Source organism: Diaporthe batatas (genome assembly GCF_019321695.1).
Source record: "Diaporthe batatas strain CRI 302-4 chromosome Unknown Contig00003, whole genome shotgun sequence".
Lineage (NCBI taxonomy): Eukaryota > Fungi > Ascomycota > Sordariomycetes > Diaporthales > Diaporthaceae > Diaporthe > Diaporthe batatas.
The window spans coordinates 5,074,370-5,320,680 of record NW_025408550.1 but is presented as its reverse complement, the minus strand read 5'-3'; the positions used below and the strand labels follow the sequence as shown (position 1 = coordinate 5,320,680).

General features: G+C 51.6%; 56 protein-coding genes across 56 annotated transcripts; 29 read left to right on the top strand and 27 right to left on the bottom strand.

Moving 5' to 3' along the window:
* Positions 1 to 6,713: 6,713 nt before the first annotated feature.
* KVR01_003220 (uncharacterized protein) lies at positions 6,714 to 9,792 on the top strand. Its single transcript, XM_044781593.1, has 4 exons — positions 6,714 to 6,869; positions 7,152 to 8,040; positions 8,105 to 8,420; positions 8,620 to 9,792. The coding sequence occupies exons 2-4, from the start codon at positions 7,315 to 7,317 to the stop codon at positions 9,033 to 9,035; spliced, it is 1,458 nt and encodes a 485-aa protein (XP_044648235.1). The 5' UTR covers positions 6,714 to 6,869; positions 7,152 to 7,314; the 3' UTR covers positions 9,036 to 9,792.
* On the bottom strand, positions 8,625 to 10,376 carry KVR01_003998 (uncharacterized protein; the record flags this gene model as incomplete). Its single annotated transcript, XM_044792909.1, has 4 exons — positions 8,625 to 9,470; positions 9,558 to 9,905; positions 10,008 to 10,214; positions 10,248 to 10,376. 4 exons carry the CDS (start codon positions 10,374 to 10,376, stop codon positions 9,297 to 9,299), a joined length of 858 nt encoding a protein of 285 aa, XP_044649013.1. The 3' UTR covers positions 8,625 to 9,296.
* Positions 10,377 to 10,972: 596 nt separating this feature from the next.
* On the bottom strand, positions 10,973 to 13,415 carry KVR01_003483 (uncharacterized protein). Its single transcript, XM_044794570.1, has 2 exons — positions 12,782 to 13,415; positions 10,973 to 12,712 (listed from the first exon to the last, which is right to left on the bottom strand). The coding sequence occupies exons 1-2, from the start codon at positions 13,007 to 13,009 to the stop codon at positions 11,282 to 11,284; spliced, it is 1,659 nt and encodes a 552-aa protein (XP_044648498.1). The 5' UTR covers positions 13,010 to 13,415; the 3' UTR covers positions 10,973 to 11,281.
* A 1,067-nt stretch (positions 13,416 to 14,482) lies between these two features.
* Positions 14,483 to 18,834, bottom strand: KVR01_002366 (uncharacterized protein; the record flags this gene model as incomplete). Its single annotated transcript, XM_044786307.1, has 7 exons — positions 14,483 to 15,273; positions 15,335 to 15,764; positions 15,941 to 16,239; positions 16,627 to 16,711; positions 16,979 to 17,320; positions 17,487 to 17,727; positions 18,770 to 18,834. The coding sequence occupies 7 exons, from the start codon at positions 18,832 to 18,834 to the stop codon at positions 14,483 to 14,485; spliced, it is 2,253 nt and encodes a 750-aa protein (XP_044647381.1).
* An 11,634-nt stretch (positions 18,835 to 30,468) lies between these two features.
* Positions 30,469 to 35,430, top strand: KVR01_002805 (uncharacterized protein). The gene is made up of 3 exons (XM_044782423.1): positions 30,469 to 31,657; positions 31,842 to 33,889; positions 34,001 to 35,430. Exons 2-3 carry the CDS (start codon positions 32,554 to 32,556, stop codon positions 34,231 to 34,233), a joined length of 1,569 nt encoding a protein of 522 aa, XP_044647820.1. The 5' UTR covers positions 30,469 to 31,657; positions 31,842 to 32,553; the 3' UTR covers positions 34,234 to 35,430.
* Positions 35,431 to 35,493: 63 nt separating this feature from the next.
* On the top strand, positions 35,494 to 37,506 carry KVR01_002459 (uncharacterized protein). Its single transcript, XM_044782379.1, has 2 exons — positions 35,494 to 36,039; positions 36,100 to 37,506. Exons 1-2 carry the CDS (start codon positions 35,687 to 35,689, stop codon positions 37,268 to 37,270), a joined length of 1,524 nt encoding a protein of 507 aa, XP_044647474.1. The 5' UTR covers positions 35,494 to 35,686; the 3' UTR covers positions 37,271 to 37,506.
* A 1,281-nt stretch (positions 37,507 to 38,787) lies between these two features.
* On the top strand, positions 38,788 to 41,971 carry KVR01_002541 (uncharacterized protein). Its single transcript, XM_044783976.1, has one exon. The coding sequence runs from the start codon at positions 40,276 to 40,278 to the stop codon at positions 40,846 to 40,848; it is 573 nt and encodes a 190-aa protein (XP_044647556.1). The 5' UTR covers positions 38,788 to 40,275; the 3' UTR covers positions 40,849 to 41,971.
* Positions 41,972 to 42,263: 292 nt separating this feature from the next.
* Positions 42,264 to 45,018, bottom strand: KVR01_003193 (uncharacterized protein; the record flags this gene model as incomplete). Its single annotated transcript, XM_044787151.1, has 3 exons — positions 42,264 to 43,076; positions 43,153 to 44,684; positions 44,916 to 45,018. 3 exons carry the CDS (start codon positions 45,016 to 45,018, stop codon positions 42,264 to 42,266), a joined length of 2,448 nt encoding a protein of 815 aa, XP_044648208.1.
* A 1,438-nt stretch (positions 45,019 to 46,456) lies between these two features.
* On the bottom strand, positions 46,457 to 47,463 carry KVR01_002235 (uncharacterized protein; the record flags this gene model as incomplete). Its single annotated transcript, XM_044793832.1, has 3 exons — positions 46,457 to 46,885; positions 46,965 to 47,174; positions 47,236 to 47,463. The coding sequence occupies 3 exons, from the start codon at positions 47,461 to 47,463 to the stop codon at positions 46,457 to 46,459; spliced, it is 867 nt and encodes a 288-aa protein (XP_044647250.1).
* Positions 47,464 to 47,755: 292 nt separating this feature from the next.
* KVR01_003149 (uncharacterized protein) lies at positions 47,756 to 49,728 on the top strand. The gene is made up of 2 exons (XM_044794415.1): positions 47,756 to 48,829; positions 48,942 to 49,728. The coding sequence occupies exons 1-2, from the start codon at positions 47,869 to 47,871 to the stop codon at positions 49,550 to 49,552; spliced, it is 1,572 nt and encodes a 523-aa protein (XP_044648164.1). The 5' UTR covers positions 47,756 to 47,868; the 3' UTR covers positions 49,553 to 49,728.
* Positions 49,729 to 58,298: 8,570 nt separating this feature from the next.
* On the bottom strand, positions 58,299 to 60,612 carry KVR01_002017 (uncharacterized protein). Its single transcript, XM_044791241.1, has 3 exons — positions 59,870 to 60,612; positions 59,421 to 59,818; positions 58,299 to 59,360 (listed from the first exon to the last, which is right to left on the bottom strand). Exons 1-3 carry the CDS (start codon positions 60,060 to 60,062, stop codon positions 59,040 to 59,042), a joined length of 912 nt encoding a protein of 303 aa, XP_044647032.1. The 5' UTR covers positions 60,063 to 60,612; the 3' UTR covers positions 58,299 to 59,039.
* A 12,029-nt stretch (positions 60,613 to 72,641) lies between these two features.
* Positions 72,642 to 76,082, bottom strand: KVR01_003289 (uncharacterized protein). The gene is made up of 3 exons (XM_044794207.1): positions 75,762 to 76,082; positions 75,202 to 75,660; positions 72,642 to 75,142 (listed from the first exon to the last, which is right to left on the bottom strand). Exons 1-3 carry the CDS (start codon positions 75,805 to 75,807, stop codon positions 73,506 to 73,508), a joined length of 2,142 nt encoding a protein of 713 aa, XP_044648304.1. The 5' UTR covers positions 75,808 to 76,082; the 3' UTR covers positions 72,642 to 73,505.
* Positions 76,083 to 76,254: 172 nt separating this feature from the next.
* On the top strand, positions 76,255 to 79,468 carry KVR01_003789 (uncharacterized protein). The gene is made up of 4 exons (XM_044786946.1): positions 76,255 to 76,668; positions 76,732 to 76,963; positions 77,074 to 78,018; positions 78,071 to 79,468. The coding sequence occupies exons 1-4, from the start codon at positions 76,392 to 76,394 to the stop codon at positions 78,579 to 78,581; spliced, it is 1,965 nt and encodes a 654-aa protein (XP_044648804.1). The 5' UTR covers positions 76,255 to 76,391; the 3' UTR covers positions 78,582 to 79,468.
* Positions 79,469 to 79,771: 303 nt separating this feature from the next.
* KVR01_002449 (phosphatidylinositol N-acetylglucosaminyltransferase) lies at positions 79,772 to 82,236 on the bottom strand. Its single transcript, XM_044785684.1, has 2 exons — positions 81,587 to 82,236; positions 79,772 to 81,498 (listed from the first exon to the last, which is right to left on the bottom strand). The coding sequence occupies exons 1-2, from the start codon at positions 81,927 to 81,929 to the stop codon at positions 80,132 to 80,134; spliced, it is 1,710 nt and encodes a 569-aa protein (XP_044647464.1). The 5' UTR covers positions 81,930 to 82,236; the 3' UTR covers positions 79,772 to 80,131.
* Positions 82,237 to 84,813: 2,577 nt separating this feature from the next.
* KVR01_002946 (uncharacterized protein) lies at positions 84,814 to 87,981 on the top strand. Its single transcript, XM_044794766.1, has 2 exons — positions 84,814 to 86,580; positions 86,653 to 87,981. Exons 1-2 carry the CDS (start codon positions 85,874 to 85,876, stop codon positions 86,828 to 86,830), a joined length of 885 nt encoding a protein of 294 aa, XP_044647961.1. The 5' UTR covers positions 84,814 to 85,873; the 3' UTR covers positions 86,831 to 87,981.
* A 951-nt stretch (positions 87,982 to 88,932) lies between these two features.
* Positions 88,933 to 91,230, top strand: KVR01_003653 (uncharacterized protein; the record flags this gene model as incomplete). Its single annotated transcript, XM_044789199.1, has 2 exons — positions 88,933 to 90,804; positions 90,910 to 91,230. 2 exons carry the CDS (start codon positions 88,933 to 88,935, stop codon positions 91,228 to 91,230), a joined length of 2,193 nt encoding a protein of 730 aa, XP_044648668.1.
* A 156-nt stretch (positions 91,231 to 91,386) lies between these two features.
* Positions 91,387 to 95,064, top strand: KVR01_002308 (uncharacterized protein; the record flags this gene model as incomplete). The annotated part of the gene is made up of 8 exons (XM_044785913.1): positions 91,387 to 91,415; positions 93,176 to 93,284; positions 93,362 to 93,478; positions 93,548 to 93,650; positions 93,732 to 93,800; positions 93,865 to 94,202; positions 94,268 to 94,580; positions 94,640 to 95,064. The coding sequence occupies 8 exons, from the start codon at positions 91,387 to 91,389 to the stop codon at positions 95,062 to 95,064; spliced, it is 1,503 nt and encodes a 500-aa protein (XP_044647323.1).
* Positions 95,065 to 96,909: 1,845 nt separating this feature from the next.
* Positions 96,910 to 97,841, top strand: KVR01_002492 (uncharacterized protein; the record flags this gene model as incomplete). Its single annotated transcript, XM_044786649.1, has 3 exons — positions 96,910 to 96,990; positions 97,508 to 97,736; positions 97,813 to 97,841. 3 exons carry the CDS (start codon positions 96,910 to 96,912, stop codon positions 97,839 to 97,841), a joined length of 339 nt encoding a protein of 112 aa, XP_044647507.1.
* A 1,548-nt stretch (positions 97,842 to 99,389) lies between these two features.
* KVR01_003760 (bifunctional acetylglutamate kinase/N-acetyl-gamma-glutamyl-phosphate reductase) lies at positions 99,390 to 103,351 on the top strand. Its single transcript, XM_044782416.1, has 4 exons — positions 99,390 to 99,738; positions 100,136 to 100,452; positions 100,521 to 102,826; positions 102,891 to 103,351. Exons 2-4 carry the CDS (start codon positions 100,154 to 100,156, stop codon positions 102,941 to 102,943), a joined length of 2,658 nt encoding a protein of 885 aa, XP_044648775.1. The 5' UTR covers positions 99,390 to 99,738; positions 100,136 to 100,153; the 3' UTR covers positions 102,944 to 103,351.
* A 271-nt stretch (positions 103,352 to 103,622) lies between these two features.
* KVR01_003057 (uncharacterized protein) lies at positions 103,623 to 104,227 on the top strand (the record flags this gene model as incomplete). Its single annotated transcript, XM_044786415.1, has 3 exons — positions 103,623 to 103,729; positions 103,891 to 104,062; positions 104,165 to 104,227. 3 exons carry the CDS (start codon positions 103,623 to 103,625, stop codon positions 104,225 to 104,227), a joined length of 342 nt encoding a protein of 113 aa, XP_044648072.1.
* Positions 104,228 to 104,907: 680 nt separating this feature from the next.
* Positions 104,908 to 106,497, top strand: KVR01_003498 (uncharacterized protein; the record flags this gene model as incomplete). Its single annotated transcript, XM_044784127.1, has 3 exons — positions 104,908 to 104,975; positions 105,121 to 105,994; positions 106,108 to 106,497. 3 exons carry the CDS (start codon positions 104,908 to 104,910, stop codon positions 106,495 to 106,497), a joined length of 1,332 nt encoding a protein of 443 aa, XP_044648513.1.
* A 374-nt stretch (positions 106,498 to 106,871) lies between these two features.
* Positions 106,872 to 109,300, bottom strand: KVR01_003848 (uncharacterized protein). Its single transcript, XM_044790215.1, has one exon. The coding sequence runs from the start codon at positions 108,935 to 108,937 to the stop codon at positions 107,264 to 107,266; it is 1,674 nt and encodes a 557-aa protein (XP_044648863.1). The 5' UTR covers positions 108,938 to 109,300; the 3' UTR covers positions 106,872 to 107,263.
* Positions 109,301 to 109,591: 291 nt separating this feature from the next.
* On the top strand, positions 109,592 to 116,469 carry KVR01_002453 (uncharacterized protein). The gene is made up of 2 exons (XM_044783952.1): positions 109,592 to 110,523; positions 110,592 to 116,469. The coding sequence occupies exons 1-2, from the start codon at positions 109,971 to 109,973 to the stop codon at positions 111,362 to 111,364; spliced, it is 1,326 nt and encodes a 441-aa protein (XP_044647468.1). The 5' UTR covers positions 109,592 to 109,970; the 3' UTR covers positions 111,365 to 116,469.
* Positions 113,147 to 115,528, bottom strand: KVR01_002027 (uncharacterized protein; the record flags this gene model as incomplete). Its single annotated transcript, XM_044788323.1, has 1 exon — positions 113,147 to 115,528. The coding sequence occupies one exon, from the start codon at positions 115,526 to 115,528 to the stop codon at positions 113,147 to 113,149; it is 2,382 nt and encodes a 793-aa protein (XP_044647042.1).
* Positions 116,470 to 117,916: 1,447 nt separating the features above from the next.
* KVR01_002589 (uncharacterized protein) lies at positions 117,917 to 120,409 on the top strand (the record flags this gene model as incomplete). Its single annotated transcript, XM_044786008.1, has 4 exons — positions 117,917 to 118,953; positions 119,087 to 119,420; positions 119,531 to 120,091; positions 120,155 to 120,409. Exons 1-4 carry the CDS (start codon positions 118,508 to 118,510, stop codon positions 120,407 to 120,409), a joined length of 1,596 nt encoding a protein of 531 aa, XP_044647604.1. The 5' UTR covers positions 117,917 to 118,507.
* A 1,455-nt stretch (positions 120,410 to 121,864) lies between these two features.
* On the top strand, positions 121,865 to 123,797 carry KVR01_002180 (uncharacterized protein). Its single transcript, XM_044781454.1, has 2 exons — positions 121,865 to 122,252; positions 122,337 to 123,797. The coding sequence occupies exons 1-2, from the start codon at positions 122,099 to 122,101 to the stop codon at positions 123,494 to 123,496; spliced, it is 1,314 nt and encodes a 437-aa protein (XP_044647195.1). The 5' UTR covers positions 121,865 to 122,098; the 3' UTR covers positions 123,497 to 123,797.
* Positions 123,798 to 124,534: 737 nt separating this feature from the next.
* KVR01_003596 (uncharacterized protein) lies at positions 124,535 to 126,034 on the bottom strand (the record flags this gene model as incomplete). The annotated part of the gene is made up of 4 exons (XM_044781361.1): positions 124,535 to 124,712; positions 124,779 to 124,901; positions 125,272 to 125,737; positions 125,941 to 126,034. 4 exons carry the CDS (start codon positions 126,032 to 126,034, stop codon positions 124,535 to 124,537), a joined length of 861 nt encoding a protein of 286 aa, XP_044648611.1.
* Positions 126,035 to 127,702: 1,668 nt separating this feature from the next.
* KVR01_003942 (uncharacterized protein) lies at positions 127,703 to 128,060 on the top strand (the record flags this gene model as incomplete). The annotated part of the gene is made up of 2 exons (XM_044794654.1): positions 127,703 to 127,949; positions 128,014 to 128,060. The coding sequence occupies 2 exons, from the start codon at positions 127,703 to 127,705 to the stop codon at positions 128,058 to 128,060; spliced, it is 294 nt and encodes a 97-aa protein (XP_044648957.1).
* Positions 128,061 to 129,511: 1,451 nt separating this feature from the next.
* On the bottom strand, positions 129,512 to 130,068 carry KVR01_002435 (uncharacterized protein; the record flags this gene model as incomplete). The annotated part of the gene is made up of 2 exons (XM_044790873.1): positions 129,512 to 129,752; positions 129,824 to 130,068. The coding sequence occupies 2 exons, from the start codon at positions 130,066 to 130,068 to the stop codon at positions 129,512 to 129,514; spliced, it is 486 nt and encodes a 161-aa protein (XP_044647450.1).
* A 237-nt stretch (positions 130,069 to 130,305) lies between these two features.
* Positions 130,306 to 131,307, top strand: KVR01_003797 (uncharacterized protein; the record flags this gene model as incomplete). Its single annotated transcript, XM_044785583.1, has 1 exon — positions 130,306 to 131,307. One exon carries the CDS (start codon positions 130,306 to 130,308, stop codon positions 131,305 to 131,307), a length of 1,002 nt encoding a protein of 333 aa, XP_044648812.1.
* A 6,885-nt stretch (positions 131,308 to 138,192) lies between these two features.
* Positions 138,193 to 148,422, top strand: KVR01_003167 (uncharacterized protein). Its single transcript, XM_044783971.1, has 5 exons — positions 138,193 to 142,572; positions 142,665 to 143,506; positions 143,637 to 143,723; positions 143,819 to 143,882; positions 144,055 to 148,422. Exons 2-5 carry the CDS (start codon positions 142,958 to 142,960, stop codon positions 145,212 to 145,214), a joined length of 1,860 nt encoding a protein of 619 aa, XP_044648182.1. The 5' UTR covers positions 138,193 to 142,572; positions 142,665 to 142,957; the 3' UTR covers positions 145,215 to 148,422.
* Positions 146,723 to 148,271, bottom strand: KVR01_002921 (uncharacterized protein; the record flags this gene model as incomplete). Its single annotated transcript, XM_044781433.1, has 2 exons — positions 146,723 to 147,961; positions 148,011 to 148,271. The coding sequence occupies 2 exons, from the start codon at positions 148,269 to 148,271 to the stop codon at positions 146,723 to 146,725; spliced, it is 1,500 nt and encodes a 499-aa protein (XP_044647936.1).
* A 414-nt stretch (positions 148,423 to 148,836) lies between the features above and the next one.
* KVR01_003746 (U2-type spliceosomal complex subunit CWC25) lies at positions 148,837 to 150,291 on the top strand (the record flags this gene model as incomplete). The annotated part of the gene is made up of 5 exons (XM_044788562.1): positions 148,837 to 149,317; positions 149,385 to 149,752; positions 149,815 to 149,956; positions 150,030 to 150,124; positions 150,190 to 150,291. 5 exons carry the CDS (start codon positions 148,837 to 148,839, stop codon positions 150,289 to 150,291), a joined length of 1,188 nt encoding a protein of 395 aa, XP_044648761.1.
* A 579-nt stretch (positions 150,292 to 150,870) lies between these two features.
* KVR01_002771 (uncharacterized protein) lies at positions 150,871 to 151,660 on the bottom strand (the record flags this gene model as incomplete). The annotated part of the gene is made up of 2 exons (XM_044784622.1): positions 150,871 to 151,423; positions 151,512 to 151,660. The coding sequence occupies 2 exons, from the start codon at positions 151,658 to 151,660 to the stop codon at positions 150,871 to 150,873; spliced, it is 702 nt and encodes a 233-aa protein (XP_044647786.1).
* A 3,281-nt stretch (positions 151,661 to 154,941) lies between these two features.
* On the bottom strand, positions 154,942 to 156,512 carry KVR01_003174 (uncharacterized protein; the record flags this gene model as incomplete). Its single annotated transcript, XM_044793230.1, has 4 exons — positions 154,942 to 155,168; positions 155,277 to 155,387; positions 155,442 to 156,161; positions 156,356 to 156,512. The coding sequence occupies 4 exons, from the start codon at positions 156,510 to 156,512 to the stop codon at positions 154,942 to 154,944; spliced, it is 1,215 nt and encodes a 404-aa protein (XP_044648189.1).
* Positions 156,513 to 157,072: 560 nt separating this feature from the next.
* KVR01_003734 (uncharacterized protein) lies at positions 157,073 to 158,763 on the bottom strand (the record flags this gene model as incomplete). Its single annotated transcript, XM_044786629.1, has 3 exons — positions 157,073 to 157,542; positions 157,609 to 158,482; positions 158,581 to 158,763. The coding sequence occupies 3 exons, from the start codon at positions 158,761 to 158,763 to the stop codon at positions 157,073 to 157,075; spliced, it is 1,527 nt and encodes a 508-aa protein (XP_044648749.1).
* A 1,182-nt stretch (positions 158,764 to 159,945) lies between these two features.
* Positions 159,946 to 160,728, top strand: KVR01_003664 (uncharacterized protein; the record flags this gene model as incomplete). Its single annotated transcript, XM_044787656.1, has 1 exon — positions 159,946 to 160,728. One exon carries the CDS (start codon positions 159,946 to 159,948, stop codon positions 160,726 to 160,728), a length of 783 nt encoding a protein of 260 aa, XP_044648679.1.
* A 351-nt stretch (positions 160,729 to 161,079) lies between these two features.
* KVR01_003608 (uncharacterized protein) lies at positions 161,080 to 163,254 on the bottom strand (the record flags this gene model as incomplete). Its single annotated transcript, XM_044783354.1, has 1 exon — positions 161,080 to 163,254. One exon carries the CDS (start codon positions 163,252 to 163,254, stop codon positions 161,080 to 161,082), a length of 2,175 nt encoding a protein of 724 aa, XP_044648623.1.
* Positions 163,255 to 163,959: 705 nt separating this feature from the next.
* Positions 163,960 to 165,279, bottom strand: KVR01_002841 (uncharacterized protein; the record flags this gene model as incomplete). The annotated part of the gene is made up of 2 exons (XM_044795027.1): positions 163,960 to 164,006; positions 164,079 to 165,279. The coding sequence occupies 2 exons, from the start codon at positions 165,277 to 165,279 to the stop codon at positions 163,960 to 163,962; spliced, it is 1,248 nt and encodes a 415-aa protein (XP_044647856.1).
* Positions 165,280 to 167,078: 1,799 nt separating this feature from the next.
* KVR01_002869 (uncharacterized protein) lies at positions 167,079 to 169,127 on the bottom strand. Its single transcript, XM_044785609.1, has one exon. The coding sequence runs from the start codon at positions 168,981 to 168,983 to the stop codon at positions 167,709 to 167,711; it is 1,275 nt and encodes a 424-aa protein (XP_044647884.1). The 5' UTR covers positions 168,984 to 169,127; the 3' UTR covers positions 167,079 to 167,708.
* A 1,135-nt stretch (positions 169,128 to 170,262) lies between these two features.
* On the top strand, positions 170,263 to 171,658 carry KVR01_002746 (uncharacterized protein; the record flags this gene model as incomplete). Its single annotated transcript, XM_044781317.1, has 3 exons — positions 170,263 to 170,598; positions 170,675 to 171,582; positions 171,616 to 171,658. The coding sequence occupies 3 exons, from the start codon at positions 170,263 to 170,265 to the stop codon at positions 171,656 to 171,658; spliced, it is 1,287 nt and encodes a 428-aa protein (XP_044647761.1).
* A 740-nt stretch (positions 171,659 to 172,398) lies between these two features.
* KVR01_003046 (uncharacterized protein) lies at positions 172,399 to 174,857 on the top strand (the record flags this gene model as incomplete). Its single annotated transcript, XM_044787274.1, has 5 exons — positions 172,399 to 172,773; positions 172,879 to 173,383; positions 173,553 to 173,804; positions 173,952 to 174,545; positions 174,607 to 174,857. 5 exons carry the CDS (start codon positions 172,399 to 172,401, stop codon positions 174,855 to 174,857), a joined length of 1,977 nt encoding a protein of 658 aa, XP_044648061.1.
* A 2,220-nt stretch (positions 174,858 to 177,077) lies between these two features.
* On the top strand, positions 177,078 to 179,681 carry KVR01_003629 (uncharacterized protein; the record flags this gene model as incomplete). Its single annotated transcript, XM_044790285.1, has 5 exons — positions 177,078 to 177,376; positions 177,445 to 177,513; positions 177,585 to 178,169; positions 178,247 to 178,707; positions 178,776 to 179,681. 5 exons carry the CDS (start codon positions 177,078 to 177,080, stop codon positions 179,549 to 179,551), a joined length of 2,190 nt encoding a protein of 729 aa, XP_044648644.1. The 3' UTR covers positions 179,552 to 179,681.
* A 671-nt stretch (positions 179,682 to 180,352) lies between these two features.
* Positions 180,353 to 184,451, bottom strand: KVR01_002340 (uncharacterized protein). Its single transcript, XM_044789486.1, has 3 exons — positions 182,950 to 184,451; positions 181,995 to 182,175; positions 180,353 to 181,875 (listed from the first exon to the last, which is right to left on the bottom strand). The coding sequence occupies exons 1-3, from the start codon at positions 183,197 to 183,199 to the stop codon at positions 181,011 to 181,013; spliced, it is 1,296 nt and encodes a 431-aa protein (XP_044647355.1). The 5' UTR covers positions 183,200 to 184,451; the 3' UTR covers positions 180,353 to 181,010.
* A 2,356-nt stretch (positions 184,452 to 186,807) lies between these two features.
* Positions 186,808 to 188,744, bottom strand: KVR01_003336 (uncharacterized protein). Its single transcript, XM_044786123.1, has one exon. It carries the CDS (start codon positions 188,239 to 188,241, stop codon positions 187,777 to 187,779), a length of 465 nt encoding a protein of 154 aa, XP_044648351.1. The 5' UTR covers positions 188,242 to 188,744; the 3' UTR covers positions 186,808 to 187,776.
* An 8,990-nt stretch (positions 188,745 to 197,734) lies between these two features.
* On the top strand, positions 197,735 to 197,995 carry KVR01_003091 (uncharacterized protein; the record flags this gene model as incomplete). The annotated part of the gene is made up of 1 exon (XM_044793201.1): positions 197,735 to 197,995. One exon carries the CDS (start codon positions 197,735 to 197,737, stop codon positions 197,993 to 197,995), a length of 261 nt encoding a protein of 86 aa, XP_044648106.1.
* Positions 197,996 to 198,142: 147 nt separating this feature from the next.
* Positions 198,143 to 204,126, bottom strand: KVR01_003975 (uncharacterized protein). Its single transcript, XM_044782713.1, has 3 exons — positions 203,336 to 204,126; positions 198,912 to 203,116; positions 198,143 to 198,833 (listed from the first exon to the last, which is right to left on the bottom strand). The coding sequence occupies exons 1-2, from the start codon at positions 203,834 to 203,836 to the stop codon at positions 202,574 to 202,576; spliced, it is 1,044 nt and encodes a 347-aa protein (XP_044648990.1). The 5' UTR covers positions 203,837 to 204,126; the 3' UTR covers positions 198,143 to 198,833; positions 198,912 to 202,573.
* On the top strand, positions 199,946 to 202,487 carry KVR01_002327 (uncharacterized protein). The gene is made up of 2 exons (XM_044792819.1): positions 199,946 to 201,467; positions 201,821 to 202,487. The coding sequence occupies exons 1-2, from the start codon at positions 201,066 to 201,068 to the stop codon at positions 202,340 to 202,342; spliced, it is 924 nt and encodes a 307-aa protein (XP_044647342.1). The 5' UTR covers positions 199,946 to 201,065; the 3' UTR covers positions 202,343 to 202,487.
* Positions 204,127 to 204,267: 141 nt separating the features above from the next.
* On the bottom strand, positions 204,268 to 205,314 carry KVR01_002569 (uncharacterized protein). The gene has a single exon (XM_044792421.1). The coding sequence runs from the start codon at positions 204,830 to 204,832 to the stop codon at positions 204,383 to 204,385; it is 450 nt and encodes a 149-aa protein (XP_044647584.1). The 5' UTR covers positions 204,833 to 205,314; the 3' UTR covers positions 204,268 to 204,382.
* A 622-nt stretch (positions 205,315 to 205,936) lies between these two features.
* On the top strand, positions 205,937 to 208,597 carry KVR01_003499 (uncharacterized protein). The gene is made up of 2 exons (XM_044782959.1): positions 205,937 to 206,940; positions 206,997 to 208,597. The coding sequence occupies exons 1-2, from the start codon at positions 206,570 to 206,572 to the stop codon at positions 208,405 to 208,407; spliced, it is 1,782 nt and encodes a 593-aa protein (XP_044648514.1). The 5' UTR covers positions 205,937 to 206,569; the 3' UTR covers positions 208,408 to 208,597.
* Positions 208,598 to 211,961: 3,364 nt separating this feature from the next.
* KVR01_002626 (uncharacterized protein) lies at positions 211,962 to 214,394 on the bottom strand. The gene is made up of 2 exons (XM_044794807.1): positions 213,198 to 214,394; positions 211,962 to 213,122 (listed from the first exon to the last, which is right to left on the bottom strand). The coding sequence occupies exons 1-2, from the start codon at positions 213,731 to 213,733 to the stop codon at positions 212,186 to 212,188; spliced, it is 1,473 nt and encodes a 490-aa protein (XP_044647641.1). The 5' UTR covers positions 213,734 to 214,394; the 3' UTR covers positions 211,962 to 212,185.
* Positions 214,395 to 216,033: 1,639 nt separating this feature from the next.
* Positions 216,034 to 217,017, top strand: KVR01_003808 (uncharacterized protein; the record flags this gene model as incomplete). Its single annotated transcript, XM_044785775.1, has 1 exon — positions 216,034 to 217,017. One exon carries the CDS (start codon positions 216,034 to 216,036, stop codon positions 217,015 to 217,017), a length of 984 nt encoding a protein of 327 aa, XP_044648823.1.
* Positions 217,018 to 217,993: 976 nt separating this feature from the next.
* On the top strand, positions 217,994 to 219,005 carry KVR01_002313 (uncharacterized protein; the record flags this gene model as incomplete). Its single annotated transcript, XM_044791502.1, has 3 exons — positions 217,994 to 218,225; positions 218,402 to 218,527; positions 218,602 to 219,005. The coding sequence occupies 3 exons, from the start codon at positions 217,994 to 217,996 to the stop codon at positions 219,003 to 219,005; spliced, it is 762 nt and encodes a 253-aa protein (XP_044647328.1).
* Positions 219,006 to 219,153: 148 nt separating this feature from the next.
* On the bottom strand, positions 219,154 to 220,220 carry KVR01_002901 (uncharacterized protein; the record flags this gene model as incomplete). Its single annotated transcript, XM_044794372.1, has 1 exon — positions 219,154 to 220,220. The coding sequence occupies exon 1, from the start codon at positions 220,087 to 220,089 to the stop codon at positions 219,154 to 219,156; it is 936 nt and encodes a 311-aa protein (XP_044647916.1). The 5' UTR covers positions 220,090 to 220,220.
* Positions 220,221 to 220,956: 736 nt separating this feature from the next.
* KVR01_003386 (uncharacterized protein) lies at positions 220,957 to 221,928 on the bottom strand (the record flags this gene model as incomplete). Its single annotated transcript, XM_044782198.1, has 1 exon — positions 220,957 to 221,928. One exon carries the CDS (start codon positions 221,926 to 221,928, stop codon positions 220,957 to 220,959), a length of 972 nt encoding a protein of 323 aa, XP_044648401.1.
* A 12,379-nt stretch (positions 221,929 to 234,307) lies between these two features.
* Positions 234,308 to 236,259, bottom strand: KVR01_002322 (uncharacterized protein; the record flags this gene model as incomplete). Its single annotated transcript, XM_044789182.1, has 4 exons — positions 234,308 to 235,364; positions 235,454 to 235,756; positions 235,827 to 235,990; positions 236,074 to 236,259. 4 exons carry the CDS (start codon positions 236,257 to 236,259, stop codon positions 234,308 to 234,310), a joined length of 1,710 nt encoding a protein of 569 aa, XP_044647337.1.
* Positions 236,260 to 246,311: the final 10,052 nt, after the last annotated feature.

Genomic DNA, 246,311 nt, shown 5'->3' with positions numbered 1-246,311 from the left:
AATACTAATTAGGATATTTTAAAATTTTATTTCTTTTTTATAATCTATTAAATTTATTTTTATTAATTAAATTAAAATAATATAATAATAATATATTTTAAAATTTAAATTTTAATTTAAATTAATTTAAAAAATTATTAAAATAAAAGAAGATATAAAATATTTATACTTTAATAGAGGTTTAACTTTATTATAATAAAAATTTTAAATTTAAATTTTAATTTAAATAATTTCTTTTATTTTTTAAATTACTTTTATTTTAATTTAAAATTTAATTATTAAATTTAATTAGATTACTTAAATTTAAAAGTTTTATATAATTAATAAAATATTAATAAATAAATAATAATAAATAATAATAATTAATAAAACTTATTAATTAAAATAATTATTTAATCTATTTTTAATTATATTAATTTAATAATTTATCTTTTATTTCTTTTAAATATTATTTTATTAATATATTATAAACTTTTATAAAATATTTATTATTAATATATATTAAAAAGGTTTATATTATTATATTTATTTTAAAAGAATTTTATTAAAGCTTTAAAAATATAAATATTCTTAATATAATAAATAGTAATTATTTATAAATTATTATAAAAAATTTATATTTATATATTTATTAATATATTTATAATATTTAATTATTTAAAATAAAGATATAAAAAAGAATTTTATTTTTAAAAAAATATAAATTTAATTTTTAATATTTTAAATTTAATTATATAATTTCTTATAATTAATATTTTATAATTAATTATTAATTATTTTATAAAAGCTTTTTTTATTTTATAAATTTTTATATATATATAATATATATTTAAAAATTAAAGAAGGTATTATTTTAAAGAAAAGAAATAAAAATTATAATTATAAGACTTTAATATATAATTATATAGTATAATTATTTATTAAATTAAGATTTAAATATTATAATTAAAGTTAATTAACTATTTATAAAGAATTACTTTTTTAAATTATTATTTACTTTTTAACTTTATTATTTCTTTTTAACTTATTAAATATAATTAAATATAAATAAAAATTATAATAATAATATTAATTTATAATAACTTTATTTATAAAGTAATTTATATTATTTAAAATTTACTTTTAAAATTTTAAAAATATTAATAATATTTTATTAATATAAATATAATTTTATAAATTATATTAAATATAATTTTAATTTTAATTTAATTAATAATATATTTAATTATTATAAAAATAAAAACTTTATTTATAAATATAAAGTTAATTATTTAATAAATTAAAAGTATTAATAATATAATTAAATTAAAATTAAAAATATTAAATAGAAAAATTTTATTAATTAATATTTTTATATTTTATAATTATTTATTATATAATAAAATAATTTTTAAATATTAATACTTTTAAATATTTTATAAAAAATATTTTTAATTATAATATAATTATAATTAAAATAGAGTTTTAATAATTATTAATAAGTTATTAAACTTAAAAACTAAAAAAGAGTTATTAAAAGAATAACTTTTATTTTATAAAAGGGTTTTTAAAAATATTAATAAAATTAAATTTTATATAAATAGTTATTTAAAAATAAAATATTTTTATTTATTTAAATTAAATAACTTTAAAAGTTAACTCTTTTATAAAGATATTTATAAATTATTTATAAATCTATTTTATTAAATTAATATAATTTATAAATCTATTTTAATAAATTCCTTTCCTTTTTTATTTAAAAATAAAAGTAATATTTTAAAGATTATATCTTTAAATAAATAAAATAAATAATTTATAAAAATATTAATCTTTTAATATAATATATAATATAGATTTTATAATATTTTATAATATTTAAAAGTATATAATTTAAAAGAATTAATTTATTTTAATATTAATAATCTTTAAAATTTATAATTTATTAAAATTATAATTTTAATATTTTAAATTTAATAGAATTAATATTAAAAGCTAATAAAATTTTAAATAATTCTTATTTTTAAATAGAATATTATATTTATATATTAATAAACTTTTAAAAATATAAAATTAAATATAAAATAAATTTCTAATTATAAAAATAAAGTTATAAAAAGTAATATTAATATAATATTTATTTATATTAAATTTAATTATAAAGAATAACTATTAATTAAAAGTTTTATAATTAAAAATTAATAATAATATCTTTAATTTTATATTATTATTTTTATATCTTTTAAAAATATAATAACTTAACTCTTAAAGTTATTAATATAATTTATAAAAATACTAACTTATTTAAAATAATTATTTATTAAATTATAAAGGTATTTAATAATATTAATAAAATTATAAACTTTAATTATAATTATTAATATAAAATAATTATAAATAATAATAATTTTATTAAATTAATAATAATATTATCTTTTAAAATAAAAAAGTTAAAAACTTTTATTTAATAAATAAATTAATTTTAAATATATTTAAAATAAAATTATAAACTATTAATTAAATAAATATAATTAATATATATTTATAAAATTACTTTATAATATTTATTTAAATAATAATATTATTTATTAAATTATATATAAACTTATAAAGTTTATAAAAACTTTTAATAAATTTTAAAATATAATTAAAATATTATAAAAATTAAATAATATTATTAACTACTTATATAAACTAAATAATATAATAAAATAATCTTTTATACTTTTAAAGTTTAATTAAATATATTAAAAGTTATTTTTAAGTTTATAAAAATATATTATTTATAACCTATTATATATTAAATTTAATTTATAATATTAAATATAAAATATATATACTTTTAATATAATTATTTAATTAATAATAATTATAATAAAAGTATTAAATAATTTATTTAAATTAAACTTTTTTATATATAGTTATAAACTTTTAATATAAAATAAAAATAAAACTAAAAATTTTACTTTTATAAATAAATATACCTTTATAAACTTTAATAAAATTATATATAGCTTATTTTATAAAAGATTAAATTATTTAAAAAAGGTAAAAAGTTTATAATTATTTATATTAATATAATAAATAATTTTTAATAAAATATTTATATAATATTACTTTTATTAAATAAATTAAAAACTTTAAAGTATACTTTTAATATAAATAATAATTTAAAAATTATTTATAAAAGTATTTAAATACTACTTTAAAGTAGAAAGGAAAGTTTTAATATTTAAAATATAGTTTTATAATTAAAAGCTTTAATTTATATATTTTAAAAATATTAATTTAAGTTAATTAAAAAATAAATAAATAAAAGGTTTTATTTTATATATAATATATTATTTATTAATAAAAATTATTCTTTTAAAAATAAGTTTATTTAAAAATATATTATTAAAAATTACTTTATAAAAACTATAAAATCCTTTAAAAGTTTATTAATTATAATAAATCTTATAATAATAAAAATATCCTTTATAATTAAAAATTAATATTATTAATATTATTTATTTATATAAAATTTATAAAAATATAACTTAAATTTTATTATTAAAAATTTAAAATAATAATAAATTTAAAAATTATAATTAAAAAAGTATAAAAATTATAATTATTAATAAATTAAATATAAAAAGATTATAAAGTATTTTTATACTTTTATAAAGTAGTTTATTATAAAAAAATGGAGGATTATTAATACCTATTCTTATATAAAAAGTACTTTAATAACTTTAATTCTTTAAATAAATATTATTAAAAATTCCCTTTAAAAGTTTTTAATTTTATTATTATCTTTTATATAAAAAGTAAGGTTATAATATTTCTCTTTTATTTAAAATTATTTTTAATAAAATAAACTTAAATATTTCTTTTAAAGAATTTACTTTAAAATAACTTTAATTAATTATTTTATTATATTAATTTATAATTATATTATATAATTAATTAAATAAATTAAATTATTTATTATTATAAAAACTTTTTAAAAATAATATTTTAATTAATTAATAAATTATAAATATTTTTAAAGAAAATAAATTTAACTTTATAATCCTTTATTTAATAGTTTTATTTATTATAATTAAAATAAATATTATCTTTTTTAAATTATAATAATATAAAAATTAATATTTACTATTTATATATTATAAACTAAATTTTTAAAATAAAATAAATAATTTATTTATTAATTTATAAATTAAAAATTATTAATTATATTAATATAATATTAATTAACTTAAATTATATAACTTTTAACTTTTAATAATATTCTAACTAACCTTTATATAATAAAAAAGTAATTATATTATAAAGTTAAATTATTATTTTAAAAGTAATAAAATCTTTTATTTAATTATTTTATTAATATAAACTTTAATATATTTAATAAATTCCTTTATAATTATTATAATTATTAATTAAAATAATTTATTAATAATTTTAATATAAATATTTAATTAATTAATAAAGATTTTTAAATAAAATAATATAAATTATTATAAATTATTATTATAAAAGTAAAAGCTTAAAAAATATCTTAAAAATATTAAATAAAGTTAATATATAACTTATCTTTATAAAATAAAAAAGTTAAAAAAATATAATTTAAAAATAAAGAATATTATATTAATTTAAAATTTATATAATTACTTTTATAAAGATAAATTAACTTAATTTATTAATAAATATTTATTTAATAAAATTATTAAAATTATTTAATAGTTTTATAAAAACCTATTTAATTATAATTTATAAAAATTATAGAAATATAAAATTAAATTTATATCTTTTAAATTTATTAAAAATAAAAGTATTTATAATATTAAATTAAAAGTTTTTAAAAGAAAATTTTTTATATTAAAAGCTTTAAGAAGGTTAAATTTATTAAATAGAATTATTATAAAAAGACTTTTATAAATAAACCTTTATTAGTATAATAAGCCTTTATAAAGAGTTATATAATTAATATTAAAAATTAATTATATTATTTTTATATTAACTTTAAAAGTCTAAAATTATTAAAAGTTTATTATTAAAAAGTATAAATTAACTAAAATAATAATTTTATTTACTTTATTTAATATAATAAAGAATTATACTTTATTAAAGTATATAATAATTAAGTTAAACTTTTAATTAATATAATTATTTTAAATAATATAAATTATTTTAATAACTTTAAGTTTAATATTATATTTTATTTAATTTTTTAAATTATTATTTATAATTTTATTAAATTAAAAAGATAAATATTTAAAATATTAAAAACTTATAAACTTAATATATTAATTAATAAACTTTTAAAATACTCTTTTAATTATAAATTTATTAATATTAAACTTATAATTAATAAATACTTTCTAAAAAAGTCCTTTATTAAATTAACTTTACTAAATATTATAAAATATTAAATAAAAAAATTAATTAAAAATAAAAATTAATATAAAATAATAAAATTAATATTTATTAATATATTCTTTTAATTTAATTATAAATTAATTATATTAATAATAATAATATATAAAAAATATAATACTTATTATTAAAATTTTTAATTAATTTAAGAATTATTTATTTATAAATAATAATTATTAATAAATAAATACTATTATTATTTAATTTAATAAATAGAATTCTTTTTTATAATTATTATTATTATTATTAAAAATAATTTAACTTTATATAATTAAAATATAAATATTTATTTTAAATTAAATAGTAATTAAGTTAATAGTTATTTAAAAATATATTTAATAATATTAAAGTTAATTATAATTATTCTTATTAAGTATAAAAATAAAATAAAATTCTTTTAATAAAAATAATTATTTTTATATATCTTATTTTATACCTATATATTAAAATATTAGAATTTATAAGGAATTTAAAGTCTAAAGGTGTAGATAGTTAGGTTGTTGATTAAAAGAATTAGCTATTGAAGGGTGCCTGCAGAAGTGTGGTTTTGGCTGCCTGTAGGGCCTGCTTACGTAACTAACTACGGATCCACAGGGTGAGCCTTGGACCAACCCTGACCCTGGTCTCCAGCTTTCACAGTATTGCAATGCGGTGAGCACTGGCAGATGGTCGTCTTGGGCACATGCAGAAAGAGGTTTCACCCAGTACCAGTGGATCGAGCAGCTCAGTCTCTGGCCTAGACGAAAGGATCCCAGAAAAAGTAATGAACAAATTTAGACTGACGCAGTTGGACATCTTTACCAAATACTGCAATGCCCAGACTGTCCCGTGGCACACGGCAACACGATGCACTCCCTAGGCATCGCTTGCCGTACGGAGTAGTCTAGTCTACTTGGTCGGCCTGGGATCAGCGCTCCAAAGAAGTAGAAAGCAGAGGACCCATTCTCGGCAGCTGGGGACTGGGTCCTGTCACCCGTGCGTATCACGACAATCTTGATTACAGCGGATCGCGCACGAGGCAACGGCCCATCAAATAACTTAGATGTTTCTGGAGGACAAAATACCCTCTTTCTACCTCTCTGCTCCAATCACCGAGCGCATGTGGCCACAGAGATTCGAACAGGATTTGCAATCCACACTCATCTCCTCTGGCCTTGACAGAGAACACCGACCCGTCTCCCCCCTTGCCAACCGTGCGCGCTGGACGATACAAAGCTCGCAGCGCCAGCAAAATACTGCTTTGGTGATGTCTCCCACAATTGTTCTAATGAGTCAGTCGCCCTCCGCGTGGTTATCACTCTGTAAGCGAGTGTTGACGGCTGTCCCCTTTGGTCTGTGGGGACGAGACACTTCCCCTGAACCTGGGTTGTTTCCCACACTGTTCAGGGGACCTGTCCCGGGGGGAGGGGGGCCGTTGCGGACTACAGTAGGTACTGCTCTGTTCTGTCTGTCCAGAGGATCTTGAAGCCCCAAAGGTATGCCCGTCAATGTTCCTGGTTCTTCTACTATTAGCCGCCAAAGGCGTGCCCAAGCCTTGCCCAAAACTGCAAATCCTCCGTCGAGACTGGGCCTGACATGCCATAAACGTCGGGTCTTGGGGTCTTGGGCGCTGCATTGCGACGGCCCCCAGAGAACACGCAACGCACCTTGTCAAGGACATGGATCCAGGTGGAGGATATTTGTCCAGGCCCCTTTTATTACAATGCCACAGTGCTCATATGTGCCATCAAACCGTCGCTTATGAACAGACTGGACAGGAGCCAGCCAGCCGGTAAATGTGTCGCGCCTCCAGGTCTGCGTCCCGCTGGACATGTCTCCAGCTCTCTCAACCGCATTCCAGAACCAGAGTGATTCGACTCTGACGATGTCTGGAAGAAACAGTCTGCCTCATCTTGCTTGAGCGCTCGGAAGCGAACGACGATGGACGATGCGATTTCCACAGACTCGATAAAGCCCTTGCCAGCATTGTATCGGCGATGTCATGTCGCGATGCTTGTCCTTGGGCTGCTGTCCCTCGTGACGACAAGCCTCCTCTTTCTTCACATCACCTATCGCCTCATCCGATGGAAGATCAATGATGCTCGATCGGGCCAGGAGATCCATCACCGTGCCACGTACTCGACCACTGATGCCCAAGTCGACCTGAGCCTCGGGCTGTCTGAAGCACAGTATTTCAAGACTAGACAGAAACAGCCTGCCAGTGAGGCCGCGGCGGCAGCACCGACACAAGCACCAGTATCAGCTAGCCCTCTCACGAGAAGAGACACAGGGCAGACCGTCATATCACGACGCCAAAAGCCGCCAAATCCGCTCTTGCTGCTAATCTACAACCTTCTCTTGTCGGACATATGCCTGTCGGCGGCATATGTGAATAATGCCGTGTGGCTCCACCGGGATATGATAGAAGTCGGATCTGCAGCCTGTCACGTCCAGGGCTGGATTGTTAGTTTCGGCTGTCTAGCCACCAGTGGGTTCCTCTTCACTATCTCCATCTTCAGCTATCTCGGCATTATACGCGGCCGAAAACCAACAACTTTGGTCGTCGTTATTGCGTGCGCGGCAGTCTGGGTGCTCTCCGTATTCCTTGCGACCCTTGGACTATTCTTCATCGATATCGACAAATATTACAAAAGGCAGGTTTTGTGGGTGCGTATCTCTCAGACATGCTCGATCTCTCCTGCCCGTCTTCAGCTGACACCGACTGCCGCAGTGCTGGGTTGCCGAGGAGCACCGACTTTGGAGGCTCTCTATTTATGTTTGGGGGTTCACGGCCATGTCGGGGACGTGCTTCCTCTACTCCATGATATTCTACCGCCTCTGGCGGGAAAACCGTTCATCACGATTCATGCCTCGCCGCCCCGACTCGATCACCTCAAGCTCCCGGGTCCGGGCGGACGACAGCACGCCGCTCCGTCCCTCAGGACACCATCCTGCATTCCTTGTGTATCCCTGTATATACACATTTACAGGCACTCCCCTCATCCTCGGGTCTCTGATCCCGGCTCTCGAAAGAATCCCATTATTTAGTAAGCATCTTCTGGATACAATCCTGACCCCCTTCAAGGACGAACATGCCTCATTCTTAGCGCATTCTTAGCCCATGTAGCAAACACTTTCGGGGCTATAGATATCAAGACAGGTTATGGCAACCTTGTGTTCAGCTCTTTCCTGTGTTGGGGTAAAGCTATTCTTTTGGTTCTTGGTGGCTGACTCGGAATGATGTAGTGGGCGCAGCTGGGGCCCTTCTTGCCGCAACTGGCCTCCTCGACTCGATCCTCTGGTCTTACATAATTGTTTTCAGCGACAAGGCAGACATTCGCAACACAGGTCTCGACCAATTTACGTTCATGAGGACGCCGGAAGGGCGTAATCTCGGTAATATTGTATACGTGCAGGGTGGTCAGGACAAGTGGAAGAGACAATCGTGGCATTCGAAGAAAGAAAAGGGGTGGTGGAGAATCGGCGATCGCAACAGCAGCCAACCGTCGCTTCCTTCGCAACAAGCCCAGTCTGACGGGGGAATACAGATGGACATCGTCACGATGGTTGTGGTCGACACAAGTGGAGAACCGTCAAGTCGACAGTCAAGGGACAGGGGCTATTCCACGGATATTCCCTCGATCCCGCCTCATATCAAATAATTCGATTTATTTGGTCAATAAATAGACTTCTGCTAATAGATGACTGCCCAAGTCTTCTGGGTCCTCTCCACCCACCCCATTCCCTATGCCCAGACTCTGCCGCCAACTGGTCTTTTGAACGAGACATTTGCTGCTCCAGTATGCTCGTTGTAACCTTGGAAGTCGGCAGTCGCGACAGGTCGATGGGTTATATTCGAAGAGTGACTGATTTCTGTTTGGTAACACCATCGGCACAATTCGCTGCCTCCGGTAAAAGCAGAACTATCTCTCCGCAGTAATCATCTTGAGCATGGCATCTGCAACCTCGACGGGGTTCGTCGCGTTGAGGTAGTGGCCACCATCAGGGACAAAAGTCAGCTCCGCCTCGGGGGCGGACGTGAACAGCTTAATGTGCTCGGTAGGCACGGTGGTACCGTATGGAATGTCCTTGGTCCCCTGCGAATCGCTGATGTCAGACGCCACATCGAGACCGACAAGTCAAAACTCTCAAGACGCGCGCGCCCCCATTTGAAACCCACATACCTGAAGCCAGTGGACGGGACATTTGACATCCTTTAGGCGGAGGAGGAGGCCATCCCTTGTCAGGAGGTTGAGCAGGGCCATCTTGGCCTTCCTGCGGCCCTCGTCCCCACGGTAAACCTCCCGTAGCGTGTTGGTCCAAAATGCTGCCTTGTCTGGCGTACCATGGTCACCGAAACCGACGCTTCCAACCATGCCGCACCAGACGTCGTCGACGACAAAGTCCTCGACGGGGCTCGACCATTTCTCCAGGAAAGGCGACAGCATGGTGACCGGATCCCAGCAGCCCTTTAACCTCGACTCTTGGGATTCGTAGTCCATCGACGTGCCAAGCACGAGCAGGCCTTGGATCTATCGAGCCGCTTAGTATCAAGCCTCGGGCACATTTCTACGCATCTTCTCGGGTTTCGGGTGTCACCCTCAGCTCCAGAGTTGCAAGGACTTTTCTCATACCCTCTCTGGCGCAAGTATGGCCATCCGTGCGACCATCCAGCCGCCCTGACTTGTTCCGAGAGCGTACGCCCGCTCGACACCCAACTTATCAAGCACCTGCAGGGCCATAATGGCCGTGTCCCAGTAGGTGAAGTGCTCGGTAGGGCAGCTCGTGGCGCCGTGGCCGAGGGGCTCAATGGCGAGCAGATTAACGGCGGCGGTGAGCCTCTCGTCCTCGAACTGGTCCCGGTACAGGGCCACAGTCATGCACATTGCGTTTATGAGAACGCATGTCGGCTTGGACGGGTCGATCTGCCCGTTTCCAGAGATGGCATACCCGGCCTTGATTCCGCCCAGGTGGGGGACTTGGATGGTTTGGGTGGCGGCCATGTCTCCTTGCCTTGTTTCTCTCTTTTCTCCTCGGTTTGAATGTAGGGGAGAAGCCCAGAGTCCAGGAGCGTCTGCTGGTGATGCTCCCGAGCCTACTTCTGCAACACGCGAGTGCCGTCAAGGGCTCAAGTTGCCGCCTGCTGTGGGACCTCACTGCGCTGGTGCTACTGTGTAAGTGGGAATTGAGCCCTTTTTACCCTAGCCACACTAGAGGCTAGCCTCGGACAGCCATCCCCCAGGGCCCTCCCTGTGGGCTTGGAGGCATTGCCTCCACGGTATCGTCGTGTCACCGACGACTCCGTTGAGGGTCCGTATGACAGCACCAAACTGCAGTACCGGCCTCGACGCTCCCAGCCTGTCAGATTGTCAGACCGCAAGCCTGGCATATACCGTATGATATACGGCACAGTCCACATGGCTTGCCTCGGTCCGAAAGTCAATTCCAATGAGTGATCGACACCCCCGCGGGAGGCGTGGTTCATCCGATGACACGGGCTGGCATCTTGTGGGCCTTTCATGACTCAACCCCCCTGAGGGCTCTCCGTGCTGGTGTCCACCGTCACACTGTTCGGGATATTAATCTAGGCTGCAGAATTCTTGATTATCGACGACTCTGGGCCAGCAGAATACGATACGTTACTTGCATCTGTCCATCTTCGATACACTCCCGAGACGACACACTCTAGGGTGGCATTGCCGATGGACACGCCCTCGGACACGCCCTTGGGCATGACCTACTGTGGTACACTAGAGAGCAATGAGATTCGCTTGGGTTCTTGGGAAGCAAGGCAAAGAATTGGGACCATCCAGTACGTTGGACACTGCACTACGGTACCGGATATCTACCAGGTTGCCCATCGAGGCAATGCCAAGCAATGCCCAGCCCAATGACCTCGCAGGCCCCTTCATCCTCTCCTCCCGCCCAACCCAGCAGAGAGCACAACATCGGGCACAGGCTTCTGCCCGGCCCCAAACGCATCCACGACCCTCGTCCCATCCCCGTCCCTCCTAACATCCACAGCGCCCCATCGCTGCTCCCTCGAAGCCCTCCTCGTGCCCCACGGTGGGCGGTGCGCCGGCCCCTGGCCCTCGCCCTCGCCCTCGCCCTCGCCCTCGCCCTCCCATACGCCCACCTCGTCCAGCAGCACCTCCACGGCCCAGCCGTACCTTACCCTGCTACCCTCGCCCGCCACCCTGCCTGGGGGGCCGAAGAGCGCCTCGGCGTCCACCCTCGTCCGGGGCACGCGCGAGCACATTAGGTGCATGTCCAGCATCTGGGCGAAGATAAGCCCAAACGACGGCTTGTTGCGCCGCGAGAGCGGCGTGTCGTGCGCGTATCCCAGGCCGGTGGTCGGGAGCGGCGGGGGGTTGAAGATGGAGCGGAGCGTGGGGTCCAGGGTCCTCCCGCTCGGGCCTCTCGAGTTCGGTGCCTCTTGCCCTGGGCCTGGACTTCTGCTGTGGCGATCAGAAAGGGCTTCTTGCGAACTTGTTGTCGAGTTGAGGATGATGGTGAGTGGGCCACCGTGTTTGGGTGAGTGTGATAGGTAGCGTAGCTGAGAGGAGAGGATCTGGACCGTCTGGTGGGCTGTCTCTTTCTCTCGTAGGCGAAAGAGGGACGACAGAATTGTAGACATGTGTGTTATCAGTACTATATCTGGAAGTTGTGAATCTGCCTCCGTCTCGGACTGATCGATGTCGGGCTGGTTGATGCTCGCCTCATTTTCCTTGGAGGATCGATTCTCCGCAGGTACCACCAGTCCTTGTGCTTCTGGCTCAGGCGACGTTTTCGCTCGACTCATAGGAGAACAAAGGTCATCCTCGTCCTCACTATCTGCGATCTCTATTCTCTCACCGGGTGACGGCTTCCTGGGCTTTGCCTCCACAAATTCCATATCATCCGGTAGACTGCTTGGAGGATCTGACAGCGGGCTTGACGATAGTTCTGATGTATTTGCTTCTTCCTGTTGATCCCTCTCATCCGTGTGGGCGGCTTGGGAGGCAGCGATCGCCTCTTCCTCGGCGGCCTGTTGGCGACTCGAAGGCTCTTGAGGCGGCTTGTCATGGGAAGACATACTATTCAGCTCTTCAAGGGCCTCCCACAGCCCGGAGACGTCGAAGACGCGGGAAATCGAAATCGCCTCCAGATACCGCTTCAGGAGCTCACTGCCCTTCCCAGGCTTCTGGCCCTGCGCCACAAGCTGTGCCGTAAACGTGTCCCGCAGTGTTGGCAGTAGTGCCCCAACAGAGAGCGTCGTGATGACCGTAGCCCGCGGCACCGTGCCCCGTCCAGTCCTGAGATTGTCGACAAACAGCCTCGCCACAGTCTGGAGCCCGATCTGCACGAGCGTAGTTAGCAATGGCGTTGCCCCCTCGGCTGAATGCCGCGCAAGGAATGTTGTGCTCACCAGCAAGCCCACATCCTCGTCCTCGGCGCTGATGCCGATAACGCAACCCCTCTCGAACCCGCCCAGGAGCACTTGGTCGTCCAGCTCGCGACATCCGGTGAGGCACCGGCCGCGCCGCGCCAGCGCGTCCCTGCGCCTCGCCTCTTGTTCAAATAGGGTCGCCCCAGAGACCGGCTCGACCTGGAAGTGAGAGCTAATCTGCGATGATTGCGGCGGCGGCTGTTCCATGATCTGTCTGTCTGTTTTGCCTGTCGGCTGGTCGCCTGGCCGGCCGATTCCAAATTTCTGCAGTTTTCAAAGCCTGTGCCCCGCTATTTGGCTTGTTTGACGGGGGCAGTCGCAAGGCGACTCCTGTCCTATAGGCGCAAGATAGGGAGGTGATGGTGGACGGTGAGCGCAGGCCGCAGTGATGGCTTGGGTGAAGTCGCACATCTTCGTGTGTGTGGATTAGATGTGATGGACCGCGAGGACAAGGCAGCCAGCGAATGCTTCCCGTCACAAGCAGACCGCTTGGTCTGCTATCCCAAAATTGCCAGACGAGAGCGGGATTGTCCAACCGACTGCTTAAGCTTAAGGATGAATGGGCCGTTGAAGAGCGGCATACATTGAAGTGTCGAGGCTCAAACTTGCCTGGGTACGAGATTACATGGGCTCCTAGTCAAATAAAACGGTTGCTGGTCTGCCAGGAACATGCCAGCCACAATGGGCGTCACTAACGTGGTTGAGCCTCAACACTGTGCCTAGCCGATAGTGCATCCGGTGAGCAGGCGTCCATCTGCAAGCCTTCGCTAGACAAGCACAGGCAGCTAGATTGCGTGGCACAGTACACTCTGCGGTACACTCCGCGATAGACTACCTGATAGAACAAACATTGTGCACCGCACCGGCAGATCACAATATCCTCAGCCGCCGCCAGCTTTCAAACAGACGATCCTGATCCAAATGAATCTTGAGAGGTGGGGACCGAATTTGCCTATGCCCGTCCTGCGCCCCTTGCTATGACATAACGCCTAGCTTGCAGTCGTCTGCGCATCCCGCGGAACGTCAAAAGGAATTAGGGGATGGGTTGTATTCAATCTGCCTAGGAAGTTGCCCGGTTGACTGCTGCTGTCTGTCGGACGTAGCGATTCGTAAGAGCAATATTCTTGCCGTCGATCCTGCCCACTAAATAAACGTCTTCCATTGTAACGCACGCTCCCACTCTTGGTTTTGCCATCGTGTCATGTCTGTCTGTTAACCTGCTGGGGGGGTTTTTTTTTTATCGCATCTCGAGGATTCACCGGCCTGTTCGAACGCAAGGGCGCAGAGGCTGTGACCGTTCCACTGAGACCTGTCCCGACAGTGGTTGAGTGCTTCTAGCTCGGTTTCGTAGTGTGCACACCCACAGAGGGTAGCGGCTCAACAGATCCCTCAACGCCTATTCCAACCAATCTCCCCGAAATAAATGTACAAGAATGGTAACCATCATCCACCATTCACCCGTTTCCAATTGCAAAGTGCCTCGACCTGTGACAAATTAAAAGCCATCTTGGTACATTCCGCCGTGTCGCGAGGTCCTGGTCTCGACTAGTACTCTGCAGTTTCGTCTGTGCGCGATCGCCTGGTGACCTGTCGGTACGCATGGATGCTGCGCGTTCTGAATAAGCCTAGAGGGTTAGAAGAGTGACGGAGGCTCGTGCTTGCCCCAGAGGTATTGCTCGCCTAAATCCCGTCCCTGTCGGAGGGGCGAGATCGTGGGCCGCCCTTCAAACTCTTCATTCGGGTAAGCAGGCCGCCGCCGCTCTTCTTAGGTTGCTGCTCGGGCCCACTCAGGGCATCGGTTGTGGAGCGCCTCTCGAGACTGCCCGGGATGGGCGGGGAGGCTGGTGAGCCCGGGCCGGCTTGGCTCATCTTGCGCACCGTGATTTGCTCCTCACCATCCTTGCTCGGTTCATATTCGGCGAAGAAGGGGTTCGTCTCGTTGCGAGCGCTGGACATGCTGGCGGATGTAGAGTGGTCGCGGTAGGCGCCCTCAGGGTTGGTCAGGCGACCAGACGGGCCGAATTCGCCTCTCGGCGGCCTGTTCATGCCCCGAATGCGCTGGGCGAGTGATTTCTTCCGCTGCAGCCCACCCTCCTGGTTTTGCAAAGCAGACTCCTGTTCGGCCTTTTGCACGGCTGCCCTGGCGGCCGGTGTGCCCTCGAGGAATGTCGAGGTACCCAGACCCACGGTCTCGTCCCCGTGGATAACGGAGGCACGGCGGTGGGGGTCGAATAGGGCCATGTCCTTCTTCGTGGGTGGGGCGCCGGAAATGCTCGTGGCATAATCGGTAAAAGCTTCCTCGGTCCCGTTCCCCATGAATGTGGAGTGGTCGGCGCGGGCTTGGAGCGGGCCAGAGCCGCCGATCGACATGTTCGCAGAGTCCTTAGCGAAAGCAGCCAGGGGCGCGCGACCGCTGGCTGCTTTGTTGCGAGACGCGATGACGGCATCGTAGGGACCGGAATGGTGGAAAACTGTCATCAAGGTTAGCATGGCCTATAGAGAATCGGCTTTGGGGGATTGGTGTGGGCTTACGGCCAGTGCCATAGATGCTGGTCGCATCAAGCTTATCAATCAGATCCATGTCTCTGTGAGTCTTTGGCGGCCTGTCGCGGCCCTCGCGTCGCTTGCGCTCCTCGCGCTCCCTACGCCTCTTCTCGCGCGCCCTCTTCTCTTCTTCAGTCAGCACGGGCCTCTCAGTCAGTGAGGACTCGGAGTTCCGCCTTCCTCGCCCAGACCCAGGAGCCGCACGTCGGGGAGGAGAGTTAGGCCCATCGCCATTGGGGCGTTGCCGACGAGCTCGCATCGCCTCCTCTTGGGATCGTGAGGGCCTATGGTTTGGAGGAGGCCCACGCCGGCCAGGAGGAGGAATATTTTCCCCCCTCGGAGCGCCGGGACGGTTCATAGGTGGAGGCCGTTGAGGTGGATCTGGCTTCTTGTCCTTGGTATCGATGGTGATGCCAGCCTGCAAGCAGAGATAAATAAGTACAAGAGATCAGAAAGGCGAGACAAGATTGCTGATGACGCAATGTCTGAGATGATGCACCACAACCACGCAGGCGGCGACTGCATTAACGCTATTGCGTGTTTCACCAAGGTGAGGAGAAGGGAGGGGCTTTCTTGGGGGTGGGAAACACATACAAACATGTCCTCGATGGTAGGCGAGGCAGGGCGATTCTTGTCAGCCATCTTTTCGGTTGGTGAGTCGAGATCTGGGATCAACAATTGATTCTGAGGTTGACTCTGGCTCTGATGGTGATGCTTTGTGGGGTCGAGAAAAGGGTTGTTGGAAAGAGGTCGCGACGAAGACGACGACGGTGGTTGTTGAGGGGCAGGGTCATCGAAAGGGGAGGAGGGACTTTTGGGCAAGGGCGACCCAGCACGGTTGCGAAAAGGGTTATTCGAAGATAAGCTGAGGGACAGGCCGGGAGATGGTTGATCTAAGAACCCAACAGCAGTCAATTGTTAGCGAAGGTGGCTTGTCAATTGATCGGGGAGGCGGCAGGTTGCATGCAAATGACGATTTTGATAGGGACGATGAAACAGCAATCTCCTTGCATGATACAGCGGGGGTCCAGCCAGTTGGTTTAAGGGGACTGGAGTGGGAGCTCCTTTCTGCAGGCGACAGCGCCCAGATTGCGCGCCAAAGCTCCCGGCCAAGCCCAACCAGGCACCATGAGCCCAAAAAGGGGCTTGTAGTTAAAAAAACATATTAAAAAAAATGAGATGTAGACCGGGGAGGTGCCAGATTTGCTGCTCCTTTTGCCATTTTGGAGGGGGCATGTTGAGGGCAGATCGCTGTACTCGGGCAGGGTTTCGGTGCTCACCTCGGGAATCCGGTTGGGTTGCAGCCATTTTTTGGGCGGCTCGAATAGGGGGAGTGGATAGATGCGCGTGGTTTCCCCAGCCAACCTTGGAAGGGCCCGGTTCAGGGGTCGTGTACCCGTGGGTGGGTGGGTGAGTGTGTGTGTGTGTGTGTGTGTGGGCGCGCGCGAGCACAAAAATGTTCAGATGCCCAGTCAAGGTGTGTGTGGCCTGGTCTTAAAAGTGACGCTCCGCACAGATGATTCCACACATGCGCCAGAGTCAGTTCCCCGTCTGTTACTCGCGTTGGTGTCTTGGACTCGCAAATCCCTTGGCTCTTCTTGTTCCGTCACTGCCTACGCGCTAGCGGCATACCAAAATCACACAGGCTATATCAGTCCAAGTTGTGAAGGCCTGGGACTGTTGGGCGTATCGAATGCGGGAATAGGATCGAGTCGGGACTCCGGATCCAACGGCAGTGCAAGGTGGTGGCACGCAGGTTGCGATAGAGGGGTTCGTGTTCGAATGTGGTCGGTCGTCCGTGCCCACAAGAACCAGAGGTGGTGAGCAGCTAGACAGCTCCTGCCAACTCCCTATGCTCTCTGCCTTGCCTCGGGGGCCTTCTTCGTCCAAAGATGCAGTGTAACGTGACCAATGGAACAGCGTCTGTCGGTGTTCTCGCAGCCGTGGACAATGACCAGGGATGACCAGGGATGACTAGGGATGACGAGGGCTTCCGTGACGTCCGTCAAAACACCCAGCGCGAACAGGACTGCGAACGGCTGGCGACAGTTGGTCAAGTAGTAGAGCACACTCCGAGTTGGCGGCGGGTGATGCTTGTTGTCCTAGACGCCAACTAAGTAGCCCGGTTCCGCAGCCAAACCTTCTGGGGAGATGGAAGAGCGCGGCCGAGTCGGGAGTGCCGTTCCAGGCGTGTGCGGTGCAGCAGCGCAGTGCAAATGACGTCTAGGGCTTCTGGTGGTCGGCGACAGGCCTTTGATTGCTCGCTCCACCACCGGGAATGATTGTCGGTTCGCTGGGATGAAACGGCTGAGCCGCGAATTCGCTCTCGGCTGAATAGGTTCTGGGACGATGATGCAGTTATGGCTGGATGGGTCCTGTCTCTGGACGGACCCAAAAAGAGTGTGGTGAGTGTGTGAGAGCTGCTGACGAGTGGCCGAGGGCACCGGGTATTATGCAAGTCATGTAATCCTGTAGATGGGGTCGGCAGGGCGCCAGGCGAGGCGCGGGAATGTTAGGTGGTGCGATGCGACAGAGGACGCGGATGGGCGGGTGAGAGGGAGGAGGAGGCTTTCTAAAAAAGATGTGTGCTGGATGCGATGAGCGAGCGAGCGAACGGGGGGTGGGACGGAGACGGGACGGGCAGTGACGGGTCGGGCACTGATGATGACTTCGCAAGTGAACAGGAGGAGAAAGTCGAGCGGGAGAGTGGCGACGGGATGGGATAGATCTACACGATTCGTTTCCTCGGGCCTGACTTGTTTCTTTTGAGGGGCTGACAGGACAGTGTTATTAGTTGGGCCGTGGACCTGGGGCTATTTAGACATGCCGGACCGCCGTGCTCTGGGCCTTGAGACCGTGGGACCGACCTTCCTCAGTCATCCAACTGCCTCTTTCCAATTTAGGGTGCCAATTTCAGCAACCCAGCTCCTTCTCTTTATCGGTCCCGACCCGGCAGCTGTGCCATTATTACGGGACGGTATGGCTGGTGTTCCCTGGTGCCCCCGTCCAAGGTACCGCACCACACCCAAGGGACTGACTACTTAAGTAACCACCTGGGCACCTATGTACAATTGTTAGCTGCCCAGGTGGTTTGTTATTACGGAGTACGGCGTAGCAACATACGGGCAGGCCTGGCTGGCTGGCAGGCAGGCAGGCAGGCAGGCTGTACTGTACTGTATGTTGCAAGATGATCTAGACCCTGGCTGGACGATGTGGGATCCGCCCTCAGCTCCGCCGATGGGTCCAGCCCCCTCCCCATCCCCATCCCCATCTCCGTCGTCTCCATCCCAGCACCTATTATCCCCGGCGCGGCCAAGCTCTCCCTCCCGTCCTGACTGTGCCAGACAGCCAGAACAGCCAGACTTGTCGTGGGCCGTACTGCCAGCCAGTCAGCATGGAGCGAGATCCCAAGAAACTCCAAACCTTCTCCCTGGTGGCCCAATGCGGATGGGGATTCCAACATATTGCGCAAGGGCTGGCGTTGCCATCGCATCACCCGTCGCCGTTGGGGAGACAACAAAGGCTAGGCCCTAGCATCAGGAACGGAGCAAGGTCCTAGGGCGTGCGTCTGTCTCTTATTATTCGTGCTGCCCGCCCGTTCCTGCCTGACTTGGCATCACGCCTTTCCCTTCCCGTCCTGAAGTCTCGCCCTCCGTACTGCCGTACCACGAGTACGTTGCCCATCCTTAGGTACTTGAGTAGGCGAGCTCTGGCATGTTGATCTCGGAACAGGGGCTGTGAGCAGACCACCCTGCACCCTGCAACTGCCAGATACATAGTAGAAAGAGAGAAGGGGGGAAAAACAGACCCCAAGTGAGGCCGTGATGCCGCTAGCTGATCGTCTCGGTCACCCCCACTGCTGGCGCGTGCTGGTTATCCTTATTAGCCCGCGCCCAAGTCTTGCCTCGACAGCTCGACAGCCCGACAGCCATATCACGCTTCTTTAGTGTGCTTCACATTAAGGAGGTCTCAACTTCTCTTATAATTCAGGGGAGATTGCGACTCTCGGAGCATTTATTATCTATCAGTCAACCACGGCCGTCCACAATGTCTGCGGACGGCCACGTCTACGGTGATCATCTGCGAACTCGCGAACTCGTTGCTGTAGGGCAGGCCCTCTGACATTCCGTGTCGGTTGCACTTGTGTCCTGTTCTGTGTCGATACTGTCTGACTGTGTCGATTACCTGCAACCCCGTCCGCTACATCGACCAGGAAACGAAACCGTGTGTACTCCCACCACTCCGCCGAAACATCAACCCTCACTCTTCCTCGCGACGAGCAGCCCATTTCTTTCTTCCACCAATCCTCGCCATCAACCGGCCATCGACAGAGTTCTCAAATTCCCGATTACCCACCCGGTAGAGCACAGGCTCCCCTTCTCCCCTGCCACTGCCCTGCTGGCGCTGCAACATTTGGGCCATAATTTGAGCGCACGGGTTATTCCCTTGCGGGCTCACCAAAGGACCCCTATTTCCTCTCCCCTGACTACTTGCCCCTGCCCTCTACGACCCTGCTTAAGCGATTTGCGGGGTAGCTGCCCGCGCTAAACCCGTCACGATGGCCGGTGCCACTTCAGCTGCGACAGCTGCCCATAGGCCACTGCTACTAATAAGCTCACCGACAGCCTCCCCACCAAGAACGGTGGCAAGATACTGCCGTCCGTCGATTATGGCTTGGGGTGCAGCCATGAGGGCTGTGGATGGGGCGTCCTCGCTGCCTCTTGCAAAGCGCATAACTCGTGTGTGAGGGCTAACCTCAACCAAGAGTCTGTAAGGTGAGGCTGAGCGAAGCTAAATATGATGGCTTACCTGTTACCATGTTAAAAAGGAAGACTGGCCGCCGGATCCAGCAGCCCTCGGTGAGTTCGACACTTACGAACCAGGGGGGTCGCGGCCCATAGGTACACTGCGTGCACATCAGACATCACAGTACCAGAGTACCACGACCCTGTCGACCCGGACGAGCTGACGAGCTGACGAGCTGTGAGCTGTGAGCTCACTAGCCACAATAGCAGCTGTGGCGACTGGATATTCAATGACCCCAGCCATCAGCAATCAGCCCAATCTGCTTGGCACCGGCTCTTGGGAATCGCATCTCAGCCAGGCCTCTTTACTGTGTACTCGTCCGTCCGATATGTCTCAGGTTTGACGGCACAGCCTGCCAATCCACAGCTCATAGTGCCCGTTTCCGCTCATGGTGATGCATCGCCGGCCGGTGGCCAGTCACCAAGTGCCGAGGTCCCAATGTCACCTCTGTCGGTCTACTGTCCCGAAATCCTAATCAAGATTCTTTTCTGCACGTGCCTCAAATGAGCCAGGGGCAGGGGTGCTCAGGTATGAGCGACCTGACATGCTCTGCTATGGCACAATCTTGTCCATGATGGTAGATCGTGGTCAGTGAGCGCGGCGGAGGTACCCTGTGCCGGCCAAGCGACTGCGGCTCGCGCTAGAGAAACCATAACCTCTGTCGCGGGCCCTTGAGGATGCCGGATGTGAGTGGTCCACCGCCCGGGCCATGAAAAGACTGGGCTGGCTGTGCTCACAGCCGAGGCTGACGAGCAGGGGCACGGCACAGGCCTGACAGGTTAGCACTGATGTGCGTGAACTCTCAGTAGAATCCCAGCTAGCTGCTTGGCCAAAACTAGGACCCCTCACGTCGTGTGTTTGTGCTGAACGGATCGACGCCCGTTGTCCCCGAAGAGACGCAACATCCAATACTCAGGTCCTCGCAAATCGTGAGGACCGGGTGCCCCTGTGGGATCGAGTATTACACAGTACGATCTGGACGAGAACAGGTGGATTCTGATCACCTGAGCCCTTAGGAATGTGGGTTTCCTTGATATGCGACATCTTCAGATGCTTTGTGCACCAGGTAACACTGATTTGAGTCGAATTTCAACCAACCACGGGAGGATCCTTCATAGTTATACAAATATCATTGTCGGTATATGAAAGTCGCATAGCTAACCATTCAACCTGAAGAACCATCCACCATTCATTTTTCTGACACAGCTTCCTGGTGCACTTTCCCAGCGATGATCTCTTTTTCAAGGCTGTCAGTCTCAGGTGTCTGCGTTCAACTGGTGGTGAACGGCAACAAACCTGTAAATTTTAAGCGTTGTGCTAGACTTGACTCATACTGATCTAGCTTGATATGCTTTTGCTCGGAAGCAACTTTCCTTTTACAGAGTGTCGCAGTGAGTTCAAATACCGCCATTATTGTGTGAGAATGGATGAAAGCAGCAATCCCGGAATAAGCTTGGTGCGCCTGTCCGCGACCACCCATCGTATCCGTGGATTATACGTGCTTATGGTCGGTGATACTCATCACTCACCGGCAGGCTTGAGTGCAGAGCAAACTGAGATCTGAGTAAGGCATGTTGTCGCATTGTGTCTGCCACCAGGTCATCCTAATCCTAACAGAGCTTTACCTACTGTTGCGTGTCTGGGTAATGAAAGCACTCCACCAGCTGGTGCCAGCTGTAACTACACCTGCGATGTTTTGGTCCCTGTATTACTACCACTATTAAGCAAGCAAAATCTCTAATCATACATGATGAAATTTAATACCAAATATTCACCCTCTCTGTAGAAGATTAGAGACGCCTGAGAGTTTGTAATACGGCGGCGTTGGGAAAGCACAATGCGGTAGCTAGGATCTATCATCTTCGCGCCCCACATGTTGTTGGTCTGTCTTCACGACATACCATAATGCTCTTCTTCGCAATGCCCTTGGCCCTTTCCATGGCAGCGCCAGCCCGTGTTTTCCGGAAGGTTGCCTCTCCGAAATTTCAAGCCGACGGTCGATAACTTTCCGCGCCGTTCATGATCGTGCTGGCCCCGGCTAGTGAAGCAGATGGCATATATGGCTTAAGTAGTTCTTTTCTAGCAATCAGTCGATAATTTTAGGGAAATTAAGCTGCTTAGGAGGTTTCTCTACCTTATGTGGTTTCGCTTCTATTCTGTATACGTCTGAGGACATACATAGCACCTTTATACGGTGGTTCTCTACCTTATGTGGTTTCACTTCTATTCTATATATATCTAAGGATATATATAGCACCTTTATATAGTAATAAATACTTAAAACTTAATATTTAAAAAAAATATAATACTAATAATAATAATTATAATATAATAAATATTTATAACTTTAACTTTATAATATATAAATAAAGTTAAAAATATTATTTTAATAATAATATTAATTATAAATAAAAATAACTTATAGTTTAATTATTATAAAAAGTTATATAATAAAATTAATTCTTTAAAAATAATTATTATATTAAAGAAAGCCTAACTAAAAATTATCCTTTAAATATATATATATATATATATATATATTAATAAAACCTTCACTAAATAAATATTATAACCTTTATTTAATCCCTTTAAATATAAAGTTAAAAACTTATAATTATAATTTTTAACTAATTTTTATTTAACTATTTTATTATACTATAACTTAATCTAGTCTCTAACCTTATTTAAGCCTCATTTTAAACTCTATAAAAGCTTTTATTTCTATAAGTATAAACTTTAATTTAAAACTTTTAAACTTAAATTTAAAATTCTTATAAATCTTAATTTTCTTTAAATTAGACTTATAATCTCTTAGCTTCTTTAAAAATATATTAACTATTTTAAATATTAATAACTTTTCTTTAAAATAAAGATCTACCTTTATATAGTTATAAACTTAATTATTAATAGCTATTTCTTTTTCTATTTATAGTAGAGTTATTAGAACTATAAACCTAGATACTATATATAGTAATAGAGTATAGTTACCTTATCTAATTATCTCTTAATTTGGTGGGTTGTGTGGTAGGCTGAGCGACTGCTTTTAAGTAGTTTTACTTATAGAGCTGATAGTCTCTTAGGTTCGCCAGATAAGTATTTACTTAAGCAGAGCTAGAACCCTTAGGGGAATAGTAGCTTTATCTTCACCCATTTCAGCCAACTTATATTCACTTAAGTTATATAGCAACCTTATATATAGTACTTAATGGCGTTAAAACTAGACAGCCTGTAGTCTATAATAACTTCAACCTTTAATAGGCTAATAGCGCTAACTCAAACTAGTATAACCTAATATATTAATATAGGAAGGTATCTTCTAATAATAGATAACATTATAAATATAATAGATTGTAAAGTCACTATAAAAAGTCCTATATAGTAAACTTAGCTAAGTTAATTTTTAAAAAATATATTATATTTTATCCCTTTAAGACCTTAACTATTCACTTCTAATTTAATAATAAAATTAAAAAAATATAAATAATCTGTAACCTTTATTTAAATATATAATTATTAACTTTAAAAAAACTTAAAATAAAAAAAATTTATAATATATTACCTTTAAAACTTTTATAATAAAGTATTAAAACTTTTAAAGAGAGTTTTAAAAGTAATTTATAAAAAGATAAAAAGAAAGTATAATAAGTTTATCCTTCTCTAAATCTATATTTTTATTATTAATAACTATTAACTCCTTAATAATATAAAAAAGTATAATAGAAATAAAAGAAAGAATAGATTTAAAGTTTCTCTTTAAAAGGATTATAAGGATATATATAAAGCTATTAAAGACTTTATATATAAACTCTAGACTACTAAGGAAGAAATAAGTGGTTATATAGTGTAAAGGAAAAATATAGTATAGCTAAAGCCTTCTCTACCTTATATATCGACAAATCAGCACAGCTCGAAGGTAATGTCCGCGGCTCCTCCGTTCCTACACTATAATTAATACACTTACCCCCGAGGTTTCTCGTTGCGCCCCACGTTTGCGAGCATTAGAATTCTATATGAACGAACAGGGCATCTATGTAACTCCACTTTAAAGGATTTTTTCCCCACACCAAATTTCAACAGCAGCTTAGAAAGGGCGAGATTTTCGAGATGGGATAGCCGAGTGCGCTGCCGAAGCCGTCGCGAACCCGGTTCGGCGGGCTGATAAGGTTCAATGTTGGGATCTCGGGACCAAGTGAAGAAGCGATGCCACCTATAAGGTGTACTCAAGTACTTCAATAACTAGGTAGGTGTGGGGTGTGAATCAATTTCAGCTCATATACACGCGCACCTACTAGTATGTTAAAGACTCCCCGTCATCATGAGGACATGATCTGTTCCCACATCTCAACATAGCGTGGCCGTGGTACAAGACCTCGGGGGGCAAGTGTATACATATATTATACCTATGCAGAGTCTGATCTGCGGTCGCTGTTCGTGAATGACGTCCTAAGGTTGTGTTCTTCCCGTTGTGATTATTCCTCCTTCCTGAGTCAAAATGCGCCATAGTCATCATGGCAGTCACGAAATGCTACTTCTCATTGGCTTTTACGACTCACAGGGCTACGCTGTACCCAAGGAATATTCCATTGCATGCATGCATGATTTGATCTCTGAATTGGATGTGACGAAGTCACCATACCCAGCCAGTACCAGGCTTCCGTGTTTGCGACACTAGATATCATCATACTTCGTCAATGCCGCCTACCTAGGTACCACGGCCGACGGCCTACCATGACCTCTCTAAGGAGTCATGAAGCACCAGCTTAAATCTCCATGACGAGACTTAAACCGCCAGTATCAGGGCCGTCAGCCTCACATTCGTTCTCACGTGCACCCATGGCGTGGTGTCTAACCTGCAGCACGAGGCTCAGCTTTCCCACTGTCTCCTCCGTCTGTTCAAATTTTCGGTGAGTTTCAATTGCTGGATCTTCATCCTCGACTCGGGCGGTGGTCGTGCTCCTCCTCCATCGTGCAGCTCCTGCTTTGCGTCGCCGGCACTGGCCTGGGAAGCGCCGGTTTGGACAAAATCAGGATTGAGTCTGGGCAATTTTGGCCCACGCTGCTTTTGCTCTATCCCGTGCAAGTCCAACTGGCAGTCCTGTGGCAGATTTTGCTTTGACAGTTACGTTTCCTCGCGTTAGCTATTGCAATGCGTGTGGCGTCTGGCTGATAAAGTTTAGAATCGTTTGCCTGGAATTGATTTATCAGGCGTTCCCAGACCTGCAGAATGGATCGACCCAAATCGACCAGGAATTGCTGCATTTTGTGTCTGGAGGCGAAGTTGATGGTCATCTCCACGAGATCGCTTGTGCGTATTGCGCTGCCCAAACGTTAATTCGGGGTCAGGGGCTCAGTTCGGATGGGCTGACCTTTGTGTATTTGTCCGTTCATTATGCCAAGGACATGTTGTGCAACAGTTCCATGAATTAAGTAATTGTGGTCCGGGTGCTTGCACGTTTTCCGGTGCTCTGCTTCGAGCTGACTGTGAATATTCAGCAGTGTGTAATGCACGTCAATTTGTTTGTTCGGTAGCCATGCCCGGTACATCACGTTAGTCACAGGCCTGCTAGCCGGCTTCAGCGGTAGCCTACAACTCATAAAATGTAAATGTCTATCTTGACTAGCTTGAACGTCAACAGCTGGCCACGCTCATGAAGCTGGCAAGATGGCTCCCTCTGTGAGGGCTGCCGAGGAAGAGGATACCGCGGAGACAGTCAGCAAGGCCTTGATGGCCAGTGTTTGACGCGACATGTAGAAACCACGATTATAGAGTTCGTAGGCACATTCTCAAATATGCCGGGTCTTGACCGCTGGCATTCCTCGTCTCCGCACCACTTACTTCCTTGACCACAATACCACCAAGTCGGTGTGCGACAAAGATGATGGGGCGTTGTTCTAAGTACTGCTGGCCGCCATCATCAGCTGTTGAGTCCCAACAATGGTCAGTCTAGGAATGCCGCTTGCCTCCAGGCTTTTCCTTTTGTCGATGAGATGGCTGATGAGATGGCTGATGAGCTGCTTTGCAACGTTCGACACGATGGCAGTACTCATGTTGAACGCAGAGACGGTAGTACTGTACCCGAATGCTCACTAAGAGTGCTCTCGGAACATCTTGAGGAAGAGATTGCATGGGCCAATAGTATTGTGTATCAGAGTTGGTCCATGTGTTCTGAGGGTAGCCGTGATAATACTGACACGTTGGAGAATTGGCTGGCATTTACGAGGGTAGGCGCCATGTATGTCCTCGGACATCTGGACGTATGCGGAATAGAAGCGAAACCACAGAAGCGAAACCAGTTACGAGGGTAGACTTACTCAACGATAGCCGTCGTCTTTAGGATGGAGCACAGCGAGTCCAGCAGTAAAGACCGGTGGGCTCGGGTGTAATGTTGATGCATCTGAGCTTACGCACACATATGACCTCGATGATTTGAGTAAACGATGCTGGGAAGTCTCATGTTGCACATGGACATCGAAAGGACAAAATCTTCTACACTGACAGGGCAGCTGCCTGCTCCGTACAGGAAAGCCATCAACAGCCTGTATAATCCAAAGAGTACTGACAGCTCAACCTAGCCTCCTCTAAGTTAGGCGCGCAGCAGGGCTGCCTCAATTGGATGGAGCATCGTGTGATGCAAGTGTAGGCCCCACGAGCGACAACGGGACAAGAGACTCGATCGCTCAGAAAACACGAAGCCAACATTAGGTTACCGTCGAGTCCCACGATGAGAGAACAGCCTCGGTTTTCCTGCTCGAGCGGAATTCGGCCAACAACATATTAACAAGGGATCGGGTGGGGTTGAGCAAGAGGCTTAGCGAAAGCCATATCTTCCGTGCTAGAAGTCATGTGAGGTGGATCTTGTCGAAACCAGAGAGTTGTAGGTCATGTAACGAACGTGTTTCATCACCGAGCAACGGATGCCACCAATAGCAGACTTTAGCAGCCCCGCGAGGCCTGAGATACCCTCGGCATCGCTCTCCAGGCTCATCGCCGACAAATCAGGCACAGGAGGCCAAAGAGTCGAGGGCATGATCGCCAGGAACTGAGACACCATATGCGCAGGAGCGAGCCGCAAAAAAAGGATGCCGGACAGCCAGGGTGGACAGTAAGAAGTCTGTTTACACGGCACAGTGAGGGCACCCGCCGCCGTATCCAGTACAAAAATGCAAAAGGAATGTACTTGGACGGGAATTGAGCCCGACGTGGGGGTCGAACCCACAACCTTGAGATTGGTCTCTGTCAGAATCGTGAGGTTATCGAGAACCTCACGAGGTCCCGAGTAAGAGTCTCACGCTCTACCGATTGAGCTAGCCGGGCGTCTGTTAAGACGCCTTGATCGATGTGAGGACAGCATCCGGCTGAATTATGATTTCAGACAGCCTGTGGTCGCGCACATGGCAGCCCTTGAGAGTATTTGAAGTGATGATCCTGGTAGGGCCGGTCCCTGAGCCGGAGCGTACTCGGCGTCGGAGACCGGGCGGGCGTCGGGATGGCGGGCTCGGCCCGGTGTCTTGACAGATTGGTGAACGTGACAGCCGCTCCCGAGGTCGGGGCATGACGCGTTGGAGCACAATGTGCTTGCCTGCCTGCCTGTTATTAATGTGTAACTGTCCAGATGTCGCACACCCGGCTCAACCCAGCCAGCCATCGGTGTGTTGGGATCGCGGTGGTCTGCTGACATCTGGGTCTGGAGTGAGCCGATAGCAGCCGCCGAGCGGAGTAGCCTGTGTGTGGCAGGCACGATCCATCTGGACTGTCGACTCGATGCGCCTCGACCGATGCCCGCATCCGCCGTCGAACGGGGAGCGGACGGGGGCGGACGGGGAGCGGACGGGGCCCGCCCGGCCCGTGACCACCGGCCGGGAACGTGTCTGATTGGTCACCGACTTGTACCCCTTGCAGCAAAACACGACCTCAACAATCCTGCTCAGTGGTCATTTCCCCTCAGATCCCGCGGCACCTGAATGCAAGCCCCCGCGTCCCCCTCCTGGTTCGCATTCTACACGTGTAAGGCATGACATGACAGACGATCGCGCCCTGGACAACACCAGACAAGGAAGGATGCAGACAACTTCTCCTACTGCACGGTACACTAGATCTCCGCCGCCCAAATTTCCGAGTACGGCCGACCCACATTCCAGGAAATCCAATTATGCTGACCCATGAGGCTTGAATGTCTCTAATTTCGGATTGCTCTGGCCATTTCATGTTGTTGGCGTGTGGTCGCACGCCCCCTTGCAGCCCCCCCCTCTGCCCTTCCAGCAGCCAGGGTTAGGTCCGGCCCCAGAGCACAAGACCGTGTTTGCAAGCCCTTCCTCCGCCCCGCCCGAGACATATCTGGGACGGTGGCTGTAGTACATTGCGAAGCAAGGGTGCAGTGAGTGTTGGTTGCGCCCAGTCGATTGTCTCAAGGCTTGGCGCCCGCCCGCCAGGGAGGCCTGGCCCAGGAGAGGAAGGTCGTTTCTGCCAGCCTCACTTTTCCGCCTGCGCCGTGGGCGGCCAAGGGCGGCGTTGCCTGCGACGATAGACCGAGGCCGGGACTGGCCTGAGCAGGCCGACTGGCCGAGTGGGCGGAATCAAGCCACACCTTGACAAGTCACCCATCCAGGCCATCCCACACCACCAGGGCCACCATGGCCACCAGGACCACCTGTCACCCATCACCCTGCCACCTTGGAAAGCATGCAGGTCATCATGGAGGTGGCTAAACTTTCCAGGGGTACCACAATGATCAGCCCGGCACGCCCTTGCCTGGGATCCAGCCTATTGGGACCTGCTCCCAGCAGGCCTTGTCGTCACCTTAGCATGTATTGCCAACGCATACATGCCCGGATTACCATGATTTCTTGCGTCGCCAGCCGCCCAGCCGCCTCCAAGCATCATCACCACCCTCAAGGCCACCTTTGCAGGCCCTGCAGGCCACCGCAGCCCGCCGACAGGGGCCCTGGGGCCTTAAAGACCCCGCGGGGAGGGGGGGACACCGCCGTTGTGGCTACTCCATCTGGCGTGGAATCTGACAGTCACAACCAAAGCATGACGTTTTGCTCGCAGCTCCAGCAAGGAAGCATTGGGCAGCACCCAGGTGTGGGGTGACTAGACTATGGAAGCATCGACTACACTAGAGGGGACGGTGACCCCGAACTGACTCCTGTCCGGGTTCGACCGCCTGTGATCAGTGGGACAACGACCTGTTCGGGACAGCAGCGCCAGGCGAGGCGAGGGACGATGAAGGGAGCTCGGGGGGGGGGGCACATCAAGAAAGCATCACAGACGCTCTCAACCACAGGCGAGGGGAGCCTTGTGCCCCCCCGTGACCACTATACTAGCTTCACCGTAGATGCCATCACACAAGGGGCTACCAGGGACCCTTTCAAGGTCTAACAGTCAGGGCGTGATGTTGGCCCGCGGGACTGCCTGCCTGCTGTGGGCAGTGAGAATCCGAGCCCCGTAGAAGGGAGGGCCTGACTCTTCCAACTGACCATGCCAACGCGCCGAGCAAGACCAGGCCGCATAGATGGCCGTTGGCGAATGGCTTTTTCCCCCTTCTTTCTGGTTCTGTTCCTGAGCCTCAACGTCTCTGTGGGCAGTATGACGAGTTCGTCTGAAGGAGATTGTGGCGCCCAACTCTTTTGTGTGCGATCATAGGGCAGAATCCATGGCTATAAGAAGGAGGGACATGGATTATAAAGGGCTGGGAGTGAGCTGGTCTGGGACCAAGCCTGGTCAGGCTCGAGTTGGAGGGTTGAAAGGCTCGGTCGGGCAGCCATTTGCAGCCAGGAACGGTGGCTTGCTTGCGAGGATGACTTGGGACGAGGATGCTTGTTGCCCCAGCGGGCTTGCGGGCCCAGCCTTGAACAAGGACTATCGTGCCAGCTGAGGCGTTGATGTCCCCCGTACACCCGCTTCTTAGCCACCGACCTATAGTAGAGCAGGGGGGTTGAGCTCGGAGGGAGGATGAGTGAAGGAGCGGAACACGCATACGGGCTGATAACGCGACATGGACAGGCCGTTGTTGGGCGCGTGCCCCCAGATGTCTTGACTTCTCCCGGCGCGGGCCTGTTAGTAAGGAAACACCCTACCGGGGCTCGAATGAAACGAAACTTTGCTCCTTTTTCCCATCAGTAAAGCCCGGGAGACACAAGACCTGCATGAGGTGAGGCTGGTCTTTTTGAAGGGGGTTTCCGGCCCGTCCCAGGGACTCTCTTATACACGACGCACCCCATCCGTCCCCTTCCCTTGCCTGCTCCCTCCTGTGCCCTGCCGCCCAGCCAGTCAGCCAGTCGTCCCCAACCTGCACTCATTCCCCCCTGCCCCCCCCCCCGCCGCGGGGAGAAGCGACATCAGCAGCACGTCAGCAACAGAAGGGGAAAGAAACCCAGGGACAAAGGGAAAACACTACCACAGGACCTGACTGTACTGGTAAACAAACATCAGCTCTCCGCGGGCGAACAGGAAATGAGCGCGGCCTCGTAAAGCCCCACGGTCATCTGAAGGGCCTGTGCGCATCATCCTGGGATCGCTGCGACATCTCTGCCTGGCAACGCGGCGCGAGTCGGTCCTGCGTGGAGACGGCCGACGGGCTGAATATCATCATCACACCAGCTTCTGTCAGAATCTGGATCCCCGGGCTGGGGTGAGCCTCGAGCCTGAACCTGCAGCTTTCTGTCTTTCGTTACTTCTTCTTTCCCCCCTCTCTGGTCGCCACCCTGTCGAACGTGGTCTGTGGCTCGGCGCAACGGCTGTGGATTTTGACACGATTTGGACATGCGACTATGACCCGGAAGACAAGTCCAGCCTGTTCACCGCCCGACCAGCTATTTTCCTCGGCACTCCCGGTCGTGACGGGCGTCGGAGTGGAGGTGGGTACAAGAAGGTGCAGGAGTGGGAAGCTGGGCACAGGCCGAGCTGTCATCAAGAATTCAAGGTTCGGCACCAGCTCCATCCAGCAGCACCAGCACCAGCAGCAGGGCAAACGCGACACGACTGGGCCAACTGGGCACTATCGGGCTCGCACACCATCACAACTCAGCAGTCTCTATCCATCCTCCTTGCCCCTGATAGGGAGGGAGAGAGAGTGAGAGAGCGAGAGATCGCACCAACGGAGCTTGCCAACGCGACTCACACACACACACTCACACTCATTTGCGTGCACCTCGTTTGCCAATTCGTCCCAACTGACCGTCACCACCCAAGCGGACACGCACGCAGCCTGCAGGAGGCACCGTCACTTGGCCGTTTAGCCTGTCCCCCAATCTGCCTGTCTGCCCGTCTGCCCGCCACCTGCTTAATCCTACCCGCCTAGTCGGTCCCGTCCTCGAGCCAACACCACCAGCCCCCTCGATTTTCCAATGCGACGGATCGTGGCGCATCCTTGCAACTGCCACTGTCCCTGCGACAACCTCGCCGGCCCTCAGGACCGCCCCAATTGACATTTCCTGCTGGCTGTTCGTTTCTCCTCTCGCTGTGTACTGCCTAACAGCTTCGACTGCCCCCAATTGACTTTGCCTGTGAGTCAGCAACCCACCCACCCACTCACCCGCCCCCCCCCCACGCACCTGTGTTAGCCCCTTCTCCCTCGACGTGTACGCGAGCTCCAAGCCTGCTAGTGTCAGGGAAGGGGAGCTTGCACAGGCCGCGATCCCAGACTCCCGGAGACACGCTGCTGACCGCTCCAACGCCTCGGTTCTTTAGGCTGCCTTTCGTCATCCCAACACACAAAACCTAAACTTGACTTTTCCCCCGTCACCACTCGCCTGGGTGGTGATTCTTCACCTTGTCCACCACCATAGTACCCTCTGGTGATAAGGGTAAGGCGACCGCAAAGGTGACCGACCCAGACCAATCCCCTTCTTACGACCGTTACGAACGTTACGAATCCCCCGATCCACCCCAGCAGCGCCAGCAGCGCCCTCTCCGCCGATCCCAGACTCCGATCTCTCCTGAGCAGAGCTCCAGGTCAGGTGCCTCAACGCCGCTCTCGCACCGAGGCTTGCGCCGCACCCCCCGTTTTGTTGGCACCCCGAGCCCGCCTCCAAACCAGCCTGCCTCGCCGCCGAGACGAGTTCACTTGGAGGCAGTCTCTGTCGGCATCAGTCCCGGGGGGCTCTTCGCCACAGCTGATCCCCAACGGACACCTGACCCACCCGCGACGAAAGATCGGCTGCGACCCATTCGACAGCTCTCCCAGGACTTGCTCAGCGATCCCCTCGAGGAGGCTTCGACCACTCTCCCACCGTCCTTCATCCCTCCAAGGAGCTCGTCCTCAAACAGAACACACCGGAAGACCGCACACCCGGCTGTGCACATCTCCCAGCATACCCACAGTGCGATTCTTTGGGCCCTCGAGGAAGCGTTGAGACAGCCTAACCCTTTCACCCCGGACCTGATCGAGGAGAACGCGTCCATGGCCGATCTACGAGGTGCCGGCGGCCAACCCGCCGTCACGAATGGCTTCTCCCCTTCTGCGCCGAGGCCGACGGCTCCGCCTGCTCAGACTGGTTCCCCGTCTGGAATCAAGGGCCCGAGGATGATCATGCGCGAGCGTCAGGCGAGGGAGGAGCGGCAGCGTGCAGAGCGTGATCGATTGGAGCGCCAGCACGCGGAAAACGAGGCACGACTGGTTGAAGAGCAGCAAAGGAGAATGACGGAGCGCAGGCCCTCGGCTGCTGGCGCTGGACCAACCACCGGCATGGCCCAAGGGGCTGATCCCTCCGCGGCCATGCCCACCCACACGCTGGACCCCGCCGAGAACACGCAGCGCAGACAGCAACAGCCTTCGGCGCCACACGCGCAACAGCCCTCACTTCGACCCCACCAATCGAGCCAGTCACACCGTCAGTCACGGACCTCTGCCGCACAGCAACAGCAAGCTCATCAATTCTCCGGTTTGCCGGACAGCGGTGGCGCCGGCGAGCAGATGCCGAGCGCACCAGCGGCTCAGCCTGGCGACGCCTCCACGACCACCAAAGCCCAGCCGAGGAACTCATTCCCTCATGCCTTCGAGCGATGGGAGGCACTGTCAGCTCACTGGGAGGGCCTGACTTCGTTCTGGATACGGAAGCTGCAACAACACGCGGACGAAATCGACCGAGATCCCGTGTCAGCGCAGCTTTCCCGGCAAGTGAGCGATCTGTCGGCAGCTGGCGCAAACCTATTTCATGCCGTGGTTGAGCTCCAACGGCTCCGGGCAAGCTCGGAGCGCAAGTTTCAAAGATGGTTTTTTGAGACTCGGTCCGAGCTGGAACGGCACGAGGAGACAAAGGCGTCCCTGGAGCGGGCGCTGAGAGAGGAGCGCCAGTCCAAGGCAGCCGCTATCCAAGAGGCAGTCGAAAATGAGCGTGCCAACAACAAGACCCAGAAGCGCGTCAACGAGATGCAGAAAGAGCTCCTCATATCAAAAGAGGAGGCGCGGCGGGCTTGGGAGGAACTGGGCCGCCGGGAGCAGGAGGAACGCGATCGCACGTTCTCCCTGCAGCAAGGCTTACCTACTATTGTCGGGGGCGTGCAGGTGGTGCCAATGACCCAAGGTGTGCCCAGCAGGGGACCAAGCAGCCGAGAGTCGCGACAGGCACAGCAGCCCGAGCTGCCACCACAGCAGTCTCAGTACCCCCCGGGTAAGCCTCCCCCGCCGGCAGCCCCAAGCTCAGGCGCAGGTGGGGGCTACTACCAGTCACCACAAGACATCGAAGAGGAGCGGCCATACACTGCCGAAGGAGGATCAGAGGCGGGCTACAGCGAAGGTGAGTACGTCATCGACGCTCAGGGCAACTTTGTTCGGGACTCGCACGGAGACAGAGTCCCCTACCGTGCCCCGGGCACGCCGGGAGATGATGACTCTGACTCTTGGACAGAAGAATACGAGACTCCTTCGGCGCAACCTGGCGTTAGCTACCCTCCTTCGGCCTCTCAGTGGTCCGGGACGTACACCTCTAGCCAGCCTGACTACACAGGCACTGGCTATGCTGCTCCTGGCTGGGAGACAATGCCCCGCCACCACCACCCAACGCGACTCAGCGACGTGCTCGAAGAAGATGAGACGCGTAGCCGGACGAGCGCTAGCCAGAGCCAAGTCAGCCGGGCCTAGGCCTCCTCGTGGCGCTTCGCCGAAGTGTGTCGGTTCCACCGGCTACTTCCTCCCGGTGCCCGGCGGCTTCCCGACACTCCTGACGTTCAAGATGCCGGTGTTGCAAGTTGCGGGTGGAAGAGTTCTATGGTGCCTGACAGGACCGGTAGGGGTCTCACCCGGCGGCGCAAACATACCTGGCGGCCGCTGGGTGCTGAGATGTGCCCTGTCGCATCTTTTGGTTACATATGGGGAGAATTTCGGACACAAGGCATTGGACACCCCGGCAGTATTTTATTGCATAGCATGCATGCATCGGCGGCATACGGCGACCAAGGTCATTTTTTCGTTTCATTTGCAATTGAGGCAGGCACGACGTGTTGTTACCAAGTGTACACGATCGAACTGCGACTGATACCATTTTTTGTACGCCCACACAGATATTCTGTGTGTGTTCTACTCCATGCAGCCGAGCAGTTCTTTGGGGACGGGGGTTGGGGGCGGGGGACGGGCCAGATCTGCGCTGGAAGGAGTTCTTGTTGTACTGGATTATTTCTTTGGAGGACGTTTAATGCTCCGTCGGAAAATGGACCGTCTGATCGGTCGAATTCTTGGCGGAAGAGGGCGACGAGACCCGACAGCACTGGGACCCTGGGGACTCCAGACCCCCTCGGAAGGAACATCTTCAGACCGTTGGGCCCTGGCCTGGGGCGTGAGCGCAAGTCTGGCGCAGGGATCGAAGTGAGGAGAGGAACATGGGCTCGTCACCCTCGATTCCATGCACCAGACGGGTGCCCGCTGTGGCCACTCTGGGATGGGCTGGGCGAGACTGGCCCCCTGGGCCCACAACCTACCTGCCGCAGAGAGCTGACGCGGGCGGCACGACGGGGCGGGATAATAGAAGTCGGAAGGAGGTGGAAGACCAGAAGAGCGTAATGTAATTTTATCTTCGTGAAGTAGCGAGAGTATTTGTCAGAAGCCCATGGCTGGCAGAAAGCCGGCAGCGATGAACAAGAGGCGATAATCTGCACAGTCCAGGTGAAGACGCCGTGAGAGTATCCGTGAGGAATTGGCCGTGTGGCATGTGTCTTTGGTCTGAGCTGGAAGTGAGGTGGACAGGGGACGGTACACACAGCGTGTGAAGTCACTGAGCTCTAGAAGTGAGGTGACCCACACTGCGGCGAGAAATGCATGTGGACGGAGGCGGCCGCCCCACACACACGGCACCCCTCCTGGGGAAGGGGTGGATACTTACCTAAGTAAGTACCAGGCTGGCCGACAACTGCACGTTTCAACGTGCTCGACAGTCATTACACAGCAACCCGTGACTCTGGGCTGACGCATCGTCCCCCTTTCCACCACACGATCGAGCTTTTGATCCAGCGTGCACTAATCCCATCACTGGTCTCGGTGGCGCACGCACCACGCACGGGGCAGGCCTTTGAAAGAGTGTAGTGGGCTCCCAGCGGCCACGATGAGCGCGGCGTTGAGGGTGAAGGCGCTGCCGCTGCCGCTGCCGCTGCCGCCCTCGCCATTCTCCCGGAATGTCGGGAGCTGTTGCTGCTACCACTCATCTGCCGCGGTTGCCCGCGCCCTGCCCGGGAGGGCGGCAAGGGTTCGAACGCCTCTCTCACGAGGCGTCGGTGCTACAGCAGAGAGGACCTGGCGTGTGGGGGGCGTGAGGTGGAATAGCAGCGCCAGCAGCGGCGCCAGCGCGTCCTCTGAAGACGGCGAGGGCGTGGCAAGCTCGCAGACATCGCTGGGGAGCGGGTCGGGCGTCGGCGGCGAGGCTCAGCCTGCAGCGCCGGCGTTTGCCTTTGCATTCGAGTGGGTTCCGTGCCGTGCCTGTCCATTGACCCCCTCGCGAAGCCGCTGACTCCTTGGCAGCATCGACGGTGTGCTGTTGCACACTTCCAGGCCAATACCTGGCGCCACGGAGACCCTCAGGTTCCTCCAGCGGAACCGCATCCCGTTTATCCTCTTGACAAACGGAGGGGGGAAACCCGAGGCCGAGAGGGTGGCGGACCTGACCGAGAAGCTGGGCGTGCAGCTCGACGTGTCCAGCTTCGTGCAGAGCCACACCCCGTTCCAGAAGCTGCTGGACCCCAGTGCGGACCTGGGCTACCCGCGCCTGGAGAAGTACCTCAAGCAGTCACTCGGCAGGACGAGGTTCCAACGCAAGGACACCGTGCTCGTGCTAGGCTCGGACGCGTCCAAGTCGAGGCGCATTGCCAACGGGTACGGCTTCGAGTCGGTGGTGACGCCGGGCGACATCCTCAAGGCGTGTCCGGAGATCTTCCCGTTCGACCCCCTGCGCGAGTTCTACGACCGGCAGGAGACGCTGCCGCTGCCGAAGCCCATCTACAACCCCAGGGCCGACCCGGCGATGAGGCTGGAGGACTGCCTCAAGATCGACGGGATCCTCACCTTCAACGACCCGCGCGACTGGGCCGTGGACGTCCAGCTCGTCACCGACCTGCTCCTCTCGCACAGGGGCTACCTGGGCACGTACAGCAGCAGGAACAACGACCGGACGCTTCCCCGGGGAAACCGGTGGCAGTCGGACGGCCAGCCGCCCCTCATCTTCAGCAACGTCGACCTGCAGTGGAGCACGGGCTACCACCTATCGCGGCTGGGCCAGGGCTCCTTCCGCGGGGCGGTGCGCGACGTGATGGAGAGGCTGCGGGGCGGGCGGTCCGACGGGGACATCAAGACGTTCGAGTTCGGCAAGCCCCACCGCCCAACCTACGCGCACGCCTGGGACACACTGGAGCGCCACCGCGGGCGGCTCGGCCTGCCTGACCTCAACGTCGTCTACATGGTCGGCGACAACCCGGCCAGTGACATCGCCGGCGCGTCCAAGTGGAACAGGCGTTTCCTGGGTGGCAAGCCGCCCGGGCCGTGCTGGAAGTCGTGCCTGGTGCGGACGGGTGTCTGGAAGGAGGACGTGACGCCGATTGACCGCCTCGGCGAGAAGCCGACCCATGTCGTGGACGACGTGAGGGCGGCGGTGCAGCGGGCTCTGGAGGAGCAGAAGTGGCCGGGCGGGTTCGAGTGACGGGTCGGGGGTTGCGGGCCAACGAGCCCAAGGGCAGCCAGCCATGGATCGGGGATGGGCACGGGGAGGCCGGACCATCCCCGGTGGGTCAGGCAAGGCATGGACGTTGTAGAGTACGGAGTATGGGCAGCGCATTCCCCGGTGTTGGATGCGTTCCATGATCAGGCCATATTTGCTGTTACAATACTACCCTACAGATAGAGGATCATGTGGTATAAGACGAGGATTTGTCTTGGTGACGCTGTACAAGCAGCTCGTCCCCGAGACCCATCAGGACCTGGTGCTTGCTTGCCTTACCTGCAGTGGCCGCTGCGACAGGGTCTGACGGGATACTTGACGGCCCACGGCCCACGGATGACCCCAAGCACACATCCTACAGCCCGACTGGTGGCTCTCTCTCTCTCTCTCTCTTTTCTGGCGCACTAGGGCAACAGGTCGAGGCTGGATGCCCACCAACCATGACCTGTTGGATTACGATCAACCGAAACGGCGACGACATCAAGCCCAACCTGTCCCGCTGAGACACCAGCCGGGATAAATTTCTCGAGGGAGCAAAAAAAGTAGGGTTGTGGGGTGTGATTGTGAGTGCGGCTGGCCGGCTGGGAGACACGGGCAGGGATAAATCAGGTGAATCCACGATGGCACGGTCGGATTTCCAAGGACGACTGCGACGTCGCACTTTGTGTGAATTTTGCTTTTAGCAGGGTGACGATGGGATCCGAACTCGGCACTGCTGGAGAAAAAGGCAACGAATGGCATTGCAGCAGGCGTCGGCAGAGGAGCACCGAGACGAGAGGGCTGCCGAGGCGGGACGAGAGGCCAGGCCAGGAGCCGTCGCTGCCCAACCGGAAGAGCTCCAGGGCCCGTGGCATGACAATCACGAGAGGCAAAACTCAAATCCCCATTGCCAGTTCCCATGCCTTGCTCGGGGGGACGGAGGCACGGAGGCACGGAGGCTGGGAGGGAGTGAGGGAGTGGTGTTCGTCCGGGCTGGGCTGCATGGAACGTCGCTGTCAGCTGCAGGTGGCCCCCCGGCAGCCGGGGAACTTGTGGGCGGTGCCCCACAGGAGCTCTTCCCTGGCTGTACCGGGTATTGTAGCCGCGCGTCTCGGGGGGCCCAGGGGGCCCAGGGGAGAAACAGGCACTGACCGAGGGCTTGGACCAAGAGATGCGTGTCGCCCATGGCTGGCAGTTCCCTGACGAGGGCCATGCGGTGCTTGTTTGGGGGCCAGGCAACCGGCAGGTGGTATTTTTTATTTTAATTTTTGGTTTTGTTTTTATTATTATTACTGTTGCAAAAAGACAAATGGGCCGTGGTGGTCAAGACAAGGAAGGATGAGGCTCTGGGGCAGGATCTGGAGGTGCATTAGGGCTGTCCCAGGGGGGGGGGGGACATGCCCCAGGTAGTACAGGAGATTTCATGTAGGTGAGCTGCAGGCAGCGGCAGCGGCAGCGGTTAATGCTGGGTGCTGGGTGCTGGCTGCTGGCTGCATGGGCATCGGGCTGTTGTGGGAGGCGCCCTGGAAGGCGGCGTCCATGCTGGGGGTCGTGTAGCACAACGGCCAGTGGCCGGTGGGCGACACGCTGCTCGACAAGGAGCGCTGATAGGCAGGCTGGCAGCCTGTCCATGTCCCACGTCCTCTCCTTCTGTCTGCCCGTCTTGTTCTTCACCGACTCTATATGCTTTTGCGCTTGGGGGCTGGCCCTCTTCGCACTCGGGCCTCTCTCTCTCTGCTGACCTCTTGTCCCGACCTGGCCCCAGCCCTGAACCCTGGCCCTCCCATCATCTCGTCGCCGCGCTCGTGCTCGCAACGCAACGCAACGCAACGCAATAGCAACAATTACAATTACAATTATAATTACAATCACAATCAATACAATACGTCCTCAACGCCACACCAGACATAACAATACCCGGAGACCACAGTACCACCCCACCCACGCACCCACCCACCCACATCAGCCGTCCGCGGCTCGGTCTCTGCCTCCCTCGCGCCCTGCCCTTGCGCAACCGAGGCAGAGGGGTTCGCCCAGGCTGCCAGGGTCGGCGCAAACCCAACATCGTCGGCAAGAGATTGCACTTAGGTCCCTACCTAATAGCTGCCTTGGGTGCACACTTCCGTCCCTCTTACTCAACCTCGCCGTGCCTCGCCTTGCCTCGCCGTGCCTCGCTGTATCACCACCACCACCACCCGGCCAGAGAGCACATCCCCTTTTGTCTTGTTCCCCCTCGGCTCGGGCTGCTTATTACACAACCCCCCTCGTTGCAGACTGCCCACCACCTCCACCACCACCTCCTCCACCCGCCCGTCAGCCAGCCCCGTGGCGCATCTTTTCTCCCCTCCCCTCCCCATCTTTTGCTGGTCGGCAGGTCGACAGCAGTCCCCCCAGTCTCCCACGCAGTACTTGCCTTGTATATGCTCGCTCCTTGTGCCACGCCCGTAATACAAACCCCCCACAAATACCGCCTGTCAGTTTGGTCCCCGCCCAGCCCCGCGGCAGACTCCACGGATCCTGGTCAACAAAGAAAGCCGCACCCGAATCGTTGCGTGCCTCGCCAAACCCACTCCCGCCCCACACACAGCATTGCCATGAGCGCATCTGCTCCGGAACAATGACGCCGTGCGCGAAGCAGCCGCAGACGCTTCAGTTGAGGTCGCTATCGTTGTCCTCGCCGTGTTGGACGACTCGGCCCTGTGCCCCGTACCCCGCAATATTGTGGGTTTCTTGCCGCCTGCCTCCGAGTCGCTCACACCGCAACCACTGTGCTTCTACACGCCCAAAACACACCCGCCCATCGGTCAGTCGCCTGGCGACTTGACGCGGGTTGAGGTGCTGCTTCTGGAGTCCCCTGGAGGGACCTCACCAGTGTGAAGCACACGCCGAGTCCCCACGTAGCAGCAGCAGCAGCAGCTCCTTGACCGCTTCCGCCGACAGAGCCCCCTCGGGCCGCCGCCGCCGCCCCCCTTCGCTCTCCGGACACCTCTGAAATCTGCCCCGGGACCATGTCATCTTCCTCCCAGGCGCCCCAGGCCGTCCCTGTCAGTCAGCTGGGCCTTTCGGCCGACGAGGTCTCGGTCCTCCAGCACGCACAGAGGGAGGCTGCTGCCGGCGGGTCAAGCTCCTCGCGCGCCGCCAGTCGTGCCTCCTCCCAGGGCCTCCTGATACTGGACAGCAGCTCCCTCGCCCAGCTCGGCCGCCACTTTGACCGCCTCATGCAGCAGATCTCACAGCAGCTAGACCACCTGACCGAGCAGTCCCAGATCGTGACCATGGCCGTATATGACGAGGCTGGCAACCTGATGGACAACTGCGACGTCGAGATCCGCAGGTTCCATTCCATCATGGCACAAATCGACGACCTCGAGGTCGAGTTCGACCGCATCCGCCACATTCGAGACATTGTTCGGGGATACCGCCAGCGGGTGCAGGAGATGGAACGCGCCTTGGAAAGCTCCCAGCCGAGCTCGTCCCGCCATCATTCGAGCAGTAGTAGGCACGGGCATTCCTCACATGGCCACCACTCATCATCATCATCACATCGACACCACCATGGCCATCGGAGGGAGAGGCACTGAGACGGACGAGACAAGGAACGGACCAGAAAGGAATACCACCAATCATATATACATATTAAAAAAAAAAAAAGACAGCATGACAGACACCTGGGGGCCGGGGGAGGGAGAGCCAGGCAGACCATGACGTTCGAGGAAGATCACAACCGAGGGACTGGGAAGTGATGAATAAGTCGGGGACGCCGTCGCACGGCGCGTTGCGCCGAGCCTTGTCGGTCGAGACAACAGCAAACACGGCAAACACGCCTCGTCTCACGACGATACGGATCGGTTAGAAAATAAGGTCACGCGGCCGCATGGAAACACAAAAACAGGTTCACTCTATTTCGCGCAAGGGAGGTTTCCATTGCCCAGAAAGCAAGCGGATTATTTCGCGGGTGACCACAGGACCGCGGCTTGCCCAGGGGTCAGGTTGCACCTCCAAGCGATGATATCGATGTCACAAAGGGCCGTGCCTCTCTCTCATGGTGGTTGAAGCAGGCCTCGGCCTCGGCTCATTTGCCAGGGCGATGCCAAGGGTTTTTCTGTTGAACATAAAAAACAGGAGAGAGAGAGAGAGGCGAACGGCGTGCTGTCGATGGGCAGAGATTCCCTTATTGTCTTGCTCTCCCAGGATGGGGTGGTCTATCTCTCTCTTTAAGATCGATCTGCGCCTCACGGCTGGACTAAGAAGGGACTATTTAGCCTCGCGGCAAGTATGATGACGACGATACGACGATACTGAATTCTCTGTGTTACTTTTTTTTTCAATGTTCGCACTTCTTCATCGTCCTTGATCTTGCTTTACTTTGTTCGACCCTATATGTATCTGAAGACTGCCGTCTTCTGCAGTGGCAGTTTACCCGCTAGCGTGTACTTTTATTTTTGGTTGTCGGGAGAGAAGAAGGAGAGAGAGAGAGAGAGAGAGAGTATGGCTGTGTGTGGGTGTGGAAAAAAGGAGAAAGCAAGATTGTGTCTTGTCGTATACCCCATAGTTGAACGAAGTACTTTATCATAGACAAGCTCGCTTGATGAGTTGACAGGGTACTTATATATAATAATGGCCATGTTGTGGGCGGTAACGTTGCCGTTGCCTCACAATATCACGGAAACTCCGTACAAGCAAGCATTTGAATTTCTAATGTGCCACTAGTCCATAATCAATCAGGGTTCTCCCGTGACGGTAGCAGGTGTGGTTCGAGTAGGGAGGGCACTTGATACAATTTCTACCGGTGCCCTCTGAGGCTTGCTTGCTCACTTCGCGTCCCCCAACTTGACAACGTCGACCCAGGGCTTGACTTGCCAACCCACTGTGCACTGTAACCCGCGAAACTACAGCACGTGTCGAAACACAGTGGGAAACGGATGCACCCGCACACACCGTGCAGGTATGGCCCTCTTGTACTGGCTTATTGATTCCAATAGCACGGCATACAGTCTCAGTGATCCATCATCATCTTGACCCTTCCCTGCAGACCCTCTGGCAGCTCCTCCAGCCTGATAAGCCCCATCTGAACACAGTCGCCCCAGAAGAAGAGTGCGCGTTCGTGCGCATAAGTGAGGTAGTCAAAACCTTGCTCGTCCTCGGACCCGCCGGCGCCTTCGCCGCTGCTGCCCGCCGCACTATCTTCAGACGGCATAGGCGAGCCCGGCGCCCGACCATGAGCCTCACCTCCTTCTCCCTCACTGCCGTCCGCGTGAGCCTCGGTATACCCCGGGATCTTGGCCTGCACGATGCCCCATGCGACCCACTGGGCACTGATCATGGCGCGCCATAGTCGCGTCTCCTTGACTAGCTCCTCGACTCTCTGGTCCACGCCGCTCTCTGCTCGGCGCTCCTCCTCCTTCCACCCACCCGGCGGCGCGCGTGCATCAAGCATGAACTCGACAACGGAGCTACTCGGGTGCTGCGGCGTCACCTGCGGCGTTGCCGAGGGTGTAACGTCCGCGTCAGAAGAGGCGGATGCCGTTGTGGAAGACACAATCTTGGGTCGATGCTCAAGGTACGCCTTGATGAAACGCTGCTGCTCCTCGACTGAAGGGTAGCGTTCCACGTTACACGCCCCTGGCGTATGCGGGTCATGGTAGTTGTACATCCATTCGCTGAAGTGATTTGCAAATTCACAACCCGGGACGTTAGCTGAGGCGTACTCAAAGTCGATGACGATAAGCTGCTTGTGCTGGTTCTCAGGCTGCAGAAGCGGGGATTTTTCGTCGTCGGTGCAGACACGGAGGATGTTGCCGTATTGTGTCTATGAGCCTGGGGGTCAGCGATTCGAAATTCTCGGTGAGCTGGGAGTGGGGGATTGAAGATAGACAGATACTTACGTCGTTATGAGCGAAGACTAGCTTCTTATTGATGCCTTCGGATCCATAGGATTGAACGAGGAATTCCCGGTACTTATCGACCATGGCCTTGAACCTGGGCCATTCTACACCACAGAGATAACCACCCTGTTTCCAACAATGTGAGCCCCCGGACGGCCGAGCCGCATCGTCGCCTGCAGCAAGCCTGTCGAGGAAGAGTGTCCTTCTTTCAACATTTTCCATCCAACAGTCCCAGTTCTTGAACATTGTCGGACCACCATCCCTCTCCTCCTTCAGGAGGTCAATACCGGAATGCAGCTCACGCATACGTTTAGCAATCTGCTTAGACGTTGCTGCTTGCCGCATCTCTTCAGGAGTCAGGGGCACGGCGTTGAAAAACTGCTCAAAACGACCGTTGGTGAACGTCCCCAACATCCGTGGTCCTATCTTCTTGCGGGCCAAGCGCTTCAAAACACTGAGCTCATTGTCCCGATCAATCAGGTTCTCGACATGAGGGCCGTAGATCCGCAACAATAATTTCTGGGGCGTTTTCTTAACAACCTCCGAGTCGCCAGATGGTATATGTTCAGGCGGGGTCACAACGTAGACTGCGTTGGTCAGGGCGCCACTCAGTCGCTCAACTTGGATGTCGTCCCCGGAGTCTAATGCCACGCGCCTCCAGCCCTTCAACCGAAGCGTATGCGCGAGGCGGATGATCTCGTTCTTGAAAGCTGCCCATGCCTTCTTCTCTCTCTCTTCCCGCTTGCCGGATATAGATGAACAGTCATCCGCTGACGGGCTGCTGTATTTCAACGTCTGGGTATTGTCAAGGATAGCATCGCAACTCGGCACTATGAGGTCTCCATCTACATAGTCTGTGTCCGATGAATAGGCTCGAGAGAGCTGGAGAGAGGCACGCGAAGATGCCTTCTTGCGGTGCGAGAGTCTCCGACCCAGCTTCGTGTTGTAGTGCGGCACAGAAGTGATCCCCAAGGCGGCCATGCTGTCGTCGACAATGCGCTGGAGCCGGTCGAGAGAAACGTCACTGGAGTTCGAGTCGATAGAGGCCGTCCTGCGCAGGGTGCTGTCGACATCTCGCTCCGCGTCTGGCTCTTCAGGCACCGGAGGCTCCTCGGTTTGGGGCTTCTGCTTCCGGCGCGAGTGAAGGTGGTGATGGTGATGATGCTTCCTGGGCTTTTTAGTCTCCCGCTTGGCCTTCTCACGCTGGAGCCACTCAGCAACCTGAGCAAGTAGCTTCTCAGATGCGCGATCGATTCTTTGGGAGCCACTGTGAAGCTGGTAAGGAGCTTGTGTCTTTTGGTCTCCGTGTGCCGCAACCTCTTCTGGGGGCTGTGGCAAGGACGACAGGCTCGCATTCCCATTATGATCCAGAGCATCAATACTGCTCTGACTGGGGAAAGAGGTCCGGGATGAGCTCGCCGCTGGCAATGGCGGTCGCCCGCTGAGGCGGCGCCCGCTGACGCTGGCAGCAAACTCCCGTCTCGGCCTTGGCTCCTCCTGAGGGAGGGGCTCAGGTTCAGCGATTTGGACGGCTAGAGAGAACCAATGTCAGCAAGAGCAATGCGAAGATGCTAATCGGGGCAGACAATCATCTTATGCGGTAGTTTGGAGACAGGACATGGCGAGGAGATGACATCCAGTCTCGAGCACTACCAGAGACGGGAATACAACACCAGGCCTGTGCGAGATGCAGACGCAGGGGCTGCGTGGACCTGATGGGAAGGTGAGAGCAGAGGCAGCTCGAGGTTTGGGGGGATTCTTACCCTTGGTTGGGCCACAAGGTGGTGGTTGGGAGAGGTCGTCCTCGCTCTTCAAGGCAGACCTGATAGGCTGGCCCTGGGCGTTGAGAAGTGGTGTCGAAGGCATGACGATGGCAAGGGTTGATGTGGATTTCAAAGAGTTGCAGAGCAGTGTGTTAATTGGCAAATGACGTGCTGGGGTGTTGCTGGCCTTGGATCGTGTATCGTCGGGCGGGCTGGCGACACGTGCGGTCAGGTGAGGGTATTCCAAAAAAGATGTGCGGTGACAAGCAGGGGATTGGGGTTGTTTTAGGCTCTCATCAAGGCCTTGGAAAGATAAGAGCTGCGGTGTAGGACTAATTTCCGAGGGCAGCGACAGATAGGAGAGGAGGCCTGGCACTGTTATCTACACTGGAGATGCAGAAGATGGGATGCGCGGACAAGAATCGGGTGCTTTGTGTGCACAGCACGCGCTGTCGACGGGCAGTGAGGCGGATGTTGCGATTGAGGCAGGTGGGAAGGGAACAGCCAGCAGTGAGCAGTGAGCAGTGAGCAGGGGGGGAGGCACCGGCAGGGGCAGGGGTGCGAGAAGGTTATCATGTGTCAAGAGCTGTTCCTTCTGGCGCTTGCCAATGGAAATGACAGGCAGCAAACAGTTGCGGTAACAAACTTGAATTTGAATGGCACGAGGGCTTGGTCGTCGCTGCTGGCCTATTCTACCTGAACCTGAACCGTGGCGGTGACGTAAGTAGCTCCCCCGTCGCTTCTGTCTTGTCTTTCTCCCCCTCGATGCCCGAGCCGCTACCGGGCAGGCTCGCAGGGCAGCTGGAGTTGTGGCACAAGCCTAGCTGCCTAGCTGGTGTTTGGCTGGGTACTTGGTACACCGTACCGGTCCTCCACGAGGCGTCCCCCCCTCGCCAAAAGTTTGAAGCCATCGTGCAGGGCTAAAACGCACCCACAGCTGCCCTTGAATTCCACACGGGCTAGCGCGTCACATGGGTTGGGGCCGGTGGCCAGGAGCTCGGGTGCCCGGGAGGGAGATGCACGTTTGAGAGCCGCGCTGCAACTCTGCTTCACACCCAAACACCTGGGCAGCACTACTCAGTACGGAGTACTATGTAGTAATAATGACCTTGGAAGCCATTACGTGATCGACAAGTTCAACCCCATCCTCCAATCGAGCCTCGTCTTGTTCCGCGGGCTATGCTTCAAACAGCATTCAAGTCAATATTCTAGATTCTTCCAACCGCAGAATCAGCCCCCCACCCCTCGCATTGGGTCGCTTCAACCGACTCGGCCGCGCCTTGCCGCTTTTGGTAACGACGCCCCCAGGGAATCTCGGGACCATGCTCATTTGTTTTTCTTGCTCAGACTAATTAGTACATGTGCCGTACAACATGCTGGCAGAGTCCTGTCTACCCCCGACAGGTTGCAGGTTGCAGGTTGCAGGTTGCAGGTTGCAGGTTACAGGTCATAGCTGGCCATCGCAGACGGGAGTGGCTGAGCAGCTAGCTGGAGCTGGGTGAGTGGAGAGACTGCGCTGTTCCAGACGCCTCCATGCACGACTACTTCCTGAACTCTCCCTTCCACTCCCTCATATGACCCAGGATCACACCCGCTGCCTGGTCAGGCGAGTGTTGCCGTCCCAGCGCCTCGACGAAATCGCCCTCCGGGTCCATCAGGTAGAAATATATGCTGTGATCCACCAAGTAGTCCTGACCCGCTGGGACCTTGGAAGGTGTGCTGAAGTAGACCCTGTAGGCCTTGCACATGGCCTTGATCTCGTCATACGAGCCCGTCAGCCCCACGAACCTGGGGTGGAACTCGGCCAGGTACTTCTTGAGCTCCTGGGGACCGTCGCGCGCAGGGTCGCATGTCACGAAGATCCCGTTCAGCCCCCCCGGGATCTCCTTCTCGACATTGTCGAACATGACTGCCATCTTGTCGAGCTCTTCCGGGCAGATGTCCGGGCAGTGTGTAAAGCCGAAGTAGACCTGGAGTTGCGCGCGCGCCCACTTAGCTACTGCTCTGGCATGTCTGTCATGGCATTGCTGTTGCGGCTGGGCTGCTTACCAGGGAGTACCGGCCCTTCATATCCTGGTCGGAAAAAGGCCTGCCGTCCTGGTCCACAAGCTTGAATGACCCGCCGACCTTTGGCTTCCCGACCGCTTTGTTCGCCTCTGCGATGCGCTTCTTCTGCATGCGCTCTTTCTCATGTTCGAAGTACCAGGTCAGGCCGCCGGCTGTCACGACGAATAGCACGAGTGCTTTCCAAGAGAAGGGCTGCGATCCGGATGCGATTAGCTTCGCTGGTGGCGATCGGCTGGCCAGTTCGTCTGCCTACCCCTATTTGGTACCTGCTCTTCGCCTCCTCGACGGACTTGTACTTGAAGCGCTTCTGCACCAAGGGCTGGTGCCTCGCAGGCTGGCCGAGGGTGTTTGTTGTGAGGGCTGGCCGTCGAGCGACGGAGGTCTGTGACGAGGAGAGGAAACGCCGGCATTGTCGCGATGGCACTCGGGTTTCCTGGAAGGCTTTCAGCAATGCCCTGGACGGGGCAATTGACCTAGACATGTTGCCCGTTGCAGGAGGAAAAGGGTGGTCGTGGTGGCCGTGGCTGTCGTGGGGGAAAACCAATGCGCAGAGCAGGTGAGCACACGCCGAAAGCTTCACGCCACTAAGAGTAAGACGCGAAGTAGGAGCCGGGGCCGAAATCGATCGCTCATCGTCCAAAAGGCTGCAGGAGCTCGGGCCAGTTCGCGGCACGCCGGGTGGGGCCGGGCAGCCGCCAATCAGCTCTCACTGCTCCACGCTCCATGAAGGGATCGAATTAATGAGATCAACAGTCTCGTTGTATCAATCATCAAGCTCATCAAGCATAAATCCGCCGGATTGTGGCTGGCCTTGCAATTCTGGCCCTGGTTTGAATCTACAACTCTATCCTTATCGCCCGGACGAGGCTTCAAATCCGGACATCTTATGGATGTCTGCACCAGCTCACACTTCTCCGTTCAGCCACCGGAGCATGCGCCCCCACCAGCCTTAGCCATGGACATTGACCAGGCTGAGCCTGCGCCGACGCAGGATATGGCCATCAAGAGAGAGACCAGCGACGGCGTAGACAGCGATCCCCGCATGTCGCAAATCCCAGAAACTGCAAACAATGGCTCTCTTGGCCCACGCTCATCACAACCACGCTCCATTTCTCAGGCCGATGGCACCCTGGACGACAGGCCGGATGCGATGCTGGGGCCCGCATCCAGGGCCATCAGCAAAAAAGGCACGGCCAAGCTCATCAAGAAGACTTCCCGCAAGACCACCGGCGGTGGGACCCGCGGCGGTCGGAAATCGCGCGGCGGCAGCAAATCTGGTGCATCTCGGGCCAGGAAGACCACCACGGCCACCACCGCGGCTTCTCAAGCCTCGGCCTCATCGCCCACAGGGGGCGCCCTTGCGTCTAGTGACGCTGGGGGCAGCGACGACGAGGAGTCGGACCATGGCCCTTACTGCATCTGCCGGGGGCCAGACGACCACAGGTGGATGATTAGCTGCGACATGTGTGATGACTGGTTTCACGGCGAGTGCGTCAACATCGATAAGACGATAGGCGAGGCCCTGATCCAGCGTTACGTGTGTCCCGGCTGCACGGACAGGCAGGGCATCAACGTCACCAGGTACAAGAAGACGTGCAGTCTCGAGGGCTGTTGGAGGCCAGCAAGGATATACGACGAAATACGTCGCGATGCCGATTACAGCGTCTTCTGTAGCGACAAGCATGCCGAGGAGTGGTGGGAGCAGCTGGTCAGGTCACTGCCCGAGAACCGCAGTTTAAAAGCCAAGGAGGCAGACCTCACGAGGGAGAAATTCATGGGACTGTTGAACGTGTCGCACAAGTCTGTTCAGGGCGAAGAGCCATGGCATCTTGGCAAGAAGCCATTCGGTAAGGACATCCAACTTCCATTGGATCGAGTATCTCCCATTCGGTTATGAGACTCATCGCTTCGACGTTTGCGCCCTCACAAGAAGGGGCTTGGACTGACACATTCGTCTAGCCGTACCCAGTGAGTTCTGGTCACATGTCGACCAGACGCTCGTTTTCACGCCAGAGGAGCGATCTTTTCTCGCTGCATCCGCCGCGGACCGCTACGCGCTGGCTGAGGAGATCGTACTGAACAAGAAGATGCAGCAGCTCCTCGACCTGGCCAACGAGCGACGCAAAGCCGCCATCGCCGAGGGCTTGGTTGAGAAAGACGTATGCGGTTACGACACTAGGCTGGACCTTGTCGGCTGCCCCGAGGAATTCGGCGTCTTCGTCAGGTCCGCACAGGGTGAGGCCATCTACAAGAATAATAGCCTTGCCACAGGCGGCGGCTGGACGGATGAGCAGATCCAGGTGATGAAAGCAGCCGCCGAAGCCGAGGACGGCAGGGAGTGGTCCCTGGCCACCGCGGGCATGTGCGACCGCAGGAGGTGTAAGCCACACGCCTCATGGTACAATATCTTCACCAAGAGCACGCGGCACCTTATCAAAGAGCTGGCGCGCCAGGCCAAGGAGAAGCTCGACGCCGAGACTAGGGTCCGGGAAGCGGCTGCCACGAGGTACTTCAGGCGGAGGAACGAGAGGACCGCCGTGATGAGACTGGATGGAATGACTCTGACATGATATGCATCACACCATCTACCAGGCGGGAGAACCCCAGTAGGGCTAACGACAGTATCGCCGTATGTGCTAAATTGCAATTGGAGAAATAGACATCTATGTCGCTCAGGAGTATCAATGCCCCGGAACCGGTCCTCAAAATTAGGTTGGTCGTTAATATATGGGAATTCCTACCTCCGTGCCTCGTTTTCACTGCGACTTGGTGTCGCCTTGTTTCTGTAGCTGCTATCAACCACATGCGAGGAAATTGCACAACTTCAACCGAACGCCCAGGTGAGCCGCTTTCACTGACTTAGCTATATTTCAACTCCCTAGTGGAACGCCTTTTCACTTTTCCTCCTCCATCACTGGTATGATATAATGGGGAGCGAGATACCTAAGCTCTGTGAGATAAAAAAAGTGAATGTGACACTCAAATAGTAAAATTCAATCAAACTTAAGGCAACCCGAAGGTGAGTCGAGAAATCGAGGGTCTATGAATACGCGAAGCATGATCGCGGTGGGGCTCGATGGCCTAAGCACAGATAGGACGAGCTCCCTTGATAGAAATACAGTCCACCCTGAGAGACAAAGCAGCCCAGAGTACAATTTTCCCTGCTTAAGGAGACGAGCAGAAGGAAGCGTGTGGGCCCAATTACGACACATCGCCTCTAACGCGCTACAGACCAGGTCATAGCAAATTCACCACTTTTCTCATGTGCTCATGCAGCACACTGAGCTTTGTAAATACGTTATATTCGGCTGTCGCTGGAAGTCGCAATTCGCGAAATGGTTGGTGGTAGTCGCGGCCGCCGGCTTTGGTCCCATAAGTCGGGGCTGGACACCTGGGCACAGAAGAGAGACTTGTCAGCAATAAGCCTGCGACAAGTTCCAGCAGAAAGTGCTGTAGAAACGTAGCAACATATTCCCCAAGCACAGTCTCTACAATAGATCCATGGCCTAGCACCCAAGTATAAATGCCATATGGGTTCGTTATAATGTCCAGCCGTTGTTCATCAAAGCCTAACCCAAAACTTGGCATCATAGCGACACGGTTTTCAAGCACCTGAAACCAGTACAGGACAACATACTCCAAGCTGTTCAATGCCAGGATACCAGTTTTGCCTGTACAATTCGGTATAGGCCATACCACTTCACGCAGTCACTTGACAGCCAGTCCAGGCTGAAGAACTTCACCAGCCTCAACCATAGGAATGAGGCCCGAGAAGACACGGCACCCGCAGATGATGGCACCGTCATGATCGCCCGAACACGGATGTTGATCTTCCCACCCCCTGCGCCCTCCGAGGGCCAGTCCCACATATGAGGGAGAGCCCCAGGCCGAAGATCTCGGTCGGAAACTCCGTTGTATTACGAGGACGTAATCTCGTCCCATCGTCCCAACCAAGAGGAGTTTAAACACCGGAGGAGCCCTCCAGATGCTACCCACGCGCATCCCTCGATACTCCCAGGGCACTCGCCATCCAGTGATATCATGAGGGCTGCCATTTGCAGCCGGTCGTGAGGTTGTAGCTCAATGTGGACCGGTCGGTTTTGCAAAACCAGTGAGATTTCTAATCCCGTGACGTCCTCCTGCCCAGCCACGCTTAGGGGACGCGAATACGGGGTGGTTGTACACTATATGTTTCGATCGTCAGGACGGGACCTCGCCTAGAAATTCATCACTCTTAGGGCATCTATCACGACCCAACCCCTTCTCACCTTGGGTGCATTCTCACCGCTGGGCATCGTCCCAAGGGAAGGGGTTCTCGGGTAGGTCCACGTCATCCGTTCGAAGCCCCACTGGCGGGTACGGGCACGTGCTTGCAAGCCTTCGCTGTTGCAACCGGCTCACAAATGCCACCACCGATGACGGATTTGTTCGGCACAAGATAGCTGGCCTGTACAGTGCAGCACGTAACAGAACAGGATTCCTGTTTGGGACAGTAGTCTCAGACCACCCAGTGGGCTTCGAGTGGGCTTGGGCCAGGGTCAGGTCGGACGGGAGGCGAGTCTCGGATCTGTCAGGGCTTGCCACGCTCCGGATCAGTTGGGTTCCGAAAGGTGGTTCCCTGGAGGCAGCTGTCACGCTGGGGAGGAAACTGTCATCTTCGACTGGCGGCAAAGGCAAAACGATGGGACGAAATTGTGAATAATGCGGTGGCCGTTCGTCGGTGAAGACTGGCAAGATGGTGTGAGAGAAGCTAACTCCCGGGGCGCAGGATTCGCGAAGCTGCCGCCGGTTGATTGAGATCGTTGATACGCTCCATCTCCCGCATCTTGAGCTTCGCACGGATTCAGGTCAGCCCTGTTGCAATACCACTGTACCAACGTGTGCTGGCCGACAAACCATGATGCGCAATGAAAGCCCAGCGACGAGATTCGCGGACGATCTCGGTGATCCTGGGCCGGTTCTCAACAGGGCATCCTTTGATGGGGCCTTGTCTTGAAAATCCCTGATATTACCTCCGTGTGGGCGAAACACCTTGGGGATGATGGGGCTGGGTAGATCTCTGGTGGGGGACAGCATGACGCAGTGAGCATACGGAGTTTATCAGCCAGCGGTCGTGGCCCGGGGGCCCCTCGTACTCACTCACTTGTGATAACAAGGGGGCTCCGAGGTAAGCTTAACTGCTGCTCCCTCCCGAAAGCTTGGCCTCAGCTGGCCCCACCGTCTTGTCTCAGATTGTGCAGGGTGTTAGAGGCCAGCGCGTGCGTGGAAGGCGGCCTAGGCTGCGCAGAGATGGGATGAGAAATCGGCAGTCGTGTCGCTCCTCGTCATGTGGGTGATGGTCTGGGCGGTAGCTCCCGAGGCTACGATTGAGAGCCTCAAGAGTGATTGGCAGTCTCGTGACAGGAAATCATCGCAACATGCCTACGGACGACGCTCCACAGGATGAACGCTGCTGAAGCCCACATAGCTGCAGATCAGGGACGCCGTCCCGAATTCCGACGCTGTTTTGATAATGCACGGCTGGGCACTTGAGGCGAGTTCCAGGCCTTGCAACGCATCAATAAGACAGCGGCATATGATGTTCCTCCAGCCTGTGGTCGAAGTCACTGCCTCCAGGACACAAGTACCCGCTGGACACCCCGGAACCCAGCCAATTCATAGGGCTCGGTTGGATCTGCGAGGCCTAGCACAACTGAAACACGACCGCCTTCAGGAATGGGGAGCAAGGCTCAGCCTGCTAGCAGAGCCGTGTTTCAAGCTCTTTGCGTACCTGCTTGTCACGCAGGTTACTGACAGGGCTCTCTCACTCACTTGAGTCCGGCCCGGCGCCCGGGGGGGGGGGCACATGACTGCTTGACACCACTGCGGCCATGGCATATGCTGTGGGCATTGGAGATTCGCAGAGGAGTCCAAGAGGAGGCTAAAACATCCCAATGCAACAAGGTGTTAGCTGGTTTATCCTAGTGGACAGGCTTCCAGGTGGACACCGAACAGACGGCTAGTGGCGATCTCTTGGGCCTGTGCATTTTTCATGTCTCTCTTGTTCTCTTCTTGGCGCCATGCTGACTGGTTCTTGCCTGGCATGTAGTCAGCGGCGAACCCTTTCTTCCCGACCTTGACAGTCCCTGTCGCGGTCGCGGCGTCAGGAATGACTGACCTCGCCGAGACATACTGCAGGAATTACACAGACCGATGTGACTGCCCACTTCCCTTAGGCGCGAGGCACCCATAGGCACATCCATGTTGCTTCTCGGTTGCTTCTCGATCTCGCGGTTTACCCACTGAACTAACGCAAGAAAGGTTCGGTCGTACAGCGTCGCCGAGATATAGCAGCGAGCCACTGGGTTGTATTTCGAATGGCCTGGCCTTGCCTAGTCTACTGACATGATCTGATCTTTCCGACCAGAGCACTGGTGCGAAGTTTATCGAGGCAGCTTGGGCCATAGTGGAATAAGAGAAACTCCGAGTTCGACTTACCCAAAACGCCCTGCTCCCCGGCCGGGTGCAGGAACAGGCGTGGGGCCGTTGTGCCTCACCGCAGACTACCGGTAATTCCAGCTAGGAAACACCGTCACCTGTCACCGGCGTGCCCATGCTCACTGAGCCGTGGTATCCCAAGGAATTGCCGAGCTTGGGGCTCGCAGCAGCGCTTTGGCCTCGTCCGTTGCTGGCGGTGCATCGGCCGCCCCATCAAAGTGAACAAGAAGTTGGCGGGAAAGCATCCTCGCGTGAGCTGGACGAGGCTTATGACCGGGGTAGATGAAGGCGAGGCTAGGCAAAGACGACTCAGGACCAGGTGACCGGACAATTAAGCACTCAATGCAGGATCACCAACTTGGCGAGCTGGGTCTGCTGCCAGCCACCGCTGCTGTAGCGGCTACTGCTTCTCTCACGGCCAAGGCCCAATGTGCACGCATGGCTCAGAGCAGTTCGAGTCGGGGCTGCGGCGAGAACAGACGGCGACGGCTATGCAGCACACACGAAAAAACCAGGAGGCTGATATGCACGTCGTCTCATCTGAAGTGTGGCTGTCGTTCGCGGTGGCGAGGACATCAGAACGGGCGGCCGTTGTGCGGTAGCATTGAGTCTTGCCCGTGGCCTCGTCTGATGGATTTTACTCAAGTAGCCGCATCTGGTTGAAACAACGGGGCTGAGATGAAACGTGGAGGAAGGGCTCAGACCACCCGCACGGCGACCACCAACCGATGTCATTCATCGGCCGGCCTCCCCCCCCCCCTGCTGCCTCTGTATGGGTTTTTGTGAGGCTCTTGACAGCGTCAGTACCAATGCTGCGACAGATTGGCAAGGTTCGGAGATAAGGTTCACCGTAGAGCCATACCTGAGTCAACACAAGAATTGCAGCACAACGGGAGAGGTGGTGTGATGACGAGGAGGAAAGCGCGGGACTAGACAGAAATGGGAGTGGTCAGGATTTGGAAACCTGTTGCTTGCGCTGCAGGCTGCATGCACCGGCGAGGGTATCGACAAGGACGACACATACCACTGCATGCGTGTAGATAGCTTGCATGCTGCATTGCCGGCTATTGAGTGTTGGGCTGACGTTGATTTTGGCTGTTTTCAAAATGCACAGAATGAGAAGGGCCCCGGCCAGTGGTCACTGCTATGTACTTTTGCTGCGATGATCCGCAAGCGAGTGGTGATCTTGGCGCCGTGATTGGATGGTGGAGATGCACCTGCTCAGCGGCACACATGGGAAAATATGGAGACGGCAAGGGGCCATTTCCAACATATCGGAACTTGGTGTGCAGCTATCCGTGGGCTGTGCACTACTACCTACCGAGGTAGGTACAGTACATGTGTTTACTACTACGTACTACATACCTACCTAGGTACCTAGGTACCCGCGTGGCCAACATACAGCCATGATTGAATTTACCCAGCACAGCTTGAAGGCCGTGCACTCCTGGCGTAATGTGACATCTTGTGATGTGCGGAGTCTGCCATGTGTAGGATTGAAAGCCAGACATAACAAGAGGTACTCTACCGCTCAGTACCCTACGTGCACCTCTGCCCTTGGACTCGCATATGGCAGCTGATATGCATGTGCAGGGGTCCTCCCACCCGGGTCAACGACGTGCAAGGCCCTCCCTACCTGGGCACCTGGCACCTGGCACCTGGCACCTGTGCAACCAGGTTCAGACAGCGCCGTGGATGCTGTCAAGTTCCGACTATCTATGTACTGTAGTCAAGGCGTGCGTGCACCTCAGCGGCACGCATACTAACGGCCCAGTACCTACCTACCTACCTGCCTGCCCGCCCACCTCGGTACCCAGATATCCAGGTACTTAAGTAGGCAGCCCTAAGCAACAAGCGACCGTTTGACGCCACTGGCGCCAATGGCGACGCCGTCTCGTGCTGGCGTCCGACGGCGTCCGACTGCCCTTGACGACCTCAACGACTGCTGTTGTTGGGCCACGCCTGATGGCATCCACCTGCCTGGGTGAGTGACTGCTGTGGTATTGGGCCTGGGAACTGACGTGTCGCTGGCCCGGATCGCAGGCAGGCATTTCCCAGCGGCATCAAGGTCCCAGCCGACGTCGCCCGCGATCTCATCAAAGCGTATCGGTGAGCTGCGCCCGCAACCGCATTAATGCCCTTGTAATTGGGGTCATCTCGCGAACTGAGGCTTAACTTTCTTTGACTCGCCTCGGGTCGACTCACACAACGTTCCTCCTGGTGGTTTTTTTTGGCGTTCTGGTCCTCAAAAGTGTGAAAAGACACCGGACCTTGTCGCCGCCAACGACGTACTACACCATGACCAATCCTCAGACAATTTGGTCCTATTGGTGAACCCCCTTTTGTCATGGTCTGGATATGGGGCAGGGGGACAGAAACAGGGAGGACGCATACCAGACAAGGTTTCGTTTCGCACTCAACGCCTCTGGCCGCACAGTACGCACCACGCAGACAGACACGCAGGCAGGACATGACCCGCTTGTCGCCCACCGCACACCGCTTCGACAAAAATTCTACAGATACGCGCGCTGGAGCCTCGCTCGGGGAAATGCTGAACTGCGCCCTCCCACGATAGATACCCACCGCCCACCGCCCTAATCGGGGCGCTGGGCCACAGGAACAACAAGCAGTACGACAGCCGCAGTGGGCTGGCACCTGTGGACTGGCACTGGCAGCAACATGTCGGCGTGCACGAAAGCCCGCAGCCCCATCCCGCCCGACTCGGGTTCGAGGTCCCGCTGAGGACAACTCGGTGGGAACCTTAGATTGCCGCAAGGGCCCGCCGATTGCGACGATCTGTACCACAGTATCGAGCTCGCGCTTCCCTTCGCTTGCATCGTGCCCTTCTTCTCCAGTCGTGATGCTAGCGTACCCTCAGCGAGCCATGTTGCTTCCGGACCCTCTGCATAGTACGCCGGTGTGCAGTGCCCCAACGCCGTCCCGGCCAGAGTAGCAATAGCCGGGATCTGCAGGATTTGCAATAACGGGCATGTGGTTTATGAACTCTAAGCAGACTGGCTCCCCTTTCGGGCCCTGGATTTGACGCCGACTCGCCAGCTGTCCCCTTTCCGAAACCATAGTCATGCTGAGACTTGACAGCTCCCGCAATCAGGATCGTCGTCCAGTGGCCGACCCCGTCCCGTATAGTCACGAGGTAGCCAGGAGGGGGGCCCCATGAGGGGTCCTGGTGGGTACGCAGATGCGTTGGAGCGAGTCAATCAACCTTGATTATGACAAGTGACAACAACAGAGATCGTCGTCCAGGCGTGGTCGGTGGGGCTTGCAGATGGGAGACGCAGAGGGCTGAAGGCTGAAGAAGCCCGCGAAGCCGTCCTGCCCGGATAGGCTCAAGGGACGGTGGGGGGATGGAGGCTCGTCGCTGAGCGCTGGGCGCTGGGCGCTGCCGAGTCGAGGCCCAGGACAATTCTAGGCGAGGTCCACCACCGCATGGGCGATCATAACCAAAAGTGGCATCACGCAAAACTCAAAAACCCAGAAGGGTGAGGGGCGAGCCTGTAGGTAATTCGCGCGCCAACATGGGCGTTCCAGAAACACGGAGGGAGACAGCACTAAAACTTTAAACCACCACATCAACAAGTCAGTGACAGTATAATCCGCCGAGGGGCCCCTATAGCAGACACCTGTCGTGGTACAACGCTACCTACTACGCACGCGCTCACACCCGGCCCCTGATGCGCGCCGCGCGGTGTCTGGACGACGTGGGCTTGAGAGCTTGAGAGCTTGAGAGCTTGCTGCGAGAGACGAGGCGCAATGGCGGCCGCTGTGACGGTAGCGACAGGCTCCCGGAACATTATTTTTAATGCAGGCCGTCTGCTTGAGTCGCTGATCGCCGGGCTGACTTGATTTGGAGGACGATCCCGAAGGCTTGGCCATACGGCAATTTCCTTGTGGGGACGGGGGAGCCACGAGGCAGACCAGCAGTTTGTACTCGTGAGTGGCAGGAGGCAAAGGGCAAAGCTAGAAACCAGAGATGTACAACTGCAGCAGTCGCCCAGCCAGTCAGGCATATGACGCGCTGGGGTTGTCTTTTTGGGGGCGGCGGTGACAAACCTTGTTGACTGTTGAGGAAGAGAAGGAGGAGGTGGTGGTGGTGGCGATGGTGGTGGATGGGGCGCATGTGGGAGACACATTGCGGTCACAACGAAAAATCCGCTTCTAATGACAAATCGCCTGAACAAGACAAGCCCACCGCAGATAAACACAGAATTGGAAAAAGGACTGAACATACAAAGCAAGACCCGGGAGATTTCCAGAGGGCTGAATCGGACAAGGCTTCCCCGGCTCAACCCCCCCCCCCACACGCACACTCACTCACTCACTCATACCCAAACAGTACACGTGCGTGGCCTAAGCTTATAGGATTCCATACCCACTTGTCTCCCCTGGGCACAAGTCCCTTTCCCCGATCGGCCTTCTGAATCGGCACGCTCACTTTAATCCCAGTGCTCATCACCGCAGATTCCAGCCCTCGCTGGATCCCATGCGCTCGCCCATCATCATCATGAGGCACGAGTCCGAGAGACAAGGGTGTCGCCCGCCTCGGCCCCACCTGGAAGTTTATTGTGATGATGGGTGGTTGTCGCCTCTGGTGGTGGCGGTTGCATGCCTCCCTGTCGAGATGAGATGGGAGTTTTTAGATCGTGAGTTGCATGACCTGTGCATGGTGGGAGTAACCGCGTCCGACTCATGAGAGTAACTCTCCCGGCCTGTAGGCCAGAGCGGTAGCTAGGAATTTTTGTTTTTTTTTCTCTCAGAGGTTCGAGACGAGTAGGCAGACAATTCGTTGTGGGGACAGTTCACGTCAATGGCCCAGTGAGATGATTTTGAAATGCCAATTGATACTTTGTTCTTGATTTTGAAATGCCAATTGATACTTTGTTCTTGTAAGCTCACCAGCTTGTCAGAAAAGTGCAGCTAAGAAGCCACACAAACCCGTCCTCCACGGGTAAGTAGTATCGTACACCAGCTCCCTGATGAGCAAGTCTGATCTATCGGCGTAGACCTCAACATGGGGGAAATATACAATAAGTTATAGTGTAAGCGAGTGGTCCTCGCGTGGGAATAGTTTTTCCCGCCAGCCCTGGGGGTTAACAAGACCTCATGCCCCTTTGTACAAAAACCAGAAACCATGTAGCGCCCATGAAAATGCTCCCAGCAAACGCGAAGGCGCGAAAAGTAAACACCGGCTTAACGCCCTGTACCGTGTGTGTGGGGGGGGGGGAGGTGACAAAAGAATGTTTTGTTGAGACGCCCCGGGTCTCCCCAAACCGGAACTCCTCCCGGCCCTCCGTGTGATGATCAGGGGTTTCTCTGAACCCCGTTTGATGAAAGAATTGGTATCATTCCAAGCTGCCTCCCAGTGCCAACACTTGGTCATCCCGTGCCAGGTAATGCGCATAAGAGAGCATACCGCGAGGTATCCGTCCGTCTGATCGTCCCGTCTTTTGATAAGTACCCGTCATGACTTGCGGCGCACCAATTAAATGTACGTAGTAGAATAAGCTTTTGTGAATCGAATTTGTCGTCTTGACAAGACATTATTTTTTCTTGCCCTCTTCTCTATGACATCAGAGGGGATCCGTTGCTGCTCGTCTCAAAGTTGTGGCAGCCACGCTCGTGTCTCTTCATGTTGCTGCGAACGCTGAAGGCCTTGCCACAGCCGGCGTGAGGGCACTTGAAGGGCTTCTCGCCGGTGTGAGAGTGGCTGTGGATTCGCAAGGAGCTGGGCCTGGAGAAGGCCTTGTTGCAGGTCTGGCAGATGTAGCGGTCCTGGGACTGGGGGAATGAGGCGGCTGAAGATGGCGAGATGTAGTGGTGGTGTTGCCAGGGGTTTGAACCAGACGAGGGCATCGCCACGCCGAGTGGCATAGGAGGGAAGGCCTGGGAGAGATGTGAGCCTGGGTGCAAGCTGACGGTATCCGAAGGGGATCTGATGCTTACATGAGGGAGTGGCCTCTGGTAGTAGAGTCCTGAGACCTGTGGCTGCGGCGGAGGAGTGGGCTGCATAGCCGGGTAGTAGGACGCCATTGCAGGTGGTCCCATGTATGATGAGGCTGCGAAGGCCGACTGTGCGTAAGAGGGCGCCTGAATTGGGAGGCGGGGAGCCATCTGCTGGCGTTGAGCCTCCTGCTCGACATGGCCCATTGCAGGTGCGGCGTCGTAGAAGTAGTTCGATGCGGCTGACAGCTGGCTCACAGACTTTGTCGAAGGCGAGTGATAACCCTCGAATGAAGCATCGGAAGACATTGGCGGGGTGGGTGGGAGCGCACCGCTGCGGGCAGCGGCATTATTGTAATGCGATGAATCCGGGCGAGCATCGGGCTTGTGTTGTGATGAAGCTGGCCGGCATGTCAGTGGCCGTTGAAACTGGTCGCGGCTGTGCCTCTTACCTTGTTGCGACGCGGGAGAGTGTTCGGTAGTGGGCGACCCCCCATCGGCCAGACCAAGCAGGTTGGAGATTGAGGGCAGGGAACACTTGGATGTCTCGTCCATTGGGGGCGATGGTGGGCCCTGAGGCTGTCCGTAGGCGTAGTGTGCGCTGGGCTGTGCGGCGTAGTGATTCGACATCATCATCGTTGCCATTTCTGTGGTGATTAAAATAGGCTTCCCTCGCGGAGGTGAAGTGAGGCTGTCTCTTTCTGGTGTGTTTGAGTGTGTTGTGTGTGTGTGTGTGTGTGTGTATGTTGGCACGTAGTAGGGAAAACAAGACAACTAATATTATGCAACCAAGGTAAGATGAAGATGGTTGTTAATGGAAGGGATGCTGGGGCTGATACAAGCTGATGTTGGGATGTTCAAAGGGACGAGATGGGTGCCGAGGACAGAACGTGGGAGTGGTGGATATCTTATGTAGGTGACGACGAAGACAAGCCCAATGTGGGAATTGGCAGGGCAGGTTCAAGGGCAGAGAGGCATGCTAATGAGATCTCCCGAAGTAGAGAGGCAGGGACGATCAAGCGTAAATCGATGACCGTTGATCCCTGGACGCGGATGCCGCAATAGCAGCTGTCACAAATTGTGTGTGGGTCACCGTCCAAGTCGCTGTGAGGTTGCGACGAGACCTTGGACGGAGGGGATCCTCAGCCAGGCGGCGGGCGCAGAGGTACGGGGTACTCGAGCGTGAACGACGGGTACCCTCGAGTTCCCTCTGACTCGGGACGTGATCGGGGTGATCCTTAGCGGTGCTTTTGCATGGCGGACCCGTCCTCGACCCCCCTGCCGACAGCCCCTGGCTGCCACGATCGCAGGCAAGGGTGGGTGGGGAACTGGGTGCAGACAAGGGTCCGAGGAAGCGGTCGAGTGTCATGGCCTCTGCCGGGGGGGCGGCCATGATGTACCCCATGTACCTGATGTACCTCCTGTACACCACCGCCGTACCTGGGGGCCTGAAGAAGATCGGTCGGTCTGAGGAACATGACTTGCAAGGATCTGCGCTGGACCCGCCGCTGGACAACTGGGAACCAAAAAACGGGTGCCCACCAATCCGACCTCTGCCTGTGGCTACGAACGTGAAAGATCATCCCAAGCCGGCCCCATTCACGGAGGAGAGCGTGGATGGGGGTTGGACGGTCACCGCACTGGGGGTGGTGGTCGTGGTGGTCGTGGTGAGAAGGACGGCAGGCATCAGAGACGGGCAGACTGGTGGGCAGAGATGCCGCCGAGTTGCGACGAACCCATCGAAGTGTACGGATAGTAGAGGCAGGTCTGTCATCCAGCGTGCCCGGGCCAAGCGATTTCAACGTTTGCACTAGCCCGAAGGGGTAGCATGGCTGGGCCATGTCGTGGGCCGCCTTGCCTGTTGCGGTGTCGCTGCCGCGGCCCCAGGCTCAACGACAGTCTGTGGGAGACCCTGCTGGGACGGGCAGGGGTGCCCTGTTCCTCCATCTCACACTTGAGACGAGCAGCGACCGGATTGTCCATTTGCCTGATAATGTTTGAGGCCCCAAAAGCTTCATCGGGGCCGTATGGGCTTGGGCTGCGACCGGATTGACTAGCCATCTCAATGCCGTCCTGCCCTACCAAAGCTGTCATCTCAAACCTGTAGACGTACTCCTCCCAGCGTTCGGATGACCGCTGTCGCCGTTCCAGAACTTCAGCCCTGTCTCCAGCCACAGCCCGGCCGCCGGCCTCCTTGTCGAGGCTGACTGACCTCTGCTTGGTACGGGTTGTCGGATCTGTTACTGGTGGAGCGACAGATCGACGGGCAAATTCTCCTGGCCCGCAAACGACGCCATGGAATCGCGTCGCGGGGTGGTGAGTTACGGATTGTGCTGCACGATGCATGCTGGTGGTGCCAATGGCCGGCGAGAGGCGAGAGGCTCAGAGCGCCTGGGCTGCTGGGCTGGTGGGCGAGGACTGGACAGCGTCACTGCCCCACGCACATGTCGTGATGATAAAAATAAAATAAAGGTCCAATTAGGGTTTCGAAGGGCCATCATCAATGATCAACTACACAGTCCAGCACGCGGCAAATCTGCAGCAACAAGACGATCCTGTAATGGTCCCATCATTCATTCCATCACCGACTCGTTCATTCATCCGTTCATTCATCCATCTATTCATCCCATCCATCCCGTCTAGACAGTGGTGAAGCAGCAGCAGGGTCCGTGACTTGACGATGCGTCCCATGCGTGAGAGATGCGCAGTTTCGATGGGGTACAATTAAGCTTGAGTGAGGGCGAGTGGATTTCCACATGGATGAAAACTTGGTTGAGGCTCTGATCTCCGTCTTACGGTACCGTGGCACCGTGGTAGGTGATGACCCGCATGGGGGCGGTGATGAGACGCGGCCCTCCGATTCTCAAACACTTAACCCAGGGCTAATGTTTTCTCCTCGAGAAACAGCCGGCCGGGTTTCGAGACTCGGGAAACACATGCAACAGGGCATGCCACACGCAGTGGTGTCGAGGGAGGAGGAGAAGGTTCAAGCCAGCACGTTCCGGCTGATGTCCCTGGAGGCCCTGCCACGGCCGGGGGGGGGTGGTTGCCCGCCAGCTTTGCCCCTTAACACCGGCCGAATATGCTTTAATTGGGGCCCCGCGATCGACGAGGAGGAAACGAAGAGGTCATCGTGGGCGGCAGGGGTGGGACAGGGTGTGTCTTGTGGACGAGTCGCCTCCGGGTGGGCTGCGGAGGCCAGAAGGCATAAGATTGGCCTTGTGTTCCGAGGCTTCCGTTCCCCAGGCTGGAGGCGGCATGGGCACTTCTGGCACGGGCAAGGTCTGAGGACGACAAGGCAGGCGCGGGCTGTTGAGGCTTAACGTTGTTTGGTGTGGGATCCTGACGTCTTTCGTCCAATGCCGTCCTGTCCAAGATGTGTGATGCCGCCGTAAACAATGCATCCCAATGCTCATGCCATCCCATCGTCGGCAACGGCAAGGCCCATTGACTTTGGCTGACACGGCACGACACGACACGACACGACATGACATTAGTAGGCACGTGGACGACAACGTCAGGCACAGTGTGCAGGCCCGCCCCGCCCCGCGCAGGCACGCACGCCTGCGGTGTGGACTGGCGATGATCGGCGAGGACGGCCAAGACATTGGCGAGCAGAGCTGAGGGCGGTATGGTTTGGACAACCGGCTCTTCCACTGCATGCTGTGCCTCGCATGCAGGCGTTCCATGCAACCGCCCAAGGGCAGATCCAGCCTACGGCCATCGGTATAAGGTTCGTTGTGGGGTTGTCTGCTGGTTTCCAAACAGGCAATGGGTGTCATCGCCAGCCGTGCGAGGAAGCCATGATGAAGCTCAAGGCGGCTTGCTGCCGTGCAAACTGCCATTGCCCTTTTCCTCGCACGTTTGTCTTGTGTGGTTGGCGGTGTGCACCCCCCCAAGCCCCCCCCCCCCCCGAGACGATCAGCCTCAGTTGGCCGTCCGAGATCGACTCGGATCGGTAGGATCACGGAGATCACGACTTGAACCATCAACTGCCGTGGCCACTGGGGGCATGCGGGAGAGTGTTGGAAGCGCCGCCCGGGACCCAAGTCTAGTTCCTCCCCCTTGTTGTGCAAGGGAAATCACACGCCTATACCAGCACGCACATATATTGCCTCTCCTTGGGCAGGCTGGAGACACGCTACCAGCAGTACTTTTGACGCCAGTACTTGACGCCTGAATGCAGGTGTGCACCTCATCAGACGTTAGCGGCTGGCAGAAGCAGAAGCCACCACTCACTCACCCTTGACGAGACTGCCGTGTCATGTGCTTTGTGCGCAACCCATTCCGCCCACCGATGGGACACCGAGGCCTGCGAGGCCAGACAGCCTGACAGCCTGACAGCCTGACAGCCAGGTCGGCTGTCGCTGGCCAAAACAGCCGTGCGGGCGGCGCCGGCGCGGCGTTGGACGGCGTTGAGCACGCCGGTGACTAAAGGCTCAGTCATCGCAAAGAGGCACTAGTGACCACCGCACCTGGCTGCGTTGTGGTTGTGGCCCTTGGCAGGGTCGACGTGCTGCGCGGAAGCAACTGTCTCCGGCACCTGAGGCTCCCATGCAGTGCAGGCCTGCTGCTGAGTTCCTACACGGTAGTCCAGCCCACAGACCTCGCTGTGACAGGCCCTGAAGGCCTTGGCATGCCGTCGGGCTTGGCACCATGCACTGCAGTTCTGAAGCCCAGTCTGTTACGGAAATCGAGTCGCCTAGTACCGAGTGCCTGCACTGCCTTGCCCTTCCTTGCCCTTCCTTGCCCTTCCGAACCGCCTCCCTGCCTCCCTGCCTCCCTGCCTCCCTCCCTGCCTGCCTCCTCGGAACCTGTCGATCACTGCTCCAGGATTCCAGTTTTCCGCTGCCCTCCATTGGCTTCTTGTCAGGTGCGCACCGGCCACAATCCCATCCCTTCTCTGCCGAGACGCACGTTTTCAGCCTTGCTGTCTGTCAGCGATGTGATCAACACGCGACCTCGACATCCAGGCCCCCAGGTGCCAACCCACGGCCTTCTCATCCCAACACCACGGGGTAAACCTTCTCCGGGCTGCGCCTGACCGACCCAACCGGTCGAACGGGTGCTGCGACCATGTCACCCTGTAGATTCCATCCACGGGGCCGACATGAACTATTTGGGGGCACCATACACAGTACCGACCGGTAGCTGTTTTTTTGCTAGGCCCCGTCAGGCTTGGGACCACGCTTTAAGATTTCAACGACACGTCCTCTTCGGCGCTTCAGCGGTGGTGCCGCTGGTCGAAATTGACCGGTGGGGGTGATCATCATCACGACGTCTCCCACCCCTCTGAATTCAAAATTGAGAAGGCCCCGCCAGCAAGAGCCCATTATTAGACTGGCCAGGCAGCCTGGGGGAGCTGGGGAGCTGAACCAGCCGGCCAGGTGCCAGGCTGCCAGGGCTGCCGGGTCGCATCTGCTGCAAGGCAAATGATGATGGGCCATCCGCCGATCTTCCCCAACTTGGCCTCTCGAGATTTGGATGGGCCACGATCGCCTTCCCTTTTCAGCGCGCCAGGGCTGCTGGGCTGATGGGATGGGCCAGCCCGCCCACCCACGCCCACTCTCAGCTTCGCGCCTTACCTCGAATGATCGCGCAACAATCCCGCCGCCCCTGCCCGCCGCCCCTGCTCGCCGCCCATGGAAATTTGATGCTGCCGGGACGAATATTCTTGACTCGACTTCGATACGATCGCACCGAGTCTTGATGGCAGGAAAATTCAGATTAAGATCACGAGATCTGAGCCTGCCTCAAGAAACGGGATCAACCTTGGAGCATCAGGGGCAGCAGCGCCATTTGGCGGGCTAGCACTTCAATCTGGTCAGGAACCACACCGACCTGCACTGCCGTTCAAGGCTAATGGGCAACGGTGCGTGATTGCGAGCTTCCAGAAATCCTGCCCGTCTCCGCAAGCTGGTTTCCCGGCAGTCCCGGGCACGTGTCGACTGGAGCCTCTGAAACTAAGTTTCCCCAGGCCCGCCCAGCCCCTCGATTAATCTCATCAAGCCAGCGTCCCTGCATCCTCAACGGCCTGAGGGCTAATACCTTACGGAGCACTTGCACCTTTTTTGCCCTCCAACACCCAGGCACTCTGGCACCCAGGCACTGCGATGCACGCACTGGGTTTATCGGCACTGCAACATGGTGCCTGACTCCTCCTGGCTGCGCGCTGTCGATCATTCCTCGAACTTCTGGCACCTCCTCCGACCCCAGTCGAAATTGCTGCGCGCCGTCGAAGGAACTATCTCAAAGGATCCTCCTCTAGGAGTGCCGATGGGACAAGACGCGGGACTCACAGCCAGAGGGCAACTGTCAGCGGTTCCATCTCACTCCTCCACGATCAATCGGATCGGTGCACAGTCCATGTGACTTGGATGAGCCCTGAAGCTTGTCGAGCGGGTCTCCGGCTTCTGGCGATCCGTCAGGGAGCCCCTGCTGAAGATCCATCTGCTCCCAACTGTGCTACTGCTGCGAACCGAGCCTGCGACTCCCCTTTCTTAATAAAAGTCGCCCACATTTACCTATGCTTCTATTTGCAACGGCTTGGGGATGTCTGGGCGACTGGGATCGCAGGTTGGCGTTGAACCATAAGACGATTGGAGTCCCAAAGGCACCCCCGACTTGACAGTGCCTTTCAACCATCTTGATTGTCATTTGAAATCCCTGACGATGATCTGCGAGCCATTGCCGATCGCTCCAACCCAAAGGCCTGGCAGACTGGCAGATCGGTTCGCAACCTCCTGGACTTGAACTACACTACCTAAGCTAGGCGTCATTGTGGCCTGATTTGATCCTTCGGCTTGTCTGTTGGCTTCATCGGTCTGCATTGGAGCCTCCACATTATCAGCCCAGCACCTGGCTTAGTTGAACCCTAGGATGCGACCATTCTCTCATCTGAAGCGTGCGCGCATTTTGTTCAGCCGGCACAGTTACTTTCACCAGGCCTGTCGCAAGCTTCTGAAATTTTAACCAGCAGCCAAATCGGAAGCCAGCCTCTTTTTAATCTTGCACCAAAGTTGCTCGTGAGGTTCAAGATGCGCTGCCTGCGCCACGGCACATGTTTTAAAGCTGCATAGTCTGTGGGGTCGTTTGGAATGTCAGACACGGTCTGGGATGGCTCGTGGCCATCACGATGCCTGGTCGCAAGAAGTAGAGCCTATGCTCCAGCATGTCTCAGCCACAGGGACCTATGCTTTGGTAGCACAGGAGGACAGCCACAACCGCTGTCCTGTCGTGGGTTGCCGTGCCTATCAAACTGAAGACACGGCTGCAAGGGTACAATTGTGCCTATGGGCGCAACCACTTTCGCTGCTCGCCAGGCCCCAGCAGAGACAAATGTCTGGACCAGCTGCGCCCACCATCAATGTGCCGTGCAGCGTCCCACTGCAATGTCTAGACCCTCTTCCCTAATCTACGGATACTCGCTTCTCAGTCAGGAAAGTGCAGGCTGTCGGCGGGGAATGCCAACGACGCCTACCACAGCATGTTATTGATCGTCTCCCTCATGCTCACTCCGCCTTATAAGTCAAGAGGGATGCCGTCCCTCAATTCTGAACGCGTCGAGTGCGGGCATGAGTATATGTACAACTACATACTGGAATACACTACCGGCTCAGCCGTACTTGTTCTTGGTGTGGGGTCGGTTCGAGCAATCCTGCGCACGCAGGATCGCCGACAATGTGGATGGCGCTGTTGAATGGTCCCCCGCTGCTTGTCATTTCTTCTTAAATGTGAATGGGGCTTTCATCCGACCATGAAAGATCAACAGAGCAGCGCAAGTTCCGTGGGAGGCCGGCTGCCGACAGAAGCGGTTCCCAAGTATACGCACCATAAGCGACAGTGAAGGTCTTGTGAAGGATCATGTCAGCTAGCAACATTGATTCGAAGTCGAATAATTTCGAATAATCCGCTGGTGTGCGAGCTCTCGCCGTCAACAGGCGTCACGCTTGTATCGACGAGTCTTCTATGCTTGAACCCACCTTCTTCTTATTTGTTCCTTTGCCCAGCGTGTCAATGGCTCAGATCACTTTGGGCACGAGCGATATCGACTTCTACGAACCGTCGACCATGTGATAAGTTGACTTCATATCTGTACCACGATCATTATGCGTCTATCCCACTAACTCTATTAGAACGGCACCTCAGGGGAAGATGACCCGGGCCCAAGGCATGGATCTTCCCGAGCCGAAGGTCCCATATGCAGCGTATCACTCGATGCTCAAGTTACTCATTGATGGTGTGCTCCTAATATGTGCGACGACGATGCCTCTTGCTGGGCGATATAAGTTCATGACGCCTCGATCTACTCGATGGAGTCAGCAGCAAATGAGGATAGCTCAATTAGAGCACATGAACACTTTGGCTTGGGCCTCTCACGGGCTACGAGTCGTTTCCCAAGCGCTATCCATGTTTGCGTACTGGACGAGGGGAAGCCTCATCTGTTTGACCATGGCTCATGCTCTCAAGAGTGGTCGACATGTTCTTGCCCATGGCCAACCTTAGCTGTGAAGCCGAGTACCAACCGACACCCATTGCAACAGGCCTTCAGCTGACTGCAACACAAAGGTCCAGGCAGGACCGGAGAGCGAAGACAGCAGGCACACATCCAATCCCAACGCGAGTAAAGAGGCAGATGCAGCGAATAGTGGGTGCAGGGCTACGTTTCCTTGTTCGATGAGTGGCTGGGTTTGTGACTTCCAACCGCAGGAAGCGCATCCATCCAGTCGGCGACTCGCAAGCCGAATCAAGCAGGTCATGAGTGCGCTCCAGTGGATCGGTTCGCCTTGTCGAGTCTTATCGGGAAGCTGCAGCTGCTCGTTTCTTTTCGATCCACACATACCGGCTGTCAGACTTGTCCAGCGTCCTTGTGGAGGAGCCACTCCGAGACAACCCCGTAGTGACATCGCCAGGATTCGTGGGGAACGCTACCGCACACATTCCGCCAAAAATGTCGGATGACATCAAGAGTGGTCACCATGGGCCCAGTGTCGACTTAACGCCTGCAAAATCCCGCACTCTTATTCTTTCGGTCAGCAAGGACCCGAGATTTGTGCAGGTCGGGTCTCATACGTCTCGGCTCCCGTGTCTGTATCCCGCCTGGCGAATGCACTGACCTGAAGCATGAGACGGGCCCAGTGGGCACTAGGAAGGCGTGTGACTTGCAGTACTTGTCAATGGTCCCCGGGCGATGGTGACCCAGAGCAGAGGCACGGAGAGGAGAACGGCTGAAGCTGCGAGGCTTCTTTGGTGCTTCAAAGTGGGCTAATCAAACTCTGCATGCAGTTGATCACATCTTGTCTGCGCGCGGGGGACTCGCGTCGCGCTTTGGGGGCCAAAGACTGGACCGGTGGTCAGAAAGTGAAGCCGCCAAGCATCCACCAGAGATCTCCCGGCGGATCATTATTCATGGCCATGTAACATCACTACCAGGCCAGCTGCGTTCCAACCCCTTTTCCGTCCCTCACTTGCCTCCCAGGTGCTCAACCCGTTGCGCCTGGGGACGGAGGACTCGGGCGCTCTGTCCTCGATCAGGTGCACCGGCACGCAACCCTTACCAGTGAAGATCGGAATCGTCAAGACGGTCGGCCCGCGCAGAAGCCACGGGCAGCCCTGGGACTACGGAGCTCACTCTTGCCTGCCACCCCACATGGGATCTCGAGGCTATTTGCCCATGTGAACCAGGGTCGCCAACCTCGCTTCCGCCGATCATCCATCAAGGGTACTTGGAGCGGAGCCAATCGTTCTTCTGCCTGCACCGGTGAGCTCTCGGAACAAGGGAGAACTGCAAGGCGAGCCTCCCTGTCAGGCCTGTACAGAGTACGTACCTCGAGCAATTAGAGTCAGTGATCGTCACAGGCATTGGCTCGAATGGCTGGCCACATGGTGACAGCGCCATCTGACAGCGGCAGCGGGATACTGCTTCTTTTATACGCGCTGGTTGCTCAATGAGGACTAGACACAAGCCGCTAACGAGCATTCCACGGTAGGACGGGTGCTCTTTTATTGCTTTCAATTTCTCTCCAAAGCCCGAAAGTTCTGCTTTTGTTGCACTATTTCAGCATGTCCATTCGCCATCGCCATGACTGATCACCGCAAGATGAAACACTAAAAGGCCAATGATGTGCGCTCCCAAATCCCGTATTTCCAGCAGCTCACTGTCCCAAGCCCCCAACCACATATAGTAGCAGCATCGGAGCCTCTACCGTGGAGATCGGAACATGCGTCTTGTTGCCAATGTGTACTATGTGGTACCCAGTACAATGACACGCGCGTGCGGATACATTGGCTCGGCTGTCAGGCAGATCCAGTCCCCACACGTACGACTCAAGCACTGACCGCCAGAACCTGCAGCCCCAGGGTCCTGCTGGAATAAGGTTCTTGTGTGCTTCTCTCGTCGACAGAGTCGCAGTGTGCCCGGGGGCCTCGTGCCAGATCGGGACAGCTAGCAGGCTCCCCGCTCTGTGCTTGCAAAGCCTTCCATAATCACTGTGGATGACTGTGTGGATACATCGCGTGCCTTCGAGGCAGCCCTTTTTTTGCAAGCCCGACGACCGTTGCAACCTAACGAGTTGGCGCCCCCCACGGCGGCGCACAGGCAGACAGGTTACTGTGTATTGCAAAGTACTCCGTACCACTGACGTACTGCCGTGCGTCTACTACATAGTAGCCCTTCTGCTTCTGCCTTCCCACGTTCTCTTTACTGGGTCTTCGTCCGAGACATGGAGCAATGGCGGGCTCTCGCTACCGAATTATCAACGGCGGCAGGGCGTGGACGCTCTGATTGCCCAAGCGACGGGGCGCGCACAGGGACTTTTGTCCTGTGTTCAGCTCTTGCTGTTGCTTCTTTCTGTTTTCTTTTTTTTATTCTCCTTTTTTGTTCTTTCTTTTTTTCCTTCTCTTTCTCGCTTGACGCACCTGACGAATGCTGCCGCCCGGTGGGACGAAACATTTGCTTTGGTTGCCGGCCCATTGTCCCTTTCTGGACCCAGAAGGCCGTCCCCGCAGGAAGGGTCCCGGCCACCACCCGGCGCAGCCCACGTTTGCTTATTTGAATCTGCGCTGGTGATCGTCATTCCCGGGGGACTCTGCAGCCGCCGGAACACCGCGTGGACATTGTGCAGGACGAGTGGGACGGAGCTACCGAGAGTACCGTGGTGTACATCCGACAGGTACCTACCCACAGTGTTCCTGTTTTCGAAGCCTGTCGCGCAATGCTGTGGCGGTGAACACTGCCGGCTTCGAGGGATTCCACCTCGACAACATACTACTACATGACTGGCCTACCTCGTCCGGGTCCGCTCACTGCGCGAGGCCAGATAATTACACTTTGCCAACGCAAGCACCGAGCACCGAGCTCGGGTCCCGGAACCTTGACAGCAATGTATCTGAGCCGGCCCCACCAGCAGCGACCGCCGAGGTGGGCGTCAAGACGCGCGTTGGAGCTTGTCGACGTGTTCCGCTGAGGTATCGAGCTGGGCCACCCACTGAGCCCGAGGGTAGTTGCGGAATGCATGTGGTGTGGCAGTCGAGATTTGGCAAATCATGAGAGGATACCGGGTCATAGGTAGAGTCCTGGTATGGACCCATTGGTCCCTCCTGTCCCGGCGACGGCATGCAGTCAGACAGACATCCAACAGACTGTCAAGACTGTCCACTGCAGTCGCACACACCAGGACGAGGCACAGCAGGACCAGGCTCCACATGCAGCGGCAGATCGACCACACCAGGCAGGCTCCTGCGCTGCTGCAAGCTAGTTGACCGGGTTCCGGGGTCCAATGGCTAGTCGTTTCTCCGTACCAGCTTTTCCAGAAGCACAGCGTCGAGGCACGGGTCCAAGCTTCCTGCAGGGCTAGTCCGGCCTCGCGTCCGCCAACGTGATCCTCCTGTGTAATAGACCAGGGAGCACGTCGGAAATGTAGCCTAGCATCTTGGATCGGATCTGGTACAGATATTTTCCCTGACTAGCTGCTGGCTGGCAGCTAGACCCAACACAAGGACCTGGGCCCTCAACCGTTCGGCACGCCGACTTCTACACGGACAGGCGCGCAGTCACATCACGCCCATGGAACTTCGAGGTCGCTATCGATGATGCACAGAACGAATGCCACGAGGCAAGGATGGAGACTATTAGGGCAACGCACGTTTGCTTTGGCACCAGAAAGTCTCAACCCAGGAGATGCGATTGGACGCCAGGCCAAAAAGCTGTCTCGAAAATGTGCGCCGGCGCAGGAGAAAATAAGAGACAGAAATCACGGACTCGTGTTCCCCATCTTCCCGCACCGGACTCAGATCTACGCAGTACGCAACGATGTCTTGAAAAGATTTAAACATCTGAGGCCCGTTCTTCCCTACCTGGCTCCGCCGCCGGTTAGGTACTAGGTAGGCAAATGCGGCTTGGGAAAACCACCCAGCAGAACGCAGGACCGGGTGTTGAAACCCGGGAGGCCAAATAAGCAAGTTATCAGCCGACGCGCCAAGCGACCAGTGAAAAGAAACGGGAAAGGAATGAGAGGAACAGGACGTAAGGCGATAAAAGCAGTATTCCCAGGGGTAAGAAGCACACTTAGGCAGGGACGTTGAGCTGTGGCGTGGTGTGGGCACCTGGGGCAGCTGTTGGTTCTTCTTTCAACCCCGGGGAATAGATTGTAAGCCGCAGTAATATGTTCTATTGCCCTGCGTGTTCCCGACGCGGTGTGTGAACGATGTGAGAGGAGAGTGACGGAGGTGCATGAAAGAGAGAGACATCTGGAGGAAATGGGCAAGGGGAGGGGGGGGGAGAGTGTCCGCCACGAGGCGTTTGGGCCGGGGCCCGCGGCATTTGTTCACTGCACAAAAATACGATACTTACGATGCTGATCTTCCCCATGTCTGTGATTGTCTCTTTCTGATACTGCTTTTACGGTCCAGCGAGAATTCGGCCCGCGCAGGCTATGACATCTTGGGGGCTGGTCTGCTGGCCCGATGGGCTGGCGAAATTGTATGTGGGCGCACAGACTTGTCTTTGGTCGCCCTTCTCGGGCCGTGGTGCCTTTTGGCTTATACTACATAGTATGATTAAGTGGCACACGACCTCTGCTATTACGTGGGTACCCGCACTGCGCTCTCTGAGATTACGATAAAGCGCCGTCCGGGGCGTGGGATGTGTGTCGTGATCTCCTTGATCCTCCGTGGTCGCCGGCGAGCGAATCATTCGGCCCAGTCACATCCCTGGATACGCACGTATACATAATATCTCAAATCAAATTCCACTACTGCTTGCTGCTGCACTCTTATCATGAGCTGACTAGCTGACTAGCTTCCCAAGGGTTACTAGCCAGCTTTGCTGCAGTAGCTGCAGTAGCTGGGCTGTCCTGCCTATTCTTTCTCGTGTCTGGCAGTGGCCATACCAAGTCCATCCAACTGGATTTGGAAATCCATCCTGGGGTAGCTCATAACGCGAATCAAAAAACAAGAAAAACCGCTCGTGATGCCCTCCGCCCTCTAACGCCGGTCAAGAACAAATATGCCCCTTTTTCTTCGTATACTGAGAATGCGCAAAGTCGTCCGGGAAAAAAGTATTATCCTCGAAGGTCGGATTCCGTGCCTTGGTTCCATCAACGTCACTTTCACATTGGCCCCATGTGAATAAGGCGAGCATGTCGTCCTGTCGCTTCCCCGGCAGCCCCGGCGCTACCTGCCATCGTCATGCATTCGCTCAGAAGACATGCGTGAATAACCTCAGCGTTGTTTTCATGCCCATCGACAAAAGAAATGCGGCTCGTTGTGCCCGACACCCGGGCAACTGGTGATTTGGTATCTCGCCTTCCTGCGTCTTTCACGCCGTGGCGTCCAATCTCGTATAGCAATGCTGATTTGCAAAGGAGAAAACAAAAGGAAGAGAGAAATATGCAGCGTTTGTGTTTGCCATCAGCAATGTTAGCTGTGGGCAGCTGCAACTAGAATATGCGCTCCGCTGCCGAGTGCTTGCCATTTAGATTGCGCACTGCAGATTCTGTCTGAAAAGGTGCTCATGATTAGACCGACCAAGTGGGCGGTAGCAGCTTTTGTACAACAGCAACGAGACTCGGCGAGGATGCCTGAGCTGCTTCAGAGTCCCGGAATGGGTTTGGGAATGTGCTTGCTGCGGATCAGGAAGGGGCTCGGCATTTCGTCCACGGTTTCGGGGTCCCAGACGGGGGCGGGCTTCAGATTCTCATTGCTGTTCAGAATCCTTCCACCGGCACGCGCCTGCGAAAGCTCGACAAGCGTTCGGCCACGGACGTTGCCCATCTTGCTGACAAGACCACCGCTGTTCCCCTGCTGGCCCGCCACGGATTGCTTGCGAGACAGCCCACCTCTAGTGGATGAGTCGCTACCGCTCGCGGACGATAAGTTTGCAAAAGACGGGATCTTGGAGACCTGCCGGTTGGGTGATTCTCGCTCGCGGAGAGCACCGGGAGAACGCAGCTCTTGATTTGATACCATATGCGGCAGGCCAGTCGTGGTCTTTGCTGGTGCTGGAAGGGACGGCTTGTTCTTGAGCAAGTTCCCTGCCGGCTCAGTCCTCATGTGAGGGATTGCTGGGCGCGAGAGACTCTGTACCTTCTTCACCTTTCTGGTTGGCGACGGGGACGCTGGCGTGTCATCAGATTCGTCTTCCGACTCGGTGTCGAAATTGTCGGGAATCTCGGGAACTTTGCGCCACTCCTCACTCGCAAAAATGTTAGGCTGGTGAATGAAGGGGCCCTTCCCAGAGTTCTTGCGTCGTGGTGATAGGGATAGAGAAGCGATTGCGCAAGGGGATGGCGAGAGATTGTCTACGTCCATCGGAGTACCCAGAGGGCCAGCGTACATGGTCGCGGCGCGGACAAAGGGGGTTCTTGCCGCCTTTTTGAGTTCGTCCTTTGGGGTGTCCGGGCCCATTTCTGACAGGTCGGTCATGTCTGTTCCGGTAGTCAGGCTGCTCTGATTGCTGCTTGCGCCAATGGAAGAGTAGGGGAATTCAGACTTCGCTCCCGATGAGCTGAACTCCATCCGCTGATGCTCGTTGGTTTGTGAGACCAATTTCTTATGTTGTTGCAGCTCGACCTGGACACGGGCCTGAACCTCCTCCTCGTACTTGCTCTGGAGCTGTTCGATCTCGAGGTTGACCAGGCGATCAATTTCCAAGCGGGCTCTCGCCTCCCATTCTCGTCGCAGAGACGAGTCGATCTCCTGCCTCATGGTCATCTTCTCAGAGTCCAAGCGGAGCAGTCTCTTCTCAACCTCTCTCGCGCGCCGATTCACCGAGTCCTCCTTCTTAGAGAGGGCCATCTCCCGCTTATGAAGTGCGCGGCTCATTTCTACCACCTCTCGCTCCTTTCGCATCAGCCGCACGACGGGCAAGTTCAACAGGGCTGCTGTGTCTGGTCTCCTGTCTGGGTTGACCTTCAAGCAGTCCCTGATGACAGCACTGAGCTCTGCCGAGTACACACCCGGCAATGGTGCGACTTTTCCCTCCTTGATCTTTTGGACCAGTTGGTAGTGTGACTTGGCATTGAATGGAGGCTCCTTCGTGCAAAGTTCGTAGATGATGCATCCCAGTGACCAGACGTCCGATTTGAGTGTATAGTTCTCAGCAGCACATATCTCTGGAGACATGTAGAACGGCGTCCCGACGTACGTTGATGCGAATTGTTGTGATGTCAATACCTTTGACAGTCCGAAGTCGCCAAGTTTGACCGAGTTGTCTTCGCCGAGAAAGACTATATGGTGCGTCAGCATACATATACTGCCGCGGCACGTTCAATGCACCAAGACGTACTGTTCTCTGGTTTCAGATCCCGATGCAGGATGGTCATGCCACCTGGTGGAGTCTTGGGCTTTGCAGAAGGGCCCAGCCCCATGACGTCTTTTCCAACTTCTGGGGGATCGATGCCGTAGTGACACCTGTACAGGGCTGTTACGAGCTGCGAAAAGATGCTCCAGACGAATGCCTCTTCCGCGTATTGACTCTTGTTCTGCAGGTCACGGATGACCCGACCGAGGTCGCCATTGCCGCAATACTCCATATAGATGTGGAGGTCCTGTGTGGTCTTGAGGTGCTCCCGGCTGTAGTATCCAACAATGTTCGGGTGACGGAGAGACGAGAGGATGGTGAATTCGGCATGGAGCTGTTCCCTCTCCTTCTGTGACATCTTCAGGTAGCTGATCTCCTTGCGACAGAGAACCATGTTATCCTCCTTCCTTCGAACCTTGCGAATGATTCCAAAGGAGCCATGGCCTGTTCGAGACATGATGTCAGCAACGAGGTGTCGATACCACCGTGAGCGTTTGTGGCAACTCATGGTGATGGGCCAGGGGCGACAAGAAATGCCGGCTTACCGATCTTCTCGAGGACCTCGTACTTGTCGGAGCTGTCCGACGACATCTTGAAATATAGAAGCGGGCAGTCTTTGTCAATGGGCGGGCTGAGGACGATCCATAAGCTGAGGGAGAAGCGAACAAATGCAAAGGATCACTCAAGGTGCAAGATGTGATGGGTGTGCCTGCTGGTGTTAGTAGGACTCGGTCGACCTAGGTCGGGTTTGTTGTTTTTTCAGGGAGATGGCCACTGCTTAGATGGAGCTGCGGGAAGGTTGCGTTAGGAGGATCGAAGCTTTGAGGTGAGGCAAGGTGAGGTGGTGGTGGTAGTGTGCTCGGACCTCTTCCCATGTCCAAAAAGTAAATGTCAACACATCAATTGCCTGGGCAACCATTTTTGCATGGGGCTTAGGGCTCCCACCACGAGGCTTGCGGACGGGGGTGTGCACCTAGGCACCTAAGTGGTTATCGATAAGCGCAATGACGACTCCTGGAATATCTACGCCACCCCCGGTCTCGCTGCGCTTAACTCCGACCACCTCCTGTACTCCAGGGGCGGGAGAAGGTTGCCGTCTGGTTGACCTTTTTAACGTTTGCTGTCGTATCTGCACCGTAGATTTTACTGATCCATTCCTCGCACTGGACCGAAAAATGGCTGGAGTGCTCAAGAAATATGAGCTCGAGGCCAAGCTCAAGGACGAGCACAATCTGATCGCGCAGGGCATTCTTCGAGACGAGAATCCACTTGATCTCACTTCGGATTTCAGCAAATTCCTCACTGCGTGTAGAAAAGGAGATCTAAAGACGTGCCAGGAGCTGATATCAAACGGCGTTAACATCAACGGCAAAGATGCATTCGACTATACCCCGCTCATCATCGCTAGCCTCTGTGGTCACTTTGAGCTCGTCCAACTCCTGCTGGAATCAGGTACGCCAACCTGTGGCCAAGGAAGTGGCGGGGCAGCCGGAGCAGTCGCTGATACTTATGCAGGGGCACTTGCGGAGAGGAACACATTTCAGGGCGAAAGAGCCGTTTACAACGCTCTGAATGACCGGATACGGAATCTCCTCCTGTCTTATGATTATTCAAAGTCCACCGACCCGCTGCAGCCTTGGTCGTCGCACATAACGTCGTTGTTGACACGGCAGATACCAAGAACCGCGGATATAACACTGACTTCAGGATCTGAGAACTTGCATCTGCACAAGTTCTTACTCTCAGCGTAAGTACAACACCTTTCCTCCGTGGTCTCCCATCCGAGGTGCTTTGGGTTTCTCCCGAGCCCACCTGGTCGGCACCTGGCCTCTGCAGCAAGTGGTTGACAAGCACTAGGAGGACACCGTATTTCAGGACGAAATTGGCCGACGCACCCGAGACGACGCAGTGGAAATTGTCCAGTGCGGTGCCGGTCGAGGCCTTCCGCCTAGTAGCGCAATACCTCTACCTTGGTGAACTGCCTAGGGAGTTGGTAGATCCTCGTAGCTCAACCTCTGAGGAGGAGGTCTTCAAGGGTATCGATAAGATCAGCAAACAGCTCGAAGTTGAGAAACTATGGGAGGCAGCTCTGACCTTGGACGATCGCCGCTTGGCGAGGCAGAGGTACCAGGACGAGATCCAGAGGGCCCAGGAGCAAATTGAGAGTTTCTTCAAGGAGCACGTTGTACGGCACAAGATGGTTGTGGAAACGAAGAAGGTCAACGAGATCAAGTGGAAGCAGGACAACTCCATTTTCGCCGACTGCTTGCTGCGTGCCGACGACTATGATGGAGAAGACGGTGAAGAAGTTGAAGACGAACGAGAGACGTCGATAATTGGTGCTAACGGCATCCCAATCGAGTCTGCATCACGAGCGGCAGATCCGAAAGACGCAGGGCGCAAACCCAGAAAATCAACTGTTTTCCCCGTTCACAAGGCAATGCTGATCCGGTCTCCATATTTCGAAACCATGTTCTCTAGCGACTTCGTGGAGGCACAGGAATCCGAGTACCTTCGCATCATCAAGGTGGACTGCACGCCTGAGGTCCTGGAGATTATACTGGCATTCATGTACACCGAGAAGTCAGACTGCCCACTGGATCTCGCGTTGGAACTGCTTTACACGGCAGATATGCTGTTGATGGACCGTCTCAAGAGCAAAGCAGCGCAGGCCATCAGCACACTCGGAAGTGCAACGGGCAACATCCTCGTGGACCGTACGCACTCCGAAGGCCGAAGCGAGCAGGTCGAGGTCGAGCCGATCAATGTGTACGATGTGATCCATGCGGCATGGGATCTGAGGTAGAATGCCCTGCAATTTTAGGATCCGTAGCGGTACTAACGTCACCACTAGAGTACAACGACTAGAAGAGTTCGCAGCACGCTACCTGGCCTACCGGCTGGAGGACTATATCGATGAGCCTGAGTTCGCGGAACTGATCCAAGAGTCGGCCTCGAGGCTCAAGCTGAGGCAGGAGACAGATACGATCGAGTTGCTAGATGACATTCGATACTACCTCTCGGAGCGTTTCCGCCTGAGGTTCGAGGATGCCGGCCTTGATGAAATGCTCGACGAGGAAGGGGAAATCCGGCCCGAGGCTGTGGAGGGGTTGATGGCTGCTAAGGGGGATGGATGCGAGCTCATCAAAGAAGCAGACACAGCGACTGAGGCGACGTCCAGTGCTGCTATCGATACCGTCTCGTCGCAAAAAGAAGCTGCTGGTGGCAATGTTGATGGCGTGGGCGGTGTCAAGACATTAGAGGGAGAAGTCGTCGATGATGAATTCGACTTAGATGCGATGAATTACCAGATCCTCTTGAGGAAGATCGACACCATGCTAGACAGGCTCAAGCTAGATGCGTAAGACTAGACATCTTGGATCACAGGTAAATACATACAAACGTGGGCTATGCAACAATCAGCAAGCAGAGAAAGGCTTAATGTTTCACAGGAAGGTAACTGCTCAGCCCCCTGATACAGGCCTGCGTTCTGTTATATGGTTGATACCCGAAGTCATCGTTTTGGGGCGTCTTTTCGTATGCTTACATATGTAGTTGGTCAAGCTAATCCTTTTGTCCCCCCCGCCTCCTTTTTTTTTATCATTTCGTTCTACTCTCCTTCATCCTGCAATTTGCGTGCCGACGATTTTGATGAAACAAAAGACAATAGGAGCCCATAGTCCTGAAAATCCCTCTCAGCTGGTCCTTCAGCTGGTCCTGACACTCGAGTCAACACACTGACACAAGGGAAGCTCGACCAGGAAATCATGGGATAGCAAAGAGACGGGCTGGAAGTAACACTAGGCACTGGACAAGAATGAAGCAGAACGCAGGGTTAGGTATCAACTTCTGCAAGTCATACAAGATTTGCTCTTGAGCGTGTCGATCGGATGGCCGGCAGCATGCAAACAAACAAACAAACAAACAAACAAACAAACAAACAAACAAACAAACAAACAAACAAACAAACAGCGCTAGATGTCCGATGAGAGGAAGGGAGGCTAGCAGAGCAGGAGAAAATAACTTCAATATAATCAGCCTTGTATAGCAGAGTAGCGACGAAAATAAACAGTTCTCTATCAAGCACGAGATAGATCCAATTTGCAGCCGACTTAGAGACGACTGCTCGGGAAATCACACTGTCCAGAAGTGAGATTCCAGTGTCAGGTAGAAGAGCGCGCCCGGACTCGAGCATTGTTTGTTGCAGTGATCCACTCCCTGTGATGAATATACCTAGCCTTGTTGATCAATGTCAGTGGTACAGTATGCTCCAACAGCCGAACTATCATGAACCAGACAGGCAACGCACACCTTTCCCTTGTAGAGATGGGAGAAGGTAACGTTACGGGCAGCTCCCCCTTGCCCAGACCACAGTGCGCCTTCGCGCTATGCGTCACCAGAATAGCAGCATATGTAAACTCATCGTGAGTAGAGACTAGGCAGGGGAAAGGGGGAGGTAATCGAATACGAGGTCGACCTGTTTCTGGCTAGGCTAAGGGTATAGTTTTGAGGGTGGGCTCCACTGCGCAGGGCCTGTGTCGGTGCTGACCACTGGCAGTTCCCTCTCATGCGCGGATGGTTCAAGTGCTTCTCAGGCCTGCACTCGGGATAGGGCAGCGAACTTACACTTGAGGTTCGTATATTCCATGGCTGTTTCCCGACCTAGAAGTTCTCGAACTGGCCCGCCATCGGCGGTGGAAGGACCTGTTGGTAGATCAGATGTGGTCCAGCCAACTGTGGCAACGTGTTTTCGAGAACTAGCTCTGTGATGGCTCAGCATTCACTTATCAACCTTTACGTGCCCTACTCGTCACTGAAACCTGGCCACGGTTGCCGGAAGCCATAGAACATAAGGCCTTGAAGCATAAGAGATTTTCATTGAAACCATAGATATTAAAGTAAACTTTTTGTGCTATCAATCATCATCCCAGTGCCTCCGGCTGATAATGATCGGTCGCGCAGGGTCCCAAGGGCCATAAATCTCATTTTTGTATTTCTGCAGCCCGATGAGCCACCAACTACACCCGCCCATGGCGACGGCGGCGATGACGCAGCCGACTAACATGCCCAGGAGGCCGCTCGCCCAGGGCCACGGCGCATCCCCGCAGCCATGAGGTATGTCACAGTCGGCGGCTCCGAGGATCATGCCTACGCCGCCGCCGGCACCGAGAACCAGCAGCACCGTCAGGATCACATGGTACCGCCAGCTACGGTGGCGTGCGTAGCGCCTGAAGACGGGGAACAGCCCGAAGACCTCGATGCTGAACAGCGTCAGGCTAAAAACTTGACCTGTCGACGGCAGACGGCTGGCCAGCACGGTGGAGGCCATCAGGGCGGCGTTGGTTGACAAAGACGCGACTGGGAACTTATTGACGCCAACCCACGCACCCGAGTAGTCGAAGAAAAAGATGTTGATGGCGAGCAGCCAGAAAGACATGGCCCAGATGCTGTCGGACGACGTTGATTGGGTCAGGGACTTGAGGATTGGGGATAGGCCGAGGAGGGTGAAGTAGATGAGGATTGCGGACTTGATAGTATTCATGCGCAGGTGAGCACGGCCGCCTCGTAGCGGAGATGACGGCCGGTGTTTGAGCTGTGGACTGGCAGGGTTAGTGGGCGAAGATGTCCGGCGGGACCGCAACTGGTTCGTGGTCGTGCCAGAAGTGCTCGTCTGGGATGTTGCGGATAGCAAAGAGCTCGCCGAAGTAGAGTAAGGCCTAGACAGGAGGTTCGTGGCGCTACCGTTTGCACTGGCGCCGGTGCTGGGCACAAGTGCCTGACCAGGGGGCATGAGCAGGTTTGAGGTTGAGCTTTCAGCCGACGGCAGCGTCGACGCGCTGCTGCTCGCTGCGCCGGACACGGTCTGCGGGGCGGCGACGCCATCTTCCCCATGTCCTCCGCTGCCACTTCCGCTGCCACTGCCCCCGACCGAGTTTCTCTTGTCATCTTGGGGTCGCGAAGAACGGCGGTAGTGTCTGGGGCCGATACTTCTTGTCCTGTGGAGGCTCTCGATATCATCGTTCTCGCCCTCTTTCCCAACCCACCAGTCCCACAGAAACCAGCCAACAGAGGTCGCGATGGAGCCCCAGCCGACCACGGCAACTGGGCTCAGTCGACCCTGGTGGATGCCCACGAAGCAGACCACAAATATGCATACCGTGCAGACATGTTGAACAATGACGGTGGAGTCTGCTACCAGGGGCCAGAAGTCGTAAGGCTTCAGCCGGGGATTGCGCTGGAGGTTCTCGAGGAAGGTCCCCTGGTCGGTATAATTGTCCGGATCTAGATGGTCAACTCCATCAGCCGTCGTGCACATACGCCCCCACCGAAACAAAGCAGCGGCTGCAATGAATGTGAACCAAGGACTTACATGACTGCTTTACCCACAGTAGTTTCTTCCAGGGCCTCTTCCTCCGCCGCCGACTGCGACTCCTACTGCCTCCTTCTTTGCGATACAGATGGCGTGGAATGTGGTCCCGGCTTCCTGGCGGCTCGAACGCATTCAGCCGTCGAGGCGGCGAGGCAGCGTGGAAGGCATCCTCTGGGGCAAGATGTGACGGGTCGGGGCGACCGTGGTGCAATGATGATGCTGCTGCTGGGTGTTGGAAGCCGGTCGGGGCGGTTATGGAGCGCGCCAGAGGCGGCAGTCGCTCAATATTGCCATCGTAGTCGGAGGCCTTTGAAGAGAACTGCAGTCCCGAGGGAGGAGCCATCGAACGGCTATGAGGATGGGCGTCCTTTCTCCATTCACACGCGATGACAAGGGTTCGTGGGTCGAAGCAAACCGCGGTCTAGGCCCTCGCGAGGTTTAGTTGTGGCTCGTGGCTCTGACGCAGAGTGGTGGCGCGGCGCCTGGACGCGACGTTGAACTGGCGATAGATAGGCGATACCGATAAGGGGCCAGCCAAAGTGCCTGACTGAGGCTTGAGGACTTGCAAGTTGGACGTTGAATGTGCACGGGCCGCAACGCGGTGCCTGCAGCTGGGTGTCTTTGCGGAGAAGAGGGTGTGGAGATTGCAGATTTGGGGTGCCCGAGCATCCAACATCAAACCTGACAACGGTGCTACGAGACGTGCCAAGCCTTCCCCCTCGTCAAAACCTGCCCAAGCTGCCTCACCTTTGATTCTCGGGGAATTGATGAGAAAGCTTGGCCTTACGAACAGTGGAGACCGTCTGAACGTACGGGGGGACTCCACTGGGAACCGAGCGCACCGACGAATGAGAGAAAAGCCTCATTGCTCGTCGTATGCGTGGTGTTCAGGTCCGTTTATCAGAAGACACGCCCACACGCCCACACGCCCAATCACTCCTGACGACTCCTACGAATTTGGCCCCTGGCCAGCCAGACAGCCAGACTATTTCAGCACTAATCGTCAGATCGTCAGCCTGCCAAACTCAAAAATAGCCTGGCAATTTCGAAATACGGCAGTGTCGCCCCGGAGGGATCGAGTCATTGGCCGGGTGCAAAACTATCGGCTAGTCTGGCGATGGCTTCAATCCAGTTGAGCATGGTCTTGGCCTGCTTGTCTCACAGGCGTCTGCCCCCGGCCAAGGCAAAACAGTACGGGTCCGTTGCTGCCTCAGCAGCCCCGACAGCCCCGGCGGCTGCCCGCCCCAGGTGGCTGGGTGGTTGTCTCTTCATGGCCTGAAATGGCGCGATGAGAAACTGCACTCTGTCCGTGTCCCTGTCTAAATACGATCGCCACAAGGATCTGTTGTCCACTGGCACCATTCCAGCAGTCCACCTCAGAGCCAAGGCTGAAGCTTGGACGGTCGCAACCGTGTTTGTGTAGCGCCAGTTTTTACAGTAAAAATAACTGATTGGCAGCCGATCCCCATTTCACCCAACCACGAGACAGCTACCGCCCGTTGTGTCAACACTGTGGCCCTCTTATCAAAGCGCATTCTCGTATACCTTTCCCGGTCGCGATTTACCTTCGTTTTGACCAAAGCGATCCTGGCGGTGTGGACTAGGTTGAGACAGAGGCGCTGACTATCACCAGGTTTTATTACAGTACGTTCCAGGGACGGCGAATCGGGCTGAGCTGCCGCGCAGGCCGCATGCCCTACGACCTCTCGGGGCTTACTCAGCTCCCACGTGTGGCTGCATTTGGTGGACCGGTCCAGACTCCCGAGAGGGATGACCAAAATTCACTGTTGCACATCAGTGCTCCTTGGGCACGACACGCCTCTGGCCTCGCCGTGTCCCGTGCTCCGAGTTCCTCAAACCACAAGAGAGACAGACATAGGGCCCCATCACGTGTTAACCGAATAAACCAATAGTCAGTGACCGACTCGGAACTTTACCGGCGAGTAAATATTAGTCAGAGCTTCCGAGGGCTGATCAAGCCAGCAAACAGACAGAAGAGGTTTGAACGGGGTTCGGCCGAAGGTACGGTGAGCCCTATCTCACTGCACGAGACGAGGAATAGCTGGGAACTTGCTGGGCTGGGCCAGGGAACCACAGCACTGCTGCTTAGCCTGCAGGCGATTGTTGTCTCATCCAGGGGAGGGGGAGGACAAATCCCGCACAAAGTCACGAGGGGCGCAGCACGCACTGCCCAGGCATCAACTTGGCCAAGGGGTGCTTAACCTACAGGAGCCGTCATAGACTTGTTGCGCGGAAGCAGACAGAGAGAGGAACGAGCCCCTCGCTTGGTGAGGGTGACTGCCGCGGCTGTCAGCTCAGCAGTTCTTGTAATCCGTGCCTGCTTGCTGTGATTCAGCCTATGGAGACAAGGTGACATCGCCGTGCCAGCTGGTTGCCATTGTGATGATTGCCACGGGAGCTATTTGTGTAGCGCAGCGTACGGAGTAACGGGCAGGGTTAATAAATCTGCCAAACTGTACGCCGCGGCCAATAGCAGCCGCCCACCACAGCGGAACTGGGGCCCCTTTTCACAGTAGCTGGGCTTATATTAGATAGAGTTACAGTAGGTTTCCGGGGTCCACCCCAAGGGATGATCAATTGATCCGAGGCCAATGGCCCATGGCTCATCGCGGCTTGGCCTCGTGGGCCATGATCATCAAGTCATCAGCTTTGCCGGCTTGGAGCGTGTTGGGTATGCTACGGTGAATCACGATGAGACCGGCCGGTCCAAGGGCACAAGTCAACGTCGCAGGATTATCGCAGAGCCTCAGCTGGACCTCCGTCTCCTTGTCGAGAAGGCTTTGGATTCTCAGGGTAGTTAGTTGATCATGGCATGATCGACGGCCGGAGCATTATACAGTTCCGGGCGAGTGACAAAGCGAGTGGTAGCGTATGCAGCGTATGAAAGTCGAGCAGTGTACACGGGAGTTGGTCCACTGGTTGGGCGGCGCCGCGGCGGCAAGGAGGAGCAGCAGGACAAGATGGGGAGTCGGACTCGGTTTAGCGCTCTCCTGCAAGGTTCCGAGCGACCTGCGCCAAGCTGAAATCTCTCTGATCAATGCACGTGCGCGGTTCGTCCAGATGGTCCCAGGATGGCTCTGGACGCCAGCTGGTCCCTGGTCCCTGCCTTGGGCCAGCGGGCTGGAGCATTACCCTAAAGCGTCCCGGGTGCCCAGGTGTTCAGAGCAGTGGCAGCCTGGGGGCACAGATCCCCCACCCCCCATGCCCCCACCCATCCCCCAAACAACCCCTTTCTCCCACCAGAAGACACCCATGACAAGCCAGGCAGCTGCCAGGCAGGCCATCAGAGGTCAAACAGACCACAAACGCAGATTAAGTTTAGCTCAGCGTCGAGAACCCAGTCAGCCAGTGCACGCTGGCGCTCGCCGGCTTCTCCACGACTGGCGGCCCAAGGGTCCCTCCCCTCTCTCATGCTCGATGCGCGATGCTCATTGAAATGCTCTGGGCAGATCCGAGCTCAGCCTCGTCAGCCCAGCTTGCCCCCCTCCCATTCCCTCCAGCGAGCCCAGACCACACAAACCCACGCTACTGTCCTCCCCAAACGGGGCATATTAATACATGCTCACCTCGCCCGCATGGCCACTCGCATGCTCGTACCCGCCTGCATACACAGAGCTCGTCCTATCCACCATCCAGTTTCTCTCGCTTCGGTCGTCCGGTCTCTCTCTCCGAGTGTTATGATTCACTCGAATCAAACATATCCTTAAGTCGTGCTCGCTGATCGTCATAATTCCCGTGGGAGGCCAGTCCCGATCAGTGCACACACCAGTTCATCGCTCGTTTCAACAGTTGTTTTGTCAATCATCCCAACATCAACCCCCAACTCCCGCTGGTTTCACCTGCCTTCAGATTGCCACTGGGAACCCCCCCCCCGGGCGTCAATGCCTCAGCAAGCCTGACCTTGAATATAAGCATCATTGGTCCCCACGCCGATCAAACAGAGCATAACTTGATCCTGGCGGGTTCCTCAACGGAGGTGCGGACAATACTTTGACACAGGGCCAATCCGAGACAGCTTCACTAGTCGGCAAATTCTAGTGTCTGAGACAGACGCGCTCGCGACATCCTGACAAGTTCCCCACCGCGGCGCCGCTCTCCTTTTCCTCATCTAAGATATCCAACCTTAAGAACTCATCATTCTTCAGCGGCAACTTGTGTCACTTGTTCTCGAGAAGGAAGGGTGCATATATATTTTTCTTCAAACAACAAAAGGAAGTGAAAGGGAAACAAAAAACCAAAAGCAAAGGGAAACTATCGTCGCCCGTCATGAGGTCAGGGCACGTCTTCTACTCACTCTGTGCTGCGGCACCTCTCGCGATGGCAACACCTGTCCTCCCTCACCTCGTGCTGGTCAAGACCCTGGAGGAGACAGCGTCAGACCCGTCCTCGGGGCCAATTGGTTACCAGCCCCCAGCAACCATCACGACAGCCGGGGCCAAGGGGGTGAAGACGGAGGTCATCAGGCCCCTGAACCGACAGTCGATCATGCTCGACGACGGCGGCGGCGGAGACGACGTTGCACGGGAGCCGGCATTCGACAACCGGCCATTGTCGGCTTCGGCATCCGACCTCTCACGGCTTGCTTCGGAGGTGCTTTCGTCAGCCGGGCCGTTGTCGTCGGACCTCCTGGAGGCACTTGCTAGGTTGCAATCCGGAGAGGAGCTGACACCAACGGGGACAGGGGCAGGGCCACGGGTAGGGGATGCAGACACAGAGACGCGTCCGGCCTCCAAGCCAAAACGCCCAGAGTCCTCGCCGCGAAGGAAGATGTCGGTCGGCTCATTAGTAAGGCTGGCATCGAACCGGGACGGGGGTGTGCTGCGCATCAAGCAGCACGCGGGAGATTCGGCGGCCCTCGGCCAGCCACAACCGTGTGTGGCGGGTCACCACACCGATGTGCTGGTCATTGGCATGGTGCTGACATTCCTGCTGGTGGTTCTCATGATGGAGACGTGGCAGCCGGTGTCAAGAAGGTGAGTGATACCCGTTCCCAATCTTGCGGCCGAGTGCCAGACTCATTGTTGCTGACCCTCGGTGCCCCTCAGTGTGCGGAGGATTCTCAGCAGGGAAGGGGCAATACGCCTGCAGGACGATGTTGAGAAAGTTCGAACCATGTCACATCGAGCACCGGGCCTGGACATCCCCGAGACGATAGACGAGAAGCCGGAAGAGGAATGTGACGACAACGTTAATGACGGCGGGGCTGAGCCATGGGTGATCTGACGATTGTCGGCGATCATGGACGATCATCATCGAGATCGGGTGGGAAAGTAAAGGGGTTTTGTGCTTTCTCCTGGCATAGCGGGCGTTTCTGGATTCGGGTGGGATGGGTTTTGGATGGTGTTGGTGTGTTGAGATTATGAGAGGCACTGTGTGATGGGCGCTTGCCAAGTGCTACAGACTTGCACTTTCGAGATGGTTCTCTCGACTAATCCCCGGGCCAGGCCGGCGACTATGTACGGACAAAATGTCCAGTGCTGGTGGGTACATACCGACCCATGGATGGCGAGGGGATGCGGTTCGATGAGGCGGCTTGGCCGCAAGCAGGAATAGGTGGCAGCTCGTGTGAGCAAGCGAGCTGTGAGCCGGCTGCGCAAGTGACGGTAACGAACGATACAGCACAAGATAAAACAAAAAGACAATGCGATGGAAAATATCCTACAGCTCGGGGGGGACAGAATGTGCTATTTGGACAGGGCATGATGGTCGCTGCGAGCCACTGCCGAGACAGACGGCCACAGAGTCATTAAGCCCCCTATATAAGTGAGTGAGTTTACTTGTCCCCCCAAAGGCGTGTAGTTTATGTCGAGTCCACTTTTGTGTGTGTGTGTGTGTGTGTGTGTATGTGTGTGTGTGTCTGTGTATGTGCATTCCCGTCCACGACCCAGCAGCAACGTCGTACAATGTATCACATGCGGTTGTGTGTCGTGCGTGGCATGACAGCGAATCAGTGTTGCGGGCAGCACGGCAGAGGCGGACACAGCCTTTCTGCGAAGAGAGCTAGAGGCTCATCGGCCATTCCCGAACAACAGCGCCAGCGCCGGCGCCGGCGCCCCGGCACCGGGAGGAACCTTGGCAGCCGCACTGCCACCAGAACTGTGGGGTGCTCCTCACCAGATAGGCCGGGCGGGAAAGAAGCTTTCTGTTCTCTCTTGCTTGCGTGCATGCGCATACGAGCCGGGCTGAGCCAAGGGGCGGGGGTTCCGGTGCGGGACCGCGAGTCTTGGGGGGGGGGCCACGACTGACAGAGGTTTCTGCAGCGGGAACAGGTCAGCTGGACGCAGAGAGAGAGGCGTGTTGGCGCGGTGGGCCCACGGTCCCCGGGTGTGAGCGTGTGGCGCGGCAGGTTGGGCCGAGCAGCCATGCAATCTGACTGTGGCCGTAATGTTCCACACTACATAGTACATTCTACTGCTACAGGACAATGGACAATAAATAATAAATGGCCGTGTCCTACGCAGCGCACGGTCCTGGGGCAATGGGCAGTGGCACCTGGGCTGCTGGGCTGCTGGGGCGGCTCCAACACGGCTGCACGGGCTTGCATGGCCCCACGGGCTGCATGGCTGCATGGCTGCATTGCTGCATGGCTGCATGGCTGGCTGCATTGGCCTGCATCGCAGCAGTCGCCATCAGAGGAGAGTGGCAGGAGTGGGCAGACAAGATGATGACCCAACAAAGTCCAAGCCACAGCCCGCTCCTGGCAGTTCCTGGCATGAGGAACCAGGCTCAGCACTCAGCCCTCGTCTCATTCCCGCTGTGCCGTCTCTTGCCCGTCTGGGCCCGCCGCCGCCTCCCCTCCTCCTCCTCCTCCTCCTCTTCCTCCTCCTGCCCGCCCCTCCCCCCCAACTACTTAGTACTAAGTACTAAGTACCTAGGTACCTAGGTAATTAGCCCAGCCCAGCCCAGCCCAGCCCCTCCTACAGCTGATGCTTGCCAGATCCACCTGGGCCGTGTGTCAGGTCGCCCTGTCTGCCTGTCCGACCTATGATATAACAACCACGCGCTTGCCCCTTCGTCTCTCTGATCCTCCCGGGACTTGCATCTCCCAGGCTTGTCTGCCCGACCCGACTGGCTGGTTGTGCTACCGTGTGGTCTGACCAATTGTTGCAGGGCCCCTGCTCCTTGGGAATCTACCACCACTCGTGAGGTCGGCACGGCGCGCCAACAACGCGAAATTGTCACGATCTCCTCAGAACCTGTCAGCCAGCCACCCGGTGTCCACATGCCTTGTACCGAGTACGGAGTACGGACTTAGCCTGTCGAGCACCACCCCAGTGACACTCCCCGCCCCTCGCCCTCAAAAGCTCAGCCCACGCGCGCTCTCAATGTCTCTGCAGGTTGAGGACCACCGAAGGGCCCGGTCGCGCTCCCCCGGCAGGCGCGACCGGAGCCGCAGTAGAAGCCGTGGCCCCCCCTTGGTCGTCGAGACCGACCCCTACGGCGACAGGGAGACCGAGAGGGAGCATGAGCGCATCTACGAGCACGAGGAGCGCCGCTACCAGGCGCCCCTCTCGCCCAGTGACGATCCCTACTACCGCCGCCCGAGGAGCCCCGCCGCCGACAACCCCGCGCGCGTGTCCTACGGCGACCTGAGGTACGACGGCGACTACCGCAGGGACAGCCCCCGCGAGAGGCATTCCGACTCGGACCGCGACAAGGACCGCAGCCGCAACCCCACCAGTCTGATGGACGCCTTCCTGCCGCAAAAGTACGCCAAGAAGCTCGAGAACTCGGATGCCTACAACTACATGACCGCCCCCATCTCCGACAAGTCCAGGGAGCGGTCGCGCGACCGCCGCGCCGAGAGGAAGGAGAAGCTCGACGAGGACCTCGCCTATGGCAAGCTTCACTCCCCGCCCGTCAAGGATGCCCGCCCCGTCTCCCCGCGGCCCCCCGCCTCCCCGCGCCACTCGCCCTCGCCCTCGTATGAGTACGCCAAGCCACCACAGTGGGAGTATGAGAGAGAGGACAGGCTTTCTTACTCACGCGACCCGCGCTACAGCTCCGACGCCCTCGGCGTCGGCCACGGCCACGGCAGCTCCTCGCGCGCCCGCAGCCGCAGCCCCGCCCCGGGCCACCACCGGGACAGGGATCGCGAGAGGAAGTCCCATTCCCACCGCGACTCGCTCACAGCCGACCCGCGCGGCTCCTCGGCCAGCGTCGTCACGGTGGAGCCGGGCGATGCCCCGCTCAAGAGCGCCATGAAGCGGTCCTCCTCGCCCCAGCCGCCCGTCAACAGGATGTCGTCGCTCTCCGTGTCCACGCCGTATCACCCGGGCCCCGGCGGCCTGTCCGTCTCGGCCGCCCCGGCCTCACCACTGCTCGAGTCATACCACGGGACCTACCAGCAGAGCTCCCCGATGCCGTCGCCCCTGCTGCTCCCGACCCACTTTCACCCGGGCGAGGCCCAGGTCATGGACGTCTCGCCGATCGGGTCTGATGACGAGCGCAGCGGGAAGAGGCGCTCGCGAAGGGCCCGTTTCGCGGACCCCCAGGACGACGCCCAGCGCCTGGCGGATGCGCTCAAGGGCAGCAAGCCGCCGCGTACAGAGCCGCTGATTGAGATCCTCCCTGGCATGACCCACGAGCAGGTCATGGACCTGCGTGTCGAGTACAAGCGCCTGGTCAAGACGGGGCCGGAGCGCAAGGGCGTCAACGTCGCCAAGCACATACGCGTGCGTCTCAAGGATGACGACCCGTCGCTCATGAAGGCGTGCTACGCCACGGCGCTGGGCCGGTGGGAGTCGGAGGCGTACTGGAGCAGTTTCTGGTACCAGGGCGACAAGACGCGGCGCGAGCTGCTGATCGAGAGCCTCATGGGCCGCACAAACGATGAGATACACGAGATCAAGGCCTCCTTCACCGACAAGAAGTACGGTGACAGCCTCACGCGCTGCATGAAGCAGGAGCTCAAGGAGGACAAGTTCAAGAAGGCCGTGCTGATGGTCTTGGACGAGCAGAGGATGGACGACTTTGACCGCCATGGCCGCCCGCTGGAGCTGGACTACGACCTGGTCAGGAGCGACGTGCACACCCTTCACAAGGCTGTCAAGGCCGAAAAGGGCGGCGAGACCGCCATGATCGGCATCGTCGTCATGCGCAGCGACAGCCACCTGCGGGAGATCTTGCGGGTGTACAACGATGAGTACCGCGCCAACTTCGCGAGGGATGCGCTGAAGAAGAGTGGAAACCTGGTGGTAAGTTTGGGCCTCATTACACTCTGAAACGCACGGTCTTGCCGTGCCCCCCCCCCCCTTCTTAAATCTGCCGAATCATCATCGACTGACCCGGAATACCGACAGGGCGAGCTACTCGCTCACATCCTCAACGGCGTGATCAACAAGCCGGTGCGAGACGCGCTGCTGGTGCACCACGCGCTGACGGCATCCAAGAAGGACGGCCTGCGACGAGAACTGCTGACGTCGCGCCTGGTCCGCTTCCACTGGGACCGGCTTCACCTGTCCGCCATCAAGCGAGCGTATTCCGAGCGCTACGGAAAGGACATGATGGAGGCTGTCCGAGACGGCACCTCCGGGGAATGGGGCCAGTTCTGCCAGGAGCTGTGCATCTCACGAATGCCTGACGACGTCAAAAGGGTCGAGAGGATACAGCTGTCCAGGTGAATTTGCGCCTTGGGCTATGGTGATTATGATGACGACTGCAATGATAAACTACGACGTGGACGACCACATGATCTCCATCGACTGGAGTGGGTCACGAGGATATGACTGTCAATGACAGGTTGGATAATGTGCCTCCTTTTGTACATGCCAGTTCTTATGGGGAGTGGGCCCATCACAGGCTGCTTGCATATATATATGGCTTTGATACCCGGTCGGACTGGGAACAAGAAAAGATATTTTAGGTTTCATATATGAAGTGTGCTTCAGTGGCAGCGAGTCCGAGATCTGTCCTAAACCCAACATCTGATGCCGGGTCCATGACCTGGGAAATTGTTCAAACTCCACACCAACTTCCAGCATTGCAATGGCACCGTTGCCGTCTCGAGATTCGACAAGAGCTTGACATCCGGGATGCATTTCTTTTCCCCAACCTCCCCAGTCCGATCATCCCGTGTCCCTCATCCTTCCTTCTCTCTTCCAGCGTTGCATCACCATGCTTGCTTGATTCCCCGTATGTGGTCATCGACATGCCGGACTCCGCTGGTACCACCTCCCCGCAGAAGGACTCTGGAATCCAAACCATCAAGCTCGACCAATCCGCGCCCCGAAAGCCGCCGTCCTGGCTGATCTGGACCGAGGCAAAGAGGATCTCACTTGGTTAACACAGAAAGACTGTTACACTTACCGAGGCCTGCATCACTGAACCCCAAGAGCTCCGCAGCTCCGCATGGGCATGGTATCCCTGACAACGCGATGCGCGGCCACACAACCGTGTGCCGGCTGTAGATCGCGATCGAATGAATACTGTGTAGTAGCATGAGGGAGACACAGCCGCAGAGCGTCGATGCCAGCGTGATGCGTGAAGGACACCCCCCCCCCCCCCACCAAACAAGCTCTCGGGCGACCCGCCTCCCGATCGACAGCCGGGTATTGCTGCGCGGAGATAAGTGGCAATAAAAGCGTGACCACCTTGACCTACCCTGGCACACGATATCGGCCCCTCCTCGCGCCTCTCGCGCCGCCGCCGCAAGAGACGGCACACACGGCAGCCTGGGCGTCACATCGTGTAGGCTGCCCGGGCCACCGCAGACATCCTGTCCTGACGTCGTGGCACCGGACGGGGAGCAGGGGCAGTGGAATCACTTTAAGATTGTCCTAGCATGGGCTGCACGGGCACTGCTCGCATAGAAGGCGGCCGCTGTACATTATATCGTTGAAAACCTCGCGCCCTTCGCAAGGGTCATCCATCCCCCTTGGCTTGTCTTACCGAGGCTTTTTGGCTCTCAATCATGGCGCTGTCGTCGTGTGCTGATGTGAGAATGTAGTTCTATGGACCTGGGAGTGAGTGCCTTTGGCGTGAGGGCACCGTTGGCTGGGGCCAGTTCAACATTCTCGTTTGCCTTTGATGATACCTTAGGCACGTGGCCAGCTGTGCGCGCCCTTCGGTATCGGCGTTTGTGATGGGTGCCGATGGACCGCTGAACTTGCGGGGCTTGGATGGGACCGGGTTGCTTTAGATGGGACTTTCATCCGACTTTGTCGTGTATATATGTTTGTGTTGGCTCTCTGGAAGGCATGGGTCCATCATGCTCTTCTGTCCAAGTTTGGGTTGTACCCGTCATCATCATCATCATCATCATCGTCATCGCTGTGGTCGCAAACACCCAGACAACTTGTGAAGTATCCATCAGCACTTCTTACAGAAGTAAGGCAATGTTGCAATACGCCCTAGACCTAGGCTCTCAAGCCGGGCTGTCTACCTTCTCCGGACAAGTCATCGCCGGAGCGGCCATCGTCGGGCTCGTGCTGTTTGCCTGTCTTCGAGAGCCAGGCCTTCACCCGTGAGTACAAGTCTTGTCCACTTGCCGTCCTCGGTCTGTCGTGTTCTACCATGGAGATGAATACGTCATATGGGTCTCCATAGCAGGTGACTGACACGAACAAGAGGCATCCCGGCTTTCGGCATCGATGAGAAGGGCTGGATGAGGATTGAGAAGGCCCGGCGCCGATACACGGGGCAGGGGACTCAGCTCGTTGCAGAAGCCATCCAGAAAGTACATCGGCCCATCGATAATATACCAGTGAGTAAGCCTCGATTGGGAGTCGAAGTTGACATGCCTCTATGTACAAGTTCTCGCGGCCCTACCAGATCGCCACCGATATAGGCATCAAGATCTTCCTCCCCGCTCGATACGCAGAGGAGATCAAGAATATCAAAGACTTGAGCTTCAAGGAAGCCATGAAGTGGGTAAGTCTGGGTCTTGCAAGGACAGAAGCGATCGCTTCGGGGGGCTGTGGCTAAAGGTCAGACATGCAGGAATTCTTCCTTGAATACCCGGGTCTCGAGGCATTGGATACCATAACCCACTCGAGTGATATTGTGCAGAAGGTCACCCGCCAAAACATCACACAGTCACTGAGTTCGTAAACCATTGATTTCTTGAAAGGACCCATTGATCTTGCCAGGCGGCCGAGCCAGTCAGATTGACAAGCTCTCGCAGACCTGATCACCGACGACCTCTCGGAAGAAGCCGACTTGGTCCTGCACGAGATGCTGGGTGACAGCGAAGGTACGTGGGCGCTGGGCCGTCCGCCGTCATTCTCGGTGTCCCTGCTGACCTGTCTCCTCTGTAGAGTGGACATCCATTACATTGAAGCCGTTTGTCCTCGATCTCGTAGCCCGGCTCTCGTCGCGCCTGTTTGTCGGTGAAGATCTCTGTCGGAATGAGGAGTGGCTCCGACTGGCCAAGAACTTCACGCTGGACAGCTTCGCGGCCGGCCGCGTGCTCCGCAGCTGGCCATTCGCGCTCCGGTCAATCCTGGTATGGTTCCTGCCAGAATGGAAGAAGGTCAGACAGGACACGGCGGACGCGAAAAGGATCCTTGGCCCGGTGGTCGAAAAGCGGCTCGCGGCAAACCGGGCGGCAGACGCAAAGGGGTTGCCGCGCCCAAAGACGGGAGATACCATCCAGGTAAGAAGGCCAATGCGACCCCGGGCTCGGAATCAAATACTGATGCTCTTGGCTGTTGATGGCAGTGGTTCCAGGATGCTTTCGAGAGGAGCGGTGTCAAGCCCAGGGCGGCGGACGCGCAACTCTCTCTCAGCGTTGTGGCGATACACACCACGACCGAACTGCTCACGGGTACCCTCCTTGACCTTGCACAGAATGACGACTTCATTGACAGCCTGCGCGAGGAGATGATACGTGTGCTGAAGGAACAGAACGCTGCCGGGAAAGCGGGTGGTGGGGGGGAGGGGAAGACTTCATGGAAGAAGAACAGCCTCTATAAATTGAAACTGCTGGACAGCGCACTCAAGGAGTCACAGCGCTTGCACACCAGAGACATTGGTGAGTTCAGATGTGTCTGTGTCCATCATCAAGAAGAACCACTGACTGGCTGCGGACAGCCTCTATGCGACGCATTGCCCAGGCCCCGGTCAAGCTATCTGACGGTACTGTGATCCCGAAAGGGGCGTTTACCTGGGTGACCTTGGACGCATACAAGAACCCGAGAATATATCCAAACCCCGAGGAATACAACCCACGTCGGTTCCTTGACCTTCGCAGCCAGCCCGGGGAGGAGAACAAATGGCAGCTGGTCAGCACCACCGCCGAGCACCTCGGATTTGGGCACGGCGAGCATGCATGCCCAGGGCGCTTCTTCGCCTCCAATGAGGTCAAGATTGCGCTCGTGCACTTGTTGATGAAGTATGACTGGAAGTTGGAGGGAGGCCAGAGGTCTGCAGACGTAGTAAAGGGTGGGAGTGAGAAAGGTGTTGACGGAGAAGCAAGGGTTCTGTTCAGGAGAAGGAAGGAGGAGGTAGGGCTGTGATGGCATCACAATTCGTACTCGAAGGGTCGTACTCAGTTGTGTGACATCACTTGCAAGCGTCTTGACCGGTGCAGGCAGACAAGCAGAGTGCAGATTGAGATGCACCAAGACTGGATGGGCAAAATGGGACAGACAGCCTTCCGCAGCGTCACTCTCGGCGGGACATTTTCTTTGGAACGTAGAAACCTTGTTCTAGGATGATCGGCCAGACTGCACGCTTCACGTTGCATGCTTCCAGGACGATCAAATCTCCGTGGGCGGCATTGTTTGTCTGCGAGGCCAATTTCGCCCGGGCCATATATTGCAGGGAAATATGCGGCGGGTAATAACTCGGGGCTGCAGACTTGACACGAGTGTCGCTCAACTCTGGGCAGCCCTGGAGGTGATGGGCAGCTGCGTGGGCAGCCGTTTTTGGCGTTGAGTACAGTATACGTGTAGCCGTGCCTAGTTCGTTTTCGGTTGCCCTCGGGCGACTCTTTGAATCGGATCGCCGTGCTCCGGCGTGTATGCCGGACCATCAGACGGACAGCAGCCGTGCGTGTGGACCGGCAGTCCGGGTTGTGCATCGTGGGACAAGCACCTTGGTCCGTCCTCCTACTTCGTAGCTTCTGGTCCCTGCATAGGGGCCCCGTCGTCAGCCACGCTTGCCACGGTCCGTTTGGGGGGGAGGGGGGTGGAAGGGTGCTAGTGAGGTACGGCAAGCAGAGCGAACATAGATGAAACAGACATGCAACGAATGGGAGAGGGGAGGACAAGAACAATCGGCCTTGGCCGATATGCCTGCTGGTCTACACAACACAGCCCATGCACGCGAAGGGACGTGGGTTGGGTTGGGTTGGGTTGATCGTGGTTTAGTTTCCAGGGTTGGGTTGAGCACCAGATGGAGGACATCTGGACTGAGGAGAGCTCGGTGGAGAGTCAGAGAGTGTGCACTGCCACCTCGTGCCTGGAAGACTCGGAAGGCTTGGGAGGGCTTGGTTCTTGGTTGGGCCAAAGGCTGCGTAATGGCGCTGGATGGGCCCTTGGGAGACGGCATGCTCGGCAGCCGTCTATCAGTGGTGACGACCGCCTCGTATCTACACATCACTGTTGCTTTCAGGTACTACCTGGGTGGGTATGGAGCGTGGAGTCGCTGTCCAGGCAACCAAGAACCCGGGCAGACTGGCGGAAGAGACGGGAAAAGAGAGGGCTGGAATGCCCCGACAGAGCATGTTATCGAGCCGCTTCTGTTGGCCGATCCCCGCCAACAGGCGCCCTCAGGCATGCCTGGCATGGTGGGATGATAGCGCAGTGTATGAGAGAGCCGGTACGGCCACTAACAGGCACCCCAGATCCTGTGAGGCCTCGTCACCCCAGCAGCCCTGGCAGCCCAGCACCCAGCCAGCACGGAGACGGAGCACGGGGGCCAGAGATACCCAATGGAGCATAGCCTAGACCACTTGATCCCCATCCATGCCGCCAACCCTGGTGGCGCTGACTGGTGCTGTCTTCCAGTGACGCCAGCCCCAATGCCCACCTCAGACAGACCTGTTTCGACTCGGTACGAACCCTGCAAGAGTCCTGCCTCAGCAGCCAAAGCGAAGCGTCTCAGCTGTTCATAACCACCCGCCTCCGTCTGCGACTTCCGAAACTCTGCCGCCCTCCATCACTTTCCTCTCCTCCTCCCCTACGAATACATCTTTCCGACTCTGCATCAAACCTTCGATACTCCCGCTCCTCGAGCCATCAGGTCCAGACAACAGACGAAGCGCAACTTGGTTTCTTTGTGATAACAGCCGTGACACACTCTCGCCCGATTGATCCGACGTCGCCAACCCCCTCACAAAACCTCACACAACCGCCGCCATGGCTGACAACCACTCCCCATACGACCCCGATCCGCGACAGGGACGCGGCGGAGACAGGAGGACGCAAGCCCTGCAAGCGGTAAGTTCTTTCGTCATTTAAGAGATCTGCATTTCATTTCGCCAGGAGCCCAAAGGTTGCGATGGGTCGAGACCCGATGCCCTCCTGCCGCCCGAGCTGGAGCGACGTCAGCGCGTCACCTGCATCGTCGGCCACAAAGCCTCGGCAGCACAGCCCTGAAAACCTCGAATCGGAACACATACTGAGGGATTCCGGGTCGGACGCCGATGATCCGTCTCTGACCGTTCGTCGCGAATGCCCCATCAGCGGTCAGAGGCAGCGGGGGGTGGGCGACAGTTCCGCTTCTCGCGCCCAGAACGTGCCAAGAAAAGAGCCGTCGCCCGAGCAGAGGATCAACATACGCAGCCTCTACGCTCAGCACCGACCCTCCACCCACCTCGCATATCGATGAACCATCGGGCCATCCCTCAAGCGTCACCCATCTGCAGCTTGAGCTTCTGGGCCGACTGCTCATCGCAGATGCGTTCAAGCATGTGTTTTGACCGTGCCAAGTGACTGACACGGGATCCATTTGCAGGAAATCGACGACACCGTCAATGTCATGCACGATAACATCCAGAAGGTCAGGGAGCGCGGTGAGAACTTGGATCACCTGCAGACCAAGACCGACAACCTGGCCAACCAGGCCCATGGCTTCCGCCGCGGCGCCAACAGAGTGCGGAAGCAGATGTGGTGGAAGGATATGAAGATGCGCATGTGCTTGATCGCAGGCGTCATCATCCTGCTCCTGATTATCATTATACCGAGTACGTGGAACAAATCCTCCCAGGCTGGCTTTGCTCGCCCAGTGAGACGGCACTTTGCTGACGTTTATCCTTGCAGTCGTGGTCACCCAAACTGGCGGCAGATAGATTGGTCGGCCCGGGTCGGAGGCGATACATCGAGGCGCCACTACGGAATGAATACGACTAGGCAAATGATGGATTACATGACAACTCGATCTGGCCGGCCCCAGGACGCATCCTGACACGGACATTGACGAGGGGAAGTGGCTGGCTGACAGGCGTGCGAGCCTCGAGTTACCTAGCAAGGGTGGAGTTTTCTAGCTTTGATTTCGACCGGTCTTTTTTTGATGAACCCAAACTCACGTCCACGTCCGGTCATGACCAACGACGGAGTGTGCTAAAAGGCAGCTTCGCCGCGCGCTCTCGCCTCGAGCCTTGGGCCAGGTCGCGCCTGGTTGGCGAACCTCTAGGAAGGCTACTGCTAGGTGTGGAACGATGCAAGCACTTTTAACGCGGGACTTATGTATGATGGAATGGCAAATGACTTTTTTTGCAAACCACTTAATGGAGACATTCACGATATACCTTGACGCTCGCCCTACCCATTTGTGACAGGGAGCCCCCGCACGACCGGGTTCTGAGCGTGGATTAGACAGACCATTGTGGCATGTGCGATCGGGTTGACGCATCAATTGATATGAACACGAGCTTGATTTTACCGAGTGACGACACAGCCGCAGAGTCCGGTGGAACCCCAGCCCAGACCCCTCGCGTGCAAGTCAACATTGTCTTGTACATATACCGTGGGTGGGTAGTGGATAGGTACCGTCCAAGCATCTTGAGCCCTCGGAGCACCGCGGTAGACACGGTGGGCCTGGCTTCATGATCACTGACATAGGTAATTACATTGTAGCAGAGGGGTAGCCAGGGAGCCGCAGGGGCAACTGACCGCTCCGTAACATATAAATCGGCAACTACCCAAACCCAAATGGGAACATGGCCGATGAAGAGGCTGGCTCCGTCAGTAGTAGTATACATACTCGGTAGCTCGCATGTGCCTACACGCCGAGGTGTCCCTCGCGCCTACGAAACCAAGTGCTGGAGCAAGCAAGCGCTCTGGAGTGGGCCGCACTGGGGCATCAGATCCAAACGTTTCCCGCCCAAGAGCCTCGGGCACAAATGCCATGGGATCGACCTCTGAACGAACGACGTGATGGCCCAAGGGGAGAGGGTGGCAGGGTGGATCAGGAGGGGCATCTGATAACTTTGTACCGGGATGGGCTCTCCTACCCATGCCACCCCAAGTGGTGTGCCAAGGTGCCGAAATGAGGGAACGAGGGCCTGCGAGGAGAGGAGGGCGGTGATGATGACCATGTCAACAATTCCTCGGCCCAGGCCGGGCAGATTGCCCGCTGCTGGCCCTTTGCAGGTGGTCTGGCATGAAAACCTTTCAATGCAAGGCTAATAATGATGCTACGCCTACGCAGCAGGCAGGCTCACATGGCGGATTATGGATGGGCTCGCCCTGGCAGGCCGCGGGGGAGAGGCGTTGGGAGCACCAATCATGGTCCGCAGGGGGGCAGGAAACGGTCGCAAGGCTGCCGGCCGCAGCAAGCACTAGCAGCGCTGGCTAACTGGCTCGGTCGTGCGAGGAGCGGCTTCGGCGATCGATTTGGGCCTCTGAAAAAAAAAATCCCTCCTTGGCCGTCGTCCCAAGAGCGCCCCTCCTCCCCTCCTCCCCCACGCAATTTTTGGGTGGTGGATCCACAGGCCGGAGCTTACCCAGGCCACACACCCCGGTCGGCAAGCACACAGCACATACGGTACAATTACTATTACACACCCGACTTCTTTCCTCCTCTCCTTCCCTCTTTTCCCTGCGTCCTCCTGTGTTTGACACTCTCCACTCTCCACCCTGTAGCTGGCTGAATTGATCTTTCGATGTTGACCGGGTGACAAGCCAATTTCCGCTTTTCAATTGGGTTTTGTGGTCTGCGCATTCGAGTCAGAAACGGGAGATATCGTGAGTCAACAACAAGCCCTCCGCGCTCCGATCTTGATCAAGCCCCCCCCCCCCCCGGGGTTGGACAACCAGGTCAAGGCACATGGCATGGCAAGCCACTACGCAGGTTCCGGCAGCATGAGACTGTAACCCAGGACAGTCGGCTGCGTGTGTTGGATCTTTCTCGAGGCGCTGTCTGTACCTTCAGAGGAACATTACACTCTCCAGACGGATGATCCGCGTGGGCAGACTCCAGATCTCCCCACTAGTAACACTTTGAGACGCCCAGGTCTGGGAGCTCTGCGTCTCCTGTTGCCGCCAACCTGCTAGCGGAGCCAATTGACCCGCTGCCAGCTTGCTGTTCCTGCGAATACATCGCCTCCTTTCCGCCTAGCTAACCAGAGCCTGTCTGCCCCAGAGGCATCTCACAGAAACCATGCTGTCCACGTCCGTCAGGGCCTTCCGGGCCGGGGCCCGCCGATGCGCTCGACTGCCCAAGCCTCAGACCGCTGCCCCTCGTGTGGTCGCCAGCACGCGACTTGCCGAATGCTCCCGCCGCGCCCTGTCCACCTCGACCAAGCAGCTTACCGATCTCAGCACCCGTGGCATAGTCATCCAGACCCTGAGCAGCGTCGGCTCTAAGAGGGAGGTCCAGCAGTACCTGTCGCACTTTACATCCGTCTCGTCGCAGCGGTTCGCGGTCATCAAGGTCGGGGGAGCCATCTTGACCGACTAGTGAGTCACCCACCCAAAGCGGGCATGTGGTCCTGACCGGGACACCGCGCTGATAACCTTCCCTACAGCCTGGACGAGCTGTGCAACAGTCTGGCGTTCCTCTACCATGTGGGCCTCTACCCGGTTGTGGTTCACGGCGCAGGCCCGCAGCTCAACAAACTCCTGGAGGACGCCGGGGTTGAGCCGCAGTTCGAGGAGGGCATCCGCATCACGGACGAGAAGACCCTTGCCGTGGCCCGGAAGCTGTTCCTCGAGGAGAACCAGAAGCTCACCAACAGGCTCGAGGAGATGGGTGTCCACGTCCGCCCCATCACCAACGGCGTGCTCGAGGCAGACTACCTGAACAAGGAGAAGTGGAACCTGGTTGGAAAGGTCACCAACGTGAACAAGGACCTGATCGAGCAGGCCATCAACCACCGTTGCCTCCCCGTCCTGACGTCTCTGGCTTACACCCCCGAGGGCCAGTGCCTCAACGTCAATGCCGACGTCGCGGCCGCCGAGCTCGCCCGCGCCCTGGAACCGTTGAAGGTGGTCTACCTGTCGGAGAAGGGTGGTCTGTTCGACGGGGAGGGCGGCAAGATCTCTGCCATCAACCTGGATGAGGAGTTCGAGTATTACATGTCTCAGGCATGGTGCAAGTACGGAACTCGCCTTAAGATCAGGGAGATCAAGGAACTTCTCGACACGCTGCCCCGCTCGTCATCCGTCGCCATCATCCACCCACAGGACCTCCAGAAGGAGCTCTTTACCGACTCTGGTGCGGGCACGCTCGTCCGGAGGGGCAACAAGTTGGTCGCCTCCACGAGCCTCCAAGAGTTCAGCGACGTCGAGAAGCTCAAGGAGGTCCTCATCCGCGACAGAGAAGGCCCACACGCGCGGCAGACCGTTGACACATACATTGAGTTCTTGAAGGAGAACCCCTTCAAGGCATATTACGACGAGGCGCTGAAGGCCCTGGCCATCGTGCTGCCACCTAGCGAGTCCCGCCCCCTTGCGACGCTTGCGACGCTTACTATCACCAAGTCTGGCTGGCTGAGCAACATTGCCGACAACCTCTTCACCGCCATCAAGAAGGACTTCCCAAAGCTTGTCTGGACTGTCAGGGAGCATGACGAGAACCTGACATGGTTCTGGGACAAGGCCGACGGAAGCCTGTCTGTTAATGGCGATGTCATGTTCTGGTGCGGCATCAAGGACGGGAACGAGGTCATCAACGCCATGAAGGACTTTGAGACGCATGGACGGGAGATGCTGGGTGACTCTAACCTAGAGGCTCGGATGCAGAGGGCGGCCGTCAATGCTGGCGCTACCTCGGCGTCCCGGGCGACTCCTCAACAAGCCCGGGCATTCTCGACCATGACCAGGCCTCGTTCGTGGCAGACCAGGACATCTGGCCAGGCCCGAGGTTTTGCGACAACCACTAACCCCAACCCCCCATTGGGAAAGAGGAACAAGACGAGGGACGGACCGGCCAAGGTGGCTTTGATTGGCGCTCGTGGGTACACAGGTCAGGCACTGATCTCGCTGCTGAACTCTCATCCCAACATGGAGCTGTCGTACGTCTCGTCCCGCGAACTGGCAGGGACGCCGCTGGAAGGATATGACAAGGCCCAGGTTACCTATGTCAACCTCAGCCCCGAAGATGTGCGAGAAAAGGAGAGGGCTGGCGAGATTGACTGCTGGGTCATGGCGCTGCCAAACGGCGTCTGCAAGCCATATGTCGAGGCCGTCCACGAGGGTCGCAAGTCGTCCAGCCACAAGAGTGTCATTGTCGATCTGTCGGCCGACTACCGATTTGACAATTCATGGACGTACGGCCTGCCTGAGCTGGTTCCTCGGCAAAGGATCCACGATGCGATTGACATCTCCAACCCCGGTTGCTACGCCACCGGAGCCCAACTCGGTCTTGCGCCCTTGGTGGAGCACCTGGGCGGCGAGCCCGCCGTATTTGGCGTCTCTGGATACTCAGGCGCAGGCACCAAGCCCTCGCCCAAGAATGATGTTGAAAACCTGACCAACAACCTGATTCCGTACTCGCTGACCGACCACATTCACGAGCGCGAGATCAGCACGCAGCTCGGGCACAGTGTGGCCTTCAGCCCACACGTGGCGGTCTGGTTCCAGGGAATACACCACACCATCAACATCCCACTCAACAAGACCATGACATCCCGGGACATCCGCCAGCTGTACCAGGAGAGGTATGCCGGCGAGAGGCTGGTCAAGGTGGTCGGTGAGGCGCCGTTGGTCAAGGCGATCAGCGGCAAGCATGGTGTCGAGATTGGCGGTTTCGCGGTTCACAGCTCGGGCAAGAGGGTCGTTGTCTGCGCGACTATTGATAATCTGTTGAAGGGGGCTGCGACACAATGTCTGCGTAAGTCTATCACGTTATGCCAATGCTCTTGACGTTCGCCTTACTAACCTTGGGGGCCCTACAGAGAACATGAACCTGGCCCTAGGCTACGCTGAGTACGAGGGTATCCCTCTATGAGTGCATGCTCTAGGTCATGGGGGATGATGCTACAGATGCGGGCCACCACATTTACGGGTGACCTGACGGCCAATGACACGTTCGACTGAAGCGTAGGATTATCACAGTCCATTCGCCTGGAACGTTTCGGAGAGCTCTTACGGCGCCGGAACCTTACATGTGTCGTCAGGGGCTCGCGGCGCCAATTATTTTTATGCAGCCGAGGGAGAGGAGAAAGGCGGAAGTTTGGCGGTTGGATAGGGGCATAGCAGTTTTATTTGAGGCATCTGGCGTTCTGGGATAACAAAAAGGGTATAAAGCGGTTGTGCCACGTGCTGTACAACTCGAGTGATTCACTTTTTCAAGGTGTTGTCTATTGATAGTTGAGTTTTGTAGCGGTAGATCAGAGAATCGCACACACTTTTTATTAAATCATGGCCTGTGAATGTCCGTCGAAGTGGTGCTTGATCGATAGACAGACAGACCCCTTGCACGAATAAAGGATGTGTACATACTTAAGTACCTAGGTATGCAGCGTCGATTGGGGAACGAAACCATCCCCCCCCCTGCTGCTTACGTAAACCATGACAATTCCTAACCGGGACACCACCAGGCCTCGGACGCCATCACATGGCCGCATTATATCGACGGCCAACATCAGACCCGAAGACGCCTGTCCCGGCCGCAAAAGTTTTCCAAGATGTCGATGTTCCGGGCGAAGAAGCTCGACCTGGGCTGCTTTGTGAACATCAAGGTCATCCGCGACCACACCAAGCGGAAGGTGTACGAGAAGTACGAGACGGAGAGGTACGTCCGCCCTGCCGACCACGCCAGCGCCAACCGCGTGCGCCCGTCGCCCGCTTGCTGGTCTACGGCTGCTGTTTCGATTTTGAGCAAGCTGAGAGCAGACTATGGTTGGCGGTGCAGGGCGTAATGGCTGATTCTTTCTGCCTTGTCGGCAAATATAGACAGGCCCTCCGCTACATCATCCGCAACACCACCCTGCCCGCGCGAGTGCGCGCAGAGGCACAGCTGCAGCTGACGCAGATGCACTGCTATACGAACCCGACACAGATCCGCAACCGTTGCATACTAGGCGGCAAGGGACGGGGTATCCTCAGTGACTTCAAGATGTCGAGGGTAAGCCTACAACCGTGGATGGGTCAATTGCACCCGCGACAAGGCCGCGGGGGCGATGTTGAAGGTGGCGATGGTTTGCTGACTGCAATGGGGGATTAATAGTACAACTTCCGGCTCCAGGCTATCGCAGGCTCTTTGCCTGGTGTACAGAAGGCTAGCTGGTAGGAGGGGCTCACGAGGAGGAGAAGCAGGCGTGCGGTATCAACCAATGGCGAAACGGCACTGGCCCCGACTGGCCAGCCCTGGTCTTGCAGACACGCTGCGATCATGTGCAGCGACGGGGACAGAGGGTAGGGCCACGCTGCCATTTACAATGGTTAGCTGCACAGGAAGATGGACGGTGGTTTGAGCTGAGCAGACCTTGTGTATCAACACTCTAGAGACGGAAACAAGCCTCAAAGGTACAAAATTGGAAAAAGGGAAGCCCTCAATCGAAGTCAATTGTCTGGCGACCCCTGTCGTGCGTGTTTGTCTGAAGGCCACCCAGGGGGGATTCTTGGGTGGGCGAGCAAACACTGCAAGTCAGTTGGGAGCAGAACTTCCCCAGCAAACAATGACACAGCGTTGGAACTGGGCTTATTGTGCAGAAACCCAAGCTTCCCCCCTATTGTCTGCAAAGCACCAAGTGAGCTTGCGGTCCGAATTGGTGCGCTGCAGGGGACGTCCGAACGTCGCCTTCGCAATATAAAACCACAGTGCCTTCCCAATATTGAACAACAGCGAAACTCAACTTCTTGCCACAGCCACACCACCACTCGTCCACCGTCTCCTCTCTCTCCGGTCCCAACAGCTCAGCGGGAAGCCAACACGACAGAAAGAAGACTTTGTGACAAGATCAAGCAAAGATGTTTCGGCGACGTTGGTCTGGTCTGCCAGAAGACCCCGCCTTCCCTGCCGACTTGGAGGAACTCGGGTGCGTGGGATACCTTGCTTTGCCACTGCCACTTACTTGTCAACTTCTGGTGTAGCTTTTGAACATCACTTGGCTTGACAACCGGGAACACACTGAACATATTGCTCTTTCTCATCGCCAATGGTAGCTAACCACGATGCTCCAGCTACTGTGTCGAGCCCACTTCGGATGAGATCCGCAATGCCGAGGATCCAAAGTACTACTTCCACTACTTCCGATCAAAGAATGAGCGCCACAACGAATGCCAGCGCTTCGCCTTCAACACGGCCGTCGAGAAACAGCTCATCCACCCACGTCTCGAGGCCTTGGGCCTGACCAAGCTCGTACTGCCCCTTGGCACCGACCCGACCAAGCCCCACGTCCCCATCTTCGTCTCGCCACACCTCGAGAGCAAGAAGCGCGTGGTCCTCATCGTCGGCGAGAGCGAGCAGGAGCTCGGCGTCCTCGCGCACAGGGTCATTGGCGGCGCGGGTGGTGTCGACAAGGGCAGTATGGTGGACATCGCCCGGGCGATCCTCCAGGGCAACCAGTCCAACAACCAGAGCCAGAACGAGAACCCCACAGGTGGTATCACCACCACCGCCACCACCACCACCACCAACAACAACACTACTCCCGGCCTCGTCCTTGCCAACACGGGTGAGCTCTGGTGGTGGCCCGAGGGCGGCCGCGGCCTTACCACGCGCGGTGCGCACAGCGCCCCTCTGCGTAGCGCCGTGCACTGGGGCCGATACCGCGATGGCTATGACCCGAACAATGCCAACACGGTCCCGCGCAATGGGAGTCCCGAAGAGCACATACTTTGCGTGTTCCAGCAGGTCCTGGGTAACAGGGACCTTGTGGCGGCTGACGCCGTTGTCCAGGTTGTCGGGGTCGGCAATGGCGCGGCGGCTGTGGAGCGAGTGCTGGATTCGTCCTGGGCACGCTGGGAAGGAAGGATCGGCTGCCTGGCCATGTGCGGCAGCGGTCTTGATGCTGAATCCGTACGGGATGCCGGATTCAAGAGGTTTCTGAGGGAGGTAAGTTAATAGCTCTGTTTACCTACGTGGTGATTTGGAGTTTTATCTCCCTTCCCGCCCCCGCCCCCCCTACCTCTTGCCTCTACTAATAGTATGTTTTCACAACGCCACAGAAGGCTCGCCTTTACATCACTTGCCAAGAGCAGGCTGGAGCCCTCATTTCCGGACCAGAGGGAAACAACAAGACAGTTCTGTATACAAACTACGGCACCTACGTCTTCAGCTCCGGCGAGCGGTACTATACCGAGCTGGCGCTCATCAAGGCAAAAGATATACTTCTTGACTGGCTGGCAGAGGTCGGCCGTGCTGGTGCTGGCTATGTCAACCCCGAGGTCGAGGTCACCTACGCCGATGAATACGTAGGCGAAGGAGAGCAGACTGGCGCTGCCGCTGCCGCTGCGTTCGAGAAACCGACGCGTGAGGAGCAGAAAGACAAGGGACTTGAGATCATTACCCGCGAGGAGTATGAGGATCGTTTGAGGACGGGGCCCAAGAACAAGTAGGACACTACTTTCACTCGCAGCCTACAGAAGAAGACGGTTTCTTGGACGACAAGGACACTGGGTTTGTTGCGGCTGGGTCTGGCTTCGAGGTCTGCAGACAGAGGGATACCCGGGATAATTGTGACAGGCCCGTTTGATCATCTCATATAGCTTGTGATGCGTTCTAGCAAGGCACTGTCTCGATATCAGCCACGCGTACATTACGGTGATCTCTACTACTCTTCGATGCTAAAAACTCACCTGTGACACTATGATACCAGTATCAACCCATGATCAGTACAGGTTTTGTTCCGGCGTCAGTTGAGCACCTATGAATCTATTGACCCAATCTCCTATGGGATCAACCTTCACTGGATTACCTCCCATTAGATTGCTTCCATGGAATACCCTCTAGTAGGGGGTGACCTCTTAAGTAACTTCCTCTAGGATATCCTCTTAAGATAATCTGCCAAGAGACAAACTCCCAAGAAACAGCCTCCTATGGCATAACCATCTGTAGGATATCTCTCTAAGAAAAAACCTCCTAAGAGATTAACTCCTTCAGGACAGCACTTTAAGAGGATAATCTTTCAAAGAATAGCTTCCCTTGGGAGAGCCTTCTCTGGGAAAACGCTCTGTGGTATGGTTTCATTGGGAATCAAACTACGATACTTTCGCATTCAAATACGGCTTTTACTGTGATGATAGTGGGCCTCACCTGGTGCGACACCATGTGACTGCCGGAACGGGTGGAGGCAGCCAGCCATCCCTAGCCTGCCAGGACTCTCTAAGCCCTCAGCAGCGATGTCATCAGCCCGGCGTTTGGCTTCTCGAGGTCCTCCAGTACTTGTTGTGCGCGAGCTGTCCTCTCAATCACCACCTTCTCCTCGGCGGCCCATCTGCCGCCACCCTCTACCTTGCCACCGGACCAGAGGCCGAACCAGCCCGCTGTCGACTTGGTCTGCCCCTTTGCAGCTTCTTCCTGCTGGACCATGCGGCTTACCATGGCCGCCCAATTGTCCAGACCGGAGGCGAGGCATTCGCGGCACGTCTTTTTGGCTTCCCGGTTGTCCTTATCGTCCTGAAGCACCTTGTGCAGCTCCTCTTCCGCCAGGTCAACGCCCTCACGCGTCCACGCTAGCCCGTCCTCGCGGGCCGAGTCCTTGAGGACATACATGATCTCGCCAATGTGCAAGTCCAGTCCAGCTTCCTCACAGAGCTCCCTGCTGTCGCGGATGGGGGGTGAGGTCCCGTCAGCCGGGGGTGGCGGGTATGGTGGCGGCTTGAAGAGGTTGAGAACTGTCTGTAACGGACTGTCCTTCTTGGGTCCGTCATAAAGAGCGACAAGCTTCTCGTCTGGGCTCTTCTGTTGCGGCTCAGTTGATAGCGATCGCCGTGCCTTGAGTATAGACACGAGAATGGGGAGGGCAGCGGACGGGTCCTCGTGGCGGGCTTTGAAAGTCGCCAGAGCCGTCAGGGATGTGAGTAAATTTGTTGAAGGCTTCCGCTCGGCGTTTTCGGTCAGGACTGCTGTTTTCGGATCGATGAGTGGTTGCGCGCCCGGGGCATATATCTCCTCGACGGCCAAGTTCACGGCGTCCTCGTACATGATGGCCGCGGGCCCAAGCACGCCTTTGTACTCGAGCCAGTTCGCGTACGCAAGTGCTGCATCCATGCGCTGTTTTGATGTGAAGCCCTCGGTTGAAAGCAGCTTGAGATAGCACTCGTCGGGGCTGGGGAAACCCGCCGGCACACAGTCCTCCTCGCGCGGGGCAGACTTGGCACCTGGGGGTATTGGTTTGGGAAATGGGTTGGAGGGGCCCTTGACGACGTCGGGAGGAAACACCGTCTTCCTTGTTTTGTCAAGCACCCAGCCCTCAACATGCTCGGATGCCCGCGCATACGTCAGCATCGCCTCGTAATATCCTCGCCTCCAGGCCTCGGGCATGGCGGAGATGTCCTTTGTGCCTGCGGGGCTCTGTGGGCCCATGTCCCTGAGACCTTTTCCGTCGCCGTTGGGGTCCTCAAGCCTGGAGATGACATCCTTCATCATCTGGTTGACCAGTGCCCAGTTCTCCATGACGACGTCGGGCCGGTTTCTCTCGGCCTCTGCACCTCTCTTCAGCATCCTCGTGCGGAACGACCACTCATGTGGGGTTGGGAACTGGCGCTCGAGGAATTCCTGCTGGACGGCGAAGGCGGCGCTCGCTATGCAGGCCATGATTGCCCAAAAGTAGGCAGAATACTTGATGCTGAGCATGGCCTCGCGCCGCAGCCATATCTTGCGCTCGGTGGTGAGGTAGCGCCATTGTTGGCGGTGGATGCGGGAAGGGATCGAAAGGAAGGGTAGCTGTGGGCGAGAATTATAGAGGGCGGCCGAGTTATGGGTGAAAGCCCGGGTCGGCTGGACAGGTTTCTTGAGCTGGCGGAGGAGGAACCGCCTGAGAGCACGAGGCCGCATTTTGGCGACGATATATGATCGAGAGTGGTGGGGCGCGCTCAGCCGTCGCGAGGACGACGAGGAAGGAATCGGAATCGGAATCGATCAGGGTTCGACGAGGCGGCGAACGGTCACATTGTAGTACCGGGCTGTATCCAGCTTGAAATCTCGGTGTTTGGAGACGCTGATGTGATTGACGGTCGCGGTTTGGGGGGGGGGGAGCTCCAAAGAGCCCGCCTGCAGTAAAAGTACGGAGTACTCCTGCTTGAAGATGTGCTTAGGTAAGCAGAACCTCGGCCTCCAGCTGTACTGGTAGCCGGTGTAAGTCGAGAACCACGGGCGTTGACCTGCGAATTTATCCTATGAGAGTTTATGTGAAGTGAAGACTTCTTAAGTATGTTATGAGAGGGATAGTATTCATATCAAGGTACCTAGGTATCCTTAGATGGCTACTAGATGATTTACTAGTAGTGTAAAGGAAAGCCTCACCACACCAGGCAGGTTGGAAGCTGATGTTGTACCTAAGTACCTGGGTATACTGGGTATTCAAGCACGAAGTACAGTTTACAGCGGCCCGCCATAACCGCCTAACTGATGCACACTCAGTGCCTCAAGGTGTGCCTGGTCGGCAGCCTGCCCCTTGCGCGGAGACCCATCATGTGCTGCCAAGCTGCAGACCTCATTCGTCGCCTGGGCCTGACTCCCGTCTCTATCAGACGGTGCTCCCTAGCTTCCCATAATCCCCAAGGCAGAGAGAGGGCAACACAGCCTATACAGGCACCAACCGCCTGGCGGCTGTGGCACGTCAGAGATGAAATGTTACCTGCCGCCAGACCCTCGTCGGCTCAGATGCCCACGTGCATGCCCATGTGCATGGGCTAGGCAGAGAGAACCCTCCGGCCTGCCATGTCCTCAAGAGGTTGTTATCTCCTGGAGATGACCTCTGCCTGTTCTTGCACAGATAAACCAGTGCCAGCTAAATGTAAAGGGCGTTCCTGCATGGGTGGCCGCCACCACAGTCGCCTCCACAGTCACCACCACCATCACCACCATCATGGCTTATCCCACACCCACCACCGCCATCATCCCAGGCTGGACAAACACGCCAATTCCAAACTTCTCCTTGTCTGCAGCAGGCCTCCTCGTCCTCGCAGACCTCAACACCATTGCCCAGCGCACCTCCCTCCGCGGCGGCTCTTCGTGGTTCGACAGTCTTCTCCTCGCCCCTGGCCTGCACTACCAGCAGGCCGCTGATGAGGTTGCTCACGGCGATGCCAAGACCCTGGTTGCTGTCGAGATCCAGCCCGACGGGAAACCAGCATCCCACCAGATCGTCAACCAAGCTGTGGTGAACTACGTCCTGCGCAGTGCCAAAGATGGCAAGACCGTCGTGTTGGACGTTGGCGAGCTGCCCGTCAAGTCACACTCGTGGCGCGCCGGACGCACAGCCCGTGGTGGCCAGAGGTCGTCGGTATACGCTGGCAACTGGGGCGGTAGGCGCCGTGGTGCTGCCCTGCCCGACCTGGGCTGGACCGCGCATCTGCTGTATCTGGCCAGTCCGCTGCTGACCTGCGTGGCCATCGTTCTGATAGTACTCGTGGGAGACTGTACGAACTGCCTCTTCTCTGCTCATGGACCGACTTGTCTGCAAGAGGTTGTTGCTAACACGGCACAGGGTGGGCTCTTGCTCTCATTGCTGCCCTGATGCTGTCACGGATTCTGAATATAGTTGTTATCAAAGCCCGGTCCAGGCCCAAACCAAAGGTACTCCCGCCGCCCTTCTCGTACCACATGTCCTGGGACCCGAGGGCAGCGCGCATCACGCAATACTCGATCAACATCAGCCCGGTTACGACAGTCATCCTGCGCGGGCTCTCGAGCGACCTCCAGGCCCTCACCACTACCGTCTGGCTGCGGCCAAAGACAACCGCCGAGGGTTACCTCGAGGCCATAGCCAAGGTTCTGGTCTACCTCGTTGCCGCCTGTAGCGGCAACGCCACCCAAGCAGGTAACCTGATAATGCTAGTACTTCTGCTCGTCAGCGGTGGCCTGCTCGCCCTCAGCAATGCCAGTGTCATGGGCCTGCGTAACGCCGGGAAGATCGTCGCCCCTTCCCTCGAGGAAAGGCACTCGCACGGGCTGTACGGCGGCGGTCGGCCAAGCCATCACAATAGCAGCAGTGACAGTGGCGGTCGTGCTGGTGTAGGTGGCCACAGCGGCAACGGCCACGGTCCGAGGGCGAGGCCGCGGGAGATGACGGAGTCATGGCCAGAGGGCAGTGAACTGAGCAGCCTCAATGGCTTTGAGGACTCTTTAGAGAGTGGTGAAACTCATGGGCGGCTGCGACGGCGCTCATCGGAAATCAGCGAACCTTCAGATTACCATGTTCAGGTCGATACTCGCCTTGGAGTGCTGGAAGTTGCCGCCTCGAGACATCGATCGGGTTAGCTGTTATTCACAATCACCAAAACACAATATTTGACTTTTGGAGCGCGCCTGGAGATTTCGATGTCACAATTTGATGCCATCACAGGAGTATCTAGTGCAGGCCACAATGTTGCAGCAACCGGTCAACACGCCTCAAACAGATGCACGACAAGCAATACACTTTCATCCTGGTTTTCTTGTCCAATTATTTGGGTTCATCTCTTGTATGAAGTTATGAAAGCACTGAAGCCCTTTGGACAGTTAAGATAGGCGAGAGCTTGCTAGCGCGCACATATACGCTTGGCCACATCACGAATCTTGTCTGGAGCATCATCAGAACGAGTTCTTGCAAGGTTGGGCCAGTGCGTTTGATCATTAACACACACCAGACCAAAGTCATCAACTTCCCCATACCTCAACTATTTCTTGGTATCTATCATCTCAAAAACGAGTCCCACAGCCGAGGTTTAGTGTGGAACTAGAAGACAGTCTTCTTTGCCCTCAAACTCTTTGCCTTAACTACAGTTACTCTGCAGCTGGGTCGGGCAATCGCAGGTTTGGAGGAGGAGTGTTTGGAGCTACCGCCGAGGGGGATGAGGAAGACGAATAGAAAAGGAGGGGATGGATACGCATATGATCCTTCGCAACCGATGCAGTTTTTTCAGATGATCCACCGTTCGGTCATTCCGACCACGGCCTCTCTTGCTCCCCCATTTCTGTTGCTCCCAGCGCACGCAGTAGAGCACACCACTGTTGTGTGTCGTTGTGGGACAACTTCTGTTGACGTGAAGTCTGCCCTCAAGTCTTCCCAGCGCTCGACCCAGGTGATTCATCCATCAACGACAGTGCTGCTGTTGATAGTTTAAAACTTTTCTCGCTCCCCTATATACCCTTTTTTAATTTCGCTGACCCTCGTTTTCCACCCGCTTCAAGACCCGGTGGCTTCCTTCCCCCTGCAGCCCAGAGAAGCCGAGCTGGCCATGGAACGCTGTCCCACCAGCGACACCAGAGTCCGCCCCGCGGGACACGAAACATTAGTTGACATAAGAATTGCGTATCCCTCGTACCTGGTACAGAATTGACTAGAGATCTAAGAATAAAATACGAATGGTTCGTTGAATCCGTGCAGTGTGAGAGAGAGCTCGTTGTGGTGAGAATGTGTCAGGGTGCAGTAAATATGCTGTGGGCGCGACGTTCGAGGATCGCCAAAGATCGGACGGAGGAATAAAAGCCTTAGACTGAAATAAAAGACGAACAGTGGTATTGGATCGACTGGTGCTGTTTGATGTTGGTCTCTCGGTTTCCATCGTGCAACACCGTTGTCTCAACTGATCAGGCCGTGCTGCTGACCTGCAAGGTCGAGTGACGGCATGAAGTTTTGTGCCCTGGACCGGCCATGTGCAGATTTTACACTACCTCACAAGCACGTTCAATGTCAAGAGAAGCTCATTGAGGGGCACCCGTCATTGTGGTATGGCCTGTGATGACCAATCCACCACTATCCGCATGAAGCAGCGATGCAATCTGGGACGACTTGCGGAGAGAGCTGGGAGCCAGATCCAAGTCAAGACCGTGATGACTCGTATTATAGCGAGTGCGTCGCAGGAACGAAGGTGCAAAATGCAGCAGGATAAAAGGACAATGCGTTGGTACAGAGAACCTCCCGAATCTGCTTGTGCTGCAAATTTCCAAGGAGCGATCGCCTTGCGCATTGGCAATAAGAGTACACGCGCCGTCTCCGCGGCAGATGACAACCCTGGGAAGTGAGAGCCCACGGTTCAGACGACTTCGTACTCGGCGGAGCTATGAAAGCTCTTCGTAGCAGCGCACTACCTCACAGAGGGCACGCAACAGGGTTGGATCCAGCTCCCGGGCACTCCGTGCCAGGATGGCAGCATCCTCACTGTCATCGTCGCCGTCTCTGCTGGCAGCGGCGGCCGAGCACTGTTTGACGGTCTCCACGAGCCGCTTGACATTGCTGGCAATGGCATCACGGAGGTCGCGCAAGGCCGACTCGGACTCAAGAGAAGCGGAGAAAGACGCTGCGGGCGGGGTCGCCATACCGTGCTTGTCCTTGCGGCCAGCCAAGGTGCCTGGGCGCGGCCTGACAGGTTTGCCCATGTGCGTCGCGCCAAGGCCCAGGAGCGAGGCCGCTTTTTTGGGAACCACGGCGGTTGATGCACTGCTGGAGACCTCATCTTGAAGCTCACGGATCGCCAGGTCGTCACGGTCCTGTAGCTCCAGGTCTGTACGACTAGTGACGCCGGGGGGGAAGTTCAAGGATGGTCGGGAGCGGAGACCGGGTTGACCGGGGCTGCTCAGCATATGAGGCATGGCGCCGCAGAGAGAGTTTATGTAGTTATAGGCGATAAGGTGGGCATACAGGCCGTCGAGAAGATAGTCAGTCCCGTCAGGGAAGATGCTGCGCAGGGCACCGACGCAGGCGCTCACCTCAGAGGACTTGCGGGAAGGGGATGAGTTGGATAGCATGGAGTACTTGTGGTGGTCCACGGGTGGCCAGAAGTCGTCTTCCTCCTTCACATAGGGCGGGTTGTGAGCAGATGCCTGTCGAGATGGGAGATGAAGCTTCCTCCCACGCAGAGAGAGCTTCTTGAGCCGGAGGTTGCCCAACGACGACTTGCGGTCCATAGACACAGGAACAGATTCCATGGTGTGAGTGTCGAAAGCTGCGAACGTGTAGTCGTCGCTGTCACGGCCGAAGCCACGGTCACCGCTGCTGATGCCCCCGCGCCTGAGCTTGCGCGAATAGCTACGGATCGTCTGTACGGTCAGAGAGGAGGTGCGAAGCATTGTCTCTGGAAAGTTGCCGACACTGATGCGTAGGTTTTCCAGGACCTCAGCTGCGACCCGGACACTGCCGATTGGAGCCTTGGTCGTGGGCGAGGTGACAGTGAGGTCGGTTGGTGAGGTGAGGTGAGCAGTGGTGGCGCTCGAGTCCAGCCAGGACTGGACCTGGGTGACGATGGGCATCCTAGAATGGCTCTGTGTTTTGCGGAGCCTGTGGAGCAGACTTGGGTGCTGGCGCGAAGGCTGAGAAGCGTCCGAGGCGTCATGAGCAAGAGCCTCCTGCGGAGGTGGCGTGGGAGGTCGAAGCTGGTAGCTCGAGGTAGCTGTGAGGGCGTACTGTGGCTCGTAGGAGGGCTGTCGGCAGCTGGCGGCGGGGACCCGGTACGAGGCAGCCTCGCTGGTTTCCCAGTCGTCTGGAGAATGATACGGCCGGGGCAGGAAGGAAGATGCCTCGTGTAGTAGAGAGGGTGATGGGGGCTTGAAGGCAGCAGCAGCCCCCAGGTCGACCTTGTACGGGGCACAGCCTACGCGGACCTGCGTCGCCTCCCCGATAACGATACTTGTGACTTGATGGCTGAGAGAGGACCTCCTCCTGGGAACATCGACATGGGCAAGCTGTTCTGTGTTGGCCCTCACGCTCAACCGCGTTGCTGGTTGGGCCTGAGGCCCGTCGGAATACTCAGCAGCCCCGACAGATGCCACGCCGACATCCACTTGTGCCTCGGGCCTCAGCATGTCAGGCTCCAAGTCCACCCAGCTCCTGTCGCCACTCCCAGGAGCTCTTGCAGCTTCCTTGCACAGGCTGCTAGCCGGCGAGAGACATGCTTCTCCTATTCCTCCGAGCACCGAATGGATCTCCACTGATGTGGCCGCAGTAGTTACCGACTGCTTTCGAGTCCGGACCGATGGCGACGACGTCCCAGGCTCAATGTCTGTGGACGAATCACTGACCCAGTCGTCGTCAAGGCCGTTGAGGAACAACCTCTTGCTCTCCTTCTTGCTGCCCTGCTTCATGTGGATCTCCTTGATGGCGAACATGTGGTCCTGCCGTCTGTCTGGGAGCGAACTGAGTCGGGGCCCGGGGCCTTTTAGGGGCCACTCTTCCTGCTGCCTCTCCCGCTGCTGTCTCCTCGCGGTGCCAGGCCTGGCCCTAGCGTACTCCCCTGGAGAGCACAAGGCGGTCTCTGAGGTCGTGCGGTGCAACGTACTTGTAACAACACGACCAGGATTGCGGTGCGGGACCTGAGGTGGCTGGCATTCCAGGGCCAGCGACGCCGCCGGTGACCCTGCGGTCAAGCTCCTGGTGCGGAAGACATCCTGCGATCTCGCCAAGTCCCTCGCCAGAAGCTCTGGGAAAGTTTGCTCCAGCGCATCCATGGTGGTTCCGACCTGTGCGCCGGGGGGAAGGGGGCAAACAGGACCCTAGGTTCACACCTCGGATTCAGGCGTGTCGGTTGTTCTCGAGCAGCAGGAACCAGCCACTGGAAGGGCTGTCACAGTTGTGTTGCACAGGGCAGACTCTGGGGTCGAATAACAGGACGAGTTGCTTCCGGATGGGCATTTGGTGTGGCGGCAGTCGAGGAACTAAAAAAGCCTCGTTCACAACGCAGGTGCTGGACCCGGGGCGCGGGCGACTCTCAGACCAGAGCTTGATATTAAAGGGCTGCCATGCAGCCAGCGTCGGCGGTGGGAGCAACGAACAGGCGACCGAAGGGGCGGAGTGGCCCGGTGTTGAGGTCTTACAAAGAAGTAGACCAGACAAGCGGTGCTACCGAGGAGTAGATGTTGATTAACAAGTTATTTTGCGCGGACGGACAAGGAGAGCGGACGAGAAAGAGAGTATGCGGCCGGGCTTCCAGCAGCGGTGGTCCCATGCGGTGATACGGGCCCTGAGGACCACAGCATCAAGACCGAGTGATGGCTTGTAGTGACGCAGCAGGTCAGCCGAAACGGCGCTGCCACACGAGACACTGTCCCGGAGCATATATTAACATGACAAGGTGATGTCGAGAAGCATGGTTGACATGTTCGAGACGGCAAGGGAAAAAAGAAGTCATGCCCGATGCTTATTATCCCTAGCCTTGCTTGCTTGCCTTGCTGCCACTCACGAACCTTGTCCACCGCATGTCCTTGCAGGCAGTCGAGCGAGCAGGCGAGCTGGCCTGCTGCTGGCGAGGTAGCATCGCGCGGGCCATTTTACACAAGTCAACTGAAATGACAGGGAATGGGACGGTGTCTCAACCCAGATCAGCCAAGACGAGCGTGGAAAGGGACACGAGGACCAGCAGGCAGCTCCTGCATCTCTGCCCACCTGCCCACGGGACGGGCCCCAAGGGAGAAGCGCACCATGAGTAGATTGTTGACTCAGAGTGCAGGCCCTCTGCCGCCTCGCATATGCCGCCGCAGGGGTAGGAGGGCGGCAGGAGGAGGAGAGGCCTGAGAGGCACAGGACTGCTGCAGTGTTTCGACAGGTTCCGGTATTGACGAGGAGCGGCTGGAGCGGTGGCATGGGACGGCGATAACGGTCGATGCAGCAACCCGGGCGATAGGGTAGTTTTAAGGCGTCACGAGATGGGCTCCCGACGCTCCAGGTAGATTAACCGCACCCAGGGGCCATGGAGGCGAACGGCTCTTCTTGGGCGTAGCAAGCCGTCTGGCCGTCAGGCCGTCAGGCCGTCAGTCCAGGTGGTGTAAAATGATCCAAGCAGCCTGGCAGCCCAAGTTGACAGCTGCCTGCCGGGCCCGGAAAAGCAAGCAGGGCTGGCAGGGAGGCGCATCCAGACCCGAAGACTGAGGGCGGGCAGGTGAGACAAGGGCCATTACGAAGGGCCCCGGGTTACCCGTCACGGCACCGCGTGGCTCTCAGGCCCCGACGATGCTCGCTTGTGGCATGGCAGCCAGTCTTTGCCAGTCGATAGGCGTGCAAGGCGTGCCCGGGAGGCGAGTGATCGTCGTCGACTCGGGACGGCCGCCAGGAATGTGCTGCGCCCAGGCTAGAAGCGAGGGCCCATCTTCCAGAAGCTGGCATTAGTGGCATCAGCAGCCAGGAAAAGCAGCCATGGCTAAAATGGCCTGCCATCTAATCGACCCAACCCCTTTCTTTTCCCGGTAGCGAGATCTGGGAAAAGCAGGTGAGATCAGCGGATCAGAAAATGTGACAGACAGAGGCTGGGCTGCTGGGGCTGCTGGGCAGGCTGGGCTGACAACTGACAATACATAGGTCGAGGTTGGATTTATTAATCTGTATTATCAGGACAGCAGGAGTGGCCGACCGAGGTTGTGACTGCAAGTGGGCAGGACCAAAATGGACCGACGTTCAGTACCAAGGTTTGTGTTCCTGAGAACCCCACAGGCCCTGGGCCCAGGTGTCCAATCACTACTACTGGCATGTTCCTGTTTACTAGCGTGGTGAGCAATGCAACTCTGTAATGTGGGAGTAGTGATGGGGGAGGAATACTGCCCCCTGTTATTGCTCTGTATGATTAGGTGCACAATCTCAGGAGCATCAGTGATCTCTGATCTCTGCCACTCGGGAGCAGCCTTCTCAATGTCAAGATACGACAGTAAGTGCAGTGCAGCGCAGCGCAGCGCAGTGCATTACATTGCATTGCATGGCAGTAAACAAACCGACAATCACAGCTGCACGGGCTGACAGCCTGGACGGACCATCACGAAAAGCAAAAACACAAATAGTCCGAGCACCAAGCATCAAAAAGCACCTTGCATCCACATTGCCTTTACAAGTACCCAGTGCATCTCAAGCTTGCCCAGGTGATTAATAGTCCCAGGTGCTGCATGCCTAGGTGTCCAAGCCTGTCGTCATGTCCCGCTAGGTCTGCGAGTCTGCATAGCCCGTATATCTCCTATCTTCGTCTCTACACCAAGGAAGGTACTTCTATGTTGGCTTGGCATCTGTGGCTGCTTGGCCAGTTGAGATGGCAGAGAGGCAACATCTCGGGCAAACGTATCGGATCCCACACATGATTGCCACTGTCAGGCTTGAGTGGCCCGTGTGGGAGACCGCAACCCGGTCATATCTGGTGGACGGACCACAGTCCGGCCCGGCTGTCCGACACCCGGAGCCCAACGCCGGCTTATCATGGCCCGACCTGTCGAGCCAGCCAGTCCGGGACCGGCGAACAAGTGGGCCCGCCCCACCGACGACGGAGCACCGGTCTGAGTTTTGCGCCCTACGAGCCCTGATGGGGCGAGAGTGGACTTTTTCTGAGTCGCTATGGCAGCACTCTTAAGCATCGCACGGTGCCTTGTGTCTGGCGTCGTCGTGAGCATGAGAGCTGGTCAGAAATCTGAAGCGGCTTGACTTCGTCAACATAACCTGCATGCAGCCTGTCTCCCATGATGGCTCCGTCAACTGTGTTCCATGACCAAGATGAGAAGCACAGGGGTCCATCCGTCCCCAATGCAGGCGCCCGGAAAGACCACCACCCGGTTTTGTTGCCCTCGGGCTACGATGACCACGACGTGACAACGCAAGGGTCTCACGACGACGACGACGACGACGACGATGGAGGGTCGACCGCGCCTCCATCAGTGATGAGGAGGCAGAGGACCGCTCGTGCGTCGGAGGATCTGAGAAGGACGGCAAGCAATGTTCTTTCTACCATTGCCTCTCGCATCACCACTCGAGGATGGCCGGAGCCACCACCTCCTCCTGACGGTGGTGCGAAGGCCTGGACCCAGGTGGCTTGTGTACGTCTTACTGTCAAACCATCTATACCTAGGAACTCAAGATATCGAGGCAGCTGTGAATTGAAGACAAATGTGCCTGATTTGCTGCACCAGTTGTGCCTGCGTTGTGCCAGTAGACAATCACTGCCGGATTGCTAACCTTGACGCAGGGATGGTATGATAGAGCACGCTGCTCCGGTTGCCCTTTGGACTGCTCCTTCGAGATAACTAATCACCCACGCACAGGATCGCCATCTTCGTGACCTGGGGTTACCTGAACTCCTTCGGCAGCTTTCAAACGTATTACGAGCAGACAATGCCCAACACACCACCCTCGACAATCTCTTGGATCGGGTCCCTTCAGATCTGGCTGACCATGGTGACGGGCATATTTACTGGTCGGCTTCTTGATGCTGGCTTCTTCGTGCCCACCTTCTTCGTCGGGGCTTCCTTGCAAGTCCTGGGCATGTTTCTGATGAGCGTTTCCAAGACGTATTGGCAACTCCTGCTGACTCAGGGCATTCTTACCGGCCTGGGTGGCGGCATCTTCTTCACGCCCTCGCTCGCTCTCGTGACCACTGTAAGTTGCCCTGGTGTGAGAGGCTGAAACCTGTTCGATTTCCAAAAGGAGAATGCACAATTACCACCGCCCCTTCCCCCGAGGCCACACGGCGATTGACTTTTGAAAAGTACTTCGACAAGAAACGAGGCCTGGCGATGGGGCTCGTCACCACGGGCAATTCTGTCGGTGGCATTGTTTATCCTCTCGTGGTAAGACAGTTGATCCCCAAGTTGGGCTTCGCTTGGACCTCACGAGTCTTGGGCTTCCTCAACCTTACTGCGTTGGGCCTTTGCGTTGGCTTCATGAGGCCACGCCTGCCTCCGCGCAAATCGGGCCCCATCATCGACTGGGCCGCCTTCCGCGAGCCCGTTTTCGACACTTTCATCGCAGGCTGGTGGCTCATAATGTGGGCCAATTACTACACCTTCTACTATATCGCCTCGTTCGCCGTCGAGGACCTCGGAATGTCCTACTCGGCTGCCTCGATCCTCGTCATGATTCTCAACGGTGCCGGTCTCCCCTTCCGCATCATCGTGCCATTGTTCTCTGATCGTCTTGGTCCGATGAACGTTCTGCTTCCAGTCACGCTCACGTGGGTGATAGTGGCATTCTCCTGGTTGGCTGTGAAAAACATCGGCGGCTACTACGCTTTCACAGCCGTTTACGGTGCGACGTCAGGTGCTTTTCAGGTATTGCCTGTTCCAGTCTTTCTTCTCCATTTCCTCTCGCTGACCTGCATCAAATTTTATAAGTGTCTGTTACCGACCACTATCGCGAGCATCACTGACCGGCTGGATAAAGTCGGAACGAGGATGGGCATGAGTTTTGCAATCATAAGTATTGCATCCATGACAGGACCGCCCGTGGGAGGAGCCTTACAGACCACTGGTCCCCACCAATTCCTAGGGCCGCAGTTGTGGGCGGCCTGCTCTGTGTTGGTTGGGTTCGTTCTCATTCTCGCTGCCAGGTGGGCAAGGGCTGGCTTAAGCTTCCGGACAAAGTGTTAGGGTTCTCATGTTCATTGCATGTAAGCAAATCAAATATCATTGGCATATAATCTAACTAGACTCTACGTCAAGGGCGCTTGAGTGGCTTAACTTTGGGACAGATAAGTCTGTCCATCGGATAGTATACCTATCTTCTAGGCCGATAGGCACAAGCAGACCATTTCTAGAATAAGTAAAATAATAAAATATAGTATAGATTTAGTCTATTAATATAATATATAATTCTTAATTAAATATATATAAATAGATAATATAATTTCTTTAATATATAAATTTATAAAACTTTAATTATATTATATTTCTCTTTTATATTAATATAATAATATAATATTATTAAATTTTATATATTATATAAAATTTAAATTATTAACTTAAAATTCTAATTTTTAATTAATTAATTTATTATATATATAATTAATAAATTTTATATTAATTTTAAGTTATATAATAAATATTTAAATCTCTTTTATTAAAAATTATTTAAGATTTTAAAGATATTTTTAAAAGTTTAAAGTAATATTTAAATTAATTAAAGAAAAGCCTTTATTTAATAAATAATTAAAAGTAAATAATCTATTTATTTTATAACCTATTATTCTATTTAACTTTTAAGTTATTTATAAAATATAATATACTTTTAAAGTATTTAAAACTTTATAAAACTTTAAAGAAAGTAATATAATAATATAGTATTATTAGGCTTTATATATTATATAAAATTTAAGTTATTAACTTAAAATTCTAATCTTTTAATTAATTAATTTATTATATATATAGTTAATAAGTTTTATATTAATTATAACTTTTAATTTAAGTTTATTACTTTTTTTTATTATTTAAAATATTTTAACTTATATTTAAATATTTCTAATATTTCTAATAGTAGAAGAATTAATTATAAGAAGAATTTAGTTTATATTATAAGTTGTAGGTGGTTAGTAAGGGAGTGTTGTTTGGTGGGAGGAGAATTAGTAGGTTTGGGTAAGGGGTGTAGAAAGTACTTTGTTTGGGTGGTGTGTGTGGTTAGGGGAGGTTGAATAAAGCTTTTTGATTGGTTGTAGTCTAGAAGGAAATACCGTACCTGTGTACTGTTCGTTTTTTTCCTGTGTGAATATCCGTTCTCTTTGTTAAAGGTGAATTGAAGTAAAAGCCCGTTTCAAAGACTGGGTATGGCAAAGAGTTGAACGTAGGGTGTTTGGATCTGGTGGAACAGGGGGCATAAACTCAGGGTGAACAAGACTGCTGTCAGCCTGTTGCTTGTTACCAGGGGACATACCCGCCACCATGCGGCTCTGGCTCAGACTCTACACTAGCCGCTGGGCCCTGAACCCTGTAACTGTCACTGTGGGGCCCAGGGCCGATAAGATAAGCCCTACCAAGCCCCGCCATCAACTCACCCGAGGTAGGTAGGTTTCTGCTTCAGCTTGTTGACGTCAAAAGAAAGCTGTAAAACAAATACAAAGCCCCCCAATACAACGGCCTCCTAAATCCCCGTCCCTCACCCCAAATTCCCACCATTTCCTTGCACTGTCGCTCCTGCTTTTCGGCCCGGCAAGCACAAAATTGCCGTGTTCGTCACACGTTGCCGGCCACCTAACCTACCCACACGATACCGCCAAGATAGGTCGCCGTCGGCGCGCACGTCACCAACAGAAAGGACCCCGCTCCTGGAAGCCGTCGCGAAGGAAGATGGGCCAAGAGCAGTCCGGCTTCATCGAGGATGACGCCCCTCCGACCACCCTTTCCGAGCGGTCGCTCTCTGCTGTTGCCCAGATGATCAAAGATGGCCAGGCCAGCAGAATCGTGGTCATGACAGGTGCTGGCATCTCCACTGCCGCCGGAAGTCAGTCCTGCCCCCCCCCCCTCCCCGGCGTTGCAGGGCGGACCTGGTCTTTTCGCGACCGCGAGCTGATCTCATGGCATGTAGTTCCTGATTTCCGCTCCCCCAACACCGGCCTGTATGCCAATCTTGCTCGCCTCAACCTCCCGTATGCCGAGGCCGTCTTCGACATCTCCTACTTCCGCCAGAACCCCGATCCTTTCTATGTCCTTGCTAAAGAGCTGTATCCCGGCAACTACTCACCCACCGTCTCGCATGCCTTTATCGCGCTGCTTGCCAAGAAGAATCTCCTCCGCATGCTCTTCACCCAGAACATCGACTGCCTGGAGCGCCAGGCTGGCGTCCCTGGCGAACTGATTGTCGAGGCTCACGGCAGCTTCGCCACCCAGAGGTGCATCGAGTGCAAGGCGCCGTTTCCCGATGATAAGATGAAGGAGTACGTGTTCAAGGGCGAGGTGCCTCGCTGTGAGGACGAGAAGTGCGATGGTCTGGTGAAGCCTGACATCGTCTTCTTTGGAGAGCAGCTCCCCGAACAATTCCACAAGAACAGGCATGTCCCGTCGTACGGCGACCTGGCCCTGGTTATGGGAACGAGCCTCACCGTGCAACCATTCGCGAGCCTTCCGGACATGGTAAATGACGAGACGCCCCGTGTTCTTTTCAACCTGGAGCGTGTCGGCTCCCTGGGATCTCGTTCGGACGATGTGCTAGTTCTGGGCGATTGCGACTCTGGCGTCCGAAAGCTTGCAGATGAGCTCGGCTGGGGAGGCGAGTTGGATGCAATGTGGCGAGAGATTGTCGGTGACAAGGAGGCAGAGAGGCAGCTGAGGAGCGCCGTCGAGCGTGAGGCTGCGATGCAAGCTGAGGTTGAGGACTTGGCGGACAAGGTTGGGCAGGGCCTGCATTTTGACGACGCATCCGACAATCCTGATGGGGAGAGCGCTTCAGACGAGGAGAAGTCGCACAAATCGGAAGTGCGAACGATTGGCTCCGGACTGGAGGGGGCCACTTCCACATCGCACGAAGCTCAGCAGACTTCTACCAATCCCCAAGAGCCCAAAGCCGCCCCTCCAAAAGACGGCGTGAACGCCGAGAAGCTGTCAACCGAGGCAATTGGGGACACTTCGGCAAGCTCTTCTGACACGGTGAAAGGGCCAGGCGACTCGTCTCAGGCCTGGGAGGCAACAATCCAAAAAGATTATGGAGAAGAGCAGACCCAAGCACCGACGGGAAAAGCGGCGTTATAAGAATTCGGCACGACTGGAGCATAATTTTGGCAGCATTTTCTTTTTGCAAGCAGAAGCCATGATGAGCACAAGATATTGGCTACTCCTGGGCCCGAACAAGGATATTTCACGTTACCATCCGGCATTCGTGAAGCCCAGAGGTCGCCTTGGGCAGAATACATGAGAGGAGTTTGGGTTGGCTTTGTATACCTGTTTGACATAGGATTGTGCGGCACCGTCACAGTTGGATTTCAAGCATGCTTCGAAGAATTCTTGCGCCTGGGCTGCGATAGATATTCTAATGCACACATTTTTTAAAGCCCTTGCTTACGGACTTAACAAAAGCATGAGGTCTATCACAGTGCCAACTATTATACCGAGAACCCAAGTTCCTATGATCACTACAGCGCCTATTGGGGTCCACTGCCAGACGGCTGGATCCAGGTTGGGACAGCGAACTTCTGTGACCGGCTGATTTCACGGCCCCAGTTGGCCAGCTTTTCCGCCACGGCACGCACGATTTCCGAGGCCTGAGGTATCTTCATTGGCGTGGGGACGAACGTGGGGCCGTTCAGAAGCGGCGAGAACGCTGTGCTGCCCGCGTGGCGGGCTGCAATTGTTTCGGCTTCCTTAGAGGTGTCTTTCAGCTTCCAGTGTCCGTTCTCAGATATGTTTGGAGAGCTCGATCTCTTCACGGATGTTCTGCAGCCTGCTATTGAGGAGGCCACTCCTGAAATGGGGACATATATCAACGAGGGCAAGTTTTGGCAACCGAACTGGAAGGAGGTATTCTATGGGGCCAATTATGACAGGTTGCTATCCATAAAGCAAGCGCGGGACCATAACGGATTGTTTTACTGCACCGCTGCTGTTGGAAGCGATGAATGGGTGGTTACAGATGATGGACGATTGTATAAGTATAAGACTTGATCCTCGCAGATTCCGCGCGGTTTGGAGACAAAATAAAGCTAGTCTGTGGTATACATTCTCGTACTTGTGTACCTAGTACCTGCGGTGTTCACTAATCGGCACTCGCTGATGGAGTGAGAAATGTGATGATTACTTGATGGGCTCGGCTAAAGTCGTCCTCGGATTCAACGTCACCATCAATGGAAGCCGTTCCCAGATCAGGTATGTCCGCTGCTTGTTCCACCAATCATCGGCCGGGCTGGCGAGTTCAAAATCGAAATGCCATAGGAGCTTAGCCATGGTGATACGCAGCTCAGCCCACGCAAGCCTGTAGTACAAGATCAGATTTCATTACTTATTTCAAGTATTCCCCCAGTAGATACCGGAAACTTACACTTTCCCCGCGCACGATCTCAACCCGTAGGAGAACGGCTGACTTCCGCCCTTGTCGTCACCCGCAAATTCGGAATCGGGTGATAGCCCCAGCCACCTCTCCGGTACAAACTCCATGGGTCGTCTGAAATTGAGAGCCGAATGTGCCGCTGCCAGCATATGGACTCCCACGCCAGTGCCACCAGGGACGAACTCGCCGTCAATGATCTCACCATTGTCAGGCACCGTCCGGGCCAGTGAACAGCACTATGGTGTTTGGAGTCAGCGGTCAAGGAATTCAAGCAGTAGCTTAACACAAATGAAGCAAAGATTAGTCCACAAGTCAGATATTGGCTGTCTCTATATTTGAAGCTCGTGAAGTCTTTGTTGTTGTATAGACTGAGAATGGGGCATGTCTGTTCTTGAAGAGTTATGGATTGTATCCAGATGTCCGGAAGCTGCTTACCAAAGCCGGGCGGAGGCGCATCGCCTCCTCCAAACAGGCGGTGAGGTACCTGCAGTGCACAGTAGATTGCATCGTGATCTCATCTTTCGAACGGAACATGGACAGTATCTCGTGCTTCAGGCGGGCCATCTTGTCGGGATTTCGAAGCAGTAGATATGTAAGGCCAGTCATGGTGTCTGCAGTGGTGTTGCTCCCGGCTACGATAAACGTGCTCGCTAGTAGAGTTAGATCGAGGCTGGAGAACTTAACCTCCTGGTTCTCGAGAATGTAGTACATAAAGTCTTTGCCCGGATTCTTAGCCTGGAGGCGCGCCTGGACCTTGGCTGCTGATAGAGCGAGGTGTTTGCGGCGGGCCTCGCGGGCATATTTGGGAGTCAGGAATTGCAGAACAGACATCAGACCGTACTGAAGGGCGAACTGGAAAAAGACAACAGACTTGGCGCGGTTTCCCAGGACCTGTAGATGTGGCTGGTCTGCCTGGTTGAGGCAGTTTGCCGTGGTGCCAAAGGCAAGCTCTGCTTACCCAAAAGGCAATATTTAGCAATGTCCCCGCACACAAGTGAACGGGCTTACTTGCCCGTAATTATGTCATAAGACAAAAGATTGAACCATTTCGCCATATCCACTGGACCTTGTTTGTAGCTTTTGAGTAGCTGAGAAAGAAGGGTGTCGGAATGTGCCTGTAAGTACTTCTCCTGGTCCCTCACGGCCCTCTCACTAAAAGCCGGGTTGATAGCCTTCCTGAGTCTCGCATGGCCCTCCGAAGTCTCGGTCAAGAGTGCTCTTTTACCATTGATCTCGACAGGCGCCATTCCTCGTCCGTCGATGGCCTTTTCGAATTCCGGAGAGCGTTGCCCATATATCTTCCTCCAGGCGCTTGAACTAGTGTACGATAGCTCATTAGGTGCTATACGAACAACGGGACCATATTGGTCGTGGAGATCGCGTATGCGCCAGCCAAGCCGGCCTCTGAAGTTGAAGTAATTCCATGGAAGGCGAGAAGTTGCCCATGATTTGGGCCCGGGGTAGGATGATAAAGGATGAAAGAAGAGGTTGTATATCACGTTGACCAAGATGAGACGGGTGATGAGCTGTGACGCGCGGTATCAGCACTCTCAACACACTCTGAGGCTACCTGGGTTCTCAAGTGCTTCCGGACAGAGACATGACCTCGAAAACTCACAACTAACAGAGCCCCCTTGAAAATGCTACTGATAGCTATAGAGACTGTTTCCATTCTGGCGAGAGCGGCTGCAAGGCTCCTAAAGTTCTGCGAAGTCTGAATTGGCAGTATTTGCCTGACTTCATTTTTTCGTCTTGGAAACACTTATTAGGCATGTGAGTCTACTTCTTAATTCCAGAACAGATCACGATTTCTTACTGTTCCCCGCTCGTTTAAGATAGCGACCCATCAATACATGCACCAGGGCCGTTCCTGTCGGCCCACTTAACCCCAGAGGACAGAAGAAGGCAGACCGGCTACAGGCAATCCTCCAATTGGCTCCTAGTTTCTGCCCACGCAGTTGGCAGCTATTGAGCTTCTGTCCACCACATCATTCAAAAGGCATGACTCGCCGCGAGAGAACATAGATATTCTGCCGACACTCTGACTCGTGTGTTGGACCTGGAATCCATTTCAGCTGGGGTTTTACTACCAGGGGACGCCGGTTGATTGTTCCAATATAGCTTACTGCTGGTGTGAATCTCCATCCTCCATGCGTAGGTAGCTAAATAACTCTGTAACGAATAGGATCTTCCGTGGACAGCACGTTGTCAGGTAGACATTTTCGTACACCATGTTTACAGTCCTATCTAATCCATAACACTACAGTTGAGGCAAGGATGCGCGACTTGAGACTTGACATGGCAGGAATTCGTGACAATATTAACCTCCAGCATGGTCAGGCCTCCTGCCTTGTCAAATCAAAGCTCCTAAAGTCGCTACCCATATCAGTCTTTCTGAAATTTAGAACCTTTTCTTGCTGACCTCGGGAGGACTCTATGTCATTCAGCTCAAAATATCCACCGGAAATGTCTCAATCGACAACGTCAGCCACAAGGTCCCGAGGAACGCTGCCTGTCAAGCCAATGCAGATCCTGTCACTCGGCATGACAAGAACGGGTAAAAGCCGCCCACAACACCTCATTCGTACTTTTTCTTCGCATTCTAACATACCAATGCAGGCTCCTCTTCAATAGCTCAAGCTCTTGCTATTCTGGGGTACGACGTCCACCATGGCGTCAAGGATGTTGGAAATGCGAGCGACTGGCCGGTCCTGTCGCGAGCGGCTGACTCCTTCTTCCCAAGCCTGCCGACGTACACGGGCGCTCCTTTCACCCGGGCCGACTGGGACAAGGTTTTTGGCAAGTATGACGGCGCTACCGACGTTGCGTCCTTCTTCGCCTTGCCCCTGATGGAGGCCTATCCCGAGGCCAAGGTCATCCTCGTCGAGCGCGACGTCGACTCGTGGTATGCTAGCATGGACGAAGCCATCTGGAAAACCACATGGGGATGGCGCGCATTCGTGATCATGGACGTTATCGGGAGGCTCAAGGGCTTGCAGGGCGGGCTGACAATCCGCAAGATCATGCTGGGGTTCTATGAAGCCAAAAACGTCCGTGAGATCAGGCAGAATGCGAGGGAGCGTTATTACAGGCACTACGCAGAGGTAAGGGCTGCAGTGCCTGAAGGATGCCTGTTGGAATATAAGGTAGAGGATGGCTGGGGCCCACTGTGCAAGTTCCTAGGAAAACCGGTGCCGAATGTGCCATTTCCCCATGCGAACAAAAGAAAAGAACATGTGGCCCGCGTTGCAGCGCGGCAGAACATGTTCTTGAGAATGGTCGCTCTGGGGATGGTCAAGAAGTTACTGCCAGGTGTGGTCCTCGCCGTTGCCACAGTGCTCGGCTACTGGGCAGGGCAGCGGAGAGGATATGGCCTGTCCGATGCAGGGTCATGGCTGAGGAAATGGTTGTCTTGGCTCTCATTCAGTTCGAAGTGATAGAGTCCTCCCTTCAGAATTGGTTATCCATGTTCATTTATATCCATGGCCAACTCGGGACTTGGAACCACGGGAATGGCTCAGAACCGTGTGGTGGGATGTCCTGAAGTCTTGCAATGTGACAGCGAGCGCGCGCGCGAGAGAGAGAGATCCCCCACCCCTTCTAAAAGAAGGAAACCCAATCATGGCAAGGTATTTACGCATGCTTGCCTGGGTGTGTAGCCAAAGCTGCAGATTTTGAACTCCTGGGCGAGGGTAGACTGAGGACGACGGTGCGCTCACACACACAACGGATCGTCATCTAAATAACCTTGGAACGCTCGAAGTATCTGCTAAGAGTAAGTAGTTCTCAGAATCAAGGTGCGAGGAGAAACATAAGTGAACTTGTAAATGAACTGGTTTGACAACTTGCGTCAGGAACTCCAGTCGAAGATGCTACGCAATGCCTAGAAACATCACCTAAGGTGCATCACATCATGATCACATTTCGCCGAGATACACCCCGTGTACTATATATGCATAGGCATTAGGAATGAAACTACTCAATGTGTTTCCTAATAAATATCAAGCACCACTGGTTCATAGTAATTCTAATTAGAGAAGTATAGGAGCTAAATAGAATTACTCATTATTATACTACACACCTAGGTATGTACCGTTTCAGCCGCGCTCACATGTGCATAAATGTTAGACCCGATGTGGAATCTGGCCTCCCAACACTCTTATCAAGGATATAGGCATGTAATTCACAATATCGCCAATTGCTCTGTAATTGAAGTCTTTCTCTGAACAACCAATATCTACTACAACACCTTTCGTGTTCTGGACCTCGGGAACCTTTCAAAGTTCACAGACACACCCAACAGATTGTCCAAAAACAAAGAAATATGGTAGCACGAGGGAACAGCTCGAGCAATCCGGACGCGTAGAACTCCAGCTTACAAACCCATGAGAAACTGGAGGGCCCGGCAGCGACTTGCCACTCAATAAGACCTTTGCTCTCGAGGAGGCTGAAGCTGACGATGATCAGGCTGAATCCCAGGTGACTGAGAACTCTTGGGTCTGTTGTAGGCGCCAAGTTACCAACGAATTTGCAGGCTCAGCTTATTGGGGCTATAAGACACATGCATGCGGAAAATATCAATCGGCGTGAGGCATTCGCGGAGGTAGCTGCCCGAGTTTGTTGTCGTTTGGGGTCTTGGGAAGTAGGTAAAATGCTCATTTTAATAGGGGTCAGATTATGAGAGCCAGAGCCTTCAGAGTCAGCTGAGGACAACCTACTTCCTCCTATGACGCCTCGGCCTGCTCATCGTAGGCTTCACGCCAGGATCTTGTCCATTTCAAGTAATTCTCCAACACAAGGCCGGTCATGGAATCGGTTGTCCATTCCGAAGCCCCCTTTAGGAGATCCACAGTCCATACGTAGGCTAGGGCCCTTCGCCCATCCTCCAGCATTACCACCTGCACCTCGTAGAGCGGATTTTCAAATGAATCCAATATTGCCCATTCCTTGGGGCTGAGCTCACAGCTGGGTCACAATGTTAGCGAATTCAAATGATGCAGCGGACTTGGCCGGGCAAGACGTCAACTGGTTCTTACTATATGCGGCCATGAGCGTCAGAAGACGGGTCGTGGACGAGTCCTGGATATGGCTGGTCTGGAAGCTTAGAAACCCGGTAGCCCGGGGCCTTTACCTGCTCGTTTTCAGGCACACGACCCAGCAGGGCTGCAATGACTTCATCTAGAAGAAGAGAGCCGTAGGCGAACAGGGCGGGGGCTGGATGGGAGGGGTCAGGGCCAAGTGCTGATCGAGCGAGTGCAAAGCGTTTGCTTTCGGCGGCCATGGTCTCGGGGAACTTTAGAATCTGGAGTGGACTACCTGAGGACCTACCTAGCAGCTGCCTAGGTTACAGGTACTTAAGTACTTAGGTAGGTACCAAGGCATGTGAGGATGTCAGGGTTAGGAGCGCACTTATGTAATCACCAGGTCGCCAGTCGTCACTCGGGTCTACTCTCACTTTTGACCCTCTTTACTCGGGCTCAACCAGATAAAGACCTGCCAACCACGAGTTGAGGGTGCCATGCCTCGTGTCCGCCTCCGCCACATCCACCTGGCCGCATCACCCTCACAGGGCATCTTCCCGAGCTACCAGACGGCAGCGGCGCTGCAGGAGCTGCTGCGACGGCGCCAGCTGGACTTCCAGGATGCCGGGTCCCCGTCGCCGGCCAGCAGGGGCATTCAGGGCCTGAGTGCGCCGCAGCCAACTCTCGTCTCCTTCACCCCGCAGCCCACATACACGCTCGGCCGGCGCCAAGCCCAGGCACACCCCGCCTCCCTCTCACCAGCAGACATCTCCCGCCTCAAGGCCCCGCTCCACCTCCGCGCCGGCCCCGCCCCCGGCAGCGAGCACGTCTTCCGCCCCTCGGTGCTGACCTCGCCGCGCGGCGGTCTGGCCACCTACCACGGGCCGGGCCAGGTGGTGCTGTGGCCCGTCATGGTCATCAACTCATCCACCCGCGCCCTCGGCCACAACCACTTCACCGTGCGCTGCTACTCCCGCCTGCTGGAGCGCACCACCATCTCGCTCCTGCGCCGGCTCTTCGCCCTGCCCGCCTTCACCACCGACGACCCGGGCGTCTGGGTGCGCACGCCGTCGCCACGTGGTGGTGACGGCGAGGTGCGCAAGATCTCCGCCCTGGGCATCCACCTGCGCCGGCACGTCAGCAGCCTCGGCACCGCCATCAACCTGGACATGCCCACCACGCGCGCCGCCGGCTCCGCCACCGTGCAGCAGCGCGACGGGGCAGGCCCGGACGAGACGACCAACCCTTGGGCTCGGTTCGTCGCCTGCGGGCTCGCCGGGAAGGGAGTGACATGCGTCGAGGAGGAGCTGCTCGCCGCCGGGCGCACCGGGATCCCGGGCGGCCTGGACTCCGAGGTGGTGGCCCGGGCGTGGGCCGAGGAGCTCGCGGAGGGGATGGGGCTGGGGGCACAGGCGGTGGAGCTGGTGGGGAGGGACGAGACCGAGGAGCTCGTGGTGGCTTCGCGGCCGGATGGTTACGCCGATTCTTCTCTTCTGTAAAGAGGGGGAGGGGGAGGTGGACGAGCTCTAGACCGGGTCAGGGGGGGGGGGGCGACGACGCTGTGACCGGGTGCGACAGCGGTCACATGATGGAAGGTGTGAGACGGGCAAGACGGGGAAGGATTTTGGGAACAAATTATGGATGCCACACCGATTACCGTGAGCATTTTGCGAGGTGGTCGGTCTGCATGTCAGCTTACAGCCCGCACTAGTAGACACAAGATACCCCGGGGCCCATCTTGGTTGTCTCTCGGCCCGCAGGCCAATCATTGCCTCGACAGCACACCGAGGCGGCACAATGCAATATCTGACCGCATCAGTCGCAGTCACAACCGACCACAGACCTGCACCCCGTCACCGTTGTTCACCAACCCTTGATCTGCCGGGCCGCGAACAATGGGCGAGTACCACACAACGCCCACAATGCTCACAATTTCAAGCCCCGCGCCGCCCGGGTTGACAACTGACCAGGCTGCCAGGGCGGCCGAGCTCACGGAGGGCAAGTCATCCGAGGGAGAAAAAAAAAGGAAAAAAAAAAGGGAATACGCATCAAGGGGGTGGGAAAACGACACCTCACATTCACCCCTCATTCCTCATAACATGGAGCTGGTGTGAGCCGTCGGGGTGGTCTGATCCTTCGATCCCCCCCCCCCTGTGGCGGCTGCAGCAACTTCTCGAGGCATACCTCAGGCTCTGGTGCTGCAGCTTAATTATGTGCGGGTGTATGGAGGTGACTGGGTAACAAAGAGAACAGGCGGGAACAGGCATGAGCACCGGCTGCTGCAGGCTCAATCGATGATCAATGGCCATGCGCATCCCAATCCCATGCCCCATCACATCCCACACGCCGTGCATGGGCGCGGCCCTTATCTCCCAGTCTCGTCTCCCAGTTGTCAGGTCCCCAGCCCCTGCGTGGTCGCCGTTCCCTCCTTGGGCTCGCAACAAGGCAACCTAGCTGACTATGCCTACCTACTTGCTTTAAGTACTTAAGTACCTAGATAGTCTCCCAGGACCAGGGGAACGGGGCACGCCACCAGACCTTGGGGGCCCCCATAGGGCTTCTCCTCCCTCCCGTCGGAGAATTCTCACCCTGCTGATTGGTTACCGCCATCGCGGTAGTCTTGTAATCAATACGCCCATGTCCCTGGCCGACCGCCCTCCCTTCCAGGCCTGCCTCACCATCCCCCTCCTCCCTCCTTGTGCCTCGGGGCTTGTTGCTCTAGTGATGCTGACCACCCTGCCAGTCCTCCGATCCAGAAGCAAATCCATCAGGGGGCAGGGTTTAGATTAAACCGTGCAGCAACTGCGGCACGTTCTGGTCAACGGGCGCCGGACCCGTTCCCATACTTGGGTACAGATACTGACTGACTGGCATTCTCTGGCGGCAACGGGCCACGGCAGCTGTGTTTGGGAGAACAGCCGGGGCCGCCCCCATAACCCATGCTCCGCTTTACAGCCTGAATCGGCATGCGTCCACCTGGAAGGTGCCGAGTGTGGGCCCTGGCCCGGCCGGCCCATAGGGGAGCAGAGCTGCGGGAGCACTGCACCGTACTGATTTGGTTGTTCCTTCTTCGTGTGTGCGTGGGTATTGTACGACTGCATGTGCGATTTGGTGGCGTGGGTGTGAGCGTGACAGCGTGGCAGCGCGAGCACATGTGTATCTCATTGTACGGGATTACCTCCGCCCCCCCCCATTTTTTTGTAAAAAAGAATAATAAATAAAAAAAAGAAAAAAGAAAAACAGACTGCCAAATATTGCATGGCAGGTATGGGATGGGACCAGGGAGGCCCAGATCTAACCATCCCGCATGCAGACTCAATAAGTTGTGTGCGTCTGCTTCCACTCGACCCTGGCTGGGCATGCCGTCCGATTCCATCCTGGCCCGCCCCCGCTCCTCAAATCCGCGTCCAGCAGTCCCGAAAGAGGCAAAGGCTCGGCACCGGGTCAGAGCTGCTGCGATGGTGGTCAGCCTGCTTGTTGCCAGTTGGGGGAGGGGGTCGTAGGGTCAATGACTGCCCAGAGTCGATAGTGTCTTGGGCCCGGCCGAGGTTGTCGTCGAACACACAACTTTAGAACCACAGCACTTGCGTCCTGACGTCAACCAGGCTTGTGAGTGGCGGCTAATAATTGCTGCATGCCTGCAGGCTGCAAGCTGCACGCTCAGACGCTGCACTGCCCTGCCAGCCCTGCTCACACTTGGTCTATTGACTGACAGGCAAGACAGGCAAGACAGGCAAAGACTGACAGACAGCCCATGCAACGTCAAAAAGACCTGCAAGTCGTGAACCAATCTGCGCGTCTGTTGGGCTGGACGGGACGGGAGAGGCCGCAGGGATGTGGGCGAGGCGGGTGCCGAGGCAGTCCGTCCAGATGTCGTCGATCGGTCTGCTTTTATTTCTTCTTTGCTCTCTCTCAACGGTCACCGAAAACAGAGACGTCGGGTTTCCTGGCGGGGGGTCCGTTTGCGTACTGTGTATGCGGAGCAGAGTCAACTTTGGGAAGGTATCGCAGCCGGAGGCTGTCCTCAAGTGCTCGCAGAGGCTGTTTCTTCAACTTCGGATGCGCGGGCAATCTCAAGCTGCCATCCCCTAGGCCGCCTACCACCTTCTTCCTTTTTCTCTTCTCCTCCTCCCCCTCCTCCTTCCTTTCTCTTCACTTGGTGAAATACATAGGAAGAAGAAAGCCTGCAGCCGGCCCTGTGCCTACCACCCGGCTTGACCCCTGGGCTGTGAAGAAGCAAATTCCAATTTCCAGGCTCACCCTGAGAAGGAAGGTGAGTGCTGCTGGAGATGTATGTTATGCGACAGGTTCTTCACCGGTTTCCTAAACACGCTAAACGCCTCCGTTGCTTTACTTCTTCTCATTCCTCCCTCTATCCCATGTTTGACGCGCTGTAGCCGTGTTTCTCGACTCGTGTCACTAGATACCCGAGCCATGCGGGCCGTGAGAACAGCCAGCCACTTACGATTCTGGCGGCTGAATGGAAACTAAGCCGTAGGACTCCCGAGGCACGGGGGACCCCTCGATCTTGGGACCTCACCGGTGGGATGCCGAGGCGCATTAGGTTCCGCGTTTCCAATTCGGACCGGGCAGCACTGGGAGACATGCACGTGTAGTACATATGTATGACCTGCATCTGGCGAGCAGCCAAGAGGTCACGACCTCGCCGCCTTACCACATCATTCTCAGACACCTCAACCTCTAGACGTCGCGCTCGCTATTTCCATAGCCAGTCGCAGCTCCAACGACGAGAAACGCAATCAAGGACCCTTGTCTGTTGGAACCCATTCAAGTGCTCGAGGAAGCAAGCCACTAGAGTGCGCTCTGTCTTCTGCTTGGATCTTCTTGCACGCTCCCTTTCATGTTGTGATGGCTGGCCGCATATCAACAGGGCCCTCCAAGACAAGTTTGGACTGTCATCTGCCTGACCGCCCCGGTAGCCCGTGCTTGCGGTAGAGTAGACGCCGCGGGCGGAACATCATGCTGTGTCGGCACTCGCCATTCGTGGGCCCAAGCCTCGTTGGCAGAAGCGGTATCGAAGGGCATATAGGCGGGTGTGGTCCAAGAGACCAAGCCCAGTTGTTTCTCCGATGTAACAGTCCACCCCGAGCCGACTGCCATTGCTTGCAATCAGGAAGGCCATTGGTGTTAGACCACAGTTTGCTGTCCAGTACGACACGGTTCAGAACGGTTTCCAAGAGCGATTGAATTAGTACATCATGCTTTCTGATGTTGGCAGTCCCGTACGCTTGAACAAGCGGCTCTGCCGCCTGGCTGGCTGAGCGACATGTAATTCAGGGCCGTGGGCACTGCCCAATATTTCGCCTCCTCCTGCCATCGTAAACGCTGAGGTCGTTTGCGCAATCGTGCGGAACGTCGGACCAACCGCAAGGGTCCAGAACAGGCAAGCCGGCGTCCACACAGCCGGACTCAAGGTCTTGTTCGGCCCAGCTCCCGTCGTGTCTCACTTTTCCGAGGCCGAATACAGATGTTCGATTTGGACATGGCCTTCTCGTATTTGATCTTCCGGCCGGCCTATCTGAGGCTCGGGAAAGAAGGGCGACTGTAGGGATGGCATGCCACTCCGGAGGAACCGAAGGCGGCGGGAGGATGAGGGGACCAGCAGCCTGGGTAAAGTCGAGAAATGTGAATTCTCATGAATGATTCGAGGTGTAAGCCGTCATGCCGTACAGTGCCGAGCTGAACCTGCTGTGAGACGGCAGCGATAGTCGCAAATGCAACGCCACAAGATACGAACTTACATCGCGAGCAGAACAGTTGAAACACGGATTCCTGTGCCCTATCTGGAAAGTTTGAGAGACATGCCATTTGTGACAGCTCAAACCCGAAGCAGGCATCCGATTCAACACATCCTCCTGCGCTTACTTCTGCCAATCCATCAGGACATTGCGCAACGATGGCCCGGCCGAGGTCAATAACATGTAGTGACCACGGCTACGTACATTAGATGGCGTCGCCCCCAGAGAAAGCCACGGTCGCGCTGCATGATGTCTTGCACCCGCAGAAACAACAGACGGAAGATTAGGTGGGGGGGAGGGGGAGGCAGCACAAGCTCGGGCATGACATTCATTTGGGTGTGCGATGACGGGCACGGATTGGAAGAGCCGAGCTGCTGTCAGCAGGAGGGTTCCCCGTGGCCAAACCACCACCTCCCCCGGTTCGCGAGAACTCACCATTCAAAGTGACCGTCATGGGAGGGACGGATCGGGACGGGATCAGATCATAGGAGAGTTGGGGTCGATGATGGGTTGAGAAATGGGCTGGCACGCGGCATTGCAAGGCAAACTTTGTGGGTTGGAACACGCGGGACCGGCAAAAGAGAGGGAATTCCACGAGGCTTGTCCATGGTGGACATGGGGCCCGAGAGTGCTGCATCGTGGGAACGCAAACTGCGGGACTAACGCTGGCCTGCATGTGCGGGACGAATAGACCCTTTGTGAATGGACATGACCTTGCATTGCCAGTCGAGGCCATGCAAAGCATCAACAGCTGTCTCGTTCTAATTCGTTTGCCGTCAATTCTGGGTCATGGGTCATACAGTAGTTCACATTATCATGACCGCGGATGTTGGTGTTGGGTTCTCACGGTTAAACGGCTCTGGGTGTCGCTTCGCGTGTACGGGGTCCTTTGTTGGCCCGTTTCAAATACGTATTCAAATTACTTGTACTTGCTGTTGTGCTTTCGTCGACGAGTCTGAATCTTGACTCTGGAGGCGGCAGCTCCATACTTGCCAAGGCCTAGAGAGTCGCATGGTTATCTACTGAGTAGATTCTACTCGGTCTCATCGTCGTAGTTCCATCGCGTGGCGCACGTTAGATTGCAAGTCGAGCTTGCCTGCCGCGCCCAGTGATGTCGTGGCGTGAATCCTTCTCCAAAAGCCCATCACCACCACAATGGCTGCAAGCTTGAGGACAGTCGCTAGTCATGTCCAGGCCTTAGTGTTGTATTGCCCAAGGCGACTCAAAGTGCCACCGGCAATGGTATTCTTGAATCAGGCGAGTGTAGTGGTACTTGTATATTTGTTTTTTTGTTTTAATGGGTGGGGGTTTCCAGAGTTTGGAAGTGATTGATATTGTGCCCCCCACACGCCCCACGTCTACATCGTGTATGCAGTCACAGGCGGTTATATGCCACAATGTGCAGGAGAGACCGATACCCACTCGTCTGCGCCCACGGATTATTGATAGCCTGAGTACATGATGCTGCACTATAGTTACTGTGATTTCTCGAACAAAATGAAGAGCTCGTCGATCTGATGCCAAGCAAGTCGAGCCGGGAGCGACCAACCATGCCGGCCCAATTCCTTGATCTCGCATGGTGGTTGCAATGGAAGTCGTTAGCCGCAACGATCCACCCCGCTAGCGCAGGTTGGGCCATCTGAGAGATACTATGCTATCCCGACGTTGTCTTCGTCTCGGGAGCTGGGGACTTTTCTGGGTGTGTTTTGAAGCAATGCCTCGAGCTTAGTGGAGCGCTAGCTTAGGCCCGCTCGTCATCATGATGGAGAGTGGACGAAATTGTCTTATGAAGCGGAGGCAGTTTCATCAGGCATGCTTTCTGGCAGCGCTCTTGGTCCGACACCATTCATCCGCAATCCGCGATCCGCAAGTTGCTGGTCTAGTGTATTTCGGCAAGTCGTCTCGTCCTTTCAAGTCGTCGCCTGGTCTTGCGCCTTGCACATGCACGGCACGTTACAGGTCACGTACATACTGTACATGATGCGTTCTCATGTTATGGGGCTGTTCCTGCCGAGACCGATCCTGTAATGCCAAACGTAGGGATTGAGCAGGCCGGCCAGGCCGGCCGGCTCATCAAACTGCTTGTGTGTGCGAGTGTGCATGTGTGGGTGTGTGGCGCCTCAACCTGGCAGTCCACGACATTGTCAAGCATCTCTCCTGTCAAAAGTCAGATTGTGTCACGAGGTCACGAGGTGTATGGGTGGAGTTCCATCCCGTAAGCCTGATGACCTTGCTCGGGGGTACACGCACACGGTCGGACCACACAGCACGGAGGCGAGCAGGTGGGAATATCGGCGCAACCGCCGCAAATGAGCCTCGTGCAATGGGGCCAGTGTGCATCTGTCAGATCTCATAGATGGCGAGATGGCGTGGTGGCTTCGTGTAACCACCAGTGCCGGCGTTGCGTCCCCCTCCCTTAGGACAACTGGCACAGCCCGGCTGAAGTGCTAGCCGACTGCGTATCGTCCCAGTCCATGCGCAGGTGGTGTCTTGTCGAGATTGGTTGCGCTTGACGAGCTTGGTGTTTCGCCCGACCCGCGCAGGACATATTGGAAGACGCAAGACAAACCCCACAAGGGCGTGGGTGAGACGATGGGTCTACCGTGGGGACAGCTCGACCGATGCCAGCCGTGGCAGCATGCTCCGTGGATGAATATCTGTGCAGTAAGTGGCATTGGATACCTGATGCCCCGAGGGACATCTTTTACCGCGAGGCTGATCCCTGTAAGTGCCCGGCCAAATCGCATCGCGGACTTTCCCGGCTACTGAGTATCACTGTGTGGTGCAACAGGGCGCGGCCAGACCATCGAGTGCCATCGACAGCTCAGGGGTGTCCCAAGGAGACAAGGTCTCTTCTAAAGCTGTCTCCTGCATTGGCGAGAAACCCAGGGCTTATCAAAGTGACGAAGCTACAGCATTGGCTGAGAGGCGAGGCCCCACAGAGGTCTGTCTTGTTTGTGCTCACATTAAGGGCATCCGATGTGGGCGGCAGGTGTTCCTTACTTAGCGGGTGAACCAGGAGGACCGGGAATGATAATGGACTTAAGTTGTGCGGGTTGCAGAGCATTGCCTCGAGGAATGGAGCGGAGGCGGACACGCGCACGCATATTTCGACATGGCAGGCGTCAATCCGGTGGTGACCCCTGCGCTGAGGCCATGACGAGCTGTTGGGGGTGTTCTATGATTCTACGCTGTTGTGAGATGGTGGTCTGTAGGTGGCTGCTCTGCTGTCCTGCGCTGCGCTGTGATGTGTTGTGCATGACTGGGCCGCAAGCATGGAGCTCTCCCGCGTTGACGAGCCGAGGAGCTGTACCCCGTACCGAGTACAATTGCAGCTGCTCAAGGGTATGCCATCGGGCAGGACGGGAGCTTCCCGGGATCTACCACGCAGGCGGGCGTGTAGGGTAAAGTACAAGAGCAGGCCAACAGGCGCACCGGCGTACAGCAGTGGGCCATGTCTGTGTGCCACGGTTGCCTGTGCGCATGCGATGAGGCCGGCGCACAGGGACAGGGCGATGTTGTGGTGGTGCCCGCGATGGCCAGTTGATTAGTGTAGCTTCTTCGTGTCCTCGGCGGGCTGCGGGCGCACAGGCGGATTGCACAGGCGGATTGCACCGTTGGATCGTGACGTTAGATGCGAGGTGATCTTGTCTGCCCCTGGCTTGGGCCCTGGATCTTGCCACGACGGCTCATTTGTCTGGCTGGCGCCACGCCAGCCCCAGGACTGAGCACAGATGGGCGTTCCGTGCCGATGGACGCCGGCCAGGATGGCAGGATGGCAGGATGGGCAAGCGGCAGCGCACGGATGGGCTGGTGACGACGGCGGACGGGGCGTTTGTGTGTATTTCTACCTGCTACCGTGAACAAGCCGACGAGAGGACACAGGAGGCAGGCAGGTTGCTGGGAGTCGAGCTGCATGAATGCGACCGTGACAGTGGCGCCCAACCAGGGCCAGAGCCCCAGAGCCCTCAACCCGAGCACGACGTTCGAGAACAACCTGGTAGCTTACGCATAATGAATCATTGACGGAACCAGACTCTGGCGTCTCTCCCACGGCTCGAGCCAGGTCAAACTGACTGACAGGCTGGGGAGAGACACCACGGTAGGAACGACAAGGGGGAAGACGCGGCCGAGGACGCGGTTGCGGTTGCGGTTGCACTTCACTTGCACTTGCACTTGCACTTGCAGTCTTGGTTTCTGAAACCTCGAGCAGCAACCACCGCCGGGCCTGGGCAGGGCAGCGGGCAGCGTTGCCTGCCCACAGCCTGGCCCCGTCTGGCGGGACCCCTGAACGGTGTTTTATAGGCGGGGCCTAACGACTTACGATAGAAGACCTGGCACGTATGGGCGGAAGGATCGCCCACTAACCAGCTAACCTGAGCACTAGCCTTGGGAATGTCGTCCTGTTGCCGAGATTGCTGGACATGGTTAGCCAGCCTGCCAGCCCGCCAGCCCGCCAGCCTGCCAGCCCGTTCTGCCCGTCTCGCTACTTGTCATGAAGGCATCGATATTGACTGGGCCGTCTAGGCCGGCGAGGGAAGCACTATGCGAGCTGAAAGCTGGTCCCAGCAAGCCAGCCAGCCAGCCAGCCAGCCAGCCACCCCCCCTCAAGCGGGCAGTCAGTCACGTACTTTGTGGCGTATGGAGGCGGAGGAGGAGGAAGAGGAGCAACACCAACAAGTGACAGATGACGAGCGGGAGAATACCTAATTCTCAAGAACACAGCACGGCAACCGCCTTCACAAACACATCGCCATCGCCATCGCCATTACCCCTCCACCTCTCCAGGCAGGGTATTCTTGCTACTCGAGTTGTTGAACCGACTGGTCTTATGCATCCATCACCTTCCACGCCCGCGCACGCACACAAATGTCCACACCCTCACTAACTCGTACACCATAAACTATACATCACCACACTCCACACACCACAGTCTAGCACACCACGCACACTCTCACACACGCTCGCACACACACGCACACTCTCACACACACACACACACACACACGGCCGAGAGAGGTACCCTGACATTCCAGATTGGTTGGCCACTCATCGGCCGCCATTCACAATTTTTACACGACTTCCAGAGGTCCAGAGGCCCCAAGGTCTGCCGTCGACGTCTCGCTCCGAGGACCCCTGACCAGGAGAGCTCCCACACGCCAGCAACCCCAACCAGGGTTTCCCCAGCCGAGCCCGCCCCCGTCATTCCCGCTAAGCATCCCTGGGGCAGTAATAACAGTACCATGGACGAAACCTACCTAGGTCACCCATGTTGCCAGGCCTGCCAGGCACTCCAGGCAGGCTTGCCCAGGCTTGCCAGGCTCATGGCTCATGCTCGGGGGCCGGGGCTCTGGAGGCTTTTGGGGCGTTGGAGGTGCCGCGGGCAGCGGCCATCCACCATCTGGCAATCTGGCTGTCTGGCATCCTCATCACTGCCTCATCAGACGAGACCACTACGACGGACAAGGGCTCTTTTCTTGGCCCGTGGCGATCACCCAGACAGACACGCAGCCCCAGCCCAGCCCAGCCAGCCAGGAGACCAGACGTCTCCTTTCTCGATCGACACCCTTCCCGGCACCAGCACCGGCACCAGCACCGGCCTATCCAGCCCAGCCCATCCTATCCCATCCAAAGAGAGAGAGACCTTTGCTGCCCCCTTGCCAGCTGATCGGTTCGGTCATTGACGCTCCCAACCTGGAGGCTCCCTGTCACCTCCACTGGCTGCTCCCGCGGGCCAGTGCGTTGCCGCCTTGCTCGGGGTTGGATGGGATGGGATGGGATGGGATGGGATGGGACGTTCGCGCTCTTCTCCTCCCTCCGACCCTGTGTAGGTTGGAGTATGTGTGCGCGCGCGCATGCAGCAGCAGTCAATGAGGAGGAAGGGAACAAGAACCCCCTCCCCCTTTGGCCGCTCACATCGCCCCCCTCCCAGCTGTTCTCGTATAAGCACTCCCAGCTTCCAAACTTTCTTCCTGCCTTGGACGCCTTTGGTGCTGTCGCCCTTTCTTCCATAGTCTTTCAATCAGACGCAATATCAACAGGACGCTCGTGCTGCCCGCACCACACAAGCACACGCACGCCTGTGCCTGTGCCGCTCCCAGCCTATCTGTCTAATCTGAGTGCCTGCTAGGGTCGTGGTCTTGCGTGTCGCTTGACCCTCCTCACGACTCACACACAGTCAGCACTACCGCGATCCTTGGACCGGCTTAGACAACCAGCCGGCCACAGACGCTGCCCAAACTTCGTGTGCTTGCTGCACCCATCAGCACCGTATTTATCCTTCGCCCCACTGTCGCCCATCGCCCTCACCCTCGCCCGCCCTCACCCTCACCGTGGCACCTTCAAAGCCGAGCCAGACCTTGCTCTACCTCTCTTACCTAGCACACCGTCCCTGACCAGTCGACCTCGACCTTGGATCCAAAGCCCGCCCTGTCCCGTCGACAATCTTCCGGCCTCGGCTTCTCTCTGTGTTTGTGCGGTTGCATCTATATCGCTCTTGTTCTGGCGTCCAGCGACTCCCAGGCCGACATTCCTGCTCCGAACCACGGTCTGCCTTTTCTTTTCTTTCTTGTTCCTCCACCTGCTCCTACGTTCTGTTTTGTTTCCGTCCACCCAAAATCTTGTTCTGGCCTGGCTTGCCGTCTTACCGTCAACCCCAACTTGGAATCCACTGCTTCCTCCGATCGGCTGCAACCATCTATTTCCCTGTTACACCTACTTGCACATGAAGATCTCTACGTCTTGACAAATATCCCGGGTCGGGACCCAGCACAACTGCTCCTCGCAGGCTGTATCTCCCAAGGTCTCGTCTCGTTCAACGGCCGTACGTTCAACCTTACTTACCATCTGATCCGTCTGTTGCGCCGCGAAGTCTACACCTCTGACCGTGATTTGCTTCTCCGGTGCCATTTCTTTTGTCATTTGTACCTACCCACCTACCCACCTACCCACCTACCTACCTGCGTGCGTGCATGCGTGCGTGTGCATGTGTGAGTGTGTGCATGTGTGCGTGTGTGCGTGTGTGCGTGTGTGCGGGCGCGTGTGCCTCCGCGCCTGTGAGAGAGTGAGATGATGGCCACTGACGAGGTCTTTCACAGGCGGACTGATAGTTAGTTATCAAGCAGCGGATCGGTTGCTCCCGGCGGCAGTTCATCCACGGGTTGCATGCCACGACGAAGTCGGACAAGGACCATTGCTTGTTTAACCCTCGCCGACAGAGCACGATATACAGTGGCTGGCAACCCCACCTGCGCCGCCTGCCTGACCTTCCCCCAAGCCAGCCCTCACCTGGGCTGATTCTATCTGGCCTGGCCTGTCCGGACCAGCCTGACCTGGGTGCGAAGGATCCCTCTCCGTGTTGCTTTCACTCGAGCCCGGGCGCTGTTTCGGCATGTTCCAGCCGCAGCCGACACCGTACTCGTCCTTCTACCCGCCGTACATTCCCGTTGGCGTCGACGATGATGGGCTGAGTAACGGGTTTGAGGGCGTGCAGGCCGCTGGGTACAGCACTTACCCGCAGGCGCCCTTTGCGTCTCTTTCCCTGGGTGGGCCTGGGCCCCAGGTTGGGCAAGTTGGGGTGCCAGGGCCCCCTGCAAGTGGCCCTGGACCAGCCGGCGGCTCATGCCATGATGCTCATGGCGGGGCTGCAGGGGCCCCTGTCGACGTCCGCTCTGCCCCGCTACCCGTGTTCCCTTTCAACAGCACCCTTCCTCTGCAACAACACCACCAACCCGGGGCTCCTAACCTCTTTGACCACCGCCAACAACAGCAACAACAGCAACAACAACAGCAGCAGCAGCAGCAACAGCGGCGCCGCCGCCAGCACCACTCTCCAAACCACAAGTCAGCCTCCCGCGTCAAGATGGAACAGAACCAGGGCCTGCCTGACGACTTCGCCGCCCAAGAGGCCGCGGCTAGGACCTGGGAGCCCGAGGTCGAGGTACGCTTCCCCTCCCCTCTTGAACCGCCCCTCTCCCACATTTCTGTCCCACGCACCGCGTGGCAGCTCCTGTCCCGCAGCTCTGCAGCTCTGGCGGTTTACTCAACTAACCACCCCGGATCCGCAACAGGGGCCTTTACTTGGCGACAGGACCACAATTACTGCCATCACGGAACAGTATGCAAAGGCAGACCCCATCTACGTCGACAAGACCATAGTGAGCATCCCTTGCCGCGTCCCCGGTTGTGTCAACCCCCTAGCCGGGTTGGTCATGACATAACAGTTTCTCAACAGCGGCTGACCATCACACAGGCCCTACCCCAGACATATGCACACTACAGGCCTGTCAAAGGAGACGGCAACTGTGGGTGGAGAGGTAAGCTTGTCGAGCTCTCCCAATCCCGCCCCATCAGCTCCCTGCCCGGTCACGCAGGGCCCTTCCCAATTGTCATATCCCGTTCCAAACTCAAGTCGCATTATTGGGCGCCTTGCCGTGGACGCCACCCTTGTGCAACGCAGACTCTTGCAGTTGCTGACCTTGTGTTAAGCTATTGGTTTCTGTTACTTCGAGCTGCTCATCCAGCAGGGCAGCAAGGAGCTTATCGATGGGGAGCACCTTCGCCTGACACAGCTGAACAACTACCTCGTGAACAGCGGGAACTACGACCCCGACCTGTTCGTTGACTTTGTAGAAGACACGTTCGAGCTTCTGAAGCAGATCTCGGACAACATACATGACCCTGAGACCGCCATGGCCGTACTCACCACCAAGTTTAACGATGCATCGTCCATGAACATACTATTCCACCTCCGGCTGCTTGCAGGGGCGTGGCTGAGGGGCAACCGGGACCAGTACGCGGCATGGTGTGAGGCTGACCCTGAGACCTACGCTCAGACCGTCATCGAGCCAGCGCAGAGAGAGATCGAGGAACTTGGCATCGTTCTTTTGGTCGAGGTACTACTGAAACCAGTCGGGTTTACACTCGAAATCGCCTACCTCGACCGCAGTCAGGGCAGCCAAGTCAACACACACCGCTTCCCAGACGGCGATCCCGCCAACCCGGCCGGTTTTATCCATCTTTTATACCGTCCGGGTCACTATGACATCTTATATAAGCCTTCCATTACGTCCACGACGACGTCTTTGCATGTCAACCGGATGGCCTACCCGCCTACTTACCATGACAATGCTGGCCCGCAGTTTCAAGACACGTTCGGCCTTCCAAATCCTCTAGCCTTGATACCAGGATTCGGTACTGTCGGCGCGGTCTCGGCTATGGGGCAGCTGACCGGCTCTTCATTGGAATACCCGTCCAGCCCTCAATCGCCGTGGTTCTCTTCACCTTATGCAGACTCATCACCCACCCCTCCAGCACAGCCGCAACCGGCGCAGCAGATTCCACCGACACAGGCGATCCCTGGCCCGTCGACGACCCACGAGATCCGCTTCAGCCGGTATCAGTACGCGGGGCCGATGGACACGAATGCATGGCCGGAGCAGCCACTCCAGACGAACACATTCAAAAATTCGCATTTCAACACCGCCCACTACAATAACCCCAACTTTCAACCCGAAGAGTACAGGCCAGGCTATGATGATTGGGTGGAGAGGTGTGAACGCCCGGGAAAGAAGAAGGGCCACCATAAAGCAGGCCATTCGTCTTCTGACGATAGTACGGGTCGCGGGGAAACGAGGACCGAGAAATGACGATCACAGAGCGGGCGGACGAGGACAAAAACTCACAAACTCTGCCGTCGATGAGGCTAAGTTTACCGCCCACTATTACGCTAGGGGTTCAAAAAGGGGGGGGGGGCGCAGCAGATTGAAGCTACGGCCTGCAGACCCGGGAAACGGCCCGGTAGCATGCTAGGAAACGGATTGAACGAAGATTCATGGCAGACGGTGTTAAAAGCCACCGGGGCGCACAAGCCAAACAACGCTTTCCCCTTTTAAAAGATCGAGAAATCTTTCGACCGATTTCCGGGGCGCGCTGCGAGGAGGCGCCAGCTGGTGAAGACCAGGGGGGGGGCGGCTGTTTGAATCTGCATTTTCAGACGACGTTGTCTTTGCTGCGCGAGGCGAACTCGGCCCAGGTCATCATCTATTGGTTTTCGGGCTGGGTCTCCAGTCTTTCCAGAGTTTCTTAGTGAGCGAGGGAAAAAAAACTTTTCTTCTGGTGGTTTCCGCTTTTCTTTACTGGCTTTGGGAAAGGAGGGTGGTGGTAAGGCAAACAGGGCGGGGCAGGGCGGGCAGGGCGGGCAGGGCAAGGCAGGGCAGGGTAGGGCAAGGCAAGGCAAGGCAGGCAGTTTGTAATTATGGCCGGGTTGGCCGGGCTTTCTGGCCCTGACGGTAATGTAATTCCTGGAATCATAGCATGGGCGTTCTCTCGCGCCGGAATTTATGCATATGTACGCCTGTGCGTCTACCTTTTAACAGGCTTCTGTAGTAGTGGTGATCGATGCTGCTTCTGGGTGGCGACGCGAAAGGTCAACGGAAGCGTTTCGTGTTATCCTACTCTTTCGGGATGCCCATTCAGCTCCCAAAGCGACACGTTGGCTTGGCCTCTATGCAAGGTCGGATAGTTGGGCCCGTCTATCAAAGCTCTCTGCGACCAACGAACGAAGACAGTCAGAAGGGAAGAAGGCCCTAGATGCCTGGACAGTGCGGGTTTTCAGGGGGCAAAATCCCTCCTTATCTCACTCTAGGCAACTCGCGACGTGGATACGAGTCGCATCTAGATTGTAGAATCCTGCCCCGCTGCGTCTCGGGGCTACTTTGCAGGGTCAGCAACAGATCGACCAAGACGGCGGCGGCGCGCGAGCTGCAGTGGGATATGTGCTTGCATGTTCCTGCATTCGATATTTGATAGAAGACGGTGCGCAGGGCCAAGTAGGCAGACTGGAAAATGCCGTTGCCCAGCGGCGTGCCGCCAATCACTTCTCACAGTGCAGGGTAGAAACGGGCCGAACTCCCGGGGGTGTATCGATTCGTGGCTTTCTATTTCAGGATCTTGACTGCTCGGAATCTCCAGCGGAACCATAGCTGCGACGGGAAGTAATCTTTGCGTAATGTGCAGTGTGGCCAAAACGAGTATAGGCAATGGGTGCTGCACCTGCGCCTGCTCCGTCTTGAAGACAGGTCGCCAGCATGGGGGCTGCTTGTGGAAGGATATCGCGACTTACTCCTCCGGTCGCGTAATGGTCAGACCCGGCAAGCTACGCCGCGCCAAACGTTTCCCTGTGGTGGACTTTGCGAGCCCTCTGGAAATGACCTGTAGCCCTGCTACCTCCCTCGCGACGTGACCCCAGAGAAGATTCGAACAAGCCGCCTCCCAGGTCTGACCCGTCACCGGCAACGGTCGTGTCTGAGTTGCGGAAGCCGTCGCCATCCTTAAAAACCGTGGTGTACAGCTCCGCAAGGGCATCGGATAGGTGCTGAATGGCGCCGATGCGCTCGGTGTCGTGGTCGCTGTTGATCTCCAAGACGCCAGTCTGTTGGTCTATCTTGCCATTGATCTTGCCGTCAATGATAAGGAAGCCCATGATATCCTGCACCTCAACCTCGCTGATGCGCAGCTGTTTCGCGACCCAGGAGAGACGCATGCGAGTGTATGGGGTGATCAATTTGAGCACAGCCTTGGTACGCATGTTGCGTGTGACCTCGTCGATGTTCTCGGCGATGAAAGGATCGGCCAGCAGGTCCTGGTTCTTTTGGAGGACGCTCTCATACTTGTGAATGTCGTCTCGCTGATAGGCATCCACCAGATCCGTCATGGCAGCAATGCGCGGGTCGTTCTTATACGGCTTCGTCTCCTGGCTGTCGAAGGGGTTGATATCGGACCTCATCAGCATGGTGGTGAGCAGCAGGTACTTGAGGACCTGGATGCGCTGCAGGCTTCCTGCCTCGTCGTAGTTCCGAAAAGACTCGAAAAAGTCCGACTGGGCATCCTTCCAGTTTTCCTCGCTCATGTGCATCTTGCCGCCGCACTCCCGGATGATACCCATGATCTTGGGGTGGGGCACGGCGGAGCGCACCTTCAGGGCGCGCTGGTACAGGAGCTTGAGCTGTTTGTTGTTCTTGGTCTCTGCATACATCTGGATCTCAAGGGCGTAAATCTCAAGCAGGTAGGTGCCTTTGCTAGAGTCCTCGCTACCGTCCTCGCGCTTGCAGGCGTTGTGTAGCTCCTTCAGCTTCTTGTTGACTGATGGGTACTCCCTGCGGTCCAGTAGGAGCTTGGCGAGCTTGATGTTTGTCTTCAGCCAGAGCCTCTCGTTGTTGGTCGTCTGAAAGCACTCGAGGGTGAGCGAGTAGAACTTCTCCATACACAGCGCAGCTCCCTTGGCGTCGGAGCTCTTCTCGATGTAGTCCAGCATGTTATTGATGGACTTCTCGGAGTAGTTGCGCGTGACAGCAGACTTGACGTAGGTGAGAAGTTCCGCATAGTGTTTGATGGCCTGCGAAATGGTCAGTGTGCTGTCCTGTGGCGAGCAATCCGTGACAAACCTCATCGTAACGCTGCAGCTTGAACTCTAGCTTGATAGCCTGTTTTAGGCCCTTGAAGCCCCAATCGCCCTTCTCCTGTTCCAGGCCCGGCACCTCCAGGAACTCCTTGATTGCGTCCTCGGGATCTGTGACCTTCAACTGCTTGGCGTTGTAGTATTTGTTCTCAATGTCTACATCGCCAGAATCCTCGTTATCGTCGTCATCGTCATACTCGAAGTCATACTCCTCATCTGACTCCTGCATGAAATCATCATCCGACATCTCGACAGCCCTGGTAGTTTTACTACACTGCTGGTACAAGTTCCGTAATGATGGAGAAGCTTCAAAATGCAAGAGGGCTCAGATAAGATCGCGATGCTGTGTTGGTGAGGAAGCACGGAGAGTTGATGAAGTTGCAAACAATTGATGAATGAAGCACGGGTGGATGCTGTCTGCTTGGACCAGGTTCAGAGGGTAAGTGGATGGCTGCTCCAGGTTCAGAGGGCCCGTGCCAACCCTGCCAGGCTGAGGGGCAGGGCCAGCTAGGGGTATGTCTGTGGGGCTCATTCCCGCCGCCCAGCCGCCCAGCTGTCAGGCTGTCTGCAGCGGGAGAGGTGAATGCCGTGGAGCGGCGCATCCTGGTTATTCTCTGCCTTGACTTTTCCGCCACTCTCATTTCCGTTTCTTGTCGCTCCTTCACCACGACCACCACGACCACCACGACCACCACGACCACCACGACCACCACAACCACCACGACCACCACCAACCCATCTCCCTGACGTATCTGTCCCAATACCACTTGCCTACTGCATCACAAGGTCACGTACATACATATCCAGTCAAAATGGGAGGCAACGACCTCAACCTCAAGAAATCATGGCATCCTCAGTTGATGTCCAACCAGCGTCGCGTGTACGACGCTGAGCAGGCAGCGCTGCAAGAGCGGAAGCTCACCGAGGCGCGCCTCGAGGAAATCAGGCGCGAGAGGCAGATCGAAGAGACTCAGAAGCAGCTCGAGGCTGCCGGTGGCCAGAAGAAGGTTGATCGTGTGGAATGGATGTATCAGGGGCCCAATGACGGTGGACGTGACGAATACTCAAGCGAGGCATTCCTACTCGGCAAGCGACGCATCGACTCCGTCCTGCGGGGTGATGATATGAAGAAGGTGGAGAAGGCAGCAGGACCGACTGGCGAAACCCCAGGGCCCCTCCCAGTCATCGCCTCGGCGCGAGACACAGCTGCCAAGATCCGCGAAGATCCTCTTGTCGCGATCAAGAGGCAGGAACAAGGCGCATACCAAGCCATGATGAAGGATCCATCCAAACGTCGACAACTTCTTGCGCAAATGGGAATCGTGGAAGAGAAGCCCAAATCAAAACATCGGGAACACAGGGAGCATAGGGAGCACCGGCATCGCAGCCACAGATCCCACCACCGACACCGCGACGATGACGAGCGCGAACACCGTCACAGACGCCGGCGCGGAGACTCTCGAGAACGATCACGGAGCCCGCGGCGATCCGAAGATGAATCGGACTCTGAAAGGCGGCGCAAGAGGCGGCGTTCATTTTCGCGGGATAGATCGCCACCCACTCGTCGCGAGGATCACGACTCGGGCAGCGGGAGACGCCACAGGAGCCATCGCTCAGACCCAAGAGAAGGGTCTCGGGCTCGTCGAAATTACGATTCCTGTGACGAGGACGCAGAGAGGCCGCCGAGGAGAGAGTACCCGGATAGTCGGCGGAACGATTCCGAGCATCGTAAGGAAGACAGGGATAGGCGACATTCTCCCACCCGGAAGCGCTCTCAACATGACCTTAAGGGGGCCGCACGACGGTTCGACGACCGAGATGAGGAGGAGGAGAGGGCAAGGAAGCTTGCAGCCATGCAGAATGATGCCACGGACCTGGACAAGGCCAGAGAAGCCCGCCTCGCAGCACTGGCGCAGAAGGAAGAGGCTGAGCGTGAGGCTGATGACCGAGCCCGAGCCCGGTCGTCCAAATATGGTGGCCGGGAATTTGCACACAAACTTCACAGCGCCGCAGGAAATGGGACTTTGGCAGACAGGATCGGTCGTGGCCGACAAGGATTCCAACGGGACGACGATTGAGTCGTTAAGTGGCAATACAGGAGTATGTACACGTGAAGAAGTGAGGCTCCTAACGAATAATCACGGAAGCTGATCATTTTTATACAGAAAGCAACCATGTTCTTGCACCAGTGTTTCCTTGAGCTGCGCGACCTTGCGTCTGTGCAATGTCAATCACTGAACTGCCCTGCCTTGAAACCCTTTGGATAGCCCGTATCCTGACCTAGGTGAGGAATTCGGATGCTGAAGCCTCGTCAGGTACGACCGCAATAATTCTTACATGCAGAAATTCCTATACGGCCGCAAATCAGCGAACTCATTGACCGAGGTGAGTGATGAAGCTGTCTTGGGACTAGCATCATTTTCTTGTACGAGCAAACACGCTCTACAAGCCACGAAGACATGGTATGGGCCAGAATGAGTTTTCTATATTGGCGGACGTGTATGTTCAAATCGTTGGAGTAATTCAGCTATGCGAACAAGTTGCCCACGAAACACCACCTGAGTAGGGCGTGCCCAATTCCGAACCCAAAGTATGCGCCTTGGTGGGCACGCAGTGAAAAGACCAACCACCCCCCGCTACGCCTTGGAGAAGCGAACAGCAAGGAAGCCAGAAGCAAAATAAATGGCACAGACATCCCAAAAGCAAAGAAAGCGCAAATGTCCTCTATGGCCGTCTCGGATATTGTGGAAGAACTCCGACTCCAGCAAAAGACCCACGACTCATTCCCGCATCGCTCGTTGACCCTTCCTCCTCGCAAAGAAAAGGGCCCCGCTCCCGCCCCTTACTTATGCCTGGATCTGCACGTCAAAGCATGTGCTCCACTGGGGGGCGTCGTCGTAGCTCCAGACCCAGACCAGCATGTGCCTGCCGGGCTCCATGTTGGTGGGCATGGTGAGGTCCATCCAGTTGCCCTTGTCGACGAGGCCCTGGGTGGGGCTGATGATGCTGGGGTCAGCTGGGTACGAGAAGGAGTCGTCTGAGAAGCCGGCCTGTGCGATGCGGTTGGCGTCGGTGAACTCGTCGATGGTCTCGATCTCGGTCTCCTTGGCGCCGGCCCAGTACACGCTGACTTGGCCAGGGTCGTTGTTCTTGCCGGCGGTGGCGCCGCGAGTGTGGCCGTTGCCGCCGTACCTCAGCTTGATGGTGCCGCCGGGGCTGACTGTTGCCATGGGCGCGTTGGGCTCCTGGCCAGGGCTGCGCTGCGAGGGGTTGCAGGCAGAGCGGTCGCCCTCGAAGGTCTTTGCGGCAATGTTCCAGGAGAAGTTGGTGGACTCATCGATCCAGTCGCCCGGGTTGGCCTTGGCACGGGGCCAGCCGCGGCACTTCTCGGGGAAGAAGCTATTTGGGGCCCACGATCAGCTTCAGGGTTCTTCGCGGAGGCCCTTGGCAGGGCCTTCTGGGGAGAGAAGGGTGCTTCTGAACTTACACTGGGTCGATCAACTCCGGGGGTGTCTTTTGAGAGCCTGCGATCATCTTCTGCAGGAGGTCTTTGTTGTCGTGGTCGGTGCACTCAACCCAGGAGTGGGCCGAGGCCATGCCGAGGACTGCAAGGCAGGTAGAGAGAGAGTACTTCATCTTGAGGAGGATGGGTTTGTCTTTGGTACCGTGTGTACGTGTGTGATTTGTGATAGACGATGCTAACAAGTTTCAAAGAGTGACGACGGCTCAAGAGCGGGAATGACTGGATGGGCAGCGTACCGCCTGGGGCATGTAATGAGTGATATGCGTCGGGGGTGGAGCTTCTTGTGGTCGAGTGTTTCCTAGAGAGGGTGTGTGTGGTGAGAAGGACAAGGCCCGAGTCTTTATATCAATACCCAAGTGCTGTTGAGGTGCGCCTGTGGGACACTTTGGACACACGGACACAGGGGTAAAGACCCGTTCGACGTTGACTGTTTCAATGGCGCTACTAAGATTACGGTTCAATATGTAAAAGTGGGGGGAGTCGGCCCCATCCACAATAAATACTCGATACGAGGGTCATCAGGCCTGGTACGGGCAGAGCAGCTACTGTGTGCCCAGCCCAGCTGGCCTGGGGCACAACTACTCGGGTGCAAGAAACCCACCTGTGGGCGGCCCTGACCCAAACGTTGTGGCTTCGCCTATAGGTCGACTGCCAAGAAGATAGACGCGCGCCTTTTTGGGGGAGTCGAGTTCTGGATGCTCTGGGCTGCACCCGATAGGCGCGAATCATGGGCCTGACAGTTCTGCAGGCCGCCCAGAAGTCCACTTTTTGGCAGCGATCAGCCCTTTGAAGGCCATCTTGTGAGGTCGGTTGCAGAGGAAACAATTCTCCTGGCCGCGACGACCGGATACTGTGGGCGTGGGAGGCCGTGGGAGGCCGAGGGAGGCCGGCCAAGAAGTTCAAGTCATGCCTAGGTGGGCCACACCGACGGCCCCCCAACTCACATAATCGATGGTTTTATGCCCGTCAAACGACCCAAAACAAAACACAGCGTTTCAAACAGGGTGAGATAAGTAAGCATTGGGATATGTGGTACTGGCACTGCCAACCACTGCAGTATGCAACCATCGGCCCCCATGTCCGCGGCAACATGGGACGAACGGTACATACTCAAGTATGCAGGTATGGCGGCCCACGGGGACGGGGGCAGGGCAGCCTCAGACACCAGTCAGTATTGGTTGATATTCGAAACGACCAATCAGCCAGCCCTGTTTTGACCTTGTTTGCCGGCCTCTTAAGCCCTCCCAACGCCACCCCGAAGCAGAGCAACACGAAGCATAATCGACCCCGTCGTCCCTCTCCTGTGGAACTGGAGGCACCACAAATCCCACCCAACCATGAGAGAACAAGCGCCAGCAACCGCCAAAGAGAGCCCACATTGCTGTCAACCCACGAGTGCCCCCCCCCCCCAGCTCGGTCGAGCCCCGTTCTCAACTGAGAATCGACCGCCATCGACCGCCATCGACCGCCATCGAACCTCGCAGTCTCGAAGCCAAGCTTCGTGGCCGGAAATCATGAGCAGCGCCCGGGACTTCGCCAATCTCAGGGGTGTTCCGGCGCCGATCCGGGGTCATCAGTCCTGCCCAGCCCAGACCGCAAAGGGAACAACGGGCGAGCAGCGCCCGTCAGCCTCGGACTGGGCGGGGAGCTGTTGGCTGGCGGACGGGGGGGGGGGGCGGGGGCCGGCGCACTGGCTGGCATCCGGCCGATGCAGTGTTGCCGTTCCTTCAAGAGCGCCGGTCCTCATCATGAGCCCGCCCCCTTTTTGTTTTTGGTTCGAATCTCGGCTGACATCGCCCACAAAGGGGGCCGTCGGTCTCGCTCTGAGATTACAGAGAAGCATCTGGTCTGCCGAGTTGGAATTCAGTGCCCCCCCATTGGGCCCCTCACGGTCCCTCCTCCCCCGGGGGCGTTCGGTGCGGTGTGTTGAGCTTTTTGCCTTGTTTTGTTGGTCGGCCCCACTCTTCCCATACTTTTGTCCCTATTTTCTGGGACGTTGCTCACCCTCTGGCCCGTCCGTCGTGGGCCTCCACCCGGGGAGCGAAAAGCCGGTCTGCACGTCCATCTTGACGGGGGCGCCGAGAGAGCTTAGGCAGGATCGAAGCTTTTCAGCTTGCAACATGCCGCCAGACTCACCCCGGCATCTGCGTTCGAGCCACTCGAAAACTGCGTTTGCTCCTCGGCCTCTCGACGTTCATCGCCCCCATCTGGGCCTGGCCTTGGCGTGCACTGGGCGTGTGTTCCGACGGGGCTGGACTCGGGACTTTGATGGCTAAATGAAATTCGAGCATGTGGTGATGGCTTCTAAGAAGCTGTGTGTTGTGATTGTGGACGAGATCAATGGTAGGCTGCCGGGTGGAAATCCAGTGGGCTAAACAAAACGGGCCGGAGGATTGAGTTGACAAGATACTACTACCTAAGTACTCTACCTACCTAGGTAGAGTAGGTAGGTACGTAGTACGTAGTACGTAGTCTGGTTCCCGCGGTCTTTGCAGGTTCCACAGTTGCTTCCCCTTAACTCGCCATTTGGATGGGGCTCACCAAGGCCAAGTAGAATGCATAAAATAACCTGACGGGCTCGTCAAGTGGACAACCACATATTTGCAGATGACTCCCCGACATGTAGTCAGAGTGGAATAATTACAAGCAGCAATACCCATCTCACTGTGACTGCCCAACCAGTGTCACGGCCACATTGCCATTAGTCAAGCACTCTGACAAGTCAGAACAACCTTGGAAGTGAGCAAGCAACCGGGGATCGTCTCTCGACCGACGCCTTGGGCTTGAGTCATTGTTGCACGCAGCGCACTCTGCAGTACCGCAATCAAACAACCAGACCCATATAGATGTCGATCAACAGATCGCCCAGATGATGGCCTGCCCCGTAAATTAACCATCCCCCCCCCAAAAAAAAAGGAAGCAAAGGCTCTCCCAAGAAAGCTTAGCTACGAAGAAATGGAAACCTGGCAGATCATCCTCATTGTGGTCCTTCCACTAGTGACCATTTCAGCTCTGGCAATTGTGTGCATTTATGTACCGGAGCAGAAGGGCTCGCTACAGCAATGGAGAAAACCCTGGATATGAAGTTAGGAGTAACAATTAGTAATTCATTGTATTTCTTTCAAGTCCCCTAGTCTCTGCAGAGTTGACTGCCCCTGATGTTTGTCTATGTCTGCACCTTTTCACTCTTCCACCAAGTCAACAAACCGGCTGCCAGACCACCAAGATCCCACCGTGGAGGCTTTCGACGTCAAACCGATACAGGGTCCAGCGCTCAGGTTCATAGGATAGCATCGATGGTTCGACACTCGGAAAACCCAAGCTGGGTCTCAAAGGCCGACACCTAGCCGGCTGCATGTTGCATTGGGCATTCAGGGTAAGCAAGTGCTCTGCATTAGAGCTGGCCAATCTTCACGGCTGCCCCAATGCAAGTCTTGCCATCGTACTGGACGTTCGGGAGGAGGGCTGACGCAACCGCTTTGGAGAGTTGAGTTGTGGACGAGTCCAAATCTGTTGCTTCCTCGGCAGTCAGTGAGTCGAAACACGTTCGGCCCTCAGCAAGACATTGATAGACAACCAGCTGGTCCTCGAGGTGCCTGTCGACCGCACGGTCGCTGTTCACTGTTTGTCCTGGGTCAGTCGTGTCCTCAGGGGCAGGTGTGTTCGGGTCTGAATATGGTTCGTCGTGTCTCAGATATTGAAAACACGTTATTTGACCTTGCTACTCACCTTCGTCCTCCAAGTCCTTGCAGACCTGGCTCGAGATTTCCTTGGTCAGCGCAAGTGTGGTAGACTCCTTTAGAGGATGGGTCATCAGGTAGTCCCGGCCCCAACGACAGTCTATCAAGTGGGAAATTAGCATCACATCGAGCTTTCCAATGGTCGACCGCTTACGTTCAGACTTGCCCACGAGCAACACGTAGACACGGTCGTCATGACCGCTCTCCTCCAACTTGAACTCAACATCGATGTTACCAAACCGGGCCTCGATGTCCCCCTGAAGGTACTTTTGCAGCAGACCATGCAGCACTGGAGGAGTGACGATGGTCACGTCGACACGAGACAACACATTGTCGACAGACCCCGCCAAGTCGTCGTCGTCATCATCGCACAGCTTCGCATTCGGTTGAAGGGAGAGGGTCGTGCCGATCTTACGCGGCCGGATCTTAAAGCGTACCGTTCCTTCTTGAAGGCACTTGCGGGTCATCCTGTCCCATCCACGCTTCACAAGTTGGCAGATGATGTCGACACCAAAACAATCCCGGAGGGCTGGGAGGAACACCTGATCGATGTACTCGAAGCTTGGGGCGCCGGGCGAGTACGTCGCACCCTTGAGTCTCAGCTCTATCGGCTTGCCGTTGTCAGGGTCTTCGCTTCCGATGTAAAGCAGGAACGGCAGAACGGTCTGGAAGTGCAGCATGGAGCTGGCAAGCATCGAGCCCGGGTCGATCCTGATCTCCCTGCGGCTTATCTGCTTTGCAGATGGACGAAACTTGGGCCGGAACTCGAGGGTCCTGCTTTCGATGGTATTTCCTACGACCTCGGCACCAGTTTGCTCAGCCAGCCAGTTGACAATGGCCACGAGCTCTGCCGTCATGCCTGGCTTGTTTGTTCCTGCAGTGAGTCCTCGTCAGCAGGTTGTCATCTTGCTACAGGGTTGGGATCAATTAGCAGTCATCGGCCAGTGCGAACCAAGCCACAAGTCTCGAAGAATGTAGCAAGGTGAGCCAAGCAGACGGTTGGGGCAAAGTGACGAAGGGAAGGACTGTCAATCTTGAAGGACACCATGTTGCCCATGATCAACCTACCGGTCAGTTGGATTGAGGCATTCTGCCGAATGTTTTGGATCCTCAATGGTTTGAGGGTGATCGAAGAAAGACAAACGGCTGTTCGCACGACTTGACCGGTCGCGCTTTCCTTGTCGAGCACGACAAGGTCGTCCTCAGATGGGCCTGAAGAGCCCATGGTGGAACACAAGATTTAAAGAATGTATGGGGATTGAGGATCTTCTTCTTGGACTGTGCTGATGCTGATCATGCCTTGTTTCGGGGGTGTTTCTTGAAATGACCACAAGGTTTAGTTGATTGGGAGGCAGGTGTGATGGGTGGTTGTGCGGTTGTGAGCAGGACGCCCCTGCAGGTACCCGACACAGCAATATCAGGCTTTGAAAACCGTTGTGACCGGACGGAAAAAAACCAAAACAAAAACAAAAACACCGACAAACAGTACTGAAGGAGATATGTCATGGAGGCGATCCACGTTTGTCGGCATCTGAGATAGGACAACAGCAGATCCAAGAACAGACCAGTGAATGAATGTTTGGCCTGTATTTCAACAGGCACCTGTTAGCAGGATCCACCGAGAGGAGACCTGGGCTATCTTGAACAACTCCCCAAAGTGAAAGCATGCATCCAAGCATCGGAGCACCAAGATAGATTGAAACGGCCCATGGTGATCCAGGAGTCGCAGAGGGAGCCCCAGAGGGCAAGCCATCTGTTTCTTTTCTGCAAGGCTGCATGCAGTAGCTAGCGCCACCTCTCGTACTCAACTACCTCTGCTATCTTGGCCTCAACTCGCTTCACCGTCTCCGCATCGTATAGATCCTCTGGGGATTTTCCTCCCTTGAGCACTTGCTCCTCATGTGTCTTGAACTCCTTCTTGGTCATGCACACCAGTTCGCTCAACTTCAGGGTCGTCCACTTCTGCTGGTCTTCTCCGTCGCCGAGCGTCTTCAGGATGCTGCTCTGGGGTTTCCTCCACCTAATGAGGAAGAGACCCGTCGGTAGACCACTGATCACACTCCTGCCCCTGTACATCTCTTCCACAAGGAAGGCCACCTCGCTGTGAGTCAGCGGTATCCTCAGGCCCAGGGCAATGTCAACAGGAGCCCCCGGCTCTGATCTTACTAGCCTCTGCTCGTTGGCCTGTATGGCGGAGAACAGAGAGTCGTATGTCTTGCCTGAACCCTTGGATTCGACGTAGTCACAAGGATACCCTGACAGGTTCTGTCAGCAAAGATGCGGTGAAGCAACATGTCAGGGAGAGGAGGTCCTATGCGTACCTGTGATCTTAAGGATGACATGGTTGGCGACTGTGAGCCCGAAGATTGCTGGCATAGTCCCGAGGACAGGCAGGATTCGTACGCGGAAGTCAGGGAGTGGTCCCAGGTCACCAACGGTGCCCTTCTGGAATTCTTCGTCAGACAAGGGGAGCAGCTGTGCCTTGCCTTCTGCCGTCCGCTCGGTCGAGTACACGGCCGCAATGCCATGCGAGACGCCCTGCAGCTTCAGGCGGCGCCTGGTCGCCCTTGAAAGGCCATCATCCGTACTTGTGCTGATGTCCCCGATGATGATCCTCGTCGGGTCGCTCTTGCACCCGGCACCCATGGCAGAGATCACCTCGATCTTGTGGTCATGGCAGTGCTTGAGCAGGGCGACCTTGGTGTCGATGTTGTCGATGGCATCGACCACGAAGTCGGGCTTCTGCCCGCCCTCGGCCCAGGGCCCCAGTAACCTTTCGGCGGCGTCCCCGTCGAATTTCTCCAGGCGCAGGTCGAACTTGACCCAAGGCGCGATCGCCCTCAGCCGCCTCTGCAAGCACTGTACCTTGGGCAACCCCACGTCCGCCAGTGTCGCAACGGCATGCCTGTTCAGGCTACTCAGGGTGACCTGGTCGAAGTCGATCAGCCGCAGCTTCGAGACTCCGGACCGAGCGAACGAGGCCGTCGCGTGGCTGCCGACGCCGCCGCAGCCGACGACGATCACGAACGAGTTGCGCAGCTTATCGAGGCCTTCTGGTGTCAGGAAGACACGATTCCGCGCCAGCTGCTCGAGGATCAGCTCATCGTCGAAGTCACCCGCCTGGGCGCGTCGCGCGAGTTCCTCGGTTCGGATGTCTTCCTTGTCTGGCGCAGGTATCGTCCCGAGGCTCGTGAGCTGTTAGGACAAGGGTTGCTGTTAGTGATCAGCACACCTCCGTCGCATAAGGTCCTGCTGCTCGGAAAGGTTGAGGTGGGCGGCGGGAGCCTGCTAACCTTTTGCGGTGGGTGGTCGTCGCTGGGGTTGGGGATCGAGTCCTTGAGCCTGGACACTCTCTGCTCGTGTGACAGGCGCTGGTAGCTCAGAAGACCCGCAGCCACGATACCTCCCGATATGACAGCGGTCGCGGCAAGCTGGAAGCGCGCATCGGATGTTGCGCGAGACAGGAGGCCCGACATAATTGCTGCTTCACAAGGGGCTGTGTTTGCATATGAAGTCGACCTGTCAGAGGAAATCAAAATGTTTTGGCAAGCCATGCCGTCATCGCCCCCCCCCCCGGCTGCATTACGTAATCCACCCGACTGACACTCCATGGCCCTGCACCTGGGTATTTCTCCGTCTTTATCAAGGGAAAGCTCATAAAACCTAAAAAAAATAGAGGGCGAAACAAATCCTTGGTGCATCAAAGCGATATGAAGATCACTAACGCGCGATCTGAATTCAGAACATCATTGGTGTGCCAACTGGAAGCTCCAGATGTCGCTTCTCGTCGACAGTCCATTTCAATATATTTTCACCCATTGGCATTGCAATGTCCCAGCAGCTCGTTCGTACAAGGCTACCGCCACAGGTATTCATCAGCGCGGCCAGAACAGGGTCAGGCCTTGATTTACTAGATTTAATATCTGCCTTATATACAGCTTACTCTTCTACACTATACTACATGGGTAATTAAACTAAGTATTTAAGAGCAATCAAATGAGGAAAGAATATTAACAAGTATAAGAATTCTGTTAACCTAATGATTTAAAAATAATAAGCTTATTATTAGGCTTCCTTATTCCACGCGAGGCTCACGCAACCTGTCGTCAGTCCAAGCCTTCCAAGCCTTGCATTATACCACATGTGCACCGTGGCTCCGCCCTGTTGGGCATGAAGTCCCCGGATTATAAGAATACGAATACCGTCGCACCGTCCGTGCCGAACCCGATTACGGACGAGCGCCGGTGGGGATGGCACGCCAGTTGCGCCTCCTGATCCTGGCAGCCAACTGGAAAGACGGGAAAAGACCGCAAAGGCGGTGGTATCACCGAGAAAGAGACTGGAGTGTCCCGTAACCCAACAGGTGCAAGTAAATATGTTCTTCTCGGTGCCAGGAGCTTCGGTGGCTTAACTCGAAGTAGAACTTTGGGCGGGTGCGCGCATCCGCTATACTTGGGTACCACAGTAGGGTTCACGGCACGGAGACCATTTATTAGTTTACTTTATTACCCCCCGAGCACAACAACCTTGCCCCTTGCCCCTTTTCTACATAAGGAGCCTGTGAGACTTCCCTCGCAACCAGTCGACCTCGTCGGCTCTTCACTCACAATCCACTCACCTCTCCCCTCACAAGCGCCCGCTGCCCCTCACCAAACATCATGCCCTCCCACACGGTAATAGTAACCGGCGGCGCCAGCGGCCTGGGCAAGGCCATCGCGACAGCCTTTCTCGCCGCAGGAAGCAACGTGGCCATCTGCGACGTAAACCAGGAGCGCCTGAAAGCGACGGAGCAGGAGTGGCTCGCGGCAGGCACCGAGGCCGAGCGGGTCCTGGCCCTCGTGACCGACGTTACGGACCCAGCGTCGGTCCAGGCCCTCGTCGACAGCACCGTGGCCCGGTTCGGCCGCCTCGACCTGCTGGTCAACAACGCCGGGATAATGGACGACTTCTCGCCCGCCGCCGAGTGCTCACCCGAGCAGTGGGCGCGCGTGCTGGGCGTCAACCTGAACGGGCCCTTCTACGCCACCCGCTCGGCCGTCGCGCAGTTCAAGAAGCAGGAGCCTGCCGGCGGGCTCGTCATCAACATCTGCTCCGTGGCGGCCAAGTCCGGGCACAACGCCGGGGCCGCCTATACAGCGTCTAAGCATGCCCTGCTGGGCCTGAGCAGGAACACGGCATTTGCATACGCCGACAAGGGCATCTACTCTGTTGCGTTGTGCCTAGGTGGCATGGCTACCAATATCGCCGATGCTTTTGGGCGGGGTTTGGACATGGATTTTTATCAGAAGTTCGAGCAGTCCCAGGAGAAGTTCGACAACGAGAAGCACCAGGTTTCCATAGAGAACGTGGCTAAATACTGCGTGTTCCTGTCCGACCGCGGCATCGCCAAGAGTGCCAATGGGTCGTGTCTGGACTTTTCCAACAACTGGCCCGCACAGTAGTAAAGTGGCCGAACCGGCGCCTTGGTGAGCACGGGACGAAACGCACAAGGGCTTGAGGGATGTGGGCTTGACGTGTGAGGCCGCACGAGGGATGGTTCTGGATCCGACCAGGTGGACCGGCCGTCACTTGCCGAAACGAAGCCACGTAGGGGGCAGGTACTAGGTTAGGCCAACATCACAGGGTCTCCTTGGTCGATCGAGCATGGCACAGATGGCGGTTTGGGAAGAAACAAGGCTCCATCAGATACACTGACATCTAATGCTGCTCGACTTGGTCGAGCATATGCCTCCAACACCACGCCTCATCTAGCAACAGACTCCCATCCAAGTAGAGAAGAAGGAGCCACCACCCTACCTCTCCCAAGAGGGCATCCCACTCACCTGACTGCCGATCCGCTTCTCCAAAACAGCCTCGTATTTCTCATCCACGTTGCCCGGGCCTGTGTGAATGTGAATGAGATCCTGCGCTGCATCACGCAGCTTATACTTCTGGATCTTCCCGCTGGCCGTCTTTGGGTAATCGTCCGTCCAGAAGACATACTTGGGGACGAGGTGGCTCGATAGCCTGCCGCGCACCCAGGCGCGGACGTCGTCTTTGCGCAACAGCGGCAGACCCTGGCTTTCAGAGCGGGCGAAGCCGTCCTCGCCGAAGGTGGGGTCGTCCTCTGTCGCGACGCCGGCACGCGGCACGATGAAGGCGCAGACGGCCTCGCCGTGCTTGGCGTCCGGCACGCCTACCACCGAAGCCTCGGCTATCAGTGGATGCTGGAAAAGTGCGTTTTCGATCTCGAGCGGATGGATGTTCTCGCCACCTCGGATGATCAAATCCTTGATACGTCCGGTGATAGACAGGTACCCATCCGCCGTCATGCTCGCCTCATCGCCGCTATACATCCACCACCGGTCTGACCCCGTCTCCCCGTTGCCCTTCTGCCCGACCGCCGGCTCCCCTTGGCCATCCGGACTGCCCGTCCTGCCGGTGTCAACATCCGGTTCTAATATGCGGACCTCCTTCGTCTTCTCCTCGTCGCCCCAGTAGCCTTGCATGACAAGGTAGCCGCTAGTGGCCAGCTCCCCCCGCTCGCCAATGGGCACGACCTTGCTCCTGTCCCCGGGGTCGACAATCTTGACACGCGTGTGCGGCATCACCTTGCCGATTGTGGCCGTACGCTTTTCCAAGGGGTCGCCCGGCGCCGTCATGCAGGATACGGGGCTGGTCTCGGTCATGCCGTAGCAGATGACGAGCTCGCTCAGGCCCAGCCTGTCGTAGAGCTTGCGCATGAGCGACTCGGGTACGGACGACCCGGCCGCGATGCCCTTGCGCAGATGGGTCGGAAGGCGCGCGACCTCGTCGGGCGAGAGCCCGGCCTTCTTGTCGAGCTGCTCGAGCATAGACACGAACATGGTGGCCACACCGTACAGGCCGGTGGCACGGTGATCAGCTGCCATCCTCAGACTCGCCAAGGGGTCGAACGCTGGTGACGGAAAGAGGATGGCGGCGCCACTAGTGACAGTGGCCATATAGCCCAGGACGCACCCGAAGCAGTGGAATAGTGGCGGCGGGCAGACGATGAGGTCGGAGGGCATCAGCCCCATGCGCCGGCCTATTAGGTAGCCATTGTTGAGGATACCCGTGTGCGTAAGCATGGCGGCCTTGGGCTGAGAAGTCGTCCCGGACGTGAACTGAATATTGATACAATCCTCGGCATTGAGCGGGGAGTCAGGCACGACGGGACGCGTGCTGCTCAGCGACAACGAAGACAGCGGCGGGGAAAGCTCCGCGTACGGAGTCAAGGACCGGTAGTTGGCCAGTCGGAAGTCCACGGCAGGATGAGACGCCGTGTTATCCACGACCACGACCTTTCTCAGAGTGGGCACAAGCTGGCTCTCGACGCGCCCCGACTGGAGGTCTGGGATGAGAGTCTGGAGGAGCTCCAGGTTACTGCGCCCCTGACAGGGCTTATAGGCACGGTCCGTGACGGCGGCGGTTATGAACACCTCGACGCCTAGATGCGACAGGGCGGCGGCGACCTGAGAAGCGTTGAACGTCGGGTTCAGCGGCACGAGGATACCCCCCAGCTTGAAGATTGCGTACGTCAGGGCTGCATGCTCGGGCGTGTTGCCGAGCTTGACGGCCACCCTATCGCCCTTCTTCACGCCGGCCGATCTCAGTGACTTGGCCAGGATGTTGGACACAGCGTCGAGGGCGGCATAGCTGAGCGTGGTCTCCTGGCCAGCGGCGGTCGTTGCTGTCGGATCACGGCAGATGACTGCCGGCCTGTCGCCGTTCTCTGACACGACCTTTATGAAGTGTTGGGGGATGGTATGAGGCAACAGCGAGGGCGTTCCCGGCCCCTGAGAGATGCTACAAGCCGGGCCGTTGGAGTAGGTACTAAGCTGAGTCCCGGAGACAGCCAGAGGGCTTGTCCTGGAGCTCCGGACCGCCGCCCTCCACTGTCCCCGTGACCGGGCCCGGGCAGCTCTGAGGCCCTGCGAAGCCCATAGCGAGGTGAGTGCTGGGAGCATGACGTCAGGAGGCGAAGGGCGATGTCGAGTTGCGCATCGCGGCTCATGGAAAACAAGGAGCAAAACACACGCCGAGGCACGAGATCACACAGGGTGTTTGACGAGACATCAAGAGAGTTTGCGTGCGTATTAGACAAGCTGACGAGACGGAAACCGGACCGCCCCCGGAATGTCAGCCCCATCGGACCGGGCGCACTCAGCTCGATCCCCGAAATGCGGGGTTGGTGTTTGACGGAGTCGCTAAGTACGGCCTGTGGGCTGGGAATTGGGGTCACCCCCGATCATACTGGGGGGTGGAGCTGCTGGGATGCGTTTGTCACCGCCCCAAATCACGAACAGCGTTCGCTCCTCAGCTCATGCCTCTCCAGATTCTGATGACACAAGCGCTATTTGTCTGCTGCACGTGGGCCAGAGCCATCGATGCCCGTGTCATAAGTCATCGCCGGAAATACTCGTCAAGTCTTGTTGTCTATTAATTTCTAAAGGTCGTTATCGTCCCTCGATCGATCAATAATAATGGGTATGCAATATCGTAAGCAAGCGCTGTCTCTGCTTTTGTTCGTCTTTCTCACGCCCGTCGTGAAACCTCGACATAGAAACCAACGCAGAGACACCTGGACTCCAATCGCATGCATTCGTGTTCGCAAGGGGGGAATCAAGAAAACTCTGTACGCAAGAAAGGGAGGGGATCAATCGTGTTTCCCCTCAAGTTTCCGGGCCGATGTGTCTCTCGCTCTCAGGCTTCCACGTGCCTGTTCAGAAATGTCAGTCTCTAAGGTCCGGCCGTGTCCCCAACTCCTACAGTCTTGTGGTGGGGAACTCACCCTCAAAGTCGTGATGCACAAACGCCATGGGGTCGTCAGGCTCCTTGGCGCCCATCTGCTGAACGCCAGGCGAGAAACTGGTGATGGGCAGGACTATGACATCGCCGACCTTCTTGGCAACCTCCATACCTGTGAAATTCCTGTAGTCGATTGCCCCCTTGCTCGTGCTCATGTCGAAATACCGCGGGTCGTTGAAGTACTCGAAAATCGTGTCGGTCCAGACCGCCGGTCCCGTGAACTCTATCACGTTCTTTGTGTCCATCCCGGTAAGTAGGCCCGACCTCTTCCTCTTGAGCGTCTCCGCCGCAATCCGCGAGACGATGTCGCGCAGGACTGGGTGTCCCGGCTTCGACTGGATTGTCCACTGGCAGAACTGGATCCTCCGGCTGTACCAGTCATGCCAGTCGGGCCTGTCTGGGTCGGCCTCAATGCCAATCACCAGACCGATTGTTTCGCGCGGGACTGAATCGGGCACCCACTCCACCGCGGACTTGAGTGCCGAGGTGTCGATGTCGCTGTAGACGCCGCCGCGCGCAAGTAGGATCAGGTACCTGAAGAAGTCGGCTTTGAGCACTGGGAGGGGCAATGAGGTGTAGGCCTCGATCACGTCTGGCACGGATGCATAGAAAAGTTTGACCAGGTTCTCGGCGACGTCGTCAGTTATAACCTCGTGGATGAATCCAGGGTGGTGCTCGGTCCACGTGGCCTCCTCCTCCCTGAACTTGAACTTTCCGCTCGCCGGGGTATATTTCCATGTCTGCCAAATGTACGCGGGGAACTTTGTCTCGACATCGTAGGGGAATTGGTAGGCGAGCTTGTCGTAGGTGGACATCTTGGACATGTCCTGCATTGTCTTTTGTCCCGTTACAGCGCTGACACTCCCGCCGCCACCGCCACCGCCTGAACCGGCATTGTCCAGGGGCTTCTCAGCTACACGTGTCGCATCTGACGAGGAAGGGGACTGTTTCGAGGACTCGCTGTGAGCACTGTCTGTTTCCAGCAAGACCTCGCCTGGCCGTATGGGAGCGGCGGGTGGCGGGATCTCGGGCCCGTGTGACCGGGTGACGATGTAGAATATGGTGATGAAGAAGGCGGCGGCGATCAAGGCGCGCTTGACGGTGAGCATGTTGGGCTGTCGCCTGGGGCTTTTCGCTCGCGCCGAGACGGGGATCAGCATCGGCTTTCGACGAACATTGAACATGGAGTCAGCTGGTCTCGGAGGGTCGGAGAGAAGTTGTGGGAGGCGGCAGGTTCGCGCTGTAGATGCTCGCAGGCGAGGTTGTTTTTCGGAAGAGGCCACGAATGCGTGGGACTAGGGTGAGCGCGCCGCCGTAGGAGGGCTGGCAAGAGCCCGGCTAGGGAGCTGTGACTGGACGCCGACGCTGTGTGTCGCTGGCAAAGTAGCTGCCAAATACCAATCAGGACACGATGGAAGAGCGCAGGCGCAGCCCTACTGCTAAGCTCGCCTGGGACGGGGCCGAGAGATGAGGCAAGACGGCACCAAATGTGTCAAGTGTGTTGTCGAAAGTACTGGTATTGTGACGGTGTCAACGCATTGGCGCTAGCGGGCTGGATGAGATGGCGGGATAAGGGATCCGGAGAGAAAAAAAAAAGAAGAAAAAAAAATGGTTGGAATGTCGCCAATTGCTTAGCGGGCAGTCGTCTTCACAGGCAGAGGCGCAGACAGGGACGCATACACAGATGCGCGCATGTGGGCATGGGCGAAGAGGAAACGAGCCAAGAAAACCGCGGTGCGGGATGATGAGCTTGCAGCTAGGCGGGCTTGGCCTTTTTTAATTCGGGACCACCCCCCGAACGGGGTGCAGGGGTAAGGGGAGATAGAGGGGGACCCAGGTAGATAGATTGCCTGATGAATTGAACTCGCAGACGCGATAACGTGGAGGCGGGCTGGGCTGGGCTGGGCCGGCAGGTGTGGCCAAGACGACGATGGCGCAGATCAAGGAAGATCAGAGACGATGCCCAGTCGAGCAGGTGCTTGGTGGGTGGTGCTTGCGCATGTGCAGAGGCGCTGCTGGCTCTTACGGGGCGTTTGCCCGTATGGCCTTGGCCCGTATCACCGCCGCAGCGCCGAGGGTGTGACGAGTTTGCCTGGCCGTGGGAGCAGCTGGGCAGCTGGGGAGCTGGAGCGCTGTGGGCAGGAGTGAGATCTGCAGACAGCCTGCCCAATGGGCGAGTCCCATCCCAATCTGCCCATATTATCTCATTCAGCACCACGCCCCACACGTAGTTAGAAATGCACTTGCATGCAACCGATCACCACCAGAGGGAAGATGAGCATCTCCTCCCTCACTGCCTCAGCCCATGCCAGAATACCTGGGTACCTGGGTACCTAGGTACATGCTTAAAAGAGGTACAGTAGATGGGCACCAGTGACCAGAGCCTCAAAAACTTAACAGACAGGGAAGCCGTCAACTAGAGTGTAGTGTAGTGCCCACCCACCTGGTCTGGCGCCCTGGCGCCCCCAGGCACCTACCTACCACTGACCTGAGCAGAAAGGGTACCAGCAAAGCTTAAATTGAGGGTCCCCTTGTTTCATCATGGGCAAGCCACACCTCTTTCTCCAAAAATGGAATCTGCGCCCCCAGGATTACTGCCAGACTGCCAGACTGCCAGACTGCCAGACTGCCCAGGTCCCCGCTCCAAGATGGTCTATGGGAGACAACCTGAAACCACCAGCGCGCTCCCCCCACCCTCATGCACCCACCCAGCTCCCGTTTCTGGTGCCTGGGAGTCAGCCAGAGGGAAAATGGATGCACCCACGCAGCCCACGTCCCAGAGGCGCTGAGGCGTAGGTTTGATGCTTATAGCCGGTTGGCAGACCAAGCTAGGGCTTCCAACTCTGGGTACCTGTCTGCCTGCCTGCCCTGCCCAGACACGACGACGTGCACACCTTCTTTCCCCGAGAATTGCAATCGAGCGCAATTCCATCCCAACTTTTTTTGCGGGCCCTGCTCTGCCAAGCTTTCCACAACAACCACCCTCAGACCGTGGGCTACGGCTAGAAGCCGATCAAAACCCACCCCCGACTATGTCCGCGCCGGGCGCCACATGCCGGCACACCGTGTTTGTCCGCCCTATGCGTTACTAAATAGTACAAAAATAGCACTTACCACGAGACCCGCGAGTATATGCAGCCTCGTGCGAGAGGCACTGCAGGCACGCCTCTGTGCTGCCTTCGATGGGTTGATTGTTCTGGCTTCCCCGGTCAAGTCGGCGTCCGCATCCGCCATCTCATCTCCAGCTGACACCGCCTGGTCCCAACTACACCCAATGACATGGGACGAAGGGGCCCGCGGCTTAGAAGACACATCCTGGGATATCAGTTGGCTCCGAGCCTTTTGATAAGTCGGATTACATATTCACGGATGGGGAATACCCAACGGTTGAGGGTACCAGCTTCTTCTCTGCTTCTATCAGTCACAGCGCTATCAATGGAACAATAGTGGGGAGTACAGGTTGCCCATATCTCAGTCGAGGACGCCAAAAGTCCACACATGAGGCGACAGAGGGCTTTCAGCGACGTGGCAAATATTTACATAGGGACAAAACCGCCTGTACCTCCGGTCAAGCCCCCGGTCAAGAAACTCCTCCGTCACAACTCCGTCACAACTATGCCGCCGGAATCAGCGTCGCCGGCTCGGCCGTGCTCGTCACCAGCAGGCTCTGTATGACCTCCAGTGCGCTAAGCTGGGAGCCGAAGTCTGTGTACCCATCATAACCATCGGCCGTCCACCACTTCATCCCACACGAGATTTCTGAGGTCCCGTCTGTACAGCTCGCAGCTGCTGCCGTCGCACTGGTGGCGAGCAGTGCCATAATATCATCCCTAACGCGTGGTACGAGCACCGCCGTCTTCCCCATCCATCTCGAGAGGGAGCTCTTAAAGCTCGTCTGGTCAAGGTTGCACGCAGATGTGACCTCACATTTCTGTTCATACATGACTCCTGTGGCGTTGTTCGTCGGTGGTGAGAAGAAGGTCGCGTTTGCCGCGGCCACCAGTCCATCCACTCGAGATCCCCAGATGACCTGTTGCTCCGGGAACCCCATCGCACCGTTGTACGCGTACATGTTTCCAGCGCCCATCATGAATGTCGCTACGTTATAACTCCACTGGTCCGCAGACATCTGGGTGCAGTTGTCAGCCCCTTCATCCGATGTGCCATCAAAGACATTGAATTTTGGCCCGACCAGCCCGACCGCAGCAGACCAGTCCCAGATCTTCGTGGCCCATTCAGCGTAGGTGGCATTGCCCGTGTACCGGGCCAGCCGGGCCGAGGTTTGCAGGAAACCCCCGTTGGTGACAGCGTTCTTGTAGAAGTAGCCGTTGGCAGTCTCGGTGTACTGCCACTTCAAGCCTCCGCCGCATGTCGGACTGTCAGCCTCCCACCTCCGCGCGAAGGCGTTGAAGGCATTCTCGGCGACAGTCACCCACGACGGAGCACCGTCAACGGCCGTGAGATTGTATTCCATCGCAGTCAACGCATTATAGACCCAGTACATTTGATCATCGTTAGCCTCCCAGCTTTGCTGCTCCGCCGGGGCGAATTCGAAATCCGAGCCGAGGTTATCGGATATGGCGGCCAGCAGAGCCGTCTGATATTGCGTGTCTCTGGTATATACCGTATAGTCCAAGAGGCCATTCCAGCCCGACCCCGAGAGCCACCAGTACCAAGGCTGCGGCTGGTTAAAGTGCCCGGCGGTAGATGCGTTATTGTAATAATTCTTGAACAGCCCCGAGGCGACCCTTGAGGCCGCCGCGGAGATAGAGGTCGTGTCGGTGGTATTGAGCTCGATTGCGAATGTCGAGCCCGCCAGCAACAGTGACGCCGCAATTGCTGGCGGTGAAGAAAAGAATGAAAACCTCCGGTGCATTTTGCGGAGCATGATACGAGATACGAAAACGAAAGAGTAAGTGAACCGAAAGAACGACAGGTAAACACACACATACACACACTAGCAGAAGGCGAGGAAGAGAAGGGTGGGCTTCACCAGCCGGCTCTCTCACAATCTGGCGCAGCCTGCTCGCCAACTATATACATTGCAGCGTTGCCCATCCTCTCTGCATATTTCCCCACTGATTTTCCGCCCTTCTCATGCTTTGTTTCCAGGAACCAAGAAGCTAAAACAAAGATGGGGCCCCGAATGCTACCCTCCACCCCGCGCGCGGGCGATCGACCACGGAGGTAAAATACTCGGTGTGGTGCCCAAAATGGAAGCTGGATGCTGTCAGGGGCTCCAGGATTGGCCAAAGGGGAGGTTGCCCAATCTAAATTAGGTTCTCGGTATGCTTAATATTACCGCATAAAAGCCTTCGCCCTCATAGGCCAAAAGCATTTTGGTGGCCAAGCCGAGGTCTATGGTTCATTCCATTCGTTTCTTGCACAGAAGCGCTCCTGTCTCTTATCAACCAACGAGGCGGCAGATTGTTAGATTTCGCGATGTTGCCAATGCAGTACATACATAGACAGCTTTTCTTCATCGGAGCTGTGTGCAGGTTTGTTTAGCGCCGGGTCGAGGGGGGCCATGCGAGAGCCAGCAACCGTTTCAGGGGTAAAACAGAATGAAAAGTCATGGGATGGCACAAGTGCTTGGCAATGGATGGCTCCTAGACCAAGTTGGCTGTTTGAAACGTGCCTAAGAAAGTCGCATATACGAGGGTACGTAGTGCAAGAAATCAACTTGGAGTCAGTTCGCTATGAAAATAGTAGTCGTCGAGGCTGAGTGAGCTCTACTGTTCATATGTGCCCGTTGTTGTCATGAGGGGCCACGGAGAACACCGTGGGACCTCCAAGTCTTGAGGTCGGGGACCGTGATTTTAGTATCGGTGCTAGAGTATCGCTTCACAGAACGAACCCGGAATATTAGCCTATCTCCCGAGGTCTTCTGCGGCGCTCAAACACACGGTCTTCGACTCCGAGGCATCGGGGCAGTTTGGTTGCCCTGGAGCCCTCGCAGTGGAGACAAGGCGAGGTTGAGGACCAAGGGTATAACCCTGAATCTGGTCTCACCTGGCTCGTGCGCTCCTGCCAAAATCAGACGCAGCAAATTTCAGTGCTTTTCTGGGCTTGAGAGTCGAAAAAGCGTCGTCAGGCCTGCCCGCAGCCACCTTCATCCCCGAGCATTGCCCCTCGTGCGTCGAAAGGAATCCGCGGGGAAAGGAAACATGATGGTCGAGGAATTCTTCTCATCCATCTGTGGACCGCCACTATCCAGCAACACGGCCATTGCCAAGGACGTTGGGATTTACACGCATTCTCTGTGGCCGACATTTGCTGCAAAGTCGGCATTCAAGAAGAGCTCAACTCCGCGATACTGTCTTGTCGCCAATCAGACACACGTTTTTGCCGCCCAGCACGAGAAGGCTTATGTCCATGTCTACTCGCGTCTTCGTGGTAACCAGGAGGCCTTTGTTGCTCTCCCTGAGAGGATAAGATGCTTGACGCTGGCCGGCGATGTACTCATATCGGGGACTGTTGAGGGCAGGATCATGCTGTGGGAGGTAAGTCTTCCAAGAGTCAACATTACTGCAACATTCTTGAACCCTCCCCCCCCTTCTTCGCTGACATTCTCCGCAGACAAGCACAGGCAGGATGGTTTCTCTGCCTCCCTGTCACGTCCAGGCCGTGTCCTGCATGGTAGCCACGCCATATCATCTCCTGACCGCTTCCGACGACTCCAACATCCATGTGTGGAGCCTCGCCCAGCTTCTGGAGCTTGACAGCAACGGGGAGCGTGAGCCTATTGTCAGCTTCTCCAACCACAGAGGCGCCATCACCGCCATCGCGGCATCGTCGGGCGACAGCGAGGAGACCAGCCTGTGCGTGTCCGCAAGCAAGGACAAAACTTGCATTGTCTGGGACTATCGCACTGGTGCAGTCCTCCGCACATTGTTGTTCCCTACTTCCCCCTTGTGTCTTGTGCTTGACCCGTGCTCAAAAGGTGTTTTCGTCTCTACGGAGAATGGCTCCATCTTCTCCGTCGAGTTTTTCGGTCCAAAGCCGCTGCTGGGACCCAACAGCGAGGAATCGTCTACTGTCGTACAGATCACATCACCTTTTTGTGTTGCGCCCTCAGAATCCGGCCCTGCCTCTTGTCTGGGCTTGACATACGATGGCACGGTCCTTCTGTCCGGGCATCCCAAGGGACAGATCCACGCGCGGAGCATCACCGACAAACAGGCCAGCAGTGGCGCAAAGGAGCTTACGAACTTGAATGCTGCCGTGACGAACATAATCGTGGACCCGCCACTTTCGCGCAGTAGCAAGTCCACCAAGGCGTGGAATGTTATCAAACCGTCCCAAGTCCAGCGTGCGTACACCATTACCGCCCAGTTTGAGGCTGATCTCAGATCTGAGACACGATTCCACGCAATGCTCAAAACGCCAGGATTCTTGGATGAGACTCTGGAAAATGCCATATCCACTTTCTTGCAGCCGGCGAACGAGGACCTCGCCGACCAAGTATTGCTTGCCCTAGACGAACAGTTGGACGCATTCACACAATAAGATTCATCGAGCAAAGATATGGTTTTTCGTTCGCCCTTTGCCAAGGCCGCGTAGGGCTCAAGATCTCCAGCGGATTACCGGGATGACTTCCGTTTCAGGTACGCGTTTGGGGCTTCTTTAGCCCTCCCGCCCCAGGGGGCCCCGAGCTCCCGAGCTCCGTGTCGACCCCACCCGCTCCCGGTACCCGGTGCCTCGACATGGCTGCCCATCGGAAAGCAAACGCCAAGGCCCTGGCCCGAACTTAGACACAAGACTGGTCGATAACGACTTGCGATTGCGCATAAACCGACCCACGAGGCAGAAACATGGCTTGTCTGTGCCCCAGTCGCTCGCTGTCGTTGCATAACGGTACGGGTCTAGGCAGGCAAGCTGCAACGTGGGTGCACCGGAAATGTTTGATGTACTCGACCCGGACGCCGTCATAGCTGTGGCTGATGGCTTCACCCCGTCGGTCATTGATCACATGTAAGCTTCCTTGGAAAGCTTGACGAGTGGATCGTCCGAAGCTTGGTGCGCAGATGCGAGATGGCTCGACACGGTCCCCAGTTTACCGCATGCAAGGGTGTCAGGCGTCATCCAACTCGTGGTTATGGGGTTCGACACGGGTCTACAATCGGAGAAGGGTCCTCCATGGCTCGTGGCTACGGTTTCAGTCGTGCCCCAGCGCGAGAACCCCTGACGGGGCATCTCAGAGCTGAGATGCACCGACAGCAATATGAAGAAAGTTTTCCAAAAGCCTGCCAAATTTTGTCTTTCTTCCTCATCTGGCCTTTGGACGACCTGGTGTTGCCAAGATGCGGTTCAGCGTCCTCACGATCGTACTGTCGGCCCTGGCGGCTGCAGCCGGCGCGACGCCGCTACGGCCAAGAACTCTCAATCATGTTGTACATGAAGAGAGACTGACAGTGCGAAGCAGCTGGGCGAAAGCTCATCGTCTCCACGTCACCGCGGTTTTACCAGTCCGGATAGGCCTGACACAACAAAACCTCCATCGAGCTGAGGAACTAATTTATGATGTCTCTCATCCTGATTCCCCCAACTACGGCAAGCATTGGTCGCCGGAGAGAGTTGTTGACATGTTCAGCCCCAAACGGGAGGCCGTGGACTCGGTGCTGGACTGGCTACAGATGGAAGGGATTCACCCGAGTAGGATAAAAATGTCGACATCCGTAAGCGCAACTCTTTCGAACTGCCACGGATCCCTGTCTTTCATGCTTTGGAATGTTTAGAAAACAACACTGCAGGATCTGTAGCAGGACTAACGTCACCATTAGAAAAGCTGGATCACTTTCAACGCGACGGTGCGGGAGATGGAGCAGATGCTCAAGACAAAATACCACGTCTACAAACACTTGACTGTGGCGAACACTCGCCACGTAGCTTGCGACAAGTATCATATACCCGAACACCTTGTGGACCATGTCGATTTCATAACGCCTACGGTGCACTTTGACCAGCGTGTCGGACAAGGCCGGAACAACAGATATGAGGATCTCCCAGAGGACTCTATTTCAGAGCTCAAGAAGAGGTCTGCAGAACTGCGAAAACGGCAGCGACCCGAAAAGGGCATCGTCGGCAAGCCCGACGACAGCAGCAACCCCAAACAGGGTGCATTTGTCGACAATGCTCTGATGGATCTCTCACAATGCGATTCAATGATTACACCAGCCTGTCTGCGAGCTCTCTATGCAACGCCACCGGGCAGCCTCTCGGCCAGCAACAACACTCTTGGTATCGTGGAGTATACCCCCCAGGCTTTCCTCCAATCGGATCTGGATAGTAAGCAGCTTCTAGACACAATCCTTACCCCATCAAGAACAACCTATATCACAGACTTCACAAGGCGCAGATTCTGGGACAGGCTATGGCCAACCTGTGGCCTGCTCCTCGCCGTATCCAGATGAAGCTGATCCTCTGGTTCGTTGATGACTAACTCGTAATGCTGTAGTGTACTTCAAAGAGTTCGAGCCCAAGTTGGACGGGAAGCCTCCAATCGTGACGCTGCTTGACAACGGCGTCGTGCAAACCCAGAACAAGAGTTTCCAATTCAATGGCGAATCAGCGCTGGATTTAGAATTCGCCATGGCCCTGATATATCCCCAGCAGGCCACATTGTACCAGGTGGGCGATCTCGTCCAGAGCGCAAGCTTCAACAACTTTTTGGACGGCATCGACGGCAGCTACTGCCAGTTCGAAGGCGGTGAGTTGGGCACCCGCACCCTGGCTAGATAACACCAAAACCTCGGCTCAGAGGCGTGGGCGCATCCATCTTCCTCGGGCAAAGTGGCCATGAGCCCCTCCTCTCTTTCACCAAGCGTCTTTTCGGCTGAGCTAATCTCCGACTCAGGCGACAGCAAGGACCCCAACATCGACGGCCAGTATCCAGACCAGGTCAACTGCGGTACAACCAGACCCACGAATGTGATATCCACTAGCTACGGCTTCAACGAGGCTGATTTGGGTATCAAATACGAGAAGCGTCAGTGTGACGAGTACATGAAGTTGGCACTTCAGGGCGTGACAGTCATTTATTCATCGGGTGACTTTGGAGTAGCAGGCAACGGAGGCCAATGCATTGACCCGGTCACCGGAGCATACAATAACGGTTCCAGCGGGATGTTCAACCCGTCCTTTCCGGGAGGCTGCCCTTGGGTGACGTCTGTGGGTGCGACTCAAATTTTGAACGGGTCAACTGTGAGAACCCCCGAAAGCGCCTGTGAGCGAGTCATCTTTTCGGGCGGAGGATTCTCGAACGTCTTCGCGATGCCATCCTACCAGGAGAAAGCAGTGGGCACATACTTCGCCGAGCATGCGCCCTCGTACGGCGCAGACCGCTTCAACAATTCGAAGGTGGTTAGGGGCTTCCCAGACGTCAGTGCTAATGGAGCCAATTATGTAACGGCCGTGAATGGACGTTTCTCGCTGTCCTTTGGTACATCAGGTTGGTTCCAAGACCGCATCTTCCCAGCTCATGAAGGATCGCTGAACTGAGCCAATGCTAGCGTCCGCCCCCGTTTTTGCATCGATTATAAACATGGTCAACGAGAAGCGCATCGAGGCCGGCAAGGGACCTGTCGGGTTTGTTAATCCGGCGCTATATGCCAACCCACAGGTTCTCAACGACGTGACAAACGGGAAGAACCCTGGCTGTGGTACGGACGGGTTCTCGGCTGTGCAGGGCTGGGACCCGCTGACCGGGCTCGGGACGCCGAATTACCCTCAACTGGAGGCTTTATTCATGACTCTGCCCTGAGATCCGGGGTACATTGAGTGTACAATAGACGTGTGCGGTGCCTCTAATAGTAGGCAGGGACAGACACGTCGTGCCTGGCGCCCACTACATTTAATGCATAGACACTCGGGCAATGGGGTATAGAAGAGGTGAAGGCTCTATGGATTGTACATGGGTGTTATCTGCTGATCATATTCGATTTCTGTGAGCGCGTTGTAGCGCTTTGATCCCCAAATGCTCCTGGCCATGTCCCATTTCGCCTCCACCCGTCTCACCACGTCTGAGGGCTTGCTATTTGCGTTTAAGTGATCCATGGCCATACCTTGTTCTTGTGGAAGTGCTTCGTGGATGCTGCCTCAGCGCTTGTTATCGGTCAATGTTCTTGATTGGGCTACCTCTGAAGCCCGGTGCAGGTCCTGTCTAACTGATAGTAATTTTAATGTAATAGAGCGATTGTCATAGAACAGACTTGATGTGAATGACTTCAAGTTGCAGGGGTCACAGTGCCTACCTAGGTAGGCAGACGGCCTGTGTCTCGGTGGATTGAGAAGCCGAGGTCGACATGACAACTAGGTAAAATGGTCATTCTGCCCAATGGGTTGGAAACCTTTCTAGTCTGGCCCTTCTATGGCCGCAGAGGCGACATTAGGTGTCTCGTTTAGGGACGCAGCCTGCCTCACTAGGTTGAGCGGCCACCGACAAAAGGACCCAGGCGGCCAGTATTCGCCGCCACAATCAGCCGCACAATTGTTCGCGTCGTTCCAGAAATTGATACAGCTGAGCATTTTCCGCGATCGGAACGGCCATATTCCTGCGACCCCCCCCCCTCCCCCTGGGGCCCCCGCCCACTTGCAGCCCACTCCCGGGACAAGATGACCACCTCGGTAGACCACCCGCATGTCCCCAACTACTTTAAAACAAGAGGTCCTACCTAAATCGTCGTCTGTTTGGAGGATTTGATATTTCCAAGGCTCCGACTACAAAATCGCCATTCGAATTTAAACATTGAACCCACCATTCACCACAGTGGTGCCCGAACAACCTCGCGGTTCGGCCAACGTGAATATATTGCGCTCCAATCTGGCTCAACAGAGCTCTTCAGCAGAGATGGCTACCCCTAGCAATGAACGTAAGAGCGCAACAAATAATATCCAGGGTCAGTTGCTTTGTTTTACTTACGGTTTAGTTTGTTCGGTGTTGTATGCCCATACTTACCAGTTCTACAGTCAAGGCCCGCGAGTGAGCGCCGACCCACCCTCATCCGAGTGACAAAAACATAGACTGACATACTTTCTTTGTTGTGCTTTCTAAAGTTTTCTGGATTCGCATCATCCCGCGGAAGCAGTCGTCGCCGGGAAGGTCAAGAGGAGCAGGGGGGCCGTCACCGAAGTTTTTGTGTTGTGGCCTCGGTCAGCATTGGTTTGTGCCCATCCTTTCTTCCTACTCAAGTACAAATCCTTCCCTCCGCAAGACCGACCGGTCACTAACGGCTGGGCCGGCTGCTGCAACCAGTCAAGCAAAGCACAAAACGGACAGAAGTCACGGTTTGACGAGACCGAGATCAATGTCATCGGAAGATTACTGGACCAAATTAAAAGACATTCAACAGCTGCAAACTCTTTCTACTTTATGGGGCAGATTTATCGGCTGAAACCCGAAGAATGCAAGTCTCAGGCAGATCACATGAAGGGCGCAGTCTGCATGAGCGGTGAAATACGCAACCCAGAAGTAGGTCTAATGTCTATTTCTGAGCCTATCCGATGAGATACAGCAGCCCTGCTTTCTGCTTTTGCCTGTTCCGCGTGTACGAGTCCATCAGAGTTCTAAACTGACAAGCCCGGATAGACCAAGAAGATGAATAAAGCAATCTATGCGCTGATGACAAGCGACGGCTATGTTGTCATAGTGAAGACCCAGAACTTCGATATAACACAGGCGGCGGTGGAAGGTGGCAAAGGCCTTGCCAATAACATACAAAATGCCGCAGTTCGGTACGTCACAGGTCGCTAATGAGAAGATTAGTGGCCGGGGGTTTTAGTTTTAGGTATCAGTCCTGGAGGGGCAAGGGGCTGGCACAGTACGATCGTAGCAACGCGAATTCAAAGACAAGCTTGGAAGCGGAACTGTATAGTGTCATGGTCCAATACAGCAGCGAGGCGGATAATCTTGACAGGGATGGAAGCCAATGGAAGGAGCTGGGAATAGGTATTGTGTGGATTGTCTTATTACAGTACGGAGTACATGCAGAATCCTCCGAACGAGGTCGGGGCTTATGACCGGGTCGGACCTAGACTCCTGACGCCCGGCTCCGCCAAGCTTCCCTTTGTCCCTCCACCCAGCTTACATGGCGCCCGACCTTGGGCCAGTCGTCCTCTCTCTCAAGACAGTGACCATTGCCCATCACAACCCCAATCGCTCACTATGGATGATGATACCACGCAGCCATATGCGACAAAGCCCCGGATTCCCTACGCCTGCGAGGCCTGCCGTGCCGCCAAGGTGAAATGTACCTCAGGAGACACAACAGGCATCTGCAGACGGTAAGGGGACCTCTGGTCTTCTCACTTGGAGTATCGCAAGCTCGCTGACCAACCCATGCTTCCACCAGCTGTTCTGTCTCAAAGCGCGAATGTGTGTTCAAGACAGGCCCGCGGAAGAGAAGGAGGCGGGACAAGCTGTGAGCTTATCAACTATCTATCCGTTGGCCAAGTGACCCAAGGTGCTGATCATGTCGCTTTCCGAGAGAAGTCGCCCCATTGCTAGCAGAACAACACCACCCCCGTCAGCCCCGTCCAAGACGTTCACCATAGATGTTCCACTGCTGGGCGACAACGATACCGATCTGGAGCCCTCGGAGGGGTTTGACGCCCTTCGGGATGCTCATGACGCCTTCCTTGAGGACCTTGTCCCGGATCCGGACGACCTTGACGGAGACAACGACGCCCTCACTGGCCAAGGATCCTCGTCAGTCAGTGGCACAGCTCCCTTCTCAGCGTCGACACCATCGGTCAGCTCACGCTCTGTCCATGGCGTCAGCAGTATCCAGCCCAGATTCAACCTCGAATCCGCCACTTCCCTCTTAGAATCATTTCGGAACGGCATGTTGCCTTACTTCCCAGTGATTAGACTCCCGATAGATGCCACTGTCCAATCGTTGTCCAAAGACAAGCCATTCGTGCTCCTTGCTATACTCGCGGCCGCCAGTGGGGGTAGAAATATGCAAGGCCATAGTCTCTATGACGAGGAATTCCGCAAAGTTTTAGGCTTGAAGTTTGTCAGTGGTGGCGAGAGGAGCCTTGAGTTGCTCGCTGGGCTGCAAATCTATTGCGCATGGTGAGTACCTTGAGCTGAACCTGAGTGTCTGAAACGATGAACAGCCCCGTGAGTACCACCCTCTGACACAACGCAAGGTATCCATTCCATTTGAGACCAAAACAGAAGCAGGCCACCCAGTACATTCGCATGGCAGCCGACATTGTTCACGACCTCGAACTCGATCGAGCGCCCGATAACTTCGACCGCGCCGATTTTGTGGCCGAGGAGAAGTCCATGGATGGTATACGAGCCTACATATCCTGCTATTATCTTGTCGCCAGTATGGCGTCCATCTGGACCAGGAAAAACTCATTGCCGTTCGAACAGTGGACGTCAACCTGCTGTGATATACTAGAAATGTCGGGTGGTGGTCAAGCCGACCAATGCCTCGCCTGGCTCGCCCGGCTCGGCAATATCATCGAACAGACTGCGTCACTCACCAGGAAACGCGGACAGGTGTCGCATGAACCACAGCATGTATTGCTGATGGTGAAAGGAATGGAGGCCCAGCTGCAAGAGTGGAGAGGCCGTATGTCTCCCGACGTTTCTTCTAAGCGTAAGTCACAAGCCGAAACCAGAAGTCAAGGCGCAGACGGGGTATGCAAAAGCTGACGTCCCAACTAGCCGTCGTCTATATTGCCACCCTCTTCACCGAAATACTTCTGCATGGCTACACACTTCTGAGATTCCCAGATCACAACGCGCAAAAACAAGCACAATTATCACAGGACACACTTATCGAGCCAAGTCGGCTTTGGGGCTGCGCTCAATCCTTACGCGTCTGGTACGACTATGTTTCATCTCTACCGGCCTCAGAGTTTGCCAGCTTCTCAGCGATGGATTGGGGACACTTCGTCGGTTTGATCATTCTCGGACTAAAATTATCATTCCCCCTACCGAATGAATGCCCCGCCTGGGACCACACTGCAGCTCGTGAGGTAGTCGGCCTTGGGCTGTTCCTCGAGAAGTTTACTGAGGACGGCAGCGATGATGCCAATTTGACACCAGCTTCGAGCAAGTCGTGCTCCGGCACGGACGTGCTGTCAGCGAGCAAGGTCGTATTAGGTGTCGTCAAGCGGAAGTACGACAAGCGTCTTGCGGCTTTGGAGAAAGCCGCCCTTGCATATCCGCCTCACCCTGTGCCTCCCGATACTGATTCTGGTATTCGCAAGTGCCCCATGTTCGATGGCAGTCTTGATCCCTTCATACAAACATGGGACGATACATTCCTGGATCCTTCGAGCATTGTGTATACCTCGCTCATGGGCTCTGGCCTGGCTGGTGCACCGGGGCAGGGCTCCCACTCTGCACAGCCCGTGGTTTTTCACGATCTATGGGCTACAATGACGATGGGTTGGAGCCAGGAGAACTCGGAAGATATGGAATTCGACGGTCACTAGAGCTAATCTGACTCTTCCAGTCATGCCCTTATATAGTTGCTGGGTTGATATAAGTTGTCTCACTTATTCAGTGCAGCAATCTTCCAATCCTGAGTTTCTAAGTCGGTACTACCTAGGTACCTAGGTAGTACCGTTCACATCATAACATCAAAAAGTCTCTATATCACCTCTCGACAGGCTTTGAAAGCATCATCTGAAGTTGCTAGAATGGCCTATCTGGTACTCGCGAGTCGGTTAAGATTTCCTCGCAGCCGTCAACAATCACTACCGTAGCTGAGACGGTAGGACCCCCTGACTGCTGGCGCAAAGGACCGCTCGGCCAAAAGACCACAATAACCAATTCCTAGGTCGTGGGTTCGAGCCCCCACGGTTTAAAAAGCCTCTATTTAGGGGTTCTAGCAGGTCGTGGCGTGCAGTCTTGGTTACGGGGCAGAAACCGTTTATGAGAAGCAGCTTAATTAAACTAATACACTTGTCCCTAGTCAAGCACTAGGTCTTAAGTGCTTACCACCATATAAAGGCGCCATGTGTGTGGTTTCGCTTCTATTCCGTATACGTCCGAGGACATACATGGCGCCTTCATACGGTGGTAAGCACTCAAGCCTCGGACGTATATTTCTAATATCAGCATGTTGAATTACTAGATGGGGATGGAAAATCATTAAAATGAGTCATCTCGTGGTGTAACGGCACGACCATATAGACTACACTCTGAATCACAGGACGTTCGGTAATTCTGTACCGTTTGGTAGGAACACAGGGTGGCTATAGTGTAGCGGTCACTCCCGTGACACGTGGCATCCCTATCAATGTCTTGGTTTTGTTTATATAGCCCCATCAAACAATGACATCGTTATGATGGGGCAAGAACTCTTTATAATTCTACCTGAGTACTCTGCCAACGGACCGCCCCGCTTTCAAGAATCATGTTGGCCGCTTACTTTTCAACAAAACCCTCCCATTCACATCTCGCTTCCGCCTAGCGAATGACACTTAAGCTAGCATCAGGAACTGAAACGTTCCCACAGTGCTTGTCCACAAGCGTCCAAAAATGTAATAAAAAGAGCTCCCGACCCATGCAATCTATCAAACAAGACCACTCGCGTTGCTTGGAGTGAATATGTGTAAAGAATGCTGTCTATCCTGGGTACCAAGCGCTGAGGGTATCAAATATCAAATAGTCATGCTGGCTGGAGAACATAAGGTGCCAGCCTGTCGCCATCCAATAGCCGGTTGGCACGGCTGACTGTCAAGCTGTGTACGAGATGTCGCGCGTCACACCAAAAGTTTGATGGCTGAGCGGAACGTCTCTTTGCGTTGTGCTTGAAGAGTGGAGTGACTGGTAACGTTCGCGAAGAAACATCTTAGCCGGTTAGGCCCGGCCATGCCGCGATGCTGTCAGTAGAGGTGAAGGACAAATGAAGGACTCGCTGAAATCCCAACTGTCACGCGGGGTGCGTTAGAATCCGAAGCCGCCCGCCTCGACGGCTGGTGAGCATCGGCCCTCCCTCCGTCTTCTCTCGCCGCGGGCCTTCATCGCTCGCGCGACAGCGTGGTTCTCTCGTCCAGCATCTGGGCTTAGAACTGGTCTCGGCCTGTCCCGAGGGCTGACTCGACTTCGAGCTGAAAGGTAACCATCAGCGCCCTCTAAAGCTAAGGGCGTCACTGGTCCGGGGCTGCCCAGCGGCTGTAGCCTTGGTGATATGGGCCCCCGTGTCGAGCCAGTTTTCAGCAACCTCGCGCTTTGGTGGCCCGCCGTTCCCGGACTTATGGATGAGCCCCCATCCTCCAGCCGTTGTTTGGCAAGCTGGGCTTGTGTGATCATGTCGCGTTGGTATTGTAGTAATCGCATCTTGGCCTCAGAGTCGGGACGTCCGCGCGGGTCTGCCCTGTTGATTTGCGGCACGACAGTATCGGACTTGACAGACGAGGGGCCGATGGCGGAGGGCCGTCGCGTGCTACTTGACGACGAGTGATGGCTCTGTTTTTGTCGTTGTTCGTAGTTCGAGGGATAGTATTTGCCGACGGGGAGAGGTGTCTCGTGCAGGCCGCTTGGCACGTAGGAAGTGACAGGCGTGTGACCGCGAGACGAAGGCATCTCTGCAGCTTGCAGCATTGGGAAATGCCGAGGTGGTGCGGAAATTGGAGTCGGTCCTGGGGGAGGACGACGTCCTGCAGACGAGGGATGGGTACTGTTAGTGCTTTCAATGCTTCTGGCGCTGCTCTCAATGTCGCAAGCCCGTCGCGCTTCTTTTTCAGCGGTGTGGAATGGATGCGGTCTGTGGATGCGGTCTTCGGGATCTTCGTGGAATGGAAAGTAGCCGCTGCACGTAAAAGTGATCGTCAGTGTCAACCCCTCATTGTCGTCCCGTGCCGCCTGCCCACGCCTCCTCAACGACTCGTGGAGCCGCAGGTGGGGGATGGGTCGGGGTGGAGAACATACCCTGAGATGTCACCGCGAGCAGAGAGCGGCGGGATTGGTGTGTAGGCAGAGCCTGTTTTGGGCCTTTTCGGTAAGGACGATGGCAGTTCGATCACGATAGGTCGGCTGCGAGAGGTGGCGGAATGTGTTGGTTCAGAGGAGAGATGCGAAGTAGGTGTGTCGTGTGTTTGCGAGGGAACGCCTGCATAAAGAAGAAAGAAAAGGCGTGGTCAGCCAATTGGTATTATGTGTGCAGGTGCATGAAGGGCTTGGTCTAAGTCGAGGAAATGCATGAAGGATTTTGGTCATCGGATGGCGTGAATGTGGGCATCGCTGGGCGGACTTTGTGTGATGACGTCCTGCAGGACGCTTGCCGGTTGGACCGCATGGGCCGCAATGCAGTGGCCGTTGTTGCTGACGCCCTTGCCGCTCAAGGCCACGATCCCCTGTCCTGCCACGGGAGCAGTGCGGGACCGGCCTCCCGCGATAACCCCCCGGCGGGAATGGCGCTCTCCCAGGCATGTCAGGGTGGCCCCAAAACCCGCGTGTGGGGTCCACGAGGGCGCTGCCCTGAATCGCCGCTGTCCTGTGTGGTGTATGTGACGAAGACGTGGCGGAATGTTTCGAGGACCCTGACTGGACTGGCGTGGTGTGGTGGTGGTGATCTTCATGTGATGCCGGTGGCACGCGTGCGACCGCACCATGGAAGTGAAACTTGCCAGAGCGCCCGACCCGCCGTGCCGCTACCATGCATCATACAAGATGGTTGGCGCGAGTCCCACTCTTCGGCCGTTGTCCAAAAAAGCCAGCAGGACTAATGAGTAATGATCCTCGATGCTACCACTCGGCAGCATCCTGGTGATGGCGCTTGTCATGGCGGCCGCGGCAATACTTCCGAGCAGCACGCCAAAGCAACCCTCTTCGGTCGTCATGTTTGATCTGACGACCCGATGCAGGAATTGAATTTCGCACTTACTTTGTGTTCGGGGGTTATTTAGGCTCGAGAACTCTTGATGCGAGAAAAAGGGCTCCTTTTCAGACGCAGGGGTCTGGTGTGGTGAGAAGACAAACTGGTCGTGGCTTTTGGTGCTGGCAGTCGTTGTGGCGGAGGACGCAGACGAATTCGAGCCGGCTCGTCCGCGTGGTCTCTGTTCTTGGGCCGCATGAGCCGTGTAGGAAAACGGCTTCATGGCCGGTGTGCGGCCAGCCTGGTCTATGTCCGACATTGTGGCAAAGGACGTTTATCTCTGCTGTGGCTTCCAAAGAAGTCCGTGGAAACGGTTCCGTCGCCCTCGTCCAAACGCGGCAGACTGGCTGCTCCGATTCCCCGATAGAGTTCTGAGCGCTGCAAGAAGTTGAACCGAGTTAGCCTATCTCGATCTGCCCTGATTTCGATCTCGCCCGATTGCAGGGCGATCTGATCAATGCGCCGGAAGAGCAAGGCCGGAGAAGGGACTGGAATAGAGTTTGTTCAAGATTCCGGGGATCCTGTCGTGTTGCACAAGCTGCACGTGCCGACCTGCCACGATCCCACGGTAGCAGAGGGTGACTGACAGTGTGCGCCAGTGTGGAGCTCAATTTAAGCTTCAGCCGCTATCAACGTCGGCGGTGTTCCGAAAACCGCTGGGCCAATCGACCATTGGTCTGGCCGGGGTCACAGAAGACCGGCTGTGGACGAAAGACCACGAATATCGGCGTCGTCGAAATTGCAAGCTTGCTGACCGGACGACAGCTCTGGCGATCGCCCTCGCTTTGTGGGCTGCTTCGCCACCGCAGCGCAGAGAAGTTGCAGACGACAACGAGGAATGCCCCAGCGGCGACAACAAAGACAACTTGCTCAGCACGCAGGATGGAGCGGAGCTTCAGCAACCGGGGCTCTTTAATTGGAACAGGTGTCACAGTCCGGCCGAGCCTTTCTGGGAGCCGCCTGATGAGCGTCACGGCGTCGATTCCTGATGGGCAAAACCGACAGACGACTGATGTTCATCCCCCACAAGCCAGACTCGATGGTGGAGTGGGTTGGGAGCCCAGGTGTGATGGCCAACTGGCCCGTATGTTGGAATGCACGAGATAGTGCGGGCAACCGAGGCGCGTTGCGATGGTCGAGGTGTTGTCTTGGTGGTCCTACTCTCCTTGCCTCCTGGGTCTTCTGAGTCTTCACTGCAGCCTTTGGGCACACCAAAGACAGACAGGCGGATGCGCGGGTGGTTCAAAGGAGATGGATCTTCGATTCGGCCCGCTGTGACCCAGGCCCAGTTATCATCCGCAAAAGGTCCCGTGAGTATGAGCCGTGTATCGGAAGATTCTGAACCTGCTGTGGATATCTCCTCTTGCTGGAGTGCTGGTTGTCGCTGGTTGTTGCTGTGGTTGTCGCTGGTTTCGTTGCGGTTGTGTGTTTTGATTCGCATGGGGCGTCGAGGGAAAGGTGCATGCAGCCTTGGACTGACTCAGTACTTGTACCAACACGGCGCCTTTGGTGTGGGTAATGAATGCTGCGGGTGGAAAGCTGGGCAGGTCGACTAAAAGAGAAGTCGCCCTCTGCTACATAGTACACAGTAGATGTGGATGGATGGGAGGTACGTACCGGCCGCCGCTCATCCCCTCCTTTCCAATGGCGCGGTGGGTCGTCCTTGCACACTGAAAACCTAGGGAAGTACTCCGTGGAAGTACTCCGTGGAAGTACCCCATGGAAGTACTCCGTACGAAGGTAGGTATCGAGGTAACGAGACACCACACTATAGTGCCGGGCTACTTGAGCAGCCTGCCGGATCCGAAGCTGCGGCGACCAGGCCTAGCAACGGTGGACTAAAGGTGAGGGATATACAGATGCCTCTGTGCCTGACTAAGACGATGGGGAGAGCTTCAAAACACATCTGACCATGTTGCGAGAACAGTGGGGCCTCCTCCACGCTTATCTCGGCCATCAGAGGAGAGACGGCGTCTGGTGTTTAAAACCAACATTGCCCTTGCTCAAGACCTTCACTCGGACCAGAGAGACCGTCACCAGCAGCAAAATGGGCAGATACAACAATCAACGATCGACCCCCCCTCCTTGACAGAAGACAGAGGAGACGGGGAGATCACAACGCTACCGCGGACCGCAGAATGCAATGCAGGCGTACCATTTGGGGCAGCCTACCGCCCCCTCTGGCCCTCAACGTGCGCCAGCAGCCCGAAACATATTCGCCGCAGACAACGAAGCAGTCCTGCATTCATTCGCCCGCGGACCATCCGCACTGTTGAAGCTTGTCATCAGACTGAGTCGGGGAAGCCATGATGGGAGGCTGAAAGAAACATTATCGAGAAGACCCAGTGAGACCACACCCTTCTGGCCCTCTGTGCCAGTGTGCCTCTCTCTTTCAACCTCCCGCGCTAATGGGCAGCACATCTTTACCAGAATAGTAAGATGAGCGACAAGAGCCCTCAGAAAGAGATCAGCGCGTCACATTTCCATCATCGCTCGTCGGAAGTTGAAACAACCAGACCTGGCCAACAACGACCGACCCCCCTTCCTGACTACGCCTGAAATCTTCCAGAAGGCCGATGAAGAGGCTGGTTGTTCGAGAGGGCCATCCCAACCTCGGCCCTGACAAGCGGCCAGGAAAGTCCCACAATGGCCTCTGGCAAGAGGTCCCTGAGTGCTGGACTGACAGCAGCCTTCCTGGTGCTTACAAGGATTCTCTTGGCACCGGAGCCGAACCTAGACACACAGGCGAGACTAGCAGGGGCGATGGAGCACGCACCCGCGGCTAGGTACCAGGTAGGAGGACCCTGGAGGGTCAAGGGATAGCATGATTGTCGATTACTAGCGGGACGCCCAGCAGGCCGATCCCTCACTACCTAGATACCTAGGTACCTAGGTACCTAGGAATCTCATATCAGCTCCACGGGTTGCTCTTTGGGGAACGGCCGCCCTGCCGCCCTGTGGCTCCGGCGTCACCAACCAAAGCCCACTTCAAGACACCGCACCCTCCCGCCCTCTTGCCCGCCCAAATAGCCAAATGTGCCCATAAAAACTGCGGTGTGTAGGGCACGGGACAGCCAGTGTTAAAGAATCAGGAAAGGATCCAAGACACGCTGCCGTCGAGGTGACAGTCTCCTGGAATGGAAAGGGAGGCCACACAGCCCCCGATGACAAAAGAGAAAAGCAGGGCGCCTAGGATATCGACCGACCGACCAACCGATCGACCGACCGACCGACCGGTTATGCGGGCAGTCCACCACGGGTGGAGAAAGTACGGCCGCCCTGTCGCCCTGCCGCCCTGCCGCTGGCCAACCAGCCGCCCGTCGGCGGTCGTCGCAGCCCCAGAACAACAAGAAGAAACGAGCCCTGCGGGCCCAGTGTTATCCCCGGTGCCCGGCCGCGCCATGCGCTGGGGTTATTTTTGTTATGAGGTTAGGCTGCCAGGCTGCCGATTGTGTGATGGCTTAGCGACGCGTGGAATGGTCGATCGCCGTAGAGTTGAGGAGTATGGAGTACACGGTAGGCATCCCGCTTTTCCAGTTTCTGGCCGATATCTTTCTCTTTACCTTGCTTGATATTGTTTTGTCCATACGGCAGGAATTTATGTCTCGGATCGCTATTTCCGCCCAACCAAATCGTAGGTGACTGCTTCCGGGGTGTCCCAGACGTGTCCCAGCCGTGTCTCGCGACCTCAACAGAGAAGTGCGCGTCAAGTGCCGAGCACTTATCCCATCGTGGAAACACGATACAACGTAACCAGTGCAGGCCAGGGGCTCCGTCACAAACCTGTGGGGGCTTGGACCATACTCCTCCCTCCCTGCCTCCCCAGGTGTTTGTCGTAAAATCTTGAGCGAATTGGCAGTTGGGCGGCGTGAAAGAGGAGCCTGGCAAAGCTTTGGGCGGCGTTGCACGGGATTAATCTGTACGGTGACGTCAGTGCGATTTGCCGAGCTAGGCTGGCTAGCAGGCTAGCAGGCTAGCAGGCCCCTTGACAGGTGCCCGCAATGAGTGGTAGTTCTGGCGGCCCAGTGTTGGGCGAAAGTTTTCGAAGATCTCGGGGAATATATGGGCAGAAGTTGTTGTTCTGCCTGTTGGCCGTGTGGGTAAAGATCTTCTTTCATCTTCCGGTAGATGAGTGGGACGTGTAGACAGCCGTGACCCTTGCCCAACCACACGGAAAACTTGGCCTGGGACTCGACGGGAAGCTGCGTCTCCGTCGAAGGTCGTGTCGATCAACAGATTTTTTTGGCGAGGGGGGAAAATTCGACGATGATCTTTTCACAAGCTTCGATCTGACGGACGGCCAAGAGGAGGCGGCTGTCGCACATGATTGCTAAGGGAATGTTGCCTTGTTCAGGCGAGATTATGTGCCCTGCGAGACAGGAGATCTTGAGAACGGCGCCATCATCAAGTCTTCCGATCACACTCAGTTTGGGACCTCTGATGTTGGAACAAAAATTCAAGTATTAGTTGCGGTTGGTGGTATCTGGATATCTTTGCAGAGAGAAGAAATCAAACGCTGATCCCTCAGACCGAGGGCGTGGTATCAATCGTGGAGCAGCGCGCCTGTCGTTTGCAACATGCCTACTAGAACCCAAAAACCCAAGATTCACTTGTACAAGAACTGAACCAAGAACAGGTCAATCACGCTCGATTCGCACCAATCACCCCCTCCTCCCTCTCCAGCTCGCCGGCCCTCCTGCGGCAGCGTACCGCACTATCCAAGCTCTCGGCCTGCCCGGCGGGCGGCGGCGTACCGAACGGGTTCGCCTCGACGTTATGATTGCGCTCTTCGTTCTTGCTGCATGACCAGGGCAGGGCACGGGACTTGTCAGTCACCTAAACCCTGGCGCGGCCGGTGAAGCGGCTGTGCCTCTCACGGTGGCTGAACCAGTATGCAGCAGCACCGACAAAGGTGAGGAACCACAGAATGGCGTTGGCGAGGTCGACCCAAACAGCGTTCTTCATGCGCTGCACACCCTTGTCGCCCTCAGCGTCCTCGTTGATGTACATCTTGCCAAAGACCCCAAAGAGAGCAATCCATAGGATGAACAGGACCAGGTTCCAGGCCCAGACAAGCCAGAAGCGCAGGATGAAGGGTACCAGATACAACAGGGCGGTGACGGCGGACAAGGCACCGACCACTTCGGCGTAGACCCATTTGCTGTCGGCGTCTACGCCTGCCTTGCTCGCCCGGCTCAAGTCGATTCCATAGAGGGCGCAGACGGTGATGGCGAGTGCGAACTGGACGATGTGGATTGCGGAGAAGACGAGGTAGGCGAGGCCTGCTGAGATCAGGCCCATCTTGACGCTTATTTGCCAAGCTTTTCCTGGTTAAAATGTTTGTTGTATTGCGCGACGTTGTCTGAGCCTTTTGCCTCCGTCTTTTGCCTGCGTCTCTTGTCTGCCGCTTCGGTGTCTCTTGATGGGGTCTAGGCTCGTGCTATACGCGACAAGATGGAAGATGCAGCGATTCTGTGGGCTACTGCTAAGTACCTCGCCGCCTCCTATGTGCTGGGCCGAGAGGATGATTTGTTCGGAGACGTCTGCTTGTGGGTGACTGATGGTGATTAAGTCGATCAAGTGCGGGAGCGATTGAAAGATATAACAACACCGCACCGCAGACAAAGAATGGTCCTGGAATAACAAGAACAAGTTGATCCAAGTTTTGGCTCGCGGTAGCAAATAGCTCGAGGAGATGGCGTCCGTACCCTGGTATCCAGGCACGCGATGGACAGCGATGACGTGGGGGCTTGGGCAAGAAGGGAAAGGCCGCCTGGTTGGCTTGGTTGGTTTGGAAGCCCCGCTCGAAATTGGGCGGGCGCTAGAGGGATTGGTGATGAACTGCCTGACTGCCTGGCTGCTGGCCCTGGATTGTCTATCCAACCGCCCGCCATGTTGGCGCGCGACAGCTCGCCACTGTTTCCACTCACTACCTACCTATTAATGGAGACGGACCCTCACAATAGAGCCAGCTGCACGCTGTGGGCAGGCCACGCTGTCTGGCATCGATTCAACGCCGACCCAGTCGACCGACGACTTGCAACTCGCCTTGTCGGGGATGCAGTCACGACGTTCTCTGTCCTTCAGCTTCCGCCCACCAAGGACAAACAATAATCTCCACGCTGACCTCGACTGGTTTGCGTAGCTGCAGTCGATGTATATCTGCTCCAAGTCTTCCGCAGTGCCCTCGAAGACACATCTCTTTCCTCAGTCCACTATTCCTCGTGCTTTTGTGCTTGCCGACTCAGGCGTACTGGTCTACATGCCCTCTAGGGGTCAACCACATCACGCGGTCGAGCGGCTCACAGTGTAGGGGAAAGGCCCCGAGTCTTCTTCCATTTCTCCTTTCAGGTCATGATGAGTAGCACGGGAGATCCACGGGCGGCGTAGACTGCCACGCACTTCTCTTCCTCTCCCCGTCCCTTGGTCTTGTCGTTTGGCGTGCTGCAGCAGCATCTTCCCTCCACCCACCCCCAGGCAAAGCTTCGTCCACATTTTTGCTTGCGGCAAGAGCTGCAACAGGTGCACAGCCAGGACAGCCTCTCTTGGGCTAGCTCGGCCCCTTGCGCAATCCAAATTCGGACAGGCTGCTGTCGTCGAGGTCCAAATGTTGCCGAGGTCGACCCGGGTCAGCCAGCCCGGTAGGGCTGGAGCTGAACCAGCTGAAGAGCTGAGTAGCTGACCCAGGCGCTGCAACTCGTGTGGTTTGGGGGCCATCGGAGCACCAAACCTTCAGGCACACTCTTCTCACGATCAAGCTCTTATAATTAGGCACAGATCGCACCCAGATGGGGCCAGTTTCATCTTTCGAGGGATGACTTGCCGCGGAGGGGTAACGCTTGTTATATTTTTGTAGTACACCTTTCTTCTGTTTATTTCAGCCAGTGGGAACGTCAGCGACCGATTTCCTAATCAAGAACATGTCTGTTAAGAGCAAATGCTCGCATTTTTCGGTCGGGAGTGAAAGGGCGGCACCGAGTGGTTGAGCCAGGCCTCTGGGACGGGCCGTCAGTCGTTGCCGTTTGCTCGTATCAACGGTGCCAGCATTTGGGGGTGGCACGACACAGAATCTCGATGCTGCCGAGGCGGACTTCAAAATCACTCTGGCGGCACTTCAACTAGCAGGATGCAAAAGTCTCTCCACGCCACAGACCTCGGCAGCCCATATTCGAGGCCTTGGCTGCTCACGGCCTTCCCTGACGATGGAGTGATGGCTTCCGCCAAAGACGGCGAGTACCTATCTGGTGATTTGACAGGGCCGCCCCAATGACGACAACTGCCAGGCATCCTGTGCTCCCGCCGCAGCATTCAACTAGTGTGCACCGCCATGGACCGCCATGGCGATAGAGAAGGCAGAGGTGGCCGTGATGTGCGCCTTGGTTCGCCAGTCTCGACTTACACACTGATATGCCAATGATGGTGAGGCTGGACCGTTCAAGTGCGTTCGTCAGCATCTGGAATCCTACGGCTTCAAGGCTCTGGGTTAGCCCGTCGGTCCCGGCCTCACCAACCCAGACGCCGGAACACTCAGGCATCTTTGTGCGAACAAGGATGAATAATAGCCATCGCCTCGTTGTTTCTTCCATCCAGAAAATGTGGGGGCTGAGCTTAGTTAATCCCTCCCCATCCCATCCCATCCCATCCCATCAATTGAATCAAACAACGGCCGCCCCCAAGCACTCACACAGCACACCATGTCGATCGGATGAGGAGGCACTATTCTACGCCCTTGAGGGCTGTTTGTCTACGGTTCAGGCATCTATATTTTGTTTTCCGGACAACCTTGAGTGGGTCTTGCTGCGGCTTTTGACGGTCCCTTGTAACGGACCTGCTAGAAAGGGTGGCAGGGACACACATGGAAGGATCCCAGGTGCCGGTACTTGGCCCTTCTAGAAACCAGCCCGGGCACTACCAGCTTACCTTCAGAGGACGGTACCGGGCTGGTAAAGTCTTGCGACTTGCAGGACGGTGTTGCTGACTCCCCCACCTCGAGATATACTCGCTCGATGTTGATGCCTTGGTACCGTTCACCGGCAAACTCCTTCTTCAACGGTGGCCCTGTGCCATGGGAGGGACTTTCAGGAGGTGGGGGTAAGGGGCTTGGGTATGGATCCCTTTGGAGGACAGAGACTTTGGTAGTGTGCCTTGGACTGTCTAGGCTGTCTCGTCAGATGAGGCTACAGGTGATACTGACCTCCCACAGACTATAAAGAGTCTTTTGTTTCTTCTTGGTTCATGAGTGATAGTGGGCTCGATAGCATTCCCAACATCGACTAAATTACCCGTTCAGTTACCACTCTTCCAAGTTTCAACCCTCCGACAACTCTCATATACCTGAGCAAGATGCCTTCTTCTTCTTCTTCTTCTTCTTCCAACCACCGTCGTCCTGCTCGCCCTGCAAGACGCACTGTGACAGTTTGGGATTGTGTAAGTGACTCCTCCAGATAATACAAGCACTTCCCAGCTTGCGACTAATTCATGGAAAATTCCAGTGCGGCTGTGGAATGGGAGCATTGCTCTACGAAACTACTCCATCCTGTACCAATTGCGGCCGCCACCGTTGTCATTACTGTCAGGTCTACGCGCAGAGCGTCACCGGCAGGTAACCCATCTCAAGGTATGCGGATTGTCCCGGAGTTGGATGTCACATTGCTAATCAACATTCGGAAGACGAGAAATCAGACCCCGGAAGAATTGACATGGTTTTCTTCCCGTGAAGTGTCCTGAATGCCGGATCTCAGGATTTGGTGGTCGCGCAAGATGGGCGAAGGGTCAATCTTTTCGTTGGCGGATTGTCAATTGCTTTCTTTTTGTCCTTAATGGTCCTTTAGATCCCTTATTGTCAGCGGGTCACCCCGCGAGATTTCTTAAATTACGTTCATTACCAGCATAGATTTCATTTGTACGACTCATCTACCTTCGAACCTGTCAACCCAGGCTTCTCTCAACCGGCATCGCATTTCTCGTCGCATTTTGCAGCTTCTTCTGTGTGAATTGCCTCATGCCCAAGAACCGCAAAACCGATCATGTCCATAATCGTGAGCGCTCTGGGAGTCTGAGCGAGTTTATTTCGAGTCGAACCTGTCTCGCTGTCACCAAGAACAGCCGTTGCAACGTCGGCGTTCACTTCCATACGCAACAGGTCTTGGAAAGTGCACTTTTGATGCAGGCGAAGCGTCACACACACGCACGTGCACTCTGAATTTGAGGCGAATGTGCAAGGGGACTTGAGCCTCCTTCTCTTGCTTGCGCCTCACCCTCGTGACCTCCTCTAGGCCCAGGCGATGCCGGCGGTGTTGCTTCTACCCAAAATTCAGTCATTGCTATCCAATCCTACAATTCGATCTGAACGCCTCAGGGCATATTTTTCAAGTCCGTGTCACTATTTCTTAACGCCTTTCCAGGGCGCCGGAGCGATGGGTAGGATTGCTCTTTGGTGTGAGATCGCAAGGGCGTTGGGCAAGAAAGGGGCGCCGCCCTTTCTTCCAAGGCTCCCTACCTTCTTGAACCCTTTTCTTGTTCCAGGGTACCGGCCCGGGAAGCCTCTCTTCTTTCTCGCTCGGTAGTTTACGAGCTGTGTCTGGTATTGTTGACCTGGAATTGATCATTGGTTCGGGCAAGGCCCACAGGGTTCCCGCAAAATGTCGGTCGAGAGCGTTGTCCTTCCTTCCCCAGGGGTTGCTTATGACAGCAGGGCGAACGGTCCAGGGCGTTTGCGATTTCTCATTCCTTTCATGCTGCCGACAAGGCATTCACAGGGTGGCTGTTGGACTTCGAAGGGCCTGTGACTGGAGTAGTCACTGTTATGACACTGCCTTGCGAAATTGTATAAAGCCCCCGTTGCCATTGCACTCTTTCACGATCAGTCAAAAACACCTGCATCATTAACAGACAGCACCACCATCTTGTAACTCTCCACTATCCACGAAGGATACATCAGACGAGCCGAAGAAACAGTCAAAATGCCGCATGACAAACACAATGGCAAGCACTCAGGTAGCTCCTCCAAGCACCGATCCTCCAAAGGTGGCCACTCTTCGACCCCCCGAGCTGAGGTCGTGACATTTTGGACATGCGTGAGTACAAGACTTCGGGAGTTTCTAAAGCCCTATGAGAGATGTATTATTGACTGTTCTTCGATAGTGCTACTGTAACAATTCCGGCAACTCACTCAACAACGTCGCCTGCTACAATTGTGGCGTTCAAAGGTGCAGCAATTGTGAGCAGTTTTCAGACACATTTTCGACACCCCCCCCCCCCAAAAAAAAAATGAAAACAAAAAGGAAAAAGGGATCACATGTCTCGTCTTATTACGGGGCTGAATCACTCACTGTCTTTTGTGTTCTAACCGCTGACTAAATGCTGCAAGGCGTCGCCTACCACACTACCGTATACCCTGACCGTGTGAGATGATTGCAAAGTCAGTCTGTGCCTGCGAAGTCACTGGCATCTTGGCATCTTACATGCAATACCCTGACCTAGTGCTTTTAAGGTGCCGGTGTGAAACACAGGAACTCTGTATTTTCTGATATCAGAGTTTTGCCATCCCTGGCCTCGTGCTCTAGCACGTGTTGCTCATGCGCAAAACCCTTTTCAGTGGCCTCAAGTGCTATTCACCCTCCTCTTGTCGTTTAACACTGGGCTGTTTATTATCAATATCGGACACGCCCTGTGTCTTTTTCTCTCTTCTTGTTCTCTCATCACTTCTCGTTTCTCTTGTATTGTATAAGGGGCAGTTAATGAACGACTACAAGTAGTTAAGTTAAATCAAATCTGGTTCTTTCTCATTCAATAGGCAGCAATACCGCCAGATCTGATTGGCAATTTGTATTTTGTTCTGTTACCCCGTGGGACATCTGTAATCATGCACCCATAAGAATCAGCGCCTTCGAGATATTAATGACAGCTGAGTGGGATCGCCAGCCGCACACACAAGTGAAAGCTCAGAAGGGCATGGACTGTATCATACTCATCGAACAGCCTGGGACTTCTCTGTATTAAAAACGGGCGAAGTTGAGACGTCTAAGCCACCACCATGGCATGGGCGGCTCCAGCCAACCCTCGCATTTTACAATTTCAAGTGTACTCTAACGGCACGGACGCAGTCGCAGATTTGACTTCAAATGTTCGCCAGCCAAGCCGTGGTAAGGCAACTGCACGGCCCAACGGCGTTGAAGGGGGTCCTTCACATGCTGTCACACGAAATGAACAGCTAGCTCAGAGGCAGCAACTGTGATGGCACTGCCTCAGTATCTGCCCAAAAAGAAAAGCCCTGCCTGTAAGGCAAAGTTGCGGTGAAAAAAGGCTTTGCACCGTAGTTACGGTCGGCTCAACGGCGAACGAGTACCAGCCCGGGGGCCGACCACGTCAAATACTCGTGGGAAGAAGGACACTTTGAAAGGGTTGAGCGGCTTGTGTAGCGACTTCAGGACCGACGGTTACCCTAGACCAGTTTTATTAATGCGGGTTAGTATTACAGATAGTTCTTACCTAAATAATGTCATGTCACAGTGGATTGCACTGGAGAGAAGATGTTGAGAGCAAGGGGAGGAATATCGACTTGCTTCACGCGAGAGGACAGTGAGTTGCGCAGAGTAATGCACGTGAACACATGGTGATGGGACGCGCTGGCTGCCGTCTATTAGCCGTATTTCTCCCCACACCCCCGTGCCCGGCCTGCGACCTGTTCCATTTACGGCGAGACCCAAGGCGCGACCTGCAGCAGATGCAGCGGCGGGCAGCCGATGACGCAGCAGTCGGATCCTGGCCACTCAGCGACCAGTGCAATCGATGATTACCTAGGTACCGCGCATGGAGGTCGAGGAATCGGCCCCGCCGAACCGCACAAATCTATGTGTCGTCCTGACTTGTCTTCGCTCAGGCAGCCAGGCAGCCAGGCGGTCAGGAGCCGGGCACGGCACCAACGAGTGGGTGTGAGTACTTAGTACCTGAAGCTCCATCGCAGCCTGGAGTGATTCACATAGGCCGCGATCTTCTGGAGCCTCGCAGGCATAGGTCACCACATCATTCGGAGACGCCATGATCTTGACAGTGCTCGGTTGGTTTTGTGGGGAAACTTGGAATGCCTTCAGTACAAAGCCGCGTCACATCTGCCGGATAGTAGGTACCTAGGTATTTGTGACGATGCGCAACTTGAGCCAGGAGTGTGCATTAGATAGAGCTGAGGTCCGACGTTTAGCCGCGAAAGCGGAAAAAAAAAAGAGGGGAAACGCTGTTGCCGTCAGCCGTCCCCCTTCAGGCAGCCTTCAAATGTTACCCGGCTCGCTGTCATCAACCATCCTGACAAACCGGCGCCGACAACAATCCCGTAGGCCATCCAAGAAAATACGGGTCGCTGTTGGATTCAGCCCCGAGACCAAGCCGTTCAAACCAGCGATTCTGAGATGTCTTTGGCGCCGGCGGTGCACGGGGGCATGTGTCCCCAAAGGGGGGGACGCAGAGCGTCGTGACATGCACGAGCTGAAGCAGCAGCAGGCACCATAGCCACCCCTTCCACCCTTTCTGTTTACCCAGACAGCCTCGACCTCGGATCAGATCGAATGGGGTGCCCTTACAATACTCAATGAGACAGACGTCTTGTCTGCGGCCTCACGTGACCTGCGAAGCTCCTGGCTTCCAAGTTGCTTCCGGGATTCTGGCCCGAGCTTGTCACATCCATCCTCAACGCCGCAGAAGATATGGTGCAACGACTGGCTTGCGTTTCAGCTCGACCAAGCCTCCCATGCGGATGGGGTCTCTGGCCTCAAGCGGTGTCAGGGGGCTCAGCAGTGGCGGTGCCTCATGGTGTTGATGGCAGCCCTGGACGTCGGCTGCGACTCACGAGACTGCAGCAACATGCGAGTGCTCTGTTCGCTTGGGCCCGGGCGGATGCAAGCAAGGCTTGCCAAAGTGCCCAAGATGTGAAATCGAGCGTTGTGCAGCCTCGCCATAGGCTGACATCAAATTGAGGTCCGAGGCGGTTCTGCTGCGGTTGCCCCTCAACCACCACCAGTACTTGGTGTGACCGCCCTGATATTCGACCAGGGAGGGCGGCAAGTTGGACTAAAAGATTGTGCACAGGATCGCGAATGCGCAAATTCGCACACGAGCTTTGTATCACTTTGGCCGTTTTAGGAGAACAGGTCCACCTCGACGGGGCTAGGAGAAGCCAGGCCTGAAGGTCTGCTGTGAGGCGATTTGCTACGAGGATCCATATTCGGTTTGGAGGAGCATCTTCAGGGGAAACTTCTTTTTAGGCTTCCACAAGACGCGGCCGGTTGCCTACCCAAATGCCTGCGTGGTCTGCGCACCGTCCAAGGTTGTCACAATAGGTCACACACCCTTTGAAAACTCTCGGCCCGATGGACCATGACCAGGACACTCGTTGCCGGCAAGCAAAAAGCCAGCCTTTTTTTTCTTCTTCATAATTGGAATTGTCTTTCTTTCCTAAGTTTTCTGAGGCGCGAAAGTATCGTTGGTTCGGCTGTCCTCCCAGCCTGTCGATACCCTCTGCACCGGGTCAGCTGACGCAACAGCGGAGGTGCTGACGGAGCTGAAACCCAAGCATCCTTTTTCCATTTCTCTTCCCGCGAAGACCGTCTATTCTCTCTGTTGCCTTGATTTCCTGTTTCTTACCTTACTCATCAAACTAGACCTACTGACTCACATGCCTAATAGTGAACTCCACCCACCCCTTCAAGGCTGCACGTGGTGAGGTGACGGATATCAAACTGTCCCAAGTTGACGCAATCAGTGGGCAAAACACGATGCCTAGCACCCAGTGCCTCAGTCACCCTAGTCGAATCCGTGTCGTGGACTTGGGCAGAGCACGCCGCGCCCCCTTCTCGCCCATGCCAAGACGCCCGTCGTCATTCGAGAGGATGAACACCAGCCTTCAGGCTCCAAGGGACACTCGCACCCTTAACGCCAATATAGTCCATCGTCAAGTTACATCGCCATTACGACCGACATCTGACCGACGGCTGTCGGTTAACAGGGTGTCTCGTCCTGGGACCCCTATCCTAGGGTTGTCCCTCATCCGCCATTGTCATCAATGGCGATCGTTGTCTGCTCATGTACCTGCATTAGTGGACTTTGCGTCCCCACGAATGACTACCAAGGACTACCAAGGACTACGTACTTGCTCGACTTCCCTTCCCGCCTCGGCCCTGGCCGTCGCCAATTGGCACCCAATGCTCGCAAGGCAGACGGTCATGAGTGCCGGCTAGCCCTTCCTCGGGTGCCCTGAGGTGGGCGGCGGGCTTAGACTGGTTCCGGAAACGAACTGATGTGCCTCCTGACCACAACCCGTTGCCTTGGTCCCCAGTCCCCCTACCTGCTTGTATTCATACCGAATTGTATGAGTTCCAGAAGAGACTATCTTACATGTGCGAGGTCGGGGCGTGGGGCAGAATCACCCTTCAGGCCCCCTTTCCAACAGGCGAAGCCCACTGATTTTGCAACCCTGGTTTAGTCTACATAGAGAATGCTTGTTTACCTCTTGCTGAGCCATGCTCGAGGCTCACCGGCATCACTGTTCGCCCTGCCGACCCTTTTGACTCAACACAACAGGGCTTTCTCAACGGAAGTTTTGCGATCGCATACGCTTTTGCGCAGAAACGAAAGACATAAAATCCAATCGAAGTCGTCCTTGATTACGAGTCTACCCAGAACCTACTTTCAGTGCTCATAGACTGCAGAGTTCTTTTAACAATCCAGCTTCTTACCAATCGTCCAACGATCTCCTTGTAATCACTGGAACTATCCAGGTCACGTTCCGTCACAGTCTCTCATCATGCCCTCTCACACGTCTTCCTCGTCTCGTCACTCTCACGGCAGCAGCTCCCGCAAGAACGATGTTTATCTCGGTCGCGACGGTGATGGTTCGAGCTCATCCCGCCGGCCCAAGTACGTCCAGGAAAAGAAGTGGTACTGTGCCTGGTGCAACTTTGGGCCCATGGACTGGACGTATGACTCCAGCTGCCTCGAGTGCCGAAGACATCGCGACCAGTATTGCCGCGTCGAGTATAGAACGCGCAAGAGCCACGTAACCTAGGCGTGAGGTCCGACCACACGCTCCGACGCAACGGAAGGCCGAAACACCTGCCTTTCCTGAATCAACATCTCTGGTTTCTACTACTTGGTTTCGTCTTAGCCATCACCGGACAGACAGCTGGTGGGTTTCTTCTACGGCACGTATGCTCAACAGGAGACATCCTTTGATGGTGAGCCTTCCCACATGCTTTATTGGAATAAAACAGGCACGGTTGGAACTGATGTGAATTCCAGGCTGTTGAGGGTTCGCCATCCCTTAGCAATCAGCTCTTTCCCCAGCACGATATCACCCCCCCCCCCAACCTGCCGACTCTCGTGACCTCAACGACCTCGCCTCAACGACCTCGCCTGCCACCGGCTTCGTGTCAGAACAAAAAGAGCAGGAAAAAAATTGGTCTTAGGGGCTGGAAACAACTTGATACCATTTTGCATTTTATAACGGCGCACGTGGTGAAGGGAATCGCAATTTTGGGCCTGTATTGTAGTCTGAATAAACTTATACACCAACACGACCCGTCCCTTGTTTGACGCTGCCCAGATGGCGGGTAAAAAGCACGCAGTTTCATTGACCCCTTGCTTACCCCTCTGGCGTTCCACGGTCTGGAAATGCGGCCGCATTCACAGAAGGTCCTGAAAGTTGCCTTCCTCTCCAGGCTTATCATGGAGTTGTTTGTGGTTGGCCCCTCGCTCCCCTCCCCCAGCGCGCACCATCATGCAAGTCTTGGAGTGCTGCAGATCTCCACACACCCACACCTGCCAAACCAGATGCAATCTGAGATCGAGTGTGACAACAAAAGTTCCACGGGAAACATTGCAGAAGTTCCATGCATTGTTGTTATCTATAATAGAGTCAGTCCTAGGTTCTATTTTTTTTTTCCTATACCGAAGATCTCGTTCTCCCATATGCTACTGCTTACTTTTCTGACCAAGCTGTGTCTACCCCGCGCCAAAAAAGGGAACCCGCGGGGGGCAGCAGCCGGCCTCCATTGCTGTCGTCATTGATCGCGACATTATGACCACGGCAGTTGGTGTTGCGGCTCCGCAGGTGGGCCGGGGGGGGGGGAGCTGACGGGCACCGTGACCCAGGCTACCATTGATGAATAGCGACCAGACAGAGGGCCCTGCTGGGCGCTGTGCCTTGAGGCCTCCCCGCCCTGACATCACACTCCCACTCACAGATGATGCCCTAGGGTTCACACTGGCCTAAGCCAACGCAAGCTGTGCTCAATCGAGCTGTAGCACGGGCAGACAGGACGCGAGGGCGGTGAGGACCCCGGGCCTGTGTCTCGCGGGCACACAAGAAACGACACGAGGCAGCTTTTTTGGCCCCGAGGCGTAGCCGGCCCAGGTTTTGGGCCAGGGGCGGAGTGGCCAAACACAGAGGGGATGACGGAGTGGCGAATTTGGCCTCACGCCTAGGCTCTGCGCTGTTTCGTTTCGCCCTGTGATTCCCAGGCAGGCTGGTTGGGAAGGGGACGAAGGAGATGGCTGCCTTGAGAATGGGGGCCGCCCGACGACGCGGGTCATGAAAATAAGGCAACAAACGCTAACGGCCAGCATGTGTAACTGCCCAAGCAATTGGGTAGGTTATACACCCAACACAAGAGCAAAAGTCTAATCAGCCCGCCATTATGCCTTTCAACCTCATGGGCAGCCCGGCGCGAGGCGAGATGTGGAGCTGCAAAGTCCGTCTTCCCTCTTGTACATACACGAGCGTCGGGATGGCGTAACGGCGATCTGCACTGCAGCCTGGGGAGAGGGGAAAAGCAAAAGGCTACTAGGAAAGTCTTGTCCCCTGCGTAAACAGCTTCGGAGAGGACGAGAAGCGCCCATTGATTGGCCTGGAACCGCCGCGTCGTCACTGTACCCCGTACGTAGACCGTTGCTCTTGTCAGCCAGGAAGGTGTGAGAAAATAAAGGCAAAAGCAGGAGCTAGGTACTTGGTAGTTTTCGCGCCTTGTAGTGGATGGGACCTCGGCTGCCGGCCCCTGCATGGGGCTTGTTGGCTGGCTGACCTGCAGGCTGGAGGGGGGGGGGGGCACATCGCCTGGTGATCTGCCACAGCTGCAAGCAAGTTGGGGGTGAGAGGGATGCTGGCCGAGAGAGTACTGATTTGTTTCTGAGTATGTTCTTTCATGGGTGATGTGGTTTGAATCGACCCCACGGCGGTGGCCAGTCAAGCAGTTCAAATTACGAGGAGTGCAGCCAATAGTTTAGTCCCCTCAGGGCTGTCACTGATTCCAGTTCCAGCTGCCCTCCACCGGGGTCAACTGTCCCTTTCAGCAAGATGTGAAGCAACCATCGTTGAGTTCTCTTCTACCGGCTGTTCAAGTTGATGTGGTGAAAGCAGACAACTCACGGCCGGATTGAACCCATCATTGAGCCTACTGAACAAGATATAGTTGCAACCAAGTCACTACCTGCAGCTCGCAGCCAAGGGGCTCCAGTGCAAGCAGGATCTCGAGAAGCACTCGCAGGGCCGCGGCAACGGCTGGGATGTCCCAGAGGATCTCCACCTTGGTTGTGGTCGGGGGTGAGGCCGGCTCCGGCCTGTCACCGGAGGTGAGGGGGGCTAGCAGGGCGGGGAGAAGCCGACAATGCACCCGGGGAACAGGGGTGCTTCCGCTTCCGCCCTGACATGCCGGGGTCGTGGATGGGAACAAGACAATTCAACGGGCAACGCAACGGGCATTCAGCGCAATTGCTGAGGCGCTCTTGTCTGTAGATTGGGCGCCGAGTGGCTGTTATCAGACTCGCCCGTGCACATTGACTGCTCAAGTGGCCGACCTCGGGAAGTGAGAGCTGTGTTGGCAAGCGTTGCCCGTCGATGGAGGAAGCGAGATGGGCTGACTCTCCACCACACACACCCACCCGCACCCACAACTGCCTCTTTTTATCTGCAACCGCTGCAGCTGCTTCCTTCCCGCCAACAGCCACCTTCGCCCAGCTTTGCCGGCTCGCCCAAGACACTTCCCTTCCAAGCACCGAATCCGAATCCCTTCAGCGCTTCAGGGCTTGACCAATCCTCACGCGACAGACAGCCCGCCAAGCAGCACAAAATAGCAGCAAAAATGGCAGCAACCACTACGCCACTGCCAATGCCTCCCTTTGTGGACGTCCCAGGCCTCCCCAACTTCCGCGACTGCGGCGGCTATCCAGTCACCAACACCAGCGGCGAGGACGGCGATGGGGAGCCGCGCAAGATCATCCGCCGGGGCATCCTCTTCCGCTCCAGCGAGCCCTCGCTGCTGACGGACGACGGCATCGCCGTCCTGCGCGACACCCTGCGCATCTCGCACGTCTTTGACCTGCGGTCCCTGCCAGAGCTAAAGCACGACGCCGAGCTCGGCGGCAGGCAGCCGAGGGAGTGGGACGGCGCCCAGAGGATCTTTGCGCCTGTCTTCTTGGACGAGGATTACAGCCCTGAGGCTGTTGCGAGGCGGTATGCGCATTTCTCAAGCGCCGAGGGCGGGGTGAGTTGGCATGCCACCTTCATGTCGTGTTTTTTGCCTCCTAATCTAGCTGCATTGTCATGGCCGCAGTGTGTGCTCAGCAAAGCCCGAGCTGCGGTGAGCCGAGGCTGCTCGGGAGATGCCTTATGCAGCAGTCTCGATCTGGATATTTCATGTCGCCAGTGGTCTTGTCCTCGGTTTCCAAGCCCCTCGCTCACCAGCTCAAGCCTCACCATCCCCCAGTAGCACTTCCGCCCCTTGTTCTCGTCTGCTACACTGCCCTCACTCTCTGGCCGAGCCAGGCCTCCCCGCCTCACAGATCCAAGGCTCCAAGCCCGCCAGGATGTTGAAACAAGGCTGACGAAACAGCAAAGGGCTTCGTGCACGTCTACGACCGCATCCTCAAGAGCGGAACTGACCCCAGCGGCGCACAACCCTTCGCCGCCGTCCTGCGCCACCTCGCCTCGGCATCGCAGGCCCCTACGCCGATCCTGACGCACTGTACCGCCGGCAAGGACAGGACAGGCGTCCTGTGCGCGCTCGTGCTGTCTCTGTGCGGCGTGCCCGACGACGCCGTCGCCCACGAGTACTCGCTGACTGACCTGGGTTTGGGCCACCGCCGTGCCGAGTTCGTCGAGAGCCTGACGCGCTCCGGCCCGCTCAAAGGCGACCGAGCTGCCGCCGAGCGCATGGTTGGCTCTCGACCTGAAGCTATGCTGGGCACGCTGGCGCTGATCCGCCGGGAGTATGGGGGCGTCGAGGCTTTCGTCAAGGGGCGGTGCGGATTGTCTGATGAGGAGATTGGGCAGATTAGGAGGAATCTAGTTGTTGAGATTGGCGGGGTTCACCGGCCTGTTGACTGGCAGGAGCATCAAAAGCTGCTGGTTGTGGCGTGACGCGTGGCAGATCAGGCTATGACGGCTCCAAAGGAGGGTGTCTGCATTCGGGGCCGTTCTCTTTTTTTCAGGGGTAGATAGAGCCGGCATTGCGAGGAGTTCTGACGCGCCGTACGCAGTCTGAAAATACACACTATCATGACAACGCTGTTCATCCAAGGGGGTATCCTGCCGCTCGTATCATCGTTGTTATATAATTTGTTGTACATATGTTGCTCCCATCAGGTATATCTAGTCGATCTTGGTAGGGATCTTGACTTGGTTCTTCTTCCGGTCTTCAAACGGAATGCCGTACCTCCAGCCGACACCTCCCCTAGAGCGACCGTCCTTGCCGACATCATCAGCACTGACTGACTTGATCCGGAATTCGAATCGGCCTGTTGCGATAGTCGTGGTGTTCTTCTTCTCCTTCTCTGCCTTGGAGAGGATCTCGGAGTCCCTGTCGTCCTCGGACTTCTTGGCTTCCTTCTTGAACAGATCCCAGCTCTCCTTCTGCTTCATTCCGTCCTTGACCCTCCTTTCCATTTCCACAAGCTCACGGTGTGGCACACGCTGGTCGGGCGACAGCATGGTATGGTGGAACGCCTTTGCCGCATCCTCGCGCGTAAAGTGCCGCGATTCCGAAGTTGGCACAAAGAGCTGCTGCATCGTGTAACCGTGCACGTGGATCTCATTGATCGGCTCGAGGGCCTGTATTGGCTGGTCCTCAGGATAGCTGTGTGTGGGCACCATCTCGAGAACAGCCCTGGAGTAGACTTTTGCCAGCTTTTGGCCCTGTAGCCGAGCGATATGACGTTAGCCATCATGTCAAGCGGGTCGCTGGAGGTCAACAAAGTGTGGGGTTCATGTTTCTATCAGAGAGGCTCGCAAAGCTTTTTTGTAACCATGTGTTTTATGAGCTGTCTTCAAGACTAATCGAATTTTTTGGTGTATCATCAGGAAACGGGGTTGGGAGGGTGTGGCGCATATAGAAAACCAGTTGCTGCAACGTACCTTTGCTTCCCAGTCCTTTTCCACCTCTTTCATCCTCACCACGGCTGCTACCCTCCTCTGGTCAACGCCCAGCTCGGCGGAGACGGCCTTGACGCCCTCCCACTTCACCATGACCTTGTTCCAGATCAATTCGCGTGCCTCCTCGGATAGGACGGGCTGGCTGATGAACGCGGGGTTGGAGGGGAATGGGCGCGGTGGGCCTTTCGATCTGTTCTGCAGGTAATTTGGCTGGCCGGGATTGTGGATCTTCAGATCCTTGCCCTGCTTCTTGAACCAGTCTTGCATCCGCTGCTTCAGGATTGGCGCATTTCGTCGTTGGCGGCTGGTGCTGGTCTGAAAGGACCTGCACGACGACGGGAGGGATAGGAATTGGGAGGAGAGAAGTGCGCGCTCGAGTGGTGACGCCGAGGCGACCGCGATGCTTCCGGAGCTGCTGCTGGAGAGGCTTGAAAGCTCTGCGCAGCAGGCCTGCAGCGGGTGGGACGGTAACCGAGGAGGCATTATGGGAGGACTGGGGGAATTGAGAAAGGAAAAGAAAGTAAATGACGTTATTGAGATGTTATCAATTGTCGTGCCGCTCTCATTATGGTCATACACAGAACAGGTCTGTGTTTGCGTTGTGTTGGGTTGGGGCGCGCCCAGAGACTACAAACAGGTCTGGGGAGCCACGCGATCACAGACGAGGAGTTTCTGGCAGAGCAAGGCGGAGCTTGCAAATTTTCAAACAGCCGGCAGCGGTTGTTCCGAGGCCGGACGCGAAGACTGGGCGAAGCTTGGGGGTTAGGGTTGTATCAGCATACCCCCCAGGCGACGTCTTGGTGATGCATGTTGACGGCTCGTGGGGTCGGTCGCTCGAAGGCAGCGGCCAACGGCAGATACACTTGTCCGCCAAAACTTGATCACATTTGGTGTTCGTGGGTATGTATTGCAGTGCCAAATTAGGCTAGGTTAAATTTTTGATTCTGGTCGCGGGGCGCTGGTCCTATACCGCCCGAGTCCACTTCATGAGCGACGGTGATCCCCTGACGCGCTGCGTCCAGCCCGCGATCAGACCTCATCCTGTTCACGCCTCGCACCATTCTCTTGTCCTATCTGTTCAACACTCGCGCCCACAGATTCATCGCCCCAGTTCCACAGTTGAAGCTTGTCAGACTTGTCCTGCACATAAGACCAGTCCTTCTCGTCCCACGAGCCTTGCATATAAGCTGTTGATATGCCTCCAACTGTCACACCCAGCACCAAGCAGTGGTGGTTGGCACCGACCGACACTGCTTTCCCGTCTGGATTTGGGTAATTCCCTCCTGCGCCTTGTCGCTGGCGCATGACTGAGAAAATGCGACACACGCTGTTCGCCGCTGTGGTGCTTCCCAAGGCCATCTGTGCCGTCCACTTCAGCCTTGTCGGAATCCCATCGTTGGGATAGTGTGTGCGCTCGTAACGCTCATAGATTGGTACACCAAAGACCAGGATTGCAAAGACGGCATATGGCAGGTTCATGGTGTCTGTGGTGTGTCGGCTGCCTTCAACAGCGCAACGGCCTGAGTTGTTTGCCTCGATGGGTTCAATGACGGCCCTGTTGTCTGTTCCTTTGCACGTCCAGGAGGATAGGACCAAGGTGGCACAACGTGAACAGTCTCCTGCTGTACTTGTATGGACGACCGAGAGACCGGATCTACATCAAGACTCCTTCCTGTGCTGTGTCTGTTGCACCCTCAGTGTTTCAGTTTCCGAGCGCAACACCACTTGTGCACCCGACCGCACGTCGCTGCCCCTGGGCGGGTCTCTTGGCGAAACCTTGCCAAACATGCGAGGTGCCAGGTATTGCTCGCTGTCGGTACAATGAAGTTCTAACAGGGCCATAGGGCAAGACACCGTCACGCACAATTCCATTGATATGTCGATGGGCTCACGGGCCACGTCTGTTGAACGCACAAAGATCGGCATCGCAGCCCGGCAGCCCGTCAGACACGACTTGTCTGCTTGTGAGATGCAACCGCTTGTGGGGCCAAAAACCATAACTGCCCAATACGTTACACTACCAGGACTACATGAACTGTTTGCACTGCCTACAAACCGGGATGGACCGAGTGCTGCACGTGTCCGCCAAGAAGAAGCGGCGATTTGCTGCAGCCGGCTTGGCCAGCCGCAGACAGATGGGGTTTTTGGCGTGCCGACCGTCCTGCTGGGTCTCGCCGGGAGCCAGCCTTGGTGGTTCCTGCTGGTCCCAGCGTGCTGGGACTGAATTGCAGAATCACATATCTTGTTATCGACCTCTGATGTGCAGGTGTGCTAGTGTGGTAGCATCAAATGTCAAGCATGTGTAAAACTGCTTACACACCGATATAAGGCCGGGCAGGGGGCAATCATGCGCCGGGTCAGGCCGAGGTTGTTCTACTGGGCTTCTGGAACGTCCTAGCCCTATCTTGACCACCGGTCGCCGCCTTGTCGCAAAGGAAAGGCGCAGTGGTAATACGGCGGTCGCCGGTCATTACCACCAGTGGCCACTGGCCAGGCAGCCAAATCCGGGGTGATCAAACCAAGCCAGGCGTCGGCCGGGACAAGGCTCTCGGCGGTGTTGGACAGGTAGGGTTTGGTTCTAACTTCTGTGTGGCCACTTATCGTCGCCAGCGCCACGGAAGGATCCAGGCCCAGGTCAGAGTCCGGAAAACTCTAGTCCTGGCAGCACCCACTTCGCCAAGCCAGATAAGAGGTCGCTAATCCCCTCTGAGGAACAAAGCCCTTTGGCGCTCTTGACTAAATAAGGGTGTCAACCCCGGACAGGCATCGATGTGCTGGTCGGGATAGATAAGGTCGGACATGGCGTTGATTGCCAAGCTCGGGGCTCATTGGAGCTGGCACTGATTGGGGAGGTCGACCTTTGACCGGGTGCTACACCTCGGCCAAATACAAAGTCTTGAGGGGTGCCAGATGGACCTCTCGTCCTGCCGAGGAAGCACTGCTCAGGTTGCCTGGTTGCTTGGTACAATCCATACCGGCATCCTTCTATTTGCTGGCCACCAGCGTCGTCCTGTCGGAAGGAACAATCGAGGAGCATTCGACAAAAAATCGTGCACCTTGGCGCTTCGTTCGACACGCCACTACTCCACAGGAGCCGCCACTGTCCCACAACCGCGACCGGCACCGTGAAGAATTTGCCAGGATTTGCTCGCGTGAGCACTTCATCCAGTCCAAAGTCAACATTGAACGCTCAAGACGGCTTCGGAACGTGGCATCATGGAGGGAAGAAAGCGTTTCAGCCGCTTGACCCACCTCATCAATGAGAGAGTGGCAAAGAGCCCTGTTGGGCGCTGGTTCCGGCTGGACGGCAGCGGTCATAGCAAGACTCGACGCGGGTCTGATTTCTTGACAGAGATGCGCGCCGGGTTGGCAACTTTCTTTGCCATGGCTTATATCATTGCCGTCAACGCCAGTATCGTCGCGGATACCGGAGGCACCTGCGTCTGCAACGGTGGCGAAGACGACCCGACATGTTCGAACAACACAGAGTACGCCTTGTGCTCGAACGAGGTCAAGCGCGACCTGATCACCGCGACGGCTGCAATCTCTGCGTTAGCTTCCTTCTGTATGGGGTTGTTTGCCAACCTGTCAGTCACTCATCCTTATGAATTGGGGCATCCTCAGAATGACTGACATTGAGCAGGCCCGTTGGTCTTGCCCCCGGAATGGGTCTCAACGCATACTTCGCTTACACGGTTGTGGGTGTTAACGGCGGCGGTACCGTGCCATATTCGGTTGCTGTGACGGCCATCTTCGTCGAAGGCTGGATCTTCTTTGCCCTCGCACTGTTTGGCATGCGACAGTGGCTTGCCCGAGCCATTCCCCGTTCCATCAAGCTCGCCACGTCTGTCGGTATCGGCCTGTTTCTTACCCTTATCGGCCTGACATACTCCGAGGGAATCGGCCTCATTGTCGGCGCAAAGGAGACTCCGACTGAACTCGCCGGCTGCATCGATTCCCTTCGCGATAAGGACACCGGGCTGTGTCCAGGAAGCGAGAAAATGAGATCGCCTATGATGTGGATCGGCATCTTCTGCGGCGGAATTTTGACGAGTTTGCTTCTCATCTACCGCGTGAAGGGTGCCATTTTGTACGGCATCATCCTTGTCTCCATCATCTCCTGGCCACGTACCTCGGCGGCCACATATTTCCCTTACAACCCGATCGGTGACGACAACTTCGACTTTTTCAAGCAGGTCGTGGGCTTCCATCCGATCTCCAAGGTTTTGAATGTTCAGGAGTGGAGCATTGGACAATATGGCGGCCAGTTTGGCCTGGCCCTTATCACATTCCTCTACGTCGATATCCTTGACTGTACTGGTACCCTTTACTCCATGGCGCAGTACGCAGACTTGATCGACCCTGTCACTCAAGACTTTGAAGGCTCCACCATTGCCTACATGGTCGACTCAGTCGCCATCTCGATAGGCGCCCTTCTCGGCACGCCTCCCGTGACCGCCTTCGTCGAGTCTGGGGCTGGAATTGGGGAAGGCGGCAAGACAGGCCTAACGGCCATGATGACCGGAATCTGCTTCTTCATCTCCATCTTCTTCGCGCCCATTTTCGCATCCATCCCTCCGTGGGCTACAGGGTGTGTCTTGATACTTGTCGGGTCCATGATGACGCAGTCCGTTACCGAGATCAACTGGCGATACCCCGGCGACAGTATTCCAGCTTTCGTCACCATTGCCCTGATGCCATTCACCTACTCGATCGCCGACGGCCTGATCGCTGGCGTGTGCACCTACATCGTGCTCAACACCACTGTCTGGGTGATCAAAAAGATCACCCGTGGGCGCATCGTCCCCCCGAACTATGACGAGAAGGAGCCGTGGACGTACCGGATCCCCGGTGGCTTCCTGCCTCCCTGGATGAGGCGTCTGGCGAAAGGAGAGAAGAAGTTCTGGCTCGATGATGATAGAGATGAGGTTGTTGGCCGTGGTCAGGATAGCCAGCGCACGAGCGGCAGCATCGGCGAGCCTGAAGAGAAGACCACTGGTGCTACGGCTGCATCGAAGCCGATCAAAGAGGGTGGGGAGGAGAAGCTTCATTGAGTGGTCGATTTGGTCTTTCCCATTGTCTGAGAAAATAGTACCGGATTTCTAGGAAGCTAGGTGGGACTAAGTATCTATCTCAACAGTAGGCAAGTGCCAGCCACCGCGAAAGGAATATCGCTGTGCGATGGATCACAAATTAAGGGAATTGGATATATAATATAGAGACCAAAGGTCTCATGCATGTGAATCATGTGTTCCTGTGTGCGTACGAACATGAAATGCAGCAAAGGCACCTGGGTTCACAGCATTGTATTGCTGACAACAAAGTGTTGCGTCCCTTAGTGCCATCGGGGTAAAATCTACTCGGCCATCATGTGGCTATTGTGAACCTAAACATGAAGGCTTTGGCGATTTGTGGTTCAACTTCGTGTCTAACTATCATTCTAGGATCTACTTAGAAGCAGCCGGGGGTGACACAGACCAATAATTACTGAGCAATTTTGTGTAGGTAAGAAGCACACATGCAATTCAGCGTATGACCACAAGTGAGAAGAGGGACACTCATTGATACTTGCAAGTAAGATTGCATGGAGTACGTAGGTAAAGGAAATGCAGTCTTGCCCGGAGGAACCAAAGTATGAGAACTCACAATCGGAAATCATATCAAATCAGATAAAGCTTCACATTGAAATGAGCAACAAGTCTTCAACCTTTCCCGAGGAATCTGAGAAATTTCCCACCATTTTGCTCCTTCTTCTGATTGCCAGAAAGCCTTTACCTATTTACTGTCTTCGTGGCCGATTTTGAAAACCCGGGATGCGCATAATAGCCATCCCTAGTATAAGTGCTCTGGTGATCTGTGATCCTTCTTGTATACCTAGGTAGCCCCTCCCACCATAGCTGTACTCCATTGTGCTGTATGCACATTCATTGCACTTAACCCTGCTCCTAGTGGTTCAGAGGAGTTCAAATGTTTATTTGATACCAAAATAAGCTCTTGCAGATACCTCGCTAGTATTACTAAACGAAGTCCTTAGGTGACAAGCAAGACTGACTCTTTGCAGGAATGGGGCAGACCTACATGCGAACAGCAAGAGTGCACATAAAAAATGTTTGTTCATCAGAGAGTGATAGATGCAGTGTTTTTCGCCTGAAGCAGCAGGCCATAATATCACGGCTGAGCCGCGAGTACAACAAAGTCCAGTAAATGCCACGGGATATGGGAAGAGTCTGGTTGGCACAGGCCTGGTCTGGAACTGATGGCAGCCGGAGCTGAAGTGCCAAATACGATAACCTCTGCCCCAAAAAGCTTATTTCAGCCTCCTCCGAAATTGTGTCGAACTAAAGTCAGCCCGCATAGCACCAACCGCTCCGCAGCCGCCGATCAAATTAGAAATGCGCACTAGCAACTGATGTATGCCGTCCAACAAATCAGTATTCCGGCTTCTGCACCATGTTTTTGAAACCTAGGGGACTAGCCAGGTCGGCTCATTCGCTCCTAGAGTTAGAGTGCCCAGTGGCCGTCGGCCACCTTTACAACCATCTTGTGGCCACGTTGATCCTGCAGAAGTTCAAGTTGACTGTCAGCCCAGATGTGAGAATGGATCTCAGCACATTTATGGAGGGCTCGTAGTGTGTATAGTATCAATATGAGAGTGTGTTCAAATCGGTCGACGCGTCTTTCTGTCTCCGTCAAGACGCCAGATGGCGTTAAATAGCAGTGCACGTTACCATAAGCGTGATCAAGTGTCCTAGATTGAGTCTCTTTAGGTCCGCGGACGGGGCAGGTTAAGTGCCCAACCGACAACACACCCGTGCAGGCGAGACTCTTGAAGCGGCCAGCTGATATCCATGACAAGAAGACTCTCGGGCGGGACAAGTCGTCTGACCGTTCCATTATGAACTTGATTGAGGTCTAATCCACCGCCAAATCTGTCAGCATCAACGAAATGAGACTTCTACCTGGATAGTAAGCCAACGAACCTGAACTTAGGGGGCTCCCTGGCGCGCGGGCCTTCTAAGTTGTCCATCTCCTCCTTAGCAACATTTGAATCCTCTGCCAGTGAGTAGCAATGCTTGGAAACCATCGCAGCCCAGGCATTGGGGCTGTGAGTATGGGTAAGTACCATGGGAATGCGTACTTCAGGTTTCCAGAGATATTCGCCCACCGACTCTCCAGTTCCCTGATGACCAAAACCACCTCGGCCTCAGGGTACAGCTCGACAAGCTCAGAGATGAAGTCGAAGTTAGGCGTGTCGGTCACGCCGATGAAGCGGAGTTCAGTTCACTTAGCAGCTTCATCGTCTCCTCCCTGTCCCCTTCCTACCGTGCTTCATACGCGCGGACCCATTTCTCCGCGAATCCTGCATCCTGTTAGGTTCGCCTGCTGCTTGTCTATCGAGTTCGCCATCGAATTGCGTTGCCCTCACCATCCTATCGCCATAGAGATATGTTTCAACGTGCATGAAAGGTCCATTGAGTACCTTCTCGAGTGCCAATTGCTTAGATGCCGTCCCTTTTCTCGAATAACCGGCATCTATCACCTGAAGCCGTTTCACGTCATCACCCGGCTTTGAAAGAACACTGCCCATCTTCGTCGATTCGTTTACCTACACAGCTTCAGCTTGAGTCAAATGTATAAATGCTGCTCTCTAGTGGCTGAGAAGTAAAGGAATGGTTGCCTTTTTAATTTGTCGCAATCTGCTTTGCGAACCATTGAACACGTGTGTTCTATTTTGCAGTACTGGAGCCGAGCAGATAGGGGCTGCACAAATCACCTTTTTCAGCATTTATGCAAATAAGCCTGCGCTGTAAAGTAGATCTCTCATGGAAGTTGATCGCTTTTAGAGTCTAGCCCTGCGGGCCTGGAGGGCTGATGATCAGAAACCAAATATGACAGATTTGTTCTTGGTGGGATTTGTCGGCGGGCACCAAGTCACCGCGGCCGTCATCTTCAAATTCATAATGACATTAGCAGCAAAACTCAACCAAAAACTACGACAGCAGCAGCAAGCCCGTGCCGAGAGGTGTGGAAGATGTCGGGGTCGTGGATCTCCATGAGGAAACCATCCATGTCCCCGGCGGGACGTGGCCTTCAGGCAAGAGTGCGAAGATCACTGGCATCTATACGGCCAATGCATTCCACACGGGTCTCGTGGATAGCCTCAAGTACTTGAGAATTTCCTGCTTGCTGCAGGCGAGATGTCCTCGGCTGAAGTGGTCACTTTGACCACTCAGATCAAAACACATGTCCGCGATGCTGGCATCAGATGGTACATCCCGATATTAGTTTTGAAAGAATGATCGAATAGGATGTGTAGACTAACGAATCTTCAGGCATGTCGTTTGTGGCAGAAAACCACGTAGTGGAGTGGCAGACGCGTACCTAGATAATTAAAGGTCTCGCTGCGTGCGCCAGGAAGAATCTAGAGCCAGAACCAGAGATCAGGCTCCGCGTGGTACGGGAATCAGACTTGAAGAGAACGAATACGAGATCATCCACGATTTACGCAGATTCAGTTTAACGGGAGCACAACTTGAATACCTCAGTATTTGGACGAAAGAGCACTGATTGGACCAGAATATGGGGTTCAAAAGCACACAGATCAAGCCTGTCGGTATCGTCAATTCTAATGTTGGATCTATTCTAGATCAAGTGTCTATGCCGTGAATCTTGATGCAGTCACCTACCGAGACGTTCTCGGAAATCCCCCAGGATGTGCCCATCACATCGAAGAAACCCCTGAAACGCCAGTAACCCAGTCTATATGAAATTTAAAACTTCGAAAAAGGAAAAAAGAAGAAAAAGACGCTACTAGCAAGCAAAGCTTGACTCTTATTCGATTGCGACGGCATGAGACTCCTCCGAGTGCAGGGGGTTGATGCTCTCGTCGAATCTCATCTTGAAGTCGTCGCCGAGCTCCTTGCGCAGGGCGGTCTGGACGGCCTCGAGGACGTTGGGGAAGACACCAAAGTTGGCGGGGTTGTTCTCGTCGTTATCACCACCCTGGAAGACACCAGTGCGGACCAGGCAAGTGTTCCAGCCGTACATGTTGCCACCGATGATGTCGGAGGCCGGGTTGTCACCGACCATGTAGATGTTCTCGGGGAGCTTCTCCTCGCCGTGCAGCTCGCCCATCCAGCTGGCCATGACCTCGTCGGCGTACTTGTAGGTAGCCAGCTCGGGCTTACCGTAGACGACACGCTCCAGATCGCAGTTGGTAAGAGCCTTGTACATGGCCTCGAGACCAATGCGGAAGGCACCCTGAGACATACGGGGCGTGGGGTGCTCGGTGGGGCACAGCAGATCACCCTGGGAGAAGTAGATGGGGATGCGCTGGGAGACAGGGTCCTTGGCCCGGGTGTGGAGGCGGCCGTTCTCGGACTGCAGCAAGTCCATGATGATCTGCATGTCGGTGGCGTAGTCGCGGCTGTCGCTGAAGACGAGGATGGCCTCGATGTTGATCTTGGAGAAGTCCCGGGGGCGGGAGGTGGCCCGCTCGGCGTCGGTGAAGACGCGGTAGGGGGCGATGGTAGGGTCCCAGGCGACAATGTCGTTAGGCACGACAATGTCCTTGAAGCCGTACTGCTCGGCGACCTCACGGCACTTGTAGCCCTCGCCACCAACCACGAGGACGGTGTTGTAGTACTCGGACAGGGCGGACATGGGAGTGTGGGATTGGATGAACTGGTCGGTGTGGACGGGCTGGCCGAGGATCTTGCTGAGCTGCTCGCAACGGGCCACCTCGGGCTTTCCAGAACCGTTGGTGAGGCTGATACAATGTCAGCGGCTGTGGCAGGGTGAAGGAGAAGAGTGGAAACAGAGATATGGGGAGTAAATAACCTACAAGATGTGAGGGATCTTGATGCCGAGCTCGTTCTCGCCGTTGAGGATCTCCAGGGCCTTGCGGCCCTCTGGGATCAGACGGTCACCGTGGACCAGGACACCGTCGATGTCGAAGGCAAAGGCCATGTTCTTGGCCTTCTTGACCTTCTCGGTCTCGATGGTCTGGACCTGAGACGCAAGCAGAGCGCGGGTGGGCTGGATCGGTGGCATGCCAGGCCGTGTAGGGCGGCCGGTGGCAGAGTCACGGTCTGGGTAGTGCACAGAAGACAGGCGAGACTGGCGAGACTGCCTCCTGGGGATGGGCAGCGAGGCACCAAAGGAGTTGCGAGATCCCCTGCGGTCCTTCATGGAGGGCACCACACTCAGGTTGTGCATGTACTTTGCGGCCTCCGAGACGGAGGACCGCGTGGCCGGGACCTCGATAGGGCCATCGCCGTCCTCATCCGGGATGGGGATGGCATGCTGAGCCTTGCTCTCAGCCTTGTGGAGGTTTTGGGTGCCGTTGGAGGCCACCTCGGAGTCTTGGACGCCAGGCATGATGGTGGGAACTGTCAACGAAGGCGAATGGGGTACCAAAAGGGAGGGACGGCTCTTGATGCTGGCGTGTAAGGGGATGGCTTCCGGAGCTTCTGTCACAACAACAAGACGAAGCAGAACGACGAGAGAGATCAGATAGCAGAGGCTTCACACGAATATCAGCTTCTCGCCCAACCTCAGGAAGTGGGTTCCCCGAGCGCTTATATGCTCTGCCAGGAGCCTGCTCCCCCCGAGACCCAAGCCAACAAGACGGCCAGCTTTAGCAGAGCTCTCTGCCCGTGTGTGCGCAGGGCCGCAAGCTTGTCCCGGCAGGGGTCCTCGGTTCGCGAGACGCGAAGCAGAAGCTGTTGAGATGATCTCATTCATGCAGACGGCCGGAGTGGACATTGTACAGTCTACTTGACGCCGGCGGCCAGGGAGCGGGTCTGGATGGCAGCACAGAGGGAGGAGCTGATGTCGTCAGTACCTGTTCCAGCAGACCGAAAGGTCAGGTCCACGCAGATACTGTGCATCTCAAACAACCATGTGTCTTTTGGAGGACGTCGAGAATGGGGACCGTCGGCCACAGTACGTAAAGGCACCGGGCGAAGAAATATGGATACCCTGACTCGAAGAGGACGTCATCGCGCCACAATTATCGCGATAAATTCCCGCTTCGACAGGTATCCACAGATTAGGATATAGCACGGCAGGCTGCACGGCTGGCACAGCCAACAACGGCGCGGACCTGGGTGTTTCAATCCTGTACACAGTACTCCGTACTAACTTCCAGGTTATAAGCGAAGGGCCCTGGGATCAGACACGAGACGGAGAGATGCCGTCGAGGGAGGGAGAAAAGAAAGAGAGAAAAAAAATCTAAACACTCTGTTCCGAAACGTGCCTGCTGGCTCGTGCGAGGCGTGTTGGTGCCGCGAAATTGATGCAGGAAAGAAGCTGTAAAGAACCTTCCAAAGCTTATCTCAAGGGTGATCGTCGCGGGTGCCGTGTGCCATCCATTGGTGCGGTACTACATACCTAGGTAGGTAGTTAGTATGTACTGCCAGCCTGTCAGCCTGTCAAGCCTGTGATGCACGCAAACTTGGACTACTGCAAGAAGCGTGCAGGGCGGCTCTGGTTGGCTGCCCTGAGAGTCCGAGCTGCCCTGGGAACAGCAACCCGGAAAAGGGCCGTCAGGTCCCGCCGAGAACCCTCCGCAAACCCTCCGCCTCCTTGCAGCGCTGCGGAGCCGCAGATGGGCTGGGTGATGTCACAAAACCGGGCCAGCTGCGAAATCTCTTCCGATCTGTTCGGGCAGGCTCCATATCAGTCCCAGATATCTTGCAGTGAGATCCATGATCGTCGCCCCGGTTTGGCTAACCGCCTCTCAACCCCTCTGTGCCTCGGACGGCTTGCCGCATAAGTACCCAGGACTTTTCGAGGACGTATCCCGTACGCCGCGTGTGGCTGCACGTCGGGTACCGAGTACCTCTCTGCCCTCCTTCCCTCCTTCCCTCCTTTCCTAATTCCCTACGGAATACCCCCCCCCCCATTCACTGCCCACTGCCTGCCGTCCTGGTCCCGCCGAGACTGCCGAGACTAGGTACGTACCTACTGCACCCCTGGGGGACCACACAGGGACCGAGAAGCTCCTGTTCTTGGTCCATCCTTGCGGCACGTTGAACCCTTTCACATGCTCGACGTACAAGTGACTCAAGCACAACCAACTGAAACCACCATTTCGTAAGGTTGACCCACGACAATATCCACTTGGAATCGCCGACCGCCCTGGAGACGGTGCGACGCCTGGCAAAAATTAGCAGAACTGCATAGTAACGGCAACAAATCAGCCGCCCGTGGCGACTGGCGACTCGTACAATGGGAATGACCTGGCACTGCCGTACGTACTGTGCGGTCGTGGCCCCTGCCGGCCCTCCTCCTGCGAGCTGGGACCTGAGAGCTGGGAGCTGGGAGCTGACTTTTCTGTTGGGCCACCGATGATGCAATCGCACCTCCAGCCAGGCCTTATCAATGCTCAGTTCTCGTTAGACTTCCGAAGGGTCCTTGGTCGCCAATGCTGCCCTGCCTGTTTGTGACCTGGACGTCAGTCACATCACATCCCGCCTACACGCCAGACCGACTTTTTGCTTTCTCGGATCGACCCTCTTCCAAGACTTGACAACTTATCAAGGTAAGCCTTCGCTGCCTCCTGCGCATCTGCATGTGACAGCGCATACATACATACATACTCACACTTTAGACAGCAACCTTTCCTATTCCGCCCCCCCCCCCCGGCAGGATATTGCAGAGCAAATCACAGCAAGATGGCACCACAATTCACCTTCACCCTGAACAACGGCGTCAAGGTCCCCGGCCTGGGCTTCGGCACATTCGCCAGCGAGGGTTCCGAGGGCGAGAGCTACAGGGCCACCAAGAAGGCCCTCGAGGTCGGCTATCGGCACCTGGACTGCGCCTGGTTCTATCAGAACGAGGCCGAGGTTGGCCAGGCCATCCGCGAGTTCCTGAACGAGAACCACGACGTCAAGCGTGAGGACATCTTTGTCTGCACAAAGGTCTGGAACCACCTGCACAAGCCTGAGGACCTCAGGTGGTCCTTCAACGACTCTCTCAAGAAGCTTGGCCTGGACTACGTCGACCTGTATCTCGTCCACTGGCCCATCGCCGCGGAGAAGACCGACGACTACCAACCAAAGCTCGGGCCTGACGGGAAGTACATCATCGACAAGGAGCTCACAGAGAACCCCGAGCCCACATGGCGCGCCATGGAGGAGCTGGCAGAGTCCGGTAAGGCCCGCGCCATCGGCGTCTCCAACTGGACTATCGACGGCCTCAAGAAGCTCTTGTCCTTCGCCAAGATCAAGCCCGCCGTCAACCAGATCGAGATCCACCCCTTCCTGCCCAACGAAGAGCTCGTCAAGTTCTGCCTCGAGAACAACATCCTGCCCGAGGCCTACTCCCCCCTGGGCTCCCAGGACCAGGTCCCCACCACTGGCGAGAAGGTGCGCACCAACAAGACCCTCAACGAGGTCGCTGAGCGTAGCAACCATACCCTGGCACAGGTCCTGCTGGCCTGGGGACTGAGGAGGGGCTACGTCGTGCTGCCCAAGAGCTCCACGCCCCACCGCATTGAGAGCAACTTCGAGGTGCCCGAACTGTCCGACGGAGACTTCGAGGCCGTCAACCAGGTGGCCAAGGGCCGCCACACCCGCTTTGTCAACATGAAGGACACCTTCGGCTACAACGTCTGGCCCGAGGAGTCTCCAGAGAAGGGCACCGCCGCCGCCTGAGAAGCCTTGAGGCTGATCAGATTGTACCACCGAGCCATGGCATGGCTTAGCCGCCTAAAAGGAGACTTGACGAGTAATTGGAGATACCCAAAGACTAGAGTGAGCGAGGTTTTGAAATTTACGACAGCAACTATACACAAGCACTGAATGAGAGACGATTAGCCCCGACCGTGATAGACCAATAAACCGTGGTTCGCCCTCGATGCTACCCCGTATATGCTTAGTCCAATGTCTGCCATCTGGCGCGCTGTCATCCCCGCACCCGTCCGACTATTGCAGATCTGTCAGCCATGTGAAACGCATACTCTTCGAGTTGTCCAACCCGGGATTCGCATCAAGACGGACCAGACAGACTGTAACGCAAACTGATGTTCCAAGCCGTCGGTCCCGGCGAGCAGTGCGGAAGCCACGCACTATTATGAAATGTGCCCGCTGCAAGGAAATGGCAGCGCTTGCCTACCGAAAAGGCCATTATTCAGAGATCTGAGCCTTCGTGGCTATGTGCAAAGCGGGTTTCGCTTCTATTGATCCCACGCCCGACACGCTGAGCCGTCGTTATAGCCTCTATCCGAACGCTACCCTGGGGTGGTTGTGTATTTGGTCAGACACGCAAAAGATTCCAACAGTCGGCCGCCTTGGAGTTGAGGCTAGCAACAGCACTACCGTTGATGGTGCGCTTTCCGCGATCATGCCCAGACCGAGTGTCAGCATTGAGGCCAAGGGGGTGGTTGCACTGGATTCAAGAAGTCATGTCTTTCCCATGAGGGGTAATGGACAGCATGATGGCGAGCATCTTTCCAGCACGAGGTCTCATTTCTTGTCTATCACCACCTGATTGTGACCGATCCTGACTCAGTAAATACAACCCTCCGCCGCATCGCCGCCGCAAACCCCCTTGCAAGCCAAACACGCAAGAGGATTTACCATTTGCACAGGCCTGCGAAGATCTTTCTCAGAGAGCGTTGAGCGTCTGTCGATGATGACGTCGAGCACGACCTTCGTCCTGGTCCCCGGCGCGTGGCACCCGGCTTCGGCGTTGGACCTCGTGGCGATCCCGCTCAAAGCCGCTGGGTACACCGTGAGAAGCGTGGACCTCCCGAGCTGTGGCGCCGCGCCACCGCTTGACGACTTCGGTCCGGACGTTCAGAAGCTCAGTCAGATAATTGCGGAGGAGGTCGACAGGGGCCAGGACGTGGTCGTGTTCATGCGTGAGCAGCTTCTAGATATAATCTTTTCCCCTCCAGGGATCAACATACTCCACCTCCAGCCTATAGGACAAAGACTTTACGGTCTGTAAATCTTGATACAGGCTATGACTACCTTTTGATATATTCCTATAAAGCTATTTCTTGGACTCCTCCATGGCTAATTCCTAATGATATAGACAGCTATGGCGGTGTCGTCGGGACGGAATCTTGCCGTGGCCTGGGGAAAAAGGACAGGGATGCCGCTGGGGAGAAAGGCGGCGTGACGAGGCTGATTTATTGTTGTGCCTTTCTGCTAGGCGAGGGTGGGCTACCCTGCCATTGGGCTTAGAGCTCACGGATTATCAAGTACTGACTAACGTTGGATTCGACCTCCCAGGTGTGTCCCTTTTTGATATGCTTGATAACAAGCCACTGCCATGGTTCATACTCTCAGACAACGAGACTCGCATAGATCCCGACACACCCGAGCAAATTTTCTACAACGACCTCAGCGCTGATGAGGCAAAGAAGTCTGTCGATACTCTGTCGCACCACAGCTATAGGTGTCTTTTTACAAAGCTCACGTACCCTGCATACAAAGACATCCCAACCACTTATCTTCTTTGTGAGAAAGACAACGCGATCCCTTTGGCTGCTCAGGAGAAAATGGTCAAGAACGCCAGGGCTCTGGGAGTACAAATCGACACGGTCACATTCGATGCATCACATTCGCCTTTCCTGAGTATGCCGAACAATGTGGTCGCAGCATGCAAAAGGGCTGCTAGCGTCACATCTTGGTGATTTATAAAGCCTTGTCAAGGATCACATAGTACTCATAGTTAGAAACCCTAGCTTAAATCAGTTGTCAGTGTTGAATCCACACCAGAGAAATATTAGTTAAAATATAATTATGTATCTTCAAGCCTCATACCTAGGAGGGAAGGAGACACTATACAATTACTTCTAGACCCTTACACGGCACTATAAGAAACTTATGAAACTGATCCACCCTTCGTGGTGGCGAATTTGTCCAGGAGTCTGTGAATTCTCCGTACGTCAATGTTTGCAGTTCCTCATCCCTTGGTCCCTGGGCCATGTAAGCAGCCTCTGAATACCACGAAGCCGGCGTCTTTGACACGGGGAGCTTGGCGAGCGTGGGCAGCTCGGCACAGTAACCGTTCTTCGCTAGTGAGTAGACACCATAGAACATATAGATGGCCATGACAGTCCGACGGATGCTCTCACCCAAAATCCAGGTGTGCCAGCTGCCCATACCGTGATGAACACTCGATTCATGGTGGCTGGCGCCACCGAGCACAGACATCGATCGCCTCAGCAGCTGCAGAGCCCACGTCGTAACAAGATCTCGCTGCTGCTCGACAATGAAGCGCTGCTCCAGTCCACCACCAAACATCCGTATCATCTGGTACAGCGTGAAGGCCTGCAGCCGCGCCAACTCGTCGATAAGAGTCAATCCGCTGGGTTTGCCGCTGATATTACTTGTACCAACGACCTCCTCGCCTGCATCCATTCTGATCAGTTCCAACACCTCGGCGTCCAGTGCACGGAAGAGGAGGTGCCTTTTATCCTCTTCTAGCGTGCAGAAGGCCGCAGAGTGGCCCAACGCCGCCCGGATGGCTCTTGGCATCTCATTAAAGTAGAGGATCTTGTGCAGGAAAAGAGTCTCGCCGCGAGTAGCAAGGTCGCGCGGGCAGCGCTTGAGCTCGCCGATGACCCAGCTCCAGCTGTCTGTGCTTCCTTCCACGCGCTGCACCTCGCCGAGGCACCCTAGGAAGCTTGGGATGTTTAACTTTGGCCATGCTGGCGGCATGTTCAATGATGCCGACAAAGTCGACGACCGAATCAAGTTCACTTGCAGACTCATAGACTTGTTTATTGATCTCAACGCCCTGGCAGCGTCACTGACCGGCAGTCCCCGAGCAAAAGTCGAACCAAATTGATCGCTACCATTGTGAATAGAAGACACGTCTGTCTGGGAGGCAGAGATTTCAGGTGCGTCCCGTGAGCCATCGGGCAGACTGGCAGAAGGTACTGGCGCATAAATATAATGGCAGCTCTTCTTGGTACGCCGACAGGTGCTGCACGTCGGGTACCCACGATCACATCTCCGTCGGCCCTTGAAGCCTTCTAATTGTCAGCCACCAGCCATGGAGCCTAAAAGATAACAGTGAGACTAACATGCGTCGCAAGACTTGCGTCGTAGAGACATACCTACCCTAGGTGGTGGTGATGTTGATGATGGCTCTCGATGTTCAAAACAAGTGTCGCTAGAGCTGGTGTTTCACGTACGGGAGGGCAAGCGAAAGCGGCAACCCCGGCACGTAAGCGGTAGTAGATTAGGACCAGACTACGGGGTATGTCAGAGCAAGGGCGCAAGACGTACAAGAAGGGTTCTGTGCTGACGGTAATGGATGACAATTCAGCTGCTGACTAATAACCAAGACTTTGAAGCCATCACTGCGAGTGTGCACAGGTACCGGTACCGGGCAAGGTTGATCCGTCGTGAAGTGATACTCCTTGGTACCTAGGTACTAGTGGCAGGTTTCGGTCCTTCCGTTCTCTTCAATGTCCTTTCTTCTGATACCCTACGTGCTTCCATATGTGCTAGAGATTGGTGGCGTTGACTTGTATGTGAGTGCGGGCGACAACTTTGAAGTACTCAGACACCACGAATATACTGGTATACTGCTATGATCCTCCGAGTTGTCAACTAGAACTGGTGCTATTTCAATCAGAGGCATCCAGTCTTGCTTTTTACAAATGCCTGCGCCGTCCCAATCAGGCCTTTCACCCCGAGATCCTCCTTAGACAGGACGTCCTCATCAACGCTGGTGAAGCCCTTGCCGTCCATGACCTCCATGTAGGAATGCGACACGTCCATCAGCTCTCCCCAGGCAGGCCAGAGCTTCTCGTAGTCCGCCTTGGTGATCTGCACGCTTCGCACATTAATACCTTGTGCAGCGCCGTAGACTCGCGCGATCTCCGAGAGCGCCAGCTGTTCGTCCATGCCCGCCACAACTTTGGCTGGGAGGGTCAGGTCTGGGCGGTCGAGGATGGTTCGCACGAAAAGGCCCGGGTTCACCTTCTCATCACCGAGAACCGGGATCTTTACTGATGTCGATACGCTCAGCAGCTGGACGTACAGCCTGTCGTCGCCGGCTGTGTGAACTTCGCTCGGCCTGTACCATGGGTAATCCATGTTGCTCGCGTACCAACCAAGCCAGAGGAAAGTGGTCTTGCGCAGCAGTTGTGGGTGTTGAGCTTTGATATGGTCGTCAACACGGTTCTTGCTTTCGTAATAGGGGACCACGACTTTCCCGCCCGTGTTCTTGCGGGAATTGGGAAGGGTGGACCACACGTAGTGCTCCAGAGACTCGGTCGCAGCCGCTGCGTCTGCAATATTCCTGCCAAGACGGGTCTCCATCTCCATCGACTTCTCAATTCCGAGTGTTGGGAGTGCCTCGAAGAAGTTGGTCGCAGCAAAGACAGCTTGGCTGCCAGCAAAGGCCTCCCGGAGGGACCCGACGTCATTGATGTCAGCCCCAACCACCTCAACGCCGCGAGCTGCAAGCTCCTTCGCAGCATGACTCTCAGTGTTGCGTGTGACTGCTCTCAGCGAGTATTCTGGGCTGTCTACAAGCGCCCTGATGACCGAGCCTCCTTGAATGCCGGTGGCACCGATGACGGTAACGATCTTGGACATTTTTAGTTGGAAGTTGGGTGAATGATTCGGTTCCTCTGAAATGAAAAATCGCGTACTGAACATTTACTGTAGATCAACGATAGGAAGGAGTATTAGTTCTGGTGATGGCTCAACTGCTCCAGGGCTGTCATCAATTCTTCCCAAGCTTTGTTCCGTCTGATGTCGAATGGGTAGACAATATTTATATCATTGCATTATACTGATACCTCGGCCTCTACTTGTTTTTGAAATGATTTCAAAGCCTTCATTTGTTTTTCTGATGCCGCATTTGATTACATAATAAATAGGAGTCCAGGGCAAGATATGATTTGTTTGGGATGTGGTGTGGTGCGGTGTTGGCTTAGCAAGCCTGATCCAGTCCGGGCGACTCGGATGGTCGGGTGCGGTCAAAAGTGGGTCCCCACTGTCCAATGGATGTCAGCACCACAGCTGGTATAGGTCTAACTTGGAGTGTATATCGCTCAGTGTATTCCAATGTTTTCATACAAAGACTACCACAACATATTACTGACAACGGGGCCTCTTTGATCTTCCTACCATCAAAGGGCTTGAAGCCTTGATTAGAGAACTTCATGCATGGTGCTCACTGTTTACATACCAACCTAGGTACTAACATATGTATGTAGCTACTTAAGTATGTAAGCTTAAGTACCTAGTGCTTTACTAGGAACCTGTGAGAAACCAAAAATGCTAGTAGTGCACAGTGTAGAGAGTTTATAAGAATTCTTACACACCCCCATACTCTAGGCACTATATTAAGTTTTTCTAGGCATATTATATGAGATATTTCGACTGCTCTAGGGATCGAACTTGCTACCTTAACTAATTGTGGGTATAGTGGAGTAAGAAACCCTGACTAAGCAGGTAAAGAACTGTGGATCCGTAGTTAGTTACGTAAGCAGGCCCTACAGGCAGTTAAAACCACGCTTTTATAGGCGCCCTTTAATAGCTAATTCTTCTAATTAATAACCTAACTACCTATACTTTTAAATATTAGATTCCTTATAAATTCTAATATTCTAATATATAGGTATAAAGTAAGATATATAAAAATAATTATTTTTATTAAAAAAACTTTATTTTATCTTTATATTTAATAAAAATAATTATAATTAATTTTAATACTATTAAATATACCTTTAAATAACTATTAACTAATTATTATTTAACTTAAAATAAATATTTATATTTTAATTATATAAAGTTAAATTACTTTTAATAATAATAATAATTATAAAAAAAACTTTACTTATTAAATTAAATAATAATAATATTTATTTATTAATAATTATTATTTATAAATAAATATTCTTTAAATTAATTAAAAGTTTTAATAATAAATATTATACTTTTCTTTTATATTATTATTATTAATATAATTAACTTATAATTAAGTTAAAAATATATTAATAAGTATTAATTTTACTATTTTATATTAATTTTTTACTTTTAATTAATTTTTTCTATTTAATACTTTATAATATTTAGTAAAATTAATTTATTAAAAGATTTTCTTTTAAAAATATTTATTAATTATAAACTTTTATTAATAAATTTATAATTAAAAATACTTTAAAAATTTATTAATTAATATATTAAACTTATAAACTCTTTTAATACTTTAAATATTTATTTTTATAACTTAATAAAAACTATAAATAATAATTTAAAAAATTAAATAAAAATATAATATTAAACTTAAAACTATTAAAGTAACCTATATTATTTAAAATAATTATATTAATTAAAAGTTTAATTTAATTATTATATACTTTAATAAAGTATAGTTTTTATTATATTAAATAAAATAAATAAAACTATTATTTTAATAAACTTATACCTTTTAATAATAAACTTTTAATAACTTTAAACCCTTAAAATTAATATAAAAATAATATAATTAACCTTTAATATTAATTATATAACTTTTATAAAACTTATAATATTAATAAAGATTTATTTATAAAAGTCTTTCCTATAATAATTTTATTTAATAAATTTAACTTTTTTAAAGTTTTTAATATAAAAAAGTTTTCTTTTAAAGAACTTTTAACTTAATATTATAAATATTTCTATTTTTAATAAGTTTAAAAGAATATAAGTTTAATTTTATATTTTTATAATCTTTTATAAATTATAATTAAATAAAGTTTTATAAAACTATTAAATAACTTTAATAGTTTTACTAAATAAATACTTATTAATAAATTAAGTTAATTTATTTTTATAAAAATAATTATATAAATTTTAAATTAATATAATACTTTTACTTTTAAATTATACTTTTTAATCTTTTATTTTATAAGGATAAATTATATATTAACTTTATTTAATACCTTTAAAATACTTTTTAAACTTTTATTTTTATAATAATAATTTATAATAATTTATATTATTTTATTTAAGAAGATTTTTATTAATTAATTAAGTATTTATATTAAAATTATTAATAAATTATTTTAATTAATAATTATAATAGTTATAAAGAAACTTATTAAATATATTAAAATTTATATTAATAAAGTAATTAAATAAAAGATTTTTATTATTTTTAAAATAATAATCTAATTTTATAATATAACTACTCTTTTTATTATATAAAGGTTAGTTAAAGTATTATTAAAAGTTAAAATTATATAATTTAAATTAATTAATATTATATTAATATAATTAATAATCTTTAACTTATAAATTAATAAATAAATTATTTATTTTACCTTTAAAAACTTAACTTATAATATATAAATAATAGATATTAATTTTATATTATTATAATTTTAAAAAAATAATATTTATTTTAATTATAATAAATAAAACTATTAAATAAAAATTATAAAGTTAAACTTATTTTTTAAAAATATTTATAATTTATTAATTAATTAAAATATTACCTTTAAAAAAGTCTTTTATAATAATAAATAACTTAATTTATTTAATTAATTATATAATATAATTATAAATTAATATAATAAAATAATTAATTAAAATTACCTTAAAATAAATTTTTAAAAGGAATATTTAAGTTTACTTTATTAAAAATAACTTTAAATAAAGAGGAATATTATAACTTTATTTTTATATAGAAGATAATAATAAAGTTAAAGATTTTTAAAGGAATCTTTAATAATATTTATTTAAAGAATTAAGGCTATTAAAGTACTTTTATATAAAAATAAATATTAATAATCTTTTATTTTTATTATAATAAACTACTTTATAAAGGTATAAAAATACTTTATAACTTTTTTATATTTAATTTATTAATAATTATAACTTTTATACTTTTTAATTATAACTTTTAAGTTTATTATTACTTTAAATTTTTAATAATAAAATTTAAATTATATTTTATAAACTTTATATAAATAAATAGTATTAATAATATTAGCTTTTAATTATAAAAATATTTTTATTATTATAAAATTTATTATAATTAATAAATTTTAAAGGATTTTATAATTTTCTATAAAATAATTTTTAATAATATATTTTTAAGTAAATTTATTTTTAAAAGAATAATTTTTATTAATAAATAATATATTATATATAAAATAAAATCTTTTATTTATTTACTCTTTTAATTAATTTAAATTAATATTTTAGAATATATAAGTTAAAACTTTTAATTATAAAAATTATATTTTAAATATTAAAACCCTCCTTTTATTTTTAAAGTAATATTTAAATACTTTTATAAATAACCTTTAAATTATTACTTATATTAAAAGTATACCTTAAAGTTCTTTAATTTATTTAATAAAAATAATATTATATAAATATTTTATTAAAAATTATTTATTATATTAATATAAATAATTATAAACTTTTTTACCTTTTTTTTTAAATAATTTAATTTTTTATAAAAATAAACTATATATAATTTTATTAAAGTTTATAAAAGTATATTTATTTATAAAAGTAAAAGTCTTTAATTTTTATTCTTTTACTTTATATTTAAAAAGTTTATAATTATATATAAAAAAGAAATTTAATTTAAATAAACTATTTAATATTTTTATTATAATTATTATTAATTAAATAATTATATTAAAAAGTATGTAGGAATAATAAGCTGCAATAAATTAGCTACTGCAAGGCTAGTGGGCCCGTGCGTACGCACGGACCACTCTTAGTTAGTAGGTCTAGCCAACCTAACTAGGCGCTTCGCCACCTAGCCAGGCAAACCTCTAATTAAAATACACACCACTTTAACTACTTCTTATATATAAACTAAACTAACTAACACTAATTAGTTACTAACTAGCTTCTAACAATAAAGTATAATATACTTAAAGCTATTATTAAAGCTATTTATAAATACTTATAAGTGCTATAATTTAAAGAAAATAAAGTTATTTATAGATACTTATAAGCGCAATTAACTGCTAAATAGGACCCCTTTACTAAATAAGTCTTATAACTTTCTTATAATAAAACCCTTTTTCTTATAATAGCTTATAAGAAGTATTAAACTACAAATAGCTATAACAGCCTTTTCTACCTATTAGACAATTTTTTTTATAACTAATAATTTAAGCCTACCTATTAACTTGCTAGGCATCCTTATTAACCTTTTAACTACTTTCTTTAAAAAACCCTTAAACATAAATAATAGTTTTATAAATTAAGCAACTAACTATATAAATAAGGTAGCAATACATTTACCATATAAAAACTATACTTAATAACCCAACTAATCCAATTAAAGCAATTAACTAAATAAATTATAATTAAGCCCCCTATTTAAATAACCATATAAATAGTAATTTATATTTAAAGCAAGCCCTACTTTTTAATAGCTACTAATTAGCTACTAGCTAAATAATTTAATTAATTATATAAATAAAAAAAAAGAAAAAAACTATTAAAAAAATTAATTAACTAACCGCTAAAAGAATTAACTAAACTAACTAATAGTTATAAATTAACTAATAATTAGTTATAATTAGTAAACAACTAATAATAACTTAATAAATAATTAATTAATTAGTAATTTAGACTTAATTTTACCTATTAAAGCAATTTAAATTTAAGTAATTTAAATAATTTATAAAATATTAATTTAAAGTGCTTTTAAACTACTTAAATTAACTAAATTATAATTATACATTTAATAGTAATTCTAAGCAATTTAGTAATTTAATTAAAAACTACTTTATTAGTAAATAAAGCTTTTTAATTAGCTAAAAAGAAGATTTTAAAAGACTAAAAAGGTATTAATATAAGAATAATAGGCTGTAATAAATTAATTATTGCAAGCAGGATTAATAGGTCCATACCTATATATAAACTACTAAGCTTAGTTAGTAGGTTTAGCCAACCTAACTAAGCGCTTCACCGCCCAGCTAAGCAGACCTCTAACTAAAATACACACCATTTTAACTACTTCTTACATATAAGCTAAGCTAACCAATAAAGTATATATATTTTATATTTAATATTATAAATTAAATTTAATATATAATAGGTTATAAATAATATATTTTTATAAACTTAAAAAATAACTTTTAATATATTTAATTAAATTTTAAAATAATAGAAAAAACTATTTTTATTATATTATTTAGCTTATATAAATAGTTAATAATATTATTTAGTTTTTATAATATTTTAATTATATTTTAAAAGTTTATTAAAAAAAATTTTTATAAACTTTATAAATTTATATATAATTTAATAAATAATATTACTATTTAAATAAATATTATAAAATAACTTTATAAATATATATTAATTATATTTACTTAATTAATAATTTATAATTTTATTTTAAATATATTTAAAACTAACTTATTTATTAAATAAAAGTTTTTTAACTTTTATTTTAAAAATAATATTATTATTAATTTAATAAAATTATTATTATTTATAATTATTTTATATTAATAATTATAATTAAAATTTATAATTTTATTAATATTATTAAATATTTTTATAACTTAATAAATAACTATTTTAAATAAATTAATATCTTTATAAACTATATTAATAACTTTAAAAATTAAATTATTATATTTTTAAAAATATAAAAGTAATAATATAAAATTAAAAATATTATTATTAACCTTTTAATTATAAAAATTTTTAATTAATAGCTACTTTTATAATTAAATTTAATATAAATAAATATTATATTAATATTATTTTTTTATTATTTTATTTTTATAATTAAAATTTTATTTTATATTTAGTTTTATACTTTTTAAAAAAAAGTTAATATCTACTTATTTAATAATTATATTTACTTATTTAGTTTTTTTTAACTATTTATTTAATATAAGAATTTATATATAAAGTCTATATAAAACTATATACTTAATTAGGATTTTCTAAATTTTTAATACTTTTAGTATAAGCCCTTTTTAGCACACCTTCTAGCACACCTTCTAGTACACCTTCTAGCATACCTTCTAGCCTGCACACATTTAGATACTAACTAAGTGTTTAAATGCTAACTAAACACTAAAAGGTTAAAAGTCTAAAGTATTAGAGAATTAGAAGGGGTATTAAAAGGCTAGAAAGAATGTAGTCTTTACTTTCACCTTCTTAACTTTTAACCTTTTAGTGTTTAATTAGTATTTAAATACTTAGTTAATACCTAAATGTATATAAACTAAATAGCGAAGGCGAAGGTAAAGGTAAAGGTGAAGGTGAAGGCGAAGAGGCGCTAAAAAGGGTGCTAGAAAGTGTGCTAAAAGGTATGCTAGAAGGGGTACTAAAAGGGGTGTTAAAAGGGGTTTATATTAAAAGTATTAAAAATTAAAAAAGAAAATTATACTATAAAGTCTCTTAATATTAACTTAAAAGATACTTATAAATATAAGGGAGTTACTTAAAAAAATTAATACTAAATAAGTGGTTAATAGGAATTAAATAAGTAAATATAATTATTAGGTGAGTGGATATTAGCTTTTTAAAAAAGTTTATTAATATATAAATATAATACTTTATTTAAAAATAAAAATTATTTAAGATTTTATTAACTTTATAATATTAATTTTATTAAATTTAAAGTATTAAAATTATAATTTTAATAAATTATAAATTTTAAAGATTATTAATATTAAAATAAATTAACTTTTAAATTATATACTTTTAAATATTATAAAATATTATAGAATTTATATTATATATTATATTAAAAATTAATATTTTTATAAATTATTTATTTTATTTATTAAAAATATAATCTTTAAAATATTATTTTTATTTTTAAATAAAAGAGGAAAGGATTTATTAAAATAGATTTATAAATTATATTAACTTAATAAAATAGATTTATAAATAGTTTATAAATATTTTTATAAAGAAATTAATTTTTTAAAGCTATTTAATTTAAATAAATAAAAAGTACTTTATTCTTTTAAATAACTATTTATATAAAATTTAGTTTTATTAATACTTTTAAAAATCTTTTATAAAGTAGGAGCTATCTTTTAATAATTTTTTTATAGTTTTTAAATTTAATAATTTATTAATAGTTATTAAAAACTTTATTTTAATTATAATTATACTATAATTAAAAATACTTTTATAAAATATTTAAAAAGTATTAATATTTAAAAATTACTTTTATAATATAATAAATAATTATAAAATATAAAGAATATTAATTAATAAAGTTTTTATTTAATACTTTTAATTTTAATTTAATTATATTATTAATACTTTTAATTTATTAAATAATTAACTTTATATTTATAAATAAAATTTTTATTTTTATAATAATTAAATATATTATTAATTAAGTTAAAGTTAAAGTTATATTTAATATAATTTATAAAACTATACTTATATTAATAAAAGGATTATTAATATTTTTAGAACTTTAAAAAGTAAATTTTAAATAATATAAATTATTTTATAAGTAAAATTATTATAAGTTAATATTATTATTATAATTTTTATTTATATTTAATTATATTTAATAAATTAAAAAAATAATAAAATTAAAAATAAATAATAACTTAAAGAAAGTAATTCTTTATAAATAGTTAATTAATTTTAATTATAATATTTAAACTTTAATTTAATAAGTAATTATATTATATAATTATATATTAAAGTTTTATAATTATAACCCTTACTTTCTTTTTTAAAATAATACCTTCTTTAACTTTTAAATTATATATTATATATATATAAAAACTTATAAAATAAAAGAAAAAGCTTTTATAAAATAATTAATAATTAATTATAAGATATTAATTATAAAGAATTATATAATTAAACTTAAAGTATTAAAAGATTAAATTTATTTTTTTAAAAAATAAAGTTTTTTTATATCTTTACTTTAAGTAATTAAATATTATAAGTATATTAATAAATATATAAATATAAACCTTTTATAATAGTTTATAAATAATTATTATTTATTATATTTATAATATTTATACTTTTAAAGCTTTAATAATTTTTTAAAATAAATATAATAATATAAACTTTTTTAATATATATTAATAATAAATATTTTATAAAAGTTTATAATATATTAATAAAATAATACTTAAAAGAAATAAAAGGTAAATTATTAAATTAATATAATTAAAAGTTAATTAAGTAATTACTTTAATTAATAGGTTTTATTAATTATTACTATTTATCTATTAATATTTTATTAATTATATAAAATTTTTAAATTTAAATAATTTAATTAAATTTAATAGTTAAGCCTTAAATTAAAATAAAAGTAATTTAAAAAATAAAAAAATTATTTAAATTAAAACTTAAACTTAAAACTTTTATTATAATAAAGTTAAACTTTTAATTTAAATTTAAAGTTTTTCTTTTTTATTTTAATAACTTTTAAATTAGTTTAAATTAAAATTTAAACTTTAAAGTATATTATTATTATATTATTTTAATTTAATTAATAAAAATAAATTTAATAGATTAAAAGGAAGGAATAAAATTTTAAAAGTATTTTAGTTAATATTATTAAAGGATATAATTTATATAAGTAAATTAAAGATAATCTATTTAAGAAAGAAGATAATATAAATTTATAATTAGTTATATAAATAGACTTTATAGGTAGTTAAAACCATACTTTTATAAATACTTTTTAATAGTTAATTTTTTTAATTAATAACTTAACTATTTATATTTTTAGATATTAGATTTCTTATGAATTCTAGTGTTCTAATATGTGGGTATGGGGTAAGATATATAGAACCTCTAGTATTAATTAATTAAGGTGCTCATTCTGCTATTTAAGCTAGCCGGGCTTATAACCTGTGAGAAACTAAAAATGCTAGTAGTGCATAGTGTAGAGAGTTTATAAGAATTCTTATAGAACCGATGCAGAAGTACTTAAGTGCTTAGGCACCTAATTATTTCTATCAACACAACCTACTATAGGATAGCCTGCTTTGATAAGACGGCCTCATATAGGTCTATTAGACAGCCTCCTATAGGATAACCTCCTATAGGACAACTGAACAGCCTCCTATGGGATAGCCTCCTATAGGATAGCCTCCTACAGGATAGCCCACTATATGATAGTATGCTATGGGACAACCTCATATAGGACTGTTGAATAGCCTCCTATGAAACCACCTCCTATGGGACAGCCTTCTATGAGGTAATACCTGATGCAATCGGCCATCCTCATGGGAACATGTTTGTGGATCAAGAACCTACAGAACAGCCTTCTCAAGTGGGTGGTTTCGTTTCTAATCCCCCTCTCAAGAAACGTTGTTGATCGGTGATAGTACGGCGTGGTGCCGGCTTTGAATATTGAGGGCCCACGGCGCTGCTGTTGGGTCGAACGTAGTATCTGGAGGTGTTTGCCAACATGTGGTGCCAACGTCTTTGAAGCTTCCCGCCCGCCAGAGAGCAAGCAAATATTTGACTATATGCCGAACCAAGCAGATGTTCGACTCTATCCAGGCCAATTTACAAAATGCTTTGGCAATTGGTTGCAGGACACTAGGCTGTTCAACAAGAGATAGCCACCCTGCACTGTTGAAATTTGTGTTGTGCCCATGGCAATAGCATCAATATCAAGAACCACGGAGAGCATAGGACAAGGGCTAACAGAGTTGTATTGTGGTCAGTCAGTAAATACTAAGTACCTAGGTAGCTGACAGGGGGTACTGACCTTGGGATCTCAGCAATCCAAGATCTGTAGTCTGGACAAACCCTAGTGATACTACCCATTGTGCTAGTTATACATTATTAATAATTATAATTTTATTTTAATCCCTATATATACATATTATTTCGTGACATTTGTTCAGCTTTGGTGTGTGACCCCATGTAAAGGTCAGTTACTATGACAAAGAGATCGAACTTTGTGAGTGCTCCAATATGACCACAGCTGGGTAGCTGAATATGATGTGGCCATTGTCCTCGGCCCAGCCCCCTATTACCTAATTGCCTGTTGGTGCCTTGCCCCCCCCCCCCCCCGCCCAGAGAAAAGAGAAAAAAAACTTGGAAGATCAGGTTGCTTGCGTTCTACTTGCAACATCACATACTGTCGTCGACTTCGCATCTATGTTTCTCGCGCTCCTTCACCGAGCCATCGTTGCACACTTGTCGACTCCTTTCCCTTCCCATTGCCAGGATGGTCCTCAAATATCTAGATGCTGAGCATTTCGAGCCCCTCAAGCAATGCCTAGTGAATATCATTTCCACTCAGGTGGCCGAGTTGGTATTCGCCCAGATTGTCGATGGGATGCCCCTTGCAAGCACGTACGCAGAGGATCACTGGTTCCGTGATGGTCTTCCGGTAATTGAACATAGAGAGCTATGTCTTGGAGTCCTTGAGAAAACTCAGCATTTTCGCTCGGAGTCCGACATCCATTCTCTGGACTTTCAGCCTAAGGTAAAATCGCCTTGCCAATTGAAACCAGTGCACTTCTTTTGACTCACTATCGATGTCAAGCTGCTTCAAGCATATCAAAGTACCGTACCAGGCTCTCAGGCCTGGAAACTTCGGCTACTAGAGCTATGCGTAATCGCATGTCACGACATTTCAGTATATCTCTATGAGCTCGACGACGGTATTCACAAACACGCGGAGTGGGCTCACTGGCGTGATGAAAAACTTGCAAGCTTGCCCGAGAACACACCCGTACAAGAACGCAATAAATGTGGGCCGCCTACGCCATTCTATGCAAATTGGTATCTGAAATCGGAGAGGTTTTATAAAGGCCTGGCGGACGTTGTGGGGTACTGGGCCGAGTTGTGGATCTTTGGTGGTGTCGTCCTCTTCGATCGCGGGGAGACTGAGGAACAGGTAAGCAATAACAGTTGGAAACCCCAGCTTGGTCTGCCAACCGGTTATAAGCATCATACCTACGCCCCTGGGACGTCGGGGTGGGTGCATCCATTTTTCCTCTGGCTGACTATAGCAATACTGGCACTCAGACCTTCTGCAAGGAAGGGAACAGATGAAGGGACGAGCCTAGACGCTCGAAAGGTCGAACATTTGTTTGTTGTTTGCAGTGTGAACGAACACTAATCACGGGAGCGTTACTAGTGCAATGGCATCTACATTCACAAGACAGCACCCGTCCAAGACGCTCACGCCGCCAACGGAGAAGCAGTTCCACGACCTCATCGCATTCCTGATATCACCAAGTCCAGATCCTACGACAGAGTGCCCACTACCGATCAAAGTCAACCTTGAGAATAAATGGCGGTGGGACGCTTACAATGGCATGACCGAATACCATATTTTCAAGTTCCGCCAAGACATTCCTGAAAGACGACCGAGAATTCATTGCAGTGTAAGTACCTCTTTCTGTTTTACAACTCGCCCCATACAAGCTTAAGGCGGCTGTCGGAACCTTAATTGCACATGTGCACATATTTTCCATATAGTTTCAACGACCCAACCAACAGACTTTTTGGAAGAAAGGCCACCCTGGTTGTACAAAAACTAACTCATTGAACATAAACACAGATGCGTGCCATGGATTAGCCGGGGAAAAAAACCAATACGAAGCTCTCAGGGAAGAGTATCGCAAGAAAGAGGCCGGAGAGCCTTCGGACGTAGAAGGCGCGAGGAAACGGCTTGCTCAAGTCATCACACCTACGTCGCTCTACTGGAATAATTTCTCGGAGAGTGAGATGTGGGAGATCCAGCCCGATGAGAGGAAGCGTGGGCGGCCACCGTATTTCTTCGACCCTTGAAGGTGGAATCTCCCTACTATAGAGGCTGTGGAGGGTACAAACTTTGCAACATAATGACGGTGTTATTCACTTCAAGGCTGTTTGTTATGCTGCCGGCTGGACTAAGAAACTTCTTGAGATGAGTGTGAATTTGCTTAATTCTTTGTAATTATTCTAAACCTTTCATCCATATAAATGCACTTTTGATATTTACATTTGCTTAAACACAACCCAGCAATGGCTCAGGCCAGCCTCGACCTTAATTGCTCGATGTCATAGGACCCCTGGCACCGAGGTCATACTTCGTATCCTTCAGTGCCGCAGCAGGTCCACGGCTGAGGTCTATCTGGTCGAGTGGCGTCAGACCCGAAGGGTTCCCAACCTTTGCGCTGTAGAGGCGGAAGCCAAGCCAGGCGACGGCGAAGACAGGGATGGTGATGTAACTGGCAAAGAAGTCTGCCACGCTGAAACCTCCGAGGAAGGAGGCAAAGCCATTAAAAAAGATGATAAGGACGAAGAAGAAGATACAGATGTACGCCATGTAAGGCTGAGCCCATCCTCGGAGAGAGAGATTGCGGCGGTCGATACCCTGGGCATCGAGGGCACCCTTGAAGCGCACGTAGCAGCAGCAGATGCAGGTCCAGGCAATGAGCGACGACAGGGCGGACAGATTCGATAGCCAGGTGAAGGCTTGGCTCGAGCCGTTGGAGACGGATAGAAACGCCAAGAGACCGAAGCAAAAGGCGACTATGACACCGACATACGGGGTGCCGACGCGGCTAGTCTTGAGGAAGACGGAAGGCATCGAGCGCTGACGAGCCAACGCCATCAACGTGCGGGAAAGACCGTAAGCGTTCTCATTCCCGCTGCTGAGGGCACTCGTCATCACAATAGCGTTGATAACGCTAGGCATTACCTTGACCCCGGTTTGCTGGCAGATGACGACGAACGGCGAGCTTGCTGCGGTGTGTCCGCCCGAGCTGACAGCGCTGAGGAGCTCGGGGGAGTTCTGGGAGACGTTGAGGCCAATGATGATGACCGCGGTGACATACAGACCGACAATGCGGTAGAAGACGGTCTTGGTTGCTGACTTCATTGTCTTCCGTGGGTTGTGTGCCTCTCCAGCAATGACTCCGATGGACTCGACGCCACCATAGGCAAAGGCTGCCTGAGTGAGCACTTTCCAGAAGCCGAGGAACCGTGCGGTGTTCACGGGAGTTATGCCGCCGAAGTCGTCGTTCCAGGGCTCTTCCCGCCAGTACTTCCCACCGGTGTAGACTCCATTGATGCCCCCTGTATTGGCCACAATGCCAAAGCTAGAGTAAAGTTAGTCCTGTGAATACTGAGGTGCTGGATTCTGAAAGACGAGAAACATTGACGAGAAGATGAGGGTGCTGATGCTTACATGATCAGGGCGACCAGGAGAGCGATCTTCAGGCAGGCGAAGAAGAACTCGACCTCACCATACCACTTGACACCGAGGAAGTTGGTGGCAACACAGACTACCAGGAAGATGGCGATGTATATGCCCAAGTGTGATGAAGATTCATCCCAAAACCCAATCATAAGACCAATCGCAGTGATCTCTGTTGGGACAGTGAAGCCCGTGAGAAGGATATAATTGCATCCCATTGCAAATCCCATCTCAGGCGAAAGGTATTTGTTGCCCATTTCGATAAATCCACCAATGTTGGGGGCGAAGACGGTCCTGTCAAGAAAGGTTGTCAGTAACTACATGCAGGTTTGTCCCGAGTCTCATTTAAAGCTGAGCCACTTACATCTCACCCAGGCAGTACATCATCATGCCGACTAAACATCCGACAATTGTATAACCCAGGAAGAAGCCGACCGGACCGCCATTGGCCAGCGCTGAGCCGGAGCCAAGAAACAGACCAGTCCCTATTGTACCGGCGAGTGCAATCATGGAAACATGGCGAGCTTTCTGCACAAAAGAGTCAGTGGTCCAATTCGAACAGTGATATGTGAGGCTCTCAATCAATCGAAGACAAAGGAGGGTTGACGAACCAGGTCACGTTTTGTGCCGAACTCTCCAACGTGTGTGTCTTCAGGCTGAGCCAATGCATTTGGGTCCTCGTAAATGCGTGCAACGCGCGTGGAAGCGACCGGTTCGAGGACATTGACGACTTCCTTCTCCTTCTTGTCATTTCCCGACGAGTCCGAGTCGGTCTCGCTCCTACTGATACCGTACATGGTGGCTGGCTTTTGTGGGCGGCTGAAGAACTAAGCCTTGTCCCAAAATTCTGCGAAAAAGAGAGATGAAAAAAAAGGAAAGGGGTGAGGATTGGGACAACGAGAACACGAGCGTCTCACAAAACCAGCGTGGTCAATGCTGCTATATACCACTGCACCTGTTAACAAGCATGCGGATGCTTTCGTATCGGCCTTCCTGGGTCAGTAGACACGGCCTATCTAGGATCCGCCCTCGTCGGGTCCCAACCCATGGGAGGAATCAAGAACCGGGAGGGTCCATGTTTGTCAAACTCTTTACTTCAGGGTAGGTCTGCCGAATGGGGTCAGGGCCCACTGACCGTTGCACGGTATCTCGGGCTGGGATTTGCCACGAGTCTATAACTCAGTACATAGTATTGTGCCAGTGCAAGGCGTTGGCTTGGCAGCGGGTCGTCCTGAATTGGGCTCCTTGAAGTCTGGGGGAATGTCCTTATCTGCCATAGATCTCGCCGCAGTAATGCCGGTTCTCGGGTAATTCTGGGGCTACAGTCTTGAATCGTGGAGATACCAATTGCATCCATTGTCTGTACGTAAGATCCGAGAGACTGGGACTGGAAGGCTCCATGTTTCCCAAACGGCTTCGTCAGTCCTCTCGATAATAATCACTTGATGTTCACGGGCGCTCTCGTGACCTTTTTCTAACCGAGCTTCCATTGAAAAGCACGGGATTACCCGTAACTTTCGTCGCCAGCTCCCCATACTCACTTCCGTTATCTCTAGCCCCTGAATCGCGTTGTCTCAAATTCGTCCGAGAATCCACCGCGACCATGACGGGAACGACCACGATGGGAACCACCGCAGAATCAACCCACTCCCTTATCTCGGCGAGAGGTGGGTCTTTTACCACACTCGCCCACGTCAAACTTGGTGATCACGGCCAGCCATGGCGCCACCTTGTCGCACAGCTCTCTTTGTGGGGAGTCAGAATCCAGAATCTCGGAGACGAGCTGGCGAGGCAATTGGTCAACCCCAGTTCCATTTTTGGATTTAGGTTCGACTAGTCCTAAGTCGACAATGTGGGCATTGTCTGGGCCAGCCTTTATACATCACCTGGGCTGACAACTAAGTATGCATACCCAGGTAATATAAGCATGGCTGGCTACCTAGGTAGTTTTAGAAGACAGGTTACTTTAAAAATAATAGCGGAGATATCAAGGCTTCTTAAAGTACTAGAAGTCTGAATTAGAAAGATAATTACTGTCTGGGGACATCGGAGGCGCCTTATACTTAGCGAGTAAGTGAAGGATCATTGCACGTGGCCAAGATTTCCATGCTGAAGCCACTAACGGACTTGCCGAGCTGCTTGGAGAAATCAAGCTATTCCAAGACTCGCCGGTTATCTCTTGTCAGGTACAAGCCTAATAGCCGGGCGGCTATAGGTTCAGCCTTATGCAGAACATCCCGCTCTTGTGCGCGCTTGTTCCGTTAAGGACTGCGGGTATGTGTGTCTTCCCCTTGCGCTGCTTACGGGATGCCTCGATTTTGTGGACTAGTAAGATGAATCACCGTATGAAGGCGCCATGTATGTCTTCAGAAGTATGCGGAATAGAAGCGAAACCAGCCAGCTACTTACTACTAGGAAAGAGCGCTTACTACCTCCCGCTCTCTCACTCCCTCCCTCCCCCTCTATTCCTCTATTCCTCTATTCCTCCCTCCCTCTCCTTTCCGCCCTCCCTACCTCACTCCCTCACTCCCTACATCTCTCCCTGTCGCAAGGAGGAAGGTGCGTTTAGACAGATAGCTAGTTATCAGTAGGCACTCTCGCCTCACCGAAAGTAACCACCATACCGTACATCTAAGGGTTTTAAAATATTATCTCCACCTTATTATAATCTAATAATAATTATAACTCTTAGTAATCTTTTTTTCTTAATACTCTCTTTAAATAAGAAAAAAGTTTTTAAAATATTTAGTATTTAAAAAGTTTAATTTTAAAATTTTTTAATATTAAACTTTTATTTTAATATAAAAACTAATTTAAAAAAATTTAATTTTTTTTAATAGTTTTCTTTTTTAAAATAAACCTTTAAATATTTTATATTTATTTTATATTTATTTAATTAATTTTAATTAAAATATCTTTTATATTTTAAAACTTTAAATAAAATAATTTTTAAAAAACTTTTAAAAACTTTTTAATTTTAAATAAATTTAATTATTAATTAACTTACTTATATATAAAAGTAGTTAAAGTAATATATATTAATATTAATTAAAGTTTATTTAATTAAATAATAAAATATATAATTAAGTTAATTAAATTTATTAATTAAATTAAATAGTTTATATATAAATATAAACTTATTAATCTTATTTATTTACTTATAATAATTAATTTATTATAATTTATTATCTTTATATTAATACTTTTTAATCTTTAAAATCTTTTTAATTAATTAAAAGCTTTATTTATTAATAAAATATTTTAATTAAATAACTTTAATTATTTAAAATTACTATTAAATATATAATTATAATTTACTTAATTTAAATATTATAAAAAATTTTAAATTAATATTTTATAAATTATTTAAATTATTTAAATTTAAATTACTTTAATAAATAAAATTAAATTTAAATTATTAATTAATTAATTATTTATTAAATTATTATTTAATAGTATTAACTATTTATATTTTATTAATTAACTTTTTTAATAGTTTTTTTTTTTATAATTAATAAAATACTTTAAATTAACGTTTTTAAATTATTTAATTATTTAATTATTTATTTAATTATTAATTATTTATTAAATTATTACTAATTATTTATTACTTATAATTAATTATTAATTAATTTATAATTATTAATTAATTTATAATTATTAATTAATTTAATTAATCGTTTTAATAATCGATTAAGTAATTCTTTTAATAATTATTTTTTTTATTTATCTTTTATTTATATAATTAATTAAATTATTTAATTAATAATTAATTAATAATTAATTAATAACTATTAAAAATAAAATTTATTTGAGACGTCACTTGGGCTTCACGGCACAAGGGCTCGAAGTTTGCACCAAATAGAGTGGATTTAAAGAGTAGGGTTGCCTAAGGAAGAAAGGAAGAAAGGAAGGTTGCCCCTCGGGCTTCGGGGCGAGAGGTAATGGTGTGGCAGCCTTATCGATAAGGGGACCTGCAGGGACCCCTGCGGGGCCCACCTGCCACCCTTAACCCCCAGCCCTAACTTTATTTATATAATTATTTAAATAAAAAATTTAATTATAATTTATTTAATTAATTAATTTAATTAATTAAATTAATTAAATAAATAAAATAAAGTTTTTATATAATAAATATATTATTATTTTATTTATATAGTTATTTATTTAATTTATAAAATTATAAGAATAAAGGTAATTAGTAAATAGTTTAAGTTATATTATATAACTCTAGTTAGTAGATTATAGTAAGGAACTTATTACTAGCCCTTTAGGGCTAGCTTCCTCCCTCTTATATAATTTAACTTAACTAACTATTCCTTATATATATATATATAATAACCTATACTAATATTAATTAATAGTTACTTTAAGTAACTATAAATAGTAAAATATAAAAAAATAATTAATTACTTTAAAATAATTAAATTTTTATAATTTTTATTATAATATAATTATATTAATACTTTAATAATAATAATATAATTAAATATAATAAAGTTTTTATATTTATTTATTATAAAACTATTAATTTAATAATAATATAATTAGGTATATATTAATAAAGTTTTTATATTCTATTAGTAATTTATATACTTTATTATATTTTAAAAGCTTTTAATATTTTTAAAATTAGTAATAACTTAAAATTATTTTTATTATTAAGCCTTTATTTATACTTTTAGTAAGTACTTTATAAAAATTATAATTATTTATTAAGATTTAAAATATATAGTATTTTATTAGTAATTTTATATTTAAAATAATATTTTAAATAAAAGTATAGCTTATATAGCTTATAGAATTATTTTTATTAAATAAATAGTAAATATTAAATATTACTTTTAGCCTTATTTAATCCTTTTATTTACTTATTTATTAAACTTTATTATAATAAAAGTTAAAATATATTATATTTACTTTTATATTATTAGATAGAATAAAGTTATATTTTATAGGTATAATTATAATTATAATTTTTCCTTATATTTTTTACTTTTTTTTTTTATTATATTTACTATACTTTTAGTAATATTATTATTATTAGATTTTTATTTAAAAATAGGTAAATTAGTAGTTTAAATATTATTATTATTAATATATAATTAAAATTAATTTTAATATTTATTAAAAAATAAGCTTTTATTTTAATTATAATTATATTAAGAATATTTATATTAAATTAGTAAAAGTAAAAAAGTCTTTAAAATTAAATTAAATTATTTTTAATATTATTTTAATTTATAACTTTTAAGTTATAAAGTTTATTAAAACTTAATATTTATTTAAAATTTATTATTTCTAACTTAATTATTATATTATAATAGTTTTTAGGTAATATTTAGTATATAATTATTTAATTTTAATTAATATTTTAAGTATTTTTAATTATTATATATAGTTTATTAAATATATATATATTTTATTATATTTTATTTATTTTTTATTTTATATTATTATTTATTTTTTATTTTAAGTTATATAATATTATAAAAAAGTATTATAATAGTATTAATAATTTAATTTATAAGAAATAGAATATACTTTTTAAACTTAATTAAATATTATAATTTTAAGTTATAAAAATTTAATTTTTAAAGAAAGTAATAAAGGTATATTTAAATATATAGTAGCTTTTTATATAAAATAATATATAAAATAAAATTTTAAAAGGTATTTTTAAATTTAAATAAGACTTTATAAATTAAAATAAGAAAATATTTATAATTATAAATTAAAATATTTTATATAAAATAAGAAAGTTTTATAATTTAAAAGTATTTATATTAATATATATATTATTAGAAATATAGATACTTTAATATATATTATTTAAAAAATCTTTTTTATAAAGTTAGAAGGTACTTTATTATTTAGTTATAAGGAAAAATTAAATTTATAAAATAAATAATTTAGGTAATTATAGTAAAGGTATTATAAGGAACCCTATAATAGAATTTAAGTAGGAAAATATTTATATTAAAAAGAAGAATAGGAAGTTAAAACTATTTTTTTAATTTATATTTTAAAGATTTTTAACTATTTAAAAGATTTAATATTAAAAAATTTATAATAAGTTAATATTTATAATAAAGAGTGTACCTTTAAGGAAAACTATTTTATACTTTTATTTATTAAAATAATACTTTAAATAACTAATAGTTATTTTATTATAAATTTCTATAAGATATATAAAAATAAAGACTATATAATAACTTTTATAATATATTTAATATAAAATAATTTTTTTTTATTATTTATAATAATTTAAAAATTATATTATTTTAATTAAAGTTATTTTTTATATATTTAAGAGGAAAGTTAAAATATTTTATATATAATAAATTAATATAATAGATTTTTAATATAATTTATATAAAATTAAATATAATTTAATAATTAAATAAATTATTAAGATTATTATATAAATTAAATTATTTTATATTTATTAAACTATAATAAAAATTTAAATAAAAATTAATTATAAGTTTTATAATTATTAATTAATAAACTTTTATTTATTATTAAATATTTAAATATAAAGTTAAAAAAATTAACTTATATAAAATAATATATTATAATTAAAAGTATATTAAAATTTATTATAATATTATATGTTTATTAAGTTAATTAAAGAGCTATATTTTAGTTTATATACTTTTATTTGTATATAAGTATTAATAGTTAGTAGATTAATATATCTTAAATAAATAAAGTATAGAATTATAATTATAATAATAAAGATTAGTTTTTAATTATTATTATTATAAAAGGTATAATAATTATAGTAATAACTTAAAATTATTTATATAATAGCTTATAATAAAAAATAACTTTATAAAATTTTAATATATAATTAAATAACTTTAATAATAGGTTTTTAAATATAGTAAATTTAATAATTATAATAATAGTTATAATAAGTATTTATTTAAATATAATAATTAATTTAATAAAGAAAACTTTTATTAAAAGTATTATTTATATATAATTAAAAGGGTTAGTTAATAAAATATATTTTAAAAGAATAATAATATATTTATAATTAATATTTTAATATTTAATTAAATAAAATAATAAATTTATAAATTTAAATTATATAGTATTTATTATTAATATAAATTTATAACTTAATAATAAAATAAAAATAAAAAGAATAATTTTTAATTAATTTATAAAATAATAAATATAAATAATATTTTTAAAGTTAAAATTTTAATTATAAGAATATAATATTTTAATAAATTAAGTCTTTTTTTATTTTATTAATTTATTTTTTAATAAAAGATTAAATATTAATACCTTTTTATTATAAGTATTTATATTTAATAATAAATATTTATATAAATATTAAAATTATTTTAAATATTAAAGTTATAAAATTTATTAATAGCTATAATTAGTTTTTATATTATAAAGGGTTAATTTATTTATAACTTTTAATATTTTATAAAGAAGTAAAATAATAATTAAATTTAAAATAGACCTTATTTTATATTAATAAAAATTATAATTATTAAAATATTAATTAATAAAATAGTATTTTATATTATAAAATATTTATTTTTTTTTTATTTTATATATAAAATATAATTATATTATATATTTTTAAAATATTATAAATAAAGTTATTTATATTTTATAAAATAATTAAAATAGATATTTTTATTATATAAAAATAGGGATACTTATAGTTTTTAATAAAAGTTAAATTAAATAAATATTAAATATTTTATTAAAGTTAAACTTTAATAGCTTTATTAATAATTTAAATACCTTTATTAATTAACTTTTATATTTATTTTTAATATTAAATATTTTATTAAATCTTTTATTTTAAAATTATTTTTAAGTTTTATTATTATTATTAACTTTATAACTTAATATTAAAAGGTTTAAATTTAATTTATAAAATAATTATAATTTTAATTATAAAATAATAGTTAATATAACATATTTTTTTATATTTTATTTTATATATTATTAATTTAATAATCTTTAAATTAAATATTCTTTTATATTTTTTTATAAAAATATATAGGAAGCTTTATAATTAATATTAATTAATATATATTTAAAATTATTAAATTATTTAGTTTATAATATTAAAACTAATTTTATTTTAATAAAATTAAAAATACTATTTAAATTATAAAATTACTTATAAATAAGTATTTATTAAAGTTTATTAAATAATTAATAAAGTAAAATAATATTATAGTTTTAATATATATTTAAAATATTTTATATAAAATTTAATTTAATTTTTAATAAAAGTTTATTTTATAAATAATATTTAAAATTATTAATAATATTATAAAACCTAATAAATTTATATTTATATTTTTATATTTAAAATATATTTTAAATTAATTAAAATTTATTATTAATACTTTTATATTTATAAAATAGTTATTATTTAAAATAATAAAGGTATTATATTTTATAAATATAAAGTATTAAATAAATAATATATTAAATATTTAAAATAACTTAAATATATTTAATATTTTATTTATTTTATTTTAAAATAATATTTATATTTAAAAAATAACTAATAAAGCTTATATAAGCTAATTATAATTAATAAATATAATATAATATTAAATCTTTTAATAAATTAAATACCTTTAATTTATATAAATTTAAAAGTATTTTAAAATAATATAAATAATAATAAAGATTTTAAATAATAATCTTTTAATATAATTATTAATAAATTAAAGGCTAATAAAATATATTAATTAAAAGCTATATTATATTTATAAATACCTTTTATAAAAAGTATATAAAGTTAAAAATATTATTATTACTCTAATTATAATAAAAAATAATTATATAAATTAAAAATAAATTAAAAGTAATATTTTATATTTTATAAAAGTTTTAATAAGTTTTATAATAAAAGAAAATTATATATTTACCTTAAAACTTAAATAGAATAATATAATTAATATATTAGATAAACCTTTTAAAAATTAAATATATTAGAAATTTTTAATTTAATTAAAACTAATATTTTTATTTTTAAACTATATAATAAAAGAAATATAATAAAATTTATATTTTTAATATTTATATTATATATAAAATTAAAAATAAAAATATTAAGCTATATAAAAGTTTTAAATTATTTTTAAAAGTATAATAATAAGAAAAAAGAGGTATTTTTATATAATTACTAATAATATAAAGGGCTAACTAATACTTTTATTAACCTTTATAGCTATATTATACTTTTTAATATAAAATTATACTTTAAAATATTATTTAAATATATTTATAATTTTAATTTAAGTTAAAAATTTTTTAATATAACTATTAAAAGAAATTTAATATAAATACTTTAAAATATTATTATAAAGATTATTAGATTTTTATAATATTATAAAATTTAAAGTTTATTAATTTATTATATATTAAGAATATTATATTAAAAACTTTAATATATATTAAAGTTATAAACTAAACACTTATAGGACTAACTAATAAGTCTATACACTCTACTTATCTTATTAGCTTAAATGGCCTCTATATCTCTTATAATATAAAATTATAGCTTTACTACCTCCCCTATATTATTCCTTAAATAACTTTAATTTTAAATTAATAATTCTTTATAAATAATTTAAGCTTTTTTTTATTATAGGTTATAAAAACTATTTTAATTTAAAACTATTTAATTTTATAGTTTAAAAAAGTTATAAAAATATTTATTTTAATTAAACTTTTATTCTCTCTAATTAACTAATTATAATAGCCTATAAAACTATCAACCTTATAAATAAAAACCTAAAGAACCTTAAATAAAAAACTAATATTCTTATAAATATTAAGAATAGTAATAAAAATAATAATAAATTTAAAAATATTAATAATAAAAATAATAAAGTTATTTCTTAAAATACTTTAATATTTAATTTATATTAATAAATTTAATTTAATATTAATTAATTTAAATAAATTTACTTAACTTTAAAGGTCCTATTAATCTATTTAAATTAACTTTTACTTAAAAATAAATAAACTTTTTTATTTAATATAACTTTTATAATTAATTAAACTTTTAAAAATAATATTAATATTATTATTAAAAGTAATAAAATCTAAAAGTTAGTTAATTATATTAATATATTTATAGTTAAGTGGTATATAATTAATTTTTTTAAATTAGTTTTTTATTAATAATTTAATATTTAAAAGGATTTTATTAATAAAATTAAATAACTTAAAATAACTTATTCTATTTATATATTTTAAATTTCTTTAATAAAAAGGTTAATAAATTTTTTTATATTTAAATTAATTTTATAAATAATATTCTTTAAATTTATATAATAAAATTAAAAATAATATTTAATAAATTCTACTTTTTAAAATTATAAATTTAAACCTTTATTTAAGTTATTAAAATAATATATTATTTTTAAAAGTTAATATTAACTTTATTTATATTAAAGAATAAATAAAATACTATTTAATTTATAAAAATTTACTTTCTATTTATAAATATTAAAAATAATATATAAATTATTTTACTCTTAATTATATAAAATTAGTTTAAATTAACTATTAATAAAATATAATAAATATTATAAACTTAAGTAAAAATTAAAAATTATAATATTATTAAAATATATAACTATTCTAATTTATTAAAATATAAAAAATTAAAATATAATTACTATTTTTAATAATAATTAAATAAAGTAATAAAGTTAATTAAAGTTAATTTTTATAAAAATAAATTTATAAAAGTTTATACTTTAATTTAAAAACATTAAGATTATATATATAAATTTATAACCTATTAATAATTTAAACTCTATTCTATTTAATAAAATACTTT

Excerpts from the sequence above, each read along its gene's own strand:
- KVR01_002805 (XM_044782423.1), top strand. The coding sequence starts at position 32,554 with ATGGCCGATCTACGAGGTGCCGGCGGCCAACCCGCCGTCACGAATGGC. Across the intron at positions 33,890-34,000 it reads AGAGGCGGGCTACAGCGAAG|AAGAATACGAGACTCCTTCG; the intron begins GTGAGTACGTCA and ends ACTCTTGGACAG.
- KVR01_003848 (XM_044790215.1), bottom strand. The coding sequence starts at position 108,937 with ATGCGGCCTCGTGCTCTCAGGCGGTTCCTCCTCCGCCAGCTCAAGAAA.
- KVR01_003336 (XM_044786123.1), bottom strand. The coding sequence starts at position 188,241 with ATGGGCCTGATCTCAGCAGGCCTCGCCTACCTCGTCTTCTCCGCAATC.
- KVR01_002626 (XM_044794807.1), bottom strand. The coding sequence starts at position 213,733 with ATGCCTGGCGTCCAAGACTCCGAGGTGGCCTCCAACGGCACCCAAAAC. Across the intron at positions 213,123-213,197 it reads ATCAAGATCCCTCACATCTT|CCTCACCAACGGTTCTGGAA; the intron begins GTAGGTTATTTA and ends ACATTGTATCAG.
- KVR01_002869 (XM_044785609.1), bottom strand. The coding sequence starts at position 168,983 with ATGCTCCGCAAAATGCACCGGAGGTTTTCATTCTTTTCTTCACCGCCA.
- KVR01_002327 (XM_044792819.1), top strand. The coding sequence starts at position 201,066 with ATGGCAGCAACCACTACGCCACTGCCAATGCCTCCCTTTGTGGACGTC. Across the intron at positions 201,468-201,820 it reads TCTCAAGCGCCGAGGGCGGG|GGCTTCGTGCACGTCTACGA; the intron begins GTGAGTTGGCAT and ends GAAACAGCAAAG.
- KVR01_002449 (XM_044785684.1), bottom strand. The coding sequence starts at position 81,929 with ATGGCTCCTCCCTCGGGACTGCAGTTCTCTTCAAAGGCCTCCGACTAC. Across the intron at positions 81,499-81,586 it reads ACTGTGGGTAAAGCAGTCAT|ATCCGGACAATTATACCGAC; the intron begins GTAAGTCCTTGG and ends TTGACCATCTAG.
- KVR01_002541 (XM_044783976.1), top strand. The coding sequence starts at position 40,276 with ATGTCATCTTCCTCCCAGGCGCCCCAGGCCGTCCCTGTCAGTCAGCTG.
- KVR01_002459 (XM_044782379.1), top strand. The coding sequence starts at position 35,687 with ATGAGCGCGGCGTTGAGGGTGAAGGCGCTGCCGCTGCCGCTGCCGCTG. Across the intron at positions 36,040-36,099 it reads GCGTTTGCCTTTGCATTCGA|CATCGACGGTGTGCTGTTGC; the intron begins GTGGGTTCCGTG and ends ACTCCTTGGCAG.
- KVR01_003289 (XM_044794207.1), bottom strand. The coding sequence starts at position 75,807 with ATGTCGTCGGACAGCTCCGACAAGTACGAGGTCCTCGAGAAGATCG. Across the intron at positions 75,661-75,761 it reads CGAGGTCCTCGAGAAGATCG|GCCATGGCTCCTTTGGAATC; the intron begins GTAAGCCGGCAT and ends TGTCTCGAACAG. Across the intron at positions 75,143-75,201 it reads GGATCTGAAACCAGAGAACA|TCTTTCTCGGCGAAGACAAC; the intron begins GTACGTCTTGGT and ends CGCACCATATAG.
- KVR01_002453 (XM_044783952.1), top strand. The coding sequence starts at position 109,971 with ATGGCTTATCCCACACCCACCACCGCCATCATCCCAGGCTGGACAAAC. Across the intron at positions 110,524-110,591 it reads GATAGTACTCGTGGGAGACT|GGTGGGCTCTTGCTCTCATT; the intron begins GTACGAACTGCC and ends AACACGGCACAG.
- KVR01_003760 (XM_044782416.1), top strand. The coding sequence starts at position 100,154 with ATGCTGTCCACGTCCGTCAGGGCCTTCCGGGCCGGGGCCCGCCGATGC. Across the intron at positions 100,453-100,520 it reads GGAGCCATCTTGACCGACTA|CCTGGACGAGCTGTGCAACA; the intron begins GTGAGTCACCCA and ends CCTTCCCTACAG. Across the intron at positions 102,827-102,890 it reads GGCTGCGACACAATGTCTGC|AGAACATGAACCTGGCCCTA; the intron begins GTAAGTCTATCA and ends GGGGCCCTACAG.
- KVR01_002180 (XM_044781454.1), top strand. The coding sequence starts at position 122,099 with ATGGGCCAAGAGCAGTCCGGCTTCATCGAGGATGACGCCCCTCCGACC. Across the intron at positions 122,253-122,336 it reads CATCTCCACTGCCGCCGGAA|TTCCTGATTTCCGCTCCCCC; the intron begins GTCAGTCCTGCC and ends CATGGCATGTAG.
- KVR01_002340 (XM_044789486.1), bottom strand. The coding sequence starts at position 183,199 with ATGTCGGACATAGACCAGGCTGGCCGCACACCGGCCATGAAGCCGTTT. Across the intron at positions 182,176-182,949 it reads AAATAACCCCCGAACACAAA|GCGTTCCCTCGCAAACACAC; the intron begins GTAAGTGCGAAA and ends TTCTTTATGCAG. Across the intron at positions 181,876-181,994 it reads GCTCGCGGTGACATCTCAGG|CGGCTACTTTCCATTCCACG; the intron begins GTATGTTCTCCA and ends TTTTACGTGCAG.
- KVR01_002946 (XM_044794766.1), top strand. The coding sequence starts at position 85,874 with ATGAGGTCAGGGCACGTCTTCTACTCACTCTGTGCTGCGGCACCTCTC. Across the intron at positions 86,581-86,652 it reads TGGCAGCCGGTGTCAAGAAG|TGTGCGGAGGATTCTCAGCA; the intron begins GTGAGTGATACC and ends GGTGCCCCTCAG.
- KVR01_003167 (XM_044783971.1), top strand. The coding sequence starts at position 142,958 with ATGTTCCAGCCGCAGCCGACACCGTACTCGTCCTTCTACCCGCCGTAC. Across the intron at positions 143,507-143,636 it reads CCTGGGAGCCCGAGGTCGAG|GGGCCTTTACTTGGCGACAG; the intron begins GTACGCTTCCCC and ends GATCCGCAACAG. Across the intron at positions 143,724-143,818 it reads TCTACGTCGACAAGACCATA|GCCCTACCCCAGACATATGC; the intron begins GTGAGCATCCCT and ends ACCATCACACAG.
- KVR01_002017 (XM_044791241.1), bottom strand. The coding sequence starts at position 60,062 with ATGGCAACGATGATGATGTCGAATCACTACGCCGCACAGCCCAGCGCA. Across the intron at positions 59,819-59,869 it reads CTCTCCCGCGTCGCAACAAG|CTTCATCACAACACAAGCCC; the intron begins GTAAGAGGCACA and ends CATGCCGGCCAG. Across the intron at positions 59,361-59,420 it reads ACCAGAGGCCACTCCCTCAT|GCCTTCCCTCCTATGCCACT; the intron begins GTAAGCATCAGA and ends CATCTCTCCCAG.
- KVR01_003483 (XM_044794570.1), bottom strand. The coding sequence starts at position 13,009 with ATGGAACAGCCGCCGCCGCAATCATCGCAGATTAGCTCTCACTTCCAG. Across the intron at positions 12,713-12,781 it reads ACGAGGATGTGGGCTTGCTG|ATCGGGCTCCAGACTGTGGC; the intron begins GTGAGCACAACA and ends ACGCTCGTGCAG.
- KVR01_002569 (XM_044792421.1), bottom strand. The coding sequence starts at position 204,832 with ATGAACCTGCCATATGCCGTCTTTGCAATCCTGGTCTTTGGTGTACCA.
- KVR01_003499 (XM_044782959.1), top strand. The coding sequence starts at position 206,570 with ATGGAGGGAAGAAAGCGTTTCAGCCGCTTGACCCACCTCATCAATGAG. Across the intron at positions 206,941-206,996 it reads ATGGGGTTGTTTGCCAACCT|GCCCGTTGGTCTTGCCCCCG; the intron begins GTCAGTCACTCA and ends GACATTGAGCAG.
- KVR01_003220 (XM_044781593.1), top strand. The coding sequence starts at position 7,315 with ATGGACGATGCGATTTCCACAGACTCGATAAAGCCCTTGCCAGCATTG. Across the intron at positions 8,041-8,104 it reads ACAAAAGGCAGGTTTTGTGG|TGCTGGGTTGCCGAGGAGCA; the intron begins GTGCGTATCTCT and ends CGACTGCCGCAG. Across the intron at positions 8,421-8,619 it reads CGAAAGAATCCCATTATTTA|TGGGCGCAGCTGGGGCCCTT; the intron begins GTAAGCATCTTC and ends GGAATGATGTAG.
- KVR01_003149 (XM_044794415.1), top strand. The coding sequence starts at position 47,869 with ATGGATGTCTGCACCAGCTCACACTTCTCCGTTCAGCCACCGGAGCAT. Across the intron at positions 48,830-48,941 it reads TCTTGGCAAGAAGCCATTCG|CCGTACCCAGTGAGTTCTGG; the intron begins GTAAGGACATCC and ends ACATTCGTCTAG.
- KVR01_003789 (XM_044786946.1), top strand. The coding sequence starts at position 76,392 with ATGGCTGGAGTGCTCAAGAAATATGAGCTCGAGGCCAAGCTCAAGGAC. Across the intron at positions 76,964-77,073 it reads CACAAGTTCTTACTCTCAGC|GAGGACACCGTATTTCAGGA; the intron begins GTAAGTACAACA and ends GACAAGCACTAG. Across the intron at positions 78,019-78,070 it reads CATGCGGCATGGGATCTGAG|AGTACAACGACTAGAAGAGT; the intron begins GTAGAATGCCCT and ends CGTCACCACTAG.
- KVR01_003975 (XM_044782713.1), bottom strand. The coding sequence starts at position 203,836 with ATGCCTCCTCGGTTACCGTCCCACCCGCTGCAGGCCTGCTGCGCAGAG. Across the intron at positions 203,117-203,335 it reads AAAAGGACTGGGAAGCAAAG|GGCCAAAAGCTGGCAAAAGT; the intron begins GTACGTTGCAGC and ends GCTCGGCTACAG.